Source organism: Oenanthe melanoleuca, chromosome 2 (assembly GCF_029582105.1).
Source record: "Oenanthe melanoleuca isolate GR-GAL-2019-014 chromosome 2, OMel1.0, whole genome shotgun sequence".
NCBI lineage: Eukaryota > Metazoa > Chordata > Aves > Passeriformes > Muscicapidae > Oenanthe > Oenanthe melanoleuca.
The window spans coordinates 87,933,402-88,170,471 of NC_079335.1; the positions used below are offsets into that span (position 1 = coordinate 87,933,402).

Below are 237,070 nucleotides of genomic sequence, written 5' to 3' on the forward strand. Positions count from 1 at the left end.
AGTGAGGGCAGCACTGTAACAGCATGATACTCTCTGAAAGCTTCCCACTGCAGTCTTATGGGATCCATCTGACACAGGTATTCCTCTTTCCTGATCCAATCCCACAGATATGAACTGCACCTTACTGATAATGGTGAACCTTGAGCCTGTGCTGTCCAACCAGCTCACCCTGAAACTGCAAAGAGAAATGGAAAGGAGGTAGAGACAGATTTGGGTCTTCATGGAGACATATTAGAGTCCTGTGAATCCTCCTGCAGCAAGGATGGACCCTGTTAAGCACTGAGGTTTTTTATCTTTCTAATTTACTTTGATAAATAGGTCCTCATGCCCTGCCACTTCTCTCAGGCAAATGGTGCCATGCACTGGTCAGCAGAATTGAAGGCCCACAGCACAATCTAGAAAGGTGTCAGGGTTAGCATTTCCCTGTGGAGTATTTATTTGAGTTTGGGGTTTGCACAGCCTACTACATTAGGTAATCCTGCCATTGGCCTCCAGCTGTCTTTACTTTGATGAGCTCCTCTTATGCTTCTGGTTTGATGTTCAGCTACATAATCAATAACTTCCTGTCAAGCCTGGTATCCCTTGCCATCTTTCTAAAATGCAATTAGAAGGTCTACAAAAGGCAGGGAATTCACAATTCTATAGAACTAGATCAGCCCTGAATCTTCACAGTAGTCTCTCTGTAGGGCCTCACTACATGTGAATAAAACTGGCCTCTGTTCAGTGGATTTCTTTTGGAGAGAAGTGTGGTTTATATTGTAAGATTTCTGTTAGTGAGGTGAGTCTGAATTCTTATTTGCCTTGCTCAGAAGGGGTTTAAAATTAAGATTGTATCATTGTGGCTCTAAGTCAGGAAGATATTCATGTGCTGCTGTAAGAAATGGGGTCTTAGCACACACTACTGTTAAACATATGTTTAGGAAGTGTTTTTTTAGACAAAGGTGAATTAAAACAGCATGTTAAAACCTGTCTTGAACTGGGACACAGCAGAGGGCATTCACCTGGCTAGATTTGTCTATTGGAGTTCAATTTACCTAAGTCATTTGAACCACTAGCAAAAGGAAAGAAAATATACAGTATCAAAATTTTGCTAGCAATGGTGTTTGTGTAAATGTGTCATCAGTTGCCTTTTGATAGTGTTTATAACACTGAACTGTTAATTACAGTCTTGTGTAATCTTTAATTAATTAAGTAATTACAGTTTGGTGTAATCCAACTCCTCTAAAATGTGGGGTTTTATTTGTATTTTTATTTGCTGGTGTTGCATAAGCTTTTCATTAGTCCTGGTCGCTGTTGACATCAAAATTAGTAAGTAAATTTAGCACAATACACTAATGTTCAAATAGAATCCTTCTTAATGAGTCTTTGGGGGATTTTTTAGATCATCCCATTTTCCCCCCCTTAAGACTACAGCAGTAATACAAAGCATCACATCTTTACCTTCCACAGGTGCTGACTGCCTTTGTGCATTCTTGCAGCCTTCTGCTGTGTTTCCACAGCAGCAGCAACCTTCACAGTTCACACAATAAAATTATTAAGTAAACTGTCATAATATTATGGTAAAATAAATCTATCAACCTGGCCACAGTTCATTTGCATTTTACAAATCATCAACAAATTTTATATGGAACATGTGAAAATAAAATGCTTTTGACAAGAGATGGAGATGATTTTGGAGTTCTTTATTAGTGTGAATGATGGCAACAGAAGAGGTGTAAATCACTGATATACTCCTGCTCATTATGGAGGTCTTTTAAGATAGTAATAGACCCATTTGCAGCACTTAGCATTGTTTAAATCAGCTCAAATAGAAATCAACCCATAGATTTCTGTGACATTCTGACTTAGGTGCTTAGGATGAAAATGATAGAGAATGAGGAGCTGAACAAAAGGTGGTTATCTAACCTCTCTGAGTCCTGAAAGCCTGTAGATTGCAGGTTATTACAGTGCCTAAATTATAGGGATATTTTTGAAAAAAACTTTCTTCCACCTCACTGAAAAGCCACAGATCAAAATGCAATGCTGGGGCATAGGGGATCAAAGCAAATTTAGGCTGGCTGCTTTCTTTATTTTTATGTCTTTGCATTTTCAAAATGAGTTCTAATAATTTCTTTAAATGCTCCTGCCTTTAGCTCTATACATCCAAATTCAGTTTATATTAAGAATTTGATCTGGATCATTTACCAGCAAACTGCCAGACAAAAACAATGCAGGATGCAACAGTGGCTCTTTCTTCCTAGAAGATTTAATCAATACAATTCTTAGAGAAAGAAGAAGAATGTATTTTTCTAACAAAAATGAGAGAATTCTAAAACAGGAAAACCACACCAAGCTAAAAGCAAGTAAGTTTGATTCTGTGAGTAAGATTTTTATTCTGTTTGCAGCTCCCTTGGGAGTGAAGAGGAGGAGATTCATGTTACCAAACAGCAGAGTCTGGTCCCATTTGACCACAACATCTATAGCAGTTGTCACAAATGTATACAAAGACTGGTCTTGTGAATGGGTTCAGTGACAAAATACAGGATTCAAAGGTATGGGATCTACTGAAATAAATCACAGCTGCTCTGAACTACATTTCACATATCATTTGAAACTACTGACTGCAAGATTCCAGTCACTGGCAAGTTTCTGTGCTCTGTGGCATCTTTGGAGTTCCAGCAGTGTAACTGAGGTGAGCTTACAGTTTCTTTTCAGCACTAGGCAGTAAGCTATTGCTGTCACTACCTTCATGTTATTCCATCAGCTCCCATTTCTTTGTGTCACCGATATTCCTGACCCCCTGACCACCTCTCAGAAGCTGGACTGATCCTGCCTGCTAGCAGAACAGACACACAGGCCCTCACAGCTGTCAATTATTCAGTGTAAACTGCCTGATGAAAAAACTTGTATCAATTCATCCCTTAAGAAGTCAGTTCATCGACATGGTTTGACCCATACCCAGATACCGTTCCAAAAAATATTAATTTGGAGGCAACTTCATCTTGTATTTCAGATTTCCAGGTCTACCTTTATTGTTTGTTTAAATTACTGATTTTTAAAAATATTTCTGAAAAAGATTGTATCACAGATAATCCAAAATCAACAGAAACTTCTGCAAAAACAGAGATGGGACATACAGGAGCACTTACACTGCAGGGACAGGCAGTATGTGATGAAGGAGCTGGAACAGAAACTGGGGTTGTTATTTTGCATTACTGTGTAAGAAGATGGAATCAAACTCACATAAACACCTGATGGAAAAACAACAATAAACAGAAAGAAGATGCTAATGATAGGCATGAATTTGAACCATGGTTATCTGCAGAGCTAACAAAAGCCTCATTTCTTAAATAGAAAAGAGGAAATACTTCATATAAAGACCACTGAAAAATCTGTGCAATTAGCTTCTCAGCACAGATGTTACTCAATTGAATTCAAATTAGGGAGTAACAACTCCTAAGTTTGCTAAGATTCATCTGAATTTGAAGTATAAGATTCAAATGTAGATGATCAAATAACAGTGTGATTTATCTGTTAGATGTATCAAAAAAACTGAGCCTGGGGTTTGAATGCACGCTTGGCTTTAAGCCACTTCATGCAATGTGGTATTTCTGCTCTCTCTGATCATTTCTTCATCTTTCTTTTTCTTTTTTTTTTTTTTTAGATTTCTCTTTGTGTCATGAGCAAAGTACAGTGCTCATTCATAAGGGGATTGCTCAAATCCCAGGTTATTTATTATTCATTTGTGTGAATGTTTTACTCAACTCCTTCCCATTCTGGAGAAAGAGGAGCCATGTGGAGACTCCTACTGTATACTCCAGCTGGGCCTGGATCAGCCATAATCCAAGCCTTAAACTCTCCCCTCCTGCTCTGCTCTCAACTTGCCACTCTCAGAAATGGCCAAGCACCCTCCACAAGGATTGAGCCACTTTGATTCCTATAGCAGTTTGACAACACAGCTTCTTCTCCTAAGATTTTGCCTTGGCATAATCCTGTGCACAGAGGACATTAGGAATGCATTAGTGTTGCAAAGTGTTCTTCCTGAGACATCTGTGGAAAGTACTTTTTAAACATATAAGGCTGTATTTCTGAATTGTAGAAAATAAGTGTGTTTTCCCCCAAGTATTTGATTGTCTGTGTAAAAAATGCTGCTTCCCTTCTTTAGTGTCTTACGGGACAAATGCCTTTCCTCACGATAATTATTTATTATAAACAGAACTTCCCAGAGCATTAGAGAAGATGAGAAAACAAACTTGGACCAGATGTTAGCCACACTATTTAATGCATTATTGGAAGGTACTCAGATCTTGTGGTGATGGCTGTGGTATAAAAAGCCATGCAGAATAGAAACTAGCAAGCGAGAAACTTTCAAGCCGAAATGAAAATAGAATTAAATTGCCCAACTGTGCAGCTCTGGTATTCTATTTTCTTGTATGTGGTCTGATAGGCTTTGCTCTGTTCTCCAGGATACTTCATTGGGCTGAATTCATTTGTGTGTAACTCCATTGACTTTAATACACTCATAGAAGAGTTTAGTTTGGGCTGTTGGATGTTGGATGTTTTATGCATGCAGCATCATTCCTTGGGGAAGATTACTTAAAGATAAAAATGTTACCTACATTTCAAGACATGGTCCATCTTCCACATGAGAACCAAGAGAGCAAAATAAAAATATCAACAAATTAAGAGTAGGCAGTTGTCCAGGAAAATAAGTTAAAATGCTTTTAATTTTTTTTTCCATAGTTCCTTGAAAAATATTTCTATGATGTTGGAGAGAAAGTTGTTTCATGTGAGGATTTTGTTTATCCTATATTTAATTCATTTCTATCTTCATGATTTAAACCTTAAGTCAGCTACAGAGACTAATTAGGCAATGCTATAACAAGGATTACTGAACTGTAATTATTATTTATTCAAATCAGTGGAAGAGTTACCAGGGCTTATGTTAAAAACAATAGAAGTTAATGGAGGAAGAAGCAAAGGAGGCCAGGGTTGATTTTAACTGCATATTGTTATAATTTAACTGCATATTGTCAGCCACCCAGCAGTGCAATAGTAGCCCTGAAGCTGACACCCTGAAATAAGGGCCTGATGATGTTGGCTTGTGAGTTATTCATTTCAACTATAATTTTTAAAATGACCTCTTTCTAAAGAAAAACCGTTCAGAAAAATTTTTAAATAGGATATGAACACTAGTATTACTAGCTAGTTGATGAAATAAAGTGCCAGGAAAAAGCTGCAGAGATAATATTTGCCTGATATTTTCACTGTATTTAAAATGTGTGGTTTTTTGCTCATTCTCTGGAAGACTCCAGACTGTTTAATTGCTGCAAGTGCCCATGGCTTTTCATCTGCAGTTTTAACCCACCAGTTACTTCCCAGCTGCACTTCTAGCATTCAAAAAGCCAATTCCAGCAGCATTGCAATTTCACTGAAAAGTTTTAACACTCCCCAGATGGAATAGTGCCCAGCTGAACTGCCCAAGGGTCCCCTTCCCTCATCCCCTTCACTCCAAACACACTCCAGCTAATGAACTTGTCAGGGCTGCTGCAGTCTACAGGCACATTATGGTACAGTACCAGGATTTAATCTAGGCAAAGATCCTGATCTAGATGCAGAACATCAGTATTGGCAGCCCAGATATGTTCTCCTCTGTTCTAGCATTAAATACTTTGGCTCAGTTGAACAAAAACATTCTCATTCTGGTCAGGCCAAAAATATTTCCATTTTTACCCAATCAGGTAAAAATTGAGATTTTGTGTAAACTGTCTTGCAGTTAGTTGTACTTCCTGGAAATGGGGCCCAATGTCACTTAGGACTCTAGGTGCTAGTAATGTAAAGCAAAGAGGCAGCTATTTAAAGCTGCAGTTCCCTTTCTAGTTCTACCCTACTCTCAAGTTTCCCAGATCCCAGATTCATTTCTCTGCCTCTCTGTTAATGTTCCTCCCCCGAAGTCACAGGAGATGAAGAAAGCAGGACATGTGTGTGTTTGATTTCAACAACATGTGCTTCTTGCTAAGGGAAAATCAATATGTAAAATCACCTTATAAGAGATTATTTTTCCATTTGATAAAGAAGAGATGTGCTTGCTTTCCTCCCATGCAGCCTCAGGTCATGTGCATTTCTCTAACTTCAGGTGCATACACAAGGAAGGGCACAATCACAGCCTGGAAGGGAATCACAAAAGTCTTGAGAAGCAGAAATGGCCAGAGCATGACTGCATGAAGGAAAGTTCAGTGTATAGGACCCTGAAGTCTCCTGCACTCCTGCAAATTTGGGGACTGTCAGCTGCCACAGGGATCCAAGAGCTGAAATCCTTTTCTCTCAATGAAAGCACAGCTGTCACTTTCAGGCTAGTGAAACCTTGGGGCTCCAGGAATGTATAACCACAACTATTTGAGATTTGAGACATGAGTCCATTTGCCTTTACCTCCACAAATATGTGACCTCACTGTCCATTTACTGGAACTATGCAGTGTCTTCAGTACTAGCCTAACAATTCATAATGATTTCCTTGCTCCTAGTCCAGTGCCTTCAGTCCACTCCTGAAGATACAGGTGATAAAACCTAATGTCCAGATGGATTATATGTATTGAAAACACAATTTTATATTGTTAGTTTCATATAATGTGTCTGATTTTTTGTGTCTGAGCTCCAAAATGCTGCAACAAAGATGTGGTTTTGCTACATAATCTTCTTATTTGTTTTTTAAATCTTTCATTCAAATTTATGCAGATGTTCAGTCTGCAGCTATGCAAAATTTCAGATGGTTGTAGACGTAGAAAACGAGACCACAAGTGTGTACATAAGCAAAATGCCTCGGCAATGCTGACTTGAAAACCTGAGCTGACTGTGCCCACTTCATCTCTGCATAGCTGGCTGATTAGCATTTGGTTTTTAACTTACCTCTTCAAAGTACAGCAAGTGTACAGCTTGGTTCTTCTGAAGCATTTATGAGTTTTTACACAGCATCTGAAATGGAACTTCAGATGTCATCACACCTACCCCATCTGTCCTTGAGCTGATGCAAAAAGAAACTGCTGATACACACTTCCACGCTCATAAAAGTGTTCCTGGGTCTTACTGACAGACATTGCTCTGTTTCAACCACTGCTGTTGTAAAAGCCCCTTGGAACAAAGACATCCTTTTTATTTTTGTGTGGCACTTAGCATCATAATGTCCCTGTCTGTGACTAGGACCCTGAGATGCAATGGGAATAGAAATAATGTTGTAATACAGGCACTTGGAAAATTCTGCTCAGCTGGCTTTCTCTTGCTAGAATTTGGCTTTGCTCTTGATAAGGTCATGTGAAAGGAGCATTTATTTATTTATTCATTATTTTTGCATATGTACAAAAGGGTTCTGGAAGTGCATCCTCAGCACCTTTTAAACAGCTACAAATTATCTTCATAAAAATAACACTAAAGCAAAGTGCAGAGCAGCCACTCAAAAATAAATAGTTAAAAATACACTTGGCAAATGAAAAGCTGGAATCACATTTCTGTATCAGTGAGATTCTTCCCCGAGCACAGTCCTGTTCAGGGAAAAATGAGGGTCTTTTTACTGAACCCATAGAGTCAACAGATAGGATATCTTCTGGAGTTTGAGAACTCAATGAGTTCCAGAACCCAAAGGCCAGATGCAAACTCCATGGAAGGCCTTCAGATTTCAAGTTACTTTCTTGACACAGCAAAGATGGGTGGTATCAGTGTGTGTGAGATTCCCCAGATTTTCTGTGTTTCTATCAATCAATAAATTACATCTATTCTTCCAGCTACTCATGTCTTCAACATAATATCAAAATAAGAAGAATAAGACTCACAGTGGATAGAAAATATTGAAATAGTTTTCCCATCAACAGCTGTAGGAAAGTAAAGATATAATAAAAAATTCTGCGTCCTTACTAGGTTAGGGTCTCACCTAAGGCAGAAATGATGGCTATCAGCTTCTGCTGCATTTCAAAGTGTTTATTTGGCTTAGAGTTATACAAAACAACTACATATTTCATGGAAATAGTACTGCTGAAAGTTTTAAATCACCTTCTGGGTGATGTTCTTTCTGAACACAGCATTGTAATCTGGAAAAATGTAATGATTTAGTCATTTGGACTGGCTAGTTTTGTCAGGCACTGCCAACTGTGTGATCTTCCTTAGGAGCAGTGTTTAGGGTTTCTGTGTTTTAAACATAAATTCTTTTGTTTTAAATATAAAGTAACTTTTTACCTTGTTTTGTTAAAAAAATTGCATACTCATCATTTGCCATTCCTTCAGGAGAAAAGCATATATAGCAAAAAATTTCAAACTTCTTCAGGCATTCACAGTAACTTTAACGATAGTGAGATAACATAAATGTATAATGAGTTTCTACTTGTCCTACTGAATTGTAGGGGCTTTTCCTTGTTGATGAAAATAAATGAAAAAAACTCAGCAACTATAATTTAGGGGCTATACATCTGCAATACAGGAATTATAATAATATTGCTATTTCTCACAGCAGTTACAAAAAGGCTATTCATAAGTGTTTAGTAGGCAGAGTACATATCTACATAATTCTCCCAATGAAAAGATGTAAAATTAAAGTCTTCAGTGTGCATAAACTCATACAAAGCTCTTCCAAAAGCCAGAGTACCTTGCTTCATCAGATGGCCAAGTCATAACTAAAGTAATTCCATTTTTTTTAAATCTGTTTTTTCATTTTGGCACTCCAGCAGCATTTCATATCACTTAGTACTCATTTTAGCAGCTGTACCTTACCTAAATGTATTTAGATGAATGCAAAACTACTTTTGTCAGATTTTTACAAAATCAACCAGCTTGAACCTTACAGCAACAACATGGATAATCTGCAGAGTTTCTGCCAATTCTAGAAAAGGTATTTTTTGCTGACAAGCAATTAGCTTTCTGCTATTATTAAAAATTATTCAATGGCATTTTTGCTATCTGTTATGGTGTGTACTTTTTAATGTAATGAAATTTGACCCATAAGTGCAGTGTAGAAAGGTTTCTGTACAAGCAGGACCTATCTCAAAAAAACTAGGCACACATAACTGTCATCTCTTTTCACATATTGCCAAAAATGCAACATGTTTCACACACAGTTATGTCCCCAAATGACCTTACTGGTGCAAAATGTTTTATTGGACTGCTTTCTTTCATCTGGAAATGCTACAAAATATTATAACCTAGACTATTGGTCAGTAACAAAAAGAAACATATTACTTCTTCCAGCCACAGTATTAATTCATAATAACTTGCATTTAGTTTTATTTTTCTGAGTAATCTTAATTTTATTTTAAAATGAACTGTGGTCTAGCAGAATCCTAAAGAAATGGGGGTTAACTCTTAGTTAGTAATATCCTTTTTCTGAAGAGTTAAACAGTTATCTATCACAAGTTAAAGATGTCTTCTTCCAGGCCTTTTGGCCTCACAATATTTATTTTTGGAAAGCTCTAGGTCATGTTGACATTTTAATGGCTTTTTTCCAAATATACGGGCATTTATTTAATGCAATTTTTATGATTATAAAGTTAATTGTATCTCAGTCCTCCAGTGAGTCACTCCAAGTGCACCCCAGCAGAGATCACTCTTTGTGTCAGCTGTAGAGGGGAACATTCCCTATTTTTAGATGAGTCTACAGTGCTCTGTAGAGCAACAGTCTCTCAGACAGTTTCTGGCATTTATGTCACCTCCCCAGGGAGTCTATGACCAGGTCTCATATTTAAGACATGATTAGAAGAAACAAAGCATGAGATAACATCTAGGGTATTTTAAGTAACTTATGCTTGCATCTGTCTTGTCTATGCGCCATTCTTTGGATGGACTGTCTTCTCCAAGCCCTCACTAAGTCTGTGTGACTTCTAAAAAAGCAACTGACATTTCAGAAAGTACATCATGGAGCTCATCAGCATTTCTCAGAGTTTGTAGAGCCATTGGTCATTCCTAAACAAAAATGCTTCCAGGCTCAGAAGGAGTTTGATTGCATGTCCTCAAGGACATTGGGTTGGCCATGTCTTTACAGGTCTTCAGCATCAGTTAACAGGCATCTGCCTAGAATCTAAAGTTTTCTGAACTGAAACATTGCAGCTGTCCAGAAAATGCTTCCATAACCAGCTCAGACAACCTACAGTTCCTACACAAAAGAGAAAGTATTCATCCTGGACTACAGAGTTTGCATTTTTCCATGGAGGTAAAAATAATAGTTTGTATTAAACAATAGGGTACATTTAAGTACAGTATTTTGCAATATATTAATAATTATCAACCACAGAGCCTTGGGTGCACAGAGCCAGACTCTAGTCTTAATGTACTAAAGACATCTGCAAATACTGGAGGCAGGTCAAAGTTAAGATAAGGGAAGCAATTTCCTAAATTGCAACTACAGCCAAAGGTACTGCTTTTTTGCCAAGGGGTAAAAAACCCATTCAGGAGTTACATGACAGCAAACAATGTTGTTTATTCCCCTTTGTCTGTGTTTTTGTAAACAAGATTATGAGTTTTTCTTCTGATTCATGTTGGCAAAATTTTCTCCCTCTACCCACAGCTTTAAAACTCCACAACACTGACCAAAGGGTGGCCAAAGAACAACAGTATTACTTACAACATTGGTCATTGCTACAACTCAGACTGATGGCAGACATTTAGGACTTCTGCATCTTTGTCTTGGGGTGTGCACATGATTTTTAGTTTTAAGCATCCTAAAACATCATTAGGGATAAGAAACAAAGAAGGTTTAACACTAACATAGCATTAAACCAATAACATGAGATTAAATTCAGCCAAACAAACTCCGTAGTTCTAATAGAAGATAATTCTAGGATGGAGACATCTGAAAAGCAAGCAGCAGTGAAGGAAACAAACTGAGGGTGTTGAGAGCCTGTTTTGAAAGCAAACACACAGTTTGAGCCATTTTACACAGAGCATGTCACAGGTTTGCCCTGCTCCCTGAAACCCTGAAATGAAAATCTGGAAAAGTCTGCAGGAACCATAAAAAAAAAACCTAGAGGCCCAATGAAAATTATATATGTAGATGCAAAGACCAACAAAAAGCATCTGTGTGAATAACTGACTAATAGTGATTCCAGTTCTCATACCTTTAAGAGGGAAAAGAAAAAAAGAAAAAGAGGAAATGTTTAGTACCTGGCAGCTTTGTCCCAGCACAATCCTCCAAAATCAACAGTAAAAGCACCAGACTAATGCAGCTGAAATTGCATCTCTTGCCTGTATAATTTCTGTATATTTTCCACACAGAAAATATTCGTGTATACTGTACCTGCATAGTGCCCAGTTGTATGGCTGGGTGCTTATAAAAGCAGTGCTAACTTCAGCAGCCCTGACCCTCAGCATAAAGATCTTGTCACATTGCCTTAGAGATAATCCTGTGCAATTAATACTGATTGCATGTGCCAGATTTGATTGTGATGTGCTGCACCAAAATCGTGACAGAAAGATACAGATAGGAGCAACTACAAAGATCTGAAGCTAATATTCTCTATTTCAGATGAGAAAGGAGTTTACAGCATTTTTAACATGGCTGAACAGAAATAGGGTGGTACTGTATCCAACTACATCAGTCTGCTTCCGCTTCTGCTCTGCTTCTGCTTTCCTCTAAACTTACTTTTATGTCATATTTTTCTATTTCACATATTTCTTTATTTTGGTTCTTAACAGTATTGGCTAATGAATTAAGAAGTTTCTATTACTAGTTTCACAATACTTTTGCTGAAAACAAATTAATAGCTATTACCATGTTTATATCATTATCATCAGAACATACTATATAACTTTGTCTCTCTAACCAACAAATACAACACTAAACCTTGTTGGAAAAAACAATAATTGCTTCAATTGAACTATATCTTCACTTGTTTTTGTGAAAAACATGTTTTACACATGAATATTCTGTGCTTGCATTGCAGCATTGGCCAAAGGAAAGGCTTGGTTGGGTTACCTATAGACAGACACCTTTTCACTGTATGTTCTTCTGAGCTGTAGTGAAAAACAGCAATCCTAACCTTGGTGGGGCAGGGGAACGGGAGCAGCAAGAGAGGCTTTTTGCCAGCCATCTTAAGAATCCAACTAGATAATAGCTGGAAGATTCTAGTTCAGCATTTCTTCTCAATTGGATCCAGAAGTCAAGCCAAACTATCACAGTATTGTATGGAAGTGTTGTCTAGGTAAAGGATTGAAGTGTTTAACTGGTAAAACACGTTGTTCTCTCAAAGATGTTAAGATGTTACAGATTCCTTACTGTCTTGCAGGGGTTTTGGGGTCTGGGGGTTTTTTGTTGTTGTTTTGGGTTTTTTGGTTGCTTTGTTTTGTGGGGTTTTTTTATATTTAATATTACATTGATACCACAGGAATGAAGACTTGGAAATTTGTTTTCCACCACCTTGGGATCTGCCTTGCATTTTTATCAATCTACAGTTAGGCAGATGTCTCTTGAATCCCTACACTTGACAGTACCAGTGAGTGTAGTATCCAAAATATTGGTTGTTTTTCATCCAGCTGTAACTGTAGAGACAAATAACAAAATGGAAAAACTTCTCCACTAATGGTTGACACCTATTTTTTAGAGGTGGAAACCAATGCAAGGCTGAGAAAAATCCAGCTTTCAGCCTCTTTGGCAGAAAGTACAGAGCTTGACCCTGAGTAATACAGGGGCCATGAAGAACCCCAAGCCTCTCTGTGCTGATTAGATGACTCCAGAGAACGAGCTCCTTCTACATCCCACCTGTCAGAGCCACAAAGTGATCTCTGAACTTCCTTTATCTCTTGTCCACATTCCCAGGGAAGGAAGGCATGGTGGAGAAACAGGCTTCCTCTGCTCTGTTTCTACAATGGCTTCAGCACAACACAGGTTAGTCTAGCCCAAAGTGACAGATGAGAGGGTGTCACAAAGGGTCTGACAACTGGTGCAGGACTTGTGTCTTCATTAGTTTGGCACCTGTTTTTATGGTTTTGTTTTGGATTATTTTTCTGTGCATGAAGCTGCTTCAGACACAAAATGTCTCTTATGGAAAAAGAAGATTCTGCATAATGAATTCTCAGCATTATGGTCCCACTTGATCATTAATTTATTCATTCTCTTGCTGTATAACTGTTTCTCTACTTAACCGACTGACTTTGGTAATAGTTCTCTGCATAATTGATTCACAGTGCTGTTGATTCTCCCCATTTTTATTTAATATCAGAAATGATCTGCTGTATAACTGCCTCATTGCTTAACTCATTATCTACACAATTGCTTGGTATCATAATTGATTCACTGCTGAACTGTCTCACAGGATAATGAACAGCAAGTAACGGCTGTCCACTTTTCACCTCCATTTCCCTTCCCTGCATCTGCCTCTTCCTTTCTTTGCATGACAACCCAAATCTTGCCTGACATCCATTTTAGCCCCTCAGCCCAGTACAAAATGTCACTGCCACCATCAGTCCCCTGGCCCACATTCAGATTCCTCCAGCCCCTTTAGTGTCTTTTCCCACTGCTCTCCCAGCTGCATCACGCAGAGTCAGCACAGCTTCAGCTCTCTGAGTCTGTCATATATTCTCAACTTATTCTCAGCCTGTTTTTCAAACCTTTATACTCATCCCTTCTGTCCTCCTTTCACCATTTTAAATTCATGTCTGTCCCCTCTATGGACATTTTTACCTACTACTAATTCTTGTAATCTTTCTTTTGCACATTTACACCTAAAAGACATCTCTGGACTATTCCAAAAATCCTCTTCTCTCCCTCCTCCTTAAAATCTTCCCTCAAACCCACACACTACACCAGAGGCCACTACAGTATTACTGTCCTCATATGACAGTGGTAAAACTTTAAAACTGCTGGCAACATACCCGGATTGCTCATGCATCCTTGCACACACCATCACACAGCTCCTGATCCTAATTCTCTTCACAGCATATCATGTCCTTCTTAAAAAGCACATATAGGCTGCTGACTTTGTCTTGTGTATTTGCAGTGCCCTGCCTGAGATACCTGAGTAAAACTGTAAATAAAAAATGCATTTCCAGAAAGTTAAAAAGCCAATGCACAATAATCCCTAGGTAGGAAAGGTTCTACCCAGAAAGATGAGCCCCAAATTCCAATCTACTCCTTCCCTTTTCACTTGCTTGGAAATTATGTTTCTTTCCAACTCTTCTGCCAGTATGAACCAGACTTCTAAGGAGCAATTAAAATGCAGTACAGAAAGTCCTGACGGGAAATTCCACTGCATGACTCCTTTAGGAAAGAAGTAAGAGCAGGGTTGTGGGGAAATTCTTATTTGAACTTACATGATTCCCAGCATGTAAAGATAAAAAATAAGAAACTCCTATGGATAATCTCCTCCCTTACTTCTGTCTTCCTGCATACAGTAGTCAGAAGCAGCTGCTGCTGCCCCTCTATATCATGACAGCAATTCCTCCTGCCTTTATTCAGTCAAAGGTGGTGAACACATAAATTTTTTTATACAAGGTAATTCTTGGGTTAGCAGGAAGGGATATTGGACCAAATTGTACTCCATTGTAATGGCACTCAGTTTTGATAGCTTTAAACACAGATGGTATTTATCTGTTCATTCTACAGGAAAAACACATCCGATGAGAACATAGCAGGATTTAATATTCTAATATAAATGCCATTTCTTACTGCTGTCAACCATAGCACTTGAATAAATATTATACCTCCTTCCTTCAAGAAATCACAGCAGGGTTATTTCAGGCAATTGAACCAGCTTCCAGGGAGATGCACTCTGCTGGTGGTTTCTGCAAGGAGTTCGGTGCATGACCCCATTTTAAGATCTCTGGAATAGCTGTTTAGCGACTCAGAGGATCAGGTCAATTGGTTTAAACCTCGTCTGGGTCCCAAGGCGGAATTGGAGCGGCACTGACAGGCAGCACCAGCAGCAGTTACTGCTGCCACCTATGGGTAGCATCATTTCGGCTTCATTCCTCTGCGACCCTTTCTTCTCTACAAGCCATCCATATCTGTGCATTAACAAGTATAACAGAAGAAATCTCATTCTCATCACTGATTTGTCCCCGAAAAAGGAAACAATATAACAGAGGAAAGACCTCATCTATGCATCCCGCTGAAAAGAATGAGAAAATATTTTGAGCACTGAAAATTATTATCTGCTGTAGATAAGGAAAGCAATGGCATCTTTTTATTTTCTGCCTTCGGTGTTTTGGGTACTGCCTTCACTTTAAAATCACTGGAGCACACTCATCCCTCACACAACAGCACTGAAATTACTCGAAATGCACCTTATCTTTTGCATATTCATGTGAAAGCTGTTACAGCCCTTTTCTTCCATTCAAAGTGGAAAGGCATTCATGCACTGGTGATTCTCATTCTCTTCCATACTGGGAGGTTTTTAGCTTTTTCCATTTAGAACTAAGAACAGTTTGGGGCATTCATCACCCCTGACAGCTGTTAATCCCCCTGAACGCCATACAATTACTATATTAAAATATTTTAAGAAAGTAACAGTACTAGTTAATGCTATTTTGGATTGCACTTGTGGTACTTTCAGCTCATTAGTCTGTCTCTGACAGCGGCTAGTCCCAGATGCGGTGTAAAGTGAAGAACCTCAGTAGCAGAGAATTAATGCAAGGGCATAGGAACCAGTTCCTTGCTGTTATAGGGAACTGTATTGTAAAACGCCTTTCACAAGTGATCCACACTCTAAGAGCTGATTTCAATTTTTGAACCCTCCTGATTCCTGTGGAGAAGCTTTTCACAAGCTGCACTGTTGAGCAAAAACCTTTTAATTTTCAACCTACGTTTATTTACAGCCACTTTACACCAAATGTTCTTTCACCAGTAATGTTCTTTCAAATAAACAGTAGTTCTTTTTTTTTTGTCTGTTTTTACTGTTCCATTTTGCTTACAGGTGCAAACAAGAACTCCTCTCAAGATTTGTTTTGCTTAGTTAAACAAGTCAGTTTCTTTTTAATCACCTGCAACTGAAAGGATGCTTCGCTCCCCTTAATTATCCTATTTACACAAGCATCTGTTTCAAATGGTTTCATTTTTACTGTACTGAAGTGACCAGAACTGTATTTCATACTTGAAATTACATTATACTCAAGGGTCAATGAAACTTTCCATGTGAACCCTGAAAATATTCTACTTGATATGCCTTGAGGTTACATTTGCTTTCCTTGCAGCTGTAGCACAATGGTGGGTCAACTAATATGTCCCAGAGCTCACTTTACCCTCCTTCAGTTTTCACCAGAAGTACAGAAGATGTTGCAATTAGTCCTTATTTTGCACTTTGCATTACTTTGCCATTTCTGTTACCCTAGTTTCTAAGGTCATTCACCACTTGTTCTTTTTCTGCAGATCTCACTTTTACAACCAAGGGGCTTGTAACTCCATAGATCAGTGAATGCTGTGTGCCTTCAGGGATTAAGTTTTCAGGACACGAAGCATTTGCTTCATTTATAGTCTTTAAGCAGGATCTATCGGCTTCCAAGGGGTAATGGGTAGGTTAAACTCAAGCATTAAGCAACTTATAATCATGAAATAGCAGAAAGTTTTTTGTCCTGTTGACTCTCCTGGCTTGGAATTGCACCATTTCTGCCTTTTCTTACAGAAATTAGGCCCCAATACTCAGTTACCAAAACGGATAACTCTGAAGCTACTGCAGCCTACTGAAGGTGCCTCCAGAACACAGGAAATCTACCTGCTGGTAGTACACAACAATCCCAAACATGTTAAAAAATAGAATGTGGACGATCATAGAATCATGGAAGATTCAAAGGCACCTTAAAGAGCATCTGGCTCCAGCCCCCTGCCACAGGCAGGAACATCTTCCAGGTTGCTCAAAGCTCCACCCAGCCTGGCCTTGAGCACTGACAAGGATGGGGCAACCATGGCCTCTCTGGGCAACCTGTTCCGATGCTTCACCACCTTCACAGTCAAGAATTTTTTACTAATATCTAATCTAAATCAAATCTCTTTCAAGTTTAAAGTCATTCCTCCCTGTCCTGCCACTGCATGCCCTTGCAATTAGTCTCCCCATCTTTCTCGTGGGCCCCCTTTAGGTACTGGAAGGTGCTACAAGCTCTCCCTTGGAACTCTTCTTTAGGGTGAACAATCCCATTCCTTCACCCTGTTCTCCTGTAGAAGAGGTTCTCCAGCTCCCTAATCATGTTCATGACTTTACTCTGGACTCACTCCAGCATGTCCTTCATCCACTGGGGACCCTGAGCTGGGTGTACTACTCCAGGTCAGGTTCCACAAGAGCTGAGTAGAGGGAGAGAATCATCCCTCTCAACCTGGTGACATGATGCTGGAAAGGGAAAAAAAATTAAAATGTTGATCTCTGAAACAAAGATAGAGAGTCATCTGCCCTAGGAGACCTCTGTAGCTCGTGGTAGAGACTTTGCTTTCATCAGAAAAGATGAAAAGGGGCACTGTGTGATAGCCAGCATGTGTGGGTGCATCTGACCCTGAATGGGCTGGCTCCAGTGGCAGTCGGAGCCTCCATCTGGTCAGCACTTCTTGCACCCATTATCTGCCATCATGTCCAGGCACAAAAAACAACTGCAAAATGCAAACTGTCAGATGATATAAAAGGAGATACTTTAGTATTTGCCTTTCAATTGCCATAACAAGTGCAGGGATCTGAAAGGGATCATTGAAGAAAGTATCAAAGAAAATACACTGCACCAGTTTCTGAATCATCCATAGAATGAAAAGACAACTGCCTGCAGACTCACAAATGTCAGCAATTAGTGCTGTGCTACTGCCAGGCAGTGTGCAAGGAACAGCTAAGCAGATGCAGTGAATTTATTAGACATATTTCTGCTTTCACTTACAATGAAAACAAACACGGCTGTGCAAGCCAGCCTGCTGATGTCCCTGACCATCAACACTGCAAGTGCTTTAAGAAATGGCTATTCATGCAGTCTGCAAGTATAGTGATACCTCTCCGATACACAGAAGTAATATTTATAGTTTATTTTGTAAAAAACACCAAGGGCTTCTCCTGTTCTGCTTCATTACCACAGCAGCTGGAGGAGGGTGCTGCTGGCCTTGTGTACGTGCAGTCTCAGCTGCAGTGACACTGCCACCATGGTGGGTCACCTACCTTTGTATTTATATAGGTACACCCAAATGATGCCATCTTCATGCTGATTTGCTAGAATTATTGAGTCCAGTAGGAAGAAGAGGTGTTGCACGCTTTTTCCTGTGAATTTGTATCTAACAGGAAAAAATATCAACTTGCTCTGAAGTAAGTGCTGCCTGGAGAAAATGGCAGTGGGATGAACCAACTTCTCCTATTTTCTCCAAATATTAAGTAATGTGTCTTAACAACAGCACATAAGGAAGAAAACTTGTTTTCCTGTATTTCTGAGAAACCTGTATTTTTAGCAGAACCAAACAAACAGCACACCCGACCCACTCTAGTGTTCAGGGCACCTGTTCAATGGTTAAGGCTCCAGACCCTCCAATCCCAGGCATTACTTTGTTAATAACTTCAAGCCCCAAAATCTCAGTCCCATTGCAAAGTGACAAGTTCTGTCTGAATTGTCTGGTTTAGTGGGTTTAGTGGTTCAGGGATTACAGTGGCAGTGCTGCACTGATGATAGGATTTGACAGGAAAATTAATCCACAAACACCAGAGGTTTATGTCCAAAAAGGAGACAGAGGAGTCCTGTTATTTTATTCGAGTAAAGGGAGAGGTCATGGGGCATTTCCCCTGGGGTCTCTCATATTTTTAGAGGATGCAGTCTCCTTTTTATCCTAAATTCCAGGCTGCATTTCCCTCTCTCTTTTCCCACTGGCTGAGGTATTTGAGAAGTTAGACTCCCCGAAAAGCCTAATACCTAAGACCACCTTCTAATGTATAACCCCTCCCTTTGTCTCTTCCTTGTGTCAATTTGTGGAATTCCTTATGGAATTTATGGTTCTTCCCATTGCTCCTTTCATCTCTCAGTATCTAGCTTTATCTACCAGCAGATCCACAGCTCGCTCGTGAGGACAAGTCCCTCATTCCTTTCAGACTAGCTGGTCCCAAAGGTCACTTCCAGCCCTGATCCCATGATCACACGGCTTTATGGCCCTATGACCGGGCAGTGTCCGTCTGTCTGCACCGCACCGCCCCGCCAGACCCCGGCCCGCCCGCGCCGCTCTTCCCGCCGTGGCCGCTCCGTGAGCCGTAGAATCAATCGCCGTCGCTGGCGGCGTCACCTGCCGCGCTAGGCCGCGTCCCGGAGGCGGAAGCGGGACGGCGCCTGTGGCGGAAGTGAGCCGCCGGGGCGGCGTGCGCGCGGCGATGGCATCCCACTAGTGGCGACGGCAGCAGCGGCAGCAGCGGTTTCCCTCCCTCCCTCCTTCCCCTCCCCTTTTCCGCCGTCGGGACCGGGCGGCGCGGCCATGGCCGGGGCGCAGGCGGCCGCGGGCGGCGGGGGGCGCGCGCTGCTGCTGCTGCTGCTGCGGCCGCGGCCGCTCGGCTCGGACGGCGCCTCACGTGACGGCCGCGCGCCCGCGTCCCCCGCGCGCCGCTGCCTCGGCGACTGGCGGTGCCCGCCCGCAGCGCAACCGGGCCCCGGCGGCGGCGCCGAATGGGGCAGGGGCGGCGGTAGCGGCGGGGGGAACCGGCGGCAGCGCGGGGAGCGGGGTGAGCCCGTGGGGATGGCGGCACAGAGCGTCCGGGGTGAGCCCGTGGGGATGGCAGCACGGAGGGTTCGGGGTGAGCCCGTGGGGATGGCAGCACGGAGGGTTCGGGGTGAGCCCGTGGGGATGGCGGCACAGAGCGTTCGGGGTGAGCCCGGGGGGATGGCGGCCCTGAGGGTTCGGGGTGAGCCCGTGGGGATGGCGGCCCTGAGGGCACAGAGAGTCCGGACACCAGGCATGGGGAAGGTTCGGCAGCGGAGGGCAGCTGGGGGTGTTCAGCCTGCAGAAAAAGGAGGTCGGGGGGATTTTATCACTCTCTACAACTACTCGAAACGAGGGTGTTGGCAAGTGCAGCTCGGCCTCTTCGCCGAGACAGCCAGCGACAGGATAAGAGGACATAGCCTCAGGCTGTGTCGGGAGAAGTTTAGGATGGACATAGGAAAGATTTCGTCGCAGAAAAGGTGACTGGACTGTGGCCGGGCCCAGGGGGTGGTGGAGTCACCATCCCTCGGGGTGTTTTAAGGACGCGGCTCAGTGCCAGAGTCTGGTTCACAACGTGGTGTTCGGTCAAAGGTTGGACTCGATGATCCCAAAGGTCTTTTCCAGCCTAAGTGATTCACAGATTCTGCCTCTTAGCCCTTCACCTCATGCCCCACCTCACGTTCATTCTGTCAGGATAGTTTATACACTACACTACACATCCCAGTGGAAAAAATGCACTGTTTTATATTGGCTTTCAGCGTTGAAAGTATTTTCTGCCAAAAATAGTAAATGGCAAATTGTGAGTGATTACTTTTTTCCTAAATGGCAAGCGGTGCCATTTAACAAAGAAGGGACAGTGTGTGGATTTAGCCCTCCAGCTTTGAAGTGCTCACAGGTCCCACCTGCTGAGGTGATTCTGGTAAAAGAGCAGATACAGGATGCTGTCAATTGGAGGGATTTTTCCCAAAACGTTGTATTCCTGGAGAACATCTCATAAGGGCAGCAGTAGCGTAGTGTCCTGTTTTCCAGATCTTGCACATAGAACTTATTGATCAGATATCTTTTCACTTCCAAGCAAGCTGTGATAATCTCAACACAAACTATTTTGTAATAAGTGAAAACTCCTGGAAAGCAAACGTTGATAAAATTTTTTAAGAAGTAACTTTGGTTTTGTTTATCTTTTTTTTTTCCTTCTTTTTCCAGATGTAAGCATCTCTGTGTCACCTTTACAAAGCAAAGAAAGTCTTTCCTTACTGGGAAATAGGAGGCTTTATTTTGACACTCATGCGCTGGTATGCCTCTTGGAAGAAAATGGTAATTTGTTTGAAACAAGTAGCTATTTTTAATGGCTTTTGTGAGTGGATTTTTAGTTTACAAAGTTTGTCACTTTTCTTTGACATGCAGTGTTACACCTTGATTTTTATGGATTTTTTGGGGGCTTATCTATACACTAGGTAGGGACATACAGGGTTGTCTTTGGCTTCAAAAAGGAAACAGTGAGGCTATATAACTGAGTTTGGAATAATTTTTACCCTATTGGTAGTTAAAAGTGCTAAGAAAAAAAGAAATTTTAAGAGTAAAAAAACCCCAGCATTTTCAAGGCAGTGGCCTAAAATGTATTAATTGGATTCCTTCATATTTAGTATATTACACCTTGAATATGCACCAGTGTGTTACAGTTGGATGGAATATGGACTACTCTGTACAGTGCAGCTTTTAGGATAGAGTATAGAATACTCTAAAAATAGTATTATGCTAAAATACAGATAAGGGAATATATTATTTTGGATTCAATGCTGAATGAGAGAGGTACCTTAAGGTGAACCCTCAGTACAGCTGAAGTGACTTGTAACAGGTATCCATTCCTAAAACAGAGAGGTCCTAGTCCTATTCCCCTACCAGGTGGTTTCTTCTTTTTCCTCATTCCAGGAACTTCTCAGGAAGCCCTCCAGCTCTTTTTCTTGTTTGTATTCTGAGACACTGATTTAATGAGCTGCTGGATTGATTAAGTGAGCACAGGTCAGAGTGTCTGGAGTGTCATAAGGGGAGAGGGAGGAGCTTTTTTAGTGGTAGTAAACTTTTATATCAGCTCAGCTACTGAAAGTGACTTGCTCTCAGCTGTGCTTGCTGATGCTGAACTGCTGGTCAGTTTGAAATAATCCTGCCTTTGCAAGTGTTTCTTTTCATAATGATTAACTCTCCTTAGTGACATTTTTACTTCTACATTTTAAGGGTGGAAACGATGACAGTATTTTTAGGGACAATGTTTTCCTACAGTTTCCAATATATTGAGTTCAAACAGTCTAAAATCAGGACAGTTGGCTTTGTTTTTAGTTGCTGAGTTTTGTACGTATTCAGTGGCGCTGAAGTTCCGTAGTATAATGAGGTATCTGCTTTTCAGAGTCAGAATTCTTGCTCATGGAAGTAACTACATGTAAGGGGTGACATTCCACAATAACTCTGGAAATCTCCCTGTTATCCTGCTGATAGTATAATAGTGTTGTACTGTGGAAGCAGTCATTATGTTGACACATGCAGTGTTATTCCAGAGACAGTTCTGGGGTGGGGGAACATGGAGGTACTGACTGTGCTCTTTTGTTAGTGGTGGATCAAGAGGTCTGTGTTTTATTATCTTTCATAACTGACATTTATTGTCATTTGGTGCCGAGTATCAGCAAGTGCATTTCTGTAAACTGTCCATATTTGGATGTCTGTCTGAATGTCACCTTTTGTTTTGCTTAGGGTTCACTACTCAGCAGTCGGAGGTCATTGTATCTGCATTAGTGAAAATCATGAACACCAACCTGGATATGATTTACAAGGACATGGTCACCAAAGTACAGCAGGTTAGATCAGTGGCAATGATGGGGTTAAAGTAAATTAAAGCCTTGTATGCCTGCTAATGAAATATGTGTTGCTATTTATTACTCTTCAACAGTGCATTTTAAAAGTTTGAAGGTGAAAAGCAAGCATTCCTCTATATTTGTTGACTGGTTCATTTTGTCTTGAGTTTATCAGATAGTTACCAAAGTGTTGTGATGGACTTGAGATTTTAGTCTCGTGGGTTGGTGTGCCAACCGCAAGTAGTTTTTTAGTTTCAGCCTTACAGTAACGTGACACAGAGTTACTGAGAAGGCTTAGACAGGCATAAGAGGTATTCAGTGCATGGATTTGAATTTCTGCATGTATTCTTTTGTAGACTTGTAACAAGGAAGTACATAGTAACCAGGCTGCTATCTCGAAAGTGAGAAAACAGCCGCTGCTGTCTCTTGTAGTGTAACAGTCTTGGCAGAAACGTGTCTCTTTAAAAAGTGGGACACTTTTGTGGCACTTTCCATCTAGGAAGGTTTCAAACCAATCTTCCTAGCTTTTAGATTGTAGGCAAACCTACAGTCCTCCTCTTGTGCTGAATTTGTTCCACAGGCACTCAGGGAATGCCACGTTAAAGGGTCCTTTTTTCACATGGCTAGTTGTATTTTACAACCAGCAGTCTCAGCCTCCTTCTGTGCCTAGCATTTTTAAATGAAAGTTGTTTTGTTTTGAAGTTAATACTGCTATTCATGGTAGATGTTTTCTGAGACTGTTAGATTTGGCCCACAAGTGACTTTCTGCCATTAAGATGCAACGTGTATGGCAGCTCAAGAAGTGTGCGTGCCATCAACTGGGCCACATGACAAATTTGTAGTTCCTTATAGTCTTTGATTGCACAAGGGCTTCTGCAGAAAGAGAATAAAGAATTGAAAGAAAGATTTGGAATGTTGTGGATGACCTATTATCAAAATATTACTTTGACTAGATAAAACCTTAGGGAAAAACAGATTTACATGTGTGTATATGTATAGGCATGAAGAGGAGAAAGAATATGAAAGATTCTGGTCTGTTTGCTGAGTGCACTGAGGAGAAGAGAGAACAAGAGCAATCTGGAGACACTGAGGAGTAAGAAAAGAGATGTCCATGCAGTACTCCTTCTGTAGGCTTTTTGTAATATGTCTAGAACACTGACCCATTTTTTTCAGTCTTGTGGTCAGATGGCCTGGAGAGATGTCTTTAGATGCTACTTAGAAATAAAATGCTTCAAGGTAGAATCACATTTTGTGACAAAACTGAAGTTAGAGTGCTGTGTCAGATTTGTAGGAGTCTTAGTCCAAAAGTAAGGGACTACTTCTTAGAGGAAGATCTTTAGTAGAGAAGGTAGTTCCTATTTGCATGTGTGAGTAGTGTAAGATCTAGAACAATGTCTACAGACCTTTCCATCCTTGAAGAGAATTCTGGTTTGTCTTCTGTCAGTTCAGTGTAATGGACTGAGAAAAGCAATTCAAAGCATCAGTGTGTGATTTTGAGCAGTGAGGCAGAGTCTTCCTTGCAGGGAGTGGCAAAAAAGGAGATAATTACAGACGAGTAAGGCTGCACTGAGAAATTTTGGTCTGATGGTCAGCTTTCCTCATTTGGCTCAGAGACAGCTTTCCCTCATGCCTTTGCTAGCTTAAGAATTTGATGACTTGGAAGCAAATTTTTCCTAGGCTAATAATTGAATTATTCTGATCTGTGTTAGCACTGCCAATTTTGTCAGATGTTACCAACGTTTGAGCCTAACTTGCTTATTTTGTCACTGTCCCTCTATCTTGCTTTCTGAAACTTGGATAATCAACCTGGAATTACTGAATTAAAAATATCAGTGTACCAAAATAGTCTTTCATATTTGTAGGCACAGATTAGGAAAAGCATTATAGTTGTGATATGTTCTGAGGTTCTTCTTTCTTTTAAAGGAAGTTGCACTTCAGCAAGTAATGTCCCATATTGGTGGTGTGAAAAAGGACATGATTATTTTGGAAAAAAGTGAATTTTCAGCACTTCGTTCAGAAAATGAGGTAAAAATTACTGTCTTGGGAAGTGCTACTCTAGAGCTTGTTGTTTTGTTTTGTTTTGTTTTTTTAATAATGATATAGAAAAGCATCTTGTACCCAAGGAGATGACTGGGGCTGGGGTGGTTTGGCACCTTCATTATTGAACTTGTTGATGGAGCAGAGCAGAGAGCAAGTCTGCAGATGATCCAAAGCTGGGAGCAGCTGCTGATACACCAGGCAGTTGTGCTGCCGTTCATGGGGACATCAACAAGCTGGGAAAATGGGATGACAGGAATCACATGAAGCTGAAGAAATGGAAATGCCCAGCCATGCCCCTGGGGAGTATCCTGAGGCACCAGGACAGGCTGAGGGTGACCAAATGGAAAGCAGCTTGGCAGGGAAGACCTGATGGACACCAGGTGGACCATGAACCAGTGATGAGCCCTCATGGCAAAAGCAGCCAGCGGGCTCCTGGCTGTGTTAGGATGGGACATTGCTGATTTCTACCTTGTGCTGTTGTTTGGAAGGGCACAGTACTGAGTAAACTTTCATGTATATTCATCTGTACATGTGCTGAGGACATAGAATAGTGCTTGGCTTGCCTGCCTTTTCATATTATGGATTATAGTCACTGTTACTGATCATGCAAATTCAGTAAATTTCTAGATAGTGTGGGTTTATATACAGTAGTAAAGTCTAAAATTTTTCTTGTATTCTCACAGAAAATAAAACTTGAGCTCCAACAGATAAAGAAGCAAGTCATGGTAAGATACCATACCAGTATAATTTAAAATTAACGCTTGTCTAATTAGCTGGAAAAAATAAGAAGTGTTACTTTCAGAATTTTATTTTCTGAGCTGTGTTTGTTATGATACATGTGATCCTGAAATTGACAGTACACTGCAGCAATGGCACTTTCATGCATACCTCATTTATGGGGACAGGAAACTGACTAGTACAAGAGGTGAATCAAAATATAACTGAAGATATTTTTATGTCCTTAATTCAGATTCAGAAAGTAGCTGCCATGTCATGGTTCAGGCTGAGTGAAGTTCTGCATTTAGAACTGCCTGTACATTAAAGATGCAGCATACATTTAAAATCACAGTACTTACTAATTGTGGGGGCTTGATGGTTTTTTTGTTTCTTTTTCTCTGAAGACTTACCTCTTACCTGTCCAGAATTTAAAGCAGTCTTTAAATGGCTTTTTAAGGCCACCAAGTTTAGGATCATTATGTTTGGTCCCATTTGTTTGGGAGCAAATTACCATTGCAAGAATACAGGCTCTGTATAGAAAGCTTACTCTGTTTTAAAATACATTTGGCATCTAATTTTTTAATTGTAAATTATTTTATGGTTTTAGTTGCATGTAAATGAGTTAGTGTAATCCACTGATAGAGCATCAAGGATCTGAGTCATCTTTTCTTAAAAGCTAGATGTCTCTATATTTTACTTTTAACTATAAGTTCAATTCTCACAAGGGCACATTGTTATATGCTTGCTCATACAAAAAGACCCAATGTAAAACTTCAAGGAAAAATTCTATTTTTTTATTTATTAAACTGTAATGTATTCTGTTGAAATGACAACTAGTAGAAAATCAATTAAAGTTCAAAATTCAAACACAGAAATTGAGTCTAATTATTGTTAAAGCTAACCTAATGAGTTGGCATTGGCCTACTTGAGAAATGCTTACTTGGTTCTAGCAGTAGAATCTCCCAGAACATCAGTAGTCTTTTGCTTCTCCCACATAGTCATGTAATCAGCAGTTTGCCACGTGACAAACTGTCAGCTGGCTGGAATTCCTGCCAGGAGGTTGCACTAAAATGGCAGCTGTCACTAGGAAAAGCAGGACTCACAGCTATTGATAAAGTCAAATGCAAGCATACAACTTAATGGTAGTTTTAAAAAGTTAGGTGTTTAAAAATGCTGTAAACATTTCCTGACTTTTCTGAAAACTCTAGATGTAGTCTTTAGAAACATATTTTCTTTTACATTGTAAGGTGAGAAACTTGCTTTGAATGTTATTTTGAGCATCAGCAATGCTTCATGGAAGAAATCCAACTTACAGGTGTAGCCAGACTGGGTTTCTAGATATTAGGGAGAGTTACAGGGTATATGGAACATTCTCTGCATTTAGAGAAGGTTATGGTCTCAGTTATGTGCTACTCTTAGGGTTAAAAGTAATTTTTAGTTTTTGATTTTGAGATCACATTCATAATATAGAATATCATACTTCCCAGGTGAAGAATAAATACTTAATACTTCTGAAAATTATATACACTAATTGGAGAGAAGCTCATGTTCATGAGATATATAAATAAAGATACATGTTTAATTCTTTCTGCTTATGATAAAACAGAAAATTTTTCCCATTAGGATGAAATTACCAAAGTTCGTGCAGATAACAAGTTAAACCTAAACCTGGAAAAGAGCAGAGTAAAAGAACTGGTAAGTTTTGGTTACTTTTAGAAACATCTCAACACTGAGTAATCTCCAAATTTGGGTAAGAGCATCTTACCCAAAAAGCATTTTCATACTAACCTAAAGTATCACTCAGCTTCAAGGTGGTGTTAACCCAAGTTACTCATCCTTATGCTGGTATATCCAAGGTGCCATGTTTGGGTCTGTATGTTTTACCTGTTTTGGTCTTGTTTTGCTATCAGGATTAACACATTACACTTAAATATATTAGATATTTAATCTAATATGCTGACCAGCTGCCTAGAGAATTTTCTATTTTATATCTCTTTCTCAGTTTACACACTTAGTATTGTTTACACATTTTATTGAATCATCATTGAAGATGTTTCATTTCTGTGTATCTAGTTAGTCAGAAAATACCTATTGTGGAACTAGTTGGATTTTTTTTTTAAACTGTAAGTTATCCTAATTCGTTTTGTTTTTGTGGTTTGAAACACCTGGTAGGGCAGAATTGATGTAATCTTAAATTAGGGTAATGTAGATGTAAAATTAGAAGATTAATGAGTTTTTGCATTATGCATAGTACTCTAGAGTTCTGTTCTCATAGATTTTTTTTCAGTAGCTTTTAGGATCTCAATGAAATGGCATCTTCTAAATTGAAGGATCTTTTAATGACTTTTTTCTAAATTCTTTTTTCTCAGTCTTTTTCCCAAGTGTGTTATAAAGGTATAATACTTACCTTCAATACCAGCAATAAGAACTGTTCAAGTAGATATCATTTATCTTGTGTGTGCCCCTAGAAGTTTTCAGAGTGATTAGTTTAGGTTACAGCTGTGTTGGTGACTCCGTATAACGACTAACAATCTGTTAGCCATGGTAGATTCTTGAATAAAGTACAATTTGAGCAGGTAGACTTCTTGTTTAAAGGTTAGTACTTCAAGCTAATGTTTTTAAAAACATCATATGAAATGTAGTCACTGTGTATATGATAAGCTTTGCAATAATTTGGGCGTACAAAACTTACATGAAACCGTGGCAGCAGTTATAGATTAGGCAGCAATGTTTTCTAGTGTATTGATGTAGGATCATGGAATCTGGACTTTGGTCTTTTGTGTAGAACACAACTTTATTTTGCCTCCCAGGAAAGGCAAACTGTGCATGTCAACTTTCTCTTAAAAAAGTTGACCAACTTTGTAGTCCGTAACTACAACTGTAATTTCATATTTTCTATGGAAGCTGCCCTTTTTTTTTCCCCTCCCCCCACCCCACCATTTAATTGCCAGCTCTGCAATGCATGCACAGAAGAGGAAAAGGGCAGCTGAATGGGGAGCAGGTTGTAGCACATATGCTGAGCTGGGGGAAAGATGTAATCCAGTATTTTCTATAGTAGGCACAGCATCATTGTTATATTTACTTCAACTATAATGTGACTAAGGACTGAATATCCAGCTTTCTGAGGAAAAAAAAACTAACGATAATTGAAGGTTAGTGTGCATTCTTACTTAGTTATTTTTCAGAAGAAAAATGTCCAAAGTTTTAATTGTTTTAACTTGAAGCAATAAGTAAAATGTTCTTGTCCTTCAGTCTTACATAGAATAAGTGCTGAAAGAGAATTTCTTCGTTTGCCTACGCTGATATTGGCAATCTTTAATTCAAATTCTAAATGCTTTATATTTTTTATTGTTTATTATTTTATATTATTTATTTATATTATTCATATTATTTATTTCTCAGAGAATCCTACATTGCTTAGTGCACATCTCTTTATTTTGTGATTTATGCCTTCAGTGTACAGATGTGATTTTAAAACCTGATGTACAGTACAAAAACTTGTATATATTCATGCGTTCATGGATCATAGTGCCTCTAAGCTTGCTGTTAAAAACCTCAAGATGTATCTGACAAAATTGAATTTTTCCTGCACTGTGAAAAACATGGACTTTAGGGGAAATCTCCCTGTTTAATTTCAGAGCAGGAGGTTTAGCCTTGTCCTTCCTTCTTGGTTGTTTATGCTGTTACAGACGTGATGATGGCTTGCAGTAAAAGACCAATTTCACTGTCTTAAACCTAAGAGTAAAATCCTTAAGTCTGGCCTAGAGAGTTCTAAACACAAAACCAAACACCCAGAAAGAAGCTTGTAGAATATAAATCATTCAGAAGATGTGTATTTGGCTAACTGCGTCTATTTAGAGTAAAACAGATTAACTATTTCAGTCCATAAAGTTATTTTAATTCTCATAGTTCTTTTGATAGTGATCAATTCCTCAATGTGAGGTCCAATTCTTGCATTTCTACTGAAACACAATTTTGATTAGATTATTTTATAAATATTCTGCCATTTTGACACTATCAAAAATGGAGATTTATATAAAATGTCTGATTTTTTTTTTTAATCTCTGTCTTCGTTTTGCAGAATCTGGTGACTCCATCAATTATAGACATGCTGTTATTTGTCTTTATGTAATTTTCTACATTTGTAGGAGCCTGCTGTCTTTTAACTTCAACTTGAGATCAGTCAGAAGTCCAAACAAAGCTCTAGATCTTTAAGGAATATTTCTCAGTTCTGAGGCATTTATATAGATTAATCTGATTTTAATGTTAAAATTAAATAAGTTTCCAAAGTGAAGGAAAAATAAGGTGACTTTCACGTGGGAATGTCAATAGATAAGGTTATTGCTGTTTAACTCAGGATTCTGAGATGGGTGCCTGATGACCTTAGTACTCTTCACTGGAAACTGTTGCTTTATCAGTTTTCTGTGAATAATTTAACTGCTCTAAGAGTGGGGCAGGAACCATTATAGGTGTCAAGGTAAATCAAGCCTCTTCATGAGTAAAAAAGGTAACCTGCTTTAAAAAGTATGCTTCCTTATTTTGGATTTAACTTTTTCTTGAACCCAAACAGCCGTGACCTAAAAATAAGCCACAACTTCTGATGATCCACAATCTAAAGGCTTCATGTGTGATACAAATGTTCTGTTTTTAACAAATATACCATGAAATTACAGAGGTCAGAACAATTCAAATTGTGGGTGCATACAGTGCTGGCTAAACATTTCGTCGATGGCTGAGTTTGATGTGATTTAAATGTTCTCCCCTTCCTGAAGGCAGCAGATGGTTCAGCTTGGTTGTGCTTGTATGCTCAGAGGATTAGTCAACTGTTCCAGAGTTACTGTTTAGAGGCATAGGTCTTTGCTTTTCAGAAATGCAAATCTGCCTGCCTCTCTTCCAGCTGCTTAGGAATATATGCAGTTTTTGTGGAAGGTGAGTGTCTGAAGAACTTGTTGCACTTCACATTTCTGAAGTGTGCTTTTCAAAAGGACAGCAGGTACCCTACAATGCTGTCTTCCAAGTGCTGTCAGACAATACTGTTGTCCAGATTATGTGTTCTATGTAAAACAAAGAAACATGCTTTTAAGTGGGGAAAAAAAGGGAAATTAAGTTTAAGGACAGTATCATGTTTAATTTTTTTTTTTTCCCTTTCTAGTATTCACTTAATGAAAGAAAACTACTTGAAATGAGGACAGAAATAGTGGAATTGGTAAGAACTTAGTAGCTGATTATTACACAGCAAATCTTTTTGTACTTGTGTTATAGACCTTGTATCCTTTTTGGACTTGGTGATGCCCTTATGCACTTTAACTTAAGTGTCTATGGAATAAAACGGCTTTCATATATGTTATTAGACCCTCTGCATGTATATATGAGCTGTTCAGTCTTTGTTTTGAAACCTCATGAATGTAGTATTTTCTGTGGATGAAATTCCACTCACAATATGAAATTAATTCTTTCCCCCATGTTTAGAGAGAAACTTATTGCTAGACTGATTTGCCTTCGTTTCAGAGGAGGTTTTTATCAAGAACTACTGCTTATCTTTGTTTTTTTCCTGTAGTTTAGGGAATTATCCCTAGGAAGTCATCTAGAAGTAAATCATTAACTGATTCACAATGTTTCAGTAGTGCTGATTTGAAAATATCAGCAACTCAGCACCTGCTGTTCTTAGTTTACAAGTTGGATTTTTCAGTCTCTTCTGAGTAATAATTCTATCCAATATTTTTAGCAGAAGTCCTGTCTTCTGTCATAATCAAATTCTGAATTTGTAGCTGATTTTGTGGTAAAACTCATTGCAAGACAAATACATGTTTTTCTACAACAGAAGACCAATCCTCAGTATTTCTAATGATCTATAAATCTCCCTGCTCCAGTGTGACTTTGTCACAAGAGGCTCTTAGGCTTCTCAGTAGCTCTTACAATTGAGCAGTGACTTTAGTCAGTGGGCTGAATGACAGATTTTAGTTAATGTTTATGCTGTTAGATTGAGATAAGAAGGCATCCAGTTCTGCCAGTTTCTAGGTTACTTGTTAAGAACATGTAATCACATAAATTTCCTGAGTTCACCAAATTATTCAATTTCCTGGATATAATCAGCTAAGAAGGAACTTGTTCTCTTTGAATAAGGCCTGTATTAGCTCAGTTGGTTAGAGCATGATGCTAATAACACCAAGCTTGTACAGGCCATCCTGTCCATCCGTGTACAGGACACTGCTGAGTTGGACTTAAGATCCTTGTGGATCCCTTCCAACTCAGAATATTCTGTAACTTCTGTAAGAATGCGAATTAACATGCATTTAAGGAGGAAGCAAAAATACAACTTGAAGGGATGTCTAAATTTCTAAATAAACTAGGAAGAGTTCAAATTGCATAATTTTGTTGCTTTGCTTTTTAGCACGCACAACAAGACCGAGCTCTGACCCAAACAGACAGAAAAATAGACACAGAAGTTGCAGATCTGAAAACAATGCTTGAAACACACAAACTTGACAATATTAAATACTTAGCAGGTAAGGAATCTGGTGGTTGTCTCTCATGGTGAAACAGCCAAACATTGTTAAATGTTTGGCAAACTCTAAATTGGCTACATTTGTAAAGGCCCTGTTAAAAAAAACCAAAAAACTTGAAATAATCATAGGCAAGGTTAGCAGCCTTATTTCTGTACTTAACCCAGAAGAAATTTCCTATGATTCACAACTTTATTTTGCATGGGCTTTTTTCAGGCTTTTGTCCTTTATACTGTTAATAACAATATGTGTGAGAAATCTAAAAGACTGCCTGTTAACAAGGACAAAAAAGTTCTTCAGTGCCTAACTTAATTTATGTAAGCAGCCTGCTGCATCCATTACCAGGATTTCTTCATCCAGCTGATGGAGATCTAAGTGCAAAAAGGAATATTTCAGTTTTTCTGACTGTTCTAGGCCACATATTCCTTAAAATTCCATATTTACACAAGTGCTTAGAGAAGATACTGTATATGTGTGCCTACGTTACCGCCCTGGGTAACTTTAACATTTTGACATTTTACTACTGACTATGCAGTACTACTGAATGAGGCTTGCAGTAGAAAATTATTCTGATTTAGTTTTTCTGTTTATTTTTTCACAGTGGATTTTGTCAAAAGTACAATCACTTCAGCCTAATAGTACTGTATTTCAGACATATCGTTTAGAGAGAACCAATAAAATGGAAAATAAAAGATGTTTTACTAAAATGAGAGGAAATTCTTTTCCCTTCCATTCCTACTCAAAAACAAATTGAACTCTGCATGGAAAAAAAAATAATTTTAAATAATTTGCATTGTGTTTGAAGTGCTTCCGCTGCATAAAAAAGGCAGAAGTATTTTATGTGTATGTCTTGAAGTAAAAATTTAAGTAGAAATTTTAAAAATGTAAAGCTGATAAGCCTTGTTAAAAATGGCTTTCATTCATTTGATTGCTGTATACTTGACTGTGTTTTATTAATCCCATTATTTATTTCCTCCTTTTATATCTGTAACTTGCTGTATTGATCTTTTTGGAATGGTAAGCAAGTAAGGGTTTCTTTCAGCCTTTTGATAGTTTTCCAGCTTTTATTTTTTTCTCTCCTTCTTATTTATCATTTTTATACTCTTCCTACCTTGAAATGGTTTGTTGTAAATGAAAAGCTTAATCTGTCACATGGGAGTGGGGCAGTCGTCGAACTTTTAGTATTGTAGTAAGATGTGTACAGAGCTTTCTGAAGAGATGTTTCAAGAGCTATTGATTTAATGTTATTTAATGTCAATATTAATGCAATTTTCTTCCCCATCTTTATTTTCTTTCAGGTTCAGTATTTACATGCCTTACTGTAGCACTGGGATTTTATCGTTTATGGATATAACAAAACACAAATTTAAAGGAACTTGTTTGCCTGAAAAAAAAGAAGTTTTTAATCTTTACCTGGATTTTAACCAAATCTTGACTGTTTTATTTATTATTTTATAAAGCAGACTGTGTTGAGAATGTAACCAAAGATGTGCCTAAAAACAAACTGTGCGCATACCTTGCATACGTTGAACCTTACCTCTGATGGAATCACTTCTGCCGTCTCCCTCCGTTCTGAGCTGCAGGGCACCTGCTGCTGCCAAGCATTTCTGCCAGTGGAGTGGGCCTGCATGCTGTGGAGAAAACCAATGGAGTTATGTTCCATTGCCTGCTTAGACACCTTGGTCAGACTCAGTTGCATGTATTGGACTGAAGTATTTATTATTAGTGTAAAACTGAAGCTACGTGTTCTGTGGCTTGGGAGGCACTCTTGTATAAGTGGAGTTTCTGCTGACTGAATCATGCTTACTTCTCTCCCTCTAACACTTGTTTGTACAGTCACTATGATCAAATATTTGTTTGGCTATTTTTGTAACACAGCTATCAGCTTGTTTTCCAGATGGCTGCCCAATCAGTTGTGTTCATGAACGAGTCCTGTGTAAAGATAGCGGTGTTTGCTGCTAGTTTTGTTTGTAAGGTATTTGTAGAGATTCTTGTGACTAACTTGCCTTTGGTGCACGCAAGTATCTGATACTCATTCCATATGCTAATTGCTTACCTTACCATTGTAACTGGAAGTTGGAAATGCAGTGACGTGCACTGGTTGTGTTCATTTCTAGTTAGGTGATACAAAGTGTCTCAGGTGCTGCCTTCTTGATGAAAGGGAACTGATGCTTCTGAATAGGAAAGAGATTTTAAATTGTAGTTATGAAGCAGGCTCTTAGTCAAGAGAACTGCAGTACCAACAGTCTTCTGGGGGCTTTATTGTTTCATTTCTTAAAAAAATCATGTTGATTCTTCAAATGTGGAACACTGATAGTGATTATAATAATTGAAGTAGCAGTGGACACCTGTAAAGATGTTAAACCTACATGAATCAGGAAGTGCCACTGAAAGCAGTGAAGAAAGATGTCCAGTGTATCCAGGTATCTGTCATTCTTCCACTGACTATATTAAAATTAGTGTTTTAGTAGCAGAGCTGCTGTCTGTGTTCCTTCACTTAAGGGAAATTTCCCTTTCTTGCTTGCTCTTAGGAGGGGAGCTCAGTTCATGCACTGGTGATAAATGCTGTTAGAGCACAATAATGGCTTTGCTTAATGAAAGTAAAGCTTTTTTGGCTACTTTGTGCCTGTACTGTAATAACCATTTCACATTTTTGTGGTTGGAAGTGCCAACTTTGATCATGTGCAAGTTCAGAGGAAGAGATGGATGCCTGTAACAATACTATACTGGCCTGAAATAAAGAATTTTGAATATTTCATAGAATATGATGTGTTTTCATTATAAAAGCAACTTTTTGATTTGAAAATGGTCTCTTTGGTTGAAGGTAAGTCACTGCTCATAGCAATTCTTTTAAAGTAAGAATTTGCAAAAGCAACAGCCCCTCCAAGACACTGAAGAGGGATAGCATAAGGAAAATTATTATTGTAGACTAACTTTACAGGCCCTCTAAATGAATTAATTTATACTCAAGAAATTAACTTTTTTTTTTTTTTTTTTTTTTTTTTACACCAAGTTACAGGATTTGACACCTTCTCAAATTAGACAAGCAACAATTCAGTTTTTAGAATGACTTTGCTGTTGGTCTTATCTTCACAAGGCAGATGGTTCTATATATGTCCATGGAATCGGTACATGTTGACTTGCAGGCTTGTGCATCTGACAAATAGTTGCTAAAATAAGTATTTAAGACTAATTTTAAACATAGGGTAAAAACAGATACTGTGCAAATAAATTTCTATTTAGGGCAGGTGGAAGGAGGAAGTGAAAGATTATAGAGCACCAGCATTTTGGAATTACTGAAGTGTCAGCAAACCAGCACTTCTTGGTGGGTGTTTAATCAAGGAGTAAAGGTCAATGTGTCATTCAGGAAAAAAACACTATAAATAGAACATAATTATAATCTCCTAGTCCATAAATTCTTAAAGTATTGTATAAAAGCTTGTTACTCCCAGTCTGTGTGCATAGACACAAAATCTCTCCTTTACTCTGTCTTTTTAACATTGTCTCATTATACATACTACATGTATTTATTGGCTTTCTAAAAATTTAGAAAATCCCTCTATATATTTCCAAACACAAATCTGTCAAAGAGATTTAAACTCAATGAATGAGCATTTTGGTACAGGCAAGAATCTGTTTCAGAATCACAGAATGGTTTGGGTTGGGAGGGACCTTAAAGATCATTTTGTTCCAGCTTTGCTGTTATGGACAGGGACACCTTTCATAGACCAGGTTTCTCAGAGCCCCAACTTGGCCTTGGGCACTGCCAGGGATTGGGCTTCCACAGCTTCTCTGGGCAACCTGTCCCAGTGCACTACCACCCTCACAGTAAAGAACATTTTACTAATACCTCATCTAAACACACTCTGAGTTTAAAGCCGTCACCCCTTGTCCTGTCACTATGTGCCTTTGTGCAAAATCCCTCTCCAGCTTTCGTGTAGCTGCTCTCCAGGTACTGGAAGGTGCTCCAAGGTCTCTCCAGAGCCTTTTCTTCCTTTTCTTCTTTTCTTAACAGCCCCATCTCTCAGCCTGTCTTCATAGGAGAGGTGCTCCAGCCCTCTGAGCATCTTCCTGGCCTCTGGACCTATGCAGACCTATGTCCTTCTTATTTTGGGACCCCAGAGGCAGATGCAGCACTCTATGTTTGGTCTCACCAGAGCAGAGTGTCAGAAGCACCTCTCTTGCCCTGCTGTTTTTGATACAGCCAGGATACAATTGGATTTTTGGGCTGCAAATGCACAGCTCTTGAATGTTAAGAGTCAAATGATCACTGAAGTCATAAACAAGAGCTCCAATCTGGCAATTCTCCAAATTTGTTTCTGTAAGACTGTGTTATGCTGTATGTTGTCTCTAATTGGAATCAGGAGCAATTCTCAATGTGCAGTGATATTTTTCTGCTTTGATTTTTAATTTTCAGAGCTCTGTCAAAAGAAGCAAGTGAAAAATAAATGAGATTGTTTTACCATAGAACCACTTCAGCTGTGAAAACCTGCAGTAGCTCCCCAGTGATCCAGAAATCACAGAATATTTGTGGTTGGATGGACCCACAAGGATCATCAAGTACGACTTAGGTGAATGGCCTTGCTGGGGATCAAACCCACAACCTTGGCATTATTAGCACCATACTCTGACCTACTGACCTAATCTCATGTATCTGTTCATTTCCTGCCTGGCATAAAAAGAAATAAAAAAGAATTTAAGAAAAAAATTCAGAAATGTTAGACCTCTCACATTCTTTCTTTACGTCAGTTTGCAAGCTGAAAGTTGAGCTCCAGCCCTAATTTGTTTTCAAGAAAAGTCCATTTCTATTGTGAGCATGTAAGAGTAAGGGGCTGTCTGTATGAACACTAGTTGTGAGGTTTTCCTTTGAATTTCCGCATACACATAGCAAAGACACAATGTTGTTTAATCTTTTTCTGGAGAAGGAAATTGAGAATCATTCCATTTTCTGAAAAGCTTAAGTTGCACCAAAATTTCTCTGTGTTTTGCAGAACAAATTGAGATCCCGAGTTCTTACAAAACTGTATTTACTTGTGATATGTTACTGGGAGTATCCTGAGTTTTGTTTTGCTGTCCTTGTTTTCAGTAAAAATCCACAAGGGAGCAGTCTCCTTCTCATTGGTATGTGTTAGACAAATTGTTTGCTTCGAGTATTTTATTGCTTTTAAATCCCATACAGTCTAGCCCCCGTCTCTTTTGGAAGTGTTGCTTGCATCATTCATTTCCCAGAATGTTGTAGATTTGTACTTGAAACCACGAGTAGACAAATGGAAAGATATTTTTAATGTAGATACAAAATCTGCTTCAATTTTACTAACCACAAATGTTTTGGTTTACTAGAATAACACTTCTCCTAGTTGTGAATGTTCACTTAAATGACCTTTCCAAAAATAGTGAAATCCTAGCTCCAAGCAACTATTAACAGTACCTTCAAGAATGTTTTGAGTCATACTGCTTTAGTGGACTTTTCTCTTCTTACTCTTGCTACCATCTGCAGAACTTGCACAAGAAAACTGGTGAAGTTTTTCATGTGGTTTGGGCTTTCTGGGTTTAATCAGCAAAGTTAGGTAAATTCCTGTAACTAGTTCTCTTGAACTACTGCAAGATGTGAGCAAGATTTAGTTTTGCATCTCCACATTGAGTTTTCAGGAATCAGGTAAATTATTATGATTTCTAAAAATTATCAAAACTCTGCAAGACAATTTACTATATAACAAAACTTCTATTTAAGTTTATTTTCAACAAATAAGGATAATAAAATAAGTATATGCAATATGTATATATATACTTATTCAAGGAATAAGTATAATGTCTTTTCAATGAATAAGTATAATAAAATTAATTTTTAATGCTTTAATACATTTTAAAATTGTTTATTAATTTCAAATACTAATGTTTTCTTTTTAATTGTTTTTCCTTTATATAGATCTTGAACTTAAAGAAGTATTTGTTGTTGAAATTTTTGTTGTTGGGTGTTAGGGGTTTTTTTAATTCTAAAATAAAGATTTCCATATAAGCTATACATCTCCTTTAGTCTCTAAACAGAAAGTTCATTTACAATCAAGTGTGTGCATGGAGTTTTGGGGGTTGTTTAAGCAGAAACAAATACATAGTGCCTTGAAGTTGCATGGCCTACTGTGTCTTTGTTAGAAAAGCTTCCTTTGACTTAGAAAGTATTTGTTACTCTATTGCTAAACCTTTTAAAGCAGTAGTGTTGATTATTTTACACTTAAGTTCTATGTCAGAGCAATCACCCCTGATCCTCAAAATGCAGTGTTGAAACTACATAGAAATCATGGAGCGAGATAGCCAGTGTTTGCATAGTGTTCCTTTGAAATCTGCCCTTTCCAAGGAAGATTTTGGTTTTCTTGGGAGGCTGCCCAGCTGGTATCGAAAACAAAATACTGGAAATGAGTAACAAAACATTGCAGTGAATATCAGCCTTGGGCCAATGTTTATCCCCGTAGTGAGGCATGTCAATGTGGTGTAATATTTCAAACACCCCACGTCTGATATGTACCCTGTCAAACTCTTAGAAGTTCATTAGGTTCCCCATTGTATTCTGAAGTTATATCAGCTTGATTGGAGTCATGAGCAACACTACTGGTGAACAATCTCTTCTTGTTGCTGAGTAAAAAATGTAGTGAGGGGAAAAAAGGGTGGTGTGTTGTTTTGATTGTGGTTTGGTTTATTTCCCTGCGGGGAAGTGGCACATGTTCTGTGAGAACTTTAAACAGAGCTGTGTGGTACATTAATATAACAGTGGCATATTTATAGCAAGCAAACGAATTTGGTCAAATCCAGCTTGTATACAGGGCTCCAGGGTTTGCATCAGAACTGACAGAGACAGTTGTCTCGGCGGGGGTAGGGAAGGGAAGCAGGGCAGGTTTCTCAGCATGAAGGGAAAACTCAGCATTTATGCTGCTTACACTTTAATCTCCAGCATGCTTTGGTCTTTGTCCATTGTTAGAAACCCTGTAGTCCTCCTGTGCAGAACTGTTGGGAATGCATGTTACTTCATGAATAGGCAGCTATTAAATGTGTCGCTTTTAATTGTGATTTTGTCCAGAATAATGGGTCGCTCCAAGTCATTCTCCTCTCTTTACCCAGGATCTATTTTCTTGTGGCAAAGGTGTACTATGCTTTATACACTTACAAAGTTCTCCCAGTGATGCAAGAAATGAATAAATACAAAGGCCACTTCAGAAGCTCCTTTTAAAGGCTGCTTACCAGCAACCAGAGTCAGATAGTGGCAGGAGATTTTTAACATCTTTTATATAGAAGCTTTAAAAGAAGTCAGTTCCATTGCCTCATGATTTACTTGCACAGTTCCCTCGTGTTTCTTGACTCCAGCTAAGCCAAGGACCTTACCATTTCTTGTCTGAGCTACCAAGCTCTTCACCAAGCATTTGAGACCAAATAAAGAGACAGGCATGTGCCTGTTAAAAAAAAAGACCTCTGCAGGTGCTCAGAAGAGACTGAGCACACTTAGTGTGAATCTTGCAAGTGGATTTTACAATTGTGTTCAGTGGGTTTTTTGAGGTAGTAAGTTACCTAGTCTCATGTGTTACATTGCACACCACTCAGGACTGGGCTCTGAGAAGCTTTTTAAGAAGAAGCTCAAACTGTATGGAAATTGAGGTGGGAGGGTGAAAGTGTAAAATATGGCTCACACTTCCAAAAGTCCATAGGAAAATTATTGCAGAGATGTTAGTATTTTCATTCCCTCAAAAAAGGAGCCATGTTTAAAAATAAACTGAGTTGATTTATTTCTTTAATCCTTCTAGCTACCTTCCAGTCTCTGCATTGCAGCATGCTCCTGTATGTGAATTGTTTCATTTTTAATAATCTGGTTTGGGCATGCCCAAACTACAGCTCTCAAAAAAAGCTGTGCTAATATTACTTTCTCTTTTTACTACAGTAAAAATGCTTTCAAGGCTTCAGCACATAAAACAACATATTGTCTGCTGAGCTGCTTAAGCAGTTAATGTGTCTTGTTTGCAACAGGGTCCCAGTTTGCCCTGAGGTATCAGACCACACCTGACAAGTTATAAATTTGGTGATTCATAAGGTGCAGCTAACTGGAGGGTTGGGAATGTCTGATAAACAGTGGTAGTCATCAGCTAAGAAAGCAAAAATATGCTCACTGTGAAAGGTAAATGTTCAATAGAAACCTCATCTCCATTTACTTAAAGGCCAGTTTTTCAAAAGATACTTTCCTTTTCTGCTGTTGCCTAGCAGGAAAAATGGAAAAAAACATAGCTCTGTACTTGGGCACTCTTAGCTCATTTTCCTTTGCAATTCCTATCTCCAAATTTTCAATATGTCATGTAATAAATTCTTTTGGATTTTTTAATATGCTATTTGTAGTTTCAACATTGTTTTCAAGCTTTCTTATCCCTGCCAGGTTGTAGAGAGATTTGAAGAAGGCAGAGGTTGTTTTTCAGTGTGTTCTTAATGAGGGCTTTAATGTATCTCTTAATAAAACAGTGTTCAATGCATTAAAATGTGACCAAAGGCTCCCTAGCAAGCCTTTACTTGTTGACTGAAGCTAAAGCCTTATTTATATGGAGGTTGCATATCAGTCTTCTGATTGATGCTTGTTTAAGTTTCTGCACAAATTGTATTTCAAGTAGCAATTTAAATATTTTTGTACACTGTTAGTACATCACCACATGCAGCAAAACCACAAGACCCTGAAGTACTCAAATATCTCTGAATAAAACAAGCCACTGGATCACATAGAAACAGACACAAATATGGGGGAGGGGGTGGGAATTGCAAGGTGCTAGAAGACTGTGTACTGTATAAATATCCAAGATACCTAGTAGATAAGAGAGTAGCAACAGTGAAAGAAAACATAAGCAAAGCCAGTCTCTTTGGTCCATAAATGAAGGTTGAAGCATGCAGCTCGTCTTTGCTCTTGGACAAAACCCAAAGCAATGGAGACAGGCAGCTGTTCAACAACTGCCTTTGCAGCAAGTGTAGCTGCCTGTTCCTGCAAGTGCTGGTAGCAGTGTGTTAACCCATAAATGTCCTTACTGTGAAGGTGGTGAGGCACTGAGACAAGTTGCCCAGAGAAATTGTGGATGTCCCATCCCTGTAAGTACTCAAGGTTGGATGGAGCTCTGAGCAACCTGGTCTAGTGAAAGATGTCCATGTCCATGCCAGGGGTGTTTGCAACAGATAATCTGTAAGGTCCCTTCCAATCCAACCATTCTCTGATTCTATTAAAATGGAGCATTATTTTGTGTACTTTTCTGCTCTCCTGGGATGAAGCACATTATTACAAATAAGTGATATTTTATATAAAATGCATTAGACTTGGTGTGAAAATCATGACTTAAATATGTGATGGGGGATGGCTGTTTTTTAGATCTTTTACCTATGTTGCTCTAGCATACTGTGTTTGGGTCCTGATTGCTAATGGCCAAAGGATGACAGTTTCTTTTTAATTACCCTTACTGAAGTAACAGCTGGGCTAAGTGATGTGGTGATAGATCTAAGTCAGAATGAGCTGAAGCCATGCTGGTGAGATTTCTGTAGAGAAATTAGATAGCCTATAAAAGGCCAAAACCAAGAAAAGTGAGTTCCTTCTTGAAGCACTGCCTCAAGGGGAGGAATACTTGAAATATATACAGAAAATGAAAGGGAAAAGCTCAAGAAATGGTAACATTAAAGAAGGCCTATGACCAATAGCAGGAGCAAGTTAGTTGCTAAGTTACGAGGCAATTTTGGACAGCAGCTATGTAGGCAAGGATGGTTTAACAGGTCTGTGCCCAAGTTCCCGTGTTCAGAGGTTATATAGAAGCACTATGTCAGCATCAAATCATCACAGAGTGCAGCAATTCTGTTGCTGGGAAAGATACCTGCACTGCCTGGGAAAAGCCTGCCTTGCTTTTCACTCCACATAGAGCTGGGAGAGCTGGCCAGTGCCAGCCTTTATGCCTCGCTCAGTCCCACACTCAGAGGAGTCCCTCAAACTCCAGCTCCTACTGGGATAATTATACAGTAAAATCCAGCTTTGGGAACCTGGAAGGTAGTTCCTTACTGCTTTTCATAACACTTCCTACCAGGTCTGCAAGCACTTTGAACTTCTGCCCTCTCAGAAGAGATCTCAGCCTGCCTGAGGATGAGAAACAATGGCCCTTGGCATAATCTTTTCTGCAGTGGGGATGAAATAGGGCCACTGAATGATATAAAAAGACTCAACTCTTTTGCTGGGATCCCAAGGGCTGAAGGGCTATTGTTGTAGAATGGATTCTATCATTTCCAAAGACAAAGGATGCCAATTCAGTAATGAGTCCCTAGCTAGCCAGCATAATAGATTCACTCTATTTAAGCCTTGTCCCTGGAGACCTGTACGTGGGTTGTGTTTTTTTAATTTGTGGTCTCTGCTACCACAGAGCTCAGATCGATGGAAGTGCTCATCAAATATGTAACTGGCACTTGTGATGGAATTGATAAATAGGGCTAAGTAGAGCTGTGTGTTACAGAGACAGTTCCTTGCACTGATGCTGTGGTCTGATACAGGCTGTTGCCAGAATCTTTATTTCATTCTTTTTGGTATGTGGTAAATGTTAGTCAGCTATACAGACTTATGAAGCCACATTTGATCTGTATGACAATTATGATTCTTTGAGGTCTTTCCCTAGTACATCCAATTTCATTTACTGTGGATTGCCACTGCCACTCATTCAGGGAGCTGCTCAAATAATATAAAGGAAAGAATACTTGGAAATGTAAAAGGAAAATTGCACAAAAGGTATAGCTTTATCAAGAGTAGATTTTGCCAGACTAATGTGGCAGCTTTCTTTGGTAATAACTGTATAACAGACTTTCTAGGAAAAAGAAACACTAGGATCTAATAGATCATGACTACAGGTTCCACATAATCTAACTTGAAGGAGACACAAAGATAATGCTGTTAAGTTACCTCATGATGGCAAGACAAAAAGAGTTCTGTTCACGGCTGTTCAAGAAAAACAATTCAAACTGTAAGTGTTCTGAAGAAGAGCTACCAGGCTGTTCAGAAATATGATTCACTTAACAAATGAAAACTGAAATCAAGCAGACTCTGTGAATGCTCTCACAGGTGCTATGTTAGTAGCAAACACAAGAAAAAGGAAAGAATTATTTAAGGTGATGGGCACAGACTTGCTACAAGTACACTTGGAGTGAAAATTATAAAGGTATTCCTGACCATCAGAGAATTTAGGATTTGGAATAGGAGTCCAGTAGAAGAAGCAAGAAGAGATGTGGTTGAAAAAGTTGAGAGAACTAGCAGTCACATTATACTGTGTCAGGCTTATCTTAGCAAAGATAGGACTCCATAGGGAACTTACCTCTGTTGTAGGCTTATGTTAACACTGGAGGGAAATGCTTTTTATTTTTTGGCTATCTGGAAACTTTTACCAGAGCTGTAACACAACATTATAACCACTGGTTGAAATGGCAGGATTATGTCAGCATTTTTTTACAGTAACGACAGTAGATCACATCATGCCCTAGTGTTTAATGAGTACAAAAAATGTGATTTTTAAAGGCTTAGGGTTTTTTTTTCTTCTAATCTTCTGCCAATGCATATGAAATAATTTACTATAAAAGTCAATACATCACTCATGGGCTATTCCCCTTACTATAACATGAGTTTAAAAGGGAAAACATCTAGATTCTGAAGTGTGCTATTTTGATCATGAAATGGTATTTTAAATTTCTTTAGAGATATTTTAAATATATATGCACATCTAATTACAGCTAAAGATAGTTTGTACTTCAGTTATCCTCCCTTTCTGCTAGGTCCTCAGCAGATGAGCAAGCCCAGAGACAGTCTTTAGCCTGGGTGCTCTCTGCCTCACCACACCTTGATGGATCCTCTCTCCTGCTCCCAGAAGTCCGAGGATGAAAAAGGGTAATGTGTGTGAAATTTGTGAAATACACACACACACATATGCAGGGAGGGCAGGGAAGGACACATCTGTCCTGTTCTACACTCACTGTATCCAGCCTTACTACTTAAACAGAATTACATCTGAACACACATCCCTGGTTTGAAAAAACTAGTTTCCCACTAGGCTAGAAAAAGTTGTTTCTTGGGGTGTCAGAATCCAAGGCAATTTGGTTGTTTTACAGTCTTCTTGATGTCCCTTTATAATTTGCAAGCTCTCTTCCTTATTCAACCCAAAACTGCAGATGCCTCATTTCACCAGAGCCTTAATGCTTTGCCCCACTTCAGTCTGGGCACCTCCCAGGGGTACCTCTGCTGCTCCCCACTGTCCTGGTCCTGCACAGCCTTTTGCTGGAGATCCGGGGTGCAATTCCAACAGCTGGTCTCAGCCCAGCTAGGGCTGATGGGAAGCTGCAGGCATTTTGAGGAGAGCACATGAAATGGAAGCCTTGTGTATTGATGACACAAGTAACCTCTGCTCCTTTTCAGTTCACCAACTCCAGCTGCTGGTCACCATCCAGCTCCCCGATGTTGCAACACTGCATTGCAAAGCCTCTGTGTTCTCATCCTTTGTTCCAAAGCCCCACTCCTGCTGGCAGCACCGTGTTTTGCCTCTGGCAAAATGACACACATCTGCTGCTCCTCAAGGGCTGTCTGTCATCCTGTCCTCCTCCACCAATACAAGAGTTGCCATAATCGAGATTTTCAGGTGTGATGGAAGAGGAAATTAAGTGATTTGGGAGGTGCAAGCTTTTAGCCTACCTGTTCTGTTATTTACTTCTTTTAGTTTTCCTCAGGAGAAATAGATAAGGTCCTTTAAAGCAGATTCTTAGTTGGCAGCTTGGTGAAGGAGCAGTGGGAGTGTGTATTAAAGAAGCTGGAATAAACAACAAAACCAAAACATAAGGTCACAATTCAAGCAAATATGCCAGAGGGAACACTAGGAGCAGACAATGTTTATTGCTCAATGTAGTCTAAAGTCCAGGCAGTGTGAGAATGCAGTCCAGTGGAGCTCTCCTGAAGTTTGGAATGGAGAGGTGCACAGAGAGCAGGACACAGAGGAGGCAGTATATTTTTCTTTGGAAAGGGTCGATAATGATCGTGCAGTAGGCTGGAAATACTTGGTCATATAAAAGGTGTCAGTGCTAGGAGTAGAATAGAAGCTTTCACACATTTCTTTATTAAAACAAAATGCATCAGACATTAAGAGTTAGTGTGAGACAGCGGGTCGGTCACCATTTCTTATACAAACTATTGCAGCTGAAAATGACTGCGGGAAAACTTCCTAATTAGCCCTGTTGGGGCTTTTTGTTTTTTAAGAGGAAAGTTGCTGAACTTCTGAATCTAGTTTCCTGTGGAAACAAAGCTTACACAATCACTGTTTGTCCTGTACCTAATAATTTTTGTAACCCTCTGGCAAATCAGGTTTTGACTAAAGTTGAAAGAGTGATAGTGTTGGACGTGATTATGTTGCTTTAAACATTTTGTGAAGTCTGGCAGCAGGATAAGGGACAGAGTCAAGTTACTGCCCTGACTGAAGAAAAGGCTCTCAGCAATGATGTGCTGGTCCCAGCCAGCTGGCCAAGCAGCACACACGTGCCACAGTGAGTGTGTTTGTAACTTCCAACCCCAGTTTGTTGTCACTTGGTAGTGGCAGGGTGATTGGAGGCACGAGGAAGTCTGGGATTATTGTGGTGAGGAGAAAGAGATGTGGGACAAAGGACTCAAATCCGTAGGAAATCAGGCTTCTTTAGTTGTGCTGCTAAGGAACAACATGTTTGTCTAACAATAGCTTTCTGCCCAAGCACATACGTCAGAGCCAGATTAGATTTCTATTTGCATACCTCCTTACCTTTCTCAGGAATGCCTCTGGCAAAAAAACTCCTCAATTTCTCTTTCTCCCTTAAGACATGGGTCTCTTGGAAAGTAACTGTAAAAGTTGCATCTTATTTCTTAATAGATTTATTTCTTTGTTTACTTTAAGTCAGATGAAGTGGGTTTAATAACCACATCAAATGTTTGTTGCTTTTTTTTTTAATCCTCTCGGCTCTTCAGAAATAGCATAAGAGAGAGAGAGAACAAATGAGCTGGATGCAATTACATTTTGTGCACACACACTGAGAGCAGAACCTGAAGACAGCATTGTTGTGCAATGTAAACAAGGCATAAACTTATCCTGCTGAACCCTAGTACCCAGTGATCTGGAAGGGAAAGAATCTGATGGATTTCTGAAGCATGGGGATGAGCCTGTAGTACTGACAGGAAGAACAGGATTACATTGTTCTCTTTAGAGCTGAACACGTTTTATACTTACTTGTTGAAATAATAAGTACGGAAAACAATCCACAAGAAAACTTTTTACAGACACAGTACAAAAGAATGCTGTAGTATCCTAGGGAGTTTTTAATCTGCAGGGAGAGAGAACAGGAGCTGTGCTCTTTTTTCTGTCTTATGCAGTCTAAGGTCTGCATTATGCTCATTATAATGATATCAGTGTTTCTAAATTAAAGTGGCAATGCCTAGATTCTATAGGGATGTGTGTCACAGGAATGCATGTGCTAGTAATTAAAACAGAGCGTTCAGATATTGCTTCATATTCTGACAAGAACCTTTTTATGCAGTTGTGTAATAAAAAGAGAAAAAGGAAGCTAGACCCAAACTGGGGGTAGCATTAATGCACTGCACAGCCACTGACATGATGTGAGACCTTGTGCACTACTGCTGCCACCAGACACTCTGAATAAGGATTTTCAAATACTAGTTGGCATTTCAGAAAGATTTCATGGAAGTCCATTCAAATTCCAGTTCTATATTCCCACTGCTAAGTAACCACTCAGAAATTTCACTCCAAAGAATAACTAGTTACCTAGAAAGCCAATGAGGTACAGCTACAATGAAACAGATACTACTTTAGCAGACCCTACCACGAGGCTACTCACTATGCAGCCATCAGTATTGTGCCTTTTCAGGGAAAAAAAAAAAGGCACAAAGAGGCAGCTGGGCTGTGCTGCACTTCATGGGGTAGGGGATAGTCCCTCCTGATCCCCCCATGGACAAGGGGTTTGTGAAAAGAAATTCAGAGCAATTATTCTAATCACAGTCTTAGCAAATGCGATTAATGATCAAACAGCTTTCCAACGTTTTGGAAAATCCTGTCTTAGTGTTATTTGCCTTGAATTCCTCCCACCACAATAAGCTGGGTAAGTTGACAAAATGCAAATTCAAAAAGCACTACCTTTTTTGTCCCAGGGGTGCTACAGCTTCATTATACCAAATCTACTCTTTAGTAGCTGACCTAATTCCTTGTTGTTATAATTTTAGACGGAAGTTTTTACAGGCTCTTTGTACATGATACAGATTAGTACTCGAAGGTATCTTGGCCAAAAAAGGAGGATGAAAAATAGTCTTTTGTTCCCAGTACATTGTTGGTTTAATTTAGTCAGGTGTGTCTCGTGAAGGAACAGAGGAGTCACATTTAAGGCTTGCTGATTTTGCTCCCAACTTGCCTTTATGTATTCTGAGGCTAAAATAAGTCTTGTGTTGCAAGTGGAGTGTGGCTAAGGAATTAGCTGCCCTCATCAGCTGAATTGCCAAGGAGTTTTACACTGGGTAAAACCCAATGCATTGGCATTTCACAATCTAGCAGCTCAGATCTGCTTTCAAAACAAACACCTCAAATGTGTCATTAAAAGGCTAAAATACATCCACTGGGCAAGGCCTGCAGCCGTCAAGGGGATCCTTCAAAAAGCAACTTTGCTCAGAGCAGTAGTGAAGGGGATGAAGTTTTTGTCATACAATTTTTGCAGTAACTTGCTACAGTCTATTGATGTTTGCTCAGTCACACCTGGTCAAACAGGTTTACATTGTCTCCTGCCTCATCATCTGTTTCTTTTCTTTCTCTCTTTCTTTTTTTCTTTCTATTTTTCCCCTGTGGTTTGGTTTGGGTTTTTAAAAAACTTTTTAACAGTTGTGCTAGAATTGTTATTAGAAAGTATCAACGTGACAAAAATAGAGTGGGCTTCAGAGGCCTGTCCTGGCTTCAGACTTAACTGCTTGAGATCACTTGCTTATAATATATGTTCATTTAAGTAATTAATATTAATAACATATCACTGAGAGCAGAGCAGAGCTTTAGAGTCTCCCTAGCCTCCCCTGTGCAGTTCAAGTAACTACATTTTTCTATCATGGCACGTGCCTAGTGAGAAATCAGAAAGTGGTTTTTGCATGGCACGAGCTGAAAACTTTCCCCTTGCTCACAAGGGGAGAAAGGCTGACTTGCAGTGATTTTTAATCCAGGAATACAAACTCTGGGGAGTTGAACTCTCTTGAAAAGCTGTGAGAGCAGGGCTAATTTAGAGTAAAGCATTTTTGGACCAAACAAATGGCACACCAGGGAGAGTAGGAGGTCTGGAAGGAGGCTGCAGAAAGTGTGGATGAGTAACCTAGGTTATTGTACTAATGAGATTATGTTTTTCTTCAAGATCTACTGTAGAGAGAGCCTGAGTCATTTTGTCTTGGCCTATGTCATGGGAAATGGGAGGCTAAGATTTAATGACCAAAATAGCTGTATTGCTGCCAGGGTGTATCTTGGTTCCCTGGGCACCCCCTCACAGCTGTCCAGGAGGGCTACAGGGAACTTTTCCTTTCAGTCTTCTCTATGCCACCAGCCACTGTTTTCTCACCTCCAAAGCCTCTCCAAAACCTTCCTTACCTTCAGACACACCCTCCAGGCTTTTTGGCATCTCCACTGATGCTTGGTGAGATTGTTTTTTCCCAAGAATCCAGTCTGGGAAGTGTCTGACAGCAGGGACCCCCCTGCCTCCCACCCCACTTTTTCTGGGCTGGGACTTCCCACAGCTGGGGCTCCCCAAGCCCCCTGGTACAGGGGAGCCTCTCTGCACTGCTGGGAGCCCCCCTGTCCAGGGAGCACAGCTCTCCTCTCCCTGCAGACATTGCAATGCTATCCACCCCTGCTGAGCTGGTGTTTGATTTCCCTGGTTTATCTCTGAGCACCAAACAGAGCATTGCATATCTACAAAAATGTGTGTATTATATATCCTGTTACAGTGATATAACACACACTGGTGTAAGTCCCTTTTATACAGCTTATCAGACTCCCTCATAGGGAATTAATTTATTGTGTTTTAATTATATTGATGTAGTTGCAGCAGAACATAGCTCTCCATGTAAAAATAGGATAAGAAAAACCCCTAGGTAAGGGAAATTCTGCTGGTCAGTTTTGGCAAAACCTTCACATGCCTAACTTCTGTTTCAGGAATGCTGCCATTTTCTGTGTGCATTGATGACAACTTCCTTCTCCAAGTGATGGAGGAGGCACCAAGGAGAGCTGCTGTTCTGGACCTTGATCTCACCAACAAGGAGGGTCTGATGTGAAATGGGCAGCCAGGGCTGCAGTGACCATTGAATGCTGGCATTCAAGATCCCTAGGGCAGCAAGCAGGGAGCACAGCAAGCTCCCTGCCCTGGAATCCAGGAGAGCAGACTTTTCAGGGATCTGCTTGGTAGAGTATAATGGAAGAAAGCTCTGGAGGGAAGAGGGGCCCAAGACAGCTGGTTAATATCCTTGAATATTACACCTCTTCCTACCTCAGGAGTGATCCATGAAAAAAGAGGAAGTCCAAGAAAGAGGAAATTAGGAAAAAATGCCAGGAAACTTGAACCAATGAAAAACTCGGTTTAGTGATGTCCCTGCCCATGGAGTGCAGTTGGAACTCAATGTTTAAAAATTTGAAGTAGAGAGAACTCTTCTTCAACTGTACCCAAACTTGTGTTTAGCCTTACTCTTTGCTTTTAGAATCAGGCAGAACTGTCAGTAGAGTTTCTACAGGACTGGTTATACCCCAAAAATACAAGCATGCTTATGGCTTACAGTAGTGGTGGCAGAGCTGCATCTACAGAGCATCAGGATCTGGGGCTCCCAAACTGCAAAATTACTTTGTTTAGTTTCCTTCCAACCCAAACTATTCCATGAGTCTGTGAACATTACCAGAATTAAGCACTGCACAGAGGATGGAGCCCTAAATGAGAAAGCATGAGGCAGAAATTCAAACAGACTATGGAATTGCTGGACTTGGAAAAAAAACTGTTAGCCTTGTAAGTTCATCTCATTCATTTTCTTCCTTTCTCAGTTCAGTGAAACCACAATTTCTATCCCCCATGCCATCCTTTAAAACATTTTAATATTTGTGTCAGTGCACTCCAGGCAGTTAATAGATTAATTCATATACTTGTGATTGCTCAACTTTCATCAATGTACATTTATTTGTTCATGGTACATTTTATTCCCTCAGTGGGGGGAAGTAAAACATCAACAAACTACTAAAACCATGTACATCACTTTTATCAAATTGTTCTTTAATCAATATTGGGCATTTTTTTCTTTCTTTTAGACTGCTAAAAATCCAGTTTCCTAGCTAATTTCTTCAAGTTCACCTGAAAGAGACAGAGTGGAAAGGGAAGATAGAGTGCCCAAGTTTTATATTTGTATTATAGCTATTCAGCTGGAATGAAACGAAGTATTTAAAAAGGAGTGGCAACAGATCTTTCAAGGATTAGTGTTTATATCACAGATAAAGCAAAAAAAGACAGACATGGCATGATAAGAAGTAAAAGTGGTCAGAAGTGGGTGTGACTGTGAAGGAGGAAGAAAATTTAAAGTTGAATGACAGTAAAAGAGAGAGTCAGGGAAGAGACTTAAACCAATGAGAAATTGGGCAAGAATAAGTGTACCAACTTTTGTTTGTGATAGGGATGAAGGGGCTATTAAGGATGTCTCCTATCAGTCGACTTTGATTAGTTCAAGGACAAAAGGAAGAACAATGGTTATGTAGAGACTGGATGAATTGGATTAGCACTTCAAGGGGCTCCTTGGAAGTTCAGCGGCAGCCATATGAAAATTGAATTGGCAAAGACACTTCCCCAAGAAGACATGATGACTAAAATATAGGACTGGATGGATGGAGAGACCAAGATAAATGTGCATGCCACTGGTGGCAATGTGACTGGGTACTGAATACACCTGGAAAGGCAGAAGAGTGAAAGCCTGCTGAGATTTCCGTGGCAAATGGAAATGGAAAAGGAAGCCTCAGCTGGAAAAAGGGAGAAGCAAAGATGGAGCTGTGAAAGCCAAGGAGAGCAAATGTTGAGTGGAAAAAGAGAGTTGGCAGAGAGGTGGCAAAAGTAAGAGACAGAGATCAGTGAAGATATCAAAAAACCATCATTTAAGGAGGCAGAAGTCACGAGAGAGATTTCAGGAGTGTAATGAGAGAAGACAGGAGAATGTCAGAATGCAACACAGAGTAGAAAAGAAGTTTGGAAGTACTCTCTGTGTGTGAGTTGTGGTTCTAGTCTTGGTGACATTTGAGCCAAGGAAATGAGGAGATGTGATTACTGAGAATAAGTGTGCACACTACAGGAAAGTTAGTGAAGGCTCTGCAGGTCAGAGGGAACAAGACAGAGGAGTGTTATGAGCATGTGAAAGAAAGGTGGTGTGAGTATTAATATCTTCAGGAATTGGTTGATGCACTCTTGCACTGTGAAGAAAACTCATAGGAGAAAGCTTGCTAGCACAGGTAGGGAAGATGTTTCCAGAGATTTTTCCTTCCTCTATCTGAAACTTGATGGATGTACATGGATTCTTTAGCATCAAGTCTGGCTTCCAGACAAACCAGCAAGATGGAACCAGAAAGAGAGATGGCTAAGGGAACAGATGGAAAGAATTTGGTTGAGAAATATGTAACTATCTAATTAGCCTGACTGGTATCCATCAGCTACCATTGACTACAGCATCACCCCTTCCCAATATTCACTGTGCTGAAAGTCTGTGTAAGGACAAATGGGATTCAGGTCATTTGGAAGACCAGCAGCTGTACCTGCTGATTTCTAAGGTTATTCCTGTCTCTTTTTTGTCAAAGATGAGAAGCAGGAAAAGAAAAACCAGTTTTCAAAGTTGGGGTCAGTAGAGATGAGCACTCCATTTGCACTTTACTTTATTAATATAAGTTAGCTCAGCAGGCAAAGTCTAGAATTCTGATAAAAGATTCTGTAACCAAAAAAATATGTTGCAAAAAAAGTAGTGACTGCAAATCATTTTTCCCCCTAATGTAAATGAGGCACTGTTGGCAGGGGGACATTGGGAGGTGTGTCATATTTCATTTTACTCAGGAAATACAAATGTAGGCTGGACAAGAAAGGCTCCTGATATTCCACCAAGGGAATATTTTGTGAAAAAAGAGGTTCAGCTGGGCCCTGTGGTTGTCACACAGTCCTGCTCCTAGGTGGTGCCTGCTGTATTGGTTTTAATAGTTTTAATCTGATCAGCTCACAGAGCTGGCTCTATCCTGGGCTTCTGGCACAGAAATCCTCTGTTAGTCCTCTGTAGAAAGGGAAATCTTCTACAGCTTGGATCCTATAATCTCCCAAAACATAATTATTTTTCCCTTTACCCCACACATCCTATTAGCTCAAGCACAGGTTTTTGTTCCTCTCTTCCTATAAAGTAGCATGGAGTTACTGGGTACAGAGCATCTCCTCATGGCCCTATGGTTGTGGAAGCCTTTGGGCACATGAGCTTGAGAAGTGCTAGCACTGAACATGCCTTACTGAGGCAGCTCAAGGAATACACAGATATCTACAAAATAATCAGCAGCTATGTGCTTTTCCTTGCCTGAGGCTTCTGAGCTTTCTTAGGGCTGGGATTAGAGACTTGGAGGCTTCTGCTCTCCTCCAAATCATAGGAAACTTACTCTTTAGTTTGAGTTGAATCTCACAGCTAAACCAACGTGCTATGAATGGAGGGTTGTCCTGTCCTGTTCTGTTCTGTTCTGCTCAAGCTTTCTGTGCCTGCAAGAACAGCTCCAGCCTGTCAGGCCCACAGTGGATTAGACAACTTCTCTCACCTGATGCAATAATTACTTGCTGCCAAAAGGGGTGATCCCACTCCAGTTCCTCCCCAGCAGCTTCCCCTGCTGTGTCACTGGAGCTCATCTACTCTCACAGCAAGGATTTTGAGGGACCTAATCCAATAGAAAACTAACTGTGACACAGAGGGTGAGCAGTGCTTTTGCTGGATTGGCCAGAGGAACCACCTTACACAGGATCCCATCAGCACAACCTGTGAGGACAGGACTGCTCTGTGTGGTGTCAGAGAGCTTGGCTGTACCCCACAGCCCACAGCACTGAAGAATCCATGCCTAATGCTGTTTCATGCTCTGCATCCAAGAAAATTCTTCCATTCCTCTCTCCTGGACATCAGGTAAACTAGGCAAAACTGATTCATCCTCCAGCCACCTGACTTCCAGAGATGGTCCTATTTTGAATGGGAGCAATTGATTTTCACTGAATCTCCATTTTCTCTGGAAGGTGTGTGACATGGATCTGACAGTTCAGCTCCACATCCACCAGTACATTCAGTAATCCATCAATTTCTTACCTTAAATCAGAATGCAAAAACTTACACACAGGCACAGTGCCCAGATTGTCACAGACAGACATGATGAAGAATCTACTCGTTGACCCAGAGGATGTGTTAATTTGTTCCTAATTATATTGCTCTGGTACCAGAACAGGGATAAGCAGGTACTCAATTGAGATGGATTTATGTCTATTTTATATTGAACTGACATGTGTTTCTATTTCTAGCACTATTATAAAAATTAAAATATATAAAATATGCCTTGTATTCTGATAATTTGGTGTTAAAAAAAAAAAAACAAAAAAAAACCCAAAAAACCAAAAAAAACCCAGATGTTTTAACCCTTAGAAAAATTTCCCTTAGAAAATTTTTCTCACTCCCTGCTCTGGCTTGCAGTGACCTACATTGATTTTTTTCTAGGTGTCTTCCTTTTTTCTTTTCCTCCATGCTTTTTCTGTTGACAAAGACCTAAACCTAAATTTCACCATTGTGTATCCAGGGCTAAACAGCCAACTTACTGTCTTTTAACTGTTAATTTAAAATTTTTTGGATCTTGGCTCTATAATCTCAGACAAGAAAAGTTAAAAGTATTGCACACTCTAGTCTTTTGTAATGTCTCATCCACGAACATTAACATTTTACTTGGATCCAACATAGGTCTAGGTAGAAAACCTGATAGAATATTTGTGAAATAAGAATTCTGCCTTCAATTATGGCAATTAAATGTACATTTGTGAAAGTAAAGGTGTTCTGTTGTGTTGGCTTGTATGATAATGCTGTAATAGCTGTACAATACAACGCACTACTTTTGTAATCCTTTGACTGGTTTCTGTCTAAACTTTAAATAGCACAAAACAAAATCTTCTGGGTAAATAAATGTGAATACAAAACCCTTACATCATCACACAAGCTTCTAATGTAGCACTGTATGTTCATTTGGAAAGAAAAATAAAACCTTTTAACTCTGTTTATTTACTTGGAGAGATACTCGTGTCTACTGAAAAGAGCCCCCTCTTCTCCAAGGAAGTTACACCCTCACTGTGTCCCACAGGAAACCTTGGGCTATGGGGCCTTGGCAGCAAGGCAAAGTGGATGTATTTCATGTATTTCACAGAAACTTGCTCAGTGAGTAATTTTACGTGACTAAACGTGGGTTTTTCCATAGGATGACAGGAATGTTTAAATAGTGATCTGCAGAGGCACTGCTGCACACCTCGCTGCCTGCGGCCACCTCAGCAGGTGCTAGGTGACTTCTACTCTGTCACTTGCAGTAGCTCAGACAGCTTTGAATGAATCACAGGATTCCAAGAATTAGCAACAGAGCTCATCCTGCAGCACAGGAGCTGTCAGGACACTGCAGTGACTAAGGAAGCTGATGTGATCCCTGGATGCAGAACACCTTCTGTAGGAGTCAGAGGTGATATTACAGTAAGGGAATAGTGTGCCTTGTGCTGGTGCTCACACTTGAGGAAAATGATGTTGACAATTTAGGCTTCACAAAGGAGTAATAAGAGTTACATGATATCTAAGCAAAGCTGATTTATGACAAAAGACTTACAGTCGGTCTTTTTATTTTATTGAAAAGGAGACTAAGAGGAAACGTGGGGATGAGCAGCAGGCTGTGCAGGCTCTCAACTGCAAGTGGCTCTGTCATCATCTACGGACAAAAATCATAGCCACATCCCATGGCAGGTGAAAGCTAGAAATAAAGTAGATAGAGTAGTTCAGGGTAAAGATCAATTAAGTTCATCACAGTATTGTGCTTGGATCACATTCTGGTTTAACAGCCTCAAAAGCCCTTCCTTTTAATGATGATGGCAAAGGTGTGAGGAAATGTGTGCATGAATAATTGAGATGATATACTGTGTAAATAGGGCCAAATGAAACTTCCCTCCACAGAACTTGAAAGTGCTGACTGGGAATCTGCACTTGACTAGCTCTTAAGGGAGGATTGTGCAAATCAAGGACTTGCTGCTATGGGCAGTTCCAGGAGACACTGTTTATGGCCTTCCCAAAAGCATGATTGTCTTCCTGTGCCATCTCTGCCATGTTAGCCTGTAAAGCAATAAACCATTCATCCTCAAATTCCCCCTCAATGCTGGTCATTTGTGCATTTGGGGAAAAATACTCCTGTGCTTCTCTCCCATTAAAATCAATGAGTTTTCAGGCTGTTGAAAGAAAGATAAACAAAGAGTTCAGGTTTTTGAATGCAGCAAGCAGCCTACTGATTGTGTCTAGGTGAAGAGCTGGTGGGGATCTCTCCTTTCTTTGACTTCACACCAGTTTCTTTCATGTTGTCTATTTAGATGCTAAGTGCTTTAAAAAGTGCAAATTGTCATTTCTATGGATGTAGTGTTTAGCACAGTTGAAGTCTGTCTTGGCTGGGGATTCTAGATTCAACCTGAATGCTGATAATAGAGATTTATAATTACTTCAATTAATGCTTAATCTCCCGTGCTGTATAGTTTGACATCAGTGCTGCTTTTTTACCGTGAGCATTTACAGAAGTTACAGTCTTTCCAAGAGGACTCATTAACTGCTGTGGTAGAAGGATTTTGTGCTTTGTCTCATAGAAAATACTTCCAGTGAACCATTTCTTTTGCATGATCACGTGCTCAGAGAGGAGCAGAAAAAAATCAACATTTGCTAATCAACAACTAATCTGAATCTAGGTAAGGACTGAAATGAAAATTTTAAATAAAAACAACTTTTAGCTTATATAGGCACTCAGCAGGTCCTTGGGTGTCTGCACTCAGCTCTAGTTGCTGTCAGGTAGGTCTTGGTTGAAATTCAAATCACTTTCAGCATTGTTGCTGTCTCTTCTAATTGACTGTGTCCATACTCTTAGCTGGTGGGGAGCAACAGAGGAGCTCAGAAAGGACCAAATGTTTTCCAACACATGCAAGGCTAATCAGAAAAGTGTTATGGATTCAGGGTCTGACACTGGACAAGCACTGGGGTTCCCAGTGTCCTGCCACGGAGCACTCTGCTAGGAAGCAGAGACCTCTTCTTTTGTTATTGTTAGAAGCATGAGGACTAGACAGCAGTTGAAAACCACAGTTCAGCTGGTGATCAGTGCTGCGCAGCAGCAGAAGCACGTGGAAAAATTCAGGCTGACTCATCCATAATTCATCTGGCATCCCAAGGAACGTGAGGCTGGAGCAGGATCCCTGGCACTACTGCAAGGCAGAGCTCTGCTACCTCGGCACAACGTGGGCAGCAACCAAGCTGCTCTCACCCCTCAGTGCCCGTGAGAGGGGCTGGTCTCCCTCCTGCAGCACAGGGCTGGGAGTGGAACCCTGGGGTGCTTCATGAGGATGCTGCTGTGGGGAAGGGTCAGTGAGGGAGCTGGGATAACTCATGGATTTGGGGAATCCATCCCAGCCAGTTCACTCTTTTGACCTTCATAGCTCTGTGTGTGTGTGTGTGTGTGTGTGTGTGTGTGTGTGCGTGATGCAAACTCTTCTTTGAGTGACTCTGCTCTTTGTGTACAACCTCCTGCTGGGCTGGGCTTCCAAGTGCTTCTGGCAACAGGCTGGCCAGGTGTTATTAAACCTTAATGATCTGTTCACATAGAATCCAAAAGGTAAGCAGCTGCAACCCAGGGCAAAGCAGTTTTTAAACCTGACCTTCAGCTTGGCAGTAACTAAGCAACATATTCCATATTGAGGGATTTCAGTCACATGATGAGGTTACTTTGAAAGTATGACTGGCCTGAAAGAGACAAGTAGAAAGTCTTGAGGGCTGTTTGAAAGAAAAACAGAAGAAACAGAATGAATATCAGAGATTGTGATTTGCAGTTCTGTGCAGTAGCCTAAACTCAGAGGAGTTTGCAAGATAATCTTATGGAAAAGAATAATAAACACAAGGAAAAAATGAAAGACATGAGGGACAAATGAAAGCAGATGTTAATTACTTTAGCTCTATCCATGCATTCCTTCTACTGCCAAGAAGGTATGCTGAAGAAGGTAACTCCTCCAGGACTGACTGCTTCCACTAATTTTCTGAAGGGCTGAATGAAGTTAAGAGTTCTCAAAATACCAGAACTACAAAATAAGCTTGTGGGAAACCTTTCAAACATTAGTCCTGGGACTGTGTGGTCATCCACACAGCCTGGGCAGAGCAAAGAGCTGAAGTGCATGTGTACACAGCAATTCCCAGTCCAAGGGCCTCGGGATGTCAGCTGGGTTGTGGATGCCCCAAGGCACACATAGATCAAGAGGGCTCTCTGCCATAATTCTTGCTGTGGTGGATAACTTCCAGCTGAGTGCTCTATCGGCAGCAGCATGGAAAAACTTCATGAAACAGGATTCAGAATTCACTAGATAGTACACATGAGTCAAACACATCAGTTACATCCAGAGTCTGCAAATATGTATCTATTTTACTTCCAGAAACTGTGGATAATTTCAGGCAATTATCTTTCCCGGGCTGTAGCCATTTTTGCTACCCTTGATCATCTAAAAAAATTAAAAAGTAAAGACAAGACATGAATAGAGACATAATCTAGAAAACATGGCGTCTTCTAGTAACAAAAACTTTGCCTGGCCAAAGCAAAGTTCCTTTACTACATGATGCTTGATCTCACACATGCTTCTGTAGTTATTTTCTTGTCTTGAATCCAGTTCCTTCACAGTGTTTCAGCTGGTTATATATATCTTCATCTTGTGTTCTGCCACTGTTCCCGAAAACACTTCATTGCACAATTCTCTGTATTATTTATTTTGAGGCAGCTTCTAGGATAAAGAATTAGTCCTGGGATTTATTCACAGTTTTGACATTGGCCAGCTGGTTAGACTTCTGGCCAAGTCACTGCACCTCTTCACCACTGTTTTCCCAGCAGGAAGTGTAGGGTAATAACCCTTTCTGAAATCACATGGAGTTCTACAGATGAAGTACTGTATGATTTACAGTCCCTGTTTATAGCAATGATTTCACCAATATAACAGACTTATGTACAGAATTTTCCTTTGTTTTGTTTTGTTTTGTGTTTAGCAGATAAAAACTGCAAGAGCACCTGTCAAAGTGCTTATAAACCTACGACAGAACTGGCAGAAACAGAAGATCACTGAATGTTTCTGTTCCTCAGCCTGCTTTCAAAAAGGCACAACAGTAATAGAGACAAGCTTTCAAATTAGATGTTTGTGACCTATTTGGAACATGTACAATCAGCGCAGACTTTGCTCATTGTTATGAATTTTTTTCTTAAGTTGGCCTCTGCAGGAACAAATACAACATTTATTATACCTGGAACTATGTGCACCCCTGGCCCAGCCAGGCAGGGATGCTGCTCGAATTGCAGCAGCCCCAGCACATGGCAGGGAAGAGCTGCCGAAATTTAAAAGCCTCACTGTGACACTTACTTTCTAGTCCAGCCTGAGAGTTCACTTAACTCCATACAGAAGGTCTGTCAAATTAGGAAAGTTTCCTGTAGTGTCTCTGCCTTTCAAAAAAGTGCCCAACAGCCAGGTTAAATTTGTCTTCCAGTAACTTCCAGATCCTCAGATTGAGGAGTACTAAAGAGATGCAAGTGCAACAGCCAAGTAATTTGGCTAGAGATGCATCAGTTAATTTTAAAAGATGTTTCCTCTTTCACTCTTTTGCATAATCTTCTCTTTAAAAAAAAAGTAAATTAGTACTAAATACATTTTCTTACAGACATCAACTACTGGAAAGGTTCTTTATAACATATACAGTCATGATCCTGTAATTGTCTTGTACAGTAATCAGCATATCTTATCTCTTAAGTTCATTTTTGGAGTTCAACTACGTATCAAAAAAATCATCCCAAAGGGAGATATTAGTTGGATTACCCCTAGCTTCCCTTTTCTTTGTAATCTCATGTTTATTTCCTCATTTACACATGGCATAGTTCAAACACTGGGTGCCCCTTCATAGCAAAGCTTGCCATTCCTGCTGGGAGACCGGGCCCTGCCTTTGATACCTGATACACTCTGCACCAATGTGAAGCTTGATTTACCAATGGGAATCCAAAGGAGCTCAAAATCCTACAGATATAAGTGAGACTGGATGATCAGGGACCTGGACTGTTGTTTTGGAACTGCTGGTTAGGGATTTTTGCAGTATTAAGAGTTGATGATCCATCATCTGAGCCCTAGTAAACAAAGGCAAATCTCTGCAGTATTATTTTGATGTTTATTTTAAGTGTATCATCTTGCAGTGCCAAAGTCAAGCACTGCATCTGTTGATTTTGTAACTAAAGTACAGTTGGTTAAATTGTCCTCCTTACTACTTCATAATTGTGGGAGGAAAACATGTTAGTGGGACAGAATAGTGCACCACAACAGTGAATGTAACTCTCATCTAAGACACAGGTTATGAGAGAGAGGAATCAAACTGGAGTCAGCTGAGGACGTCTCTTCTACCAGGCACTCAAGTTCCTAAAGGAGGATGTTGTCCAACCCTTGAAACCTACTTGGGATATTTATTCCAGTAGAGCTACACCTGCAGAGTATGCAGGGTGCAGACATTTCACCACAGTCAAACCATATGCAGCCTGGTTACACTTAGTTGTGTTCTTGGCAGCACTGAAGGAGAATGATTTAGTGAATTTCTTTCATGTATGTGTTTGTAAAAGGCACAGTACTGGATGTTCGACATCACTAAGGAGCCAAAATAAATATTCTGTGGTAATGACCTTCAGGATGTGGAAGAGAATGTTCTATCACTTAATGATAAGTAAATAAATAGAATAGCAATTCTGGCCTTGTTAATTCAACAATGTCTTTAACTTCAATACAGTAGTAGACACCTGGCTCCTTCTTACCATGCTTTTAAAGTTCTATGCTAAGCACTGGACCTGTACAGTCCTTTCTCCTCAGTTAAAAATTAAAGTTCATTCTTATTCAGGCTCAGAAACTATACAAGATTTTGATAAAATACATGGCTAATTCTAGTGGTACAAAGCCCTTGCTCCTCCCACCTTTCCCTGATTTTAGGACCCATATTAAAAGGAAGCAGAGTTATCTTCAAGTAGTGTTGATGCCCATCTTCATGGCACCCCTTTAGAAGATGTTGCTGGATATGTAATTATTAGCATTCATTTCCTTGGAAATGCAGAGAACCCTCTGTTTCCAGAGCCAGAAACCACAAGCTCAGATAACCATCACTTGGCACTTCTCGCTGCCCAATTTTTCACGGCTGCTTTCACATGTGTTTGTCACTGGCGGTTCATTAACGAGGAGTGGTCAGTTTCTTGTTACAGAAGGGGGGTGCCCTAAACTTTTCCTGCCTTGCTGCTCCAACAGCATTTGCTGGGTTTGTTTTCCAGTTCACATTAATCCCACCTGAGCTGTACCAAGCTGTAAGCACATACCTGACCCAGGAACATTTAAAAGATTTGTGCGGCAGTATTTATATTCTCTGTGAGTAGAAATGGTTATAATACTTCCTTATCATGCATTTTTCACTGTGATTCAACATTCCTGTACACAAGACTGTGCCACTTTATGGATTGTGCTTCCATTTAAGTTGATAGAGAACTTGTATTAAAAGTTTGAAAGAGAAGTTGCTGCCTTCTCTGCTATTAATAGTATTGCTGCTTTATATAACTTCATGATTCCCATACAGAGGATAAATTATAACAGACAAATAAGCATCTCTGCCCACAAGGAAATTTTCCTTCTGCATAAAAAGAGCTTAAAAGATACACAGCAGGAAAATACAACGCAGAAAACAGACTGAGGTTTGGAGGGCAGAGAGAAAATGCTGGGAAGAAGTCTGCAAGTCTTGCAAGTCTGCAAAGGGTCAAATCTTATTCTATTGATGAGGGGCAGTCACCAAAATTAGGGCCAGCACTAATGTCCCATAATACATACAGAAATTCCTGGATGAGCAGTGAAAATTGAGACATCAGGAAGAGAGGAGAAGCTATTTTTCCTATGAAGTGTTTAATTCTCCAAGTGCATTTCCTCTTGCCCAAGCTTTGTCTCACCTCTTCCTATGAGCCAAGGATGACATGTCACTGAATCACATCTCACTTCAGCTGCATTGCATCTTCAGCAGCTTTTGTCCCCACCTCTTCAGCATTTTTGCCAGTGCTACCTGCTGTTCTCCTTGCTCAGACACAAAGCTCAGGCAGGGTGGAGGGACAGTGAGCTTGCCCAACCCACTGGCACTCATTGTGCTGGGCCACCTGAGTGCCAGGCTGGGCTAGGGCACAGCTTGGCTTTGTGGTGATCAGGGTGCTGGGTGGCACCAAAAGGCTCCTATGGGACCCACAAGGGCTAGGTAAAGAGCCTTGTGCTGAATTGCATCAAATAAAGGGTTTCTTGCTGCAGGTAGAGGATTTGGAGAGTAAAAGCCTGGTTGAAATAACTTGCTGTCTCTAGAAGCCAAATATGTACTACAAGAAATCACTAAGAGCAAACACCTCCCCTTCTCCCCCCAAATTATACTATCTAAAAGGCATAGATTAAAATTTATCATACCATGAGTTTAATGTAAATATCTCATGCCTGTAAAAATATTGTAAGACGTTATAAAGGTTTCAAATTCAAGCATCCATAATAATTAGGAACATGATAATTTGGGTGAATCTTTGGAGCTTTAATTCTTTCTGAGTGCACTTACATCCTGGTAGTCTTAATTTGTATGATCACATGTAACTTTTTTAAGAATACAGAAGGCTTGATTAAGCTGGAAGTGGTTCATATGCTTTTGTCAGATGTGCTGGAATGGGAGGGATGCCTCCAGGCACCTTTCTTTCTCCATTAAACGCTGACACAGCTAAGGAAAGAAGTCAGGTGAGAAGCTCAATGCACTGGTCAGTGAAGTGATTCATGCTTCTGGTACTGACACATAGCACTCTTACTGGGAGTACTACATTTTTCCCAGTAAATTTTACCATCAGCTGATCCATGGCCGGTGCAAGCCTTGCACAGAGAGAAACTGCAGCTGAAACACATCTCCTTATGCACCAGTTTGTACCTTTCTGCAGTATGGCAACAATTTTTGAAAATGTATTTTCAGGTTCTTCATTTTAGCATGGACCCTAAGGTTGTTGCAAATAAGAAAAATCAAACTTAATTAGTCAAAGGATATGATTTTAATATGAGATTTGCCTTGCTCTCACTAATGAGCTGGTTCTCCAATACAACCTCCTGCTGAACTTCCTGAAGTTGGAGGGACTGACCTTCTGTAGAGCTTTGGGTCTCCTACAGATTGCACCTTCGGAAGGGTGAGCTCAGAGCAGGGGATGAATGCTAAGGGTCACATGAATTAAATGTGGCACTCCAGGAAACTCTCGAGTTGCTACAGCTGTGCTCTCACCAAGCCCAGCAGCTGAGTGCAAGGCACTACACAAAAGGAGGTCTTTGCATTCACAGAGTTTACTCAAAGTTGCCTGGCACATCAACAAGGTAACATATTCACTAGAAGAAATAAGGACTCTCTAACACAAGGGCACAATATATTCGCTAGAAGAAATAAGGAGTCTCTAACAAGCAAGTTTATCCTAGAACAGATCATTAAAATTAAGTAAGCTGCTTGTTTATCAAAAAGTTCCCTTAATTACCAAGAAGCAGCTAAATGTGGCAAATCCATGACAAGGCTGAAATCACTATTTACTGAAAACTTTATGTTTTAAAATAAATTCTTCTCTACTACAAGACTTAACTTATTAAGATCCAGGAGTACAGACAGTATTTGCCTGTATAGCAAGCATTATTCTGCATTAATTACCTTAAGAAAAAGAAAAGTGAAACTGCAGTTAGCAACATACAATGGAGAGCTTTTTGAGATGAAAAGGATTCACACTCCACAATTTTCCTCAGCCTTTCTCAAAATATACCAAATATATGAAATATGAGAGGATCTATATATACAGATCACTGTTTCTCTCTCTAACAGTATTATAAAGCTGTAATACTGAGAAGAATGCTATCAGATCAAATTAAGAGTTGCTGATTCTTATTATTTCATTGCAAATCCTTCAACTTTTTTTTGTTCTTGGGTCAAAGTCAAGAGACTGCAGTAAGAATCCTACCTTTTATATCTTTTAAGCAATTTTTAAATTTTTCTGTACCACAAAGCTTGTACATATGAAAATAAAGTCACCTAAAAACTCAAAAAACAGATGGCAAATAACCAACCTCCTACCTATCTTCTCTAAATGTCTTCTTTTTAAGAAATGGGCTTTTAAGCCAACTTCATTTGTGGGTGGGCATTGACTCATGAGTTTTGAACACTCACTGTGGCAATGTAAATCTGGATCAAAATTTAATTCTATGTTTCAAAAAAAAGGAGTTGAAAAAAAAAATTAAAGCAACAAAAGTGCTTGTATTCTGTTTAATTTTCAGACTATCCAAATTAAATACATATTTTCAAACCACTCAAGCATTCCCTGGCATTGCTGCTAGTCAAAGAGAAACCTGTTAGTGTCTCAGTCACAGGAGGTTTAATAAAGAGTTTAAGCAGGCGTCTGTCAGGAATGCTCATGGCAAAACAGGTCCAGCCATGGAGGGGAGAGGAGGTCAGATCATTCCTCAGATTTTCTCAACTTTTCAATTCCTAGAAAGGAATTATTATTGAGACACTTCAAAGGGGGGCAGAGCCATGCAGCTATGACAAATCAGTGATGATACTGTGGTTTTATAACTGAAGAATTTTATATCATATTCTATAATATCCCTACACAGATAAGTTGATAAGGCAAGATAAAAGAAGATGTCAAGTAGATAAGATTTAGTCATTTTCAAGCTGATTAAACAATATTGTTGATGACAGAGGTTAGCATAGGTCTGGCTTGGCAAACAACAATAATTGCTGATCTTAATAATAATAATAACATGCTAGAACAGGAAGCTACTCTTCCTCCAAGCTCTGAGCATATACACTGCAATCATGACAGCATGCATAATGGCAAGTTAATCTTAAAAACAATCACCTGCAAAATCATGACCTTGTTTGAAATATTTTAATTGCTCTGTCATGCAAGTATTCTCCAAGGTTACTATGACTGAACAAAGTCAGAAAAATACTTTGCATTTTGTCAGACAATGTGCTTTGTAAACACAGGTTTTTAGACTGAAATAAAAGGAAGCAACTGTCTGTACATCCTACAGTCTTCTTGTATATTTAACATATTCCATAAATCATAACATAGTGATTGGTCATGTACAATCTAAAAAGGGCAGCAGATATTCAGGATTTCAGATTTCAGCAGCTATTCAGAATTCAATGCTAACTTGTTTCCCTGGAACAGATGTGAAAGAGACAAACTACAGATTGGTAGGAGTGGGAGCAGCTACAATAGCTGAAGATTATTAGAACACTGTGTTTTCACCTGACAACTTCACATCACTGAAGTCCATCTACAATCTACTTTTGCCACTAAATTAACATGTGGAGCATTTAAATTAGTATGTGTGACAGATGCAGAGAAGAAAAAAATAGTTTCTCATATGTAAGCATCTCTTTTACTGAAGTAAGCTAAAGAGAAAAGCAAGACAAAACTCTATCTGTGTGCAATTCCTGAAGCTTTACTCATCTCACTTCCTGATTCTTCTTTTTGGCCTCCTTTCCCTGAGGGCCCTCCCACCTCTATAAACACCATAACAATAATTATCGCGTCAGTGGAGACTTAAACATTCTTGACATCCTAACATCTAACAAGTACAGGACATTTCACAAAAGCTCTCAAGAAGTGGGTCAGCTTGACACATCCCATGTGTTTCTGAAAGCCTGCAGTCTTTGAGCTTGCTCATCTATGGTAATGGGCACCCTACCAATGCTCAGGCTGGAAACAAAACACTGCCTGGTTTGCCAGGGGAACTTTAAATTGTTTACCAAAAGTGCGTAACTCTTAAATTTCCATCCTAAACGTCATAGAGAGGATGTCTTATGGTGCCTGGTCACTCAGCAGTTTCCAAACTCGGCAGTTTTGTGCCCCACCTGCCCCCCCCACCCGTTAGCTAAAAGTGTGCTGGAATTCCTCCAGCCCCACACAGGAGTCAGGATGCTGATGAGCCCAGCCAGGGTAAGACAAAAGGGAGAGTGGAGTGTTTCCATCCATTAGTCCAAGAAGGCTGTGTGGTGAGCTCTTCTTTCATTTCATCTCCTCCTGTCCTTCAGCCTCACTTCACTTGGTTACATACCACAACAGGATTTGTTAGTCCTAGCTGATCTAGCCAAACAAACTCTTTTCCCATAGAAATTCTGGCCACTGTGGGGTTATTTTTAGCCATCCGTTAATATTTTTTCTTATATTTCAACATTTAAATCATGCCAACTTGCTTCCACCCTCGGCAGAAATTCATAATGACTCAGAAATGGATCTTGTCCTGCTAGCAGAGAATCACTCCTCTAATAGTGCTATGGTTTGATATCTGTTTTCACAAAGGGAATAAGCCAATGTGTCTCATCATATTTTCTATCCTGCCCCCACATAAATGTGTGTTGTGAATAAAAAACATTCTATTCAGCTTGGAGGGCATTTTATATTTGTCCACATTTTGACATTTTAGTTAGAATACGATGCTTGTACAGTGGCCCAGGCAGCGGAGAGTATAAAATCTTCTATTTATGATCTATTCCAGTGAACAGATTTTCAGTTCTCCTTAAACTGACTTTTAATATTAAATAAAAACCCCACAACTCTATGCACCAGAAAATGATCCAAAATAATTGTTCTTCAGCGTGGAAAGAAGATATGGTAAAGATGTGTGAAGAGTTACTTTGGAAGAAAAGCATGAAGTTAGCTACGAATAAACTCTCTAAACTCATTAACAAAATGCAAAGAGATGATAAAAGAAAAATTGGATGGCACAGATTAAATTCGGTGAGATTTTGTATAAAGAGTGAATCATACTTCTATGAAACTTGGTGTGCCTGTTGATCACAGTGCTCATGTATAGACCAGAAAGACAAGAACAGAATAAAGAGAACAAGCTTGATCCTGCTGTGCATACATGCTGATGTTCAACAACCAAAACTAAATAAATATAGATATCTATCTATCTGTATCTCTCTTATATATTGTATAGATATATAAATACCACAACTGAAGCACTGGCAAACAAGTGAGATTTCTAATCACTTTTGCTCTAAGATAGCACAGACATAGTTGAGTCATATAACAAAATTATTTCTATTAGCGGATTGCTCAGCTTTATCAAAGCAGCAGTGCCGTGAGCAGCAATATAGTAATACTGTAAATTGCAAATGGATTACCATTTGATTCAACAGAGTTAATAGGTGATGATGGCCTATAATTCATATGTGATTCATTTTGGCAAGTCTTCCATTTGTCAGTTCATCAAGTCTATCCTATACATAAGCAATTAAATCAGCAAGGCTAAAAAAAGTCCAAAGAGAAAAGGGCTCAGGTAGTTTAAAGAAATCTATCTTTCATATTGTTGAAATATCATTGCCTTCTTCTTAGTGGTTTTCTTTTCTTGCTAGGACCAGTAAATCAGCTCAGTAGGCACAATAATAAATAACACACTGCTGATCTCCAAGCAGCTTCTAGAAGCAGGCAAATTAATTCCAAAACAGTTACAAAGAAACTACGCACTGGAAAAGCTTAACTGGAGGAATACTAAACAAAGAACAGCAAACAGTTACCATCACTACAAATGGGTGATATTAAATTTCGGAGAAGTGGCTGGAAATGCGTCAGGCTGGCAGCCGCAGCACAAGTACTAAATTCAAGTGCAACTAGGAGGCTTGGTCCTACGGCAGGGACAAAGGACACATACAGAAATAGACTCCCAAGGAGAATCCTGCCTCTGTTTCTTGATGACAGCCAGAATGCTATCAGCATCACTGGCACAGATGGCCATAGCCCACTTACTCACTCTTAATGAAAACACAGAGAGCAGCCAGCACAGGATCCAGGAGCTAAATTAACCTCTGCAACATCAAGGCTGTGCACAAAGCTGTGTTGTGAAAAGAAGATGAGTTTGTGCCATCAGGATAGCTTTATTCTTACTGGTGCTGCCTGAAGGGTGTCAGGGCTGCTCCCCCCTCTCCTCTGGCTCTGATTCCCCAAGGAGAGCAATGGATGGGTGTACTGATAGCAAGCTGATGCCCACATAGGACACCTACCTGGAGGATGTGGGTCCTGGACTGAGGAGTGATCACCTGCACTCACTTTAAAACACATGTTCAACATGTTGACTCCCTGTTGATAGGCTCAACAAGAGGCCAAACAAACACCTGCAGTGCCTGGCATGATTGGATTGCATTTTTTGTGGTTGAAATGGTCCCTTATAGTAAACATAAATGAAAACTAAGCATACAGAAGAGAATGTTTGCATTTGAATGTCAAAATTAGGCCTAGCAAAAGGGGGTCATTGCTTTCTGCAAAGCTAAATAATCTCTAGCTGATCCATCTACTGAAATTCTTTGAAAGCGTCAAAATAAAAAAAAAAATTCCAAAAAACAAAGAGATTTTGGTAGACTAGTCAATGTTTTACAGTGTTTCAAAAGGCCTTTGATTAAATCTCTAAGCCAGAGAGGACTCAAGCAGCTAAATAATCACTGGGCAAAAGGAAAAGTACAATCATGGTTGAAAAACTGGAGATGGAAAACAAAGAGCAGAATTGAAGTGCGAGTTTCTGCGATGGCGGAAGGTTAACGCCAGCCAGCTTTGGGGCTCTGCAGCCTCAAAGCCTCATATTGCTGCTGTGTTTACCACTGATCCAGAAAGAGGGCTGTATTGTGAGATGGCAACATTTGCAGCTGTCATAATTATTTCAGCTAAGCAAGACAAGAGGGGACTGTGATGATGAGGAAGTGCTAACGAAACAGAATGCACCATGTAATGGGGATTTAAATTCAATACTGAAAATGCAAAACAACGCACATTAGGGAGGGAAGTGAGTACTGCTTCTAAATCTGACAAGCTCCCATTCATTTATACTAAACTGGAAAGTAGAAACTAGGCTTTTATGTAAATATCTATGTGCTATCTCTAATCCTTACAAAGCTGTAGTCAGAAAACAAGTTAGTAGAACACAGGAAGAATAAGTAACACACTGGTTAGCACCAATTATTAGAATTCTCTACAAAACCACTGGCATTGTGTGTAGTCCATCCTCACTCAGAAAAAGTGATGTGAATGTGTTTGTCTAGGGGCATAATTTGGAGAAAAGACTTTTATAAAAAGCAATGCTTTGTTACACTTGATTATTTATCCTTGAAATATGGCAAAAGATGTGATAAGAGCAACCAGAATAGCAAAGTAGGGAATAATGTCAAGAAGTAAGTGCAGAAATACCTGCCCTCCTGTCTTACTGTTCAAGAAACAGGAACCTATCTGATGGTGAGTCTCAAATGGGTGACATGAAGCATTTTGGCAAAAATGCTAGGAGTGAAACACAACTGAAGAATTAGATATGGCACAAAATTTACTGACAATCACAAAAGAGTTAAGACACATCTACAAATGTATCTCCCAATGTGTATAGTTAGCCCAACACTGTATTTTCAATAAAAATGTAAACAACTAAGCTTCATGGTTTACAACAACATCTAGATATTAGAAAGCAAATTTATATATAGTGGGAGATAGCCTACGATGTCAGGGTAATTGACCCTCAGGCATGGTTCAGCTTGTGTTTCAACATCCATCCTGGGCACTTCTACCCTTGTACAGTTTGCAGCTCCTCCTGATAGGGTATTTTTAGATTAACTGCATTTTGTCCAGCCATAAATGCTATTACACATCACGAAGCAGTCACGTGTGACAGGATATTTTGGTAACTATAGGTGAGAAATGTTTAGCTTCGTGCAAGCCTTTGTGAGTGTCACACCTGCATTACCTCACATGCCATTTCACACAGATGAAGCATAATTAACCTCCTCTATTTCCTGCTTCTGTGCCTGTACTCCAATATGCTGGCAGCTGGAAACGCATTTGTGAAGTGATCAACATTTCAGGTTCATAGAATCACTGAATCACTGAATTTTTAGGGTTGGAAGAGATCATCCAGTCCAACTTTGTTGCCAAGGCAGGTGACCTGGAGCAGGTGACACAGGAACATATCCAGGTATATTTGGAATATCTCCAGAGAGGGAGACTCCACAATTTCCCCAGGCAGCCTGTTCAGTACTCTGCCACCCTCAATGTAAACTTCTTCCTCATGTTCAGGTGAAACTTTTGTTTTCATTTATAGCCACTGCTCCTCGTCCTGCTGCTGGGCACCACTGAAAAGAGTCTGGCACCATGCTCTTGCCACCCACCTTTGAGATATCTATATGCATTAACGAGATGCCCTCTCAATCTTCTATTCTACAGACTTAACAGGCCCAGCTCCCTCAGCTTCTGCTCATGAGAGATGCTCCTCATGAGAGGGGTCTTCTCACCATCTTTGTGGCCTCTGCTGAACCCTCTCCAAAGTTCCTTGTTTTTCTTGTACTGAGGAGCCCAGCACTGGACACAGGTTCTAGACTTGCCAGTGACATTCCTTTCCTTTTCTAATGTTTTCCAAGGTAGGCTCGCCAATCTGTAAACCATTTCTCTTTCATTGCTGCCATGTGAATATATTAGTGGAGGCAACCACTGAATAACCAACAACATTAAGCAGAAACAAAACCACCCTGCAACACACAAACCAAAGGAGGAAAGGAGGCCCCGAACAAAACCCCCTCAAAAACACTACACTGTTCCTCCTTCCACCTGAGCTGAGGCACTCCCAAGCTTCCCCACCTCTGGGAAATGCTCTCAGTGGCATTTCCCCTTACCAGCTGTAGTGCTGGACACAAGGTGTGGGCAGCAGACCCTGGCAGTGCCTGTCAGGAGGCACAGCCTCCCTGGCACCACACACCAGCCTGTCTCCATTTTCCCCAGCCACCATCCCCAACCATCCCCCATGGCAGCAGAGCCTGCTGCGATGCTGCCTTCTCCTTCTCCTCCTTCTCCTTCTCCTCCTTCTCCTTCTCCTTCTCCTTCTCCTTCTCCTTCTCCTTCTCCTTCTCCAACTCAATGTCAAGACCCTGAAGGATAACTGAGCTTCTATATAGATCACTTGGAGTGGACTAGGGTGAAATAACATGGAGTGGCTGGTATATATAACTATATGTGTGTGTATATATATATATATATATATATATATATGTGTGTGTGTATGTGCATAGCTTACGTTCTTTTACAAGAGCTGTAATTTGATCTGGCACTGCTTGTGGGTCATGTTATGAGCCCAGGTGATACTGGAAGGAAAAGGGTCGGCATTATGACTGTTTAATTTCATCAGGAGGGGACAATTCCTGTTGGACTCACTCCGGATAGTCAATCCTTTTGAATTGGTCATCACCCCACTGAGGGTTTCTCCCCTCTGAGGGTCAGCCTGGTTTTGTCCCAGAGAAAATCTTTCAACGGGTCCGGGTCACATTAGGAAACTTTTCAACAGGTCTGACGTGCCCAGGTCAACACCAAGAGGAGAATTATCATTAATTAGAGTTTCATGACTGTAATGTCAGTGAGAGAACTCGAGGAAACAGCATGAGGTTGTGTCAGGAGAGGTTTAGGATAGAGATCAGGAAAATGTTCTTCACCCAGAGGGTGGCTGGGCACTGGAACAGGCTCCCCATGGAAGTGGTCACAGCACCAAGCCTGGCAGAGCTCAAGACACATCTGGACAACGCTCTCCAGCGGCATATTGTGATTCCATGATAATTTCATAATGAGGGGACAGTCACCATTTGGCTGGCCCTCGGCAGTAATTCTCTGAGGGTCAATGTCCCTTTCCCCGCTACCCTCGGGGGCTCGCTCTGACTTCCTCCTGGATAAAAGCTCGCGGCAGGTCCGGCTCAGGCCAGAGAGCCCCAGAACAGCCCCGGGCCGTACGGATGGCTCAGAGCAGACGCAAGGGACCCTAAGGGCGCCGCCGCCTCAACCCGCGGCCATCGCTCCCCTCCCTCCGCGCCTCGCGCCCGCCGAGGGGCGGAGGCCCCGCCCCGCCGCGCGCGCGGGGAGGAGGCGGGGCGGGGCCGCGGGCTCAGCTGACGCGGGAGCGCGCGGCGGCGGGGGCGCGCCGGGGGCCGGGCGGAGCGTGTGCGCGCCGGGCGCGCCCCCGAGCGGAGGAGGGGCCGGGGGCCGAGCCAGCCCCGCGGCCGCGGCGCCCGCTCCCCGCCCGCCTCCCGCTTCCGCCCGGCGCCGCCGCCGCCGCTCCGCCCGCCTCGCCCCCGGCCCCGCCGCGCCCCGCGACGCCCCTCGCTCCCATCGGGCGCCTCCACCGGCCGCCGTCATCGCCAACCCTCCCCCACCCCGCCCCCCGTCTTCTTCCGAGCCGCTCCGGTTGTGGGGGTGACCCGCGCTCCGCACGGCCCCGGGCCTGCCCGTCGCTCCGCCCCCGGGCCCGTCCGGTGACAGTCGCGACCGCCGCGGGAGGTGGCGGCGGAGGAGCAGGAGGAGGCCGGAGCCGGGATGTCCGGGCAACAGCAGCAGCAACAACAACAGCCGCCGTCGCCGCAGCTCTCCTTGGCGGCCGCCGTTCCCCCGCCGGCGCCGGGGATCCCCTCGGCCGCCGCCAGCCCCGGCCCCGCTCCGGCCGCCGCGCTCCTGCTCCACCCGCCGCCGCCGCCTCCGGCCACCGCGGCGCCGCCGCCACCCGCCGCCAGCACGGCCGGCAGCAGCGGGCCCGCGGCCGCGGGGGGCGGCGGTGCCGGCGCCGCGCTGGGCCTGCCGGCGGGGAGCGGCACCAGCGCCCCGGCGCCCTTCCCGCACGGAGACCCGGCCCTGAACGAGCAGGAGAAGGAGCTGAAGCGGCGGCTGAAGAGGCTCTACCCGGCCGTGGACGAGCAGGAGACGCCGCTGCCCCGCTCCTGGAGCCCGAAGGACAAATTCAGTTACATCGGCCTCTCGCAGAACAACCTGCGGGTGCACTACAAAGGTGAGGAGGGGCGGCCCGGGCCGCCGCGACACCCCCTGTCCCCCCCCGGGGCCGGGGGCTGCCCGACCCCTCCGTCGGGCAGCGGGCACAGGAGTAACAATAACAGGAAATAACACACGCTCCTCTCCCTCCTCCTTCCCTCATTTCCCATCCCCTAAATTTCCCCCCGCAGCGCCGAGATAAGGGGCTTGTTTTCCCTTATTTCAGGTTTATTTTTCTCTCCTTTCCCCTCCCCCCGCCGATTCTGTCGCCGTGCGGGGAAAGCGGGGGGGGACACAAGGGGCCGCCCCCGCCTCCTTATGATTCTGGAGTGGGCATTATGTAAACTCCGAGACTTCCTCCGTGGATTCAGGTATCGCCAGGACGTTTGGGTCGGAGGCAGGAGAATAAAGGACGCTCGGCATGACGTGTCCTGTTTATGGTAATGAGCGAGAAAAAGAAGTGGCTGCTTTTTTTTTTTCCCCTCCCGAGAAGAGCAAGGGTTAAATGGAGTTAAGAGCAGCAAGCGTTAAGCTATTGAACACGGAAATGACGGGAGGGGAGAGCACTGAGAAAAACACGGTTTATTTTTAAACTGTGAAAAAAATGGCTTTAAAGTCACTGGTAATAATCTTGCCTAACTATTGCACAGAGTGATTTGAGGGAAGGAACGACCATACAACTTAAATTAATAAAGATGACTTAAACTTTCTTCCTAGACGTTTCACAGTTAAAGTTACAGATTTTCAAATAAAAGGTAAAAAACAGAGTATGTTTTTGTATTAAAAAATAACATCAGTGAGAGGCATTATAAGAAAAACTTGTGTTGATTGTTATGAAATGTCATAAAACCTGGAAACAGAAGCCTACACTCTGACCTGAAAAAACACAGACACATCTGGTGTTCTAGGCCCAAAGTCCTAAAGTAGAAGTGTTGTGGATTCAAAGCCACTTCTGAGTTGGCTGTGAAGAACTGGATCTTTTGTCAGTCTGTAGTCAAATGGACGTAGTGGGAGGGGAAAAAAACAGCCCTGCAATTACCATTTCTCAGAGTTTGCAGTGGAGAAATTCAAGGGAAATCTCGATAAACATGTTACTGTTTAATCGGAGGAGGAAAACGGCAACACAAACACATGGCAGGATTTGGCTGCCATGAAAGGATTAAATGTACTCTGGGAGACTTTTTTTTTTTTTTAAATAGGTTTTTATTATTACACACAAAATACTCTGTTAAAAATGCTAAGTTTAATGCACCGTACAAAGATAATAAAGGAGCTTGATGACTATAGAGCAGGTTTCTGGGAGGCACCGAGTGATTTAAGGATGTGTAATTTAATACTCAGCTCTGAATTTCCTGGCTTTTGTTCAGTGTTTTATGACCTTGTATTTTTAGAAACATTTTGTATTTTCTGGTGCTTAGTGGTGGTGAGTTGTTTGGTTCTGGTCTTTTTTTTTTTTCTTCTAAGATGATCACAGCTTAGTAGCTATCAAGTCCTCCTTCTGGTTTGTTTTGCTTTGGCCAACTTCTTTTTCTCATGAGCTGGAATTTAGAGGTCGAACCTCTGATCCCTCAGTGTTATTGCAGAAGTATATTTTTCAAGCTTTTCTTGTGCTATCCCTATTTTACCTCACTTATCTCCTTTGCCATGGTGTTAAGGAAAATCATTACCTCCAAGAAATTACAGGAGTCATAAAGCACAGTTAGTAGGTTATAAGAATGAAATACCTTTACTCTAGCTCTTAAATAATGATAAGTGTAGAAGGTTGAAGAGTTCCTAGGTTAGTCCAGAGGACTCTGAAAAGGAAAGGTGCCAATACAACATGTCTGTGCTTTTCTTTTTCCTAAGAGCAGATGGTAGTAAATGGCTCCTTAAGTAGCCCATCTTTTCTTCTGGGTAATTTAATGAAGGTGGATGTTAGGACAACTCCATGTTTGTGTTACCAGCCTGGCACCTGGAATTGCTAACTGGGCTTAGCAGTGAATGGTATCAGAGCATTTCTGCCTGAGAACCAGGGGGCAAACGTGCTAAACATCTCCTGTGTTTCTCCCTCCTGCATCCTTTAGCCCTAGGAATACAATAAAAGGGAAGAAAATGAGGAGGTTCAATGAGGAGAGTAAGGGAAGATAGGAAGTAAGAATGTGCTTAGCACTGTGAAATAGTGTTTCTACAAATCAGTTCTCAAAGTGCTCACAGTATGTTTTTTTGTAATATTGGTGCTTTCAGTGCTTCTGAAATTACCTAAGTAGTAGTGGAAGCATGTTGGATGTTTTTGTTAAAAGGAAATATGGATTATATATTGAGCAGGGATAAAGAACTACTGTATTATTGACCAAAAGTAGTAACCTAAGCAATTCTTCCTGTTTTCTATTACTGTAGTATAGGTGCCCTGTACACTTAAATTTTCTCTTCTGCCTCTCTAGATTTCTGGCTATAGAACTGTTTTTCTGGAGTAATTTTCTTCTGTTCTGTGACTGATAGGAGGTAGAAAGTGTTAACAAGAGTTCTTTGCCTTCACCTTGGATGTGTTTGGGATATTGAAAAAATCAATTATTTTTATATAGTTAGCTTCATAATTTTAATGCATTGATGTATTGTGAGCAGGGATATTTTTTTTTTATTGGTTCACGAGAGGAATGATGGTCCTCTTGATGTAATTTCAGAAGATTCCTTATGTTTTCTTGCCTACCAGTGGACAAGTTGTATGGAAATACAAAGTGCAGTAGATATCTCTTTCTACCCACTGCAGCTGGGATGTTTTGTGTACTGCCTTTCTGGACCTGAAGATTTTTACAAGCATCCTACAGAGTGCTTAAAAATGAAAACTACCACAAAACCAGGCATTGATCTAATGGTGAAGGTTTAAAAAAAAAGGAATAATAGTCTAGCATCAGGATAAAAGCTCTCTAAATTTTGTTAGGGCAAACAAAACACGAGAGTCAGTGCTTTTTTGTGCTATCTCTCAGAATCAGTGTTACTTGGAAAGGAAAACTTATATAGGGGAGGTGTTTTTGTTTGGTAGATTGGATAGCTTTGCCAAAAACTTGATGCGAAATACATAGACAATGGCATCAGTGATACTGTAAATATAAGAAAGATTATACCTAGAGTATTTTTGTTTTTCATATGGGCAGACATACATTTTTGTGTTGCTGCCAGTTAACTGTGCAAGCTGATGGAAAGCTAACACTCTGTTACTACCTGTTGTTTGCAGTGTATCTTTGTAAGGGAGACAATGAAAAACTGTATCAAGAAAAAATTGATGTAATTTCGCTTAATTATAATTTTTACAGCTCTGAGCTGTAGGTAAGTGGTACAAAAAGCATAAGTGCATCCTGCATATATAGCAGTTACTGCACAAAATTACATAGCTAGTAAGGCAAGCTTTAAAATATTTTAAAATATTCCTACATATTTCTAATATATTCCTACATGTTTCTAAAATATTCAGAATTAACACATGGATCCTGTTGAAAAACAGGAAATTCATAAATGCTGTATGTGATATGAAAGGTCCACTAGGCAGGTTAGGTTTCCAGCAGATAGTGATCTATACTATGTAGTGTAAGGAGATAAAAACAGACTCAGTGCAGTGTTGTAACCATGGAAGAAGCTATATACAGAATTAGGTAAACAGACAAAATCATTTGTGACTTTGGAATCATGGAAACTCGTAAAGAAACTTCACTTAAATTAATCTTGTGACAGTTATCCAAAAAGCTGAAAAAAGTTATGCAATTTTGAGTGAGCTGCTATTGCATGAATTGTGAATGTATCACAGGCCAGGGAATCTTAGCCAGACATTTATTTACAGTGCAGTTGCCTTTGAACTGTCTGTAGTGCAAAACAAAAAACAAAAAACAAACTATTTTTCAGTGCAAACCATGCATTCCATTTTCTGTTGGAAAACGAAGAGGATTCTCTGCTAATAGTTCTGTGTTGTCACTCAGTGTTACAAGGATGGTGTCAATATTTCTGGCAGAAAACACTCAGGGTACATTCAGTACAATTTGCCTGTTTTGGACAGCCTTGTAGTTCTGAGATGCATTGCTTTTTTTTTTAACTGGGGAAGAAGTTTGTATCTTTTGGTTTGGTTTTTTTCTTAGAATTATAGAATCATTTAGTTTGCAAAAGAGCTCTAGGAACACTGAGTCCCACCACAAACTCAATACTGCTGAGTCCTCGACTAAACCATGTCCCCAAGTGCCACATCTACAGGTTTTGTAAATACCTCCAGGGATGGTGACTCAACCACTTCCCTGGGCAGCCTGTTCCATTCTTGTCTCAGTGAAACTTTCCTAATGAATTCAGCAGAAGATTAGGCTTTGATTATTTTATTTTTGGCAGTGTGAGCAAGTCATTGAACCACCTGTTGGAAATAACTGCAGTTCAGCTTATGTAAACTTAATTTAAGGATTTAAACTGGGTAAGCACGCTTACTTTTGTCTAGGTAGGTGTTCCCTTAGACTTCTTTTGGACTATTTGGTGTATATGCATTATACACTTAGTTTATGTTCAAAGATTATCTTTTTTGAAAGCAGAGATGGCTTCTTTGAACATGGTTTTTATCTGGATTAGCTTTTTTGTCAAGTAGAATTTAAATTTAAATTATTTTGCTTAAGGAGTGGTGATACTGCTCGTACTAAAAATCATTAGTATGAATACTTAAAAAATGAAATAAAACATGGTCAACTCATGGTTGTCAAACACTTCTAATGAAGAGTCCAAGTGAAGACAGTTCTAGTAATTGAACCTACCTGTCATCTGGTTTGCAGTGTAAAGTTCAAGATTCGTGGATGTGTTTTCCCTTCTCTGCCCCCAGTGCATCTGTTTGCAGAGTTCTCTTTATAATGCTGAAAATCTTAGTGTTAAATATTTCATACTTCAAAAATGTTCTTTTACATACTCAACCTATAACTTGTGACTGTGAAAGAGGTCTGTTTTGAGGAAACATTGGGCAGTATCTGTGTGATCTACTTCAGGTGTTTGGAAACTCTGATTCTGAAGTTCAGAGTTGGGTGTCAAAGTTCTTTTTTATTCACAAGCGAGGAAGTGAGGATTCAGGTTACCAAAGAGTGTGTCAGCAGTACAAGACATCAAGCTAATGGGCCACTCAGCTCAAGAGTCCCATTGATGACAGTTGTCACAACTGCTGAGAAAAAAAATCTAAAAACATGTTGGGCATAAACGGTGTATGTGTGTTTCCCCTCCCAGCTTCCAGCCATTTTAAACTGAAGGACATTCTGAACTCAAGGCAGTGTCTCAGTTAACTGCTGTTCTAGAAGCTTGCCCAGTGTCCTCTTAAACACTAACATCTATAGTAGCCTTTGGTACAAAATTCTGCAGTTCAGCTAACTGTTCAGTTAAGAGCTTCTTTCTTGTTTTAAAGCAGGCTGATAAACAAGAATCTCATGACCACGCATAATTCAGTGTAGCCTGGTGGTACTGAAAGACTCAACTACCATGTTCAGACAGTGAAGATATACTTGAAATATTGGAAAGTAGTTAACTGGATGATGTTGAGCCTTCTCTTAGACATATTAATTGTATGTAAGTACAAATAAAAGCAGTGTGCTCAAGCAGTAAAATGGGATTCATAGGAGATTATGTTAAAAGGACAGCAGTTCTAAATTTAGGGTGTCTTCTGTTTTAATGGGATGAAAGTAGTTTTGGGCACTGACTTCCCCAAGCATGTTGCTTCACCACATGAAGTGTTTGGCAATACTGGTAAGGTATCCTGTTACTTCTGCCCCTATGTTGACCTCTTATTTGCAGTGTGACAGCTGTGTGTGACTGTGTTGTGAACTGGATCAGGGAACTGATCTGCTGCTTAAAAAAATCTGGTAGGTTTCTTAAACCCTGATCAGCTAATCAATCTGGTTCCTGGTATGTCCTTGCAAATAAGTGCCTGGACTGGGGAGGAGGTGGGAGAAGGGGAGTTTCAGGAAGAGGTGCTAAGAATACCTTAAATAGGTATTGTTTCCAAACACTTAGATTGTGATTTCACAAAGCTAAGTCTGCTGGGTAATAGATTTACATTCTCAGTAATATTTGGCTGGTTCCTACTGCTTTAGTCTTTTCTATGTGGAAGACTTTCCCAAATAAGGAGAATGACTCAGACTGAAACTACACAGATTGTCAAGTGCATAGAGTAACCAAGGGAACTTCTTTGCAGTCTATTTTAAAGTAAAAACCTAAAGATGTTTAAAAAGAAAGTATTTTTCCTTCTTCCACTGCATTGTTTAATCAGACTTCTTTGAACTTACGGGAGTTCAGTGTTCTGCCCTTTTAGCTGAAGGGTTTCTATGTACTTAGGCATAATATTCTGTAATAGCTAAATGGTGATCTTCCAGCATTTGAAAATGAAGCAAACCCATGGAAGCTCTAAGATTATGTACTTAGTTATTATGCTTGTTGTCACAGCCTGAGGAAATAACTTAAAAGTAGTGAAAAATAAAACATATTGTGTATGGAGGAGTAAATTACTGTTTTTCCTCATATGATACATCAGAAATCAACATGCAAAAGATAGGCAGCAAGCTTAACATTGTCAAACCTGTGAAGTGATCCAAGGATCTCTATACAAAGTGTTTAGTAGTACTAGCAGCACACTGAAGCAAGCAATGTATTTGCACTCAGAAAAGTAAGGTGGTTGACCACTTGTCTTTATGTAGTAGCACATAAAGGGGTGAGCCATTAACATCAGAGAAAACATGGTACATTAAACCTAATGTCAGTGGGTGAAGAATTTGTGATGCGCTAGTAAAGTTTTGATTGCTGCTGTGGCCGTGATAAGAGTTGTCCCTGGCTGAGCACGTGCCATTGGTTAGGAGCTGGTGAGTCTTGGCTCTGCAGGCTGATAAGCACTGACAGTTCTATGAACAAGGGAGCACTGTGCTCAGAGGTTCTTACAGGTCAGTCCCTGACCCTCTGCCCTTAGAGGTTTTGTACTGTGGGCCAGCTGGGCCTGATCTTTCTGCCTGTCTATGCTGTCATTCTCCTGCAGTTTCTTCTTCGTTGTATGACCTGACTTGCTGCACCTGAGACATGATTAATCTGAGCCTGAGCATAATGTGCTAGTGTTAATGCCGCTGGAAGAAGTGTGTTTGGTTGTGGGATTTTTGCATATGCAGATGAATTGCTATGCAGGTGCAGTAGGCCTCCCTGTCTGGACTGGAAATGACAGCTGGAGTGCTGCAGCACAAGTGATTTGTACAGCACACTCAAAACAGGCAGCTCCTTTTGTCATGCTACAGATCCACATGAAGAGTAGGCATGGGATCTGTGTGAATTATTCTTATGGCAATGACAGTCTGTTCCTGGTTCCATCTTACTGAATTACCTTGCCTCTTGCCACAATCCAGTATACTTTCCATCTTGCTTGCTAAATCTTTTTGAACTATATCCGGTGGCCCCATGCATGACTGACACACAAAAGCTGAGGAATGTGGGTGTACCTGGGAGACACTGTGGCTTGCTTGAGCAGGTTGTTTCTAAAACAAGTCACCTGGTCAAAAGCCTGCTTCCAAGTTGCCTTTGGAAAGGGGTGTGAAGAGGATGACACATTCAGAAAGTTAGTCTTAGTAGAGTGCATGTGGCTTTTGAGTTTAGATTGAAAATCCTGAGAATAGACACGAGCTGAAATTGGGTATTATTGTGGCAGATCTAATGTATAGTGAGCCTAATGAGAAAAAGGAGTAGGAGATGCAGGCTGTAAGGCTTAATGCTGTCCCGAAACAACATTCGGAATGTGGAAATTTATTATGAGTAGTACATTCTGTATAATGACTGATGTTTATTCTGGAGGATGTTAGAATTGAAGTGTCTTCAGTATGTTGTAGATTCAGAAGTACTAAGCGCTAGATGAAACTCTCTTATGTCAGTTTTCAGTCTATAAAAATTAATAAAACCTGTGCATTTGAGAAATCATAGTTCTTTCAAATACAGGTGGTCTTTTGTCAATCATGTTGCTTAGAATGGTGAAATTTTTTCTGAGTTCCTCTTCAAATAATTGTAGGACCTTTTTGGATTACTATATCCAGGACTTCCTTTAGCATCCTTAGCTGCGATACAGGAGCTTACAATGCAAATGTTACGTTAAAACAAAATACTCCAGCATAAAAATCAGTTTGATTAGAATATTGTATGTTGTTTGCTCATTGCATAAGCTTTTTGTTTTGAGTAGCTGGAATGCATACCGTGGAGTCACCTTCTGCAGTTAACTAAAACACATTTTTTGTATGTTTTGAATGCTCTTGTTTTTCAGGTCATGGAAAAACTCCAAAAGATGCTGCTTCTGTTCGAGCTACACATCCTATACCTGCAGCCTGTGGCATATACTATTTTGAAGTTAAAATCGTCAGTAAGGGAAGAGATGGGTAAGCAGAGTGCATTATTAATTAATTGTTTCTTGAAATACTGCCTCACATCATCTTTCGATCAACAGATGTCTTTGGTATCAAAAATTACTTTCATATTTTACCACTTTATATAGCTTGATTCATTATTCCTGAGCAGTTGCACTCATATCTGGTTCTTTTTACAGAGTTGATTGTGGTATTTAATGTCCACAAATCAGTGTACACAATAAATACCAAAACATCATTTTATTTTTTCTTGACAAAGAAGTTAGGGTTTGAATGACCAGTTTGACCCTGTTGTTAGCTTTAAAGGGCTTTGGATATATGGATTTGCAGACTTTCATGAATTTTTTAGGGTGTGTAGCAGATGAGCTTATTTCCTCAGTGTGATCTTTTCATGGATGTCATATCAATTTTGAAACAGAAAATTATTATTAAGGCTTCTTACTGATGAACAGTAATAAGAACAAATGAGAATATTCTGAATAAGTGCCTGAGAATTTGTCACCCAATGGAAAGAACAAGAATTGATGAGTAAGAAGCTGCTGCTTCCCATAATCCATCTGAATTTTGAATCTGTTGAAGCACTAGTGATACATGCTTTTAAGTCTGCTGAGGCAGATAGAATCTCACCTAGGAAAGTCTTGAAGTGCTAATGAAATCTTTGCTAGAGCGCTGTAATTCCTTTTCATCTTTCACTCCTTTTGGTAGAGGATGTGTGTTAATTCTGATACACTGTATGACTGCTTTCTGATGTGTTGTAGTACATTCTCCTGTTCTGCTTCAAGGTTCTAGTCAGGACTGGCTGTCCCTGTTTCAGGTACTGTACAAGCACATTGCAGGTGCTTATGCCCTGTTGTGAAAATAATTCTTGGGACAAAATAATTATGGATGAAATTCAGTACCTTTGTCTTTTCTTTGTCTTGCTACAGTTTGTTTCTTTCATTTTCCCAGGGTCCTGTAAGCCTTCTGTAAGTCAGAAAGAGTATTAAAACTTCTTTGTATTCCTTATAGTATTGCATGGTTTTGAAAGAATAGCCTCTCAGTAGGGCTGCAGCTTGGTAGGGACATTTATGAGTTTGTTATTTCTGTCCTCAGAAGTTATCCCTGGGAGAGTTCTTTGCTATGAAAAATGTACATCTGTAGCTACTTTTGTTACACTGTAAAGACCTAGTTATTATTAAATTGAAGTGGTAGAAATTAGTTTTTCAAGTGACGTTCTGCTGCCAATTTTAGGAACACCTTTATTTTTTGGGGGGTGGGGGGTGTATGAGCTTCTTGGTTTTTTGGCTTTGAGGGTTTTTTTTAATTGTAGGAATATTTTTTTAAAAATTATCCTGCTGCTGTGGGTTAAGGAGAGGTTCTTACGGTGACTTGCTAGTGGTGTGTCTCTTCTTGAAATAAGTTTCTGCCTACTTAGTTTGGAATGTAGCTTTTTTGAAGTGATGGGTTTCAAAAAGTGTCCACATATGTGGGTGTGCCATTTTTACATAGGTCTTCTAACACTTCCCCTTGGATACTTTGTGTTGGATTTTTGTAATTTCAAATTCGGTAGACCACTCAAGGCAATCCTGAAAAAGTGGGAAAACATCAAAGGAAAGTTTTTCAAGGTTTTGTGTTTAAATGGTTACTTGTGAGGTGTATATAGCTATGACTTGTGAAGTTGCCTGCTGAGATTACTGAAAAAAGTACCCCTCCATTTTTTATGCAAATAATGCCTCATCCTTGCTTCAGCCTTGTGACCTTCATTTAGTGTCAGTTTATGAAACATTAACTGCATAATGAGCTGAGATGTTAATTTTTTTTCATTGTATAAGATAGTATGGTAGCTGGGAAATACTGTACACACAGATAAAGCCAAATACAGCTTGGCTGATAAAGACCAGGAGTCAACATGTGACATCTCACTACCTGTTAAATGTGTATCTCTAGACGCTGTTCACAGGTCCAGGAGGTCTTTGATGAGATGCAGGATGAATCTCTTACAGTTCAGTGTTACCTTGCATTCAAACTAAGAAATTTTTCTGTAATAAGTAGGCTGGGGAATTTAATGCAGGGAAATAGAAACCGGTTTGTGTCTGTTTGGATTTATTCTTTTTCACTGCCTGTTGTGTTTCACCTAGCTTGCTCCAGGTACATTTTTACCATTTTTTTTCTTTTTGTCATCTAGTAATGGGATTAGAGTCCAGGAGGACCATGTCTGTAGAAGACCATCATGTAACTAATAGGGTCAATTAGCTAAAATGCCTTACTTGCAAAATCATGTGTTCTCAAGGTCTAAGCCTAGCTGTGGAAGCATTAGAGCTGCATTTTATAGTACTGTTTAAAGTAAATCCTGGACTACCCAAGGCAACTGAAATATCTGTCTGTAAGCTGAAGTACCGCTTCCAACTTTCATAAATGTCAGTGGATAATTCAGTGATGTTTGTTTGGAGTTCCCTTTGGTAGTAGCCTTTACTACTTCTATTTATTTTTTTTAATAAACTCAGCTTAAAGTATTTAGTCCATGTACTATATTAAAGGGATATGTCTAACAGCATTCTTTCTTGTGTGCTCTACTTAGCATGACTTGCCTGAAATAATCAAAAAACCTTTACTTAAAACCTGCTGTAGGAGATCCATTTTTCATGCTACTATAGCACTTGAAAGTGCTGCTCCTGGAATCTAATCTTGCATATCTGAAAGTAGCAGGGCAAAAATTACTCTTCTCCGAAGAAGCTCAGCTCTTTTTTGTTTAGGGTGAGGATATAATATGGCTTCTTGTGGCTGTCTGTGTTTGAGCACAGCATTGGTTTTGTCCCTTTAATGACCTAGGTAATTAAATTCTTTAACGTCTCTATGTGGGTAACTGGCTTGAATAGAAATTTGAAGGTGTGTTAATTTTGCAGAAGTTTGTGACCAACTTGGAGGGCATTATAAACACACTGAAGAAAGTGTGAAAAAACAGGTTTTCTAGGAAGGAAGAGCTGGATATGGAAATTAGTGTTGCAGAGCAGATGAACAGTGAAGTTGCTTTTTGATACCTCCATGTGGTGTGATAGGGACAGTAACTGATGGTACTGGATGAGAAAAAGAGAAGTGAGAATTAAGTTGAGTAAAAGTAATAAGGTCAAAATATCATTCAAAATCTGTCTTGGTATTTGTAGAGTGTTTGACACAAAAAGTCCTAATGTGCTGCTACCGTACAGATACGTGAAATAATTATCCTAAAAATTTTTGAATTCTTGCTGACAGTTCTAACCAGCTGTCATATTGCTTTGTAAATATTTCTTTGTTCTTTATTTCTTCAGTTTTCTTTCTTAGTTTCATGTTGTCTTTTGTAGCCTAAAGGCTTCTATTTATATATATTCACCTTTTTATCCTCTCTTTTGCTTTGCTTTGTTTGGCTCGTGTGGAACATTGTGGATGGTTATGTGAGCGATTGGAGACAGTAATGGTAGAAGGGTAATGGGTGTATGGGGAGCAGTACCAAGGTGATGATTAGAAAGCATGGTAGGAAGGGGACTATTAACTAACAGTAAGTTATGTCTGCATCTCTGTGGAAATGTCCAGTTAACTTAAAAATAAATAAAAATTTTGGCTTTGAGAAGAAGCAGTCTCTGAACACTCATTGAGTTCATGTCCCTTTTCCCGGTTTGTGACTGTTTGTGTCAGCTTCATGGTAAACCTGATTGGATAACTCATTTTCCAAAAGCTGACCTCCAGAGTGAGTTCATTTTCATTCAGTTTTGTTCCCCAGTATGGCTGTTTGTATTGTTTCATGAGTAGCTATGACAGCAAAAGAGGGTGAAACTAGGAGCAGGAAGCAGAATCTGGAACAAGGGGACTGGGATTGCTACTTTTGGTTACAGTACAAGCTTATACCCATTATTATTAATTTTAGTTTAAATATGGCCTTTTGGTTTTTTTTAGTCTTTCACCAGGAGAGACTGTTTCTTTCCCAGGGAAAATGAACTTCTGGGAAGAATACTTTTATCCTTGATTTGTAAATACAATTAATTAGAATGGGCAAATAATAGTAATGCCATGTACTTCTAGATGGTCTTCAGTACTTTTAGAGCAGCTAAAAGCTGCATAAAAATTTTGCATTTAAGCATAAAATGCAAAATCATAGAAACACAGAACAGTTTGGGTTGGAACAGACCTTAAAGATCATCCAGTTTCAACCCCACCACCAAGGGCAGGGCCACCTTCCACTAGACCAGGTTGCTCAACACTCCATCCAACCTGGCCTGGAATGCTTCTAATTTTTTTTTTTTTTTTAAGAAGAATGAAAGCAAGGGTTGGGAGTGGTAAGCCATTCAGAAAAATCAATGAAAACTAAGTTTAGAAAGGCTGTATTCTTTTAGCAGATAGCACTGAGGTTACACTTCTGTGAGCAGGGTTGTTTAGTCTGTGGGGTGGTGGTGCTGATGCAGATCTTCATGGCCAGGTTTTATAGCGCATGTGTAAGTTCTGCTAAATGTTATGCACCAAAATAAAATGTAAATTCATGCAAGTAATGAGTATGTTTTTGGTGAAGCAGTGTTAATAAGGCTTTAGATGCTTGTTACACTATGGCTGGTTTTTAACACTGGATGTACAATCAGTCATCTGTTGTTTTGGCAGTATCTTGTGTAGTATGTGTTGTGTATGTGATGAAGTAGGTGGTGAAGTAAAAAAGGAAAAACTATCCAAAACAATAATACCATGACAATTAAGTTTGAGCTTTCATGACACCTATGCCTGTGGTGGAGACTGAACTGTTTTATAGTGTTTGAGTCATGTTTGTGAAATACACATGCTTTGTTGTCTTCTAGAGAATGTATGTGTAGCTCTTCAAACACAAACTATACATTTTTATTACAAGTTTGTGTTGCAGTAAGTTGGCTTTTCCTTTAGTGCCCAGTATACCTTTTCTTAAGCATAAACCAATAAGCAAAGTATATAACATTGTCAGTTGCTGGTTGCTTTGTATTTGTTTTGTATATTACCAGTGTCTTCTGAAAATTTTATGCAGTCCCAAGACCTATTTTTACATTTTAGTTTCTTCAGCAGCTATTTGTTACAGAACAGGCATTTGTTAAAGCAACATGCAAAACTTCACTCAGTCTCTATTTACATATAAGTAGGCCTTGCAGCATTATTAGCAGAGTACTTGTGTATAGAGTAGAATCTGATAAGATCTGAAGTATCCTTCTTTCATTAGTGTCTTCATTTGAATTGTAGCAGCTGCAAGAAGAGATCAGGTCATGAATCAGCAAGTGTATCTTTTCTTAAACTGTAGCAGTAATTAATTTTTACCTGAGTGTATGAAAGCAGACATTGACAGAAATGAACATTAACGAAATGTGTAGTAAGACTGTGTTTAACTGGTCAGAAATATTGGAACTGTGACAAAAGTCTTTTTTCTTTGTTGATGTATCCTAGAAATTAAAAATTGTAATTTAAAAAGAGCCAAGAGAATATATTTAATTTCTTGGTCTTAGCTTCTTGAAAAATCTTAATTCTTTCTTCTGAAGCTCATTAATATAAATATAGTGTATAGATGATAACTTTACTGTAGCCTACGCTTGCATTATATTATTTTCTTTGCAACTATTCTTTTCTGACAGTATGGTCCCCAAAAAAGCTCTAGTGCTTGGGGACAAGATGAAATGGTGAAACCTCAAAGTGGGAGGGATGTCAGTAAATGAGAATTCTTCTAGAAACATTAGAGCAATCACAAGCAAAATGTTACAGGAGTAACAGTTTCGAGCGCTATGCAAAATGACTGCCTGATCTATTTTTGGTTTTTCCTCTCTATGCAGAACTGCATTAATCTGAAACGTGGGTTTATCATGTTCAAAATACTGTTTCCTTGGAAATACTCCATAAAATTAAACTTGTTTTCAGTTTTAAATTAAAGACTCAAACTGTCTATGGCATATTTTGAAACATTTAAATAGATTAACATCTCATTTCTTATTGTGACTGTGCAGACAATAAGGATCTTGAATTGGCACATTTCTAAAAATTTTAATGCAGAGTAACTATATTAAAGATAAATGTAGGTACCTTTTTAATGTGCTTTATTTCTGGCCTCATAGTGTCAGTGAAGGCAGTGCAGAAAACTATAGGATAACTTCATTCAAACTTTTTATGTCATTGCAATTGAGTTGGGAGAGCCCTATAAAAGTTCATTGAGTCTTTAAATTCCTACAGATGATGCAGTTTTGTCTTTGTCCTCTTTCCAAGATACAAACATAATGATAAAACAAACTATACACAGTTTTTTCAGTGTTACTTCTACTTTCCTTAGTAATCAGTGCATTCAAAACATTAGGGTGTTTTCAGTTGCCTTATTTATGGCTGTAAACATCTGTTAGTACTTTGTACTAGATTCCCTACAGATATTATGGTAACTTAGGTTTTAACACTGTATGGTTGAAGTTACTTCCTTTAAATCTATAGCATGTAGGAGTAAGGTACCACGTTGTTTACCTACTTTCTGCAACACCAAATGAGTTGTTTTTTGAAGCACCGTGTAGCAGTTCCTTGAGTTATAATGCCTTTTTATGTAGTATATGTAGGAACAGTGGAAGTCTGAAGGAATTTGACTCTTTGCAGATAGCAGGTAAAATTTCTTAAAATTTCTGTAGTAGGGAGGCTATTACATACTAGTATGTAAATATCTGCTAAATTATTTTAGTTGTCTTTATAAATACAATATGGATTTTTTTTTCCTTTTTTTTTTTTTTTTTTACTAGAGAAGTGATTATTTAGTACTTGAATTTATCTTCAGCCTTTCTGAGACATCTGTGGTTTGGTATAGTTTTTGAGATTTCTCTTTAGGGAGTGAGCAGGATAGGATATAATTAATCTGAGCCCTGATTTTTATCAACTTGCATATTGAAAGATATTTCATATACCTTCAACATAGGGGCTACAAGACTGAATGGAACAGTTACAAATAAAAATCAGAGTTGTATCTCTGCATTTTTTTAATTTCTTGATCTTTTAGCATCTGCAGTTCTGTACCATCTCTTACTGCTGTTTTTTCCTTCTGTTTGGCTCTGGCTGTTTTTATTTCTCACAATTAGTCTATTCAGGCATCCAAGTAGAAACTTTAGTCTACAGCAAAAATGTAAATTTAGCTCTTTGACTAGAAAGATACTTGAGGAGAAAACAGTTATTGTGAGCTTTCTGCTTCTTAAAAATTTCTCTGCAGAGAAGCCTAGGCTTTTTAGTATGTGTTACAGGAGAAAGGTAGGGCCTTTTTTTTTTTTTTTTTTTTTTTTTTTCATATTTTCTCTTCTGCTTTGTGGTAAAAAAATTGAATCTTCAGCGGATTTTAAATTCTGTAGTTTTGTGGTGTTCCTAAAGTTTCTGTATGACTTGTGCAATGTAAACTAGAAAATGTACTGAGACACTAAAAGGGTAACCTATATCTTAACTGAACTGGACTGGAACAAGAATAAATACAATTTGAAGTGAAAAACCAAAACTTTGTAAAATACACTTGCTTTCTTGGTCCTTAATACCAATTTGGCTGTACTTTAAATTGTTTTCCAGCTAAAGTATCTTATTTCAGTCTCTCATTGGGTGATTTCATGTCTTCCATGAGTGGTTGTTTGTTATTTTATAAGCTCCTGTCGAGCATGCTAATGAGATGATGAGTAGCAGCCAGGGGGACTGAAATTGCTCAGAAAGAGGGGCTGCTTAATAAAACAGGCACCAGGCCACTTTGTGCCATTAGCCTGGGTAAATGATCCTCCCACTGCAGCAGCCAGGGTGTGTCTGGGTAGGGAGCTGAGGTGGAGGGACAATTCTTAGATACTGAGGGAGGCAACATCAGAACCACACCATTGTTCACCCTCTCTGGTCTCTGAAGCCACACTGTGACAGGTCCATTTTTGGAAGGTGCTACAGAAGGGACTGAGGGTGCTGCTTCCTGGAGCTGACACCTCCACTTCTCAAGGACAGCTCTTATAGCCTGACATAGCTACACACAGGAAGAACAGGTTCACTTTGGTCTCCTAGACCAAACCTATTAATGTGACAGGACAGCAAGAAGTGCGTCACGGACTGACTTAGAACATTCTGGGCCAGCATTGCACCTGGGCTGCTGCTTGTGCTGCCCATCATTTTTGTCGTAGACTAAGGGAGGAAAAGTTAACTATGGAGCTCTGCCGCTTCTCTTGTCCTGATCTTGATGTGCATGAAACGTGAACTTGAAGCAGCAAACAGGACAGCAAATTATGTACTTCCTCCCACTGAAGCAGGTCTTTTTGCAGACCCTGACTCTTGACCTAAACAATGGTTAAGTGTCTTGAAAAAACAAGCTAAAAAATCGATTGGAGTCTGTGAAGGTTGCAGGTGTGAGGTAAGAAAGTTACATGTAGTGGTTTGGCATAAATGCAACTCCTGTTAATAAATTTAAAAGCATTTAATGCCTGTTTGTCATGGTACTATTTCCCCCTCAATTTATGGTGTACAAATCTAGCTGAACATGAGGTTACCTATCTATCAACTATAAAAAATAATAAATTAGTTTAATTGCTGAGCCTTTAATTTCGCTCACTTCAAATCATAACTTGGAGACATTTGCGTTGTGAAAGATGTCTATAGTAAATGTATTAATTATTTAGAATATTTTTATCTAACTTTCAGTTTCAGCAAGTCTCCTTCATGAAATGGTGTTAAAATTTTGAGTAGTTATAAGTGAATCCCAGGGAAAAATACATATTGTTGACCATCCATCTTCTTCCTGGGATGGTGTTAGTGCCTGGTGCTTTCCAGTCATTACCAATGGGTAAAGATTCCTTATTCCCAGCTATATTAAATACAGTGTATCTGTGTTTACAGCTGTTACTGAGGAGGCTTGGAAGTTAGGATATCTGAGGAAGAAAACAGTGGTGGTATCAAAATGTTGCCTAGACAATGATAATCTATCTAATATTTTACATTCTTGTGTAACCTTAGTCTTGTTACTATAAAAATACTGAAACCAAACCTTGATTGCTTTTTTTAATATGACTCACATTCAAAGGCTTTTTGCAGTCAGTGGAGTTCAAGTTATCTAAACTTGTTTTTAAAATTAAATATCCTTTCTATAACGAACAAGAGATTTTCAGTCTTTACATGAGTAAAGACCTCTGACTTTGCTAATAACAGCTCTGCCTTTATTATTTAAGACAAAATCAAGGGGTTTCCACTTGTTGCTTTAATTTATAATTATTTTGTTCAATCTGCTGCTGCAGTGGGGCCTCAGTAATGTATTCAGCAATGCAGCAAAGACTGATCCTTTTGTTTGTTGCCCTTTCCTTCAGCTTTTCAGTATTTTTAAATTTAATATCTGCTATATACGGTTCTGAGGTTCCATTTCATGCTGTTATGTTTGAGGGAGAGGAAGATGGTATTATTATACATTAAAAATTGACAGAGGAGGGCTTTGTAAGTATCAAACATAGAATCAGGTGACTGTTGGAAGTGATCCATAGAAAAAGCAGAAACACCCGTACACAATTAAGCATATCACTTCTGAGATGTCCTGCTCAGTTTCATTCTGTGTCAAAAGCATTTTAAATAGCAGATTAGCTTGCACTTCCAAGTGCAATAGTTGCTTCAAAAATTTATTTTATGAGATGGGAATACAAAGGTCATGTTTGTTGACTCAAACTGTTTTCAGATTGCCAAGTGGATATTTTGTTTTCATACAGTTTATTATTTCATAGCAAATTCTTCTTAGCTGGTGTGAACTAGTGTCAAAATACTTTGAATGATTTGATAACTAGGAAATGTAGGTTTAGGTGAGTTTTGGGTGCTTGCTTTAGTTCTTGAAGGGAAGTTGCTGTATTTTGGGCAAGGGACAATGGTGAAAGCCTAGCTTTTTATTTTGTAGTTTCTCTTTTTATATTCCTGTTGTCCTGGTAATGGCATTAGTTTTGCTAAAGAAACAAGCAAAATTGATTTTGCTAACTTCTAATAGTGTTATGTAGGAAAACCTTCATTTCTGCTTTCCAGTATTTCCTATTGTTAACAATTGTACTGGACACTGACTTTATAAAAACCACATTTTTGTAAAGCTGGCTTTTGGACTTTATTTGTACTGTACTATCCTGAAATCTGAAATATTTTCCCCACTTTAGTTTGCCATCAGATTGCAAACAGCTAAGTGCCATTGCTGGTAAATTTCTCAAGTTAACATTCTGCTATACAATCCAGGCCTTTGAGGTTTCAATGTGATCTTTTCATAAGTTCTGTGCAAGGACAGCTTTGGCTGCTAAAGTAACGCAGTGTTGCATGTATTTTATAAAATTTTTCATTCCAGTGTGTCTGCAAAAACATATTTAGGTATGTTCAAGATGATGAAATTGGTATGTGTATAGATGTATCCGTGCTTCCAAAATAAGTGGTGACCTTTGGCTTCCTTTGTTCATGCTTTTAACATTTTAGCTAATACCATTATTTTTCATCAACAACCCAGGATGCCAAAATGAAAAGGAAGTTTTCCTTACCTCCTGTGGAGACAGGATGTGTCCATATTAAACCATATATGCTGGGAATCCCTAGTTCTTATGCCACTATTAAATGACCTCTCAGTAGCTTAATTGGCAGATGATTAGTCAGCATTGTGTTTCTTGGCAGTGTTACACATATGTATGTATTTTTGTGAGAGACAGATGCATTTCTTTTGTTCTTTCATTTTTAGTTACATGGGAATTGGGCTTTCGGCACAGGGTGTGAACATGAACAGACTACCAGGTATGTTTCAGTTACTTACATTGTTTTTTAAAATATGCTTCAGCTTTGGTAAGCAATGGAGTGTAGCATGACACCTCTGTGTTGTATCTGTTACTGGAGTTATGTAACACTTGCAGCTGAAAAGTTCAACTTTTGCTGTACGTTTGCTCCTGTACTACTTCTGTCAGTTCTTACTGTTGTTTATAACATTATGCAGATACTTTTTAGCAAAGAAATTAATTTTAAAATTTTCATCATGTGTCCTGATAAAAAGGAAACTGTAGATTTCCCTGCTCTGTATGCTGGATTTCTAGCAATAAAGATGAGCTACTATGATACAAACTTTCTTATGTCAAACATGGAGGGAACTCTCCTTCTGTCACTTTCTGTACCTTTACCTTTCCAGCCTTCCAGACTTCAGCCTTTCCAGACTGTGTAGCCTAGTTCTAAGTTTTGATTATTCCATTGACCTGCATGATCAGGGACATTGTCTACAATTGTCTGTAGTATCTCTGAGTAGTACTTAAGAAAGTTTTGTGTGTGTATACATAAAAGACTGGATTTTTAGCAGATCTTTAAATGTGTAAAAAATATTCACCCAAAACCAACTGACTTCCTTGAAATTATCAAAATATAAAAAATCATGTTGAATTGACCTTTGAGCATCTGCTTTTTCTTGGTTTTACCTTTCTTTCCCAAATGCTCTGGTAGAGATTCATATGATGACTGCAAGTCCCCGTTACACTCTGAGCCCACCTAAGGCTGATGAATTATTAGTAGGTGGCATTAAGTTTGAGTATGATTTAGGATGCTATAATTATCAAAGATACTACTGATCAACGTAACTGCAATAATTTGGGGTTGTCTTTAATTTACTGAGAGGTGCTTAATGTGGTACCAGCTACTATGATGAAGCTACTGATGATAAAGATTAAGGGTCTAAGTGTGGAAAGTACTTCCAAATTAACCTGCTAGGCAGCAGCTTGACAGAAGAGGTTCAGTATTGAATTGCAGGGAGTGTGGATAGGTATTTATAAAAGAGCACAGACCAAAATTGCTTGCATTGAGTAGTGTAATAGTATGCAGCTTCTTAAAGATTCTACAGCTTCTTCACCTGCAAAATCAGCACCATATTTGCATGCATAATAATTTGCTCTTGGCTGTGATTTTCACCTGTATTGCTAATTTTTTTCCTTTAATTTAAAATTTATTTTTATTTTCAGGGGCAGCATAGCTAGTTACACTTTAGTCTGGAAATCATGTTATTATGCAGAGGCTGCTTGCTGCTGAATAATCATTGAGAATAATCAGGACAAGAAATATGTTTCCCCAGAGATGCATGTTTGGTTTTTAGCCAGGAAGAATCTGATTATGACATATGGTAGCAATAGTTTTGCGAAATGAAAGGGACAACAGGAGAATCTTCACTGCCTTACTGGGACATGTCAGATCTGTATATAGCTTTTTCATTCTCAGCATTGTAGCTGATTATAATTTTGGTGTTGGTAATAGTGTATGTTTGCGTAAAGAGAAAAATGCATTATCTGAATTTGCATTACCTGTTATACACTACAAATGCAATTACTTGTTCAGCCGTTTTGATAAAAGAATTGTCATTTTAAAGATTACACAGTGGCTTTCCTAGATAAGAAATATTAGAAAGCAGAAAGCTGAGCATAGTAATTAACTGTATTAACCTGGCTAGAGTATACCAACTTAGCACACTCTTTAATTTTATTATTTAATAATAAAGGAAATGAATAACTTGTGAATGCTTTTGTTCTCTAGGTTGGGATAAACATTCATATGGTTACCATGGAGATGATGGACACTCATTCTGTTCCTCTGGAACAGGCCAACCTTACGGCCCAACGTTTACTACGGGCGATGTCATTGGTTGTTGTGTCAACCTTATCAATAACACCTGCTTCTACACCAAGAATGGACACAGCCTGGGTATGGAGAAATGCTGCCTTTCATGACAGCATTATGTCTTTAAGGCTGGTGTGAGTAGGAAACCCTCTTCACATCAGCAGCAAAGGATTTGAGTAGTTCTTTTGATAGTTTGAGAGTCTATGAAATTTCTTCTATACCATTTTCGCTAACATTCCTTGTGAATTTGGGAAGATTCATCTTACAGCATCTCATTCCACAGGATGTGCGTTAATGAACTCCATTACATCCACAAATAGTGCTTGATGGTCATAAAGTAATAGATAATAAGAAAACTGAAGATAAGGAGAATGGATATAGCTTAAAATTCCTTGCTGCTGTAAGGGGAGCACCCAGCCTTCACTAAAACCTTACATTGGTTGCATGTTGTTTTGACCATAAGTTGGAGAACAGTGTCTTTTGGATTCCCAGTCTGGAGTCATTCATAGCTGGGCTAAAGCCATAAATTATAAAAGCTGAGCTAAAATTAAGTCCATTAAACTCATACAGTAAATTGTAGTATTATGCAACACTGCAAGATAGTTTTTGAATTTGAAGATGTCAGGAGTGGGTGGAGTTAAAAATTCTTATGGAATATCGATTTCAGTTACTTAATGTAATTTACTGAGCAAAGATACAGAGTGTAAAGAAAGAAGAAAAAAATTGCTTCTGCATTAGGGAAGGTGTGGGGGCTTGGGAAGAGATTTTGGAATTGTGCTGAGGGGACCAGGAACTTTGAAGGGCTAAAGTTCAAAGAAGAATAAAGTTTCTGTGAGGGTAGAAATGCGATAAGGAAAGGAGAGGGTAGCATGAAGTAAGAGATTATTGAGGTAGATGTTCTTGAAGTTGCTGTTCTATTTTCTTACATTGGCAAACACAAAGTAGGTTTGGAAAAAGGGGGAAGGATGTGGTTTTAATTCTTTTCTAGCCTCCCTGAACTAGACTGACAGTTTGTTTGCTCAGGCCTTGAGCAAACACATCTGACTTGGGAGTTTTCCTGCCTCTGCTCACAGCAGGGCTAAGGAGTCTCCTGAGGTCAATTCCGTGTAATCACTTCTGTGATTCTATTCTGTCATGATTTAATGTTCCTTCTAAATTGAATGAGTCTGTACCTTGAGACCTAGGGCAGTGGGACACTTGAACCATGCACTGTGTAGTTGTTTCTTTTGGCATCCTGTTGCAGTATAGGTCCAAGTGGAAAATAATGGGCTTGTGTTTGCCCTAATATTTAGCTGTGTTAAAGCTGAGGAAAGCAGTCTTACCTTGCTCCCTGTCTGAAATATTCACAATGTGCCTGCAGGGAGGTTGCATCATTTGATCAACAGAAGAGACACAAGTGTTCTCACTACCCTTATGGTCATATGAAAGCATGAGTGAGCTAGGAAGGCAAGAGCAGAGCCCTCCTTTTCAGAGGAGAACTTAGAGCGGACTGGATTAGTCCGACTGTGAAAGAACAGTGCAAAAGATTAAAATCTGTTTTTACAGGAGACCAGAATGGCATAGGTGGGGGGAGGCTAATAAAATGTCATCTGTCACAGACCAAGTCTAACACTTTATGGATTTCAGAAGGAAACCTGGCAGCTTTTGTGCTGCCATGGGCTTTGCTAGCTTTAGCTTCTGACAGAAGAAAATTGATTCTGTGTTGAGTGGAAAAAGAAATCAGAAATTCTGTCTGTCTCATGGAGTTGTTGCAGCTGCTAGTTGTCCAGAATTCCTGTAGGTTCATGACTTGGAGGACATTTATGTTTCTTCTCTGGGCCCACATATAAGTCTAGAATATAGGAAGTCCCTGGCTCAGATTGGGATTTGATGCTGCAGAAAGGGCTAAGCAATTCTCATGCAAGTGTGAAATCCTGGGTTGAAGAAAAAGCTGAAACCAACCCCTCTCCCCCTCCCCCCACAGGACCCCCAGCACCTACATATCACTTAGTCTTCATTTATTTGACATGCCTACAGCCTCCACTTTGGAAAAGAGCAAGTTGGATGTCAAAAGTGCCAAATAGAAGAAGTGGTAGAGCTTAGAAAAAGTTAGGGTGAGAGCAGGGAATAAATAAAATTATAGCTTTGACATACGATGGGAGGAAACAAAGGAAACAGATTCACTCAGTATGTCATCCTTTCATTTCAAAAGATGTGGGTAAGGAATCCAGATGCTCTTGAGGTTTGAAATCCTGGGGAAGAACAGAGATTGAAAACAGATACGGAATTTAGGACAAGAGGTTAAAATCTTTGTTTTCATCTTAAAATTGAAAAGATGATGGTACAAAATAAATTGAAGTTTGAAGGGTAAGTGGATTTGAATAATTCTGCATTAAAAAAACAAACTTGCAACAATAAAGGAAATTCTGAAATACTGATATTACTTGGCTGTCCAAAGAAGATTACTGATAAGGTTTTTTTTTAACTGAAAGCTTCCCGCCCCCCTGAAGTTCCTGAAGTGTATAGAGGTCATATTTTTCTCTAATCCTGGACAGCAAAATCACTCCCTTGGTTTTATGGGTAGATGGATGCTTGTAATTATGTAACAAGATATTAAGCTGGTCTGTTTGAAAACCAAAGCAAGCGGGCGTGGATTAGAGTGAAATACTTGCAGACTGGTTTGGAGTATTATAGATGTGTGCTGCTTGTGTAAAGATTGAGTGAGTATTTATGAAGAAAAGTAATAGCAAACACGAAAAGACCCCATTAAATCTTGATGTTGCAGCATCATGACATGAAAGTGAAAAAGTATTTTCTGATATCCTTACCTTTCTTCTCTAAATTTAGTATATGTAGCTAGAATTTTCAGACTTTCTAATCTGCAAATCTATATGATTTACTAAATCGTACAATCTATTTTGAAAAAATTAAGGTCAATTTAAGTATTTTTAAATGACAATTACTTTTTCCAAATACCACCACTTATTATTTAAAAGCATGAATTGTGCCTTAGCATTGTGGATTTCACCATACTTATTTCTGAGATGGTTTGGGTGAGAGTTCTGAACAGATAATGATACATTTAAGAAAATGTCTAGAATCCATGCACATGGAAATTAATCTTAATTTTCTCTTTATTACAGGCATCGCTTTCACAGATTTACCGGTAAGATAAGTGCATTTTCAGACAGTTTTCCTTTGTGTCATAAACAGATGTTTCAGATCAAACTAGCATTTATCTTATGCTTGTTGGAATTACAATGATAATTTTTGTAGCCAGTTTAATATTAGATATTTCTCATTATGATTTCAGTGGTGATTTTTTTAATTGAAGGAGAAGGTGTTTTGGTTTTACACTGATTCTTAAAAGAGGATTTCCTTTTCAGGGTTTTTTTTAGCAGAAAATAATAATACATGCAAATTGTTATTACACACTTTGACACATGCAAGCCTTGTATACAAAGTAAGAGCTGTGTTAAACACCAAAGTAGTGGATGGCTGCTTGAGATACTGTTGCTGTAACTCATTCTTGATGCCTGATTTTCACAATCTTTGCTTCATACAATCAAATGTATGACTTTTTTTTTTAAAGCTGCACATATCTGAAGTCTTGTAGCTTTTGCGTCGATTAAATTGTGCTTTCCTTAAAACTGGCATCTGTTCCCTATACTACTGTTACAGGCATGATACTGCACTTACTTTGGTTTTCTTCTCATCCACTTCATTTCTGGTTTAATCTGTTTAAGGTGCAGTGTGTGATGCACGTCCATCTGGCCAGCTACTTCCTTTGTGTGGCCTTAAGAGGCAAGGACAGATATTAAGGAAAAATGAAGTCAGTAATCCAAGGAGCCTCTTAGTCCTACCACTTGAGGGTTGAGTGTTTTGTGTAGGAAACCACTGCCACTGTTCTGGATCTTCAGGCTGCTAGCAGGACTCCTTGCTAGCACATGGTGCCAGCTCAGGAAAACTGACACTATAATCTGAAGTATGAAGCTGAACCCCTTGTTAGAATCAATGGTTTACATCTCGTTAAAACATTTGAGACTTGTGGTTTGTTGATTATTTTAGACTAGGTAACAGTATGGGCATGTTTGTTTAAAAAAGCAAATGGTGTATTTGTGAAAATAGAGGCAAGATTGGTTTGGGCATGGTTTGAGCAACCAGAGTATTTTTCATTTCACTGGGTTCTCTGGGCTCCAGAATTCCTATTGACCTGCATGTTGATGACTTCTTACTGATAACTTTAATTTATTTAACATAATAGTTCTGTAGGTCAGCATCCCATTATACCATACCACAATTATCTGCAGTGTAATTATGATGTAGGTATTTTCATTAAAAAAACTTAAAAAAAAAACAAAATTAAACTACCTCCACCCACACATACACAAAAGATCCCAGCAACAAAACCCCATTCACACAATTGATTGCCTCACCATTGCTGAGATGCTCATTGCATTTAAGCAAATAGCCTTTAACCCAACAGGCAGATTGTACCTTTCTCATATTTGGCATTTTTAAAATTTGCATGGAGACCTAATCTCTAAGCAGAAAATAAAACTGAGACAACAATAAATACTGTAAAGTATTTTCCTAGATACAAGCCCAGGAATTCACGAAAAACTCAGTGCACTGTTACAGTTCTTGTTAGGCACTACAAGATTTTGATTTTGAGGATTTTGAGTCTATTGAGTTTTCTATCCTGTCAGTACTTACCACTAAAATTCAATAATGTTTTAAGTATTTCATCCTAAAAGGAAAATTGTCCACTTTGTAAGTTTAATTTCTGTTTTCTTTTTAAAGACCTTTTTAAAAAACAGGTCTTTAAAAATCATCAAAAATTGTTACTTAATATTTAGTGAAATTGAACCCAAAAGTTGTAACATTTAGCACAGTTTAAAAAGTGTATTTCTGACTAGAATGTCAGTAGATTTTTCTTCTTCCAAATTAAAAGAATTACGAGCAATGGGAATAAAATTAGTCAGTCATTGTATTGCTGTATTGGCAGAAGCTTTTATTGCTGGAGCACACTACTAGAAGCAGTGAGGTTATTACTAGAGATGAGAACAAAAAAACAAACCCACAACAGTGGGGATTTTAGAACAAGTATCAAAAACTAACTAAAATATTTCTTTCAGCCAAACTTGTACCCTACAGTAGGGCTTCAAACACCAGGAGAGGTTGTGGATGCTAATTTTGGACAACACCCATTTGTATTTGATATTGAAGACTATATGCGAGAGTGGAGAACCAAAATTCAAGCACAGATTGACAGATTTCCAATAGGAGATCGGGAAGGAGAGTGGCAAACAATGATTCAGAAGTAAGACTTGTAATATTATTAATATTTTAAAATGTTGTTAGTTGCATGATTTCAGAGTTCCTTAAAACTTTCTATTTATTGTCTTGTGCAAAAAGTGATAGGTATTATTAAAAAATAGTACAAGTAATTTTATTACCAGGTCTGATAACAGTGTAAAAGGGAGCATGAACAAATCTTGTGGAAGAGTTCTCTCATTAATAATTTGGACTTTATAATGATGAGTGTAAGACTTCTGTTCTAACTTTACCTATCTAATACGGATTGGGGAGTTTGTAGAAAAGTTGCCATGGTTGTAATTTGCAGTTTTAATCTGGGCTCTGGAAATTTCCTTTTGTGTTCTCAGCCTTCAGTATGCCAGGTTAAGTTATGTGTCATTAGTGTTTCTTGGAAAAATGGTGGTTGTGACCTAGCATTTTTTATTTTTTCAGTGAAAACAAAAACTTACTGTGCAGCAATTTCACTTCAGTGTGTGTAATGAGAAAAAAACCCCCAACTTAATTAGTAGTTAATATTTGAACTGATCCTGCCTTTGGGTGATGAATAATTGTTAGTAAAATTCATCATAATAAAGTTATGCATTTATTATTTTTAAAAATTATATTTCAGTACAGTGTTCTGAAGAATATACTAACTCTTAACTGAATTACTTTTGTCTGACTTGTACAGATATCTCTGCATTTCAAGTAGAATTTTTCAATTCAGTCAGCGTATTTTAGCAAAGGTTTTTTACATTCAGGAGTTTTTGGTTTCTTACCTGTATTTAGTGAGTATTTCTGAGTTTTGTTTTTGTTTATTTTTAGAATGGTATCATCTTACTTAGTTCACCATGGATACTGTGCAACAGCAGAGGCATTCGCCAGATCCACAGACCAGACTGTGCTAGAAGAATTAGCTTCCATTAAGAACAGACAAAGTAAGGCTGGAAAGCACGTTGCATCCCTTTTTTCCTCCCTTAAACAGATATTACATAAAGCTTTCTCTTAAGCAGTGTTGTAGAATTTGCTTGCAGCACTGCTCCATAGCACAGTTCTTTGCTGTCATCTAATGTTACACATGTATGAGCAGCTGGGTATGAAAAATCTTTGCAGTAATACTTTGTAACTTGTTTGATGTAGCAGAATGTGGTGAATTATCCGTTGTCTTTTATCTTGAATGGAAAGTTTTGGTATGTCTGAAACAAGTGTGTGTAATGTCGCTGAGTGTTTATGAGAGCTAAAGTCATAAACAGGAATATAAAACTTAGTCTTGACAAACATTTATATTTTTATCTGAACTGTGAAAAGGGATTGAGTTTAGAGAATGTTTTATGAGTTAAACTTGAGTTTTGCTGCTTACAGATGTGAGGGGGAAGAGGACAAGGACAACTAACAGCAGTTCAATTCTAACTTGCCATGTCAGTGCTGTTTGGCAGCCTGAATGAACAGTGCCTTCCCCTTGATTTAAATCCCTGCTCTATGACCATCAGCATTTGTGTTACTGTATGACATACCACATGGGGAAATTGCTCTGGTTGTAAAACAACACATTTGTTGGGCTATTTTTCATTTGGATCAGTTTTTCTGTTGCTGGAGAGAGCTGTTTGCAACTTGAGCCAAGTTACAGCCACAGAAGTATCAACTAAAGCGGGGACTGTTGGGAAAGATTTTACTCAACTGTAATTTTATTGGAAGTATGTGTTGTAGGTGAAAGAGACTAAATTTTTGTTTTTCTTAGTCAAAATTGAACCTGTAGGAGTGGGATGCAATTTGGATGTTCTTGAGTGACAGTAGTTTGGTATGCGCTTATTTATAAAAAGTTGTGAAAATGAGAAATAAATCAAAGAAGAGTGTCTGCAGTCTTATTCTAGCTCTAAATGCACAATCTGACTACAAAGCAGTTGGATGCTGGCAATAAATAAAAATACTGAGTTCTCATTTAGATACATGTAGGTGGAGTGCACTTCTTAAATTTTCCTGTTGAACATTTTAAAGAAGCATGATCTTTCTTTACACTAATTTTTTCTAAAAGGAAAAAAATCTTGTTGATTGATGGTTGCAGTGTCTTTTAATCATTAATGTACGTGTATTAATCCATAAGCTGTCCATTTAACTGATGTTGGTTTTGCTGAACAGAAATTCAGAAATTGGTTTTGGCAGGATGAATGGAGAACCCATTGAAACAACATAACAGCTGTATCCAAGTTTACTAGAAAAAAATCCTAATCTCTTATTTGTTTTTTGGTGAACAGGAATTCAGAAATTGGTTTTAGCAGGAAGAATGGGAGAAGCCATTGAAACAACACAACAGTTGTATCCAAGTTTACTAGAAAGAAATCCTAATCTCTTATTTGCATTAAAGTGAGTCTTCAAATTATACAGATGTGTGTTTATAGATGGCACAGTACCTTCTGAGACAAGACAGTTACTCATTTAAAGCTTTCAGAGAAATTTATACAAAGTTAAGCAGCGCTTTTTAGAAAATGTGTATATTTCACTTTTTTATGCTCTTCTTATTTGCTACATGTTTAACTAGGTTTTGTCATCGAGGTCCTGGTTTGCAGCATAATTCACATCTCCCTGTAGACTTGTTCTCTAGAACTAAGTTCTGTAGTGTTTTTAGTGAATTTTAGTCCATTTGGGTGTCAAGTAAAACTTAAAATGGAAACTGATATAGTAGCACGTTCAAGAAGGTTAATAATCCTGATGGCACAAGTTAGTCTGTTCCTCCAAAGGGATGACTGACTTAAAAGACCAGTTTAAATGAGCTGTTCCATTCCATGCCACTTTGCTAGAAACCTCTGGCTTAAGCTGTGGAAATTCTGTAATCCCAAAGAGTTCTCTTGGCTTCCCAGGCACACAATAGTCACCTTCATTCTGGCGTTTTTCACTTGCCAGCTGCGCTGTTCTCCAGAATTTTGTATCACATTGCAGTGTTGAATGTGGAAAAAATGTGTTATCTCCTCTGAGAACAAAGCACTTTAATTTTATGTTCAGTTAAGTAACTGGGAATGTGTTTGAAGTCTGTCATGCTCAAGTGCTGAACAGAATTCACGTGACAGTACTCCAGACTTATCACAGAATTAACAAAATGCGAACATTTTGATGAAAGACTTCACTCAATAGCATCAATTGTATGTTATCTTTTTCTCAATCTGTCTTTCTAAATTTTGCCTGTTCTATTGAGGCTGTTGAAGCCTAAAGCATAAAGCAGGAGTTCTGAGCTTCTTTAAAATCCATAGTAAAACCTCCTTATCTAAAATTAAATTGACAAAAAGCAACAGCCTCTAAAGGGAAGGTTTGTATGGGAGTTTACTTTTCAAACTGTTTTCTAGTGCAGGTGTTTAATGTTAAGAGTTACCCTTTAATGCTTAATGGTCCAGACAGTCAAACTCTGTTCTCATTTGCTTTGAGAGAAATGACAGACATGACAACATAATAACATAGCTTTCTCAAGAAATAACCTTGCCCCTGCCAATAAAAGAAAACAGTTAGAACAAGAAAATATAGTTTAACTCTCTAAACTTTGAGGACTTAGTGACAAAGGCTGTCCTCCAAGGATAATATTCCTGTTCTGCTCCCTCAAAAATCTGTAATTGTGTATTTTTGGTGGAATGCTCCAGAGCTTATTGATGATTGGGTTACTGACATCCAGCATTTTGTTGAGTCAGACTTGTTCTATATTTAACACTAAAATGAAATCATAGCTGTCGTTGGTAATGTGAAGTGTGTAAATGGTGTCATTAGCTTAACTTTGTGCCTTTTGTTTAGGGTGCGCCAGTTCATAGAGATGGTGAACGGTACAGACAGTGAAGTGCGGTGTTTGGGAGGCCACAGTCCAAAATCTCAAGACAGTTACCCTGTTAGCCCACGGTCATTCAGTAGTCCTAGCATGAGTCCGAGCCATGGAATGAATATTCACAATTTGGCAACAGGCAAAGGGAGCAGCACACACTTCACTGGTAAGTTGATGTGGAGGATAGACCACACAGATTTGGACATAACACAGCACGTGGATTTTTTTTTTTTTTTAATTTTTTTTTTATTTTTTACTTAAGATTTTATGCTGAATGCTATGTGCAACAGTAAAATTTTAGTGATTTAAAATATGTGATTTCCAGTCACTGGGAAAACCAGAAGTTTCATTGCATAATTTTTGCATGTGCTCTTGGCTTTACTTCTTGCATAGTAGGTTGCCACCAATTTCTTAAGAAGTGCTTCCCCTCTGGGAGGTAGAAGATTCTGACATAAATTTCTGTTGTCCTTTTGATGATAATTTATGGCTTGGGCATGTTGGTTTAAATCCAGTAAGTGGTGTATATGATCCATTTCCTGTGGTGTTGATGGAGAAGTCAGAATAGCTGTGGTTGAGCAGGAAACATCAGAAGCTGGGTGGTATGGTTGAGTAAAAGATGTGCTGCTGGCAGCCACATTTCAGTCTGCACAGTTGAAACTTTTCTTAGAGCATTTAAGTAAAGGGAAGTCTTCAGTGGAAAGCCACAAATGTTCAGAGCTGCCCCAAGCTTGTGGGGAGATCCCCATGCCTTCCAAAGCTGAGAGGAAGCTGAGCATGTTAAAATGGTACCTGAACATGGCATCCTTGAAGACTAGGACTCTAAAGGTAGCAGAGACCATCAGCTTTCACTTCTGTTTCATTTCCAAATCCAAACTGATGGGGGCTGATTTGGGGCACTTTATTGTTTTTTTTTTTTTTTTTTTTACTTTCTGGGGTGGAGTGGAAAGCCAGTGTAGCCTGGCCATCAGAGTAACTGCTGCCCTTGGAAGGATGGCAGCTTTGCTTTGCCTTCTGTGTCAAGAGAGTCATCACATGTGTCACTGGAGAGCCACTCAAATTTTCTGGTTGTTCTTCAGGTGATTATTGGATGTACTGTAGAAAGTGCCTGTAACTTTTGTAATTTTGAAAATAGAGGCAGGTTGATGATTGTATTATTAGAATTGATGTTTGGGATTTTGTAAATGGCAGCACTGTTTTCTTTATAAAAAGCCCTTCCAGTGACCTGTTTCTATTTTAGAACATAATAGGGAGCTCTTGGTTTGATGGAACTGGCAATTACATGTTTGCTTCAAATGGTAGTTTTCCTGGTATATTTTAGAAGGGTCAGAAGAGATTTTAGCTAGGCATCATAATTTCACAGCATAATTTTATGTGTTTCACAGTGTAATTTTATTTAGCAAAGCACAATATTAACAATTAAAATAATTACATGGTGAAGGAGGAAGGTTGTATGTAAGTGTAGCAACATGCAAAGTATTCAGCCCTGAATTCTGCTGCACATTTATCAAAAGAATTGTGTGACCAGGAATTAATAATGTTTGCTTCCATTCATAATGATTACAGTGGCCTAGAAAGCATTTTCTAAAAAACTCTTGTACATTAGTGCAGTTTTCTATTTTACCAGTACATTAGTAGAACTAGAAAAACCACCTTGTGTCTGTGTTCATGCTTGTTAAATAATGCTGAACTTCTGCACTCTAGAAGCCTTAAAGGTTCAAATACCTGAAACATGGAGGTGAAGTACTTGAGTTGGTGTGACAAATTTAGCATACTTGTTCTTGGTCAGTAAACACTATACTTATTTCATTTTTTTCTACAAACTTACCTGTAAATACCACTTTATGACTACAGTTGTTAAAACTTTCTTGCAGGGTTTGAAAGTAGTTGCAGTAACGGAGTAATATCAAATAAAGCGCATCAGTCTTACTGTCACAGTAAACACACGACCACCAGCTTGAATGTACCAGAGCTCAACAACATAAATGTATCCAGATCACAGCAGGTTAACAGCTATTCCAGGTAAATAAACTTTAGGTGCTTCTAAATCACATTAAGGCTTGTGTTCTCCATGTGTCTGCATGGCAGGGAAGAGTTTTCCATGGGATTTGATGTGATTTTTTTTTTCCCCCCCCAAGGACAGTTGAAACGTGTCAGGAGCCAACAGCTTGTGATAACTCTGGTTATTTTGACAGTTCAAGCTCAGTAGACCTTTTTCTCCTGTTGGGTTAAAGAAATACAGTGGACAAAAATAAATTACCTTGGCTGTAACTGTGGTCAATTTTGAAGTTGCATAGTGATGGTTAATTAGCTCTTTGGCACTTGGGATTTTAATTGAAGCCACTGATGCTGATTTAAATGTGTTGCGCACAGGTAATGAAAAGTTTTCCAGATACTCTCCATTTGTGGCAGTATGTGCAAAATAAACACAGTTGAGATGTATATGAAGTGTGGATTCACTTTCACCATATTCACCAGGATTGTTTGCCTATCCAGTCACTGCCCCAAGTGCAAATGCATTCTGTTCAGAGAATGAGAATAAATCTGTTAACCAGGGTTAATATGGTTATTCATAACCAGTACGAGTTAAGCTCTGGGTTGCATGGATGCAGCAGAAACTAATTTGATGTGAAATGCAACAGCACTCAGCTGCATTGTCTAAAATGGATTCCTAAAACTACCACATAGGATGTGATGATGTGGTGGTGATGACCAAAAGTATTTTAGTTGAATAGTGATAATTGGGGTAAAAAAGTAAGAGTAACAATTTACTTTTTAACTTTCCACAATTTCTGTTTCCGTCAGCAGTTGCCTCTGCCAAAAGGCCTGGCAGTGTCCTGGCAACTTAGACATCTTTCATGGAGGAAGACAGTTCCTTGGCTGTGTTCTTGCCCAGTCAGAGAGGCCTTTTGGTTTCCTTCCTCAAAGGAAGCTGAGTATTTTTGGTTGCTTAGAAGCAAGATATTACACTTCCAAACTGAATCTATTTGGTCTTGACAGAGGTTTTAGGTTGTTATTCTCTGTGATGGAATAGAACAGGCCAGGGTGCAACTGTCAGCAAAGCTCAGTCCCCAAAGCCACGCTGGCATTTTCTAAAAGCACTTCTATGAGAGAAGGGTGGTGAGGAGTTGAATGCTCTGCATTTGCCACTCAGTGTCTCTTCAGTGTTCTGCTTTACTCAGCATTTGCTTTGGGATTTTCTTTTTTTGTTTTTCATCTCTCATTCCACAGAGTAAATAGGAGGAGAAGGCATTTTTTTGGAAATAATTAGTTACCTAAATATGGTATTTTCAAAGTAGGATGTATATTGACTTAACTATATTTTTTATGTATAAATATTAATTATATTAAAAAGTGGCAGTAGTATATTTCCGTAATGCATTTTCTTCAGCTCTGTGTACATACAGTTACATAAACAAGGTAAGAACTTTCTGGTATGTATTTAGAACATGTTATATTCCTTACTCCTAAATAATGGGAGACATGTTTAATTTTTCAACATCTGAAAATAGTATTTTATGAGAACTAATGTTGAGACAGCCTTTAAACTTTCCATGGTGTCCTGCTGTCACCAGTTGCTATTGAGGAAACTGCGGTCTAGCTTGGTAATATTTAACAGCAGCTTTTCAGTAGCTGAGAAAGTACTGTGATGAAGTTATAAAGATAACCTAAGTACTTAAATATGAGTAAAACTTGCATTTATTACTCTCTTTTCAGCAATGATGTAGACATGGAAACAGATCACTACTCCAATGGGGTTGCTGAGACTTCATCCAATGGCTTCCTAAATGGTAGTTCTAAACATGATCACGAAATGGAAGAATGTGACACAGAAATGGGTCTGCAGTGATATTTCTTACATTTTTATTAAGTGATGGCAACAAGGTTATGTTTTTACTTGCAATGCTTCCCAACTTGAAAATTAGGGTTACTGGCTCAAGTCTTAATTTTTTGATTGTTTGTTTTGCTATTATTAGATGTAAATTTTAAAATGGCTGATTTAGTGTGACAACAGGGGAAATGGGTAACTCATGGCTACTGAAACTAGCATTACTTTCTGAGGAAGTACCTTAGAGAAGAAACACCCAGTTGTGTAGCACCCTGTGTTTGAGTTGGGAAATTGCTTCTCCCTCTTCCCATTCATGGCTGTCATGGCACTCTTTGTGCTCCACAGTAAGCGTAGAAATTCTAAATCTTTTGTATTGAAATGGAAAGTGCTAATATTTAATGCTCAAGAGCTTTATTTGGGAAATGTGAAAAATGAAAAATTTTTTCCCATGTTTTCCACCAAAAAAAACCCCCGATTTATATAGTTAAGAGCTAAAATTTTTTTTTTTTTTACTTCCTTAGCTTTATACTCTGTCATGGCTGCTGATGTTGGTGACAAATGAGTATTTAAATCCCCTCTGCTTGCCCTTTGTGCAGCTGCAGAATTGGTACTCAAACAATTGGTTTAAGCAGATGTCAGTTAATGTGTAGTTTAAATGAAATGTGAAACTGGAGACCTTCAGAATGCAGCAGTGCGTGCAGAGGTCTGTGAGCGCTTCCCAGTTCCGGGGCATGTGCTGCTGCTGCTGATCCTGCAGCTTTGCTGGGAAATGTGTAACTGTGTAAACTGTGTAAATGTGTAACTGTGGAACAGCAGATGCCACTCTGTTACAGCCCTGAAAGGAGGAATGCAGGTTGACAGACTATTTCCCTGCATTATGCTCTGAAACTGGATAATTATAAGACCTTATTTCTGTGACAAAACCCAAAGCAGGTCCTCCCTCTCTCGCTTTTTCTGCAGAGACTTGCTGTGACAAACATGCAGCAGCTGCACAGGGCACGGAGTTGTGTTTTTTTGCATTGGAGTTGTCTCCTGCCTTTGGAAAGTCATGTCTGAGATTAGGCTGAGCTAGGGACAAACACCACTACTTGAAGACTTGTGGGTGCTTTACCTACACTGTTTATCCCCTCCCCCAGTTTGAGTCTGGTGGTTTTTCCCTTTTTGAAATACTCACATATTCTCCTTAGTGCTGTGCATGTAAGGTTAAGTAGGCAGGTATTTTCCAGAGGTGATACACTTACATCTAAGGAAAAAAAGTGGCCAATTAAAAATTCTTTTTTGAAATAGTAGTCAAAATACATCACTAAATAGCAGTCTTAAAGTCAGAAAGAAGAGTGGATTTGTAACTGAAGAGTCTATCAAAATGCTTATTTAAAAACTTGATTCCATTGATGAAAAAAGATAAGGAATGGAAAAATGCCTTTTTTTAATGCGGTGCTTTAGGTGCAAATTTTATAAAAGCAGATTTTTCAAAGAAGCCAAGTGTTAGTTTACTATTCATAAGCTGCATCAATATCTTTTAAAATCACTAGTATTGGGGAATATTGTAGGAAACTAAAGAATTCAGTTGTAGTGTCCTGCTTAATTGCCAAAGAAGCCTGAAATACCCAAATGATTAAGATAATATGTTCTGTGAGGAGTATGAACAGTCTAAATGATGATCTTGTAGCAGAATCCATTATGGTTGGTGAGGAAGTTTGGCATTTTTTTACCCTCTATTTGTTCCCAATTTGGCCCATCTTCAGAAATGCAGTGCCAAAGAATTAAGGAAGTTAGAACTGTGTGGACTTCCACTGTTGTTTTTTAAACTCCATTAAAAGTTTAGGGTAAAACCTGGTTTATCACCTAAAGATTACTCCTTGCAAATGAACAGCCCGTGCTGTGCCAGCCTTTGCCGTTAGCTAACCAGGTCTCTTAAATGTTGATGAGGAGCAGTTCCGCAGCGCCTGGTGCAGGAGCCCGTGGGGCCAGGGTCTCTGGCTGCTCTCTCTCTGGGCAGGCTGCTGTGTCTGAGTGCAATCAGGGCAGAGTCTGTAGATCCATAGGCTGTTACCCTCGGCTCTGCCAGTGATGATGATGACGATATCGTTTCTTTAGAAGTAGATTCAAGTCAGTTAAGACGCCAGCTATGTGGTGGCAGCCAAGCAGCCATTGAAAGGATGATCCATTTTGGAAGAGAATTGCAAGCAATGAGCGAGCAGCTAAGAAGAGAATGTGGCAAAAACACAGTGAATAAGAAAATGCTCAAGGTATGTTTAATCTTCTTGTAAAGCTGAATAACTGTGCTGCCCAGCAGGAACTTCTCACTGCATGTTGTGCTGGAATACTGTTCTGCTCTAACTTCTGCCATTTTTTGTGTGTTTGCAAGTGTTGTGGTCAGCTGTGGTGTAGCACTGTCTTCTTTTTGTCTGTGTAGCATATGCACAAGAAAGATAATTTTGTGCTGTTACACAGTTAAACACACAAATTAATTTAGCACTTCCCTTTCTCTCATTTGTGACCACGTAACTTGGCCTCTTGAGTCAAAGTTGTTTTTGTCTCTAATGATAAATGAACCGCAAGGGGATTGGTAGAGATGGCCAAAATGTGCTGTCATTAGTACTCTGCATGTTAATTAGTTTGCCTTGATTTGTGACTGCTCTGGAAAAGAATATTCCTGCCAAAGACTGCATGCAGTTTTCAGTCCATTTTCTCTTACCCTATCACTTAGTAAAATAATGCTACCTTTTGCTCTGCTCTTGGGAAAAAACACTAAATGGAACAAATCCTGTCACAATTTATTTCTACCTTTTTGTATTGATGGACACTGACTGTCACCTTTGTGATTCTGAATCAAAACAGTTGAACAAAATAGCCTTTCTTTTCACTAGTATCTTGTAGCTGTAGATGTAATGAAAATCATCTTCCCACAGGATGCATTCAGTTTACTTGCATATTCCGATCCCTGGAGCAGCCCTGTTGGAAATCAGCTTGACCCCATACAAAGAGAACCAGTGTGCTCTGTGCTGAATAGTGCAATACTAGGTAAGTGTGGCCTGCTGGCTGCTCAGGGGGCTCAGGGTGCTCCTGTCATCCCATAGAGGTGACCCTGCTGCTCCACTGTAAGGCTAGCAGTGTAGGGTACACTCTCCTGGGCAGAGAGGGATAGTTTGGGGGGTGTGGAAAATAACAGGTACTTGTCTGCTGTTGTAGTTCAGAGCAAAAATGGGCCTGTTCAGTAAAGGTGCTGCACAGGTTGCTTCTGCTTTTTGTCTTGCTCTGAGAGCAAACTCTACAAATGAATGATTTAAGTAGTTTAAATGTCAAGTGTTCAGTGGATTATGAAATGATTCAGGTATTTTAACTGCCACTGTGATTCTTTTTCAGAGACTCACAATCTGCCAAAGCAACCCCCGCTTGCCCTGGCCATGGGACAGGCGTCCCAGTGTCTAGGATTGATGGCCCGGTCAGGAATTGGATCCTGTGCGTTCGCCACAGTGGAAGACTACCTACACTAGCTATGCATTTCGAAGGTCTGAAAGGTGTTGTGGCATATTCAACATGGAAAGTAGACCAGCTCTGCTGACTGGAATTTGGAATTTTAATTATGTACTAAGGACAAGTCTGTCGCTTTATGTTGCTTCCTAGTTTACAGCATGATGCAAATGATTTCTAACTTAGTGTTAGGAGAAGATTTCCATCTTTAAGCCTCTTAGACAACTAAGAGTTGAAAATATCACTGGTAACGTCAGACATCCAAATTGACAAGTACCAATCCTTTGAACGATTGTCCAAAAACAAACCAAAAATCCTGCTACCTTGTGGTGGGACGGAAGAATAGAAAACATGGATGTATTAGCATGTGGGTGATGTAAACGTCAAGCAGGATGACTTGCCAACCTCCACCCCCATTGTTACATAGTTCAATCAGTGTAATTTGCAAAATGCAAATGGTTTGGATATATAGTGTTGATGGGAAGAAATGATATTTTTTAATGTGTACTGTAAAACTTGAATTACTCAGGAGCTGAGTGAATATGTTTGTTGCTACTTACAATCCCAACCTGTTGATCTTAGTAGTTTTTTGTTTTAACATGGTCTTTTCAACTTTGTTTCCTTGTTTAACTACAGACAGCTTCTGTTGTGTAGGCTCACCAGTTTAACTGTTGTATTATAACAGTATTACATGTCAACACAGTGTGGTTATGACCTATTTATATAAAAACCAAATATTTAGTCAATTTACAGTCTTAATTTAATCTTTGTACACCTTGCATTTTTAAAAGTGCTTAAATAGTACTATATTGCAATAAAATGTAGTGATATCATAATTAACCAGCCATTAAAAACGTAAGTCTACATCCACGGTAGCATGGATGTGTATGCTACATTGTCTTGTTCTAGAGCTCCCTCCTAGAACAGCGATTCCTGTGGAGACCAGAGAGAGGGGAGTGGCTCATCCCTCCAGCTGGGGCTGCCACTTCCCCTCAGGAGCTGGGCTGGTGCAAGTGAAAGGCTTTGCTTTGTTTTTGCACACAGTGAGCCTAGCTAACAGTGCAGGAAGCTTACTCAGGACTCTCTGCAGATGGGGAAAATCCCTTACTGCTGGAAATTAATCATCAGGCTGGAGAGAAGTGTCCTGCTGTGGGAGCTGATTTAATGGTTCTGCTGTTAGGGTACAGCCTTTCCTTAGAGCCACAAGGCACTGAAGCAGCAGGAACAACTGCCTGCTGTAAGGAATGCAGCATCCACAACAGTGGGTACAACAGTGCTCATCTTTATTCTCTGCAACGGTATTGCCTCATGGAGGCAGCTCAGCAAGCCTGGTCCTAGCACCAGCTGTTCTACAACACTGGCCTGGCTGCTCTGTAGCTTCCCTAAGAAGAAAGGGGAAGTCTGAGCAGGCACAGCTCAGTGCCTGGAGCTGAAAGCAAAGTGATGATGAAGGGGGAAAGAACACCTGTGTTGTGTAAAAGTCCTTAGCAGCATCTTCTGAAAAAGCTGTCTTCAGATTCCATTTTGTGTTGCCAGCCAACGTTTCTTAAATCTTGCTGCTTTTTCCTTTTTATCTTGCCCTTAAAAAAAACAAAAAACCAAAAAAACCAAGCTATTAATTACTATTTTTCTTAGTCCATGTGCTGGAGAAGCAGCAAGCCCTTGGCTGCTACAGAATTTCATAACAGAACCACCACCTCAAACACTGATAAACTTCCTAAGGTATTTTACATGCCCCAGATGCATTCCACTGTGCAGGAGTACCAGTTTGCATCAGGCTCCTCCAGGAGGGTGGGGGGTATAACGCTGCCTTCAGTGATGCATAGAGGGAAAGCAGGCCCTGCCTGCTAAGGATCAGTGGCTTTTCCCTCTGGTGTTCATGATACTCACAGACTGTGTGGATGTCAGACCATCCCCATCCATTATGGAAATTAGGAGAAATGGGTGCTGTTTCCTTGTGCTCACATAGATGTTCTGGAATCTTGGTATCCCCCCTTTTAAGTCTGAGATGCATCTGAAATGCTTTCCAACAGCTCAAAGACTGGAGGCTGAAACAACAACTTCAGCTACTGCAGACTTTATTTCACTGAGCAGCCCTAGCTCTAAGACAAGAGCTGTGTCTTAACATACCAAAAATGAGGTAATTTTTTTCAACTTGTGTCTCATACATCATGCTCAGGGGTGCCCTGCTGCCCTTCCCTTACTCTCCAGGTGCTTGGACTTAGAGGATCACAATCCAGGATATTCTAGCATGGAAACCCTGATTTTACTCAAGTGTACTTTTAGCCACATATACATAAAGTTTCAAAGTTTCTGTACTCACCCCAAGACTTGTCCACAAACTGAACTGCAGCTTTTTTTACTGGGGCTTTCTTGTTCGCAAGGGAAAAAAATTCATTTGCTGAAATGGAGACAAGTGTTAATCACCAAGCTGAAGGCAGACAAGGCTCGATGCAGACCCAGCCAAGCAGCAGTGCTTACCCGGTACCCGGTTGGTGTGTGGCCCATAGAGCTGAGCATTTAGGAAGTCTTTGGCGAGCTGTTGGTGGAGGCCTGTTACACTGTGGTCTTTCAAGCACACAGCCATGTAGTTCCCTTTTGTCCTAGTCAAAGAGAGATGTAAATCCCTGTAGCGTGGTTACAGGATCCAGAACAACAGACACTGCTGTCAAGCTTTGCTGCTTGAGCACAGCAGCACTCAGTGATGGTTTCTGGTACTCAGATGAGCTTTGTGGCAGTATTAAAAAAATAAAAAGCTAGACCAATACTCTCAAGCTGTTGTCATATGCCTTTGTGTGCCCTGAGTAGTTTCCTTGAGCTCATCCTACCAGGAGCTAGGGCAATTACTCTCTAGGGCCATCAGGGATAAAGAAATAAAGAGGAGAGAGAAAACCAGATTGAAAAGCAGGAATTCGGTGCTCAACCACCCCACCTGTAGCAGCACACAACACAATGTGCAGTGCTGTGCTTACAACTGCCCAGCCATCTCACAGCAGATATATATCTGTAATACGTAAAAATTAATTATATCATAAATATATATATATATGTGCACACATAAATAAGTGTACCAAACCAGAAGACATTAACGGTGCTTTTAGCACGTAAATATGCTTTCAATCAGATGAAGGATAGAGGAACATAAAGTGCAGAAGAGGGTACAGCCATGCAGTGACAGAACAGCTGCTGTGATGCCCCTTCCCACACCAGGCAAAAGCATCTCCTGCTCCTACCTGGCAACCTTGCTCTTCTTGCCTTTCTTCTCCTGCACTTCGACTTGGTCTTCATCCAGCTGTACAGCCTCAGCTTCAAGTTCTTCACCTGGAGTAACTTGCAAGTGAAATTTCCCAAACATTACAAATCAAAACTGGTCAGTGAAACAGGAGCAGGACTTAACCAGTATTTTTCAGAAGCTGACTAGAAAAGAATAGCTGTAGGAGGGAGGGGAAGAAATATTCTCGGGGGAACAACCCAAAGTACAGTTTTCCTCTTTCTTGGCATCAACAAAGTGGGATTCACCATGGGACAAAAATTCAGTGCAACATAACAGCTATGGGTAACCCATAAAGGGAAATCCAGCTCTGGCTTTAGTCTTGGTTCATTCTCAGCTCATCTCTTCATTATGCCAATACAACATATCTTTTTTAAATAAAGGCAAGAAAAAGTAGCCATTACATCATCCAGCAGTATGTGAGGTTTAGATGAGAGAACTGTTTAAATAGGAGATTTTTTGTGAAGTACTTCTACGTACAGATGAAGCAAAAACAGCAGTCATAAACACTCTAGACTCATGTTTTTGTAATTCTGAGTTTGAAAAAAGTTACTTAATATTCTACAGATGCTACTGAACTGTACTTTGATATGTAAGGTATTGAAGCAATTTAACAACTCTACCAGGAACAGCTTTTATAACTTAAACAAGAGCTAAATACTAATCCACCTTTGATAATCCTTGCTTCTTCTGCTGTAACACCTGCCCATGATTTCCTTAAATACTTCAGGCTGTTTAACTGAAATCACCATACAGCAAGTGACTTCTGTAAAAGGAACTAGACTGAATCTGATTTTAGATCTTTCCTCAGATATTTCTTTTCCTGAGGAAAAGAGTGTCCAGTCCGTTCATGCACAAGAGAAGCATTTTGGAGAAGGTCTCTTCACCAGAGCTCCCCACCGGAGCTCTGGCACAGGAATGCACTCCTGAAGTACCAGATGTGCACCTTGTTAGCAAAGCGAGCTGTAGCATACCTGGGTCATCTGCTGCAGCCTGCTCAGCGGGCCTGGGGAGCAAAGGGAAGGCGTCAGGTTCCTCTTCAATTCACACTCCCTTTGTTTACCCAAAACCAGGGAACCCCCATTTCCAGTCCGGCCTCTCAAGCCGGACCAGAAGGGGCTGCCCCACGGGTGGGAGATACGGAGATGGGGATCCCAGCACCCACCGCCGCCTCCCCGGCCCCCTCACCGCGCGGACACATCCTGCAGCTCCTGCAGCTCCTGCAGCTCCTGCAGCACGGCCTCGGGCAGCAGCTTGCGCTTCTGTGGGGGAGAGGGGGGTCAGGCGGGCAGGACGCCGGCGGCACACACCGCCAGGGCCCGCCCGCAGCCGGCGGGGGCAGCGCGGTACCTTCTGCTCCGCGAACAGCTCCTGGCGCCGCCGCCGCTTCTCCTTCAGCAGCTCCCGGTGCCTGCGGGGAGGCGGGAGCCACAGTCAGCATTCCATGTGGCGAGAGGGGGAATTACGGGCTAAAGGGGGTGAACGAGGGCTTGGAGGGGTGAAGGGGGATAAGGGGTTAAGGGTGGGAGGAGGAGGGATAAGGGGCCGGGGAGGCATAAGAGGGGTGGTGGGGTAAGAAGGCAGGTAAGGGGAGGGGAGGAGGCAAAGGGGAAATAAGCAGGGATAAGGGAGGGAATAAAGGAAGGATAAGACGGGGCAAGAGGCGCGAACGGGGGTAAAAAGGGGAGCAAGGGGGATGGAGGGGAGTTTAGAGAGATAAGCGAGGGGGCAAGGGGGCGAAAGGGGAGAAGAGCGGCGCAAAGCGGAGGGGGCAGAGCAGGGAAGCGCTGGCATGAGAGCCGCCGTTCGGGAGCAGGAGCCCGGCGTGTCCGCACCTCCGGGCCGCCTCCCCCACGAGCTTCCGCTCGGCCTCGGCCGCCTCCCTGGCTACGCCGAAGGACACCTCCTCCGGGGCCTCGTCCTCCGAGGAAGATGCGGGGCTGGGCAGCGCGGCGGGAGCCTTGCGCTTTCCCGCGGCCGCCGCTTTCCCCTTCTGCCGGCGCGCCATGGCCGCAACCCCTGCGCCGCCCGCCCCGGAACCGCTCCCGCCTTCCGCCGGGGAATGCCGAGAGCCGGGACACGGCCCTGCCTCCCGCCCCGCCCCGCCCGCGGGATGCGCACACACACAGCACATCGGAGGTGGCCCCGCCGCCGTGCCTTTATTGCCCCGAGTCCCGCCGCCGCCTCCGGCCGCCCGCCCCGCTCTGGAGCCGCCGGACCGGGCCGCTCCCGGCGCTCCGGAGGTGATCCCGGCGATCAGGAGATGATCTCCGTCTCGTGTCGCGCCAGCGCCGGCGGTAGCGTGGTCCCGCAGGGGCCCGGGAAGTGGAACCTGGAAGGAAGCGGCAGGTTTAGGGCACGGGCAGCCCCCGGCGCATCCCGCTGCTTCACCTGGCGAGTCTGGCAGGGGGACGGGAGGGAGAGAGCAAAGAGGAGGAGGGGGAGGTGAGAGGGGTTTAGGCCTTGTGGGGCGTAGGGACAGACTTGAGCCTCACCCTTTAAACAGTACAGTTTGTGTCTTCAGTGAAAATTCCACCATGGAAGAAGAATCCCCTTTTCTTACTTATAAGAAACTTAGTATTTCTTAAGCGCTGGGGTGAAATCTAGACCGTATTTGTCTAAACGCAGCGTGTCAGCAGCTGCACGCAAAGGGCGGATGGAGGGGACCCAAGGCCTGAGCAGCGCTACCTGAACCTGTTGGTGGCAGGAGTGGGCTCCATGTTGAACTCCGCGACCGGGACGCCTCTGGCCGAGACCTGCGGGGCGAACATGGCCGCGGGATACACCACGGACGAGGTCCCGACCTGCGGGCAGCGGGACAGAGTCACAAGTGTAGCAGGACAGCGCTCAAACAAAAACAAACCAACCCAGCCCCGAGGAGAGGGCCCTTCTCACAGCACTGCATGTACACTGGGAGATCCCGGCAGACATGAAACCCAATCAGTAGCTCTGATTAGTGTCACTGCAGATGTAGCTATTTAACTTAACAATCAGGAATTGTTCTCTGGTGCAGCCCAAAGAAACCTGTTTGTAACTGAAGATGGAAAAAAATCCCAGAAACAAAATGGCACACTTTGTCTTCAGGACAAAGAAAAAACCAACATAACATTCCTTCTGTACTTGAGATCATTCTGTAAATGGAAGACAACAGTCTAAGCAAGTGTTTTGGTTACATGTAAACCACCTTGCAAAAAAGCAGCACATTATAACTTAAATCTTTCTTTTTAAACTGAGCATCAAAATAATGTGAAAAATTAGAAGCACAGAATGGTTTGGATTGGATGAAACCTTAAAGATCATCTCATTCCAACCTCTCTCCCACAGGCAGGGACACCTTCCACTAGACCACATTGATCAGAGCCTCATCCAGCCTGGCCTTGAACACTTCTAGGGATGGGGCATCCACAGCTTCTCTGGGCAGCTTGTTCCAGTGCCTCACCACCCTCACAGTAAAGAATTTCTTCCTATATGTAATCTAAAACCACTCTCAGTTAAAAGTCATCACCCCTTGCTCCTGATGAAGGGTTCCCTGCAGGCCTCATTAGGTACTGGAAGGCTGCTCTAAGGTCTCACAAGAGCCTTCCCTTCTCCAGGCTGAACAGCCCCACTCTCAAGCTCTCTTCAGTGGGAAGGTGCTCCAGTACCCTTACCAACTTTCCTCTGGACTTGCTCCAAAAGATCTATGTCCTTGTGTTGGGTGGGATCTCACCAGAGCAGAGGGGGAGTGAAATTCAACAGCTAAACAACATTGTCAGATCTCTAACCCCTGTGTACCTGTTAACTTCTGAGTAGTCTGTGCACATTTTCAAACTGCAGGGTCTTTTAGTGTTTTGCACTGGACACCAGAGAGTCCCTCTGGGGCTCTTAGTTCCCTCAGGGCAGCACAGAGGCATCTGCTTTACCCAGGATGTGCCACCACGGAGGACAGGTAAGGAAAGCGCCACTCACGACCAGGCAGAGGTCACAAATATCCAGCTCCTTCTCCACCGCCGTGAGCACGCCGGGATCCAGGGCCTCTCCGAACCACACCACGTGGGGCCGCAGGAGCCCGTTGCAGCCGTCCTCCTCACACCTGCACAACCACCACAAGGGGACAGCCTCACGCCGCTGCCGGGGCGCTTCAGGCTGCACAATGGCAAAGCAGTTCTCCCCCTCCCTTGGGCAAGTCCTGCCTGCCACCATTCTCTCTCCTCCTTCACCCCACACCCTCCTGTACCACGTGCCTGACAGAAGGCAGCTCGTTCCATGCTACATGTGTTGGAAGTACGTATGTGCTGCATGATCCCATGGAAAGGGTGCTGAACAGTTGTTCAGTGCAGATACTTAATTGTGTCTTCCCCTTACTCAGCTCCTGAAATGCATGAAAGTTAAAACTTTGCCTCTATCAGCTTTAACAAACTGGCTAACAGGGTTTTAAGGAGAAAATGAGCCAAAAGACAGAAGCACCGTGTTAGCCACTTCTTCCTTAGGATCAGATAAAAAATATGATGGCTTTTTCCATCTGCAACTAACTAAGGCAAAGCTTAGGCAGTGTAAAAAAGCATGGTGGCACATTCTGTGCCTGCAAGGGACAGAATCTCAGTATCCCAAACTAACAGTGGGTGGTACCTGCAAAGTAACAAAACATTTACTGCTGTAGCACTCACTTTCTTGCTGCAATTCTCCTACTACTTCACTTACTACAAACCCCATGAATTTGGGCATTTTGCATCTTGGTGCTCAAGTACACAAATATGTGGTGCCTTTAGCACCATGGTAACTTCTACACACTCCTTGTCTGATGCCCCTGTGACTTTACACTCAGTTTCCTGGGGCAGAGTTCCAGAGTTCTTTGTCTCCTGTGGAATGTCTTTCCAAAACAACATGAACAGTAACATGAAGCTTTGAGATGCACAAAGCATGAAGAGGTAACAGCCCAAACAAAGTGGTCCATACGTACTGAGGAAGGTCTTCAACTGGAATTGTGGCATCTTCTGTGTCAGGATCTGGAGCCCTATAGTTACAAAATGGAAATACATGTCCAGCAGTACAAAATGTACTTCATATATTAATAAATCATTCTCTAAAAACCCTCATATTCTCTAAAGCACACCCTCCAATCAAGTAATCTTTGCAACTTCAGCCAACTTCAAACACCTACTACAATCCTAAAATACCCCACCAAGGCAGGCAGGAATTTGTCCAGAATTATCCTGGAGCTGAGCAACTGCAATAAACTGGCCAAGACTGTCAAAGGCACAACAATTATTTATGCAACTATCTAAAGGTCTGGTGAAACGTAAAGGGAAAAAATATCCTAAAAAATCTTTGAGTCTATGCCTGGCCCATCCCCCTGCTCAGTTCCTTTTTTAATGGTGAAAGAAAGAATGGATTACCCCTTCCCAGCCAATGCAGGGCAGATCGGGCTCTTGTAATTTGCAGCGACATTTCCACAGCTGGTGCATCGAGTTTTAAATAAACTACCTGGAACACACAAAGAGGAAACATCAGGGATGAAGTAATGGCTGAGGTGTGGCTGTGCAGGCAAGTGGCTATATTTATCCTGGGCAGCCTTTATTTACAGACCTTGAAGGCTGCACCTTGTGGGTAACTTACTACAGGAACACAATAGCAAAGACAGTCCCACTGTTCACCTTGTTCTGCCTCAGGACATGAGTAATACACAGTCCATAACATGTTGCAGGAAAATCATAATTTAAAATACCACTGAGGGATATGATTTCTGTTTATTGCTTTTCCTCTTACATCAGAAACATTTTATTAAAAAAAATAAAATATGGTCAACATAATTTTGTTTGATGCAAAACTCCGCTCCCAAAACTTCTGTATCATTACTAACATGCTGTCAAGATGTGCAATATAGCCAAGAGCTTATATTTATGTCCGTTTAGTAAGGAATACAAATAACCAAAAATTAAACTCTTGCCAAGGCTTCATCCTTGGGTCCACAACTGCAAAACAGCTTGTGCAGGTTTCCTGTGTCCAAAGCAGAAATGTGGTGGTGGGAAATCCTATTTACACCTTTAGTGATACTCAAGTTAAAAAGCATCACAGTGCTGGAGGACCAGGATGGGTCTTTGTCCTGGGAGACTTCCACCCTGTGGTAGGGCCTGAGGAGTGGAGAAATGAGTGGGGTCACCTCCAAGGATGGAGAAGGGCTTCCACATCCTCTTTCTCACCACACCTCCGCATTTCCTCAGATCCCAAAGCCCTGCTGACCTGCAGGTGCTGCACCTGCCTTGTGATCCTCTGGCACTTTGTGGGAGTAAGGAATGCCACAGACTACAGGGAAGAGAGGGGGGTGGCCACTGGCTGCAGGAAAGAAAGGTAAGGAAATCTCAATTGTTTCCAGTCCCTTTGTCCTCCTGTAGCCAAGGACTGCACAAGTGAGGACAGGACAGAACAGGACAGAGGGAAAGCACCAGGGGTGGTGAGGCCAGGCTTGCCAATATACCACTTACTGGCGGCAGTCTGACACCACCACTACCAAAAAACAGTGGAATCCTTGGGGATTCTTTTCCCCTTTTCTAAGTGAAATCAGCCTGGTGTCACAGCCACACGAATTCAAGTGGATCTGCGGAAAACTGTGCAAGGAAGAAGGGAGAACCAGTTCCTGTGTACTGTCAGAATCCATTAAAAAACAGAAAGATAAGATTCTGTGATTCTAAAGATGAGGAATAAAGAGAAGCTACTAAGTACCTGAAACAACTTCCAAAAGAGAACAGGTGTTACTGTAAATGCCTTTGTGCAAGTTATTATAATTTTAAAGACAAGATTCTTTTCTCTCTGTCCTTATCCTGCTTTCCCTTCTTCCCACCCCCCATGCCAGGTTTCCTGGCCTGTGGCAGACATGTGAGCCAACTCTTACCGTGAATTTCTAAGAGGTGCTTGGTCCCTGCCTTCCTGTGCAGCTCGTCGATGTTCTGAGTGATGACCACGACGCTCCTTCCTTGCTTGCTCAGACGCTTCTCGCACTCTGCGATAGCGATGTGCGCTGGGTTGGGGTGTTTGCTCAGCATCAATTCCCGCCGGTAGTGGTAGAATTCCCACACACGGGAAGGGTTTCGTGCAAAAGCCCCTGGAGTAGCCAGCTCCTGCAAAAAACATAACAGGTCATCCTACAACAAAAGAAGAATCCCTTCCCCAGATGAAGCCTGCTGGATCTCTGCCATTTATACTGCTGCCTGCATCAAAAGGTCATCAAAAGCAGATTTATTTACAACCAAATGCATTTCATAAGAATATTGTTCCGCAGCCCCTACAAGGGTGACAAGTCAAAGTGTCAGATCAAAAGAGGAAATAACTTACAGCAAGTGTGGTGCGTGGCTTTACACTACACTCCAACTGCACTTTGTGCTGCCCTACCAAACTATTAGGAGCTTAGCACAAAGCAAGATGAGACATTCCAATGCACATCCTTTTTCTGGCACCCACAACTCTCTTTTCCACAGCAGCCCTAACACTCAGCATTATGTGAATATATTTCCTTTGTGAGGAATTTCTTTCCTACTTTAATTTAAATGTAACACAAGCCAAATTACACCCATTGTCAAAGCCAAAGTCTAATGTCTTGTATTTTGTGTGCAGGTAAAATTGAAGCTGCTTTTCAGAGTAACTTTAATTTTGCCTTATCTTTCTCAAAAACGAAGTGCAACTCAGTCCAGCACCCCAGTGCACAATTCTGCTGACACAGAAACACTTGAATACAAGTTTCTGGTGCAGCAGGACACGGACACACATGCTTTATTTGGTCACTGAAAGAAAAAAACCTCATCTTTAGATTCAAACCAGTTTAAAAAACTCATCTCTCTGACACTTTTTTAACTTCATCAGATCTTTCAGGAATTCTGTAATTAAAGAAAGCAGGTGTGATTGCAGCATTTGGAGTAGCAGGTACTGACAGCATAACAGCTGCCTGAAACACCTGCAGCACCAGGCAGGATGAGACTCTCAAGGCTCCTGGAGAGCTCACATTGTTGGTGCTTTCAGCTGTACTCCCAGTGTCTGCTTCCACCTCCTCTCCCACAAGATCATGCCAACAAGAGAGACAGAGCCTGTGGAGAGTTAAAGAATCTACCCCAAAATAAAGCAAGCCCTAAAGCATTTTTAAAGGGTGTTCTGAAACACCAAGATTTTAAAAAAAAACAACCAGTCTCTATGATCAGTTCTTCCTTTGGTCCACATGGTAGGAAAACAGTGAGGGTGTCAAAAGATGAGCAAACAGCTGAACTGCAGGAAAACAAGGATGGTAGAAAGACCCAGAGCTGCCTGCAAGAAGGTTGTTTTTCCCAAGCAACTGATAAATTGAAGGACAGAAGCAGATCCCCAAGGGCACAGGGAAGGGCTGCAGAGGCAGCTGCAGGGAGAGCTCTGTCCCTGCTGCACTGCCATGGGAAAACTTCCACCCTTTTCCCCAGCTGTTCCTGACCCTCCACACTCATCTGTGTGACGGACAGAGAGGCATGGCACGGGCCACCAGCACCTACCTGGGCTTGCCACTTTCTCCAGAAGCCTCCAGCCCCTCTGAAGGTGGGGACGCCGCTCTCGGCGCTGACGCCGGCTCCGGTGATGATGGCGATGTGCTTGGCTTTGGCAAACACCTCTCGGAAATCAGCCATGTCTGTGCCAGGGCAGGGAAAACAAGGAGCTGTTCAGGTGCTCACACTGACCTAGGAGGCCACACCACACATCCAGAAACAGCTCCCATACACACCTCCCATGACTTCAGTTTTGGAACACCACCTGGTTCCTGAGCTTCTGTATGTTGGAATTCAAAGGGCAGTTCCTGGAGATCCTCAAAATATGTGTCTGAGCTAGCTCAGTAGGGCAACGTGCTAAACGTGATTATAGTCAATACTGGAAAGGCAGAGTTTTAACTAAAACCCCACGCTAGATGCTGCCCCAATAACAGCTGGTGGCACCACCACCCAGGAACAGTTTGCTTCCTAATTGTTAGGTAAGATCCTGAGATGAAAACAAATATGTTTCTTTTGTTGTTGCTGTTTTTTTTTTTTTTTTGTTTTAACAAAGTATCACCTTCAAAATTAAGGCAATGTGGGAAAATATGTTTTCTTTTGAGGCAATTTTCCTGTTTTAGAGGTTTGTAACTGTATTTTATATCTTTAATGTGTAATTCCCACCATTTTTCCCTGCATGGTAAAGTAGTTTGGGAGAAAGATGGAAAATTTACTTTGCCTTTTTGTGTGCGAGTCGAGACAAGATTAGAAAGGAGCAGGTTAACTACAGACAGACAAAAAGAAGATTTCTTGCAGTTTACCTCAAAACTGAATTTTAAAGCAACACAGGTTAGAATCACAAAATGGCTGAGGTGGGAAGGGACCTCTGGAGATTGTCTGGTTTAACCCCCTCTACTTAAGCAGGGTCAGCCAGAGCAGACCACCCTGGAGTGTCCTATGGGGTGGCTTTTGATATCTCCATGGATAGAGATTCCATAACCTTCCTGCACAATTCAATCCATTGTTTGACCACCCTCCCAGCAGAAAAGTACTATGGAGTGTTTTTATGCATTGAGAAGATGCCCTGGAGCCTTCATTACCACATGGGCTCATCACTGGCTTAAGGCCAATGTGATGCCTAGCAGATCCCCAGGGACATTCCTGCCCAGCTGGTCACCCCAGCTTGTCCTAGTGCCTGGGGCTATTTCTCCCCAGGGGCAAGACCCTCTGGAGTATCAACCACTCCTCCCAGCTTCATATTATATGGAAACTTGCCAAGGATACACTGTGGTCCATCGTCCAGATCATTAATGAAGGTGTTAAACAACACTGGCCTCAGTACGGACTCCTACAGTATCCCACTAGTGAGCAGCCTCCAGCTGAACTTTGAGCTGCTCCCCACAACCCTAATCCTCACAATTTACTAGGTGGTCTTTCATGTAAAAACCAAAACAACCGAAACACCTCCCCCCTCACAAAATGCCCACCCAAAGGTAAGTTCCTGTAGGGAGAAAGAGCCACTGGAGAGGTCCCAGGACCCACAACACAGAGCCACCTGGGCAGAGAACACTGATATTCTGATGCCCCAGCTGCTGCTGCAAACCAACAGCAAGCCCTGAATGTGTAAAGCTCAGGCCAGAAGACCTCCCAGCCAGGTCTCTGACAGCAGCCAAATGCTGATGCTGAAGGCAGCAGAAAAAGCAAGTTTGCCTTGCTACCCAACATTAGGGGGGGTTGCTATTGCACCCATGTGCAGTTTTCTACTTAAGGCACATTCTCAGATTGAAAAACAAAACCAAAATACCCCCAAACAAGTGAAAAGAAGACAGCTACAACTGCTAGCCTGAACAGGGCTCCTGGGGTTACCCAGCTCCTGAGCTATTACAAATGCTCGAGGCCCATTCTTGTAAAAATAAACGAGGAATTAGTTTTATTACTCATTAAGGTTATGAAAGGGAAATGCAGTTAACCATTGCATACTTATGTGCATAAATTATAAACATTAAAAACGTGTTAATATTTCAACCATGCTGACTGCAAGGGGTTTTGGAACTACACAGAATACAGACATAGAAAGGCAATTTTACTACCTGGGGACAAAAAAAGCAACTTCACACTGTTTTAAACATTTTGAATTAAGCCATGGATTTCACCTAGCACACGAAACCTTCTAGCACTTCAAATCCACCTTAAAAACCTGTCCGGGGTGCTAAAGCAAACATGTCTTACTTGAACTAGGACGGGCCATTTCCAAGCAAAACTTCTGTTTCTTTGAAGACGAGGCCTTAAGTCCACAATTCGCTTGAGCAATCAACCTTCTAGCGGTAAATTGAAAGAGACACATCAGGATCCCTCGGAAGTGTTTCACCTGGGGAGAAATAAATCAAACATGAGCGGCCCAGCCAGGGTGCGTATTTCTGCCGGGCTCCTGTCAGGGCTCTCCTTAAAGAAGCAGGGCCGAGTGCTCGTCACGGCTTCCTCCTGCACCTGCAGAACTCGGAATCATCCCCAAGCCGACACCCTCGGGCCGGGATCACCGCTTTTGTTCAGAACCGGGGAGATCAGCCCCGCTCCAAAGCAGGGCTTTCGGCCCACATTCAACTTACGCGACGCCTCCGAACTGCGCTGCTAACCCGAGGCAGCCGCCAGCCCTGCCAGCATTTTAAGGAGCGGGGGGAAAGCAAGGGACGGAGCCGCGGCGGGCGCTGAGCCTACGTGCATCTGCCGGCCCGCAGAAGGGCGAAGGGGACAGCGCGGGCGGGCGGGGCCTCGGCGCGGGGAGGCGGCGGCCACCGGCGGGCCCTCAGGCCGGCGCTCCGCCCGCCCGCGCGGCCGCCCGGCCCTCACGCAAGCCCCGGGGCCGCGGGTTCGCGGCCCGCCCGCTGCCACTCACCCCGCTCGGCGGCGGCCGAGGCCGAGCCGTGCGCTGCCGCACGTCCCGCCCCGGGCAGCCGGCAGGGCCGGGCCTCGACGCCGCCCCGCCCTCCCGCGGGGAAGGGGCCGCGGTGTTAAGGCGGCACGGACGCGGGGATGGAGCGATGGAGGCACCCGCGGGGCGCTTCCCGGCCTTGCGCTGTCCCCGCTCCGTGCCGCAGCTCCGCGCACGTACGAGCTGGAATGAGACGCAAATAGGTCAGGAAAGCTGGACGGCGTTCCAGCGTATCCCTCTCTGCGGTCCACCCTCGGGCGATCGCAATTTACGGTTCACGGATGAAAACTCCGCTGCACTTGCACAGCAAACAATTATTAATTGTTTTTTTCATATAAGGAAAGCTGTATGTTTTTTTTTTATTTTTTTTGTTGCATAAAGAAGGCAGCGCCTGCTCTCATCCAGCCGCCTCCTCTCCACCTTCCCCCCAGCAGCCTTCAATTATGACGGTCCTTTCCAGTCAGAGATTTTGACACGTTTTCCCTCCTCCTGGAAATTAGCAGCTAAGCAGATGAAGAGGCTCCCAAAACATGTCCCCAAAGAAGGGAAAGGCTGAAAGGCAAGTCCCACCGCTCCCTTTCAGGTCCAGAGCAGCCTGTCCAGCCCCTGGCAGCTCCCGTCTCCCACTCCTGGGACGAGCTACCTGAGCCAGTTCACCTGAGGGAACACCAGAGGCTGCTCCCAGGCTGGAGCCGACGTGCCCTCACTGCACTGCTCCACGGCACTTGTTATTGTTTACAGAGCAGCAGCACTCCCTACTTCAGCTGCAAACTCGAAGGAAGCCTTTGGTGGGGGATGTTGCCACAGCGAGCGGTGCTGACTAAACGCCTGCGCTGGTGCTTGCTGGGCTGTGGCAGCTGTTCCCTGAGCACTCCGTGTCTCCATAAAGGCATGCATGCCCGGAGAAACAGCACATCATAAACTCCAAAAACGAGGTGAAGGCCAGCTGGTCTTACTTAGCATTCTAAAGACCCTGATGGTCAAAATCTGTTAATTCTGTGCAGATTGGGGAAACAAACAGGATAGCAGGTTTTGTTAAATGAGGGATTGACTCTGCATAACGTTACTGGTGTATTTTTTAAAAATTGAGATCTTGCTATAGACTGTACATTGTGCTTATTAGCCAGCGTATTTTAGCTGTTAGTTAATATTAAAAATAAGAAAAAAAGCAATTTGCAGTTGCACTATCACCATGATCTTCTTCCACTTTGAATCCAAAGTTCAAGACAGAAAAATCCTAGTCTAACACTGCTAACAGGAGAAAAATGGTTCTGTTTATGTACTAGAATTTTGAAGACACATCAGCCAAAGAACTTTCATTTTCCTATCATATCATTGCACTTGTTAGCTGTACTCCTTCTAACTTTATATCAACACAGGGCAGGGCATGTTAACATGCAAGGTTTGCAAAAGTACAAGTCTTTTAATAACAACAGAACTCATGCTGGCATAGGTTATGTGAAATGGGTACAGAAGGACACAAGGTTGGCTTGCTTTGGTCTCTGGAATATACAGATTGATTGCTTCAGAAAGACTGAGATAACTGTGCTCTTGGAATAGGCAATCATGCATTCTGTATTCTCAGCAGTCTGAAACAGTGAAGAGCCCAGCTGATGCTGGCTGATGCTAACCTGGTGTAACTGAATGTGTGCCATAAGAAAATGGCCACATTAATTTTCAAAATTGTTTGTAGTAGTCCTGGACAAATATGTTAATGCCAACGAGTAAGTAAATTTCCTAGAAGGTTTATAAAAAGATTAAACATCTAAACTTAACTGCAGAACACTGGGGTGTCTGGTGTTGACATGTGGCAGTGTTCCACAATTATCTGTGCCTGATAAAATAATTCTGCACAAAATCTTTTTCTATTACACTAGTTTCCTCCAGCAGCAGTGTCATTGATGCAGTGAGAGCAACTCTAGCTGGACACCAGAAGCATGAACTGTTCTGCAAAGATATGCATTTTACCAAAATCAATTAGCACATGAGAATCCTGTCTTAGAAGGGACAAAAGCCACAGCAAGGGCAAGTGCACTGCACTTGACAGCCCCTCCTTTCACTGCCTTCCCCACCACACTGCCCTCCTGGCTGCCAAGCATGCTGCAGCCAGCTGAGGCCTTTATATATTTAGCAATGTTCCTCTCCTGTCTGTCTTCCAGGTACTTGTCCCAACTCCCCTTGACCTGCATGATTCTGCTCTCCGACAGGAGTTCCATGGTTCCACTGCCTCTCCTTGGAGGGACTGGAAAAGCAGAAGGTGAGGAATGTGTATCCACAGAGGTACTGTTCTCCTCTGAGGCTCAGTGGTAACATGGGTTCATACCACACAGTCTTCCACTCCAGCCACACTATCCTTCAGCATTTTTACCAAGCCCTTCGAATCTCAGCAGCACCAGCTAGAAACAGCTCCCTCTGTTTGAGCATGAAGCCTAATTGTACCAAACAAAAGCAAAACATTTTTTTTAAATCCCAAGTAAACAGTCTGTATTCTAACACACAATAGGTCTGCACCAATTAAATACAGTATGGCAGTATATAAATTACAGTTCTTTACAGTAAATAGTAAAATACGAGAGTCTGCTTACTGTACACAACAATCAAAGAAAGAACAGCAGCTTTTCAGTAAGGTCCCAGGTATCTCAATCATTCACTTGCTAAGGAACAAAGAAATGATACAGCAGGCCATTCACTTCACTCATTTTTTTACCATGTTGCTTTACAAACATCCAGAACACTTGTACAAGCATCTACAGTATCTACATGTGGAACAACCTTCTTAGGAATTCATGAGCACCAGACATAAATCCCTCCATCATTCCCATTATTAAAATAAACTTTACAGATTAAAATTACTTTAGCAGGTTCTATTTCATCTTGATAATAAACCGGCAAGTAACAAGTGCAAAGTTTGCAGTCATGATCCATTTACTGCTTCTTTATTTCCCATTTCTCCCCACCCCACACCCAAAAAACCCAAAACCCCCTAAAAAAACCCAGAATGTTGTCCTCTCACACCCTTGCAGTAATACTGTTTCTGCAGTCAAGCTGCCCGGCTGGCTTTTGCTAACATGTGAAATGCCAGACTCATAGCTTCAGGCATCGTCAGTCATTCCAACACCAAGTCAGCACAGTGGCAGGCCTCTAGGAAGACAAAACATACGAAGCAGTTGGATATTTCAGTGTGCTTAAACACGGAAGGCTGCACGGTGCCCAGTGACTGAAAGAAACATGGCACCAAGTTACCAGTTAAAACATTTACAATAGAAAGATATAAACAGCAAATATGTCAGTCTAAAACAAGTTCTTTGGTAATTAAGAACAGCAAACCGTAGCGGTTGGGTTTTTCCTCCAAATATGGATTTACATCCTGGTTTTTCCTCAATAAAATATCTTTTGTTGTTTAAAATATATCTCCCAAGTTGTTGCGTAACAAATAGTCCAGTACCTCAGTTATCTACAATCAGCTTTAACTGTGTTTTAGTGTGCAGCCGCATCTGCCCACTGGCAGACAAACTATAGATACACATTCATATATATATAATATATATATTATTTATAAAAAATTAGAGAATTAAGTCAAGGACTCTAGAGAATACACATTCCGTATGGACAGGTTAAAATGTACAATAGCTTCAAAAATCCGTAAAATTTTCTACACAGTGATGCGTGTAGTAAGTGCAAAAATACTGCGGTTTAGTTAATCCAAGATTTCCTGTTTTCTTGTTTCCTAGAAAAAGCAGAAGCTGCTGCATCTCCTGAATGGCAGAGGACGTCTCCTCCTGTCTTGGGAGTGGCTGATGAGCCTTGAAGCACAGAACTCTTCCGTTTCTCCAAAGTGGAAGATGCCTGAGACCGGGAAGTGCTACTCCATTTCCTTGTGGGAGCTGGTGCTTTGCTGAGGCGCCCCGGACGAACGAAAACACCATGTCGTGGTTTGCAGTGGAAGTACTCTCTGCCTTTCACAATTCCATCGTGCTTCCCTTCAAGGGAAAGAAATTAACAGGATTAATGTTGGTGCTGCCACTAGCACATACAATTGAGGCACTGAAGTGTGAATAGCTTTGGTTATCTGTCAAATAGTCAAGATTATTCCTGCTGAGTGACAGAGCCAGATGCTCACCATACACTAGGGAGAATAAAACTTGGAAAGGAGGGCTTGAAATGGGACCAAAAAGATGATTTTCTAAAATACTGCTTTGTTAACTAACAGTTTAAAAAACCAAGCATGTGTTCATTTTCCAAAATAAACTGTCCTCAAAACCAATTGATTGCAAATCTTAAAATTTAGCTGGAGACAAACTTCTGGCATAAGTGATATTACCTATTAAACTACTAAAAATATCTTGAAATGACCTGAAGTGTTTCTATTGAAGTTTCTTAACACTTGCACAGCACTGACTTTTTCTAACCCCTCTGAAGTGAAGTTATGGAAAACCTATGCTCTGGAATTCATCTTTCCTCAGTGGAAAACAATAAATCTCTAAAAGCCACTGACAGCAAACCTATCTGACAAGTGACACACACCGTTAGAACTGTTCATGAATTTGTGCACACTGATTTTAAAAATCTGCCAATTTTAGGTTTTGCATGTTTCTCTGATCTGTAAAAACAGGTGGGTATCAATGGGAACTACCTCAACATGCTAAAGCAGAGCTTTTAGACAGTTAAAAATGGATCAGAGCATCCCTATAACCAGAGAGCTGAGAATTGGATGTATCACATACCAAGCTTCACGAAACTGGAGGTACTTCCCAGGACTGAACTGGAAGTAATTACTGTACTGTGACTTTAAAAACTGGTCACACTAGCTGCACAGACAAACCAGAACACATTTAGTCTTACCCAGCTGAACATTGAGTTCAACTCCAACCCAGATTCCAGCTGAAAAATCCACTGTTCCAACGTATCTCACTGTGCCCATCTTATTACTTCCAACACACACTTGCTCGCCCACGGCCACCCAGCTTGGCAAGACGTGGGTTTGATCTGCAGAAGCACCTTCTTCACAATCAGAACCATCCAAGTGGTCCTTCGTAATAAAATCGTCCGTGGAAGCATTGGGGTAAGTCTCAGGGGCTGAAGTGTCTTTCACCAGTCCAGAGCAAAAAGGGCTTTCCACAGCACCTGCAAGCCAGCTGTCACCTGCTGCTGCAGAGCTCTGCTGGCCCATGCACGGGCTCTGCCCCTTGCCAGGGCCTCGGGGTGACTCCGAGGCGCTCGCTCCGTTAGAGGACAGAAGGGAACCTGACTGTGGAGCTGCTGAATGGTCAAAGTCCTTCCCATCTTCAACACCCATGAACTCAGTAAAGGAGTGATCTTCCAGAACGTCCGTCGTGCGCTCAACTGTCACCTCGTGTGCTGAAAATTCAATGGTGCTCTTGCCATCCAAGGAACTTAGAGCTGAGAGGGATCCAGCTCTGGGTAGCTGCTGAGAGTCTCTGTCAGTGGCACTGAATGACAGTGGTACTTGCTCTGTTAAGGCACTGTTTTCTTTCAGTGGTACCACAGGTAATTTCTCTCTCGCTAACTCCTTTTCTAACTCTCGACATTCCTTGTTCAAAGAAGATGCTAAATCATGTGCAAGGGATGGTCCTGAGGGATCACTGGAGTCCAGCTCCTTGGAGTGACTGGCTAGCTGGTCTGTGCTATCACTACAGGGAACAAGCATGTCAGACAGGGTGGCATTAGAGGCACTGTGGGAAAAGTAGCCACTAGTGATGCTGCTAGTGGTGGGGCTGCGGGACACCTCCTTCTCAAGAACACGGGAGCCCATGAAGTCTGATTTAGAGGAAAACCACTCCCTGTTCTCCAGGCTAGCATTGTAAATACTGAAGTCGGCAAACTCCTCCGGGACATAAGGCCGGAAATTTTGAAAACTTTGTGGACTTATCAGTTTCTTATTAATGGCCTCTAACTCACTGTCTTCCTCCTCAGAGTCCTGCAAATGAAAAGAGGAATTAGGATTAGGAACCTGTGACAGTGAGGTTTCCAAAATAAACTAATCATCCTTGATTTTTTCCTTTCTGAGCATGGAGAAATATGTACCTTTAATATTCTTTAACTGAAGAATGGAAGACACCATAGAATAGAGCTGCTGGGAACATATACTATCTACATTGAGCTATTCATTTTTTAGAAAATAAATTCCAAATAGTTCAGAAAATTTAAAGCAATAAAAGTTACATATTTTCATCCACAACCTTTTTTTTTCCCCCATGATTTTTACTAATTAAACCTACTGAAGGTATTTTATAGAGTTAATTTACTACCAAGATAAACATAAATATGAATAGAAAAGACCTTACAGAGTCCATGCTGCAATACAGGTTATTCAAAACTTTGGGATTATTAAAACTTTGCACAGTGGGATTTTCTACTAACCTGGTATCAGCAAGGCTAAATAATTTTGCTTTCCCCAGGCTATCACAAAGATCAAATATTACAGCAAATCTTCAAGGAAGCATTTGCATGTATACATGTACGTGTTTGGAGGGAAATAAGTGACTCTAATCACCCTGGCAGAATTTGGAGGTGCCTCCTGAATTTCCCCTTGGTGATGTGTGGGGATGCACCATGATCAGACCACAGATGTGGCTTTCACAGAGTCCATCTGAAGCTGAGGACTTCAGTATGTAAAGATGAATCTGAGAAAGACTCCAGCAACATGGTAGGACTGTTCCCCCAAGATAAAATACTGCAGGCAGGACTCCACATAAATGCTTTTTTAAGTACTTCCTTTTTTATACAAGTATATGTCTTCATTTATATATGCAGGTATAAACATAGGTATATGTATACACACATATACATATTAAAAATTGTTAGTTTACAGAACATTTCCACTAGAAATAATTGTGTTTTAATAAAAATAATAACTGCTTAAGTCCTATAAAGAAACTCAAGCACCTAAGTTCCTTCATCTGCATCACAGATTTCAAATTAAGGCAGATCCTGTATGATATCTGAATTACCTGGATGCTTTCAGACACCTGCTGTGATTCACCAATGTAAAAGGAAAAGCAGAACAGTAAACCAGATGACCACAGAGTATCAACACATCAGGATAAATATCCTCTTGAAAATGTTTCCTCACTTCAAAATTGCCAAGACTGCTCAAATAAGTTTGCATAACAACACTTCAAATGCCCAGACAGGAAACAGATTTGCTCAGCTTGCCCATGTCAGAATAATCACAGAATTGTTTGGATTGGAAGGCACCTCTTGAGGTCAATTAGCCCAATTTTTCTCTGCTCAAGCTGGGTCAGCCAGAGCAGGCTATCCAAGACAGTGTCCAACTGGGTGGGTTTTGAGATCTCTACAACCTTCCTTATTCCAGTGTTTAACCTCACTCACAGCAAAGTGTTTTCTTGTTGCATCTTGTGATCAGATGGAATCTCATGTGTTTTGATTTGCCTCATGTCGGTCACTGGACACTGCTGAGAAGAGTCTGCCTTGGCCCATCAGGTGTTTTTATACATTGATAGATGCCCCTGTGACTATTCTCCTTAAGGCTGAACAGCTCTAGATATTCCAGTTTCTCCCCATATGTCAGATGGCCCTTAGCAGTAACAAGGTCTCATGTCCATTCCTACCATGTTCAAACTCATAGCAAATATAATTCAGTATTACCCATGCAGATTGGCCTCTTAAGATGACTCAAGATTTTCAATAATATTAATTTTTTGCTGGCACAGCTATCAGTATCTGAACAGGATGTGTCTACTTGTCTAAGTACAGCTGACAAATCTAATCACATTTCAGATTATTAATATTTGCTCAAGTAAAGGCTTGATATCCTTTGCTTCCTAATTTTCACAGCACTCTTTCAGAGTTATTTCTCATACAGAATTTGGATGGAGGCTTTAGTTTGCAATTATTTATTTCTCTGAAGAGGAGCAATAGTGTTACAAAACTGCATGTAAGACTAGTGAGTTTTATTTACAATATTGAAAAACTTGCTATTTACATCTGAAATCCACAGTTCCTTTAGAAGCAACGAAAAAAATTAACACCTGCTTTATTGAGACTATGAATACTCTTCCAAGCACTAAAGCCCTATGCAAATAATCTTTCTTGCATATTGCAGGATACCTCTTGAGGGATATTTTCTCAATCATTCTGCTTAATTCTTCTCTTTAGCCCTTTTTACTTGTGCAAAACTAAGTTTTGTTCTATGCAGAACCTTATAGTTTGGGGTTTTGGTTTTTTTTAACATTAAAAACTAAGAGCTTATGAAATACTTTCTTAAGTTGAAGTTATATATGGACTCCAAATTAATAAACATTTAACAAAGGAAGCTTTCTAGTTGATACTAGCTAAATGTCCCCTTGAGACCAAAAGGTATTTTTATAACAGAGTTCTCTGTGTCCGCTTTGAAACTTGCAGGATTCCACATCTGACTGAAAAAACCCCACCTTGGTAGTGTCCCTGTTCAGAATCAGACTGGATAAAAGGCTGTAACTAAGAAATGGCTCTACAGACATTGGTGAGTGATTAGGAAAGATTAAACAAGTAACTACAGTGTCAATCATGTGCCATTTCAGGGTTATCTGTCATCATAAGTGCAAAAGCTAAGGTACAGAGAACCGGTCTTCTTACTAGAACATGGGCTATGAAAAATGCTGTGAATAGGTGAGGAGACACCACCTTGTGACAAACAAAAGATGCCCCTGGTGGGGAAAGACAAATTTCCTTTCAGAGCTTCTCCTGAATTTCGTGATTAGGAAATCCCAGAAATGAAACAATTTCAGAGTTCTTCAAATTTCTGTGGATGTGAGATGTTGGGGAAAAAAAAAAAAAAGAAGGTGCCTTGTACGGTTCAGGCTATTGGTATAAATAAAGATAAAATATTTGCAAAACTGGTCAAGAAACTTCAGCAACTTTCCTGGGATGTAACAGAATTACTATAATGAAAAGCAGATTAAAGAACTGGTAACAGAAAGACTATGACAGCAAGAACTAATAAGACAAGACTACATATCAAGTTCTAGCAGTAAAAAGCAAAATAAGCAAGAGCACAGAGCAGCTTCTCTATATGTGCTTCATAACAAAGATACTGTGTCATTAAAAGTTAAAGCATCCCAGCTTTCAAATCCCTAAATTACACTTCTCGAGTAAACTCAACAAGTTATTTCCCACTTTACTAATTTAAAAATCAGTAATACCTAGTGTTTGCACCACTGGTGCCTCAATTTTTATTGCCCACTAGAAGAATCTCCTCTTAGCAAACCCTCCCTTAAACATGTTAATTACTGGGAGTATTTAAATACATCTAATATGAAAATATTTAATCTGACCTTAACATAATTCATTGTATTCCTGTATTATATAGAACATGCCCCTACATCATGCTGCTTTGATATAGCTGAAATATCAAGCATATGTAAATATTCTCTGAAATTTCAGGTTGAATACTCTATTTCAGGCCAAGTGAATAAAAATATTTTTTGTTAACTGCCTTTTTTTTTGCCTCCTTTGACAAATGTGTTTTGAATATTGGAATCCTCTAGCCTGGTTAAAACATAGGACTCACTGCAGCTCTGAAAAATGGGATAGGCTGGGAAGCCTACATCCTACAAATACTTCTTTCCTAAAGTAATAAAACCCCCCAGAAGCATAATTTGCTAAATATAACATCACAGGCTGTCTGGGCTACACAAAGTAGCCGTGTCAACCTCCTCCCTACTACCTTGCCTGTCTCCCCAGGACCCTCAAGGGTCTTAAAAGTCATCAGAGAGAGGACTAGATCCAAATGAAAACCTCTTGGTAAGTCAAGCCATCAACTGGGTGGATCAGTTCCCTTGATCTGACTTCATATGCAACCAAACAAAAAGCTGTGTTGATACAAGGGAGAAGTCAGTATGAGTCAGGCAGCTGAGAACTGAAAGAACAGCTCTTTCCATGGTCCTGTTGGCTGCAGCAGGTTCATAGTGTTCAGGGAATTAGCTCCCTTCTAGTTGGCAAAGCCTGGTGGCGGAATGTTGCCCTTTTCTAGCTCTGAAAGCTTCAGCATATCCGTGGAAAGCAGCACAGGCAAGTGCCTGGGTTAATTCAGGGCATGCATGGGGTGGGACTTTGTTTTCACTCAAGGCATTAAAACCGCCCTCAAGTTGCTATGGAAAGTTTTGTAACAATTTATTTTCCAAGGGACGTTTTTTCAACCCTCTAGAAGATTTTTTCTTCCAAATACCTTCATGCTATTTGTATCAGTGACTCAGTGAGAGTCAGCACATCAGCTACCTTATGGAAAATTAACATGATCAAGAATAAAACAGTTGCCACCCAAACCCAGCAGCCAGGCTTCAAATATATACACCAAAATAGTCAGGATACTTTGGTCTAACAACCTAGTAAACAGCATTAGAAATCCTGAACATTTTTTTTTTAATGGATATATAGTAGGAATGAAAATAAATGTTAAATAGGAAGAATCCATCACTGCACTTTTGTGGAAAAGTGTCCCATAAGACTTACAGGAAATAATTCAATGGTTCTGAATTTTAAATCCAAAGCTCTGATTAAAGCAAGTATTTGCAGCCACGTTCCACAGCCCCAAAACCAAAACAATCATACAGCAGAAATGATGATACACCATTTGTTGAAGCAGCAGTGAGAAAAGGATTTAGCAGGTGAAGATCAAAACAAAAGCCCTCCACCTCAATTTCCACCTGAATTATGATGAAGACAGGCTGCAGGTTAATTAAGAGCAGCAATCTTATTTTAGTCATATTACTTCCATGTCAGGCAATGAGAAGCTTTTCATAGTGTACCCACACCTAAATGCACGGTTACTTACACCAAATGGGATCATTCCATTTACTCTGGGGTATAGTCACAAAATCTAGGTAACATACAAGGTATATTAGAGTGACAACAGCATTGCTCACTAACATATCCTTTACTCCCTGTTAACATTACAGCCTCCCCTCTTCTCCCACCCCACAAGACAAATGACATATAAACATTAAAACCCAAAACAAAACAAAAACAAAACACCAAACCCCAGAGGAGTTAGCTCCAGTGACAGAATGCATTTGCAAGCCAGGCAACCATAACCTACAATCAGCCACAAGTGGTTATTTCCACCTCACAGCTTCTTTTTCCTGCTGCAGTAGTGTGGATGCCTCAAGCCCACCACCAGGCTTTGAACCAGAAACTGGTACAAAACTTACAATCTTCTCCTCAGGCATGCTGCTGGCACTGCTTCCTGCAGGCACAGCACAGCCAGCACAGTGCACCTGAGATGGAGACATGCTCTGCAAAGGTTGAGACACACAGCACATCACACACAGCTCTGACCACAGTGCTAAGTGAGTGCCAAGTTAGAAAGCTGTGAAGACATGATGAAGGTGAAACACCCATGCTGGCCATACAGACACCAAAATTCAAGTTAATGGGTAAGGGAACACATGCACTCCTCCCAGAGTTTGAGGGTGAGGAAAAAAGGCCAGAATTATAACCACCCTGGAATAGTTTCACAGAATTACATTTGATGTATGGAAAAAATCCACACCAACATCTTACTAAAGAATAAAAAAAAAATTAAAAAAAAAAAGGTAGGTTACTACTACTCTAAAATAGAAGTATCTTGTAAAGGAGAATACATATCAAGAAGTAAAAAAACCAAACCCAAAACCCACAAACCCTGCATTCAGGTAAAAAACAAACAGCAAAACTCCACCACATATAAAGAGTGGTCTGAATAATTTTACCAGAGAATTACAAAATTCTGTTGCAACAGATGCAAATGATTTGCCAAGTACACAAAATCACTCCACCTCCCTTAGAAAAGCAGGTGGTTTCAAAGATTACCTCTTGACTAAGTAGAGGTCGGCTTTCAAGTGGGGTCTTCCTTTTATGTTCCTCTTTCACTGGCATTAAGGGCTTGAAAAACTTTGGTGGCTGGGGAGAAAATGCTTTAAAAGGGCTGGCCATTAAAGCATGGGAATTCTCTGCTACAACACCTAGGTATAAAAGCAAAAATAGTGTATATTTCAGTTCTTCATATCCTGACTGCAAGAGCATATTTCAAAATAACTGAAGGTTAAGCCATGCAATTGACAAGTTGCTGGCTACATAAAAATGTCAATATTTTAGTATTTAACCACTGGTCTAGGCATGAAATAATGAAGAGCTCAGTGACATCCTCAGAGAAGTCTGGAAACAGAAGCAAAGCAGAGAAGAGCAGTATCTGCACTCTGCATTCTGAGGCTCCAACATTTCTACTTTTTATCTTGGTCATAAAAACAGTAGGAAGTGTCCTTGAAACTAGAACTGAGAAACTCTTTGCTTCCTATGTCTCACCTGACCTCTTCCTACAACAGTAGAAATCTGCCCTGTAACCAAGCCAGCCATCTGGAACAGCCAGGATGATCAAAAAGGAAATTACAATCAAAGAAGGGATGAAAAAACCCCCAGTGTCACTTTATTGCAGCAGTATTTCTATCTGTACTGCCTGGTCGATGTGATCTGAAAGAAATAAGGCACCTGTAACACACTGACAAGGAGGCACAGCCAATATCCACATATCATCACTAAGGACAATTCCCACTTAAAAAAAACCATCCTCATCTTCAAATTCATAAAATAACAGCAGCTGCTTTTTGTTCTTTTGTGTGTGTGTGTGTGTGTGTGTATTTTTTGTTCTGTTTTGGGTGGGTTTTTTTCTTCTACAGTTTTGATTTATATTTAGCATGTTCTGCCCTCCTCTTGGTTTTTTGGGTACCCTCAACTTTACACCTTCCTTTCCTGGATGTCTTATGCATTTCTCCCTTTCTTTCCTATTTTCAGATTATGTTGAACTCCTTAAGTAGAAGTAGATTTGTCAGGAAAAGAGCACTGGGAACTTAAATTTCAGTTTAATGCAGTAAATAAGAATCCACCAGCACTGTCATTATGTATATGAAATCTCACCACTGCCATCTTTGCTCTTGCGAGGTGACTCCCTGGGCAAAGTACCATAGCATGATACATCTTGATAACTGGAACAACAGTCAGATATATCTAGGTGACTTTCAGACCAACCCTAAAAAAACAAAAATACATAAATCTGCATGATGATGCAGGCAAATATGGAAAAAATAATAGGTAAACTCAGGTATTTGTTTTTAATAAAAGTCAACCAAACCCTACAAATCAAAGGTGTGTCAATTACTGGCTTCAGACAATTTTCCAGTCACACAGAAATGGATTTTTTAAAAGCTAATTAGCTGGTCAGTGAAGTATTTAAGGTTTTACTCTGTTTCTCAAATATCAGTTTATATAATTATCATATGAAAAGCAGAGAAGGACAAAAAGGTTTAATGCAAAATTATATGTAATGGGTGCAGAATTTTGAAGATACGCTATGTAAATCAACTGCTTTAAATACTACTAAAGGAAAATACTATTTCTATTTTCCTGGGGTTTTTTTCCCAATGCTCAAACACATCTTGCTTCTGGTGGAGGTGGGAAATCTGGGAATGTGAGCTGTTTGTTGCTATGCTTCCATACCTTGTCATCTTCATCACAGGCAGAAAGATCCAGTCGACTACAGGACACCTAGGGAACACCAAGAGACAATGACAAAATGCCTGTCTTTTATTTGTGAGATATAATACCTTGAGGAAACACTATGACCATTTAGTCCTAATAACTGTTTTGCTTTTTTAGATCAGATTATGTCTAAAGACATCTATGTTTCTGCTGTGTGAGTGTGTGAGAGAACACATAACAATGGAAACTACCCCTTATACTGTGAAAAAAATTAAAGTGACTTGGAGGTAAACATAATCTGAATCAGGGCAGTTGTCATCCTGAACTACTTCCTAAAAGGGTATCCTTGTAAAAGGAGAAGAGTTTCAACCAACCCTCCCTCTCCCTGTTAACTTTGTTATCTGCTAGGATGGACAATTTTGGGAGGGGTTTCACCTCATGACCACTTTCCCACAGGCTGGTTAGTGGCAGCACAGAGCAATCATTAAACTATCTCGTTGTGCAAGCATTCCATCAGCACACAGGGAGCAGCCCCTGCCCCATCATGCTAAGGATGAAGGACCCTTACATTGTGCACGTTCGGAGTGCTGATGCTCCTGCGGATGTTCCTGGCTTTGGTGGAGAGCGCCTCTTTGACAGTGACTGCCTGTGTAAAGAGAACAAAACACTAATAGCAATGCCATGGTCTCCTCAGGAGAACTCAGCAAGCAGGATAGGCACTTCTTCCTTTGAGTGCAGATAACAGCAGCAATCAGGGTTAGCATTCACAAATTTTAATTTGCACACACAACCACCAAAGCTTCTGTCTGAAATTCATTCTTTGGCCTTTGCTTGTTTAGGTTCTGAGTACCACATCATTGCCAGCTTTAGTTACACCATCACTGGAAATTTGTATATCACAGAAGTAACTTAGCCTTCCATTTATTTGTCCAATGATCTCTAAAACAACCCAACACAGTATTTTCAAAAGATCATCTCTTCTTGGATTCTCACAATCCAGCTCAAAGGGTGCAAGAAATGCCATTTCCTTGCCTGTCTTAGTCGTTCAAGGCTCAGAATGTTCTCCACTTGCAGCACACCACGTGTGTATTTCTCAATGTAGGTTTCACCATCGGATGTGCCCTCATTCTCACTCCTTGCAGCCATCAGTGCTAAGGTCTCACGATCCTCAATTTCTTCTGTAGCCTGAAGTACAAAATACACCATTCAAGGTTTCAAAAAGGAAAGTCAATTGTTTCAGCTTACTTTTTTAGACCAGTTCAATCCAGAAATTAATTTGGATTGGGCAACTTAATTAGTAAACCTAATCACAGTCAATGATCCAGAGCCATTCCATAGAGATACAAATGATGCTGAAGAGATCAAGCTTAGGAGAAGTTTTGAGCATTTCCTGTAGTAAACACACTTTTAGAAATAATGCATATATAACCTGAAACTGTGTATGTTAAGGCTCAAGTAATGACAACTTCCTGGGCAAGGAAATGCAATTTCCTTCCCAAATCTTCAAATATGCTGTGATTTCCCTAGTTTAAATTTTAAGTAGCACAGCAACGAAGTGACAAGTACAGGATTTCATTTATGTTTTCATTTGTCCAGTTAGTTTACTTTTAAAATTTACAACTTGTACAAGCTTTTACTATAAAAAGTAATTTATATTCCTGTGAACTCAGATGCCCAGCTATTCTGTTTTCACAAACCTGAATATTCCTCTGAGTACTCTCTATATTGTCCCTGCAGACACTAATGGGCTTTCAAAAATAACTCTACTACAACAACTCAGTTAAACACAGTAGAAGAGAAAATAAAATCCCCACAGTTTTCAACTGTTTAAAGATAAACATGATCTCACACTGAACTTCAGTTTATCCACTTTGGCTAGCTGCCTCATACCAGCAAAGCAGGACATTTACTTTCTAATCAGTATCATCCACTGCAGTAGGTCAACTCTGTTGGTTTCTGTGAATTTGCCAGAGAAATACAGTATGATTTACCTTTGGTATATTGGATACTATTTCATAAGTCACTCCACAGGCATAATATATATTTTTCAAGGATATTCTCCTTTTCAGGCTCTGGGTAAAACTCTAGAAAGAAAACAATTTTCAGTTACTGTTTTGATAATTATTATTTATGACACAGTAAGAAATAAAAAGATGCAATGCAAACTCTAATTATGAAGTCAATCAGAAACATAATTTATTAAATTACTTTTTTTAGCATTTATAATATTATAAGCACTCTTTACAGCACTGTGCTCAGTATACAATTCTACTAAGTTAAATCAGTTGAAAAATGGACAGTTCAAAGAAATATACCAGTACACAGCTTCACTGCAACCTACAAAAACCTAGTTTTAATTTCTCTCTTGTAAGAACTGGGGAGACCAGACTCACAAAATTAAGCAAGCAGCTAAGAAAACACATTCATCAAATTAAGAATATGAAACAAAACAAGGAATAAGAGAATATATAAACTTATTACCTGCTTGTTATAAATGTTGGCTGCAATTCTTTTGCGTAATACCAGTTCCATTGCAGCAGGGTGACTGAGCTGCACAGTAGTCTTCACTATTAAGTAAATTCTCTCATTCTGAGGCGTTACCCTATTCAGGTGCACTGAATCATGGACAGAAGAGTCCCAGGCAGCAGTGGCTGAAACCTATGCAGACAAATTAAGTGGAAGAAGGAAAAAGAAATCAAAGATTCTATTATTCTAATAACAGGCATCATTTACAATGATTTATCATGAAGTAAAACAATTCCTTAATGAGAGAAAAATCACAATCATTGAACAGAGTGCAGTCAAGCCTCCTTATCACAATAAGGATATTATCAGAAGAATCATAAGAGGTGTAAAGATACTGGGGAAAACAATCATGACCACAATCCCTGCACTGTGCAAACCCTGCCCCAAAAGGAAGTCTTCACATGGCTGCAGACAGAAAGGAAAGCAGAAGAAAGACTGGATGAAGGAATACACATCCGACTGCTATTATATTAGAAATATATTAATTTAAATGTAAAATCTTCCATCTATGTTGGATTAGGTTATAATGCCCAGAGAGATAAACCTGCACCCATTCTGCAGAACTTTTTTTCCTTCCCTCTGCCTTCTCCCCAGCTTTAGCATCCCCTTTATTCTGGAAACAGTGTCTTAACCAATGGCCTGAGTAGATGCATGACATGGAAGGAGTCACTTAAGAAATTCCAAAATTGATTCAGAAACATTAATTTCCAACATTTCTCAAGCCATATATTTAAAAAACAGTAATTCTGTACTACAAATGGAAGAATTTTTATTTAAGTATTAAGCTTTGCCTAGCGCACACAATAAAACAAGTTATTTTCTCTGAAGAGGTAAGAGCCTGCAAGAGGAATGATGAAGGGGTGAGGAAAGCAGGAAAACAGATTTTGAGTCAGGCAGTTGAATTATTCTTTGCCAAAAGAATAGACTTGTCATCTCTGAATTAAGGCAAAATAGTAACAAGTCATATCCTCTTAAATTCTAAATAAATAGGCCAGAAAATAACAGCATCACTAGATACAGATGGTACTTCAAAGACAAAAAGGTAATAATGATAATAGTAATTAATACAAAGAAGCAGGAAATAAAACATAAGAAGAAAGCATTTACACAAGCTGCAGTTGTCAAGAAGGAGGCTTGCTAACAATTTACCTCATCATCACTGTGTTTTATGATCGGCAGATAAAAGAATGGGCTCCCATGCTCCTTTGGTAGTATTGAGTTAACTCCTGATGCATGGGGACCTATAAGTTGTTCATTGGCACTGAGGTCATCAGCTAATGAAACAAATGTGCAAAGAATGAAATAGTTTTATACCAAAGGATATGAATATATAGAGGCAAAGTTGTAATACAAAGTTGTAATAAAGGCCTACTCATATTTCATAATACATTTAATCCTACTTAATCTTATTACTATGCAGCATTTTGAAGGTGATTTCAGCATACAAATGAAATTGAAAATAGCAGTTCTGGCTACATTTCGCTTTTAGCTAAACAAACAAAAGGTGTGCAATGACACAATGAACCTGTTTAAATATCCTATTTGATCTTTTGTCTGCTAATCTCTACTGACAGTAAAAAAAAAAAAAAAAAAACCCAAAAAAGAAAAAAAAAAAACAAAACAAACAAAAAAACAAAAAAAAACCCCAAACAAACAAAAAAAAAAAGACAAAAAAAAACAAAAAAAAAAACATTTTATGTGCACACAGATAAAGGAAGAGGGTATTTCACTTTCCAAAAGCAGGTATTGATGAATTGCCTATATAAATATGTAGTCACCCACTCCAGTGCTGATGTGATATGGCCTATGGATACTCTTGTACTTTATGTTCAGGTTTATAATTAGACTTGCTTCCTAAACAGTCCTTAAATGTGGAGCTACCTCTAGTCTCTTGTTACACTATGTGTCTATGCCTTAAGAATATTTATCAATATTCTTCTTGCATTTAGAACTAAATATCTTCCAAGGGAGAAGACTTAGATTTTGTATAGAAAGCTCATTATAGCCCTAACACAGTGTTCATTGAATGAGCTGTTTAAGACTCTACAGATACATCAGTGAAAGCATTGGGAGATTATCTATCAGTGCTTTAATGACATGTGAATTCGTACATCAAAACGATTACAGGATTTTCCTCATTTGCTGTTTGATTCAAACTAAGCTTGCCTTCCTACCATATTTTCTGTTGTACAGTCTATCACTGTACTTCTGTCTCGCCTGACTTTAACCCTTATTCTAAAATAATTGTGCTTAATTATGCCAACATACACAACCAGAAGAAAAAGCACTTTACAAGCCATATCAGACAGTGTCATTGCCAGGACTTGTTTGATTTCTTACACCTTTCAGGTTCATTCTTCCATTTAACAATTTATTGACCCAAACTAACCCCCATTTTCCCCTCCGCAAGGGGAAATCTGCTTTATTAATCTGCTTTTATAACATACCATTCAGATCAAGGAAGAGGACAGGTATATGTGTTTCCATTCCTGCAGGTGGAATCCTGAAACAAAACAAACTGCTGGCAACAAAGGCGGCAAATTCACACCTAAGCTAATTTGGGCAAACAGATCCCCATGGAAAATATTCAATAACTGTAACCAATGGCTAAAGCTGTCAACATTTTGATGGCTACTCTGAATGCCTGTGTGGCACTGACAGCATTTTGTTTATCTGTACACAGAGCTAAATCTAGAGCTCTGCCAAAACTCAATTCACACCACACAGCATGTGGCAGTTTCTGTGCATTTTAAACATCATGTTCTGTTCCTTATGAAGTTAACTGGTTGTAGTCATTTCATATATGAAGTCAGCAACCCTCCAAATAACTGGTTATGTAACTACTGGCAGTCTTTATATCCATAAACACACTTTTAGCTATAGGTCCACAGCACACCTTGGGTGGATAAGGGGAAAAATGGCGAGATAAGAGTATTGCTACATTATTCCCTGAATACTATTGGACACATTAATGTACACTTAATTAGAGGAGTATTTCTTGTCCACATTTTCCCAAACTTAACATGTTGCATTCCTCATTTTTGCATATTGGCTCCAAAGATCTTAGTTAAAACACAAATTTAAATGAAACTAAAGAGAAATATATTACAAATTCAGAAGAAACAGAGAACTGATCCATTGAAATCAGAGTTTCTTTTCTCCACCCTTTATCAATGACATTATCATGTGTTCTACCATTCATCTTTCAATCATTCCTTTTCTGAAAGGAATCTAACTACTGGATAATTTTCTCAATTGTATAAAGTTGCAAAATACTGTACTATATTCAAAGATGATTTTCAAACCTTGAAAGCTATTTCAAAGCTACTTTATGTAATACCTTAGCTAAGTAAACCTTTCTTACATTCAGAACAGCATCTGACCTTCTAAACTTTCTGTCAGCTGAATGCAGTTTGTATTTGTATGACAGGAGAACACAGGAAGCTCCAAAACATCCTTAGATTTGTACCTTGCAGCATGCACGGTTTATGTACAAAAAGCTGGCAACTCCAGTGGCTTTTCTGAACGTACCAATTTGCGGGGGCACCGGGAATTCCACTGCCTGGTGCTGGAACAAACACTGCATTCCTCTCTTCCGTCAGCCCTACCCACTGCTCCACCAGCCGGGCTTCTCGTTCTATATCATCCTCAGATTTTTCTACAGTGGAAGAGATTAGGATCACAGATGAGATGCCCTTTCTGTGGTATAGGGCATAAAATACTTATGACAGAGACTTCAAGCTGCAAACCTTGTTTGTTGCTGATCTTTTGGATCTGCTCATCTAGGTATTCTCTGCGTTTTATTAATGCATCAGACCACCTTTCTCGTACACAGTTCAAATCTTCTTCCTAACATGGAAATAGAGAAGAAAGTCACTAGACTGTGTGGGTGACTGAGGCAGTGAATTTTGTGGTAATTTAATCAGAATTTATATTAAATGGCTTGCACAATGCAGAAAACTTTTCTCCCCCGTATGACATGCACACCGATTAAGTACCTCATCACCCATGAAGGGAAGTTTGTTTTCAAGTCTCAGATTTCAACAGGAGAAAAGAAAATGTGACTGCCTTTGCTGCTGAACAGATTAGACACCACGGCTAATTACCCACAGAAGTGGCAATCAAACTTTTGAATAGCATATGGAAGAGGAAAACCCAGTATTATCAGTTGATTGTAAATTCTCCTGAAGATTAGACAGGTCAGTACGCCCTCAAACCTGCACAAAATTCCATTGCTAGCAGCTGCTATCAGTGCAATTAAAAGATTCCTCATGCAAACAAAACCCATCATGCAATCATGCTTTGTGGTATCACAGGAAAATCTGGCTGGTTCTTCTCTGTGATATGTCAGGAAGCGCATAAACAGCCCGCAAGAAGTTAGTACCTTAAACTGTATTTTTGAGATTACTAGGAAACTTTATACATCATCATAAGGGATGTCAGAATTCTCACCTAACTGTTTTTACTTCTGTAGGACTGCCTATTAGAAAAAGTCTTCTATGTAGAAATCTGAAATTTATTTTACTTTAGGGGAGATTTTCTCTTCTGCTCTTTGTCACCCTTTAAAATGAGTCTTCTGTTACACTGTCTAAATTGTGACTTACAACACAGAAAAACAGTGTCAAGGGTGGGTTTTGTGCAGATAAAAGAAAATTGCTTCACTGAAGCTTCTGTAATACCCCCTCATTCACATCCTCCACTCTCTCTCACTCAAGCATTTCAGAAAACTGCACCATGTAAAAGGTTATGATACTCTCTTTAGAAAACAAACAAAATATCCTATGGTCCTATCCTATAATTTGCCTGGGAAAAATGCCTGAAGCTGCCAGCTCTTTTCCCTGTGATATTAATCGGAAACTACTCTCATTCTAAATTAAAGTTTCAAAGCTTTTATTCCCATAGCAATTCATGTAGCCAGTTAGGAGAGTTGACTGCAGAGTACTAGAGAAGAGAAGACACTGTAGGAGTATAAAGTCACAAGGTAAACTGAAATAGCAGTGTTTCATAGCCCAGGTAGCCTCTGAAATGCACAGCATGTGTGTCAAAGCCGCTTTTGCTTGTTCATTTGAGAGTTGCTGGCCATTAGCATTAGCTGTGCCCCATGCCGCAGGATTGACAGCAACAGCAGCAATACCTGGTAACTATCCATATCACCACCATCATCCTCCTCCTTCTGGTAGGGGAAAATACATTTCGTAAAACACAAAAACCCATGCATTTCACTCAACAGAAATTCACAGAAATAACCCAAAACATGAATACCAACATTTCTGCCACAAACTTGTAAAATGTTAAAACCACAACACTCAAATTACTAGTCTTATTAATAGATAGAAAGATATATTTTCATTAGACTGTAGCAGGTCAGCCATGATTTGAGTATTAGTAAATATATTTATTAAAAAAATAAAATAATAAAAAACCCCACAGAATCCAGTGCCAGAAAAATGACTGAGTAAGCAGACCACTAATCTCAAGTTATACAGTTTCACCTGTATCCAAGGTTAGAATTATTTGTGGAACTGAAGGCAAACATTTAGACAAAAGGCACCTTGCTTCTGTGGGTGGTTCATTCCACTTGCTCTTTGCCATCACTGCTAAAGCCATGCATTATTTCCAATATGAATTTGTCCAGTATCAGCTGAAATAATTATGCTCCTTAAGGGCTTCCTTGGCTATGTGGAATAGCTCTCCCATTCAGTGATGACTGTTTTTGATTATCAAATAATTATTTTGATTATCAAATAATGACTTGGTGCTTTTCGAAAAGCTAAATAGTATCTCACTACATTTTCTCTACTAATTTTTTTTTTTTTTTTTTTTTTGCTTTTCCCCTCCTCAATTTTCACCATCCCTGGAAGGTGAAATGGCACTAGGAATCTAGTATTAATTACCTCTACACACCTACACACAAAGGTAGAAACAATTTCCATATTCCTTCTGTTCTACCACACCAGTACTTTATCAGTCATACACTGAGTTACAAGCAAAAAAAAAAAAGCAGGTTTAGCACCACAGGCTCACGTTACATGTATTAACCTCAAGCACATGTAAAACTGCAAATCATGTACCAGTGTGCTAAGGTCCCTTTTGGAATTATGTTGGGCTAGGTCTAGAACAGCAGAACCCCATGAAATTGAGAAATTAACTGCCTCACCTGGTAGCTGTCCAAGCCCCTTTGCAGTTTGGTTGATCTGGCAGTCACCCCACCTACAGAGACTGAAAGAATTGCCTCTACCATGAGAGGCAACGTTCCCGAATGCTGCACGGGTTTCACCGTCACCTGAACTCTGCGAGAATGACCCTAAGTAGGAAATTCAGAGGGAGAGAGAAACTAAGAATAAAATTTCAAAATCAATTTAAGCATGAATAAGATGGCAAGGAAAAGATACATACCTGCCTAAGCTGGAAAATTCCCCCTGTGTTTACATCTTTTGCCTGATGGAGTTCCACTGCAGTGTATTCTCCCATCTCATTCAATTCTTGTATGGAAATCCACATTTCTATTCTTCGAGTTACTTCATTCCATCTAAAAAGACATCCCCATAAAAACTTATGGTTGCCTCCAAGTGCCTTTGTGCACCACAGATATGAAAATACTTTTAGCAAGTTGATGGAAGCATTCACTTGTAATTTATTTGTACCTGTCTCTCAGTGTCCTAGTTTTTGCATGAAGAGAATCAACTTCCCAAACAGAGCTGCCATTGCCAGTACACCTGTGACCCCACACCTCAATAGCAAGAGCTCCTTCTGAAATGAACTCCAAAAACTCCTCTGTGACATTCACCACATAGTCCTGGCAATGAGAAAAACAAATCACATTCAACCATATCAAATAATTGTATCCCCTCAACTTGCCTGTGAGGATACACCAAGCAACTCACTTTCTGTCTGATAAAACCATACAGTTTGCATCACAAAGCTCAACTCTGGACAACAAAAACCTCTGGACAGCTTACCTTACAGTGAGAGAAGACCACTGTAAAATGAGCATCTTTGCTCTGAGGTGAAGGCACATCTGGATCTACCACTGGTGCTGCTACCGTTGACTCGCATTGATCCCAAAATGTGTATTGACAAAAGACAAAGTTGGAGAGATTAGGTGGCAGTCCGGTTGCTTCTTTTATTTTTACCTGAGGACACAAAACAGACATTGTCATGAATATGGCTGTTTCTTCTTCAACTGCAAATTGAAGACCAACAGCCAAGAAGAAATTTTAAAAGGACAGTAAGGATGTTCCCATTTAGGAAATCTGATTTTACATATACAGAAACCTATACATTCCATATATAGATGGAAACCCATGTACATGTTTTGTTTGAGGCAGCTTATAAGCACGAGTTGAGAATGAAATGCTTCATCACAGAAGAAATTAAATCCATACACCACCCATAGATACTACATTAGATGATCACACTACAGGAGATAGTTAGAGGGAGAAACTGTTTCCCCTTCTGTCTGTAAAGGATTGTCCTTGTAACACCAGTATTTATGGTGCAGATGGACATCTACTAGAAACTAACACAAATTAAATCAGCCATCAGCAACCACTGATCGGCCCACCCTGAGCTGGAACAACAGAAGTCCTCTCAGAGACTTTTCAAAAAGCAATAGTCTACATAGTTTAGTACTTTACATCGGACTGAGTACTTAGTTACAGAGGCCTTCATCAGGTGCTCTCACTCACCCTGCAGGAGAGCTTTTTCGCTCTGTGAATAATTTCTCCGTTGTTATCCATGACTTCCAGACTCCCACTCTCACTGGAGTTCTCAGAGGAGTCATCTCCTTCTACCACACGTTCTGGGACAGACCCAGTGACACGCATCACTTCAACATGCAGCCGCCCTGCCACCTGAAGGCAAGTACACAGAGGACATACAAGGCCACTTGAAACACACTTATTTCACTGGGGAACAAGACAGCAGGCACCATTTGCCTGCTAATCCCCTGGTGCACAAGGAGCACCATGAGTCCCACAGGAGCACCAAGAGTCCCACAGGAGCACTCAGCCCAGCCCTACCTCGCCCTGCTGGCTGATGATGGGCACGGCGTACTGCAGCTTCACGTCGTAGAAAAGGCACTCCAGAAACACGTTGGCCACGCCAATCAAGTTGTGGTTCTCCTGTGCTTCGTAGAAAGGATCTCCTCTCTTGCCAATCAGCTTCCTTATCTGTTTTAGAGATAATGAAAGGGATGTCACAAAACCACCATCTCTTGGGAACAAGAGATCAAATAACTGCACAGTATTAAAAGATCATGGCACAAAAATGATTTCACTACCCATCTTTGTTCCTTCCTGTTACACAGACAGAAAGAGACTAGAATCATATTACAAATCTGAAATGAAATCTTTGAGATGAGACATTATACAATCCTTTCTTTACTAAGGGATATAATAATATGATGACCTGTATATTTTAGCAATATCAAGGCAAAGCAGACTTTACCATGAGCAATCTCAGTAGCCATTGATTTCAAGATGTTTCACCTTTTCTGCTGTGTTTATACTTCTTAAACAAGAGGTCAAACCATCCTCAGGTTGTGCTGGACTGGCTGCTGGCTACCACTAGAAGGGTAAAGGGAAGGTGCAGGATGACTCCTACTTAAGCCAACAAGTGTTCTTATGACTCCCACAGAGCTGAGATCACACCTGCAGCATTCCCCATACAGCCACAAAGAATTCATGCAGATTCCTAGCATGATATGCACTCCTCAGCGAATTTGTTAGTTCTTTCCCTTCTTCTCCTCTTTTGTCTTCAACACATGCATTTGACCTACGTGTTTCTATGTAGCACATAGAACACATGCATTATGGACGACATAGGTCATGGAAAGAATGATCCTGGCTCAGGCAGACAATGTATTCAAATATGTGCTATCAGTTCTTACTAAAGTCAGCAGCAAAATCATCGTTGTCTTCAATGGGCACAGATGAAGTGCTTGACCTCCCCTGTATTATGATTTTAGAGATTCCCATTGTCCCGTCCAAAGCATGTAACAAAGGCACAAGAGTTGTTCAAACATATTTAATGATTCTTGATACAAGTAATTTAGGTGCTTCCTAACAGCCACAAGAGAGTAAGATATATTTCCTATGCACTTCTACCTTGATACTTAGATGATGTCTTCTGGATACAAAATATCATATCTCTTTCTAGCAAACAAGCAAATTTTTGACCAGTCTCATGTTTATCTGCCAAGGCTAATGTTCTTCATAAATTCTCACAAAATACCACTTGGTTTTGATGGAAATACTGGAAATACTAGACTAAGTATCTTTAATTGATTTTTTCACTGCTTTAAGGCTGGGGAATCTACAAATGAAATTAAAGAATATTTCATAGTTTAAAATCGAGTTTTATCCCACTAGTATGTTCTGTGCCTTAAGTGTAGTTCTGTGCCTAACATCCTTGTTAGCTTTGACACTGACTGCAGTTTAATAATGTTATTTCTAATGCAGTTTGCTGCTTCCATTCAGAGCTCGTGGTCATCTGCATGCCAGGTAAACATATGCTCTTAGTGGCATTGTGAGTCACTACCTCAGTACAATAATACCTGACCTCAGCACACTTAGCATCTGAGAACAAAACTGAGATCTGACATACCTGTGCTTTACTATGCATGGGTATTTAGAATATTTAGTATTAGCCAAACTGGTTTTGTTCTGGGTTTTAGTTAGTTTGTTTTGGTTTTAAAAAAACAAAACATACCCTAACCTTTCATTTACAAAGTCATTGCACTTGCTCTCTACAGCATATTTGTTTTAAAGAAAAGAAACTCAATCTTTGATCAATTTTGCAAATATATAAATTACCTCAGGAATTTTCTCCTTCCATTCTTGATAGAGATCTCTCATGTCAATCAATTTGTTCTCTAGTTTCTCAATAGTCCACACTTGAGTACCTTTTCCTTTTCTTCTCACTTGAATTGCAGGCTCGCTTACTATTGCACCCCTCTAAATCAGAAATAAAAACAATCAGTGCAGGAAAGGTGCATGTAAGTAGTTTAACCCTTCACTCAAACTGCATTCCTAGAAAGGAATAAAATACAGAACATGCAGCTTCTTTCTGCATGCCAGTCATGCTACTTCTGTCCTCGGACAAAGCATGGCCTATACACATCTCTGAGGATCTAGATCTCTTGATCCTTCTGAAACAGTGATCAATCCCACAGGAGCATTAACACAACCAAAGCCCTTAGGACAAGCATATTATCCCAACTCCTAGTATATTTCCAGCAGCACTGTAAAACCCTTTAAGACACAAAATGGTAGGAAACTGTAACAAAACTCATTAATTTCTGCAGACATAACTAAAATGCAGGTTCTGCAGCAACAGAACACAAATGTCTGATCAAAATCTGCGTGCACATATGGAGATCACACACTTGAAAACAGCAAGAGGCATACTTAATGCTCTGTTGCCATTTTTACTTAATTACTCACTTTCAGTATATCAATCAGGTAGTACTTCTGTTTTTGCCTATGCATAATCTAACAAAAGTAACATTTTATTGGCTCAAGTTGGATGAATGTTATATATGTCTACAAAGTTTAGCCACAAAGGTACATTTTCCAGCACTCTTTGTTGTCATTACCTTTTTGTTGGCACTGAGGTTTTCAGCAGGGATCTGAAGTGTTACTTGATAATCTGTTAGCTTACTCATTTCTTCTGCTAAGAAGTTTGCTTCTCTCACCAGAGTATTTGCCTTTACTATTTGCTCTCGAAGTTTAGCCAGGCTCTGTCGAAACAATTCATCCCTGTGGTGCAGTAGGTAACATGAAAAATACACAGAAACCTATTTCTATTATTGGAAAGCTGCAAATAGAGGTGCTAAAAAAGACTTTTCTGAAACAAGTTTAAGAGGAAATGCGGAGCAACACTATGTCAGTGAAGATGAAACACTCACACAGTTTTACTGAGGGAAAGCAGTGATCACATATTAAACAGTTAAATTACTGTTGAGGCATGTCTAGTATGGTGATATGCCCAAATAACAGGTCACAGTAATATGGGATGATTTGTTTAAAGCCCTGAGGACATTTCAAAGTTTCAAGAAATGAAATAACTGCAGCTGTGTTTTTAATCTGGAGTCCTGTTCCACAGAATCTACCAGCCCCAACTTGTGAGACTTCATCTTTATAAAACCTGCTCTTCCTCAGACCATAATGTTAGAAGCTGCATTCACTGCAGGCCACAGCTCTGTATCACTCCAAGGACTTTGCAGTGACCACAGACCTCCCCCTACTTACTCAAGCATACACATTTAAAAAATATAAATAAAAAAATCTTAAATCCTATTTACCCAAGGCATCTTTTAAGTAACAGATGAATGAGCATAGGTTAAATCCTGTGCACTCAGTTTCTGGACAAATTCCAAAGAGGTTTCTCAGGCCTGTCTGAGCAAATCTACTCTAACACAACACGTGGCAAACCTGCTATGACACATACTATACGTACACCTGTGTACTAAGATAGGCTCTTACCTGGGATTCTCATCTTTAAGTTACCTTTTAAAATGATCATGATTATCCTCTGAGCAAAGTTCATTCTGCCTTTCTTTGTAATTCAACAGCATTTACTATCTCCCCTTTACAAAACTCAAGATCAAACTTGGGATATTTCAGTCACCAGCTCGTCGCTGTATGATTTTTTTAGCCTTTCTGGGCAAAGTCCTACTGAAATATGGCAGATGTTGAGCACATACACTTCTGATTTCCACAAAACACCTTAAATTATACACAGCTGTAGGAGGAACAAGAGCCTTCCTATGAATACAGGCAAAGTTTGCCTGCTGCTAACATGCCTCTCAGTCATAGCAGATATCTACTTGAGTGGTTATCTTTTTCCAGAAAATCTCAAGCAATGGCTAGTTCAAACTGCACTCTGACAGTCCCCTGACACCACAAAGTGGTAAACAACCAGCAGTGTTAGCAAGCAGCCCTGAATTTTAGCGCCTTCAACACATTAAAACATGCAGCTTCATCTCTGTCCCCTACCCAGCCTTAGTTTGCAACAGTGGTGGGTTTTACTGGGTCTTAAACAGATGCTACTATCAGTGGATTTTTAGTAACTTCCTCCATATCTCCTCCCAGCATTAGATGAAAATTCCTTTCCCTCTGCCTCTTGCGTCTGTTATCCAGGCTATCAAAATTAAATAAGCAATTCCAGACCATGCAAGTGGCACATTCCACAGACAGCTATTACTCTGGATTCACACAGCAAATTAAGGTAGCCAAAAATTATTCACAAGAAAATATTTGATACTGAGAGTGCACTACACCCACAGCCACTGCAAGACATCTGCCTAACTTGGGAAGAAGAAGGCAGCTTTTATCTGTACGTAAGTGCTGTAAGAGCCACTGGATCCAGCTACAGCCAGTCACTTCCTTAATCTGGGACACCAGCATCTGGAAAGCTTTTTGGGAGGCTCCCACACCAATCTTGGCTAGATTCTTGGGAAAGGAATGGTTTAAGACTGCAAGGCAAACTTACAAGTAACTCAACCAATTATTATGGCCCGTTCTTATAACAGTTGTGTTTTGCTGGATACAGCTGTGCCAGAATCCTTCCAGAAAGTTAAGCAAAAAAAAAATCCCAAAACACGTTCAGATAGGATTTCTTAATTCTTACTACATTAAATATATGACAAGTTGCACTAGGGCATTAACTGGAGCAAATACTCATTGAACATGAAATCCTGAAACAATCATTTAAGCCAGATAAGGAGAAACAACTGACACTCATAAGGTATCATTGCAAGTCTCTGGGATTCCCAATGCCAGATACAGGATATGCTGGACCCCCATGTCCACTGCACCACCACCCCAACAAATAAAATTTGTTCAAAGTTACAATAGGTTAACTTTATGCCAACAGGATTTAACACCGGACCAGGTGTCATCTGTCTTTCCACAGTCAGCAGAAAGTGGGAATAACCTCTGTGCAATGTGTTCCAGCTGATCTGAAAGATACAGCCACGAGCCCACATGTCATACCTATCAAATTAATTTTGCTGGCTGATCCAGTAGAGCTCATCTTCATTTGCAACAGCAGCAGAGGCAGCTAAAACTGCACCAATCAAATCCCATGCAATCCAGACTCTTGGAACTTTTGCACATTTTTCACGTCCAGTCTTCCCATTCTTCCCAGGATTTCTTGCCCTCTGGCCAAATGGCTGGTAAACATCCTCCCAACAACATGTTGCCATACTTTTATAGCAGAAACCACTCAAAGATTTTTTTTTTCTGGTTTCTTATTTAAGATAATTAATTTTTTTCCCTTTTTTCAGCAGCTGAAACCTCTTCTGTAACTACAAATAAATAAAAGTATACCTAAAAGGGTCTTCTGGAGGACAGCAAATTGATAATGAGTTCTTACAGAAAACTGCTTATTCAATGGCAGTGCCACCAAAACATTATCAGACTCCTCAGGGATTGCTCCAAATTCTCCTCTTTTTTACAATGCAGCAAAGAAGTACAGGCTTCAAGCAGTTCAACAGTTATACAGAGTAAAGCATTCACCCATGAAATTCAGAGGAAAAACTTCTTATTCAAAGCACAGCTCCTCCTCAGAAACATCTAACAACTACTGAGAAGTAAAAGCTGACAGAACACAGCCTTGATATCACTCCAGATTCCTTTTTTTTTGTGATTACATGGTTATGGTGGTTAATTTTAAGCAAGTCAATTACCATTTTGTCTTTTCAGCTCTCAAGGACAGGTAGGTTTTTTGCTACTTCCTTTTCCCTTCTGCTGCATCTTTTTAGAGGTACTGCCTCCCCTGCCAGTAAGCCCAGTTCTCTTCTCTGCTACTGCCGTGCATTATCAATGATTTCTTGATGGCCTGGCTGTGCTCAAAGCAGTTCTGAATAGAAAGGCCTCCAGCTAACACATTCCTCACTCCACACTCCTTGTGCAGCCCTAAAAGAGTCTGCAAATCCCAACCTCAACTCTGCAACATTTTACATTCAGTACCCAGTGATTCTATTTTTAGCTTTTACAGGGGCAAACAATTATTTTAATTAATGTTGAATCATAGACCTTACACTTGCCATGAAAAACATTCTAGTCATCGCTGGTCAACAGTTAGCTATTTGTTTAGATTTTTTTCCCAGGCTAAACTGGGCAGAAATTACAAAACAAAATCTTGCACAAAAACTAAACCAAGATCTATTCTGTTCTATTTCTAACACTCTCAGTTGAAAGCTGCAAAAGAATCTTGACTATCTCGGTTCAGGTACCTCTTGTAAATGGACTTGGTTTTTTAATGGTGAAGAATAAAGCAAAAATAATTACAAAAAAAAAAAAAAAAAAAAAAAAAAAGCACTCAAACTCACTACATACAGGCAAAAATACTGAGTGAATAAGGAAGTTTCTCTTTTAAAAGAAACAGATGAAATAAATTTACAAGAAACCTGTTAGAACATCTAGGCATTCTTCCTGCTGAATTAGCCCCATGACAGAATAGTCACTGGTATTCAAAAAACTTTAATCATGTCAGTTGCTGCCCTTTGAACTTCTGTCCGTGGAGCTGGTATCCTTCTCTCCTCAATGACACAAAGAGCAAACTTCTTTCATTGTCATAATTCAAACACTCTGCACACATCTTCCTAGACTGCATTTTAACTGTTCCCACAAACCTCATGATGGTCTTTCACCAAGGCTGCATTCAGGTGCCTGCTCTTTCTTTGAAAAGAGACCAGTTCATGCCATGGCAAGCCTTTAACTTCCTAAGCAGCTCAACCAGAGCAATTCTCTTCTAAAGCTGGGCTTATGTTTAGAAATACATACAACATATATGGATCCCCATTCTCTGTATTTTTTACAGTCTTTTGATTACAAAATATTACTGTTCTCATTGTATACTTGCAAAACACAATACTCCCTACTGGACTCCTTAGTCTTAATTGACAAGTTTACCTTTCTGCACTATTCTTTTATGGACTAAAACAAAAATTGCTAAACCAAACTTTTCATAAGCAATTTTCAAGTTTAAAAAAACCACAAGAAAAAACTCACAGAAAATTGACCTATAATACTGCTCAAAAAAAGCTAAATTTGTATGTCCTTTGTGAGTTAAATCTTGCACACGTTAAACATCAGAACTCAGCCCTAAACAAAATGCTAATGCTTTGGTGGAAGTGCAGATCTTGTTCTGCACATCAACTCCACCAAAAGTGTTAGTGGTTTTGGATGGCAGGTTTGAGCCCCATCTGTCCCCCTCTGCAGTTCTCACTAACTAGTTTAACTCCAGTATTCTCACCTCTCCTCTGTCCAGAGATTGACTTTCTGCTGTGCAGCCTGAGCAGTGTAGGAGAGCCTGTCGCTGCCGTGCTGGTGCTGCCTCTCTGGGGAGAGCTGCTGCCGCAGCAGCTCCAGCTCGCGCTCGTACATCACCCGCTGCTCCTCCAGAGCGCTCCGCTTCTCCTCCAAGTACTGCTTCTCCAGGATCTGCACCACATTTTGTACTGGGTCTAAAAAGAAGGGAAAAAAATAAAATTAAAAAAACCCAGAAAACATGAGAAAATGTCATTTCAGCATTACAGAATATCCACTATTTAGTTGGTAACAGCAATCAGAACACCCCAGAGTCTGCAAACACAAATTGCACCCCTCCAATATTGCATAACATAGATAATCCAAACTTTCTTTAAAAATCCAAAATTAAAAAAACAAATGGCATGCAAAAGGCTAGAACAATGGTTAAGACTGTTGTCTATTGCACATTTAAGTGCTGTGTAGTTATAATATATTCCAGAATCCCAGTAGGAAAAGAAAAAAATTGCATGGAAAAGGAAACAAATTAGTAAGAAAACAAAGCAAAACACAAAGGAAGATGATATTAACCAGAGGAGGAAATTACTTAAGGAAGTAAAAAGCAATGTACTTTCTCTATTTTGGCAGAGAATGAAACATGTTGGAGAGCTGCAGATGAAAACCGAGACAATTAAATGATCTGACTGGTCACACATCCCACAGCACTAATGTGCTGCACAGCACTGAGGCAGACAAAGTATGTCCTGGGGGGACCTTCCACATTGAGCTTTACAAACCACATTTCATCTTGGTATCAACACAGAACAAATATCCGTTTGGATATTCTATCCTGAAAAAACTGCTTGTGTCAATCAACTAAGGATAAATCTGAAGTGCATTCAAATCAATGAAACATTACTCTGTCTGTTCCTGGGGTTAGGTCCACAGCCAGCCTGTGCCTCTGAAAGAGCCATTTAATAGAGTAAGCTCCATGTACTATCCCTGGTTCATGCACACTTCTTTCTGAAAGCTCAAATACAGTAAAAAAAGTGTTTTGCAAGAGAACCAATCTAGGTAACTGAGTGACAGCACACCATCCAACAGATTGCTGATTTTGTACACCACAGGAGGAGGGTAGAGGAGTTCCAAAGCTGGAGTGGTGGACTGTTAGGGGAAGCAATACTGCAGTTCTAGGACATGCCAGGATTTTCAAATGCAAAAAAACTTCAGCTCCAAAATAACTGTTTGTGATACCTCTTCCATTTCATGCTTAAACAAAACAAAACAAAATGGAAAAAGAGCTGCTGCAACATTTATGGATGCCAGTCTGTTGCAAAGGAGGGAGAAAAATAAACCTAACAAACCTAGATTTAATTTTGGAACTAGAGGTGTGCCACTCAAAAAAAACCTATGCAAAACCAAGAAACACATCTGTGTGATTTAGTTATAAACCATCTTCTCTTTGCTTTTTGCAAACACTTCTGCAAGTTGCTTCTGTGGCCCTGGCATAATCCACGGAAGAAATCACTGGCTTCACACAAAGGCATCATAAATGCCACCACAATGGTAATTATAAAGCACTAAGTTAAAAATCAGTCAGTATAAATAGCAACCAAATAGCAAACTCATGATGCATAAAAGTGTCTTAAAATAACTAGAAATACTACTTTTTAGTACATGACATTCTCAGAAAGAAGTTAGCTATTATTAGCTTTTAAACAGACAGTGAAACAAAAACTCCTGCCTGAACCAAGTTCTAAAATTCTGGACTATAAACCAAGTTACTAAGGTTCATCTGCTCCATCATTATCCTCCTAACTCTTCCAGATAATACCAGTACGACCTTAAAATACATGGGCTTTGCTGCATAATTCCCCAAATCAATTTTAGTTATACATAAGAATGTTTGAGAAAATCATTATGTAGATAGAGAAGAGACATGGAAGAAATTAAAATCCCTCCATTGTGTTTGCAAACACAGGAAATTAATCTAAGGCTGACTCACTAAGATGAGACTTTCCTAAACTGCTCAAAGAACAGTTCTGAGTTCAAGAAACAGATTTCTTTAGTAAATGTCATCTTTTCAGCCACCTAGATTTACAGGATCACAACAACCATAGGATCAAAACAACCATAGGATCAAATTACGCCATGATAAATATTTGGAACAAGATGCAAGAACCTAGTATAAAACTTTCCAATAGCAACATAATCCTGTACTAATTGGAGAAAAAACAAACAAAAAAAAAAAGAGTAGGTTATGCTTGTCTTGTAATACAAAATTCACAGTTTTAGAAAACTTTTTAATTTAACTTTAGAAAGAGTTCACTAAGAAAACCCTAAGTCTGTCACAAGAAGAAAGTAAAATATGGGGTTAGTTATAAGCAATCTAGGTAGAATTTGAAGAAATAAATGTTCAAGTTTTTTTACTATTTAAAAGAACTACAACAGTGTTTAAATTAAATTTAAACATCATGTTCTACAATTTTAGATTCCTAATGCAAATTTAAATAAATTAAGGAAGATTCTACCCAGTGCCTGCCAAACACACAGCAAATTCCATACAGTATTAAAAGTTCCAAGTCCCAATCCTTTATAAATTTATGTGATAAGAGTTCAATGACGCTGAAAAAAATACTCCTTTGCAGTTAATTCCCTGCAAAATCACAGACTACTAACACTGAACATAAAGATGCATTTTCTTCATAGGATGAGCAGCATTTATTACCTTGCTACAATGTCACCTAATTCACATCTGGGATCTGTTAATCCAGTCACACTGATGCTAAATAAATTCCCTAGGATTTCTTGCAAGTGTATTTGTCTAAGCAAGGTAGAAGAGAGTTATGAGACAGGCTGCTTTGCTAAGTTTTATGAAAATCCTCTCCCTGAGCTGTAACAGTTTTGTCTGCTAAAATGAGAAGCTGCCTAACCTAATCACATTGCTTACTTAACCACTGCACAGTATCCAAGAATAAAATAAACTTCTTTGATGCATTCTGTGTTTGACCAGCATCACAAATCAGTAGTACAAAGCTGATCTGACAGAATCTCACAAAGTTAACATGCTGAAGGAAGAAAGAATCTGGATGTTTTCTTTACAACAGTTTTCAAAGTTACACATATTCCTCAGAGGTTCTTTGGAGCTAGATGGAATCTGTGACACTGTTGCACTGGTTACATGCCATAAAAACAAATGTGTTTGCACCCTGGAGAAGCCAGGATATTTATTTAAAGAGGATTATAATTCTCAAACAAATTCATGGGGAGAGGGAATCCAAAAACCAAACAAAGGAAAAACAAACCCTCTTGCTTTGGGCTGTATTTATACAAGATTATAAAATAATTATCTAATCAAATTTTTAAAAAACCTCTTCATTGCACTTTTAGGACTTCTCCAGATAATATGTGTAATAGAATTAACAGTCTTCAGTCATTTAGTTATTTCTTCTTCTGTATCCATATTTATTTTTCATTTAAGGAAGAATAAATAAATGGTACTGCAACAAAGCTGCTTTACTTTTTACACAACATGCTGGAAGCCTGTTAGAAAAAAAGGTGCTTTAACTATACCATTGAGAAAGTGCTGCTAGGTTCTGTTTATCTTACTTCAAATCAAAAGACCTGGCTATATCCTCACAGTCACTGTTTTGTCAGCATTTTATTATCACTAACTATTCCAATTTAGTCAAGCTACACCTACGTGGGAGTGAGCAGAAGCAGTAGAAATTGGGATATGACCCTTCTGAAACAGTGTGATGTGTTTGACTGCAAACATTTGCTCTGCAGCAGGGAAGGAAGAGCTTTAAGGAACAGCAAGGTCTGAACTGTTCTTGACCAAGGCACAGAAAGCAATCAACCAAAGCAAAAAATGGCCTGGACCACAATCAGAAAAGCTTACTGAACTCAAATGTAAAGCCACTTGGAATGTTGTGAAGAATCGTTTCAATCAGCTGGATAACAACACATGAAAACCAAAAAATGTGACCCCTGTTCAAAGAACACTGATTCATTATAGACTGATAGACTTTAGTCAAATCTCCAGTTAGTAACAAGCAGATCAAGCATCAATTAATGCTTTCAGACTTTTCCAGCAGCCTCATGCACAAGCCAATTGAGTTCAAAACCTTTGTCCCAGTTTTGGCACAGATATGGGATGGTTTGAGGCCTTAAAACAGGCAACAGAATCTTCACAAGGGATGACAACACTGAAGACCACCAGGATGGCAAATTCATCTGAAATTCATCTCCTGATATGAGTGAACCATAATGAGAATATTTCTGTTATCAAACAGCAATTTCATATCAATTTAAGTGACCTAATCCTGTAACTCACAGAAGCAATCACATTAAAAATTAAACTGTAAAACACCTGCAAATTATTGCTGCACTGAACATAGGAAAATCATGCTGTACTCAATGGCAAAACAGACAAAGAATAAGAGGAGATGAAATAAAAAGTAAATGCTGTATTTCAACATGCAAACCACAGCAAACAGTGGAAATACTGTGAAGATATGAAGAAAGGAGAACAGAAAGCAATGAAACAGTATCTACTGTGTCTTCTTGGTCAGGGACCAAATACCAAGGTATTTGCCCCTCAGATTTTTGTGTATTAAAACACCTGTACAAAACATTTAGTAGTTTACCAAGTTCTTCAGCATTTCTTTATACTCTATTGTATCACATGAATTATGACCTGGAAATCATGAAAAAGCCATATTGTTTTATATACACCATACCATTATTTTATCTATACTATATCTTACTGCATGGTTCCAAAAAAGCATCACAAATTGTTTTAACAAAGATAAAATTGAGAGTGATCAAGTGTTAAAAAACAAACTGGCATTTGCCTATTGATTTGTTATCATTGTAATTTTTTTTTTATTATGGTTAAAATGGTGTCAGTAACGCTTGATATGAAAATTAGGATGAAACCAACTGAGCCATATATGGTGCATCCCTTTTTTCTACAGTGACTCACAAAAAAAAGAACTTGGTAAATTTGGATGATAATTTGACAGCCATATGGTTACAACTCAGCTGCATTAGAAAAGACAGCAGAGGTACAGATAAAATCGTGTCAGGGCACAAACCAACTACTAATTTGTGTATTTATACCTAGGTGCATATATTTTTTAATATATATATATGTAAAATATTTTATCCTGAAAAATCCACCGAAGGCTCCTGTATTGCTTATTTTACCCAGAAATCAAATTCCAGGCTCAATTTGTTAGACAATCCAAAAGAACAGTTTTATCTGGCAGCTGCCTTACCATTACTATTCAGAGTCTTCATAATAACTTCCATTTGTGCAAACTCATAGTTGTAGTCTGGTTCTGAAGAAGCTTCACTAGCTGCATCCAGATCATGCTCTCCTAAGGAAGTTTCTTTCTCAAGGTCTTTCAGCCAATCTCGACGTTTCCTCTTTGGTAAATTGATTCTGAGTAAAAACGGAAATTCAGTTTATAAAAAAAATTTATTTGGAACAATAAAAAGGAAAAAAAATAGGCTGAATGTAAAGTGTGTGGAATATATGCATCAACTATTACCTAAAAAAGTGGTTGTTTCCCCATAATATTCTATCTCCATGCCATAACTGAGTGGCAGAACATACCAGTGCACCGTTTACACATGATCTGAAAGAAAAAACACAACTCCAGTGAAATCCTGAAAATAAAAGATTGAAGAGCTGCTGTTTCTCCCGTCTGCTGACAGTCATTTGTATCATATGGTAACAAACTAGCTAGGTTCTCATGAAAGGATCAATGGGAATGTTACTGGTCTGATTTCTAGTGTCAGAATTATCACCTTTTCTCTCTGCCTTTGGCTGGTACAACTCTTCAGTAAACATACAGACAAAGTTGATTTTGATTGCAAAGTTTTTTTTAAATGCCTGTTTCTCAAACTGGGTCACTGCCTGTTTCTTATAGAGACCAAACTTAAATGTATGCAAATCCTACTGACAGAGCTCTCCAAGATACAACTTAGTCAACACAGAGTTGTAAAACATGCTGTTAACATATTTGGCATTCAAGCATAAGAAAAGATCCTTAGATTCAAGTTTTATTCTTTCAACAAATGGAGCCTCTATTATTAACAAGGGTCTATTTTTGTGAACATCTGGTATACTGCTGTATTTCTTTGTAGGTTTCTTTGTATTTAAGTTTCAATCACAAAATGGGAAAAATTGAGCTGTTGAACTTTTGCATGTATGAGTCACGCAGCAGAGCATTTTATTTGAAAGGGGAAAAAACTTCAGTAAAATAAAAAAGGTCTTTTCAAATGCAGCATTCCCATTTCAGCTGTCTCTCTCATGTAAGTCAACACAAACACATAAGCATTTCATTTTAAATCAGATCTTTATCTAACTTTTTTCACTGAAATTCTGGTAGCTAAATTTCTGTTGATACTAGTATCTTAAGAACAGTTACTTAAACATTGCAGATCAGCCCTGAGTAAAACAAAGTATGTTTTTTCCACTGACATGTGCCCTTGTTCCCGCCAGTCAAAATGACTGATTCCCAGTACAGTAATTCTATCACCACAAGCCTGAATCCCATCTGTTTGAAATTTTGTACTGTAGGCTGCAGAAGAAAAATACAAGTGCCTTTTACTAAAGGAAGAATGAAAAAAATCAGATTTTTTAATGTGTCTCTCAAACTTCAGTTTCTCATTCTGATACTAATCTCTGTACATTATTTAGCTACTCAAATTTCAGATAAGCAGCATGACTTAACTAGGACAAAGGTACTGCTTTATCACATGCTAATGGAGATAAAGTGACAAAGACATGTACAATTCCACCCAAGGAGCAACAGTGCCCCTGGAATGAAAAATGATTAAAATACAGAAGTAGAAACAAAAGGTGAACTGTGATTTTACACTGCATATTAACGAGACACAACAGTAATTAAGGATTTAGAAAAGAATTCACATCTTGAAAGCACCTCTTCCTCACAGAATATTGAACTTTACAACAGGAACTACTCAAGAGGTACCATTTATTCTCTGCCATCAAGGCACAGGCTACTATCCCACCACACAGGGCAGGACAGCCAGCAGCACCTTGTTACTACCCAAGATACATCCAGCCAATGGCCCCTCACTCCTACCAAATACCTTCTTCAGATGGCTTATTCCAAGCCAAACCACTGACAGCCTGCTGCCCTGCAGAGTGGGTTGGGTGGGTGCTCACATGGGCAGGGGAATCTTAGTTTTAATCACTGAATTTCCCTCTAAGTATGTCAACTGTATTGAAAAAATACTTCTGTCTGTATGAAATAAAAATGCATGAAAAGTTATTTTCTGTCAAAGAAAAGAAAATTTCCATTTCAATGAAAAGTGCTGCTGATCTTCCTTACCTTGCATTTTCTTTTGGTGTGAGTGTAACTTCTCCATCTAAAGCAATATCAATCTCACAGTGTTCTGGTTGGATTCCTATACCAAAGAGCTGGATATCCTGAGAGGTATCTGCACCAACTCTTGTGTGATCCTAGAAAATAAGCTGTTACTAAGAGACAAGCAAACTACCACTGTTGACATAACTAAGAAAACATTAGTTGAAGTGCTGAGACTGCACAGTTTGTATGTCTGTCAAGCAGAAATGGTGCCACAGACTGCGAGTCACACACAAACTGTTGTGCTGCCCTGAACTTCAGCTTCATACAGTTTTAGGTAAAGCAAAATAAAGCAGTTGACACGCAAATTCTGATTTAAAAGTATTCTCATACTATGCCTGTGTACATACATTAAACACAAAAACCAGAAGAAAACCACCCATGTTATAAAGACATAATTCAGGGAACAGCATGGATAGTAAAACAAGGTGCAAGTTCTCTGCTTTTCAGAAAACAGCTATACAGTAACTCAACTAAACAAGCTATTCTATACGTAATTCCAAGATGAAATAGTTTATTTTGTTAGTGTTTGAGAGGTTGTGTTTTATTTGCTAATGTTCAAATACAGAAGCCCTCCTTCAGCTACCAAAGCAGAAGAGTAGCTATAAAAATAGACAAAAGAGTCTACCATATATTATTGACAAGCAGCTCACATTTCCCTACAAACCGACTAGGTTTGTATTTGACTTCTTCAGTCTGGCATGGAAAATGTTAAAGAGTGGTATGAAAGCTAACAATACTTGGAAAATACATTTCTGTAAATTTTCAACAGTTCTTTTCTTAACTCCCTCCCTCATAAGGTTCCCTATCATTGAAGACTATGTTATTCTTACTGATTACAACTGAACATCATCTCTTTATGATTAACTCTTCACATATTGAAAGCACTCCCCAGCTCCCTAACAAAAAGAAGCATCGAACATGAAGCTCCTGCTTGAAGTTCAGGCCAGAAGACAACTGGCCAGGTACATCCTGCCTGGAAAAGTTAGAATTGATCTCAACACTGGCCCACATTCAGCATTTCTCCCACCATTGGCAATCAGGAGCTCAATTAAGAAAACAGTGAAGCTGAACCTCAAAAAGAGAACAAAAGCCTAAATAGTAGGAGGAGGCTTATTCTATTTTGCTGCAGCAAAAAAATCTATATCCCCTCTGAGTAAATTAGAGCTAGAAATTCAAAGCAAGTGTCCTTCCTTCTGTGTAAATATCCTGTTCACATCCTTACCTTTAAATAGTAAACCAAAAGCTCGTTGAGTGCAGGGTCTGCATTCAGGTTCACCAGATAACACTTGTCATCCCCAACCTTGATACCTGAAGACTCGAGGGAGATTCCCATGCTCTCCAGCTGTCTTTGCCTCTCCTGCAACAAAAACAGGTTCATCTTGACTGCTGCAATATGTAGGGACAAGCACAGAGCAGCTAAAGCTGAAGATGCACATGCTGAGTATGCATTCTGTGTATCATCATCAGACACTCGTCAGGTACCATAAGGTCAGTAGAGTTTTTTTTACACACCAACCATACAAAGTTAGATGCAATCCCCAAACAGCTGCCTCCCCAAAGGGGAGCTTACTTTACCAGTCCTATTAAATTTACTGGACTTATCTACACAGCTCTATTGAATGAATTAAACAGACTTTTAAGTTACACAATGAGGCTTTGAGTCTTTCTGCTAGTAAAAAATGAAACTCAGTTTCAATTACTTCAGAGATAATCATAGTCATAGATGATTTAGAAAATAACATGCCACAATTTAGGCCTCTTTTTTTTCAGTTTTATTATTAATTCAGCTAAAGCACTTCACTGATCACATGAGACTTTCTTTGCTACAGTTTGGGTGTTGGGATTTTTTGTTTAGCTGGTTAGGTTTGGGTTTTACCATTGCTTTTTTTTTTTGTTTGCTTTTTGTTTGTTTGTTTGTTTTGTTTTGTTTATTTATTTAAACAGTCATTGCACCAAAACATGCTTCTGGAACATTAGGACTAGAAAGGGAAACGAACACCACTTTTTCTTCAAGCTATGGATGGAGGAAATAATGGAAAAGTACACTAGAATCCAGAAGGGGGTTTTTATGTACAAAAAAAACCAAACAAAAACATACATTAGTGACTACATGTATACATTTACCTTTTCTGGTTAGAAATTACTAAAAGCAAAAGCAACAAATACCAGTCTCAACTCTGATCCTTTTGTAGTTCTTCACTTCCTTAGTCACTTCAAGGGAAATATGTCCATGGCTTCACTATGGTTTTATAAATAAATGAGCTGCCCAAACACCTTTTGATGTTTTTTTTAAAAAAATCAAATACTGGCTTTTATCAATGCTATCATGACACCACTAGATTTATGCTAATAAAATACAGACTTTAAACAAACAAACCAACCCTAAAACCAGAAACAAGCGGAAAAAACAAAAATGCAGAGACATTTCAAATAGGTGGTGGGAAAACAGCATAGTCCACTAAAGCTCATGAAGTTCAGCTGACTAGTAGTGTACGAGTATCTGGTTTTCCTCCTAAAAATTTCTGAAGTACCTGTGCAATTTCTTCTGTTTTTCTTAGCTTTTCTTCCCAGGTGACTGTCAACTCTTTTATTAGTTTTTCCGATTCTTCCAATTTTTCCTTCAGTTCTGGTGCCTTCATGGCCTAAAAGGTAGAAATTAGCAAAAAACCTCAGCTACTCTTACTACTATGACATCTGCTTGCACAAGGAAACTGAACATGCAATATCAAATGCAACAAGTATAAATTTCTACTATGTCCCCAGGTTTTTCAAGGTAAAACTTGAAGAAATAGGAAACTTGAAAAGGAGGATAGAAACAACCTTTGTTGGATCCAGATCTGAAATAGCTGAAGATTGACAGAGATCCTAAGCTAATGGAAAGAACAAAAATCTCTGGGCCTGGCCACTCAAACTTCACTGTCTGTGTAAAAATATGTGAGTATTTAAAAACTTTAATTCCTAGCTGTCTGAAGTTCAAGTGCAATATCTTTCTTCCAACAGTAGTTTCAAACACAAATTCCTCTAGACATTTAGCCTTCCATTCTGTCTTGGTTTCGTAAGTGCTCTTAGTTGCATTAAAGCTTTCAGATTGACCCTGTTTGAGTACCTTCAAAGGAAGGCATGTTCTGGAGCTAATACAGGCTTCTCATTTCACAACAGGAAATAAAAGCAAAGGGCTTGAATATGTCCGGTGCCAAGTAACAATTGAACAGGCTGGCCTATAACCCTATATAAGTGTTTTTAACAGAAGGTAGAAGAGAAAACACTTAACAAAATAACTGGTAAGACTTTGGACACCTTCCTACTGATTGTGTTCAGCTGCAGCCTGCCAACATAATTAACAACATAGTACAATAATATTTTCTGAATTAAAATAAGCATTTAAAACAGGTTTTTATTTATGAAAGAAGTGAATGGCTCCTTTTCCTTAAAGAAGATTTTCCCATTTCAATCTATAAGGAAGTGTTCACATGGATAACACTATTCCTTAAATGACAAAAAAATTTAAACATCACACAAATTTACTCTCATGCACAGTTCTGTTCCTTTTCCATCAGTATTTTGTGTCTTTATAGAAATGATCAAAAATATTTTCCAATCTGTTGAGTACCTAATTTGTCCAGATAACCTGGAAACCAAATAAACTATCCTACCGGGATACTTCATTCTTCAAATAGAAGTATAAATCTAAGATGAGCATCAATCACACAGTGTCAGCTATTAAGGCAGTGAAACAAACTGCTGATGGTTTTCAGTGCTGCATTTCTGACAATTTTTAATAGATTTTCACAAATGTCAGAGAGAAATGTCCCCTGAATTTTGTTGTCCAGTAACAGATTTATGACTTATCACACTTTTCCATCTGACTTAACATATATTCCACCAATGCAAAAAAAAAAAAAAAAAAAAAAAAAAAATAATGCTAATAAGTGAGTCTACGCAATGAAGATGTAATCTAGTCCTTATCTGTGCTGCATCAATTATTGCTTGGCCTTAAGCTCCTCAAGAACTGAAAAGGGTGACCATCAGCACAATGTTGTCCTCATCTAAAAGTCATTAAAGATAAGCATACATTAAGTTTGATTCAGGAAGAAAGGTAAATTTTTTTTTTTTTAAAGGAAAGAAAAAAGAATGGGTGCAAGACTCTTTCTTTCCACATTTTGTAAGAAAGCTAGTCTTCCACACAATGTGACATTTCCTTGAGAAACTCATTTTACATTGTACTGTGTATAAGGTTACCTCAGCTTGTGAGAGCTGTTCTTTCAGTTTTTCAACTTCTTCACGTAATTCTCTGATGACCCTAGCATTTGGATCTTCATTCACCACAGCATGGTTAACTATCCTTTTGGCTCTGTCTGCGTATCTCAGAGTTGAGAGTGTTTCCTCATAGTTGTCTGCTGCTGGACTAATTGTGGCTATCATGGCAGTTTGGCTGTTTCCTCCCAAGTTGTCCTGTAGTGCAGCCACAGAAAGTTCAAGAGTTAAAAATTGTTCTGAGACTATACAGCATCTTCACAGAGAGACCTAAAATACTTAATAAAGGCACTGAAAAGTACTATTTAGGAACTGAAATGTACTCTGGATATAAACTAATCTGTGTGTTCCATAAACATTTCTAGCCAGCTCTACCACTTTTGATTCCATTACAACTGAAAACAGTCAAGTAGGATTTTACATTGAATTAACACTTAGCTGTATTATTTGTAGTAACATAGCTATGAGAGCTCCTTCACTAACTTCTTTAAAAAAAGATAAGAAGTCCATGCACACAGAAGCATACTACAATGATCCTACAAATGAGTAAACTGACATCCTGTGAAGGTGGTAAACAGAAAATACAAATTACCTTGAGAAGCCAAGTGAGTACAGAGTCTCTGTAAGGCACAAACTTGTTTTTCCCCTTCCCTGCTGCTTGGTCAGCAAGTGATGATATGACCAACCCCAGTGTTGAAAGTGATCTATAAATGCAAAACAGCAGAACAGCTTTAATACATATTCCAAATGCAGATTTAATAAAACACAGAAAAAAAGGATTGCTCTGCAGAGCTTTACATGCAATTTTTAAAATATCATAGACTATTTTAAGTTGGAAATGACCACGAGAGATCAGCTAGCCTATTGCCCTGCTCCAAACAAGGCAGTGTATTTCTTTAAAGTTGTATATTTAGAGGAAAAAAACTGGTATCAAGAGTGTTTCATCACAGCTGGTACTAAGATCATATTTCAGAAAGACTGAGACTATGTTGAGATATTTAGAATAGTTTGAAAAGTGTAAAATAGCCTGCTTCGGTATATGAAAAATCACTGCCCTTGATTAGACATCTACCTTTTCTCAGAGGATAAAAATCTTTCTGATTTGGATGCAGTCTCATGACAGTGTTACAAGTCAGTGTTGGCAGCACAGCAAGAACCCCTGTCTCTGGGAACGGTGTTTAGGAATGCTGACTCAAATGCCAACTAAAATGAAACAATTCTCCAGCCATAAGAAGGCATCCTCAGAACAAATCCAGCTGTGGCCCAGGAGTACTCATCTGCCTGGTGAAGCAGTGACCAGCCAGCTGCCACAAAGCCATATAAGGCTGCTGATGAGAAGAGGCAGATTAGGAGGTCCCTTGACAAATGACTTGGGGTATAATTAAGGTAGAGCCTCAGCAGCTTCTTCTGGGGGACATAGCCCCAATGATCGCCCAGCTACAAAGGTGCTGCACAAGTGTGAAAGAGAGAAGCCCCCAAATTGCTTAGCAGACAGCTGAATCCCAAACAACACTCCAGAACCATGAAGAAAATAGACACCTCATCATTTTGGTACATGTACAGTTTCTACCAACAGGGGCAACTGTGTCAGCAATCCAGTCAAAGCATATGTGTGCAATATTATGCAATTCTTATACAACCCAGTGTAAATTTTAAGTGACAACAGGGCTCTTGGGGTGAGTATGATTAAGATAATAAGCTTGTTGAGGAGCCTGAGAACATTAAAGAGATGCCTAAAGGGTTTTAAAGGAGACATCACTGAAGCCCAAGAGAATTCTAGATCTGTCACACTCCTGGCTTAAATATCCAGCTACTCTCTATAAGTACCAAAGGAAAAAGCTTCAGCAGCATTGCAATTAGATAGTCAAATAAATCTTTAATTGTACTGTTCTATTTCACTCTCTTGTGTTTTCTTTTCAAACACTACTATTTTGGTTTATAGGCAGTATTTGCACAGTATTTATAACAGAGTCTTAGTGCTGCTTGAAACCGCCACTGGTTCAGAAATAGTACTTAGAAAATGACAAAAATGCTGCAGAAGAGTGTTTCAAGGAAGATATCCAAGGGTAAGTTAACAAGAACCACTACACGTGCCACATAAGGTATTCCATATTGCATATAAAGATAGCATAGACCTGGGAGCAAAATTAAAAGAAATTTAAGGAAAGACTAGGTAATCTGAACTCCCAAGAGAGCACTCTATTTTGTAAATTTGCCTGTAGGATAACTTTCTGATTCACCTCTGAAAAATTCATAGCAAAAATAGAAAGTCACATTCAGTTTTGTGGCCTAAAGAAAAGCCTAATAAGCTCTGAATGTTTGTGAGAGGAGGATAGAAAAAGCAGAGCTAGTTCTTGCCTCCAGTCTCTGATCTCCACAAAGAGAGATGACAGCATGCTAAACATGCAAGAGCAAACAGTAGGCTGCTCCATGCTGCTCTATAGCAACCTCCTCCAGCACAACTGAAAAGCACCACCAGTAAACTCCCAATGGAGGCCAAGGAACATATAGCTAAAAAGCCACCCTAGACTACTTTCCTCTGACTCCTCTCTTTAAATAAAGGGAAATATGAAAACCAAAGCCAAACCCTGAGGGAAGGGGAAGAAATGGGCAGTCAGAAGCAAAGTAGGAAGAACAGGGATTCAAAAAGACCTGTGACTGAAATTTATTTCCCAGCTGGGCTGCAACATCAATTTGAGTTGTGGGTACTGCATTTCAATGAAGAGGAAATTTTAAGGTACAGTTTATTAACGTGGGATTGAAAATCTGATAATTTTACTGCTCCTTATAAATACTGATCTTATTTTAAGAATAACTGTTAAAATCTGCAATAAAAGCCAAATTGGAGTAATTTATGTAGTTTGTTTGAGATTTCATAATACAAAGCTGTTTAAAGACTTTAAGGGAAGCAGCAAAAGGAATGGCTGCCCAACAAAATAATTACAGGATTCATCAGCTGCAGTGCTTTGTGCTGGATGATGCATCAGAGATCTGTCATTACTCTGATCCTATCTCACGGTACTTATATAATGAATCAACCAGACAGCCAAAGCCCACAGCACACAGCAGACTGAGTCACTCCAGGAGAAGCAGAGTGGACTTGTTGCAAGATTTCAGCAAAGTGCCATTTCTGCACACTGTTTGTTCTCCTTGGCCCTGTTCCTCGGGCATGACCAGGCTGTCCTTAGTGGGCACACTCCCACCATGGGCCTGAGCCAGCAGCATTGAAAAGGAAGTGGTACTTCCCCATCACAGAGAGACAACTCTGTCCCTAAGTGACACCTATTCAAGCTACTTCTGTACAGTTTAGAAGCAAATTCTTCAAGGAGCAGAACCCACTTTTCTATCAGTTAACTCTGAGTCCTAAAACCCTCCCTCAAATCAGCTTGGAGCCAGACCTGTCTCAATCCATTCCTTGCCCCCACCTATATCCTATTTTTTGCATTCTAAAGTTAAAATTACAACAGCTATGATTTTACTAATCAGAGATACAACTGCAGCCTGCTCACAGAAAGTTGGTTTTTTTGGTAGACACTAATTGACAGATTGTTTATTCTGCTTCCTCCTACTACTGTGTCCTAGAAGTTCTTTGACCTCACCACAGAGTTGTAAAGCACCTCCTTTCCTATACTGGGTATGGGAACTAGCACAAGTTGGGGAGGAACAAGCATAGCCAGCTTTCCTATGAGGTATGGCAAATCTCCCAAAAACCGTCTCTACCAAGGCAGCTCTGCATCAGCTCTGAGAAAAAAAACAGAAGGCATCTCTATTACAACTTGAGGAAGATGTTGACAAAAAATGACACAACTTTTAGTTGCTTCAGTAAGTGGGAGAGCAGAGCCCCCTCTGCAATATGCTGTCCCCAAGACAGGAAAGAATGTTTTGAACAGGAAAAGATGTGGGACCAAAGTGGCATCAAGTCACAGCTCTAGCCAGTTTTCACCAGAAACAAACGGTCCAGACACTAAATAAACAGACACATTATTTCCTCATTCTTCTTCAAGGCAATAAAACATAAAACAAGCAGCAAGTTTACTTGCCAGCAGCTCCATTTTTTATCTCATTAAACATAACACATGCCACCAATACATGTTACTGAGGCTTTTTATAAAAAAAAAAAATAGAATGAGAAAAGGAGCTGACATAGTAAGGTATATGGTTTAAACTCTATCACTCCAGAAAACATTACCTTCCCCTAAGGAGCAAGTTGAATCGCACCCTAAAGAAGACTGCACACAATGTTCTCTGAACAACTAGTCTTCTGACTAAACATGTGCATCTATTTTGAGGCTTAAAAAAGCCAGACTTCATTAAACCTCCAACAGCAAAACTCTAACAGAAGACAACAAGCACAGCACTAAGAATTCTCTTTTGCTTAGCAGTTCCAAAGGAGATTTCAAATAGAGAATGTTAAATAAATGGACTAAGTATTACAGATTTATATCGCCTTATATCTTATATCTTAGATTCATATAGTCTAAAAATTTAATTGAATGGAAAATGTAGAGCTGTCCAGTTTTCTTTTTAAAATATATTTAACAGAAATGTTTGGTGCTTTTATCTGAAGTTCTGTATTATCAAAGAGGTTTAGCATGGGCAAAACAACCCTCTCCTATTGCATTGATACCATAGAAGTTTAACATTGAATAAATATCCCAAAAGAAAAAAAAAACTGAAATCTTTCAAATCTTTCTGTACCTATAGTAATATTTTCAATTTGTTAATAGCTGTTGGGAGATGTGGCATTTGAATTATTGCCCAAAAATTAGAAAGAAACATTTATGCAAAATACAAATACAGTTTCTAGTTAAACCAATCTGAATTTAACTAGGAACCTGTGGGGTAAGGTTACAGTATCTGTCACTAAGCAAAGACAGCCACATAATTTTGTTTCAAAAGAACAATGCCAATGTGGCTACCAATATGATGCATTAAACAAGAAGTAGATTAGAAGCTAAGCTGGAAAGAGAAAACATGTTTAAATTAACAAGAGGTAAATTTGTAGCATTGTAAGTATGTGTGCTGTTCCCACACACACTGTGCTGTCATTGTTAATATAAAATACCTAAACACTTTATAACATTTTGAAATAAATTGAAAAGCAGTAGTTTTTAATGTAACAGATACACTCTTTATTTCCCAGAAAATTAGTACATTTAAGACAGCAGTAATAGTGTGCTACATTCTTGCTTCTGGACAATACCACAGTAATTATGGCTAGAAAACGTGCTTTAAAACTTGTCATTGCTTGAACACAAATGCCCAAGGCAATGCTAAACCAACACAGCTTCCTTCTGATCCGATTTTCTCAAACTGTGCATTATACCCTTACATATTTTAATTCATGTTGGAACAAAGCCAGTCAACTCTGCAACTTTGCATTTTTCCTTGAGCAGATGATGAGACAAACACATGAGCCTGGGGACAGGGTGTATAAATGAATCACAAAAGGTATATGCTTAATTAAAGAGCACTGCTGTCACTTTTTCCAGATAAAATTCATATAGCCGTCATCTGAGTCAAGTATGAATCAAGATCCCTATGCCAGTGTCAGGAAACACATGCTGCTCAGCACAGAGCAGCTCAAAGAGCCATATTGAACTGCTTCTAATGAAGCTCATTTGAACTGACTTGTGAGAAGCACACCAAGAGAAGGCCAGGGAACCAACAGTGATGCCTTTAATATGGGGTTTGCAGCCTGTGTATGCTGATATCTTACTTGTTTATGTTGCTGCCTTCCTTCAGGCGCTCTCCTGCAGCTCCCGTTTTGGACACTCTCTCGCTCCCAGCCAAATCCACCAGGCTGACCTTGCTGACCTTCTCTCCAGAATTCTGCACAGATGGGACATGGGAGAACAACAGCTAAGAAACACTGGTATGAAGCACCAACACATCTGACCATGAAACACTGTTCTTCATAATAACGTGGGTTAAAGTACCACATTTGAGACATGAGAGAAGAAGGAATTGTCAGAGGTCTTACAGATCTTTAAAAACCACCCATATATTTTCTAGTAAAGGTCTGAAGCACCAAGGAACCAAAATCAGCCATGTGGTAACATCAATCACCTTATGGCAGAGCAAGCCATTAAAACACGTTAACTCTAGCAACAGTTAAGACCTAAGAAAATTTCACAATGTCAACATCATCTTAAAAAGTGATCTGTTTGTTTAATCTGGTGTGCTTCCTCACTCTTCCAGGGTTCTCTCAATCCTGATTACTGCACTCCACAGCATCAGAAGTTAAAGCACAGCTAAACAGATGATGTATGCGGAGGAGAGAGGAAGAAGAAGAATCCACCACAACTTCCTAAATTAACCAACAGAAATACGTACACCAGAATGCAGGTCATAGAGAGTCTGAGTCACTATAATATTGAACACAGCATGAGAGCGGCTGCTTTCTTCATTCATGTTGGTTGCTGCAACTGTTCGTGATTTGTTTCCTTCTGACATCAGTGACTCAATATCCTGGAGCAAAAAGAGTAAAAAGGGATGCTAGGATAAAAGCAAAGTATTGTGCTTGCTAAACAAAATCCCCATCTAGATGGAAGGGTGTGTAGGAGACAGGAAGAAGGGAAGGTAAAAGTAATGAGAAAATACTTTGCACATTTTGAGATGTATTGCTACAGAGGCATATAAGTCACAGAACAATGTTAAATTGTATCTCTGTATTAAGTGCTGCACTTAAAAGCCCAGCAACTACAGTCAATGCACTTTTTCCTTATCTGCTGCTGAAATATGTTGGTGACATCCACATTACAAATCATACTGTTTAATGCCAGGAATCAGGCCAGCACAGATTCACTTACACAAGTGAACACAGGGCATCTCTTTACTGACCTGCATTAATTGGCTTCACTTAACTGGCTCAAAATGTTACCTCATTTCAACCTGTGCATCTCACATGCAAGACAAAGATGACTATGCAGAGCCTGAAATATGTGCTTGCTGAGTCTTCCAAAACCATTTAAGAAGCCATCAGCCAAAATCTAAGCATGAACAACATGTACTAGAATTTGCACAAAGGAGGTGTGCTTGCAAAGCAAGCAATTCACCATAAAAGCTGCAAAAGCAGTTTTTATAACTGTATAATATACACAGATGCTGCAGAAAAATAAAAATTAATAAAGCAAAACATAACATTACACAAAGAATTAACATTTTGAAAAAAACACTTCCAAATCAGATTTCTAAATCAGTTTCCTCATAAAAAGAAAGTCCTACACAATTCATAAAACTGCACTGCTTTAATCATTTCCCTTCTGCTTATAGTGGTTCATTGGCTTCCACAATATTAATTTATTTGAATGTGTTTTGGTAAGTCAAGTAGGCTTAGATGCTGTACATATACACCTGTATAAAACAGAATTTAGTATTCAACAACAAAGTCAAATTCATGCTGGAAGATTAATATCCTCATTTTAGAATCCTCATATTTCCTGTGTCAAGCAAATATTGTATTCATGGCATATATTACATGCAGTGAAGCTGCAAATTAATGAGATACCACTACTATATTTGAAATTAATATAAGGACAAACCCAGTGTTTCCACATAAAATAAATACTCACAAAGAATTAGAGAAGATCTTTGCAAAGCCAAAGACTCATAATCACTCAAGAACCAAAACATTTGGACAGACATCTCTTCTGAGATTCCTACTGCTTGTTTACATAGGTATTATTCATAGACTTGTCCCTGGTTTAGATTTACCTCAAAGTTTGTAACAGCCAGCTGAGACAGACCATCGACATATGGACCCAACACCTTGTGCTCTCGAACCTTGAGGGACTGCCGACTCCTAGGGAATAAAGTACATCTCATGGACAATCTACTAATTAGCATGGATATCCCAAAATTACCCCAATATCAATTAACTACCCTTTATATACCAGAAGCCAATTTATGTCTTTTTAATTGTAACAGGAAGAAGAAAGTATTTTACAATTTGTAACTCAAACAATAAAGACTCAAACCAATATAACTAGTTTTGATCTATAAATGATTTATTTTAAAAAAAGGAAACTAAAAATCTTCCCCACATCAATTTGCTAAAGCTTCCATTCTTCTCACATTTTCTACACTTTGACATATACTGAATAAGTCTGAAATCTATCTCGTTAACTAACTTGCCTACAACACCTTCAGCAATTATGTTCAATAACTGAAATATAAACCACATATATCAATCTCAGCTGAAAAAGTCCTGTCAAACTACGCCCTGTACACACATCTCCAAGCTGGAGTGCCTAACCACTATTCCTGTGTAGACAAAACAGAAGAAAGAATTTCTAAGTATATTCTAAGGTGTCACCTTTCCATGTTCAAAGAAGTTCAATATCTAAACCATAAGGACAAAACTGTAAATAAGCTTCAAATTTCTTCTAGCTGATGAAAATTCTTAAACAAATACTGCCTGGGTCACCTGGCAAAAATACCCCAGAATTTACTCTGTGGTCTTGCTTTTCGGTGGTAAATTACTTCATACAGTATCTGTTTGCATCGTAGGATGGTATCCTAATGTTTAAATTAATCACACCAGTTACCATTTCATATACAAACTTCACATGAATACTCTCTTCTTTCTGGTGTTTGACATCTAATCCTCTCTAAAAAAGTCATATAAACATATATTCTGAATGAACCTTCTTGGAGACTTCCAAAACCAATTCCTATTTTTAGAATTTTAGACAAAAATACAGAAGGCTGTGGGGGAAAGTGAAGCTACTCACCCTTTTGGGTCAAGCAGATCTCTGACTTTCTCATTGTAGATTTCCATATAGGACACTTCAACTTTAAAAGTATGAGATTCATTTTCTTCTACAGAGATTCTCTGAAATAAAGCACAACAGAGCCGTGGGATCAGACCCAGCTGCTCTGCATTGCCCATCATGGAAAAGGATTTTCCTGAACCTAAAAGAAAAAAAAGGAGAATAAAATGCTTTAGAATGTAATTTCTTAATTACTCATTTGTTCAAGAAGCACATTTTAATTCTTTTTACTGCTTCAGGAGCATGTATCAGAAAAATAAGACAAGACATTCCAGACAGATAGATTATTCTTTGGGTAAGGTAAATAAAGAGAGAAATTATCCTCAGTAGGGACATTACTTGGTACCTCTTGGAACACACTTGAACACTAGAAACTTAATGAGTTTCCAGTAGGAACTACTCCTTTCAGTTTTGTAAAGAGGCCCCAACAGGTAACAACCAGGATCACACTGACAGATGCTTTTAAGAATTCACATGTCACTGCTTGTACTAATGTATATGAAATATCATGATATTTCAAAATACAATTTTTAAATGTTATCTAGCTTAATACTCATGTTTTGCTGTTCCCCATTCCCATGTGCACAGTGTTTTCCCCCTTTATGGTACTTACCTGTTTGTCCATAGGCAAAAATACAAGCGTTATATCCCTGAAAGGCCTTTTCCAGAATTCCTTCTCCAAGGCACTTGAACACCACTTCCTGACCTAGAAAATAATTGAGTTTATTTTAAATAGATTAACATACTAAAATTGACCAAAAACAAGAATAAAAAAGGTTTGCACATTTTTCACAATTAAGAGCACTGATAGAAACATATTATTCATGTACAGCTGAGTGATAAGATCAAAATTGTTGCTATCTGCATTTAAATATATTGCTGATCATCTCATAAAGCAAGCAGTTCTTCAAAAGGTGTCAGAAGTTGAATGCTTAGAAAATAACCACAGCTGTCTATGTTTTTTTATTATTTCAGTATAGTTTCTGCAATTAGTATGCATTATTTAATCACAGACTATACCCAAAAGAGTTCTGTAACAAAATTTCAATGAAACCCATAGGTGAACTGGGACATTATGGGCAGACAGGAATACAAGTAGTAGTTCTCTTGGGAACTGGCCTCAAGTTTCACCATAAGCCATTATGATTTACCCTGTGGCAAGGTAATGCTGGAACCAAGATAAAAGCATTGCAATGACACTCAGGAAGAAAATGTGTATTAGGAGGATGAGAGACTTCAACAGAGCAGTTTGAGGACATATTCTGCCAAATCCATAATTTCAAACATCAGCTGCAGAATTTGATAGTCTGAAAATTGTCTCCCTGAACCAGGGAGATTTGAGATGTACTTCAATCTTTCACACACAGAAGATGAAAATAGTCATTGTGTTTGATTTTGTTTGTTTGTTTGTTTTTAATAGGAAAGCCCAGAATTTGTGCACCACAAAGAGGGTTAGTGTGTTGTCTGCTGTGAGTTCTGATCAGACAATTACATCAGCTGTGTGAACACCCAAAACAAGGAGAGCTGAGCTAAGGACAATATTTGTTCACCTTCAGGTGTATGGTTTTAAACTTAGATTCACTGCCTGGTGATTTTCTGATCACTTTCTGTGATCTCTTCTTGGTATAGGAGTTTCAGCAATTGTCAGTTGGGAAAAATTATTTCTCACCATGGATAAAGTAATCACTTCTGAACTCTCAAAATGGCATACACAAGCATAAATCTCACTACACAATTATTTCTGAGAACATCTACATTCCATAGCCCAGAGAATTCCTGCACAACCACCTCTGGAATGAGTGCAGAATGTTTTAGGGGCATGTAAATAGGACAAGAGGACATTTTCCATTAATTATAACTTGATTTCTCCTATAAAGAAAAAACTAGTGCAGTGATGCATTATAAAATGTTCTTTGTGTCTACTTCTAGCTGAATTTCTAAAATTCTGAAGTGTCACTGGACTTGGATTAACATAGTTCAGAAATGCTAAATATAGGAACTAAAATCAGAGGAAAATCCATATTCTGGAGTAACTCCGTTTCCTTCACCATGCACATTCAGTCACTTCTCTTTCAACTAGGGGTCATTTGGTCATTTTATATTATCTAAGTTGAGAGAAACAAACTGGAAACAATGTTCAACAACTGCTGAATGAAATACAGTAGCAGAAGATTTTAATAACAATGTAGAATAAAAATTTGCTTTATAACAAGCTTCTTAGGGAGCCACTTACTATCTTGCTGAACAAGAACATAAAATCAGGCAAAGACCTGCTGAGAATAAATATTAAAAGAAAAAAAAGTATATATACATTACAAAGTGATTCTGAGTAGAAGACAAAACCATTTGTCAGAAGAGGGAAAAACTTTATCACCCACTTCTGACAAGCAATAAACCAGTAATCTCCTCCATGTTTCCTCAGGGGAAAAAAACAAAAAACAAACAAAAACAAAACCAAAAAACAAACAAACAAAAAAAAAAAAAACTGAAGTGTTTTAAAACTGTGCATGGTCATAATGACCATAGGATGACCTACAGATTGCTTTACTGCTAAATATCAGGGTTGGAATCCACTTCAAATCTCACTGGCAAAACTGGATTTATTTTTCAGGAGATACTTAGTTTTCAAACTGCCATCACAAACAGAAAATCAATGTGACACTGATATATAACTCTAAAATGATATTTTTATTCTATATTTGAAGAGCTCAGCAATACCAGCATAGACAAATGGGTCATTAAAGAGTGTTGTTTACAGTAATCAGCCAAATGATCACAGGATAAAATATGATTTTAAGGTTTAAAGTGCACTCAAAGAAAAGAACAAAATGCTGAACTTCAATTATGGATATTTTATTAACTTGCAAAATGCAGGGCATTGAGGGTTCCAGTATATCACCTTTGTTATTTTGCTATTTTTCATTAAGAAACCTCACCCTATGAATTTTATTACTGGGTCTGCACAAACTCTGTATTATACAGAATTATGTCCATATGCATTTACAGTCAAAAGAAATAACACAGATTCAATGTCAACACTGTTGCATTTCTGTTTTGCTAAATAAATCTATAATGCCTGCAATTCATACTTTTTGTTATTTACAGGACTCTTCTTCCACAGATGCCCAGCATTTAAAGAAGTAAGCAGAGGGTTTAACTTATGACTTAATTTTCAGGAAATGGGAGAAATTTAAAAAAAAGATTGCCTAACAGGATGATTTCCCCTACACGAACCCTTATTGTCTTTAGGATGGGAATTCCCAATCTTCCAGCTGGCTAAGACAATTCAGCATCTTACAGAGGCAACTAAATACCAGCGACATCCATCCCCTCTCCCACCTTCTGCTCAGAAAGGGGCAAGCTTGGGACATCATGCCCAAGGCTTCCAGGGAGCCCAGGGTAAGCAAATGAGCTTCCAGTTCTCACAGGCCAGGATCTCCCCTCTGCCCATTCTTTTGAGGAAAGAGAAACAAAGCTTGAATTTTTCTTGCAGACCAGGAACAGCTTCAATATTAAGTCAAAACTACAAATAGACAAGACACTTGTGTCTGCTCAAAATCCACAAGTCGTTATCTCATGAGAGGGTAGAAGTATAGAGTTCTTTAAGCCAACTACCTAATTTGCTTCCTTTTACATAGCAAAATGCTGCAGTCAGCATACACATTTCCTATAAAATTACAGTTTAGCTCAAAGTCAGGTGTATGGCCTTTCAGGAGCCTGTAGAAACAGAGCTGAGGTTTCAAGCCAAACATGATGCAGGGTAGGGAGTTTATGAAGAAACCACAAGCAAGTCAATACAACATGGGGTCCTAGGAATGGACCTGCCTAAGTGCTGGAGTAGTTATTTATGCCATCTCTTGAATCCTTCCCAAACTGATGGGTTTCTTTTCTTCCTTTCAAAAATACACTTCATTGCAGACTTCAATAGGCACTTACTGTTGTCCAGGCTCATAAAAAGAACCCTTTGTTCCCATCTCTGAAAATTACTCAATATCCTCCTCTTCACCAAAATTTCAAGCAGTTGTCTCTGTGAGCTTTTCAAGGCAAGCAGATGTGTCCTTTACCCACTTGACCCATTCAAGTCAAGAACAGATAGGAATAAGCTATTTTACTTACTCTCAAAACACCTCTACTGCAGTCTATAGACAAAGCTCATCCCTCTTCCAGATCAAGGCTAACTCATTCTGTCCTACAAGAAAATTCCCCTTCTCCTCAAAAACTATTTATTTGACTTCTTTTTCACCCCTTTCCAATGAGAGACCCATATTTTCACCAAACACCTAACCATGTCTTTCAGAAAAAAAGGTGTAGGAGCTAGCATATAATGATCAGCACAAATCATTCCTTGCTTGGAAGGACACAGACACAAACTGTTCAGAAATGCACACCATCAATAGTCAGTGCAAAAATCAACCAAAAACAAACAAAAAGCCTCCCCACACTGAAAGAGTATAGGCTTAGATGGTATATATAGAAAAAATTCTTTACTGTGAGGGTGGTGATGCACTGCCACAGGTGGCACAGAGAAGCTGTGGAGGCCCCATCCCTGGAAATGCACCCGGACAGGTTGGATGGGCCTCTCTCTAATGCAAGATAGTTGTTAAAGAGCCCTCTTATCTTGGGGGGGAGAGATCAGTCAGAGCACCAGTTTCACAAGTGCCTGTAAAGAGTTTACTTCTCTTCTGTACTCCAGACTCCCTGCTGTCTTCATGAGAGATAGTTCTGCAGGAACAGCTGCAAAGATGCCCTCTACAAGTTTATCATCACATGAAGGTTACCTTCACTATTTCTGTTGGTGCTATCACTGGATCATTTAGAATTTAAGAATGCAGTTTCCATTTCAACAGGAAAAAAAATGGCTAAAAAAGCAATTCTGCTGCCAACAGAAACAATATCCATGTTTTCAAGTGCTGGAAAGATAAGGTAGGTACTTCCCAAACATGAGTACAGAAAGAAAATTAGTACAAAGTAAATAAGCCCTATGTTCAGCCAAAGTTGTTGAAGATTTCCCATAAAAGAAAGATGGCTAATACTGTTTCAGGGTCAGCCCTACACCCCCAGAGCCTGAGAATTGTTTTCAATTAGCCATGCAACTAACTTTATCCAAACAGGAATCTCGCTTTTGAGCAAACAATATTAGCAAGTGCTGGTAGTAGCATAGATCGATCAACAAAGTGAGAAATAAAGCCAATCTGATCATGTGCATTTCTAGGAGTGAACAATTTTTGAGTTTGTGAGCATTAAAAAAATAACAGCAAGGAAGAGTTATCCACATATGTTGTCTGTGGTGCACACCATTCTGTGTGTTCTCATGACACACTGTCAATCAGCTAAATCTTTAATACAGAGTGATATGCACAATTTTATATCCATTCAACATAATGAGCACATTTGGTTTTGCACAGAGAACAATGACTGACAGGGTAGCCTACTACTTGTTAAACCTTTCACTGTATCATCTTCCACTGTACTTCTGTGATACAAGTAAAAGGGTTTTCAAGGAACTAAATTTATGGCACATACCTTTTCTAAGAATTTTACTTCAATCTAAAGCTCATACACAACTTACATTTTCGAGCAGTCTGGACTTAGCTTTCAAGCTTTACACGTGTTTCCTTTTAATTGTGTAGCTCATCCCTGCTCTTGGCAATGACATTAAACTTACACATCCACAGAGAAGTACTTTGGGCAGGGAGTGTTTAATGCACCTAGCTTGCAAATCAGCATTCCTTCTGTAGTCCAGCATCCAAGAGATACCAGTTTAGCTCCAAAAGTCAGGTGGTCAGATTGCTTGTTTGGACTCTAAGATTGTACCAAAAACTGTTACAGCACTAACAGTGTCTGGATGCAAGACAAGATGGTTATTTGCAAGGTGCCTGGGACAATGGAGGTTTGTTCCATGAGGCAAAGAAGTTATCAGAAATAAAAAGCAAATCCAGTTACCGGAATTTTTTTTTGTTAACAAATTCGCACATTGAGGCCAAGCTGTGAAAATAGAATTAAGGAGCCTTAATATTCACAACACATAAAAATTGAAATATAGTCATATCAGCATTTGGTTTGTTGGACCTAAACCAAGAAATGCTACTGTTGTATAGGATGGCATCAGCTCATGCCCAAGCAGGTGAACAAGCCATCAACCCAGTAACTTAGGCCTGAGACACTTTGGGTTTGGTTTTTAATTACTTTTATTTTGATACTGTATCAAATTCATTATGCTCTAGAACATAAGAGCTGGCAGTCATAAGACAGGTTCAAGACCATACAACAAACATGACAACAACAAAATCAGTGAAGCCATTGTTTTCTGTATGCTGGTCTTTGGGCTCACATTCTTAGCATATTTCTGAAAAGAAAAAAAAAAAAAAAACCACCACCAAAGCCTCCCACACAGCCTTCCATCAAGAAAAAAACTCCAACAACACAATCCCAAACAAGGAAAAAACTCAAAGCCAAAAACCAGTTTTAGTTTTCTTTTTTTTCCCAGGCAGGGATATTAACTGAAACAGGCAAAAAAACACCTCATAACTTTCTAGCCAGTAAGCAAATGGAAGAGATGCGAGGCACCATTTTCTAGAAACCAGTCCAACAAGAGGTTAATATATATATATATATATATATATATATATATATATAGATAAAACTTCACTTCTTAGATAAGACAAATCCACTTACAATTTCTGAAACACACTACAGAGATCTAACTTTGACTCAAATGAAAAATAAACAGATCTAGAACCCCACTGAATTCACCTGGAGATAGGTTAAACTGAGACAGAAACAAGTTTAACTGGTTAGGAGTGTTTCTTGGGTCTATCCCATCTCTGCTGTGTGTAAGTGCCATGGTGTACCCAACAGGTGTAGCTCTGACATGCACATGGGGCCAAGATATGGGTGCACACCATCCTATTAAAGGAAACAGGGGTGTGCAGGCACATAAGAAAGTGCTTCAGGCTCCAATGGCTTTCCCAGCCTGAGCTGCAAATACTGTGCAGCACATCTGTTCAGTGCAAACACAACTCTTGAATGCTGAACCAGTTAAAAGCTTTTTTTCCTGAAGAAGCCTCTCTTTGCTCAGGCAATTAAGAAATACAGCAGAATCTATCACCAAGTGCAGTCCTTAGGATTTGGGATTTCATACCAGAGCCTACAGTAGTCAGAGATATATTTTTAACACATGTATATGGCAGCTCATTTATGAGATCACTGATCTTAAACTTTGAGGTAATGAACCCTATCATCTTTCAAGATTTCTTATGGGCCACAAAACTTCATAGTATGAATATATAAACTGAATGCTTGGGGTTTTTTCCATTCCGTGGACCACAGCCTTGAAATCCCAGTGTTCAGAGATCTTTCTACCAAAACAAGTCCTCTTATAAGATATGAATATACTAATAGACAAATCCAGTTATGAGAAAACTGCTAGGATTAAAATCATGCATGGATTATCCAGCTTTTGGAAAGGAGTCACAACGCTGATCACTCAAAAGACATTAAGGATCTGAACAGTCAAACTATGAATCACTTCAAAGACCTGAGACAACCACACTGTCTGAGGAGAACATGCTTTATTCCCCTCTCATGCACAGAGATGCAGAGCACTGAAAACACACACATTCATCACTAGCATCAGTCTGAAGTAATTGCTGATGCAGAAATGAAATTATAAGTGACAGAAATTATGTTTAGATACAAAAGCATCCCTCCTGAACAGTTTTCCAGGCACCTTAAAATTTGCATTCCTTCTCAGCTGAGGGGCTAGCACTCAGGTGACTCAATCCCTGTAAAAATGATAAATCTGTCTCTGTGAAAAAGTCACTTGAGCATCACAGTGCAAAATGCAAAGGAAAAAAAAAAAAACCCCAACAAAACAAAATAAAAACAAAAAAAAAAAAAAAAAAAAAAAAAAAAAAAATACACCCAAAAAAACAATCCCAAACCAACTTCACAAAGCAAAGGCCCAAACTCCCATATGTTCTCCAAATATTTACACTGTCCAAAGTACAGAAAATAGTTTACCTGCATATTTTGTGGTGTTTGATTCATCCATGGACCAGAAGCAGTGATCAAAGGCAAACACCTGTAGAAGCACATAAAAAGACAAATTAGGAACCTTGGCTACAAGACTTTTGTTTTAAAGCACTACATATCCATGACAGTGTAATTGCAGTTGGGCTCTACTATTTCTGTAGATACTAAATCAGAACTGCAAAAAGACATAATAGGCAGGAATTCTTGTGTAATCGTGAGTGTTACAAAGCTCAATACTTCTTTTCTATCTGTATGATACACTATATAGGTTACTCCTTACTCTATCCTCTAATACAGATTTCAAAACACAGACAAAACCTACTAATTAACTCCACTCTTCTCCAGGCACCAACAGTGACAAGTGTTTCTGTTAACAGTAACAAAACAGTAGCACAAGGACTCAATATACAGAATTTGGCTAGATGACTATTTAGCAGACATCAGCACAATACACACAAAAGTGTTACCATGGGACACATTTCTGATACTCAGTGAAGAGCATTATTACTGACAAGTCTTAAGGAGCAAATAAATAGTATTATAGCATTATATTATCTATCTAAACTAAGAGTACAGTACTCTGCCTCAGAGTAGAGAGTTCCTCCATCTCAGCAGAGAAAGCTCAAACAATAAATAGAAGATGTAGCTCTATTAGAGAAACAAGCTATCAGAGTCTGCTCTAGTGAAAAGACTTAATAGCACTTCAGTCAAGAGATCCAGCAAGGTAGAAATTGAATGAGATTCAATATTGTGCTCAGAGGGCTTGCAAACCTGGAGCAGTGTCCTGTAAAACCACTTAACACATTGGGATTTGATCCAAGTTTCTTTTCCTGCACAATCCAGCACATCATGACAGACATTCTTTTTTTTTTTTTCTTACATCTTTAGATTCCTACAAACACACCTTAAGCTGCAGTATATTTTCCACATTTTGCCATGATAAACTGACTGTGGATGAGTTAACAATACAGATTCTGGTTTTGTTATTTGGTTTGGGTTTTTTGAGGGGGGAGCACAAGAGGTCGGGAAAATCTCAAACCACCTTTTTAATAAAACTTTGTCTGGATCAAGATTTTCTTTGCCTGGTCATCCAACAGGTGATCTCCTTTGTGAGACAAAACATGTACATCAGTGTAGAGCAAGAGTCAAAGGCTCTGTCAGCTGAAACATGCAAATTCCCTAGAGACAAATCCTGAGGTAAGGAAGACGATGGATCATTTTTGTTTGGCTTTTGGGGATGAAGAACATCTTAAAGTCCCAGCTATTCAGAGTTACTATACAACGTGATCTACAGATATGCTGCATCTAACCCTTCCCAAAATATCTATTGCTGCAAATATTACAGAAGGTAACACCAGGTTAGCACGGTAACCTCACCTCCTTCCCTTTCATCCAGCTTAATGCAAAACACATCAAATGGCCTGAGAAGGTTAATACTGAGCAAAACTTAGTCTGTAAGAGTGAAGAGTTCTGGAATTCCCTTCTGAAGAAAACACAAACAAACCCATAATAATAATCTAACAGGGAGGCCTGAGTCATTGCAGCACAAATAGAATCAGACATCATCACAAATCAGGCTGCACCCTGAAATGACTGAGTCAAAGATGTCATCTGGCCACTGAACAGCAAGTAAAATGCAGCAGTTACTCCACCTTGTCTTGAGAAATTCACATAAGTAGGGGGTATTTTAAATTACCCTTTGTACATTTGATCTTCAAATCTGGGCATAAAATCATGCCATCATTAAGAACACTAACCCTTTTCCTAACCTCTGTAGTCCAAGAACGACTGTTTCTCTTCTCCTATTCCACTTCTATGGAAATTTTCCTCACAGGACTTGACAACAATACTTAGACTCTTTGATGATCAAATGGCAATCAATGAAATCACAAAAAAAAACAAACAAACCCACCTCCTACTGTAAGGGCCCAAAACTGACCATCCTTCCCCCCTGAAAATTAAGTGTTATCTGCAGTGGATCACACAGACCAGTTAAAAAGGTTACCTGGCTGTACATGCTCATGTGTAATGACTTAAATTTCAATGCAGCACTACTATAGGCCAATTTAATCTATTGTCCTACACGTTCTCCCCCTAGTTAACCTGGAAAATTATGACAGGATCATTCAATGACTTCTAATTTAAACACTGATCTTGCAAAGAGACTCTTAAAATTAAAATATGGGCCTGCAGCCAAGAGTTTCTCCTAGAAAAGCAGATTTTTATTGGGATGTTTTTAAAGTGGTAAAAATAGGTCAGACTGGTTTTCAAAAGGTCAAAAATGATTATGCAATAGGAAGAGAAAAATTTTGTTTTAAGATATAACAAATGTAAATATAGTATTTTAGTTTGTTTCCATAATAAACATTAAAAAGCCAGGGTATGGATTTGGTCTATCTATAAATTCTGTTCTGGAAAATTGCCAAATCCTTCTAACAGAAGTAACAAGATTACTTTAAAAAAAAGGTGTCAGGCAAAAAGACAGAAACTGCTGGGGCATGCACTATCTTCAAAACATGCAGAGCAACTGCAGCAAAACTCCCCTCTCCATTAAAACAGGCAGGTGAACACTTAAACACTACTTTGATTAGTGATGACAAAACAGCAACCTTGAACATTCCCAGCAACCATACTTTAAAGATTCACCCAACCAAAACAATTTTATGGACAACTGAGACCTTTGGGAAAACAGACTGCAAACACAGGAATTAACAGAATGAAAATAAGCCACACACAAGCAAGACACATGGTCCCAATTAGCAAGGCTTTTCAACGTGTACATCAGGAAGGTATTTTATGGGAAATATCTGTAGGACAGCATCCTACCAGGAGAGTAACCCTTGTACAGAAAAGATTATAAAAAAGAGAATTATTTTATATTTTTCTGATGCCCAGTGAAGGAACAGAAGGACAAGCAATCCCGAGTTGAGCATGGAACCATACTTGGAGTTAAGACACAGAACATATGCCATGAAGAAACAACTAAGTATTCTAAATATTATTTAATGTGCTCCCTTCTTTCTCCTCTCTTCACTGATTATTCTTCCTTAAAATGGAACTGGTGGGTATTATCTATTTTCTAATAGAAGTGTGCAGAATAATTATTTTTTCTTATTATTTTTTTCTCCTCAGAATCCATTTTCCTGAAAAGGGTATTTACCCACGTGTAAATATGACTATCAAAGCCATGAGAAGTTCTGTAATGTTCATGTCTCAGACTCAGTAGCCAATATGCAAATTGGGCATTATCAGGCACTGAAAATGCCTTTTCAGCAAAAATCTTTACCAGCTTGTAATAAGTGTATCAAGCAACTATATCAAAAGTACTGAAATGTATTTGAACAGAGATATCTGTGACACAAAAAGAACTTTTTATACTTGAAGCATGAATTAGTTTTCAACTACATTTTGAAAGATGCTTAATAGTATTCTTTATTCTCATCAATAGTGTTCTGGTCTTTTAAACAATAGAGGGAATTTACAAACAAAACTTTAAATTTTCATATTTTCTACAAGATTCTGTATCTCATACTTCATCCTAGCATCTAAATGGGAAAGCTAGATAAAAGGAAGCTGCCAGAAGCCTGCCACACTAGGGTAGTAGGTTACAAACCAAAGATTTGGAATGAAGGGATGAACTGGTTATGTTCAGTACAATCACATAAAAATGGAAATTTACAAGAAAGAACTAGCTGGGAAGTGCTGGATCCTGGTATTAATATATCCAGAATCATTTTAAGTGTGCACATTAGCCTAAATAAAGTAAGTTATGTAGCCCATTTCTAGGTTAATAGAGAACTATACTTGGAATATTAGCAACTATTAGAAATTGTACGAAATATTTGTTCTGATAACCACAACATTAAAGAAATGGGGCTTTGATTGCTTCAGCAAATATCTACAGCAGTTTAAGAGTTGATGGTTATTTTGCTAAGTAGACAACTAGAAGTTATGGCTTCTTAAACAAGGCAAACTGGGATGCAGGTCCATGCATCCAGCACATGTCAGTGGAAAATCTGGAGTTTTGTCTCAAATTCATCTGTACCTGGGGCTTTAAAATGAAATTGCAGATTTTAATTAGATTTTAAGCTAGAGGAGCCATTGTGCCTGCTGCTGCCGTAATGTATCACAGAATCTGAAATGACAGCCAAATGGGTGCTGACTTTTTAAAAAGTCAAAATAATATTTTGCACAACTTGTTTTCATTATGTTTCCTAATCAATGGCTTGAAGAAATAATAATTTTAAGGGTTTATGCATATAAGTATATTTATAGAAACTACCTACAGTTAATGAGCCCCACACCCAATTTTAACTGCCTGCCAGTATAAGCCAAATTACCTAATTAGTTTCAAAAGGAGTTTAATTTCACATTCATTATTCTTCTGAGGTCTAATCCTCAGCACAGGCCAGGCAGAGGTCTGGGGCTTTGAACATTTAGCAATGCATTACCCATATTGAACATAATCCCTAACACATTGTCTACACAGCTATAAAATGTTCCAAATGTATGGCAAATGTTTAATAGCCATTTCTATGTGACTAAGAGGTGGCCAATTAATCATATTTTGCTTTCACTGAGAAGCAGTCTGTCTGACAGGTTGGGTGACTTATGGGGCTACCTGGTTCCTAAAAAGGAAAGGAAAAGAGAACTAAGGAAGGGAAGTTTCCATTCACTGGGCAGGTGTTCCTACTTCCATCTTACAACTGCTGATGGAGAGAAGTAATACAGGAGATACACGAGAAAATGGCAAACACAATCTACACCAGTCAGCTTAATGTCAATGGAAGAAATTAAAAAACTGGAAAAAAAGTTAGTCACTATGACAAATACAAGACCTATGACAGGGCCGAAGAGGTGTGAAGAGAAAATCTGAAGGGACCCTGGGACACAGCTCACAGATCTCAGCTCAGAACAACTATTTTACCTTTGTCATAAAATTACACTTAAATGCAATGTTTGCAGAAATAGCAACATATAAAGCGAAATAGCAACCCAATATCCTTATATAAATTTTTCTATCACAGCTTTTGAGCTACCAACTTGAATCAGTAAAACAATTTATCCATGGCTGATGATACAGTAGCATATTAAAAATAAAGAGACTTTTAATATTTACAAAATTTTATTTAATTTTTTTAAATTTTTTAAATCAACTATGTGCAGTACCCTAAAAACTGTATAAACCAAGAAAACTCATACCACATCTTTACAAACTCAGAAATGCCAACTTTGCACAGATGGTACTAACCTTCTTCTGTCTCAATCTGATAAATATTTCACATAACATCATAAGTTTCAGCAGTAGAGCTTAAGGACATTAATGACCATCCAGCTATACCTAACAACAATGTGACATTTACGCACAAGTGTGCAGCTGTTGTGGTTTTGTCAAGGAAACACAAGGCCATACATGAGCTTTTACATAATATCCAGAATAACTTTATCTGTCTATAATGGAACACAAATGATGCACTACAGAAAATGAAGACTTTTGTAAAAACAATGTTTTTTGGTGGAATAAAAACAACCGAAAGAAGGAGAGTTTTCTTCCTTTTAAAAAACTGTTTAACAATGATCAAACTCTCTTTTATTCAGCAAATCAACTGATTGAAGAATCATTGGGACATTTACTGAATGTCCCAATAGGTGCATATCATTTGTTCTGCCCTTCCCCTGCACTACTAACAACACAGACAATCTTTTCTACAGCAACTTTTACACTAATTACTAATTCCTGACTATTGTTAAGTGCAAACAGAAATGGTTTAGTTATTAGCTGATGCTTTTTGTTGCCTTTTAAAAAAAGTATTTGAACTTTTAAACAGAACTGTGGATAATGAAACGTTTTACACACACTACTTATTCAGTCTTTCAAATATTTTTATGACTGCATTAAAACTTCAGCTTGTCCTGGTCACAAGTTTAACAAGCTATGTGCCTTGCTGCATGTCAACTGGATTAAAATATATCCTCAAATTACGAAGCTTTTAACTTCAAAGTTTGAATAACAGATTTTTAAATATATTTTCCTATTTTGAAGCTGTGTTGTTCACATACTACAGCAATATGCCCAATATTTCTGCAGTCCTCAAATATTTTCAAGCAGATACAAACATAAAAAGAGACAAAATACTTACCTTTGGTGGTTTTCTAGATGATTGGCAATAAACCCAGCAACAGTGATGAGAAGTATGAATACACCATTCACATAAAGAGAAGGAAGCAAATAAAAAAAAAATAAAGTCAGTGTATGTCATTACAATAATTTGACCTTCTTGTTTAATCCAGAACATATTTAAGAGTAATCAGATCAGAAGATATTTAAATGACACACCACATTCTCAACCAGTAATTACTTAATTACCAGTACTGCTCCACACTAAAAAGAAAGTGTCAGATTCCTTATAGATATAAAAATCAAGCAGATCTGAGTTCCAGAAGAAAGACAAGTATCTGTTTTGTCATAAAAAACGTAACACAGCCCATCTCTGGTGGCAAATAAACCAAGCCTGCAAACTGGCAGACCAAGGTGCCAGGGTGAAACCCCACTAAGTTCAGAAGTGCTGCACAAGCATGTCCAAGGTAAGAGTCAAGCAAATGTGTCTTGCAGAGATTATAGAAGTGAAAAAAAAGAAAACCTGTGTAGGCTGTGTTCTCCCTGGTCACAGAACACCCACACAGTGCATAAGTAATCAATGCAAAAACACCATCACCCTTCACACCCAACTCCAATGAGTGCTATCAGAAACAACATAGGGATGACAAACCCCACTCTAAAACCAGCTCAGAGTACTTCAAATTGTGCTTAAATGCTTTTGTTGCTGGCAAACATGTGGCCATATTATAAATTAAATCAGCTTGGGTTTTTCTGGTGGGATTGGTTTCAAGTGGGATTGCTGCCCTGTCTCACTGTGCAGTCCTGTGCTCACTGATCCCAATGCAAGAGAGGAGGTGAACATACATTGCAGAACTAGACTGACTTAGGCTGTTCATCAAAACTACAACCTTAGGCATATGCTTAAATTTTATATGTAAATAAGAAATTTCCACTTGCTCTTCACAGCAAAGGGAAAATAGCATGGATGAAAGAAAAAATAGAAAATGTGGGTGAAGAGGAAAATATACGAGAAAGGTCTGCAGACAAACAACACAAGCAGAGAATGCAGTAAGGTTCATAAGATAAGGACACAGATGAAAGGTATAGCAACAGACACACTCCACAAAATTCAAAGATATCAAGAGGCTACAGTGTCAGTGTAGAAACACCTGGGACCAAGCCATGCTTTCATCCACCAGTCTGTACATACCAACCTCACCAAGTTGGGAGGAGGGCAGGGAAGACACAAAACAATTTAAGCAGCTTTCTTAGCAACCCACAATACAAGGGCTCAGCAAAAAACTCTGAAGGAACGCAAATCTGCAAACAAACACATCTTATGCAATCTTTCCTGCCCACTCTCAGCTTGTACCTCAGCTGACACATCTGCCTGTAACAGAAGTTGCAGAGCTGGGACACAGGACTGGTGTAATGCAAACATCATTTGCCTCCAGCCAAACCACTCACTGCAGCTTTACCCTTTCATTAGTGGTAGCTACACAGCTCAGTCCATGGCTAGCTCGTACAGGTGGCTCAGAACTTGTGCAGAATGCACTCTTATCCATTTGAAAAATACATTTAGCTCTACTCTGAATATTACAGCTTTACTAGATAATTCCTTGATAGACTGCTGTACAGATTCAGCAGAAGTCTTAAACAGTTTATTTGGAAGTAAAATCTAACAGAAAATTTATCAACTGCTTTTTCTTCCTTAGATCACTCTCATAAGCCCTAATTGGAAAAGAACATCACTGAAGTAAACTAATGGTTTGACACACAGTTCTTAAGATATTTACCTAAGCACTACCTTTTTGGAAGCCTCCTCTAGCTACACTTTGATGTCTATTTCAAGAAAAGCGTAATAGTCACTTTTTAAATCCCTGGTGGACAGCAGAGATTCCCAGTAGCATCATTGACCTCTGGGATTTCAAAGCACAAGGAACTGCAGCTTCCTACCATATGTCACATCCAAGTGCTCCAAACTCTTAATACCAACTTCAGCAACTCCCTGCATCACCAACAGCAACATGATCAAAGGCCTCTGGAATTAATCAGCTATATTAAGTCACAGGACAGATTTTTAAGCTATTTGGATATTTCAGCTAATCAGCTCAGTGTAACCATTGTTCTAGCAGTGATTCAGATGGAAATACTCCAAAATACTTCAATCAAAAGACTCAGACTAATAACTAAAGAACTGTTCACAGAAAATCACATCTGTGGCAGCTTAAAGATGTGATATAAAATCCTGCATTAGCCAACCAATTTTTGACATACGTTTTTTTTTGTTTGCATTGCTGCCTTTCTTTAAAAAATATGTGCTTCCTTATGTTCCATTTCCAGGAACCAGCACTTTTCAGCTTCATAGATAATTGAAGCTGTCTCAATTTTTACCAAACAGTGACCATACAAATGTGATCATTCAGTGTCACAGCTGGGGCTGGAAAGGTAGAGACACACACAACACACATATGGACATCATATTAGAGATATAACACCTAAAATATTTATTTCCAGGAATTTTTAATTCCATGTCTAGTCATCCATGGTGTCAATGACAAGATACAGGCATGCATGACAACAAAATGTACTCTAAAGCAGACAGCTAGGGGATACTTCAGGAAATTATCAAAGTTACCTAACCTTGTAATGCATCTGCACAACAGCAGATTTTGGTTTAACCTGATGGGCATTTTCAAAGTGTACACTCAGACAGAAGACTGACTTTTTTCACATGCCTGGAATTCAAAACCCAAGCAAATACAAACCAAAAGTCTAAAAAATATTCTAACAGGTCAAAGGAAAAGTATGAATTTCATGACCACAAAGCTCCACTGAACTCCTGCCTTTGTCCTTAAGCTACCATGACTTTAGTCAAATATCACTAGAATGATTTTCTAATTTTACTGAGCAGTGTCTTCCGTGGGTATCTACTCAGGCTTTTTGTTTCACAACAGTACTAAGCCTCTCCTGTCCTGCTTGGATAACATACATCAAGATCTCAGTGTTTAGCTACCTCAAACTTTAAGCTAGATAGATAGTTTGCCAAAAGGTTTGTGCTAATGTCAACTTTTTTTTCTGTTATCTCTTGCTGAAACTAAGCTCAATACTTCCCACATTTGCCAAGAAGTGACTCACAAAAGGTCAGTTCTCATGTTCTATGTCAGCACACAAATGAGAAGCCTTCCTGACTGCACTCACATTTTCTCTCTAGCACCTCAGACCATTGCCTGTGCCAGCACATCACAAGAGGAGTGCATTTTGCTAGTAGTTTAACAGCAGCAAAAGTTCTTACTTCACTTTTTAAGCTACCTACATTCTCTCTCAAAGAAGTCTCCTTTTGTCCTACAAAAAGGTGATACAAGATGACATTGCATATTCTGACCTAGTCCCATGCAACAGAATACACTCTTGCACTATGAGCATCCAGAAGTGATACTGTCATCTTAAAGATTTACTAACTTTCAGAATAAGACTTTTTTGTTCCTTAGTGATTGTCGTCAGCATTCCCAACCAAATGTTGTTTCCACCAGAAGGAAAGACATTTTATACATAAAAAAAACCTTGAAAGAACTACTTTTTTCTCTGCATTTCATGTAATAAAGCTTCATCACCCCACCCACTCGCAACCCTCAAGTCAAGAAAGTCACCTTCAATAGGGACAAGGTACATTATAAAACAAGAAGGTAGATGTAAAACCAGGTACTCCACATTAAAGGAGACAGAGGAACAAGGAGGCTCTGAAAAACAGGTCTTAGATTCTTTGGAGCATGCACACAGCCCAATTCATCTCCAATTCAACTGTTCTAAGCAGCCAAGTAGGTCACAATTGTACTATAATTATTTCGTATTTTGGAAAGTATCTGGAGTTGGGGTTTTTTTTGCTATACTTTCTCACATTAGTTAATCAAGATGAAGTAACCATAACCAGCTATTTTAAATAACCACAATAGCATCTATGAATGAATGAACTAGATGAGTTTGCAGCTCTTGTTAGCTGACTACACCGAAAGTCAACATCTAAGACACTAAATTCGAAAAAACTTTTTTGTTCTCATCACAAGTGCAACCACAGCAAATTCATGGTATTAACTGACTTCCCAAATATATAACTGCTTATGTTCTGTGGTTACATAGTCATTGACATACTCTTCAGGGTCACTGGTCAAAAGAATTATTACATGCAATTACCAGTATAAAAGAAAATGGAGAAAATTCTTCGGGTCTTTTTTCAACTTGCATATAAAAGAGTCTTTCCTCTGTAAGCAAAGAGGTGATCAAATTGCAAAGATCATTCTGATAAAAATAATATTTCTTACATTTCACTGCTCCAGCATCTCTGGAGTCTGAAGACCAACTGTTCAAAACATGTATTATAGTATTTTTGAGTGGTTTTAAACTTGGTTAATTTTTTTAAACTCAGGCTGCCTTACAGCTCAGGCTGAGCCTGTCACCAGCAGTGTGTGTTTGCCTCACTCAATGGCAGAGTGCAAGGGAGCAAACCTGTAGAAGGATTGTTGTAAGGAGTGTGCCTCACTATCCAGGACAGAAGTAACTGCACTGTTTGTTTATCCGTGTGTGTGCAGCTTCCAGAGTGGCAGCAGCAGAGACAGCAAGCACTCAGCACTCCTAACTGCAAACAGTGTAAATTATGTAGAGGCAGAGATCGTGTTTCTCCTATCTTTCACAGCAAGGTCACACAGCTCTAGGATCTTTCCTTGTCTCCTGGTTTATCACTGCAGGCTGTTACCTGCAGGCTTGATACCAAGCACCTTAAAAAAGTGAGGCTTTATATAATTGATGAACACTGTACTAAACTACCTAGATAAAGATCACAGTCTGCCACAGCAGCAGTTTCAGGTGATTATACACTGCAAACTACTGGTAGGACACCACTTTCTCTACAAAGAATTCAGAAAAAGGACAGTTACTTGCCCATTTCTCCTATGAATTTTCTAAACACAAAGGCAGGGGCAATGCCCTTTAAGGGAAGAGCATCCCACCTTTGTGCTTGTCTGGAGGGCACCTTCTGTACAGCAGACTAATGAAGCTGGCATCACGATGCCTTAGTGGGATTCTTGGAAGAGTTACTTTACATACTGTGTAAGCACACATACATACACAAATATAAATAATTTGTTATTTTATACTCTTGCATAAGGTGAGCAGCACATGCCCTGTTTAATCCTCCTATCCAGCAAAAGCCTGTTCTATAGACAAAATAATCCTTTGAAGACCAGCAAAAAAACCCCAAACATTTTAACAAGTAAAGCAATTTGAGCAAGTGCCTGCATAATAAGGTGGCAACTGATCATAATCAGAAACACCATGAGAAACAGACATACTCTAATAATAAGTTGTTCTCTCATGCTCTACAGAAACCTACCACATGCAAAGAGAGAAGTAAGACACTGATTTCAGAACGACAAATACTGCAGTGCAAGTTAAATAAAATAGACATTACAGTAGTAGAGTGACTTCCATGACACAAAAGAAACAAAGACGCCTGGATATTTCACCATAAGAGGGTTCTACTGAAGTTCAGTCACTACAGCAAGGAAAGTAACCAGGTTATGAAACCAACTCAAGCTCATTAAAGTAAGTGAAAGGCATTATATTCTGACATTTACAAGATGGAAGACTAAGTGACAGCTGTCCAGGAACATCATTAGTTGCTAACGTGTCTTCACTCCCAAATTCTGAGTATCTTTACTGCCCAAGGCATTATTATTCCAATGCCAACAGTTTGTTGATGTGAAGTTTAAGTGTTTCTAACCTTTACACAGAAGCCTTGATGTCATGCAAAAACAAGTTCTATTGATGGCCTGAAAAAGATGTGATACCTGTCCTACGTGCAACTGCACATCACTTTGCAAACAGCAACTGCCTTAAGAGAGCAGTCACCACCCATCAGCAGAAAGATTAATTTATTACTCTGCTAGAAAACTCACTAAAAAACTAAAATCTGAATACTTTCCCACATAAAATAACTTGGGGTTTTAATAACCCATTTCAGTTAATTTGTTCAGTTTCACTGAAAAGGCAAAAACCAACTAAAATTGTCACTCTGCTCTGAGATTCAAGAGTTTTAATGCAATCCTGCTGAGATCCCACCTAGAAACCACCAAGTCAAATGATCTATTTTCACCAAGTCTTTAATCATACTAATTCAAAACTTATCCAAGACTCTAGTAATTGTAATGAAAACCTGCTACACCAATTACAAGTATTACCCAGTGTATAACCACAAAGATAACAAGCTCATTCCTAATAACATCCAGCTATAGTCTCATGACAAAGAGTGAAAGGAATGAAAGTCTACCTAATGTTCTCAGGTACATTATCAAGCAGTCCTGTCCCTTTTAAAATCAATTATTTTCCCCTCCTTTTCAGTAAAACTGAATGTGCAAGAATCTAAACAAGCAGATTTTTACCACCTAATCAGGTGGTAAACAAATCAGGATAGGGAAATGATGGAGGGGAAAAATAACCTGATCTCAGAACCCAAGATCTACTGGCCCTTAAGGGTAGTCTCCAATGAATGATCCTCATCCTGAATGCAATGAAACTGCTGACAGGGCTACATGCTACAGTTCTGGAAAGTATGGGGAAACACATTCTAGGAGCGTTAATAAAATTGCAGTGGCATTTATTAGGCACCCATTATTCTTATTCTGTTGCATTTATTAACAGTGCTCTTGAGGAGGAAACACCCCAAGCAATAACTGGCATTTCAACTCTGTGCACAAACTCTAGGGAGACTCTCACACCCAATCCATCACTGGAGTTGGCTACTGACTGCTATTAACTACATACTAAGTCTCCCATGTCAACGGAAAATGTTCCATTTCAACACTACTACTCCTTTAGCATTCCTTCAGAAACACAGCTTGTAAGAACCATCAAAACACCTACGAAGATATACCCCTTGTGGAAGTAGTGCTCAAAACTTTTGAAAAATATATTGCTATTTTATCACTATATACAGCACTTAATCCAAGAGAGATGTCTTCCAAAGGTATATGAAAGAAATTTGATAAGCAGCACAGCATTTTATAAATGAAATTTAACTTTGTTAGTTTGCTGGTTCAAAACTCAGGCACTACAATTTGCTGGAAGAACATAAACAGAGCAATCAACAGCTTCACTGACAAGTCTAAAGACAGAAGATCAGAGGAAAGCCTAGAAAGAACTAGCATAGGTGTAAATCAAGTAGCTGGATCTGAACTTTGGTTGTAACACCTTACTTTCCTCAACAAATTGAGAAAAAAACTATACCACTCTTTTTTTTTTGCTGCAAGATAAGTATATTTTTCATACTCTATCAGGACAAGGATATTGTTGAGAAGTTACTGCATGTGTGCCAGTCTTGGCCATGTATTCTGACTGGACAACAGACAAGAACTCCCAGGTTTCTGTCACATTCCTTTATCATAACAGGGAAAACTATCATTCAACTGCCATCTATGTTATTTTACTAATGAGATTTCAGGAGAGATGCTAATTGGGTTTGACACTTCATCCTTTCACACAGTTCTGCAACCCTATGTTAGCATTCTTCAAGCAACTGCAGCATGAAAAAGTTATCTGAGATTCAGCAAAACTCACAAATTACTGTTTTTGTTTCATCCTAGCACGTGTTTTTATTGACATGAATATTAAATGAACTTACCAGAAGCAAAATACTGTTCATTAAGTTGTAATTAAAATGAAAACTTAGGTTTGATAATAATACACTTTAGCATAGCAAATTCACCAACAGCATTTTGCAAAAAAAGTCTATCTCAGCTGGCTGCAACACCAGCTGTTTTGGCAACTTTTAGATGACATTATTTGCTTTAACAGACAGCATTAAGAACTGCTACCATTTACCAAAGTGGACATAAGGCAGAGAAAGATGATGATGGTGATTCATGGGATAAATAAGGTTTAGTGCGTGGAACAATATACCAAGAATGTAAACTCAAATCAACTCTACATAAATAGTGAGCAACATCTCCTGAGTTGTTGCAGGACAAACACCTAAAAGTACTGAAGAGACTTTATTTTTATACAGCACTCATGCAAGCAACACCTCTAGAAATCTTTCCACAGAGCTCTGCAAAACTTAAGAAGCAAATCAGTGTGCGCCATGAAATGAACCACACGATTAATCCAAAGGTTAGAAAAATTCTTCACGGTGTGTGCTCCAAGTTTAGCAGTTAACAAACCAGGCAGGTAACCACCTTTACAGAGAGATGACATCAAGCACTAAGTTACTGAATCTATCATGGAAAGGTACAAGCTGAATGCATTTCTACAATCTGAGAATAGATCATTCCCAGCAAAGATGAGTGGCAACTGCTATGGTACTCAGTTTTTCTTTTCATCTGACAGAGGTTAGATGCCCTTCTAGTATACATCAGCAAGGTAAAGGAGAACATCCTACATGACAAGGGATGTGAGGAAAAAAGTATTTAACAGGCTCCTCTTCTCCAGAGAGCTGTGAATTTGTATAAATACTATGTTACTTTGAGCCACAAGCATTTTCTTTTTTTAGCAAATCTTCCAGGCCAGGCCCCTCTAGCAGGCATTATGGGATGCATGTAACAGACAACCATCTCCTTGCTAGATGCCTTAGGATAAATCACAAATTACAGCAGTAACAAACACACCACACCTCTAACCAGTCACTACAATGAGCACTGTGGAAAAAAAAGCCAAGATCCCCAAGCCCTCCTGGACTGAAAAATGAAGTGCACACTGCTTTTGTACAACAATATAGGAAATACTTAGACTTATAGCAGCACTACAAGTCTAACATCTTTGCAGGGCTAAAAAGCCAAGGATCACCTTATGACTGAAATATATTAACAGATAACGAATTAAAGACCCAGATGACATTTCAATCCAATATTAAGCAAATTCTTTTGCTAGATCTAATTGAATTCTAAATGGCTGAATTCACGCTCTTAAAGAAGCCTGACTTGCTATGACGGAGAAAAATAAAATTACAAGAAAAAAACCAACTAAGTATCAAGAATTGGAGTATTTTTCCTGTGAGGAGAGGCTGAGGAAGCTGGCATTGCTCAGCCTGGAGAAGAGAAGGCTCAAGAGGAATCTCACCAAGGTATATAAATATCTGAGGGAGGGTACAAACAGGAGGGAAGCAGGCTTTTTTCAGTGGTGCCCAGTAACAGGACCAGAGGCAATGGGTACACATTGAAACAAAGGAGGTCCCATTTTTTGACTCTGAGTGTGACCAAGTGCAGGCACAAGCTGCCCACAGGGGTTGGAGACTCCCCTCCCTCCTTAGAAATACTCAAAAGCTCTCTGCACACAGTCCGGCACAACTTGATTGAGGTGGCCCTGCTTGAACAGGGGGGCTGAACCAGATGGCCTCCTCAACACTCCTGTAAAAAAAACCTAAAATCACTTTTTAAAGATGTGGTACTAGATACAGGCAGTCTTCTGACTGAAGTATATTATTCACTGTGCTCATCAAGTGAAGTTACCAGGCAAGGCTGGGTATCCAGGTTTCACCTGCTGATTTTCAGTGAACAAGCTTTGACAGTACTTCTTTTAACATTACAGTAGCAAATTCTCTAGTTCAAAGCAGATGGTCAGAGTCATTACTAAGAAAGTGACGGTGCAGCTGCAGTGGAAATGAAATGCCTAAAGACAAACTCTGAAAAAATACTCAGTAAGACTGAGAAGGGATAAGGTACAAATTAGAATAAATCTTAAAAGATTTGCATGTGCAAGTCAGCAACGTAAATGGGGAAAACAGGCAAAGCTGATTTACTGCTGACTTTACATAGAGACTCTACTATATAGGAAAGACAGTTACAGCTTTGAAGTGCCTCAGTGGAGAATGAGTGCACAGTTAAATGCCAGCATTTGTACTGCTTAACTCAAAAACAGAAGAGCAGCATAATTTATTTGTTTTGTTACAATAGGCTTCATTTTTACAATACCCAAAAGAGTTGGGCTCTGTCCCATAAAAATTTCAATTAATTTCAAAACCAACAGCAATACTACAGTGTAGGTCAAGAGTAAAATTCCTGATTAAGTATTACAAGCAGTTTTCAATACAAGAAAAGGTGATTTCAAACAGTAAATGTGAACTCACAGATTCACAAGCACAGCAAGAATGCAGTTTACAAGATAGTGAAGAGAAACAGAAGTAATCTCAGACCTCACAGACGTTGATGGCTTTTAGAAAGTCTAGAAAGAGGTCACAATATAATGGCACACAAGTCATTAATGTAATCAGACAATTAAGAAACAAAATGGATTTTCAGTATTTCCTGAAAAGACAGAAACAAAAATTATTTGTGTCTATTCTTACAGCTAAAGAGTGAGTTTACATCTGCCAATACACATTATCTGGCTGAATAAAGCAATAAAACAGAGAGCTAGAATCTCCATGTCATATAGTCTGTAACAGGCAACAATGCCATAAAGTTTTTTGAGATTGAGTAGCCTTCCATGAGGCAGAACAGCATTGACTTTGAATTATTTTGACTCATTCACCTGCTGTCCAGAAAGCTTCCCCAAATTTTGATAGTGAAGAAATTGAATCTCATTAATTTTGCTCTTGTACCAACACTATCCTGTAATTTACGCCTTCAATCAAACTTTGCTTTCTACATCTAGTCTCGTATGTTGCACTTCCCTTGCAGCTCTAAACACACTTCTACAAAGGGAGGTTTTGCAGTTCTCCTTTCAAATCAGTTTGAATTTATACTTCTTAAGCATAGTGAACCTGAAATGCAGAGAATACAACAAAAGTCCAAGATACTACCAAGAGTCTCTTAGTATGGCATTGTTCCTAGGTTGCATTCATACTGAGCTGTTTATGAAGGAATATTTGCATTTCAAAAAACTGGAAAATACAAAATGAAAAAAAAAAAATCTTTCTGCACAGAAAGCATAACTCTTTCAACTTTCCTATAGTCCTTCAGTACTCTTGAAGAACTGTTGCCTAACTTCAGTGAATTACAAAGGGAAGAATTATGACACATTTCAGTTTGCATAGGAGACCAAAAAGGAGGTGAGAACCACAGAAATTGCTTTATTTTCGAAACCTGAAGAACTACTTCAGCTAGCAAATTCTTTCTGAGAATATCTCAGAGAAAGGAAACCTTTGAAAGCAGAGATTTTATCTTTAATTACGCTGCAGGTGAAATAGTTTTATCTCTGCAGGAGAAGGAGGAAAAACAGGTAAGGTTTCAAGTGTGTATGCTGTTTCAGGTCTGAGGCAGAATGAGTAACCTTCAGACTAAGACACTGGCAACAGTTGCTCTAAGAATACCTCACTGTAATTGCCAAAGAGGCAAAGCCAGTTCAAGAAGGTTCTGCTCTTCTCCAACTTCTTGTTCCTAACTCCATGCCACAGCCTCTCACATTCAGCTATGCTTCTGCCAGAAAAATGCAAGGCAATGGGAAGGTTGGGGGGAACATTAATTTGCTTTGACATTCTTTATTTGAAAAATTCTCTTAGTTTTACAGAACCAGAAACCAGTGAAGATAATGTACACAGCAAATATCAATGTGCAATTGGGAACATGAGCCCAGGGAGAGAGGGGTGAAGCTATACTGACTGCTAGACCACTGCCATATCACAGAAGGGGGAGATCCTGCCTCTGACAGCCATCAGGTCCTTTAATCAAGCCAGCTGATGAACACAGCAGAAAACCCAGCAGCAGACTAGTGCAGCTGCAAAACACAGGTGTTCTCACCAGCCATGCACAGTGAGAAATTGGAATTGACTGGTATGTTTAATCTTAATGGCCTTCAGTGACTGGGTTCTTGTATATTAATTTACATAACCATTTTTTAATCAGAGTTCTAGAAGTTGACATCCTCTGGCAAAGTCCACAGTTTAATTATAGACATATCTTTGGCTATGAATCCACCGTCTGATAATTTAAGTCCCACAGTTCTTGTAAGGCAATGGGCAGTAAATCCTTCCTCCTGTTGTTAGTGGATGTATAGATCTCTATACCCCTTCTCCCTCCCCAGCTGTATTTTTCCACACTAATGACTTCTTGCTTTATTATTGGCTCTTCATGTAGAAGTGGTCTGTAAGCTCACCACCCTTACTGCCATTCTCTATCTTTTCCTAGTTCCAGCAGACCTTTTTGAGACAGGAGAGCCAGAATAAAACACAACAGTCAAGAGCACTTTGCAGCTGCACAGAGACATGAAACTCCCTCCCTCATTCCCTGCTCTTTCCCAACATGCTTTCCCAGTAAGTCATGACAGCCTCTTGCCATTTTTCACCTACTTTCTAAGGCTGAGCTGAGGTTTCCCTCAAGTGAGCACAACTCCAAAATGATCCGCCTGGGAACAGGGAGCCCAGAAACCATGGCTGGGTACATAAGGTCAGAAGAGCTTTGTGTTTCACAGTGAGTTTCATGCACCCTTTTATTGTTCAGCCACAACCCACCTGAAGGCTGTCCCACAGCTTTCTGTGGCTGCCACGCTCCAACAGCGGCGGCAGCAACACCATCTTGCCAATAATTCCATCATGCCCATATTCACTCCTTCTACCACTCCTTTATAAAAGAAGAAATACCAGACCAAGCAGAGGCCTCTGCAGAACTCCACACAAGATGTTCAGGGGAGAAAGAAAGGATTTTGGCTGGACACATGGCTCATGCCTACTGAGTCTGTTATTTTTATTAAGTGGAAGAAGTTAAAAGTCAGAAGTCTGTGGGTTGTGGCTGGCTTTTTTTTCATCCAAAACACTTGAAGCACGAATATCAGTGCCTTGAAAGTTTAAAATAACTCATTGGAACTGCAAAGTTATTTTGAGTATTGAATCTTCCAGAAGTCTTTATAAAAACAGGAACCTTGCAGAATGAGTACATCCCTTCCAAAGGGAACAAAACCTTGGATAACTAAATACCCAATACCATTTATATAGGAATTGTTGAAAAGAAAATAAGAAAATAAGTCCGAGCCTTAAAAATGCTATCAATAATTTCACTAGACACTAGTTTTTTTTTAACTAAATTAAGTGTTGATAAGTTAACTAGAGAACCCTTGGTCAGCTTTTCTCAATTACCTGAAATGATGATGCCATTACTAGAACACCATTTACTGTTGTTCCAGAAGAAAAAGATGCAGATTAAAACAATGCAGCAATTAGAAAAGAAAGTGATACAAAAGTCCAAAATCAAAATGCCAGTACTCAGTTTTGACATATCATTCAAAACCAAAATATCCTTTTACCTTTGGACCTGTATGCACAATAAAATCTAAAGCTTGGGATGTGAAACAATGCTCAGTACTCTTTTTTTCTTCTTTAAATGTATTGCAAACAAATTATGTGGCATCATCCAATTCAAAAACTGCATCCAAGAAATTGTACTCCAGAAGAAAAAATAAAAAGCAAGGCTAGAGACAGCATATCTAAGGGACTAAAAATATTTGCTTAATTTGCAGTTTTCTACTCAACAGGTTGCAATGGAAAATTATATAAACATCTTAGCTTTTCTACCCATCACTTTCCAAATACTGAGGATCAAGATAAATGACACACACAAAAGCTTCCTTCAAATAAAGCTTTCCATATTTTTTGCTTGCCCTACTGAACACATGTTGGCATGCTTGCCCTACCTACCTTCTCCTCTGTGCAACTTCTGTAGGTAAACAGTCAACAGAAAAGCAGAAATGCTGCTATTTCATATTTAGCATGTCTTTCCTAATCTAAACAACTTCTTAATTTAGATGTTTGTAGGCAATGGAACCTATCCCTAACAAATATAACCAAACCTCAAAGGCTCAATATAACATTTCTTTTAGTTATGCAACAGTTGCATAAAAATTACTGTTAAGCTCAGACAAAAATAAGTTACTGCATAACAGAATGACATATAAAAGTGGTAACCTTCCAATAGAAATCTAGCTTTTCCAAACAGCACTTTTTTTGACTAATTCACATACGGTACCAAGGGTAATTCCTTCAGTTACTCTGAGAACTGTAACTCTTGACTCTTGGGCAATTACAAAGAGATACAATTTCTGTACAGTGCTACAAAAAGTATCAAGCATGTTCTGAATCCACACTCACTCAAACCTCACTTCCCTCCCCCCCTACCCCCCAACAAAAAAAAAAAACAAAAAAAAAAAAAAAAAACAAAAAAAAAACAAAAAAAAAAAAACCCCTCAGGAAAATAACATTGTATACACAAAATCAAATGCAACCCCAGCTTGTCAAGAAAGGCAATAGTATCACGTTCTACCCAGGAGGGAAGGAGAGAGGGAGTGAAGGCAACAATATTCTTTTTTCCTTGTAGAAGAAAATGATCATCAGGTAGAAGACAGAAATATTCCTTTAGGCAGTTGACCAAAACAAAATTTAAACAAAAAAAAAAAAAAAATGTTTTTTTTCTTCCTTTTTGCTTTGACATATTTTATCACAGCTATACATAAGTGGTATTCTTTTCCTGCCAGTTTGATTATTTTCTGCTCCTCCATTTCAACTGTCCTCAAATGAAATTATTTGGTTGATTTTTTTTTTTTAACACTGCGCTAATGAACTGGAGTGAACCTAATAAAACCAAAGGACACTGAAACAAAAAATCTGAAATATTGCCAACGTTAATTTTGGCTAGTATTCTTAACAGTCTGAGCTCAAAATCATTTATGGCTCAAACACTTTGGATTGAACTCCACTGTACCAGAGCAAACTCACAAACTGCAATATTGCAGTTTCAGTTTTCTATCTATTCTTTGACCATTTTTCCATAGATACTTTTCAGATTTTGTTTTAAACTGCTATGTGTTTTAATATTTGTTGTAGCAACATGATAATGAAATATATACAAGTCACTGCAATCTCAAAACTATTCCACACAGGCAGAATTTATTCCACTTGCAGAAGAGTCACATCTTCAACCTCCAAGCCAAGCTTTATGTTAGGCACTAGGTATACAGCTTAGAAATAGAACTGTATAATGGAAATACTGAGAAGCTCTTTGCCATAGCATCACTGGCAATAAAAACACCCAAGATTACAAACAATATCATCATGTGAGCATTCCAGGCCAGCCTATAAATAGAATTCAGAAAGAACTGGCCTCTCACAAATACAGTACCTCAGTTCAACATGTATCTGCTAAAAATACCAAATATGCTCCGTAACATAAATCCATCTGAATTTTGTGAATTAAATACCTATTTACATATCCTATCTTTTATTTAGCTGATGATAATTCACAATGGACTACTCTGATGGACTTCTGACTAAAAAAGTGTATATTTTGTATGTGAGTGTTATCAGTATAAGATTTATCCAGGAATATGCATAGATTTCTGGATAAATCAATACTTTTCCTTTATGGTACAGAAATACCATGACTAAGAGGCTGTCTTGATCAACATCAAGATTAGAATTTATGATTCAGTAATTAATTTAGGATTTCAGCCACAAAAGCAAAAAGACATGATAGTATGCAGAGATAACCAGGGATATGATGCTCATCTGCAGCTACCTAGACAGATGACAAAAATATACATTTAGAAAAAAATATTTTTGTTACAAAAAGAACATATTATTTCAATACTGCTAATTATTTTTCCAGAAAGAACAAGCGAACAACAGATTCATATTAATGGTTACACCACGTACTTATACAATAGAGGGAGTGGACACATTCCTCAGGTAGCAGATCAGTAGCACGCAGTGTTTCAGAAACAATCAGAACTTCCTGAGAGATAATGGAAAAGATAATTCATGTATTACTCAGGATAAGCTTATTCATCTTGCTTTGCCAAAAAAGGAAGGTGTTGGGACACTTAGGGAAGAAAGCGACAATTTACTTGAAAGTAGTAATGACTTAAAAGTTTATCAGTGGCTGTAAATGTCAATTTTAGCAGTTCATATTTTAGCCAAAGAAAAAATACTAGTCTGATGTCTCTGCAGCAAGTCTCACACCTTGCTTATTTTCTATACTTCACCAGCTTCTGTAACACTATCTCACACATCAACCACTTCATTCACAAACCAGTGACAATAAAGTTGAATGAACGAAAGAAAATTGGATTTAAACACATCCCAGACTATCTTCACTTGTTGTGGCACTTATCAAGCTGTCCATGCCAGGCACTTTAAATTTCTGCAGACCTGTTAGTGATTTCTGCTTGGCACAGGAGCAGGCGGAGCAAAGAGTGCTCTGACTGCCAACCCCCCTCCCTGTAAGGAAGGCCCAGAGCAAGGCCTGGCTGGTGGCTCAGTAACCTGTTCTGGAGAGACTCCCAGCACAGCACTGGCACCTGAGCAGCAGCACACTGAGCTACTGCAGACTCCAGGGAGAGACTCACACCCAGAGCTGAGGACCAGAGTTAACAGCAGGACATCCAACCAGCACTGCACATACACCATAGTGCCAAGGAGTGTGGGAACTCCTGCAGAGTCTCCTCCTGTTCCCATCCCTCTCACCTCCAAGCAACCATCATTCATCTGGCTCCTGACCGTTCTATGGTTTTGAATGCAAGCTGCACAAATAGAAGAGTTTAATACTTAGAAAACTAGACACGACCTTCAGCAAACAGCTTCTAGAGCACTAAGGGGAAGGTCTAGGAAATCATAACTCTGGTTTTTCCTTCTTTCATTTATTTACCATATAGCATTGAAGACTTAAATTTACTAGACAAGCTATTAAGTGTAAATAGAGAAAAAAAACTCCAACATAACCACAAAATACATGGAAATCTCTTTAGATCAGTAACAATGCTGAGACAGTGCCAAAAATTTTGCAGCGTTCTGGCACATTTTTATAATCCTCTGTTTAGCTGCACTCACAGACCTGCTTCAGAAACCCAAATATTTATACAGATATTAGAAATAAATAGAAAATACTCCCAGATAGAACAGGAAACTACAACATTCTCAGTGTTAAAGACAATAATTAAGTCTCTGTGACGGACAAATAAGTATAAACACTAAACAGTTCTTTTCCTGACAAAACCATGCACAGCTTTTAATAGAGTATAAGCCAGCTATATGTGTAAATACATTAGCTGGTTACTGAGTCTATTTAAAGGAAATAAATAACAGGAATTTCGAAGTATAGATTTTATTCCTGACTAGCAGGACAGATCTGTGCCATTACCAAAAAGTGCTCTGAACTACGGAGAATGTATGTGAGACAGTTTCAGTTTCCAAGTTGCATGTTGAAGCAGGAATGTGCTCTTTTGTTCTATTTTTTTCCCCTCATTTAATCATAATGAAGTCACTTGCGACATTACAACGGTTTCCAAAGCAACAGTCCAGTCAGATGTGATGAACAGAAGATAAGGGTGTGTGGGGAAAGCTCTGTAACTCACCGGCGTTCTTGGTGAGAAACCCAGCATTCTGCAAAATTCATATTCTGCAAGAATACCATCACATAACAGGATCAACATTAAAGAAATACAAGGTGAGAGAATGGGTGTTTCTCCAAAATACCTGAAAAGAATGTGTAAATCAGCCAGTCTGTTCCACAGGGAAAATACAATATCTATAAAACCAAGCAGAAAAAAGCTACTGTGACACAGAACTTAGAGCTGCAATAATGTGAATGATAATCCAATGGTTGGCTAGACACATCACCCTTCAGTATTTGACTACAAGATTTCCCAAGAACTTAATGAAATAATGCTTTATGAATCCAGAGCAGAAAGAGAAAGTAATAACCTTAGATCAAATCAGGTATATATGCTGACCAGACACTGTCAGAAATATGAGAAACAGAGGACTGTGCCTTGAAAAGCAGGAACTTCAGCATGAGAAATGCAGCCTGAATTCATCCAGAGATACACGCAGTCATATTTCTATAGTCAAATCACCTTTAGGGGTTTCACGAGGTGTCTGCAATCTTTCAAAACAGAGTGCTTGAAATGCCATGGATTAACCGACTCATGTGTCTGTGTCCTGGGGCATGTTATGTGTATATACTGCATATTAATGCTCAACAAACAACACCAAAACTGCACACTCAGCATCATCTGAATATGTGAGGCACAGGAGATGAGCTCTTCTTTCTTACACTGTATTTAATACTTCACAGATAATTAATATTTTCCAAAAGACTCTCCTCAGAAAAACAGTGGTAAAAATTGTTGGAATATTCTCCAGCAAAGCACGTGCCCTCCTCATGAAGGAACAGCCTCAAAGGAGCATTTGAAGGAACAATTACCAACAAAAGCAATTGTTTCCTTATTGGTATTTTCTAACTATTGACATGAAAATTAACTGGGAGTCTTGCCTCAATAGCAGCCCAGTCCTTGAACCATCCTTCCAGACCTTTTGGTACCCATGAGTTTCATACTTCAAGTCAAACATAACACTAGATTACAGTAAAAGGGAAAGTCTGTGGAAGTGAAGCAAACACGTTAAAAAAAAAAAAAATAAAAAAAAGTGATACAACTCAAGAATATTTACTATGCTAATCAGAGGCCCAGAAGAAAAACAAAACAAAACAAAAAAAAACTCACGACCCCAGAGATTGTTAATTTCTCTGTTTTAAAGTAGAGAAACAAACAGAGAACTTCAGGAAAAGGTCTAACTTCTGAATAGTACAATGAGTACTGGCACACAGCATTTCTGCTGCTAAGAGTACTTCCAGCACCTACCTATAAAACCATGGGACCACAAATGTGTCTGCATCAGATTGCAAAACAGCAAGAACTTTAAATTAAAGTTGCATTTTATCTACTTCATGCTTCAGGACAAACAACAACAATGGACAAACGGCAGCACTCCTGGTAAACTTGGTATCTTGGCTAGTAATTTTCCAAAGGAATAAAATCCATCCAACGCTAATCCTAGAGAGCAGTTTAGTACATCTAAACTAAACCTATTGTTACTGCAATATGAATAGCCATCTCCTAGTTAAGCTTTCAGACACATAAGCAAGGAGCTTCAAGAGAGATTTTGGAAACGTATGTTTCTATTGGGGGAGCCAGTAGCAGGGAAAAATAATACAGGAAAATCTGGGTGAAGTGGTTGTTTCTAACAAACTCAGCAGCTTAAAAGTATATTTTGCAAACCTAAAATTTCAGTAAGCTTGTCTTGGCCCATTTTAAGAATTGTCTCAAAGAAGTATTTCTTAAGAAAAAAAAAATCACAATTCACTAATAGCAACTCTCTTCCAAAAACACACCTCACACATGAAGAAAAGGGAAAAAAAAAGCAACACAAAAAGAGAAATTATACTCTACACATTGACTATACTTCAGGAATCCGGGAATGCCAATCATATTTTCATGGTCAGACCTGAGTTGTCCACTGCAGTAAAATATCCCCCAGATTTTGCTCAATGAAAGATTATTGCTCTTACACACCTTAATTTGGTATCAAAACTTAGCAGTCTGGCACATAAACATACAGCCAAATTTAAAATTTTATTCCTTGACAATGACTCTTCTCCAGAAGGGAGGCACAGCATGGCAACATTTGATTGTCTCCTGTGCCCAACAGCAGCAGACACACGTACACTCAGCCTACCTTCATTTTTTTTTCATTGCCAACAGCAACACTAGATTAACAGTGGAAAAAGTGCTAAGAATTCTTAAATACCTCAACCTTAGAAATATTCTTCCAGTATATCACACCATTAACCAACTTATGTGAACAACTGTAATCCAAAGACATGCTCACTTCATTTTACCTGTAGGATTGTGTGAGACACCAGAGATTCTGCCTGCTGCCTACAGTAAGGGGAGGCTTGGTGACCCTGGCAGGGAAGAATGAAAAAGTCCTCTGCCCTCCAGGTTTGCTCAGTTGTTTGCTTTACCACATCCTGCAAAGTGCTCCACAGTCAAAGCAATTGTTTAATGGTTTGTTCTCCTCCATGCCATAACCTAGAGAATACTTCAGTCTGGAAAAAACTTTAAAAGAGCCCCAAACAACACACAAGCAGATGTATTTCTTCAGAAAACAAGTTTCAAATGTTTTTGCATTTACAGAAAGTCAAAACAGACAAGTTATTTTTGAGAACTTTTTTTTTCAAACTGATTCCTGAAGAGCTTTTAGAAGTCATCTATTCTTCATTACTGTAAATTACTTCCATAATCTCAGAAAATTGTGATAAGGGATTTACAGCAATTTTCCCTTTCCAATAGCAGACAGTGCCTTCTGACCCAATTCCAACTAAATCACCTCATCTAAGCTTCAATTTGTACCACAGGATTTTTCTTCCAATGCTAAACACTGACCATTCTATTTACAACCTCCTGCAGTCCCTGTGTGAAACCTTGTCTCTATTCTGCACCTCTTCCACAAGCTGAGGAAAAATAAAACATTTCCCAGCAATTCTGCCCTCCAAATCCAAGACACTAATGATTCTAATTTACTGTAACTGCACATATTCATTATCTGATCCATAAACCATGTCTCTTTACAAACACATCACTTCCTTATTGAAGTTTATTATTTATGAAGAAGGTGCTTTTCTTCACATCACGGCAGTTTATCATAATGTTCAGAGAAATTTAACATTCAGGATTCGATCTTACAGATACTCAGTATGTCTTAGTAAGTACTAGTAAATACATTACTTGGGATCTCTATTTAACACTCCTCCATGCTTACAAGGGAGCAGCCATTTATCTTTGCACTGTGATGGAAACTATTACAGCCATCTGTGCTGACTCCAGCTGGTATAGGACTAATATAAAATTCTGTTAGCTGCTTTGAGCTGCTTGTTCAGCTGGCAATAATAAAAGTTGAGCTCGTTAACAGCAGTCTTGCATAGCAAAGTTTCTGCTTACCTCAGAGAGAAGACTAAGCATCTCCATGAACCTTTTCACCATTTAAAAAAAAGCATGACTATTTACTTGGCACCTGTTTTCAATAACAACCACAAAAAGCCTCACAATTACATGCTGGAGTTTTTTTTTTAGTATGCCTATCAACTGAGCCAAAATTACTTTAAAAAAACAGAAAAGCTGCTCCATCAAGGCAATATGCTGTTTCCTGTACACAAATTGGAGTAATTTCTAAAATCAGAGACCTCTCTCATGCTATTAGAGGCAGTTGAAGAATGAGCATCTCTGAAGCAAGCACTCAGGAAATAGTTTTTTTTATCACTCAACCATCACTTACACAATGATTCAGACTTTGTCATTTTATAATTTAAACAGACGAGACAAACTACTGGATTGCTCAAGCGATCTGTCATCTTAAATATACACTGGAGAATTTTATGCTCCTCTGCTTGCAAATTGCAGAATTTTGGGACCACAATCTGGGAGACAGGATGAAATTTAACAACAATTGTAGTCGGCCTTTCATTCCCCTTTCTCTCTAAAGCAACAGCAACATTTCTGTAGGGATCAGTAAGCACCAACACCAAGGAAACACAACTTGAACAGTTTAATTTATCTTATTAAATGTAAAAATGCAGTAGAAATTCTCTTGTGAACTGTTACCAGTTTTTGATTCTATCATGCTCCCCCAAAACTTTTCTTTCTCCTCTACACATTTTATAAGAAACCCTCTTGACACAGCTCATAATACACAATGTTCTTTTAGCTTTTGTCCTCCTACAGCTTCTGTCCAAAGCTGTACTCACTGCAGTGGTGTCAACCTGCCTGACAGTGATTCCAATTTTTCATATTTAGAAGTCATCTCTGATTTTTATCTTTCACTAAACTGTTGAGCCCAAACACACAGGGCAGACAAACACCAAAGGAAAAACTATTTTTGAAAGAAGGTGATCCCAGCTGATAGACATGGGCAATAAAAATAATTAAATTAGCACCTAATATTTGATGGTTAGCAAAATGTATTATCACATACTTTCTCTCAAACCTAGGAAATCCCATACTGTGACTCAGAAGAAACTGCTCACATTTTTAAAATTTTCTTACTGTAATTCTCATGACTGACCAATATTCCATACCATCAGCGACCTGAGACACAGTATTAAAGAAAAAAATTTTGCAGGTGTAGTTCTTAATGCAGGCCTTGAAGACTGAAGATTTTTTCTGTGATACCAGAAAGTCAGAAGATAGTAACCACCATGCCAGCTTTGTCCACACTTCAGAAAGGAGACTGACTTGGCTCACTTACCATCCAGAAACAAGAGAAGCACAAGGTGATCAAAGGCAAAAGGAGAGACATATCTTGTTTCCTCAAGTTAGCAGATATACTCCTTCTTTCCTTCAGCAGTTTCTTCCAATAACTAAATGCACTTCTAGCCTCCCCTCCCCCACCACAAACCCTTCACTGGACCTGAGGTTTTAGCTGTTAGTCTTTAGTACATTATGGAACCTTCTGTTTCTTGTATGAAGTTATCCATCTACCATTATCAATATTAAAATACCTATTTTTAAATATTCTTATTTAAAACCTAAGTATTACAGCTGAAATAAAAATAAAAGAAATACAAAGAACCTCATCAACATTGGCATTACCTCTCAGGGCACAGTATTAAACAGCTGAAGGGTAGTAACTTGAGATGCCACCTCACCTGATGTGCAAGGCACTACCTGATCATACTTTTGAGTTCAAGGTCAGTTGTTCATCCAGTCCAAGCTAATGGTCTACAGTTTCACTCACTTTTCTGTGGAAAAGCTCTGGAACTTCCAGCAGAAAATTATGCAGCACCTCATTTCCAAAAGCCAGAAGTAAGAAGGTACATGGGAGAGATTTAACTACTAAGCCAAAGTAATCTGGCCTCTCATCAACTTGTTGAATTTCAGCACTCATTCATATCCTGACCTTTTAAACTCTAAATGTTCAATATGAAAAAGCATTCACAATACGTTTTTCTTCTTCAGAAACTACTTCACGTTGGACATGTCATATGCAGAATTATTAGATTACAACAGACATTTTAATTCATTACATCTCAAAAAGAAAACCCACAGATCATAATCTGATTTGACCTGTTAATTACTTGTAATTTATGGTATCTTTACTGAATGAAGACAGCTGGAACACTTTGTGCAAAGAAAATTGGGAACATGATGAAAAATATCCTTCTGACAGCAAGAACATACTCAGAACTGATTAATCTTCACCTGTTTTTGAGGTCCCAGAGGATTAAGTGCTCAGAAAAGGCAATTCTGGCAAAGGGATGGAAAATAGGAGCTATTTGATATCTACTTTTAAAACATTATATCAAATACCATGTAAATGAAAAAATCAAGTCCAAACTAAAACTAGTAATGCACTGTTTTTACAGTATTTTAAAATCACAACTGGTATACAACCTACAGAGATCTACAATTTACTACTAGATTTGCTAACTAAAATATCTGGGTTCTTCTTTCGGCTTTTAGCTTGTAAACTTTAAAACTCTGAAAAGAAATATTTAAGCTTTTGCATCCTTTGTTGGAAAAAAACTCCAAACAAAACAAAACCCAGTTCAAATACAGACTTAAGAGGCACGTTAAAAATCTATTTCAATTTTGAATTCCAGCCTGTCCCATTCTCTAAAAACCCAACATTTCACACAAGCATGCCCAGCCCAACTACTCCTGTCACATGCTTCACCAAATCTCTGGTCACCAATTTATTCCACACTTTGCTTTGCACATAAACACTGCAATGTGCTTGAAACAAGTCCAAGCAAGTTTTGCTCTGAAAAATGTCTAGCTGGGATCAACAGCTTCTCTCTCCACAGAACCTGCCCAGTGAATTTGCATTGGCACACTGGCATTGGTGGCAAAATCACTATTCTTACATTCAGAGCCACAAGAAAGATGGATACATCTACTCTTTTCCACCACAGCAACTGGTGTTAAGCTCCAAGAGATACAGTGACACACAGTACAGACACAATGAACTGACAACAGGAAATAGGGAGATAAAGAATCTATCCTCTAAAATTCCGCAGGGCTATAATAATTAACAAAAACTTCAGTTTGCATCTTTTCAGGTCCTATCACTGTACTGACAAAATCAACTTTGCTACTTAATTCCTGACATGGTTTACTCAAAAACTGCCAGTCATCATAATCACCTTCCCAAACTGACTTATTATGTTCTACAACTCTCATATTTATTGTTTTATTGATAGCAGCCATAATCACAGGAACTCTGACAGCCTGCACAGCGTGCTGCTGTCAGAAAAAACTTTTTTTCTTAAACACTTTGTTTCTCTCTAGACATTTCTCTCTAGACATTCACTCTGACATTTAAAAACACGTGTTCAAACAACATGCAGTATTCTCAATGGAATTTTACTCAAAGCCTATATACAGCTCAAATATCTTAAAGATATGATAATCTTTCTTTCTTAAAAACTTTTCATTTTTCTTTAACTACTACTGGAATCTTTTTTCCTTCTTTGCCTTGCAGCTAACAATACCCCATCAAAATGTTTTTTGAGCTGTGATCTCAGACTGCAGAGAAAGGTTTATCTTTTTATGAATATCTGTTTACAAAGAGTGAAAAACTACTGTATTATTATACTGAAAGGTAGAAGTTTTTTTAAATATCTTCCCATTGCCATTACCTGTGAGAATTATAGCTATTTAGTTGCTGATTTATTATGTAGGAAAAAAACCCAGAGTCCAGCCAGGTTTGTTTTTTTTTAACTCACGGCATAAAACAAAGCAAAAAAAAAAAAAAAAAAAAAAAAAAAAAAAAAATTTAAAAAAAAAAAAAAAAAAAAAAAACAGAAAAGGTGCATGGACCCTTTCATGCAATGGAAAAGCATCTGATTAGGTACTAAAAAAGGCACAGCTTCAGCATGGATACAGTGAGCAAAGGAGCACTCCAGGTCAAGAGAGGGAGAGTCTATACTACCCTGCAGAAACGCAGAAGCCTTTTCATTCAGCAGCAGCATACTAAGCACAACTGAATTATGAAAAAAGTTATTCCTTTATAAGATTTGTCTTATTGCAGCTGAAAAAAAGACCAACAAAACCCAAAAGGCAACCAAACTCTAAATTAGATATCTTAAAATCAAATCAAGCTGTCCGCCCTGACAAGTTTCAGAGCAGGAGAAAGATATTTACCAATTAGCATACAAAAGTAGTATTAACTACAAAGTAGTTAATAATAGGATAAAAAAACCCCAATCCCTGCCAGTGAGCACTTATTATAAGAGAAGTTAGAGGAGTGAAACACAGAATACAGACAAAAGAGCTGAGACACAAGTGACATATACACTACCATAATAACTACAGATGACTAAATGCAATCAAAGCTTCCCATTTAGAGTAAGCAGCAGAGTGCTGCTGGGAGTTGCTAACAGCATTCAAGCTCTATTCTGAAGCACCCTCATTTCTAGAGATAACACTTTATATGGTATCTTTAAAGAGCATGGGAGAATGCAGATAGAAGGTCAGGAGAAGGAAGGGTATAAAAAGAAGGAAGTTAAACCTGAGGAGAACAGAAAAAGGCATAAACTTTATCTATGGATCTGCCTGAACAGAAATTATAAGGTGTAGTTGGATTAGCTCTGTATGTTTAAAGAGCCTGCAGGGTGATAAGTCAGGCCTGGCTAGTGGGCCCAGCCCCCTGCATGCTGACCCAGAGACTGCAGGAGAGCCTGTGGCCTGTGCTGGCACGCACTCAGAGGCAGTTAAGAAGGGAGTTCTGGGATTCTGCACTGGGATATGAAGCGTTTGCCAGTGATGCTGTATTGCAGTTACACAATGGAAAGTCTCCTTCATAGAAAGAGAAAACTGTGAAAAACATATTCCCTCCTGATAATCGTTTTTCTGCTGCTACTGCAAATAAGTGTGCTTTAAACTTAACATTCAGAGCAATCAGTAAGGTCAATAGCTGTACTTAAATCAATCAGTGAGTGTTACCTCACTTTTTGGCAAAGTATTTTGACTACTTAGTTTCTAGTATTCAACAAAATACTTTAAATACTACTTAAGACACAGCTTTATAGTTCCAGTTAGTACCATCCACGTGGCGATTGCAGTCAGCTCTACTACCCATGACAGCAGTAGGCTGAACCACTCTGGAAACAAAAAAACCCAGAAAACAGAGTGTGCACTCAGAAGCATGTTACAGGTACTCTCAAACACCAAATCAACACCATGGAGTCCATGAGATAGCTCTATGCTCTATGAGCCAGTCCTCACATGTGAGTTTTAGGAGATTCTCATCAGCTTTGCCTCGTTACCTGAACATGTGCTCATCTGCACCTGAACTAGGAGAGCAGTAGTGGAGGCCCACACTCACCTACCTGCTGCCCTTTCCTGTCTCTGGCATTGCTCTTGACTCCAACACTGCCACAAACACCAGGTACAGCATGGGCAGCACGGGCTAATGGAGCTCTGTTAGACACCCAGACTGTAGGAGTCCAGCACTGAGTCTCCTGATCTGACTCTGCACAGAGGAGCTGAGGCCTTGCAAAGCTTATCAGCTAAACTTCCACGACACTGAGCTGCAATTCTTCTGTTTCAGGAGCTGCAACTCAGCTAATTATCTCTGCCATAAATAACCCACGGCCTAAATGATCTACCCAGGGATCTGCCTGCATAGTGAATAGTTACACAAAACAAACAAGAAGAAATAAAGCAGAATTACACATGGTCTCTCAAAAAGTTGACAAAGATCCTTAACAGAGAAAGCAAAGCCATATTTTAAGGAACAAGAAAGACTCTGAGCAAGCAGATCAGTCTGAAACCCCCTGAAAAGTCATATGAAAGGGCACACAGGTTCTGAACTCTGATAAGCATTATATTAATTAGGGAGCAGCACTAATGAGGTCAGCAGTTCTGGGTTAGTAACACTAGGATAAGGAATGTGAAGGAGCAAAGTAGGTGAGGAACAATATTGCAAACAATCAGGTTTGACAAATACAGCATTAAGCTCAAAATTATTTTAAATGTTTATCACACTGATTCTTCAGTGTAGCTTTTCCACTTTGACCATCATCACTAATATTTTAAGTCAGAGCAACCCTCAGTTCTCAAATGTCAACGTAATAAGGAGTCAGCTGTCTCCTTTTTTGCCTAAATAGCCATTCTGCTAAAAAAAATGGCTAAGACATGTTGTTTGATCAGTAATTCCACACCAGCTTAATTTATTTTCATCTACTACACCTGCAAACTGAGACATGAAACTGAAAGAGCATACTACAAGAGAAGCAGCAGCTAAGGCAGGTATCTCATTTCAAATACTTTCTGATTACTTTACTTTCTGATTATGTACTTCAAGACAAAAAAAACTACAAAAATAACCCAAACCAACCAATCAACCAAAAATGCCACAGGACACCAACACAAAGCAGCCTTTGCTCCTTCTGTTAAGAGGAAAAGTACTGCAGGAAATTTATAAATTTTCTTCAATTTTGGAAGCAAAGTAGAATGATAATTACAAAAGTATTTAAAATACTAAATATTTCTACCATTATTTGGAAAAAATATGCAAGTTTCCTGGTCAAATCAAACACTTACTTTCAGCTCACTGAACTCTGACATTGCTCCTTAGACCTACTAGTCAACAGGTTGTCAGACTCCTATCTCTTCCAAATGTTTCCTGAAATTAATGAAATTAGCAAGTTTTAGTTTTTCTTTTCCTACGAACAACTGCTTGTTGTCAGTATTTCTATTTTCTTTCTTTGGAACACACTGTTAATGAAAAATTCCTCATTCAAAATTCAGTTCTGCAATTTCACTTTAAATTATCCCATTTCAAAGTCAACAAAGACCCAGCATTTACTTTCCCTCTCCCATCTGAGCAAAAGCATGCTCACTTGCCTCTCCTTTTTGAACCATGAAGAAGCCAATACATTGAGAAAAACATTTGAACCATGAGATCCTTCAGAAGTCATCCTACAACAACCTCCTAGACAAAGGATGACAGATTAAGATCAATTTGGCTTAGAGAGATTTTAATAAAACTAGTTTCACACCTTGGTCATGTGAGTAAAGAGTATTTTCAAAGTCTATTTTATCTATCTTGCACATGGCCATGGATTTCTTCTTCATTCAGGTAAGAAATTCTGAAATAGCAGCCAATAGTACAGGTCAGAGCACACACCAGAAAAACCTTAACTTAGAAAACATACTTGTGTTGCAAAGCACTAAGGGCACTCAGCCGCTCGACCCTGCCAACCTGAATTTCTGGGTTTAAACTAGCCCAAAGTTGCAAGAGGACATCCTGAAATTCCAAACAGAGGTACACCATGTTCCTCAGAACACACACAAAACTTCTATGAGTGCAGACGGCAGCAAGGGCAGCATTAGCATTTCTGACAAAAAGAGTGCCACTGTCACATTCACATCTGCAAAACTGAAACTTCAAAAACTACTTGAGAGGATGCAGCCTGCCCCAAGGAGTAAACAAAGACAGATTAGACTGATGTCTCTCCAGGTTTAGTACTCATCCACCACACCCTGCTGGGAACTTGAAAATAGAACTGTCAAGAGCTAACTTCTAACTTTCACCATGTGGAAGTCAGACATCTCCTTCCAGTACCCACCAATTCTGACAGTAAAGAGGAATCCAATCACGGAACTGCAATGCTAAGAGAGACAGAACATCTACTAAATTTATTTAAAGAATCAAGTTACTGTTGCATTGAAAGGGACCTGAGAACACAAATATTTCATCTTCAAACACAATTCACCATCCTTTCGATGGACACACAAGTTATCTCCAATTATTCCAATTATTGCACAGTCAATTTGAAAATGTTCTCATTCATGATATTTAATGTAATAAACAGTAAAAATTCAGTGTTAAAATATGGATTACAGCTATGCACTAAAGCATGTCATGGACTTAGCTACAATGTTATAAACACCTCAAACAATAAACACACTCTAAGGACTTGGAAGCTCTTGACAAGGAAGCTACATAGCAAGATGTCCAGTGTTCAGTGGTCTGTTTACAATAACTGATCTTCCTTTTTGTTTTCAACTTGGATCTCAACCAGAACACCCATGAAGACTAGTACCACCCCAGAGAATGCCAGGTTTTCAGGAGGATGAAAAAAAGCTTTTTTTTTTTTTTTTTTTTTTTTTTTTTTTTTTTTTTTTTTTTTTTGGCAAGGATGGGAGGCAGGAGATGTTGGTTGGTTTTATTTTCTCCAACATGTATTTTAAGTAATTTCATCATGTTGTTGGGCAAACATTTCTGCAGTTCTCTTTTGCCTTTTATTATCCTGGTTCCCAAGTATCCTTTCCCTATATATTCTACCACATCAGCAGCAAATCCATTAACAAGCCATCTCTTGGGTTACCTTATGTGTCAGTTTCTCTGCAGACACTGAAGCAGCATTTCTCAAGGGCACTCCTATCAAGAATGCAGGTACAAGGATTAGATTCACACCAGAAGAATTTGAACTATTCAAAAGTTCCTTCTTTTTAAATGTAATGGGCACTATGGAAAGTATTGGCTTGCCTTCCAGAGAGTTTTTTTCAGAATAGCGTATCTGCTATGAACCCAGAAAGAAGCTTCAAAACAGCAAAACATGAGTGCTGGGATGATGGTCCATTATACACTTAAAACAAAACTTTCAGAACCGTATTTTTATCTCAATGTAATAAAACAGTAAAGTGCAGGAGGTCTGCAAATACTTATTGCTCTTACTCCCTTACATAACTGCACAGGTCTCTTTAAAGAAAACATATTCAACATATTCAAACTCAACTACTTGTTGCTGAGCATTCAGAGGATACATAAGTAATGCATTACTGTCTTCAGCTACATACATTGAATAAACAAACATTTCTCTGTTTCACCAAATGGCCAATTTCTATTTCGGTCTGTCAGAGATATTGCTAGATAAAATTCTCTGAAAATGTATTTGAACTCTAAAAGAAATTGAGAATTATCTCAAAATAAAGAATGACAACACAGTATGACAGGAAGGAAAAAATATCAAAACTCATCAACATGTTTAGGACTTGCATCATTTAGGGAGGTTGCACTACTGAGCCAAAACAAGTCCGGAGCACTGCAGACTCACATCACACTGCATATCTAAAAAACTCACATTGATAGATGCTGACAAAGAAACTTTCCAAAGCAGAACAGGACACCACTCATTCAGGGCCATGCAGCTTTGCCAACAGAGAACCTCCACCAGCTCTGTGCCTCCACTGGAATGCTCTGTTGATTTATCTTTTGCAAAAGCTTGTCAACTGTAAAACAAGCCTAGGCTTTTGAATCACAAAGTAAACTGAATTTAAAGTAAATATTCAACAAGAATAAGAACTCTGAAGCTTTTAAAATTACATTGCAGCCACTGCCAGTAACCATACAAGTCAATTTGTTTGGGAGATAAATTGCCCCTCCCATCTCACATGATCTTTTTTGCTTCAACTCTGAAAGAATCAAGATAATGAAAGGCCACCTCAGCTACACTGGACATGATTTTTAATAATTGAGACAGAAAGTGGAAACCACCATGAGAAGAAGTATCAAATCCTCCAGTTTCTTATCTAAGATTTGCTCTTCCTTGTCATCATGGAAGAATTAAGCAAAACAGACCACTCCACATACTAGTATTTAACACTAGAAAAATTATTGTAGTAGCTCAAGAGATAGATTCAGAATTTTGAAGCCTTAGACTAGGAGAAAATTTAATCTTCGCTGGAGACTTTTGTACACTATTTAATTGGGATTGACATTTGTGTTTAAAAAGAGACTGTGGAATAAACTAAGAAAATGTAAGCTCAATAAATAAAATATGATGTGTATTTTTATTGTATTTGTAAGCCTAAAATATTCTCTAACAGAAAAAAAATTAGAAAAAAATATTCAAGGGTTGACATTTTCAGCGATGTGTTTTTAAAACAAAGCATCAAGTTACTTCATAAAAAGTTTACAGTTCATGATGCACCCTGGTACTTTTTTAAACATATGGAGCAGTATCTTCCTAAGTACATGCAGAGATAAGCATGCCATTCCAGCCACAGCAACTGCTTTGATTCATATTTATGAAATGCTTAAAATTCTTGGAATATACATACACACTTCAAAAAGAAGATGGGGTGACACCATGAATCTCCAGTCACTACTAGCCTGGTATCTGTGCTGTTACTGAACATGAAGAGGCAGCAGCACAGGCTTGGTGAAGACTAGTTTTTAAGGAACAGCTGAGTAAAGAACCTGTTGCTAGTGCACAGTGAGCCTCTCAGCACCCACCTGCAGCATCATCATTAACCATGCTAGTTACCATGCACTAGCACAAGCACCCAGAAATGTTTCAGGCACACCTTTCCACTGCTGTGCTGACTGATGCACCTCAAAATAAACCCTGTACCATTAATAAGTACCAAAATATATTCATGGCTTAATCTGTCAAAACAGTAGTTGTGGTATAAATGTCTCTCCTGGGTTTTAACACCTAAATAACAAATATGTCACTATAGTATGATAAGCATGTAAAGGACTTCATGAGGGACTATGACTACACAGATTTCCCTATAGTGATCCAAGTGAAATGAGACAGAATATTCCAATTTCCTCCTATTGAAAAAGTTCTACCTTACAAGCCACCAGCTTCACAATATCCAAAGATGATGTAAGAGTATTTGGTAAGCATGTATCTGAAGATGTCTCTATTTAGGATGTAAAATGCCAAATTAAGGGTGTGGCTGATGACTACAGAATATCCTAGTTCAGGATATGGTTATGAATTCATAGATGTTTTGATGGCTGAGGGTGGAGTTTTTAAACTATTATTTCTATATGAGAAGGCAACTATCAAAAATAAAGGCCAGAAGTACAGATGATAACACTAACTAACCACAATATCATCAGAAAGCCACTTACTCACTTTTCACCCCAAATGAGAAATTACATAAAAGGACTCTCTCCTCTGGCATTGAAAACAGCCAGTGTAACTCCTGCTCTTCATCAACACTGGTATCTTGAGCTCAAGTCATTGATTTTCCAACTCCTGTCAGCAGTGCACTTTTCTCATTGACCTTCATATTCTAAGATAACTTATTGGGCTCCTCTATCACCCCCCAGCAAACACCCATCTCAAGCTTCACACAGAAGAACCACAAAGGCTCACACGATCACCCCAAGCTCCATCAAACCTCAGACTCCAATGACCAATTTCATATCAACATACAAAGTCAGGTACTGGCTAGACAAAATTATGGCCCTTGCACTTCCTCTTGTAACACTTCACTCTGCCATCAGTAACAGAAATTCCTTCAAAATACCAAACAACCACAGAAATTACTCAGTTAAGTAAGAACACATGCACAAGCAGTTGGCATCTTGCTAGAGCAGGCAGTAATTGTTTCCATTAATAGATTCAAACCATGCCCAGGGCAGGCCAAATAAGCAAAGGCACTGCACTACTTTCCCATCACTCAGGAAAGTCTGTCCATGCAGGAGACACCACTACTCAGTCTGCACCAGAGGAACGCAGGAGTTCAAATCTGATAAAGTCTCAAACACAACAGCAACAAGTGCATTGGTGAATTTAAAGACTTAGCTCGAATCTTATTACTAGAAGTACCACCATGTTGAATGCCTGAACAGCAGCTGCCTGCCTGCACATGCTGCAGTCCTGACCAGACTGAGAAGGGATTCACTTCATCCCTGAAACTTTGTGCCAAAATTCACACCCTAGCTCTGCTCGGCACACAGACCTGCACAGGAGGGCAGCTGGTGTGTGTGGACACTGCTGAGGGCCTAAGCAAAGTCTGCCAGGCCTTTTTTCTCAAGTTCTAAGTCCTTTTCAGGCCATGAAACTTTCTCAGCCTCAGCTAGGATTTTTCCCAAGCTAGACACTACTACTTGACTGTAAACACAAGAGAAAGAATCTTAACAGAGATGAACACCTGCAAGATCCCTGAGAAAACCAGGGAGAAGAGGTGTCTCCTTCTCTGACCAATGATGTCTTTGTATTTTGTTTTGCATGAACTGCCTTATTTAAGGCAATGGCTTCCTTCAATAAATGGCTCTTTCTTGCTCTTTCCTGCACCAAGCAAGAGAGTGTCTTGTTGCTGTTTTTTACGCCGCTCCATAACCCTTTCACAGCAACAGGTGTGCACTGCTGCTCCCCAAGCTCAGGTTCTGCAGCACTGGCACTTCTTAAGCACTTCCTGAAGCATCTTGAATCTAACCCACAGCTGGGTCACAACATGTTTACAAGCATCATTTAATTCTAAGTTTTTTAACTATTACAGTACAGTGAATTAGAAGTCTGGAGTCTTACCACGTGCACATTTAATAAACCTAGCAGATGCACAACAGAGCAAGGAATCTTGTTTTCAAAGCAAAACAACTGTCTCTATTTACATTAAGGGGGTAAGGAGGTGAAAATAAAACTTTTCCTTTAGTCCTGACATCACCCAAAATGGACAAAAAACCCTCTCTGTTTAAAGAGAGCTGCAATTCTTAAAAATTCATAATTCATTTTAACTGACAACAAATTCAAGGTGTATTGACTAGTAATCCAGAGCTCAAAAATACCTCTGGCTGCAGAAATAAACATTTGCATGCATAGCTGTATTTTCTAAACCCAGAAGCTAAGCATGTCTATAGACCTCCTGATCTTTTCACACATATTTTGCTGTCCCACAACTTAGGTACTTTTGACACAGTAAAAGAGAAAAACTGGACAGGTTTGAAGCTGCACCTCATTCAACTATGTTCTACTCAGAAATATTTGAATGTAACACTCAGTAGTCCAAAAGCACAGAATGACTAAAAAGCAACAGTTGCCTAAACATGGTCATTCTAAGAAGAGTTCTCCTTCTCCTCAAATGCTTTATCTATTTTTATTCTGAAATTTTGCCAGCTAAGTACTACAGGCTGCTTACCCACAATCCCAACAGCTTCCAACAGTAGTTTCCTCTAGCAATCACATTTAAAGAGCAAATCACAAGGTCCTATCAGCAGTCTGGATTTTATAAAAATGGTAAAATAACCATTTACTCATAGTTAATGTCACCTCATGAAGAACCAAGAGCCACATCACACAGCATTTTGGACTACAAGTTTGTGCCTCATTGTGTTCCAAATTACATGGAATTTTAAAACAGCAGTTTCAAGGAACTGCATCTAGTGTTGCATCTAAGGCATGAACGGATTAAAGTAATTCAAAAGTAGCTCCCAAAATGACATTTTCCAACCACACATTTCATAATTCAAATCCACCTCCTCTGCCAAGGTTCAAAGCTAACAGTTCACATCCTGAACACTGATGTCTAACAGGAAAGTTGGACAGGTCAAAGTCAGATTACTTTTACAATTTCCTGCAAAGATAAAAGTTGCTGCCTTCTACTATTTAATGATCCACCTCTGACAGGTGATAATTTGAAGTTCACAAATCAAAGATGTGATCTGGTTGGTCATTCCTACAGAGATGGAACTAATTTGCAGCTATCCTGTTTCAGCTTCCAGAAGTTTCAATTTGAAAAAGTTATCATTATCATGAAGGCCTCCAACAACACTCTTCTCTCATCTCTGATGCCACCCAAAGCAACGTATCAAAATCTATGAAGTACCTCAACCACCAAGGGAAGGACCATGTACTAAAGACCATCCAAAATCATGTTTTCTCCAAAGCAGAAGGAGCAACAGCTGTTTTCTGGAAACAAGAGTTTTAGGACAAGCTGCCTAGGAATGAAATCTGTGCTTCAGATATTAATCTTTGGAAGTATTATGACCTACAAAAACTAGATAGATGCATACACATCTGTTCCCAGCTATTTATTTTATTAAAGAGCTTAAACCTATGAAAAAAAAAAATAAAGCCCCCATATATTCTGGAATCTTTAGTAATTCAGCACTCTGAGAAGAGGGGGGTTTTTAAGTAGAACTGGGCTTTGGTGCTACTTGTCTTATCAAAATGAGGATGGAAGAACACAGAACAAACAAGTCATATCATGCTGGGTTTTTTTTTTTTTTTTAAGAGTTAAGACAGGCAAGAAAATACTTTTAGAAAAAAAAAGTGAAATTTTGAGTTCAGCTTTACAATCTGAGGACTTCTTTCTTATTTTTTGCTCTGAGATTTTTATTAAAGCAAAGTTTGCAATAGGCTACTGTGCTTTAATGGAATGAATTGCCCAATAAAGGAATTTGTGTTTCAGTTAAAGCTACAGATGAAATAGCATTTCATTTCTACTGTCTCCATGGTTCCTTGTTTACTTCTGTCAAGACAAATATTTTGCTTACTAAAGGAAAAATCATGTCATGAAGAACTGTTATCAGCGAGCTAAAATAAAACTTTTCAGATCCTATGTGCTAAAAAGTGTAGCTGAAAGGAAAGGAAGGAAAGCATATTTTGACAATCAGAAACAGAGGAGGAACCAACCCAGCAAGACCTCATTTGTCCTACTGAAAAATAACATCCGTAATGTAAAGCCAGATCTTTAGCAGACATAGAGATGTGAAATCTCCATTGTAAAAAATTACTCAACCATTTTGTAGGATTGTCTGTGACTCCATACCCTAATTATCTTATAGTTAATACAGCACCTTGTTACCAACAACCAAATAAAAACATTTATAGCAGGACAGCAGGATATATTCAATTGAAACATAATACCCATTTCTAAAACACTATAAATTAGAATAGGTGTTTTTTTTCCGTGAAAAGAGCACTTTGAAAAAGGAAATTCAGGTTTCCAGGTAAAGAAAGGAAAAATCAGAGAGTCCCCAGAAACCTTTTTTCTTGGAAATCTATATTGGTTTGGGAAGAAAATGGCTGAGAGATATAAGAATTAAGTAAAAGAACACACAAACACACTTCAACACGTATAAAGGAAATTACTGCTACCAGTAAAAGCAAAACATGGGTTAAAGGTATGAAGTCCAACAACGAACTTCCAAAAACTTTGCCAGCACCAGAGATTATACCTGATAGCAGCTAACGAAAACCATTCCTTTTTGAACTCTGTCTCCTATTATTTCAGTTGATAAAGATTTTCCTGTGCCTTTCAGACTCAGACTGTTCAGTTTTACTGTGTTCTGGTTTTCCTTCTTCATTAGTTTAGAACACTGAAAGTCGTGCCGGTAGGCAACAGCAGGCCTGCTGCTTATAAAAAGACAGAACACTTGCATTTAATAACAATTACTATTTTGTAGCTGTGTTTATTACGGTGTGAGTGCTGTGTGGTCTAGCAGTTAGAAGATGCAGTCAGAATCCTTTTCTAATTTATGGTTATAACTTTACCTCTAACACAATAATGAAAATTGGACAAATGACAGCACTGTCTGGGATTTTAGGCCTTTTACATCACCTGTAAAACTAGCATTACTTGCCCATCTAAAATCCTTCAGAGCCATCCTTAATAATGCCTACAGCCTAATTAAAATAATGCAACTGAATTTAGATTTAATTCAAAGATTCCGTATAGCATAGGCAAAGCTAGTAAAATCTGATTTTCCTAACCTTGGATGTTCTTCCAAGAGCAAATTTTATAATTTTATAGTTATTAAAGAGTTACCTAATTTTACTTTAGAGAATTCGGTCAGTACCTTTTAAATTATATCTGAGAGAACAAAGCAAATAAAGAGCATGGTCCTGAATTCTACTCCCTACACCCTATAGTCTCTTGGCTTCAGCTGAATTAAAAAAAGCCCTGGAAACCAAATTTGCTTTAGAAGGCTACTTATTCTTATTCCAAAATGCAGCACAAACTTGTACTTCCATTCAGTTAGAAAAGGGAAATTTCCATATAAAAAGATAAAACACGAAAAGGGAAAGGTAAGACTAAACAGAATATTAAAATAATGCATAGAAGAGAGAAAGATCAATTAATCACCCTAACAAATTAAATCATTTTTGCAAATGACATGGTTGCTCTGAAAGAAAAATCCAGTTAAGCTATATAAAAACAAGCTACACAAAGAAAACCAAAAATCCGTTTGACATCTCTAACCCTGCCAAGGCATCAATCCAAGTACAAGCAGCAGCTACTCAGCAATTCAGAGCCAGTTTATACAGACATTTCATGGTGGGTACACATAGAAAGGCAGAATCCATTTCTCATCATGAGAAATTAAACTATTTATATTGAGTAAAAAATATAAATCAGCAGTTTAGCATGGAAGGGAACCTAAGGATGTTCATGAGGCCCCAGAAAGCCCATCAGGCATTTTGACAGATTACAGGCAAAGTCTGCCATTATGCAGGCACCCAAACTATCTGTCTGCACTAATGAGAGTTACTTCTGATCAGTATTTCTGACTGTTCTTTCCAATAACACATCTGGCAGTTGTTTCAAACACACAAGTTAGCAGCCAGCCAAATTCCAGCCTCACACTGTGCTGCAAGCAGGACAGCTATCCCTTGCCAACACAGCTGCCGACGGTGAGGTCGCACACAAGCGTCACAGCTCACCCATAAGGCTCTTAACGTAGAAACAGACGCCTGCTCCCACCAAGAGAATTTATATATTTTATAGATATTAAAGCCTGATAAACACAAAGACACACAAGCTCTCAGTGTCACTGAATACCTGCAGGCCAATGTGCACAACAAGCAAAAGTCCCACGTTACCAGCTCTTCAGTAAACTACCTGGCCCTTAGAGTTTATAAAGCAAAAACAATTAAGATTTAAAAACCACTATTTTAATAGACTTGAGAGACCTATAATTTATGTTTCATACCTGTCAATCTCACTCACTTTGAAGAGTTTGTTATTCTTATTACAACAGTGTTGTGATAGAAGCTATATACGCACTACAATAAACTCCTGTTCATTGAAAAAAACCCATACATTCTAAAATAAAATAGTTTTTAAAAACCCCCAAGACTTCCATTTCACAGATGAGCTGCAAAGACCCAGAGAGGCAGCACAACTTATAGAAGATCACACAAAGATCTTTGAAAGAAGCAGGAAACAAACACAGACCTTTCAAGATACAGGCCAGCACTTTAGCCACAACAATGGTTCTGAAGACAATGCAAGTTGGATCTAAAACAAACTGGCGTGATTACAGCTATATTCTAGTACCTGGGTAATATGGAGAAGCACCTTCACACCTTGGACATGCAAAAATAGAAAAGTCTCAACTTTTTCTGCTAGAAAGCTATAAAAGCGTGATACTTTGCAAAAAAAAAAAAAAATATTCTCACACTACAGTTTCGTCATAACTATTATGAACTGAGTCAAAAATATTTTTTAAAAAGGCTTAAGTAGTAGGAAGGTGCTAGGTTAAAAATCTCCATATCCATCCAAATGACTTCTTACTCCTTGGCATTAAATGCATTTAACAGATCAACTGAACTTGAGCAGTCAACAGGTAACCCAGCAGATAAGAAAACAAGTGAACACACCAGCACAACATAACTATTCCCCTTGCACCTCCCTGTCTTTCCCCACACTCCCTCAAAGGAAAGAAATCTTTTCCTGTTCTGATCTATTTTTACAGTCTAGTGCATTGGTATTTTGGATTTTTTCCAAGGGTATTCTTTACTGGGGCATCACAACTAAATGCCAGATTAAAAATTATTTTAGCATATTCTCATAGGCTACTTCACAGAACAACAGTGAATTAATAAAGGATCTAACAATTACAGCCTTTTCAAATGCAAATAGGTTAAAACCTAGTAAACAAAGTTATATAAAAAAAGAATCCATCACTAGCATAAAAATCAGATTCTGCTTCTTGTTCCCCCACAGGTTACACCAAGTTGTTAACAGCCTACACTCTAGGGAAATTTCTGAAAACGACACACACAGTCTAAGTCCTTAACCTAATCAACAGTTCGTTTTTTGAGCAGTCAATCAAGAATCAACTTCTAAACCTGGGAGACTAACAGGGATCTTCTGTATCCACACTGGGTACCACCGACTCCCCCAGGAAGCCAGGTAAAGAACCAGCCCTTGCTTCCCATGGATGCAAGCCCGGCGCAGCAGCCGCGGCCAGCGCTCGCCTCTCGCCCTGTCCCTCCCGCCGCAGCCCCGAAAAGCACCGAGCGACACCCTGGGGACCCCGCTGCTGCCCGGACAAAGCCAAGCGAGGCGGAGGAGCCGGGGCTGGGCTTTCACCCGGGGCACGGCGACGCGGGCTTTTACCTTTCTCCCTGCTTGGCGTTGGAAGGCGGCGGGTGAAGCACAGTCTGGTTCCCTTCCATCTCCACGATGCACTTGGTATTCAGGTCCAGCTCTGCAAGGCGACACGGCGGGGGGCTGCAGCCAGGGCGAGCGCACCCCCCTCCTCCCGGCACGCCGGTGCAGCTCGGCCCCGCCGGCTCCCCCGGCAGCGAGGGGCTGGGGCGGCCCAGGGGGCTCGTCCTCCCGCCCGCCCGGGCAGAACGCGGGGGACGCCGCGCTCCGGTGCCGCCCCCGCCCCGGGGCGCCCCCAGACCCCGCTCACCTCTCTTGTTCATGGGCCGGACCCTGACGGCAACTTTCACCTTGGTGTCCGACATCTTCCCCGCTCCCGGGAGCGGCGGGCGGGCGGCCCCGCTCAGCGCCGGCGGCGGCAGCGACACGGCGGAGCGCCAGCTTCCATGCCGGGCCGGGCGCGAGGGCGGAGGGCCGGGGCAGGCGGGGAAGGCGAGAGGGAGGGAGGGAGGGAGAGAGGGAGGGAAGGAGAGGAGGAGGAGGAGGGTCCGGCGCCGGGGAGGGCGGTGGTGGCGCAGCCCCAGCCGGCTCCTTGCTCAGCCGCGGTCCGCGCCGGCGCTGGCTGCCGACGGGCTCGCTCGCAGAAGCGCTGCTGCCGCCGCCTCCTCCCTGCCAATCCCCACCGCCATCTTCCGCCGCCTCCTCCTCCCGCCGCGCCGCCGGGAGTGCGGGCGCCCAGGCAGGCGGCGAGAGGGCGGGGAAAGGCGGCGGCGCCGGAGAGCGACGGAAACAGCCGAGCGCCTTCGGCACGGCGGCGTGGGGAGACTCCCTCCGCCCCCGCCCCATCCTCGGCCGGCCGCCGCTTCCCAGCGAGCACGCGCGGGAAGGCGGCGCTGGCGGGAGCGGGCACGGGCACGGGCACGCCGCGGGATGTCGGCCCTGCCCGACAGCCGCCGTCCTGCCTTCTGCAGGTGCACGCCGCCACCGCAGAGACACCGGCTTGCCCCACTCTACATCCAGTTTCCTTGGGGCAAGGAAAGGAAAAGCCACAATGTTGTGGCGTCAGGGGATGTTTTTTTGACAAAATATGCACGACGCAGGATGACCTGGGTGCGACGTGCGTGGAGGCCTGGGAGCGGTGCAGCACCTCGAGGTGGTGGAGCGAGGAGCCCTGCCCGGGCTCCAGCCTGCACAGCACTTCCTTGGCTATCGAGGGCTGGCTACCTGCGGAGTGCCGGGGCCACTCGCGCTGTCCTGCTGTTCCAGGCAGCGACGGGCCTGCAGGACAGGTAGTGTCCAGGGTAGTGACCAGTTCAGTATTGGGGGAAGCCATTACAAACAGTGGTGTTTTATCCAGCAACTGAGAGCTCTGAGGATGGCTGAGCTTCCAGTGGGCAAGAAAGAGTTTAAAATGCAATAGGCCCCTTTTCAAAGTGTCCTGTTAGTGTTTCCTTAGCTTCAGTAAAGTATCTTCCAAAGAATCAATCCTTATTAACTGGCAGGAATCCCAGTGCAAAACAGCGATGTCGGTAGCATTTTCTTTACGGAAGAAAGGCTCAAACCCAAATGGGATTATTCTGTCTACTCTGGGGCTAAACCACTGTAGGGAGAATGGGCTAAACAACCAGTGATGAATAGATAGCTGCACTGAGAAACAGCAGACCTTTCAAACAGAAGTGGAAACAATGGAGGGAGGCTTAGAAGATCAACCCCTTCCCGGCTACCAGCACACCAACCAGAAAGGGCCCTGCAAAGCGACTGAGAGGAATGTTTCTGGAGGAGGCTTGGCTGTCCCAAATGGTCACAACTTACAGGAATGCTGAAAGGAAATGAGACACGCACTTAGCACAGCTAAAGAGAAAGGTTACCAAATAGAGCCAGGCATCTGGAGAACGTCAGCAGAAGTAGCTGGTGCACATGGACTTCTTGCCTGTAGAAGCAGGCATAAGGAATGAAGTTCATTATGAAATGCATCATAAGCATGTGGCCCAACGAGTAAAGAAAAGGAGTGATGTTGACATGAGACATCCTATTTAGTGCTGGAGACTGTTAGAACCGAGATCAAAGTAAGCGCTGGCTCAAGACAAGGCATGAGGTCTGAAATGGCTGTGCAAAAAGGGAGTTGTTCTGTGAAATTTGGACACTGCTGGGAAAGAGAAGACAGCCAACAGATGGAAGGGAAAATACTCCCATCTCGATTTTCCACCTCTCAGTGGAAAAATTACATAATTGCAAGATTACATAAAAACAATTACATTAGCTGAAGAGAAACTAAAAGGAGTCTTTATGACATTGACTATGATTTTGGCTGTAGGAAGAGTCTCGGGAAGAAATTTTTATGAATGTCTGATATAGGCTTGTGAATTACACTCCACCATTTGCAGGTACAAAAAGCCAGCCATGCAAAACTGTTTGAAAAGGTAGATGCAACCTAGTTTGTTCTAAAGCAGACTGTAACTGTTCACTTCTTGTGAAATTCTGATTTATTCTAGTGTTAGGTAGTTGAGAAAGGGATTTTTAATCTTTCATTCACATCAATTTACCCAGAGAAACAGCTGCCAAAAATGTTTTGGTCCTACCTGGTGTTTTTGCCCTCTCAAGAAAGGGCTTTTAGCAACATTTGACCACACCTATTGGGCAGCATGCTTATAGTAGAATGTGTTTCTGATCTCCCCTAAACTTTTGCCATTAGGGCAGAATAGGAAGAGTTTTAGAGCCCCATGAGATCATTAGGTAGATCAAAGAGCAATCTGTGAATCCAGGCCGATGAGACGTTTGTCTTCTGGCATTTATCTCCCCATTGAACACCATATGGAACCCTTTACATCTCTGTCTTTGCTACCGGTAGCAACTGAGGATGAATGTCTCTCACCTGTCAGAATTTGTTAGCTAGATCAGTTTACATGCCCCGTGGGAACTGGCAAGGGATACTGATGGGTCGCTAACCCATCGGAATTAGCTGCCAGCTATCCCAGACATGCTGATGGATGGATAGGAGATACCGGATGAGAAATGACAGCTTACTGCTTCAGCAATGAGAAAAGATGAGAGCTGGAGAAAGTGGAGACTGATGGTGGCTGAGGGGAACTCAGATGGAAATATGGGGATGAGATCAGCTGGAGCCGTCTTTCCCTGATTTCCCTTTCCCTGTTTTCCTCCACCCTCTATTTGATTATGGCTCTGTACTGCTGCAGTCAACAGGAATTTTTGAGTTTTACTAGGGCCAGGATTTAATCTTTGTCTGTTTCTTGTTTTCCATCTGTTTAATTCTTCTTTCTTGCCTTAGAGCATTTCTGTACATTTGCCCATTGATCCACAGTTCAGCAAAGAGCATAAAGAAAATATTGCTCCTTCCTTTGTTTTGGTGGAAAGTTCCACATGCTCCTCATCTTCCCAAGGCATAACACAAGTAATGGGATTTGATGTGATTTGCCCATGTCTTCTCATATATTCTGAGCAGGAGGATCAGTTGCTCTGCTTCATGACATGGAAATGGGGGAGTGATGCTGTGCATCCAGGTTGATGCCTGAAGCCCTGATGGTGTTCCAGTGACCTCCTTTCTTCAGCAAAGGGCAAAGAGAAATGTCACAGAGCCTGCCAAGAATATCCATCTTGTCAGCAGCATCCCCAGCACATACCTGATGTGCCTGACTGATGCATGCTGTCACTGGCACATCTAACTTCATCTTGTGTCACAGGAGCCAGAGAGGAGGAGGAGCTGGCAGTGGTGGGAGCATTCTTTTGGTGTTGAAAGTGATAAAAGACAGACAAAGTGTTTAATTTTATAGCACCTGAAATCCAAGAGATGCTTACAATGAAGGTTTTTACTACTAAATTTAACCCAAGGAGTGTATTTTATAAGACTGGCCCAAATAAGAGTTCTGTGTTTCCAAAAGTTTACTGAGTATTCTTTAAAATTTGAATTAACAGAAAAAACAAACTCTATTATGGACCCAAACACATTACAGCATCATCTAGTCAGAAAGAGATAAAATGAACAAATACTGTAATATAAAACCAACAGATATTTTAAGGTTAATAGCCTAATACATTACACTTAAGTTAGGAAAAAAAACAGGAAGAAACCATAGCTCTAACAAAATAATTGATAAGTTGCTCACTTTTCATGTTGTTGAAAAAGAAGAATGGCTAATAATTCGTGCATTTTTTAAAAATAGCATTTAGCACATAGGAAGGAGGCATGGTCATTATGGAAGGGAGTAATATTTAATATTGGAGGGGTGGGATAAAATATTACTATATTTGTGACAGGGCACAAATGAGTGTCCTGGTATGCAGACAAACAATGAGATGCATTTAGAGAGAACCTGGGGAAGCAAATGTCTGCCCATAACTGCACACCAGGAACCAGATTTCTGTCACACACCACTAGGTTTTGCAAGTAACCCTGCTGGACAGAAACACTGAATTTACATAAGAGTGTGAGGGCAGGAATTTAGCCAGTGACCTGTCTAAGGGCACTTTTCAGGCTGCTTTTCTACTTCCTTTTTGCTCCAAATTCAAGCTGGACATTAGGCTGGATGGTTGCCACCTCTGTCTTATCAAAGATCTGTTTTGACTGTCTCTAATGCTGTGCAGGAGGCATGAAAATTGTCCTCTATGTGCAGCATATTTATGGCAACACTCTGGGCACAGAAAGGGGCTGCAGTGACAAATGCTCTTCTGACACTCAGGAAAAAATGAAGCAGTTTGAACTGCCAGCATTAAGAACAAATGCAGAATATATGCACCTAAACATTACCCTGCCAAAAAGGTGCTGCTCAAAGCTACCCAAGGGAAATAGTTTTGAACAGGCACTGCAGTTAAAACCTACCTCAGCTCTGAACAGAGTTGGCTTTCTGTGATGGACAGACTAAATCTGTTCTTACCGGCTAATTTACAAATGTTTTGAATGACCTGATTGGTTTTACCTTGCTGGGGTGAGGCCCTCTGTTAGACCCTAACTTATCTTCCACCCTGGCTGCTCCACAGATCTCACACTGGGATCAGAGGTGAACAATTACCAATGAATGTCCCCAAGACAGGCACAATCACATCTCCATCAAGCTGAAACATTCCTTGCTGTGGGGTGAAAAAATATCACATGCAATTTAACTGATGTTTTCTCCCTCCTGATACAGTATTGCAATAGGCTTTTATAAAATTCATCCCAAGATCAGTGCAATAAATGAAACTAACCCACCTGTAAGAGGAGCTGCTCAAATTTAGCTACATTTAACTCCATGAGCATTTCTGCAGAGGACAATCTTTTTGCTCTGCTCACTGAAGAAGAGGGGGCAGGGAGCTCTGTTCCCCATCTCCTATCACTTAGAACAGAGAAATAGTTTCAAATTACTGTGGGAACTTCAATGGTCATTACTACCTACAGATGACAAGTCCTATTAATAGAAATAAATGAGCTTAGAAGCAGAGTAATGCAGCTATAGCAAAGAAATTGATGGGAAGTAAAAAAGGGGGGAAAGGTAGCAAGGAAACTGATGGGAAGTAAAAAAAAATTTTTGTATTGCTCACACTTTTTATTTTCCTACACTCTGAAAGTGTGACTAAAGCTTTTACTGAATCCAGAGTGAACCTTACTGTCATCTTGGGAGGGATTTGGTTATGGCAGGGAATTTAACATCCCTGCAATTGTAACCTCAGATATGAGCAATAGTTGTGTCTTCCTCTGACAGCTAGTAGTGTTCTATGTAGCTCACATTCCTCAGTTGTTCAGGAAAGAAATGGTGGCTTTATTTACATTTTTTTTGCTATTGATATTAATTATCTATATGCCATCCCTTATTTTCTTCAGGAAACACTCCACCCCCAACTCAAATACCTTCCTAAATTTGTTTATACCAGGGAGAGCTGGGCTGCAGGTCTTCATCCTGGACTCAACCAAGAAATAACTGAATGAAAACCTATGTAATTCAGTTATCACTACAGTGAAAGAAGAGGTACAGGTGACATGGTAAAAAGCATGGCTGAGATTCCACCTGGAATACTCAGTATGGCATTTAGGAAGAGGAGTTCAAAACAGCACCAACCCATTAAAGGGTTACTGGGAGAAGTGTGGAATGGTGAACATTATCAAAGAAGAGCAGACTAAAAAAGTTCCATTTGTTTAGTCTAGCAAAATAAAGACCAAGAAGGGATATGGCTGTTTATCCTTTCTTTCAGGCCAGTCAAAAGCGTGGTGCTACTGAACTTCCAGGAAAAACACTAGGACAAGAACAAATGAGTGTAAACTCTCTTTTATACAGACCTTTTATTCTGGGTTGCATCAGGAGGAGCACTGCCAGCAGGTCAAGGGAGGTGATCCTACCCAGCACTGGTGAGGTCACATCTGGAATGCTGTGTTCAGGTCGGGGATCCCCAGTACAAGAGGGACATGGACATAATGGAGACAGTCCAGTGAAGGGCCACAAAGATGATTAAAGGTCTGGAGCATCTCCTGAGAAGAAGGGCTGATGCAACTGAGGCTATTTAGCATGGAGAAGACTAAAAGGGAGGAATCTTATCAATACATAGATACATCTGAAGGGGCAGTACAAAGAAGATGGAGCCAGACTCTCTTCAGTGGTGCCCCATGACAGGCCAGGAGGCAATGGGCACACAATGAAACACAGGAGGGTCCCTCTGAAATTTGGGAAACACTTTTTCACTGTGAAGGTGACTGACTACTGGCACAGGTTGCTCACAGAGGCTGTAGAAGCTTCATCCTTAGAGATACTCAAAAGCTATCTGGACATGGTCCTGTGCAACCAGGTGGCCCTGCTTGGGAAGGGGAGTTGGACCAGATGGGCTCCAAAGGTCCCTGCCAACCTCAATCCTTCTCTGTTTCTGTCTTAGGCTGGGAATGAATTGACTTCTACCCCCAGGAAGGAATGGCTTCTTAAACAGAAGACCAGAGGACTAAATTAAGCTAATTTTAAGAGTGAGCTTGATTGGGATAGGTGACATGATAGCAGGAAACCTTTTCTGCTGACCCTACCAGACATGTGCTACTATACAGTCTTTAAATATGGTGATGATGATATTTTATGGTACTGGAAAAGGAAGAGAAAGGAAGCAGTTTTGTACTCTTAAAAAGTAAGATCACAAGGTCCCAAAGGAACTGATATCACCTATCTGTGGTTAAAATAACTATTATGTCATGAAAAGGGATTGATGTTAAATGAATAGAGATTTTTCCTTTTTTTTTTTCCTTTCAATTTTCTACTATGTATTAGTAGAAATCAGATGCTTTGCCTGAGAAATAACAAAGTGCCACAGCTGGATTGTAAAGTTATTTACAATTTAAATCAGTAGGCAGGCCCCAGTGAACTGAAGGGAAGGACAACCCTGCCATTATTCCCCCAACCCAGAAAGCTCTCACCCCTCTTCATCTTTATGATTAGGAATGTCTGGTATGCAAGCATCACTCCAGCACATCCATTCAGTCCTCTTGAGACTGCAAGTCCCAAATTGAGATTAAGAGCACTTGTAAGCAGGGAGTTGGCTCACAAACATTGTCCAGAGCATCATTAATTATTATGCATTTGCTAAGTGCAGGTGTGTGCCTTTCCACAGGTAGGAAAAGTGAGTCTGCAGCCTTCAAGTGTCTTCAGTTAGCAAACAGATCTACATGCAGTCTGTCAAACACACAGCAGTGTTCAGACTCTGTCTTCAGAGGTGAGCCTTATGCTCAGTAGGGATGAGTGGGAAAGCTGTAAATATAAACAGCCTGATTAGTGGCAGCAGCAGCCTCTTGGAACAAAGGAGCAGCTTTCCTGTTAACCCTTCTGCACTTAGTCACAGTCCCCTTGTTGGTTTACTTTCTGCTTTGAGACAGAAGCTGAACGTTGCAGGCTACCATGGGAGAGACTTGGAACTGGGGCCCTGCCCCTGGGAGGAAGAGGAGGGTGGGGAGGGAGGAGTACATCTACCAAGCTTGCTTACTAAGTAAGCTGAGCTGTTAACCATGCTGGCCAAGCCAAAATTTCTCCTTACGCAATTACTTTTTAGAGATGCCTGAAACTTAGCACTCTAGCCAAACGTGTTATCTTTATAAAGTGTGGAGAAGGAAAGAAGCTCTTGAAAGAGATTAGAAAGCAGAACAGTACACAGGGGCACGTCAGCAAAGTAAGGAAGCTGAGTGAGGCAAAGACTTGAGAGAGGAGGTGGAATTGTGTTTGTTAAAACATATGGAAGTCAGCTCAGCACAGATCTTGGATCTGTCTGCTGTCTATTGAAGTCATCAGGAAGACTCATATTAAGTTGAGCAGGTTTCATGAGTTCCTGTAGAAGGTAGAAACAAGTCCTGAAGGTGCTAATTAAGGTGCATAGTAAGACTTGTGATCTTTTATTTAGAAAACAAAACATCCTATCACTTCTCCTCCCAGTTTTCTCCAATCTGAAGAAAGCATACCAAAAATAATAATCTCATAACTACCACCACCACCAAAACTATCTGCAACAGATCATACTCTCATTTTTCTATTAAAGACTGTCAAATAG

At 39.6% G+C, this 237,070-nt stretch overlaps 5 protein-coding genes across 15 annotated transcripts; 2 read left to right on the forward strand and 3 right to left on the reverse strand.

The window, feature by feature from the left end:
- The first annotated feature begins 19,131 nt into the window (after nt 1–19,131).
- Nucleotides 19,132–34,442, forward strand: MCUR1 (mitochondrial calcium uniporter regulator 1). 3 transcript variants are annotated; one of them, XM_056484139.1, is made up of 9 exons: nt 19,132–19,634; nt 20,780–20,890; nt 22,319–22,422; nt 24,343–24,444; nt 25,143–25,184; nt 26,800–26,871; nt 30,329–30,382; nt 31,568–31,682; nt 33,140–34,442. In XM_056484139.1, exons 1-9 carry the CDS (start codon nt 19,355–19,357, stop codon nt 33,220–33,222), a joined length of 963 nt encoding a protein of 320 aa, XP_056340114.1. In that variant the 5' UTR covers nt 19,132–19,354; the 3' UTR covers nt 33,223–34,442. The 3 variants fall into 3 exon arrangements, with proteins under 3 accessions (XP_056340114.1, XP_056340115.1, XP_056340116.1); XM_056484140.1 differs by having other exon boundaries at nt 19,134–19,634; nt 32,978–34,442; XM_056484141.1 differs by lacking the exon at nt 19,132–19,634 and adding an exon at nt 19,681–19,742 and having other exon boundaries at nt 32,978–34,442.
- Nucleotides 34,443–71,141: 36,699 nt separating this feature from the next.
- RANBP9 (RAN binding protein 9) lies at nt 71,142–110,074 on the forward strand. Of its 3 annotated transcripts, none has more exons than XM_056483945.1 (14): nt 71,149–71,912; nt 80,157–80,268; nt 90,923–90,975; nt 92,743–92,910; nt 95,949–95,971; nt 97,944–98,128; nt 98,929–99,041; nt 100,356–100,464; nt 101,875–102,065; nt 103,771–103,918; nt 105,614–105,735; nt 107,823–107,974; nt 108,638–108,749; nt 109,092–110,074. In XM_056483945.1, the coding sequence occupies exons 1-14, from the start codon at nt 71,447–71,449 to the stop codon at nt 109,220–109,222; spliced, it is 2,085 nt and encodes a 694-aa protein (XP_056339920.1). In that variant the 5' UTR covers nt 71,149–71,446; the 3' UTR covers nt 109,223–110,074. The 3 variants fall into 3 exon arrangements, with proteins under 3 accessions (XP_056339922.1, XP_056339920.1, XP_056339921.1); XM_056483946.1 differs by having other exon boundaries at nt 105,614–105,687; XM_056483947.1 differs by lacking the exons at nt 108,638–108,749; nt 109,092–110,074 and having other exon boundaries at nt 71,142–71,912; nt 105,614–105,781; nt 107,823–107,910.
- A 391-nt stretch (nt 110,075–110,465) lies between these two features.
- Nucleotides 110,466–114,518, reverse strand: NOL7 (nucleolar protein 7). 3 transcript variants are annotated; one of them, XM_056483959.1, is made up of 9 exons: nt 114,306–114,513; nt 113,821–113,881; nt 113,659–113,732; nt 113,445–113,476; nt 112,433–112,529; nt 111,681–111,802; nt 111,523–111,600; nt 110,665–110,779; nt 110,466–110,581 (listed from the first exon to the last, which is right to left on the reverse strand). In XM_056483959.1, the coding sequence occupies exons 1-8, from the start codon at nt 114,476–114,478 to the stop codon at nt 110,712–110,714; spliced, it is 705 nt and encodes a 234-aa protein (XP_056339934.1). In that variant the 5' UTR covers nt 114,479–114,513; the 3' UTR covers nt 110,466–110,581; nt 110,665–110,711. The 3 variants fall into 3 exon arrangements, with proteins under 3 accessions (XP_056339934.1, XP_056339935.1, XP_056339936.1); XM_056483960.1 differs by having other exon boundaries at nt 110,466–110,779; nt 114,306–114,518; XM_056483961.1 differs by having other exon boundaries at nt 110,466–110,779; nt 113,668–113,732.
- An 86-nt stretch (nt 114,519–114,604) lies between these two features.
- Nucleotides 114,605–123,898, reverse strand: SIRT5 (sirtuin 5). Of its 3 annotated transcripts, none has more exons than XM_056483952.1 (9): nt 123,820–123,898; nt 123,156–123,294; nt 120,957–121,090; nt 119,339–119,564; nt 117,846–117,933; nt 117,410–117,463; nt 116,419–116,542; nt 115,159–115,274; nt 114,605–114,802 (listed from the first exon to the last, which is right to left on the reverse strand). In XM_056483952.1, the coding sequence occupies exons 2-9, from the start codon at nt 123,268–123,270 to the stop codon at nt 114,727–114,729; spliced, it is 933 nt and encodes a 310-aa protein (XP_056339927.1). In that variant the 5' UTR covers nt 123,271–123,294; nt 123,820–123,898; the 3' UTR covers nt 114,605–114,726. The 3 variants fall into 3 exon arrangements, with proteins under 3 accessions (XP_056339927.1, XP_056339925.1, XP_056339926.1); XM_056483950.1 differs by lacking the exon at nt 123,820–123,898 and adding an exon at nt 123,642–123,747; XM_056483951.1 differs by lacking the exon at nt 123,820–123,898 and adding an exon at nt 123,533–123,748 and having other exon boundaries at nt 114,617–114,802.
- A 1,347-nt stretch (nt 123,899–125,245) lies between these two features.
- KIF13A (kinesin family member 13A) lies at nt 125,246–229,272 on the reverse strand. Of its 3 annotated transcripts, XM_056483942.1 has the most exons (40): nt 228,882–229,272; nt 228,581–228,671; nt 189,723–189,735; nt 183,571–183,631; nt 176,162–176,254; nt 175,510–175,690; nt 174,491–174,578; nt 173,111–173,245; nt 172,494–172,606; nt 167,367–167,478; nt 166,760–166,972; nt 165,052–165,162; nt 163,743–163,877; nt 162,482–162,612; nt 160,670–160,756; nt 160,394–160,560; nt 155,119–155,329; nt 150,452–150,614; nt 149,670–149,810; nt 147,876–148,025; nt 147,543–147,707; nt 146,814–146,987; nt 146,499–146,650; nt 146,251–146,383; nt 146,012–146,158; nt 144,989–145,027; nt 143,604–143,703; nt 143,386–143,512; nt 142,302–142,357; nt 141,004–141,128; nt 139,810–139,986; nt 139,320–139,412; nt 138,361–138,513; nt 137,897–137,974; nt 137,347–137,394; nt 136,768–136,879; nt 135,667–135,818; nt 135,027–135,110; nt 128,698–129,793; nt 125,246–127,835 (listed from the first exon to the last, which is right to left on the reverse strand). In XM_056483942.1, exons 1-40 carry the CDS (start codon nt 228,934–228,936, stop codon nt 127,549–127,551), a joined length of 5,949 nt encoding a protein of 1,982 aa, XP_056339917.1. In that variant the 5' UTR covers nt 228,937–229,272; the 3' UTR covers nt 125,246–127,548. The 3 variants fall into 3 exon arrangements, with proteins under 3 accessions (XP_056339917.1, XP_056339915.1, XP_056339916.1); XM_056483940.1 differs by lacking the exon at nt 135,027–135,110; XM_056483941.1 differs by lacking the exons at nt 135,027–135,110; nt 144,989–145,027.
- Nucleotides 229,273–237,070: the final 7,798 nt, after the last annotated feature.

What these genes read in the sequence shown, in the direction of transcription:
- MCUR1 (XM_056484139.1), top strand. Translation starts at nt 19,355, where the DNA reads ATGGCCGGGGCGCAGGCGGCCGCGGGCGGCGGGGGGCGCGCGCTGCTG. An exon ending in AGAGCAGAGTAAAAGAACTG is followed by an intron (nt 26,872 to 30,328) that starts GTAAGTTTTGGT and finishes TTCCCTTTCTAG; the next exon opens with TATTCACTTAATGAAAGAAA. An exon ending in GGACAGAAATAGTGGAATTG is followed by an intron (nt 30,383 to 31,567) that starts GTAAGAACTTAG and finishes TTTGCTTTTTAG; the next exon opens with CACGCACAACAAGACCGAGC.
- RANBP9 (XM_056483945.1), top strand. Translation starts at nt 71,447, where the DNA reads ATGTCCGGGCAACAGCAGCAGCAACAACAACAGCCGCCGTCGCCGCAG. An exon ending in CAAGAATGGACACAGCCTGG is followed by an intron (nt 92,911 to 95,948) that starts GTATGGAGAAAT and finishes TCTTTATTACAG; the next exon opens with GCATCGCTTTCACAGATTTA. An exon ending in TTCCATTAAGAACAGACAAA is followed by an intron (nt 99,042 to 100,355) that starts GTAAGGCTGGAA and finishes TTTGGTGAACAG; the next exon opens with GAATTCAGAAATTGGTTTTA.
- NOL7 (XM_056483960.1), bottom strand. Translation starts at nt 114,478, where the DNA reads ATGGCGCGCCGGCAGAAGGGGAAAGCGGCGGCCGCGGGAAAGCGCAAG. An exon ending in AGCTGTTCGCGGAGCAGAAG is followed by an intron (nt 113,733 to 113,820) that starts GTACCGCGCTGC and finishes TCTCCCCCACAG; the next exon opens with AAGCGCAAGCTGCTGCCCGA. An exon ending in GGCTGCAGCAGATGACCCAG is followed by an intron (nt 112,530 to 113,444) that starts GTATGCTACAGC and finishes TTCACTTGCAAG; the next exon opens with TTACTCCAGGTGAAGAACTT.
- SIRT5 (XM_056483950.1), bottom strand. An exon ending in AATGGCCCGTCCTAGTTCAA is followed by an intron (nt 121,091 to 123,155) that starts GTAAGACATGTT and finishes GCCCTGGCACAG; the next exon opens with ACATGGCTGATTTCCGAGAG. An exon ending in CCTGCCACCAACAGGTTCAG is followed by an intron (nt 114,803 to 115,158) that starts GTAGCGCTGCTC and finishes GCTTCCTTCCAG; the next exon opens with GTTCCACTTCCCGGGCCCCT.
- KIF13A (XM_056483942.1), bottom strand. Translation starts at nt 228,936, where the DNA reads ATGTCGGACACCAAGGTGAAAGTTGCCGTCAGGGTCCGGCCCATGAAC. An exon ending in ACACCAAAAGAAAATGCAAG is followed by an intron (nt 160,757 to 162,481) that starts GTAAGGAAGATC and finishes TTTTTCTTTCAG; the next exon opens with ATCATGTGTAAACGGTGCAC. An exon ending in ACCTCAGTGCCAACAAAAAG is followed by an intron (nt 149,811 to 150,451) that starts GTAATGACAACA and finishes TTTCTGATTTAG; the next exon opens with AGGGGTGCAATAGTAAGCGA.